Genomic DNA, 248,567 nt, shown 5'->3' on the forward strand with positions numbered 1-248,567 from the left:
CTGAGAGACATTTAGCTTTATGTCTCATAGAATCATCATAGAATATCAGGGTTGGAAGGGACCTCAGGACCAATCCCCAGACAGGACCAATCCCCAGACAGATTTTTACCCCAGTTCCCTAAATGGCCCCCTCAAGGATTGAACTCACAACCCTGGGTTTAGCAGGCCAATGCTCAAACCATGCTTGTTTTGATGCCTCTATCATTTGCATAGGTGATCGGACAGCATTCCAAAGCCAGAGCTGGCCTTGGCTATGAGGGGTAACCTCATCAACAGCTGTGGTATGCTGTAAGAGTTCCTTCATGCTTACCATCTAAAATGAGGATTATTAATAAATAACACCCAAGTAATAACAGTGGCGGTGTTTAGACAGCGCTTACCACAATAAGGTCTTGCTCCATGAGTGGTGCTCCCAGGTGCTACACAAATACAAATATTTAATCATTTGTTTGGTGCTCAAATACTTTGAGACCAATCCTGCAGACGCTAATTACAGAGAGGAAAGCTTCATAACACAAGGAGCCCCACTGAAGTCACATTGTAGGCTATGGGCCAATGGTCTCAACATTTTCCATCCCAGGCCCCTCCCCATCTAGGTGGGATGTCAAGAGAAGCTCTCAGTGTCCCCCCTAGCACTCTGAGAGGAGCAGGGTGGTTGTCAGGAAACTATTCTATGTCCATCACTGCTGTTGCTAGTATTAACTCCTGCTGATCAATTACTGTTCTTTGACGTTTACATTTCTGAATAAATCATCACCATTCACGTTGCACTTCATGTAATGCCTGCCCAGCTCCTCCTGCAGCAGGTCAGTTATTAGGCTGTTCGGCTAGTTCAGCATCAGAGAGCAGGAGCTGCTGGCAGCTCGCAGGGGAGTGTCAGCGCTCAGACAGCCTCCAGCCCGTGCTACCCAGCCGACGCGCTGCGGGCTGCTCTGTGCCAGGCAATGCACCAGCGAGGTGCGTTCTCCGTGCGCCCCACCCCGCGCACAGCGAGCGCCTGGCACCCACGCGCGGCTCTGCAGAGCGCAGCGCGGACCTGGGCGAAGGCTGCCGGCACCTTAACTGTTCCCGCCTCCGACCCCGGGCACGCGCACCAGCTCTGCTGCCGGCGGAGACGGGTGACGGGAAGGTCCTCGCGCCGTGCCCTGGTTGGGAGGGGTGAGAATGACGGGGGAGTGACATCATCGCTCTAGTTACTGCGGCGGCTAGGCAGGGTAGGACTGGATTGAGCGATTCACGGTGAACGGGCAGTGTTGGTGTTAAACGGGCGGGCGGCGGGTTTGTTTCACGGCGCCACCGACCTGCCTCTTTCCCAGGCTTGGGAGAAACCATCAAAAAGAATCTCAGCCAGGGGAGGGGCGGTACAGACACACACGGCTCCCCCCCCCCAGACCAGAGCCCCGCGGGGAACCACACGGACACACACACAGCTACCCCCAGCCCAGAGCCCCGCGGGGAACCACACGGACACACACAGCTCCCCACACCAGCAGGCCTGGGACGCCCCTCTCCGGGGGCAGAGTCCCGCTCTGAGGCGAACACAGTCCCGCCCCTGTCGCCGGGCGCGGGAGGAGCCTAAGCCCGGAGACACAAAGCCCTCCCCGGACTGCAGGCGGAGCCAGGCCGGCCAGCGCGGAGATCGGCCCGCCCAGCCGGCTGCCAGAGCAGAGGCTGCAGCCAGCCGCAGGCGGGAGCCCGCGGAGCCGGGGAGCAGGACCCCCAGCGCCCCCGCACTCTCCCCGGCCGCCGGGGGAGCCCAGGTCCCGGAGTAGCTCGAAGGGCGCAGCCTACTCTCCGGGCCACAAGAAGGGCCGGGAGCACAGCCCGGTGCTGCAGCACAGCCCACCTCTGTCCCCCGTTAGCCCGGGGGTGCCGGAGCAGCAGGTCCTCCGTGAGCTGGTGGCTTAGCAGCACCATCCTTTGCAGGGGGCGCCGCCGGTTCTTTGGCGGGGGTAGCCCTGGGGTGCGGGCTGAGCCCGGGCTGCAGGCTTTGTCGGACAGCCATCGAAGCGCCTTCGATTCGTGCGTGGCTGCGATTGCCTTTTCCTCCCCATTGGGGTTCCTTTAGCTGCTGCCCCGCCGCCCTGGGCCGCCGCCGCCTCCTGGGATGTGAGGCCGGAGGGATGGAGAAGATGGATGCAGGCAAATGGCAGCAGCGTATCTCCCGTTTGCAGAGGAGGCTCCAAGGAGCCGCAGCAATGCAGCGGTTCTGTGGTGGGCTCTCCGGGAGACCCGAGCTCTGCCGCGGGGAGACGGTAGGGCAGTGATCGCTCACAAACCCAGCCCTTTGTGTCTAGGAGGGTCCGAGCAGCCGCTGTGATTTGTATTAAATTCTTTTTTTCTGATGAAAATGGAGCCGGATTTGTTAATGACTCTCTCAGACCCAGGGAGCAAATCGGAGCGGGCATCGCTGCTGACTCTGTTTGCCGAGCAGAATGGGAGGTATCTCATCATGGAGCAGAGAGGGCAGCTGCCTAGCCCAGACCTGGTGCTGGTCCCCAGAGAGACGCCCCCGGACGCCCCTTTGTTCCTGGGGCCCTCTTTACAAGAGAGGGAGAGTGGGCCAGTGGTGCTAGAGCAGGTTTTGGGGGAGATGAAGCTACCCGGGCTGGATCCTACGCTGTTCTCAGATAGGCCCATTGAGTATTTATACCGCATGGAAAAGCAGGAGAACGGCCTCTTGGACCAAGACACGACCGACCCAATCAGCGACCTGGAACAAGAGTCAGGTGCAGGTGATAATCATCATGGTTGCCCCCAGAGTGATTTTGATTTGAACCTTTCTCTGGTGCAGGGTGCACTGGCCTCTGCTCAGATCACAGATTTGGAGGAGCAGTTCTTCTCTCTCGTGCTGGACCAGGCTGTTTCTTCTCCTCTTCGGGATTTACAACTCAGGAGTGCTGGGCTAAGTCCAAAGGATTCAAACAAGGGAGAAAGCTTTCCTGAAAGCAGCGAAATCCTGCAAGCAGAAGGGGAGTTTTACTTAGGAATGGAGACCTCCCAGGAGGAGAACCACTCTGAAGGACTCACTCCAACTTCCCCTTGGACTAAAGAGACAGAAGATTACATATCCCAAAGCTGCCAGGAGATACTTTTAAGTACCCAGGATTTGTCCCAGATTGACAAGGAGATGGACCTCTTCCCCACTTTCCATTCCTCTAGCAACCTGAGCCAGCCCCCGGAGTTTGCCCAGCCTGATTCCATAACTAATGACTCTCCAGGCTGTCAAGAAGAGGAGCCCCGTCTCCGAGCTGTGTTTGATGCCCTAGACCAAGATGGGGATGGCTTTGTGCGGATAGAGGAGTTTGTTCAGTTTGCTACAGTCTATGGTGCAGAACAGGTAAAATTATCAGCTGTATTTCACTTAGGCCGAGGTGCCTGTAAATGGTTACTCTTTTCACTCCTACTAAGGAACATTCTGTTCTGTTGTTCAGGTATGTTTCTCTTTTGTGCATAAAAATGGTGTATATGTATTGTAAGTCTTATGTACTATAAGACTTCAGTATTACATCTCCTATAATGAGCTTTCAATATGTATTTTCCAGCAGTGTGTTTATAATAATGTTAAGGGTCTGAGGTCCCTCTTCTGTAGTCCTGACTTGGGCAAAGCTCCTGTTGACTTTGATCAGTATCATAACTCTAAGGGGGGGGTGTCAATAAATTGACAAAAGCCAGCATTATTACACTTGCACAGTGCTGAGCTCCTCCTGTTGTGCTTAGGTATTGTAGCATGTGGTATTGTATGGCAAATTAAGTGCTGTTCTAATTTCATGTGAATTTTGGACACAGACTGATACCCTTATTTTTAAAATGTCTTAAATTGCCACTCACATTTCCTATGATTTCTGGTCCTTTCTCTTATGTTTTGATGGGGAAAATTTTGTTTGCTAGTTATGGGTTTGTAGGTCCTTCTTACTTTGCATCTGTTTTCAGTAGCTTGACCTCTCAGCCTGATGTATTTAAACCGTTATTCTTTAGAGAACCTGTAATATACCCATACCCCTCTTTACTTGTAGAATTTCTGAGCGAGTGGGCTCCCAGCTCTATGAAAGACAATTTGTTGATGCATTAATTTATGAACCCTGCCATTGCATTTTAGACTTCTTTGCTTATCCAGGCCAACTTCTTCAGATTATTCATATAAGCCGAGTATTTAGGTAGAGTGTGTACAATGGGGCCTTGATAAGCTTGTATCTTTCTGGGTTCCTTACACCTCAGAATTGTGGCAGTTGGTAAACACTTGCATGTGTATCATATAAGGCACCTTCCTGAGGAAAATAAAGTAAAATTTGACAACTGGGAGTTTTGAAAGCTTGCTTGTTAGAAATGAGATTGAGGCAAATAGTAAAAAGTAGGTAAAGCAGTGCTTCAAATGGACCAAAGAAGAAAAATCAAAATGAGCTAAAGTTCAAGTATATGTTTGCTAATGAAGTGTTACGAACCCAATTTAACTTAGACCATTTGCTAGTGTTTGTGGACACTATATTTCCTGTATCTGCTTGCTCTTGTTAAACACAATAGTAGGTATTAAGTAGCTCAGTTTTTGATGGGTACAACTTGTGTGTGTGTGTGTGTGTGTGTGTGTGTGTCTTGTTTCTATTGTACTATGGTGAGTTTGGATTTTGATATATCCCTTTGTAGCAGATCAAATGTGGTATGGTGTAATATGAAGTCACCTGGTACGACCCAAAATGTGAATTAGCAGCTGAGGTTTCCTACAAGGAGGAAGAAATTAGTCAGTTGCTATCTCATTTTTGGTTTGTACTGATACCTACATAAACCTAAGACTGTATTCAAAATGACATTATACGCACACAAAAATGCATCTTAAAAAGATTGAGTATTTATCCAGTGAGGAGATTTACCTGGTCTTCTGTACGGACCTGGTACATAAAGATATAATTTGCTGTGAAACAGCACACAATATGTTGAACTTCTGGGGGAGGGAAGTTGTCTGTAATCTTGTTTTCTAATTGTTTTTAGAAAAAATATCCATATAAAAGCAGCAACAAGCCAACATGTCTTTTCCTTGTAAGTCACAAAAGGGAAGGGAACTCAAGTCTGTGATATACTGGGTTAAGGGATAGTGTGTAGGTCTGTTACCAACTTGTTACATGCCTAAATAGGTAGCATAATAGAAATGACAAAGACGAAGGAAAGTTATAAACAAAATGACACTTCTGTGTAGCTTCATAGGAAGGAGCGTTTGCTTTCCTAGGCTTAAGTCATCTATTTGAAAATTTCATAGCCTCTTACAGCCCCCAAAAGATAAAGTAGTAACGAAACCTTCACTTCAGAGAATGAAAGATTACTCTGTTTTGTTGCCCTCCCCCCAAACTCCAAAACTCTTGGGTTGGTGGGAGGGTTTGCTGAAGAGCCATGTGCTCTTCCCACTGCCCCATCCGCCTCTCCGCTTGCTACAAGAGCGAGGGACAAGCCAGAGTCCTAACCTCTAGTTGTGGCATTATGTTTCCATCCACATATTTAAATTGTTCTTGGAAGTACAAGTTGTAAACCACGTCCCAATGGAAATCTGTGGAGAACTACAGTAGAAGCTGTAGGACTCTCTCTTCCTTCCCTCCCCTTGCAAACTGCAGAATTTTAATAAACTCTTCTAGCGGGCTACTTCAGAAATGAGTGGAGGTTTCTTTGCTTAAACATATTCTTATAAGGAAATATAAACACTCAACCTGTGAATGTATAACTAATGCAAAATACTACCAGAACTTAAATACAGTGAACTTCATTATGAAACATTTACTGTAAACATTTTAAAATGTAGTTCTAATAGGTAGTAGCAAATGTTTTGGACAAAGTGGCGCAAAATTATGAAACACTCAAGCCCACAGTAAAAGGAGGAGGGATTTGGAATTCCTTGCCCTCAGGTGTGTATTCCCTGTCTGTCTCTTTCTAGAGACAAGGCAATTCCTACAACAGGGTGCAGACAGTCCCTCCATCCAAACATGGCCCTCAGTTTTGGTAATATATTTGGTAAACCCATTAACATTACAGGTTGCTCACAACTTTTGTTGTTGTTGTCTTGGGGATGAAAATTAAAATGGAGCCTAGCAATTTTAACTTGTTTAACTATGTATAATCACATGATAGTCTTCCTATACTAAGCAATCCAAATCAATAGAACATAAGGGCATACAGATTATGTGCAACAAATATGTGGGTTTTTTCGCACTTGCTAACAGTGCAATCAAGTTTAAGATTAATTACAAATTCATTTTAAGATTAAGAGTTATCGCTGTATCACCTTGCTCAAGTCTCCCATCCTTTCTGTACTTCAGTTTTCCTATCTGTAAAATGGGAATAACACCAACCTCCTAGGGATGTTAGTTAATTAAAATTTGTAAAGCACTTTGAGATACTTTAATTTCTCTAGCATCATCTATTCTTAGTGCTATTTATTACTGTCTGATCAGTGTACCAGTTTACACCAATGCAGTGTCTTTTGAAAAATGATCGTTTTAAACATGAGACAAAATGCAGGGTTCTGTTTTCATTCTGTCTCATGATCCTAGATCAAATGTGCTCAGTTTACAAGTTTTCTTCTTTTTTAAGTCTATCAGTTGTGTCCCCCCCCCCTAAAATCTGAAGATTCTGCTTTGTTCCTTCTGCATGAGCATAGAATATCAGGGTTGGAAGGGACCTCAGGAGGTCATCTAGTCCAACCCCCTGCTCAAAGCAGGACCAATCTCCAGACAGATTTTTGCCCCAGATCCGTAAATGGCCTCCTCAAGGATTGAGCTCACAACCCTGGGTTTAGCAGGCCAATGCTCAAACCACTGAGCTATCCCTCCCCCCATGATTAGTGACAACGCTGAAATGTATTATAGGGCAGGGGTTCACCTTTTTCTTTTTAACCCCCCCCCTCCCTCCCAACATGCTATAAAAACTCCACAGCCCAGCTGTACCACAACTGTTTTTCTCCATATAAAAACCAGGGCTGGCAATGAAGGGTACCAAGCAGGGCAACTGCTCAGGGCCCCCATCACCGGGGCACCGTAAAGCCAAGTTGCTCAGGCTTCGGCTTGAGCTCTGGGTGGTAGGTCTCGGGGCTGCAGTCCTGTGCAGTGGGCTTTGGCTTTCTGCCTTGGGCCCTAGCAAGTCTAACGCTGGCCATGCTTGGCGGACCCTCTGAAACCTGCCCGTGGGCCCCCGGACCCCTGGCTGAGAACCACTGTTGGTGTATAGCTTGTATATAGAAATGTATTACTTTATATGTAGTTCTTGACACCTTCAACATTTACTTCCTGGAACAGCAAGTACTGGAACGTAGAACTGAGACCTAAGTAAGGTGCAGGAATTGGTTCAAGAAATAACTTTAGTTGAGCCAATAAATAATAGGGACCATAGTTAGGCTCAATGGCCTTGTAGTAACAGTTGACAGTAACAAACTAGCATTATGACACTGAAATTTACTAGAGAGATTAAAAACAAAGGAAGCGTTTTTTTTTTTTTTTTTTTTAAAGCACTAAAATCAAATGTGAGGAAACTAAAATCATGTGATACATCGAGAGGCTATTTAAGTATCCATAATGGAGTTGTTGATGGCATGCATACCTCTGAATAAAAAAGGAAGCAGGAGGGCAAGGAAAAACAGTATGGCTAAATGGAAAGGGACAGGCAGTTATTTGGTATCCTTAGAACATGGAAATCCAGCCTAGGTGAAGCTAATGGACAGAAACAAAAAATGCTAGGTAAAGTGGAAATTAGACGGTATAAGGGGGAATTTCAAGTCATAAGCAAGAAAATCTTTATATATTTTCTTGCTTATGACTTGAAATAGATTTTCTTGCCAGGACATTTTCAAGACCATTAGTAGGTTTACTGGATTACCAGGGAGTAAATGGAGCCATTAGGGAGGATAATGATCTCGTAGAGAAGAGAAATGACTTCTTTGCACCAGCCATCACCACGCGGGATGGTAGAGAGATACCTGCTTTTCTCAATAAAGATGAGGTACTGAAATAGATTGAGACGTAAAAGAGGAGGCACTGTAATCAACTGATACATTTTAAGAAAAACAAGTAATCAGAACCAGGATTCACTCAAGAGTTCTGAAGGAACTTAAGTATGGAGTGGCTACAAAAACTTGCAGTATCTAATAAAAATTGATACACATACCTCCAGTCCTCCTGTATAGTTATCTTTTGCTATCTTTAAAGAAGGTGCAAGGGGATGGTACTTGGAATTTAGACTGCTGAGTTTACTGCTGTGCCAGATTAGTTGATTGATGCAATCATTTAGTTATAAAACCTAGATAAATATCAAAGTAGGGGGACAAAGTAGCTTTGATTTTTGTGACAAAAATCATGTCTGTCTAATCTATTAGAATTCTTTTGAGCATGTCCTCAAACTAGTGAATAAAGGAAAGCTGGTATATATGATTAATTAAGGTATTCAAAAGTTTTTTGGCAAGGTTCCTTGAAAGACACTATTAAAGGAACTTTGTAGTTATGAGGTGAGAGAGGTAAAATACTATCCTGGATTAGAAGTTAAGAGAGGGAAAACGAAGAACAGGAATACACTGTCAATTTTCAAAATGGTAAAGAGTTAGCAGTAGAGTACCCCATGGATCTGTACTATGAGAGGTACCTTTAAAAAAGGATGAACTGTGTGATGGCAACAATTGACAATGATACTATTGTTTAGGATAGTGCAGGCCGGAGAACACGGCGAGAACTCTAGAGGGACATAAAGCAGTGCGACTGGATAGCACAATGTCAGATGAAATTGATGTCAAAAGCAAGGCAATACACATTAGAAGGAATAATTTGAACTAGTCATACAGTGTACATTACTAAATTTCTTATGTGGTTATGGTTTAAAAACCTGGGACAGCTTTATTTTAAAAAATTAAGTATTGTGTTTGTGTCTTCTTAAAAAGAAAAGTTAGGATAAAGAATGAGAGAGAAAAATACTGAATATATTATAATGCTATTACATAAATCAACAATATGCTTTCACATGGAATACTGTATTCATTTGTGGTCACCCTATTTCAAAAAAAGATACAGAGAAATAAGAGGGGTCCACAATGTGTGATGCCAAAGATTAGAGGCATGGAAAGACTTTATTATGGGGAGAGGTTAAACAGCTTAAAACTTGAGTTCAGAGAGGAAGTAAATAAGAGGGGATGTAATAGTTATATAAAATGAATGGTATAGAGAGGGTTAATTGGGTGTTCCTATGTTCTCTCACTATACAAAAACAAGGGGATGCTAATCAAATACCAACATATTTAAAACACATAAAAGGTTTTTATGCAATGCACAATGAACCAGTGTAAATCATTGCAGCAAAGTGGACCAGGAACTTTGTATTCTGACAAGTTTTGTTTTATATGTTGTGATTTGAAGAAGAAAAAAAAAAAACTTTTTTGATCCAAAAGATTACTGGTTGGAGGCTTCTCCCCCTTAATAGAATAAGAAAAAATAGAGACGGAAAGGGCCTGTTACACAATGTGATTTATCCACCTAGGTTAAATGAAAGATTAGCCCCTACATCCGAAGAAGTGGGTTGTAGCCCACGAAAGCTTATGCTCTAATAAATTTGTTAGTCTCTAAGGTGCCACAAGTACTCCTGTTATTTTAGCCCCTACAGTTTGTCTAATCTAGTTTTAAATGTGCCAAGCAATAGGGCTTTTTTGCTTTCTCTTGGGAGTGGCCTACATCCTAACACATCTTACTGTGGTATTTTTTGGATAATGAGCTTGTAATATATCCCATCACTCCTAGTTAGATCCTCTTGTTATAATCTACCCTGGCCCTTGATGTTTACATCTTTCAGATATTTCTTGGGTAACCATATTGCTTCTCTTCTACTTCCACATGAGCTGTTGCTTAGTCAAGCTTTGCATATTTAGTACTTTTCATCTTTCCTCCAGCCCATTTAATCAGTTCTGGTTGCTGTTCTCTGAACTTCCTCCAATTTGTCAACATCTCTTGTAATGAGGTTCCCAGAACAGAAGGCAATGTTCCTGGTGAAATTGCACCTGGGTGTGGTTTCACTCTGTATTCTCCAGTTCACATTTCTTTGTATCCACTGCGCAGCTTACAACATAAAGGTATAACCAAAGAACCAGGGATCTGCACATTAGTCTGTGAAATGGAGAACATGGACTTTTTTGTTATTCCATCAGAGTAAAGCATCTTATTTCAAGACTTATGGGTCATTGTTTTATATGATAGATGAGTGCCTAGAGTATAGTCTGACTTATGACTTCTTGATTAAAGTTCCTCTTGAATCACTGCTGATACATTTGTATTTTGTTCTGTTTGATTTCACTTATTGTAGTTGGATTTAAATCACAGTGCCCCCAGAATCTAACTTAGGGAGAATATATAAAAATCTGTGGGTGAACCTTAATTCTGCAAACTTCTCTGTCTGTCTTTGTGAAAGGAGATTCCTAGTTACATAACGAGTTAATATTTCCCCCTGAAGTATATGAAAACAAGTGGATTCTTAAATCATCTAAATGTGAATGGCACTTACTTTTCTTCCATCTGTACTGCCACTGCAACAACTTTCAAAGGTTTAAAAGGTTGTTTATTTTTGGTGTTTGCTTTTTGGGAATGGAACTAGAATTCCAGTGAGAGAGAGACGTTTTGGGTGTGCGTGTGCGTAGAAGAGAGAGACAGACTCACAATGCCTAGTTTGCCTCTGAACTGCTAAATGAAGTGTGTGGGTGATACAAAACTTCACTTTCCCTCTTATTCTTTTGTCAGTGACAAAACTTCCATTAACTTTAATGATTCAGCTGCCTCAAACATTCAGCTGGGTTGGTTGAAAATCTACCATAGTGATTAGTCTGCTTTTTCCCCCCCTTCAACAGGCATTACATCATTGGTAATAAAACATTCTATGTAGAGGAACTCCAACAGACATGGATCTCTCTCTCCTGTGGCAGGAAAAGCACTTCAGAGGCAGAATACTCCAACAAATATCCAAATTGTATCATGAGAAGTTATGGTTATTGACAGCTAGCTGAAAATGAAAGTCACTTTATCTTTTGAAATGAGAGAGGCCCTATTAAAAGAGATTCTTATTATGGAATATATGTATTAGGAATATGGGGATTTTTTTTTTTTTTTTTTTACTTTAAAAGCATCCCTTTTCAAAATGGACAAAGTAGGTGGAGACGTGTACAGTATCAAAAACAGATCTGAGTGCATGAATGAGGAAAGGAACTGCAGGAAAAAGAGGTCCCTCTGGTTAAAGAAATGGATGAGCACTTGGTTTCTGACCATCACTCTGTCACAGACTTTATCTATGAAGTTGGCTAGTCCATTTAAATCAGAATTTTTTGAAGATTGCCGCTAATTTTTGTCTTAAGCTGTCTGGATTGCCCCTCCCCCTCCACCCTGTGAAATGGATATATTTCCCTACCTCCCAATGTTGTGGGGTAGATAAACTCAGTAGTGTTTGGGAGGGGACAGAAAGTAGAGTTGTGCAGTGAGAAATGAGGAGTATTGAAGGGATGTGGGAGTCCTGGACCTCTCTATTGTGAGGGGAGTTTAGTAACTGCTGGAGGTTGGCATTTGGCCCAGGAACTCTGCTGTGCAGAGAAGGGGAAGGTGGGGATCAAGGGATATGGAAAACATGGGCTGGGTAGCAAGACAGGTCTGTGTGTCTGAGACTGGCATAGAGAACTCTGCCCTTCTAGTGAATGTGCAGAGGACAGATTGTCTGTCAAGTCCCTGGACTGGGACTTGGGAGATGAGATTTCAATTCCTGGCTCTGCCACATACTTCCTGCGTGACATTGGCCAAGTCATTTAACTTCTCTGTGCATCAATTTTCCTTTTCTGTAAAATGTCGGGGGGTACTTCTCTACCTCCTTGGGGTGTTGTGAGGTTAAATTCACTAAGCTTTGAGGGGTGCTTAGCTACTGCAGAGATTGTGGGGGGGGGGCAATATGATCATTGGCTGTGCTTGTGGGTTGGGGTAAGGGCCTCCCCTGCCTGCCAGCCTTATGCTCACTGGGGATCCATGGGCCCTTCGGGGGCTTCTAAGGGGCCCCCATGAGCCTTAATAAGCTCTTCAGGGGGGAGGGCTGACAAGTCTATTTTTGGCTTATTTAGGAGCCAGTTTCAGTTGATTTGGATCTTCGAAAACTGGGGCCCTTTGAGGTAGGGACTGTCCTTACGTCTTTACAGTGCATAGCATAGTGGGCCCTGGTCTGATTGTGGCTTTAGGTGCTACCCCATATAAATGTTCAATAATTTGGCCTACAGCTCAATTTAACTGCTTAGCTTGCAGATCAGTTAGTCATGTTTGCAGGGATGGCAATTAGAAAAATCTGTTTATTTGTAGACTGAAGAAACTTGCTGTGGACTCAATGAGCTGGAAGAAACTTGGGTGCTCATGTTGCCATTTTTAGAGTCCCTTTTCAGATTATAGCTGCACTAGTTGAAATCTGGGGATGGGCGGGGGGAGAGAGAAAGTGAAAACTTTTCAGATTTATTCTTGATCCTGTGCTCCCCAAAGTCAGTGGCAAAACTATAGACTTTAAAGGTGCAGAATCAGGCCTGAGTGCCCTACCCTTTTTAAATTACTTTTTCGTTCCTTTGCTCAGGGTAGAATGTTTCTTCAGGCCTTGATTATATGGTGATGGGTACATATGAAATGCCTAATATGGGTAGATAAGTGTCTGATTCAAACTGCTTTAACTTTGCTTTTCTATCTGGTGGTGGTCAAAATATGGATTAAAGAAAAGAGATGGAAAGTATTTGAAAAGGTTATTACAAGGAAAACATTCCCAATTACTGACAGAAAAATTTAGGACTTGCATTGATAATGCCAAACTGCAGCTTCCTATATAATGCATACACTCCATCTTGGAGTTCTGTTAATCTCTCATCGGAATGCTATCAGAGAATGCTTGAAGATACTAATTTGATTTTAAGTCTTAATCAAGGCTTGTGGCTTTTAGTTTTTTTGTTTCAGAGCACAGTTTGAGGGGACAAGTGTGTGGTGAGAGTCTAGGCCAGCTGCTTTTTGAGGCAGTGTTCTTTTCTATGTCAGGTGCACTTTGCTAGAACCTGAGCTAGCTTCAAACGAATCATCAATTCTCAGGCTTTGATTTCCTTGCTAAAATGTAATCTTATGTTTTTTCAGCCTCTTAGCTATGAAAATGCTTAAAGAGACACTATACTAGCAGCAATTTTACAACTACAGTAAAATTTCAGTTATGAACACATCAGGAATGGAGGTTGTTTGTAACTCTGAACAAAATATTATAGTTATTTCAAAAGTTTACCATTGAACATTGACTTAATATAGCTTTGAAACTTTACTATGCAGAAGAAAAATGCTGCTTTTAACCATCATAATGTAAAATGAAACAAGCACCAAAACTGTTGCCTTACCTTGTCAAATGTTTTTAAACCCCCCCCCCCTTTTTTTTTAGTAGTTTACGTTTAAGCAGTACTGTACTTGCTTTTTTTGGTCTTTGCTGCTACCTGATTGTGTACTTCCAGTTCCAACTGAGTTGTGTGGTTGACTGGTCAGTTCGTAACTCTGGTATTCGTAATTCTGAGGTTCTACAGTAAAAGATAGATATTTAACCTTTGCCATACCTACAGGATAATATCCTCTATAAAATAAAGTGGATGTTTACTTGGGAAAAGTTTCCTTCCCCCAATGGAATAACCCTAGAAGAACAGTACTATTGTCTTCAGTAATCAAAGGGCAGCGGGGTCATCTTGGGAGGTATTTTATTCACTACAATCAAAAATTATTTTTTTGTACAACAATTCTCATCTGCAAGAAATGATTCATAGTTAGAAGTATGTCATATTAAGATTGCTTTCAAAGTTGCTTATATCATTACACAGCTAAACAACCAATTGCATGCATAATATTCCTTTCCACACTTAAAATCAAGACAATAAAATTATTTGCCATTCATTGTTGTCAGATGCTGAGATTCCTTTTGTACTCTTTAAATAAGTGTTTGTCCTCCCAGCTGACTTCATGTCACAGAACAAATGACTTCCTGGTAGCTGCAACCCACAGTTTGTGGGTAGAATAGTCATCTGCTGCTGCTTGGTGCACACATCTAGATTTTTTTTTTTTTATTATTATTATTATTATTTTTTTTTCTGAGACTCTGAGTCAGCCCTAGACTGTAGCTCAACAGCATGACATTAGGGGGAAAAGATTATTTCTTGTATGTGTCAGGTGATGTGACTGCCTTAATTCCTGCTGATGACGATAATCGTGTGCTTCAAGCTTTTGGTCTTCTAACATGGATTTAAAAAAAAAAAAATCTTTCAACACTTATCTGGTCATTCTCGTCTTTGTTTCAAAATCCTTGGCAGCCAATTTCCAAGAAAACCCAGCTGCATCCTTTCCTTCTAATCCCTCAGGCAGGTTCACAATGCTAATATTGTTCAATCAGAGTTCTCAAATGCTTCCAGTCTCTGTTCGTTCTTTATTTTTCCTTTTAATGAGGAATATATCTTTTAGGTTGCTTTGTAGCAATGTGTCTAAGGGCAGATGGCTTTCTCATTTATGTCCATTTTAGTATCTAAGCTAGTGAGCGCTTCTTCTCTATACCACCCTCTTGACCCCCCACCCCTCTTCTCAACAGCTGAGTATGAAGAAGCAATTGTTACCTGGATTTTGTCCATTTTATGCTGCATGGCATGAAATCTCCTTGTAGGTTTGGGAAGAAGATGGCAGCAGCTGGTTTGGTGTCGAGCACATTTGCTGGTGGGAGCAAGTTTGGCTTGTTTAGGCACTTTCAGCAAACAAACAAAAGTATGTTTTGGTCTCTGTTTCCCCAGAAGCTGAGGGCTCTGAGAGAACTAAAATGGTAAGAAATAAATCTGACATTGTCTACCCCTAGAGTTTTGTAGTGGCACTAGGTTTCCTTGCCTCCTGTCAGTCAGATGGTTCCAACCCTCACAAATACTTAAAATACAATTAAAAAAAAAAATACTTGAAAAGCCATTCTTCCTTACTAGGAACTCGCTTACTAGGCCCTGAGTTCAGGATTTCATGTTTCCTATCTGAGGCATCGTGTACACTGTTTTAGTTCTGTTTTAGTAGCTGTTATGGCATCAATTGTTGCTGGTTAGAAGTGGAATCCTGGCCTATTGTTGTCCTTTCCATCTGGCACAGGAGAATAAGTTTGCAGAAAACTGGTAGCTCATGTTACTTTTGAGAAGTAGGTAACTGAATACTATCCTCACCCTATCCTGTTTAGGGATGTCTGTTGTATAGGTTTTCCTTGTCCACATTGCTACGGTGCTTCCTATTTGTAAATGGACCCCTGAATTTCCTTAGACAGTATTATATTCTCAGTTGTTCCCAAAATGAATGAAGAATAAGTAGTTGTTTACCTTTTGGGAATCCCGTCAAACTGGTTTCTTTACCATTTCTCCTCCCCAGTGTTGCTTCATAAATAAACATTCTTATCTGGTAGTGTGGGGTGTTTGAAATACTGTGGTCAAAGCACCTTCAGTTAGCTCTGAACACAAGGAAAAACAAACTCAAATTTAAAATTCCATTGGAATCATCAGCTCTAGAAATGAGCATCTCTTAATGCTATATGGTCATGTATAAAAGGATCCCCGATTTTGATATCTTGCTACTGTATTCATTTTGTTAAACATGCTTGCTCACAAATTTATCCCCAGGGAATTGTATATTTCATACTTTCAACAACTCTTTCTCTAACACATGCCAGAGAGTTTCCATCTCCTGTCTGACTGTAAAGTATATTCTCAGTGCAGCATTAACTGAATGAAAATACTCTGACAGCATTTTTTTTTACTACATCTGCACTACAGCTGTCTGCTTAACGAGCTAAATGAAAACCTTAAGGCATAGTGATACTTCATTGGTGATGGAGTTAATAAGTCATACAAAACAGGACACTGTCAAATGCCCACAAAAAAGCTCTTTCAACTTTTTCATTTTCCATTTCAAAGACATTGAGCCTTCCTGTTTCAAATGGATTTTCAGTGTGATATTTCTGTTTGCAGTAGAGCCTCACTGAAGCATCATAAAGCTGTACTTGAATTGGCAATATTAGGACCTGTAATTCACCACTGGTGCTACCTGTACCAGTGGAGGATGAGGCATACAACCCTGTGCAGAGTAGAGTTGGACAGTAGCGGTTAAAAATACCCAAAGCCTGCATAAACTAGAATTTCCACTGTTGCAACCACTAACAGAACTGCCTCGGGGTGACTTTATAGGTCCTAATTTTCCTAGTGTAGACAAGAACCTAAATGGATGCAGTGAGAGCTAGTATGAATTTAGTGAGGCTTGCAGACTACTGGCCTTTAAGATACGGTCGATGTAAGTCATCACTGTGACGGGTTTGATCACAGAAACTCCCTCAAGACTGTCACTAAATGTGCTGGGATACCACTGAGAACAAACACCCCTGCCAGAGAAGGCTTCCTTCCACTCCCATCTTGCTGAGCTAGACACACCAGTTGAAAGCTTATACAGGGTAAACTCATAAATTTTCTGCCCTCTATAACACTGATAGAGAGAGATGCACAGCTGTTTGCTCCCCCAGGTATTAATTGCTTACTCTGGGTTAATTAATAAGCAAAAGTGATTTTCTAAAAAGTAGGATTTAAGTGGTTCCAAGTAACAGACAGAACAAAGTAAGTTACCAAGCAAAATAAAACAAAATATGCAAGTCTAAGCCTAATACGGTTGGAAACTGAATCCAGGTAAATCTCACCCTCAGAGATGTTCCAGTAAGCTTCTTTCACAGACTAGACTCCTTCCTAGTCTGGGCCCAGTCCTTTTCAGACCAACAATGTGGTTTATGGCCTGGGTCGAGCAGTCACTCACACCCCCGTAGTCACAGTCCTTTGTTCCAGTTTCTTTCAGCATCTCTTTGGGGTAGAGAGGCCATCTGTTGAGCCAGCTGAAGACAAAATGGAGGGGCTTCCAGAGCCTTTTATATTCTCTCTTTTGTGGGCGGAAACCCCTTTGTTCTTTTGTGCAAAATCACAGCAACAAGATGGAGTTTGTAGCCACCTGGGCAAGTCACAGTCCATGAATGATTCAGTTTTTTGCAGGCCGATGCCATTGTTTACATGTTAGTTTGAACGTTCCCAGGGAAGCTCAGATGCGGATTGGTGTCTCCCAAAGTCCATTGTCAGTTAAGTGTTTCTTGATTCGGCACTTACTCAGGATAGTCCTTTCTCCAGAAGCTGACCAAATGCTTCACTGATGCTACTTAGAATCAAACACATTGAGATACAAGTACATAGCCAATATTCATAACTTCAAATACAAAAATTATACAGACAGCATAATCATAACCAGCAAATTACAACCTTTCCTTTACTTGACTTCCTTTGTACAAGATTTGGTGCAGTTATAGGACCTTGGTTGCAACAATGATCTATACGGTCACAGTTCATGTCAGTAATGTCACAATCACTTTTCCCATGGGACAGCTGGGAGATACCATATTTATATTGGTTCCAGTCCAACACTCAAAGCCTTGAAGTAGGGCTACTCCATATACAAATGTTGGCTACTGGTGGTGCTGCTTCTGTGATTTGGGAAGTCCTTGAGGAATGTTGTCAATTGTGAAATGATTGTAAACAAATCCCTTGTGCTGTTAACACCATAGATGACTGAAACTGGTAAGACCAAAACTAATCCAGTTGACTCGTTACTCACTATGTATGCTCTTTTCTTTCTTGCATTTCTCCAAGTTGGACAAAAGTCAGTGTCACTCTTGTTGAGAGTGGGTTTTGCTTTCGGATTCAGTGTTGTGGTGTTCAAGCTGCAGGGCTCCTGAGTTAGTCTTAAAATCAACAGCTGCCTTTTGGAATTAAACAAACAATAAAAATACAATTTCCTCACATGAGATTGTTCTGTTTACAACCCTGCGTTTTGGACCAAGCTTGCATTGGCAGCATCCCGTCGTTGCTCCTGTGCTTCTGCTGTGACCACAGCTGTAAACAGAAACCCAGATGGTGGCAAACTCCAAAGGAGTCTTCAGCTTTGAATGTAGAGGGGGAGGGAAGTGGAATTTACAGCAAATTTGGGGGTTTTCTGAAGCCTCAGTTGTGAGGTTTCCACACAACCTTCTTTGACATCAGTGCAGCTCTGAAAAGAGGGTGTTAGTTTTCTTTGTTCTGGGGTAGTAGAACACACACAATACAATTGGTTCCACTGTCATCTGGATCTTTTTGTGTCTTGCATTTAGGTATATGTCACAAGCTGAAATAGGTATTTAGGGAGAGGGAAGTGGAAACAGCAGTGATTGAACCTTTTTACCTACTGTTAGGGTAACTTTAGAAGTATACCATCTGCAAGACTAGGCGAACACATGTACTCAGTTCTTAGTTTTATGCACTTAACAGCACTCTGTGTATAGTCAGCTTAATTTTATTATTTTTTTTTTTTATTTTTTTTTGAGTTCATGTTTGTATGGGCTTTTTTACATGGCAACATTGGAAATCTTCAGTAGGAAAATGACTGTAAAATCACAAACATTGGCAGGGGAACATAGGGAGTAGGTATATTACAGGCAGTCCTCTACTTTGATGTTCGACTTACGACGTTTCTGAATTGACACCCTGATTGGACTTACGACAGTTGATTTCGACTTTACAATGCTCGGTCCCACAATGGAGTGGATTGCGGTTGAGTTACAACATTTCAACTTCCAACGCAGTTTTTAGGAACCAATTGTGTCGTAAGTCTGAGGACTGCCTGTACTTGGAATTTAGTTAATTAAAAAGAGTAGTTTCAAGTTGATTGTGTCCCTCTAAAGTAAGTTTAAAAAAAAAAAAAAGTGTTCTAAACATTCTGTCTGCTTTGTGGTAGCAGTAACAAGTCCTGTGTGCATGGACGGGGCCTGGTTCTGAATTTTGGCATGGCCTCTGTTTTGGCAGTTTGGCTCTTCTCTTGGCCTAAATGCCAGGGTTAAGTGAGTACAGAAACTTAAGGCCCAGTACTGTGGCATATTTGCAGAGCACTATCGAGGACAACTGCCTTTCTGCTTCATCTATTTGTAAGTGATCAAGAGTACTTTAGTTTCCACTTCTAGCTGTCTTATTTAATGAATGTTAGCATTTGTGGATGGGGCTGAGTTGATGTTTTGGAGACTCTAGCTAAAAACAGCACAGGAGGTAGATATGCTGCCTGGACAATAGACCTCAAACGTGGCTTGGAAAGTTTTAATTTTTCATGCCCATCCAAACCTGGGTCTAGCTACTTAAATTGTGGTCAGTCAAGCATACCAATTACTAACAACTCTGGTAGTGATTTTGTGATCCCGAGAGCTATTCACTCATTGCTGGACTGAGAACTCCAACTCATTTCATACAGTATACTGAACCATCATCACATGGGCTTAGTACAATGTGGGATAGATATAAACTGACAACCTAAAGGTGGAAAAATTCCTTATTCTATTACTCAGACTTGGAGCTTGTCCCTCATCCCCCCCCCCCAGTCTTATCTTTTCTTTGTAAGTGTTAAAGTTACTGCTCTGTAAGCCAGATTGTCTGTGTTAGTAACATTCAAGTAGTGTTGTGATCACATCTATGGGGTGTAAATTCTGCTCACGAGCGTGGTTGGCTTAGCTTTAATGGCTAGAAAAGTACACTCACTGTTAAATTTATGCCTTATTTCCAGTCTGAACTTGTCTAGCTTCAACTTCCAGCCACTGCATTGTGTTTTATACCTTTCTCTGCTGGATGGAAGAGCCCATTATTAAATATTTGTTCCCCATGTAGGTATTTAGACTGTGATCAAGTCACCTCTTAACCATTTCTCAGGGAGCTCAATCTATTTAGCTTATCACTATAAGGCAGGTTTTGTAAACCTTTTAATCATTCTTGTGGCTCCTCTCTGAACCCTCTCCAATTTATCAACATCCTTCTCGAATTGCAGATATCAGAACTGGCCACAGAATTACAGCAGTGGTCTCACCAGTGCCAAGTACAGAGGTAAAATAACCTCTCTGCTCCTACTTGACTCCTCGAGGTTCAGGGCCGGCTCTAGGTTTTTTGCTGCCCCAAGCAAAAAATTTTTTGGCTGCCCCCCCCCGTGCTTTTTTTTGGCTTTTACACATGTTTGCACTTTGCAGTTTTGTTTTGACTGTTTAAAATTAAAAAAAAAAAATGAAAACAGAGAATGTGTAGGGGAGGAAGGCAGCAGCCTCTGGGGCTCCAGCAGGCAGAAGCTCCCCAGGGGTCCTGGGGACCCTCCCGCCTGGCCCGACTCTTACCTTGCTGCAGATCTGGCCTGAGGTGGAGTCATCTCTGGTCACCGCCGCTCCCAGGGCCAGGGGTTGGGGCTGCCGCTGGATCCCAGCCCTGCTCATCCTTGGGCTTCGCCTTAGCCCTGGCACGAGCTGGGCTCAGCCCGGGCTGTCGCTCCGCTCCCCTCTCCCCTCCCCTGGCAGGAGGCGGCAGAGAGGAGGAGGAGGCAGAGGCGGGGACAAGCCGAGGAGGAGCGGACTGTCCGGGCGCCATGTTACCCCGTCTCTGCAGCCGGAGCAGGGCCGCGCTACCGGCTCCCGTCTGAGGGGGGGGGGTGGCCGTTTCCCGCTGCCCGCGGGAGAGCGGCGTGAACAAGCTGAGGAGCGGCCCGTCCTCTGAAGCCGGGGCAGGGCCGCGCTACAGGCTCCCGCCGCTCTCCCGCTGTCAGCGCCCACCCCCCAGGCGGAGCCTGTAGCGCGGCCCTGCTCCGGCTGCAGAGGAAGGGCCACTCCTCGGCTTCTTCACGCCACTCTCCCGCGGGCAGCGGGAAGCAGCCACCCCCCCAGGCAGGCGCCGGTAGCACGGCCCTGCTCTGGCTGCAGAGGACGGGCCGCTCCTCGGCTTGTTCACGCCACTCGGCAGCGGGAAGCGGCCCCCCCCTCAGGCAGGCGCCGGTAGCACGGTCCTGCCCCGGCTTCAGAGGACGGGCCGCTCCTCTGCTTGTTCGCACTGCTCTCCTGCGGGCAGCGGCTACTTCCCCCCCAGGCGGGAGCTGGTAGCTCAGCATTTTGCCGCCCCATACATTTTGCCGCCCTAGGCACCAGCTTGTTTAGCTGGTGCCTAGAGCCGCCCCTGCAAGGTTCCCCTGTTTATGCATTCAAGGATCACATTAGCTCTTTTGGCCACAGTGTCTCACTGAGAACTCACATTCAGCTGATTATCCACCATGACCCCAAATTTGTTTTAGAGTTACTGCTTCCCAGAATAGAGTCCCCCATCCTGGGAGTCTTGCCTAAATTTTTTTCCTGGATGTATACATTTACATTTAGTCATATTAAAACCAACATTCTTTGCCCCCAGTTTACCAAGCAATCCAGATTGCTCTCTACTAGTGACCTCTTCCTTATTTACCACTCTCCCAATTTTTGTATCATATGCAGACTTCTATCAGTGATGATTTTATACTCTGTTCCAAGTCACTGATAAAAATGTTAAATAGCATAGGGTCAAAAACTGATCACACTAGAGACACATCCACACAGTGATGATTCCCCATTTACAATTACATTTTGTGGCCCATCAGTTAACCAGCTTTTAACCCATTGACTGTGCCATGTTATATCATTCTAGTTTTTTAATCAAAATGTTGTGGGGTACCAAGTCAAATGCCTTTCAGACACCTAACTATATTACATCAGCGCTATTCTCTTTATCAACAAAGCTTGTAATCTTCTCCAAAAAAGGTATTGTTAGTTTGGTAAGATCTGTTTTCCATAAACCCATGTTGATTGGCATGAATCTGTCATTGATCTCCGCAGCAGTTCCCCGGCTATTCCAAACCTGGGCACTCTCGAAACTTTAGTGTTTTTGGAATAAAACCTACTGAAGAATGTTCTGAAAATGAGTTATTAGCTACAAGTGTAACTTTAATGCCCTCGTGACCAAGATGGAGTCTGCTCTGCAGGCAGCCTTGGCCAAGAGAAGGCGCGCGCAGGAATGCAGCAGAAATCCCTTCCACCCCAGGGGCACCTGTTCCAAACCCCCCAGAGTGAACACACACACCCACAGGAAAAGTACAATGGATATAACAAAGGGAAATATTTATTTACAGAGGGATGAGAGGAGAAAAACAACTAAGGGAAATATAGGGGGAGTAGTAAAACAGGGCTGCATCCAAGCCAAGGCCCCACAGGCCCAGTGGTAGCACAGTCTGGAAGGGCAGACACTGAGCAATGTGTCTGCACACAGAGTTCAGGAATCCTGAGCAAAGTTCCAGTCCAGTGGTGAGTCTTGGGTGCTCCTGGTCGTCTTCGGCGCCAGTGAACTTTCCCCCAGCAAACCCCTCTGGTGCCCTCTTCTGCAGCTCTCTGCAAAGCCACACAGAGCGACCACCTCCCCACTTAACTAGCGACAGCCTCCCTCCTTGTTCCCAATGCAGAGTCCCAAGCCCCAGTACTCCCGGCCCCATGCAGCTCTGGGCAGCAGTGATACTGGGTCCAGATCCAGCCTGTCCTTCTCGGGCGATTCCTCCCTGGCACAGTGCTCCTCCTGGCTCCTGTCCTGGGGTGTCCCCGTTCAGCCCTGTCCTTCCCAGGCTTCAGGCAGGTTCTCTCTGCTGCTCCCTTTGGGAGGGCCTGCAGGCTGCTCTCCCTCTCCGCTCCAGCGCCACCCCCTGGAGTTTCCCTCCTTTTTTCTTACTCTTCCCCTCCCCCCTAGGAAAAAGATTTAAAGGGGCCATGCTCTCTAAACCCCAAAGGGGTTACACAAGTAAAAAAGGGGGTGGGGGGAAGAGTGCTATTGGAATTAATCATTAGAAAAAACAGAAATAGACATCTGTGTCTAGATCAGAAATAAAACCCTTCCAAAAAGAGAACTTGAGCAGTTAGTTTATGGACCTGCTTTTTGTGAAACATATTTATAGTGGCACTTCCACAACAGAGTTCTAGGTTCCTTAGACATATCTATGGAAGGTAGATACTGACTAAATTTACATAATTTTCTTGGCAACTGACTGAAGCCACCGAGTATGACTGACTTTCCTGTTCAAACCAGAGAGGGAAATCCCCATCCTTCTTGACACAAAGACTCTATGGCTGGACTTTACAGGTCTAAGCAGCCTAGAGTATCCTCTTGCAGTCATCCTTCTGTCATACAGGATCTTCCCCACTAAATCCCTAATGCCAAGACGGGTGATGGATGACTGAAATGGTCATGGATCGAATCTAGATTACTGGTTTGATGCTATCAGTCTATCACTTAGCCGGCGTGGTCTAGATCTGCTCTAATCTAAGGGAAGCTTTCTGTATCTTCAACCCTTGATCCCTCTGATCTTGTAACCCAGTTGGTTTCAAAAGCATCATTCCCAAGGTTCCCTTTCTTCTGACATCTGATGTGGTAGTATAGTGTGTTGGTTTTGTTTCTAGTAGCTTGCAGTGTGCTAGGTGTGTACAAATACAAAAGAAGCTATGTTGCTGCTCCAAAAAGCCCGTATGCCGATGCAGAGAGACCAAAAGGAAACAACAAACAAGGTGGCCAGGGGGTGAAGAGCTACATCCTGATAGAAGGGTTTAACAATGCATGTCTTGAGAGTCCCAAATCACAGTATTGTCATAGTTGCTGGTCATGGTAGAGGTGTGTGATAAATGAAGGGGGGGGGGGCAGGGAAGGTAGCTCCCTTTTATGGACCCAGCCAGCCAATTAGCTATAAAATCCCGCTTAGTAGCTGTTCTCTACTTGCTTTACCTGTAAAGGGTTAAAAGTCTCACTGCTATGCATAGGTAAAAAGAAGTGAGTGGGCACCTGGCAAAAAGAGCCAATGGGAAGGCTAGAACTTTTTAAAATTGAAACAAGACTCCCCTTTTGTCTGCTCTCCTGAAGAGAAGGGTCCGAGCAGCTATGCTGTAAGAGCTTGGGCCAGGTATGAAAAAAATCATCAATATCATACCTAGAGACTACTCATTTAAAAGCCCCAGATATGTAAGTAGATCAGGAAATGTCTAGGAAGACGCAATTAGGTTTATTCCTTTTATTTCATTATGGCTTGTGGATTCCTCTGTGCTAACCACAGGTGCTTTTGTTTTGCTTGTAACCTTTAAGCTGGATCTCAAGAGAGCTATTCTTGATGCTTAATCCTTGTAATTGGGGTTTTTTTTTTTTTTTTTAAATCTAGCAAAAATGCTAGGTTCCTGGATGTATATTTTTTTTCTTTTATTAATACAGAAAATTTACTCTTTTTTTTTTTTTTTTTTTTTTGAACAGAATTGAATTTTTGTGTCTTAAGAGCTTTGTGCACACGTTGTTTGTTTAAATTAGCTGGTGGCAACAGCTGATTTCCTTTGTTTTTCTTTCTCACCTCTTCCCCAGAGGAGGGGTGAAAGGGCTTGAGGGTACCCCACAGGAAGGAATTCCCAAGTGCGTAGGGTGACCAGATAGCAACTGTGGGGAAAAAAGGGACGGGGTGGGGGGTAATGGGCACCTATATAAGAAAAAGTCCCAGAAAATGGGACTGTCCCTTTAAAAACAGGATATCTGGTCACTCTACAAGTGCGCCTTCCTGGGTTCTCAAAGGGGTTTTTCACTTGGGTGGCAGCATCTACCCATCCAAGGTCAAAGAAAAGCTGTAACCTGCGAGTTTAATACAAATCTGGAGTGGCCAGTATTAATTTTTAAAGTCCTTGCGGGCCCCCACCTTCTGCACTCAAAGTGCCAGAGTGGGGAATCAGCCCTGACAAGGTTTGTTGAGGAAATTGACCGAGGAGAGGATAGGGACCTCATGGACTATTGGAGGAAGTGTGTTCCAGATGTAGGAGGCATTGTGGAAGGAAGTGCGGAGATACCTGTTGGAAAAATGGACAGATGACAGGTTTGCCTGGCACCATTGGCAGAGTGCAGGGGGTGTTGACCATCTAGCGACTGCATCAGCATTTAGAGTGACTCTAAGATTAGAGAAGTTTCTGAAACCTGTTCTCATACATTGTTTGCTGCTACCCCACTTTAGTGATGTTTAAACAAAACTTTTCCCCCTTACGGCCTAGCTGTTGGCTTGTCTGGCAGGCTACCCCATCCTGTTCATCCTGCTTAATTGATACAGAGACTGTCATTAAGAGCTGTCAGTCATTGGCTGAGCCTTTCTCATATAACCAGCCCTCAGCTTCAACTCTTCACTGCCAGAAATTCTTCCTTCGTTAGTAACCAATAGTTTTCCAGAGTGCTAATTGTTGGAAACAGTCTACCTTTTAAATGGAATTGGAGTCAAATCCAGAGGGAAGTGGCTTGCTTCAAGTCTGAGGGGAAGCCTGTGGCAGATCCAAGATTAGCCAGTTGGGAGCCAGGAACTCCTGTTTGATACTGCAGGAAAGCAATCACGTTTGTTTCCATGAAAAAGCGCAAGGTAGACACACTTATTGAAAGAAGGTGTGTGTCTGTACAATGCCTAGCGTAGTGAGGGTGTAATCAGAGACTGGGGCTCCAAGGCACTACAGTAATCCAGATTATTGATACACATTATCGGTAGGTGTGCCAGGGGACTCCTCACACATACCCCCTACTTCTCAAGAATTCCACAGAAGGACAGGATCATCCTGAGTACATCAGACATGCCCCAGAGACCCTCACACTTGAATGTCATGGAAGTGAGAGAATGGACTATACTGCTAAGGCATGATTTAATGTCTTGGGGCTAGTCTACACTACCTGCCCGGATCGGCGGGTAGAAATCGATCTCTCGGTGATCGATTTATCGCGTCTCATCTAGATGGATAAATCGATCCCCGAATCGACGCGCGTACTCCCACCTCGTCAGGAGGAGTAAGTGCTGTTGACGGCGGAGCCGCGGCGGTCGATTTTGCTGCCGTCCTCACAGCAGGGTAAGTCGAATAGGATACGTCGAATGCGTAGCTGAATTTGCGTATCTTAAATCGATTTCCCCCTTCCCCTTCCCCCCCCCCCCCCCCCCCAGTGTAGACCTAGCCTTAGAGTGCAACATCAGACCCAAATCCAGCATCTTTATATTTGGTGTGGATTTTACAGGGTCACTGATGAAACTGAAAGGCCATCGGATCAATGGCTAGACCAATGGCACAGGAAAAGGAATCGATCTCCAGAGTGTGTGTGTGTGTGTGTGTGAGAGAATAGATTGATTATAGGTGCTGATGCAGAGAGAAACAATTCAACCTAGCTAATGATCTATCCCAAATATTACCTTTGACGTGATATCCTAGCTGTGTGGCTTAGTATTAAATTAGTGAAAGTCCAAGTGAGAGCATTGGGGGGGAAGTATGCTGGAAAATTAGTACAATATCCGGTTGCCCCAAAGTAGCAGGATTGAGGGCTGCCAGTCTACTAGGATCATCCCCATATCAACTGAAAGTCGAACTCTGTTTCAGGAGCTCTAACAGAGAGGTTATTTGAACCATTGGGAAGGTGGGATCCCTATTCTTAGCAATCATTTTTCCCTTTTTGGTCTCAACTTTGGGTTAGAAGCCTTCAGAAAGGGAGGGTGGTGTTAGTGGGTTTTTTGTTTTTTGTTTTTTCCCCCTAACTTTTCAGAATTCGTTTATAGGTTAGCTTCCCCTCCCCCCGCACACTTAACACTACTCCTCTCTTTTACCCTAATTTTTGCATATAGGAGAGGACAACTATTCAAAATATCTAAGCTTAGCTGAAAAGAAAGCAATGAGCTCAGATATATAGAGGTTAAAATTGTTCTAAAATCAGCATTCTCTGGGTGGATCAAGTGCTGCGTTTTAGAAGCCTACAAAGTGTGTGTGGGTCACAGGTGGTTCATTGCTGGATATGCAATATTTGAGAGAAGAAATGAGAAGGTAATTTTTAATCCCTCCCCCCCCCCCCCCCCCTGCTTTGGTCTGGCAGTGAAATGGCAGTTTGAATTTGTGACATCCCAGGTACAGTTTTTTGTGGATGTCATAAACTCAGTTCTTTGACTTTACTGCCTAACTGTGAAAAAGTTTCACTTAAAACACAAATATTTTGAAGATTCAGGCCTAGTAAACTTCTTGCTGTGTGTGTGTGTGTGTGTGGCTTTTTTAAAGTTCTAGTAGCAGAGTCCATCCGTTCTGCCCCCCCCCCCCCCACCCCCCCGAAGAAGTCCTCTTTCAGGGACTCGCTGGTACTGGTTAACTGAGCGTTTTGCAAGAGCTTCCACGAGAGAGGAACATGGAAATGTACAAAAATGCATTTTTCTTTTAAAGTACTGAGAAATAACCTGAGAGGAAAAAACCTTGAAAAATGTAGACAAACCCTCCTCTTTCCATCAGTGAGCAAAAACATTTCTGCTTTGCTTCTACATGTGGTTATAGATAGCACCTTTTGCAAGTTGGTGTGATCAGTGTGTTTGTGTGTTACTACTTTTGATACTGTGATCGGAACACAGGGAAAATGTTGTAGTTACCCCTCCTGATCTACACTGCTATAAGCCTACCTCTCTGATTATTAGAATTGAAAACTGTTTAGGTTGACCTGTTCCTACCCACTAGCCTCAAATTTTATTTTTGTTGTATACAGTATTAGATGCACCAGTATATCCTAACGTAAAGCAATAATATCAAATGTAGTCAGAGTTGGTAAGGAAGAGCTGACAACTTTCCTTCCCAAGTACCTTTTTCAACAATGACAGCATATTCTGTCTTCTGCATTATTACGATTTCTCAAATATGGCAGTGTCCTCTCCACTGTCTCTTTCATGGTGGTGATAGTGATTGCAGTGCTGCTGCTCCATTTGAAGCAAGTTCTTTGGTTCCTTCTACCTTTATGGATTTCCAGGCATTTCTGACTTATTTGCGTTCCAGGGCTGTCTGGTTTCATTAAACCTTTCTCTTTCACTTATGCTACGGTCCCTGAGCCATGTCTTTCTGGATTTTATTTGATGTTTGGCTTGTAAAGGCTTGGACAGTGAGATCAAACCTTGCAGGGGTTGTGGGTGTTTTTGGAGGTGTTTTTCTTTTATTTGCTTATATTCTTTCCCCTTTGTAAATTGTGCATTAAATGCATCCCATTAGGGTTGCCAGGTGTCCGGTTTTCGACTGGAATGCCCGGTCGAAAAGGGACCCTGGTGGCTCCGGTCAGCACTGCCAACCGGGCAGTTAGCCCCGCTGCGCCTCTGGCCAGACTTTTAAGGCAGGCTCCCAGCCTGTCCTGATGCCGCGCTGAGCCCCAGAAGCGGACAGCAGATCTGGCTCCTAGGCAGGGGGTGGGGCCATGGGGGCAGCACGCAGAGCCCCACCCCAAGCACCGGCTCCGCACTCCCATTGGCCGGGAACTGCAGCCAGTGGGAGTTGGGGGGGGGGGGGCGGTGTCCGTAGGCAAGAGCTGTACGCAGAGCTTCCTGGCCCCCCGCATAGGAGCTGGAACCGCTGTCCGCTTCTGGGGCACAGCGCGGAGTCAGGACAGGCAGGGAGCTTGCCTTAGCCCCCCTGCATCTCTGACTGGGAGCTGCCCGAGGTAAGCCAATGCCCCAACTCTGAGCCCCTGCCCCAGCCCAGAGCCTGTACCCCCCTCCTGCACTCCAATCCCCTGCATCAACCCGCAGCCCCCTCCTGTACTCTGAATCCCTCGGCCCCAGCCTGGAGCCCCCTCCTACACCCCAAACCCCGCATCCCCAGCTGGAGCCCTCACCCCTTCCTGCACCCCAACTTTGTGCCCTAGCCTGGAACCCCATCCTGCACCCAGAACCCATCATTTCTGGCCCTACCTCGGACCCTGCACCCCCAGTTAGAGCCCTCACCCCCTCCTGCACTCCAACCCCCTGCCCCAGCTCAGTGAAACTGAGTGAGGGTGGAGGAGAGCAAGCCATCGAAGGAGGGGTAATTTAGTAAGCGGGGGGCGGGGCCTTGGGGAAAGGGTGGGGCAGGAGGTGGGGCCTCACAAGGGATGGGGCTAGGGTGTTAGGTTTTGTGCGATTTAGAAAGCTGGTAACCCTACATCCCATGCTAGCAAAGCGTGTTGCAGCACCTCCCAAGTGGATATACTATCTTGAGGGGATGCGGTGGTGGGGGGGCTATATGGGGTTATGTGCCCCTCCCCCCAGATTTGCTGCTTGGCTTGTACTGAGCATGCTCACACAGACTGAGCATGATCAGTAACGCTGCTGAAGCCAGCTCCCCTCACTCTGCCCCCCCACTATCGGCAGGCATGGGTCATCTCCATCCCTTTGTACAGGTAATCTGGTGGGATTCACATCCGTCTGACAGTTTGGATGTGCTTTTATACAACTCCACCTAAGAAAAGCTTCACAAATTTGAGACACATTTTATTTAAAAATCATAAATCGTGTCAGGTTAGTTCCCACTGCTAGATGGGATAAAGCTTCTGTATGAAATGTGTTCTTTAATGTCCCAATATCCTTGTTACGTTTGTGTGTAAACCTTGGGCCATGTCTACACTACAAAACTACGGTGGCTTAAGTCAGGTCAACATAATTATTAAATCACTTGTGTGTGCACACTTGTCTCCTTGTGTCGGCAGTGCGCATCCTCCCCAGGAGTGCTTGTTTCGATTAGATTGTCAGTGTGGGGCGTTGTGGGACAGCTCGTGAAAGCCAGTAACAGTCGACGTAAGCAATGCAGTGTCTACACTGACACTGTGTCAACCTCAATACATCAACCGTGACTCTATGCTGCTCGGGGAGGTGGTGTTACTAAATCGGCATAGAGAGAGGGAGCCGAATTTAAGTGAAGACGTTTCCACAACTAGGTCAACACAAGGCTGTCTTGCAACACTTTGGGAATAGTAACAACTTCTATACTCTTTTTTTGCACGGTTTAAGGGTTAAGGCTACCACTTGCTTAGTTCCAGGTCTATTTGAAGTTTTGGGGCTCAGTATTTCCTCTAACTTAATAATGTGTAGTGCTCCGTAGAATAACCACAGCTCCCAGTAGACGAAAAGAAACTAATCTCTGCAGCAGGGATCCTATGTCACTATCTTTAGTACCTACATTGTGATGCTCATACAAGTAATGTATCTATTCTTTCTTCAGTGCAAATCCCAGTTGCTCAGACCCCACTCTAACAGTGCCCAATGACAGGAGGTCCCCTCAATAGACACATCTGGCAAGTGTTGCACTCCAATTTTTGTTTGTTTTTCCCCCCTCCAGTTTCATGAATCACAGGCCTATTGTATTCCTGAGACCTTGCTGTGCTAGGTTTGTGCTTTTGGGGAGGAGGGAGAAATTTTTCTCAGTCCCCATCCCCAACCCAGCCCTAGCAGACTCTGCTATGCATCTGAAAAGCTGTAGTGAAGGAGGCACACTCATGGATCTGCTCATTACTTTCTCTTCCACTTTCATTACCTAGAACAGTGGTTTTCAAGGGTACAGGAGGGGGTCAGGGCTTTGGGCTGGGGTGCAGGCTTTGGGGTGGGGCCAGGCATGAGGGGTTTGGGGTACAGGAGGGGCTCCAGGTTTGGGGGGCTCATGGCTGGGGCAGGGGGTTGGGGTGTAGGGAGGGGGTCAGGGCTCTAGGGTGGGGCCGGAGATGAGGGGTTTGGGGTGCAGGAAGGGGTTCTGGGTTGGGGGGGCTCAGGGCAGGGGGTTGGGGTGCAGTCTTACCTCTGGTGGCTCCCGGTCAGCGGCGCAGTCGGGGTGTAGAGGCAGGCTTCCCGCCTGTCCTGGCACCATAGACCGTGCTGTGCCCTGGAAGCGGCCAGCAGCAGGTCCGTCTCTTAGGCAGAGGCGTGCAAGCAGCTCTGTGTGGCTCTTGCCTGTAGGCACCTTCCCTCCCCCCAGTTCCCATTGGCCGGGAACCGGCCAATGGGGAGTGCGGGGCCAATGGGGAGTGCGGAGCCAGTGCTTGGGGCAGGGGGCAGCGCGCGGAGCCCAGTGGCCCCCCTACCTAGAAGCTGGATCCGCTGCTGGCCACTTCTGGGGCGCAGCGCGGTATCAGAATAGGCAGGACTAGCCTGCCTTAGCTGGGCAGCACCGCCGACCGGGACTTTTAATGTCCTGGTCGGCGGTACTAACCAGAGCTATCCGGTGCCTTACATGCTGTGACCCAGTACTGGGTTGCGACCCGAACTTTGAAAAATGCTGATCTAGAACTATGTGGTGCAAATGATGATGATTGGTTTAAATGAATAGCAATAATCCGTTTAAACAACTTGAAGTTAAACCAACCTAATAATTATTTTTCAGTTTATACACAAGTGTGTGCAGTATTTGAGCATCTTTTAAGACAATGTACAGGTCTGTCTCATCTTACGCTGGGGTTACGTTCCGCGGGCAGCGCGTAAGGTGAAAACCGCGTATAGTCAAAATTACATTGAGTGTAATGGCGGGCGGAATCGCCCGCACTACAGGAACAGTATTTAAATTGTTATTTTTCTCTTTTTTTGTTGTTTGTTTTTGCCGACCGCGTAAAGCTGAATTCGTGCATGTTAAATACGCGTAAAATGTGACAGACCTGTATTTAATATACTATGATAAATGGCAGTTTAAAAACAAAAAAAAATCATGCTGATCTCTTACTGCTGGGTATGCTACATATCGAACTGAAACTCTCTAGACTATAGATACTTGCTTAACCTAGTCATTTTGTGGTCTGACAGCCCTGATGAATGAAAATGTGGTGAAGAGAGGGTTCCTTTATTCAATTCTAGAATTCTTTTGAGGATTAGCAATCAAATAGATCTCTAGACTGAAGCACTTAGCTGTGTGATTGAAATTGCAGCCTACATGCTTTATTAACTTGATGACTTTAATAGGACAGCCACCAATTGTAGCAAAGTCCAAAGCCCCCAGGCCAGCGTTGAAAATTAAAGGTATAGAGAAACTGTAATGAATATAGTTCTTTAGACCTATAGCGGTAATGTGACAGAGGGAAGGAAATTCTACTTTTGCTTTTTCAAAATTAATTTTAAATGTACTATCCCTCTTCAGCCTGTCCCCAAGCATTTATCCCTTGATGACTTCCTGTCAGAGGGGTTTTGATAGTGGTGGGAGAGAAATTTGTCCTTTTGTTGTCTGCTAAGGAAAGATGCCAATATCAGGGGTCTAGGGAGACCGGAGTAAATGGAGGACAAAGGCAGCTCCAGAATGAAGGACTGGAGGTATCGTCAGCACCTTGTGCTTTTACTGCCTTTGCTACTGAGGGCCTAAGATGAAATTGAGAGGAGTGTAATTATGCATGGTATTGGCAGGCTCAGTGGGACCATGGTGAACTCAACGGTGAGAACTTTTGAATTTCACTCTACCTAGTGAAGTGCTGAAGATCATTGGATGAAATGATGCAGCCAGCTGTCGAGACTGGGCACAGTATAGCCACCAGAAGCACTGTTATATAGTTTTGTTTTTTTCTTTCCATTTGGCACAATAAGGCAATGATGCAATTGTTAAAATGACTTGCTCTCCAAGTAAGAACAAATAAAAATGTACTGTAGCAATTACAGAGATCTGTCAGGCTTAGGATTATTCTTATTAATCATTTATATACTATTGTAAACTTAAATGGATCTTTATGAAGTTAGATTAAAAGCACACAACTTGAAAACTAGTCACTTGAAACTACTTCACACACTTTTTTTTTAAGTCTTATACCTGCCCCTGCAATCCCCCTATCAATTTTTGTGGTTTGGCAGTTTGTTTTCCTATTCTTATTTTAAAAATCTTTCTCTCCTCAGTTGCTGTGTGAAAGACCCACACAAACAATGGTGAGTGATGTGGGGCTGCCAAATGAACAAAATAAACTGGGGGGGAAAGGCAATACTTTTGTAGCTACTCATTAAGTGTCTTAACATCTAAGATGATTATATTAATAGTAGATAAACAATTTTCCAACAGAATTGTGGATTCTAAGGAGATGGTGTCCCTTCCCAAAAATTCTTACCATCGCACTTCATCCACTCTCTCGTTTGTGAATGGCTGCATGTGTTTGAGGTTAATGTTCTAACTGTCTTTTAACTGAGAAGGTAGGGCGGCTTGTCTGACTCCCTTGTGCTACTTACCATCTGCCTAGGGAGTTGAAAGACGCAAGCAGTTGTTGTGAATATTTTTCAGGCATCTCTGTTTCAGAAGGCATCTGCTTCTCGGTGTTGCGTATGTATCACTGTTTACCATCTGGGATCTGAGGTATGAGGCTTCCTCTGTGTTTACCCATGAAAATAAAACAGATTTTAGTTTCTTAAATACTGTGTTTGCAATTTTTCCCCCTAGGGATGTTTGAAGGTCTTGATCCCACTAAGATCTTGTTCCTTCCTGAAGTCCTGGGTCTTTTAGGTTATATAGTCCATCTAAACTTTATACATCAGCTTATTCTCTGTTTACTCATTATTCCAGAGACCTTTTCTGATTCTGGAGGATGTTCTGTTTGTCCAAGATGTCTGCTTTGGACACAGTTTTTAGTGAACTGTAGGTGTAGTAAGATGTCAGGTCTCTCTACACTGTTACATTGCTCATCTAGACAACAGGGGTTTGAAAGGGTTGATTGTTCACCTGGACTTCTGATTGAACCAGAGTATTTCTCTGCAAGAATTCATTCAAATTATCTAGTTGTCCCAGTCATTAAACATCTTTTTGTCTTTTTAACCCCTAAGTTTCCCATGTTTGTTTGTAATTAACTCACCCTCAGTTTTTTAGGAAGGGGCAAGTTAGTCTCCATTGTGAGCTCCAAAGCTTCCTTTCAGCAAGAAAGCTCATGAATGTCTTATCCTATATTTCTACTGCTGCATAGGAATGCCCTGCTTCACCCCGTGCCTAAGTTTAGAAGACTTTCAGTAAGTGGTGTGATGAGCATGTTAGGTGGTGGTCTGATTTCATGCTTCTGATGTTTATCCCACTTAGTTGTCCAGGTAAGTCTCTATTACATGCCCATAAATGCTGAGGTACAGCTTTGTCCTCTGTGGTATCCACTATAGGATAGGTTTTCACCTTTTTATAGTCAAGATTTGTGAAGTTACTTGGCATGTTAAAGAGCGCGTGATAATAGGATCCATGAAAAGGGATAAGTTCTTTTGTGTTTTGTATTGACCTGGCTTTTGCAGGAGTTGTGTTGTCTAGAGCAGGCCTTTGGCTGTGGTGGATCTGTCAAGTTTCATGGATTGAGAGGTGGAAATTCTTCTGTGGGCGGTGAAGCAAATCCCACCCGAAGGACATTATTTCAGATTATATGAATACGATTAGGGAGTGAAAACTCCCAGACTACTCATGCTATCTAATGTCCTATGTTCTAGCTGTCAACTTGGTTATCATTCTTCAAAAGGCTTTTCTTCTCCATTCATATGTTGGGAGCAGTATTTTTCCACAGTTATTACTAGATATTGTTATACTCCCACTGGTTTCAAGATTAAAATATGGAAACTATATGTCAGCTTTATTACAATCATTTTAGGGGTCAGATCTATCAACCTTTCCTCTTATCGCTGTTTGTCCTGGTTTGGAGGGGATTGTAATTTTGTTTCTATCCTAGAACTTTTTTCCTTTTACAGACTTGCTCACTGCTACAGAAGGACTACCAGTGGTGGAAATGGATGTCTTGTTGCAAGGGAATTTAACTAAAGCTAGAGGAAGCGTTGGATTTGAATTGTGGATTTTATCTGGCCCCTCCATGTTTTACTAAGTTATTTGTCACTTTTCAAAAATCAAATCTAAAAGCCCATGAAGAGTTTACACTCCAGCTTTGAGAATTTTTTGCTTTCCTCTAGACTTTGATATGATCCTGATTGACCTTGCTTTAGCCATTTCAGGTTGGACAAAGGGGTGCAGCACTGGAGCACTTGTGAAAAGCTTTTGAGAGCTTTTTGGTGTCCCAGAGTTTTCTGGCTCTAAACTGAAACTGCTGCAAAAAGAGAAGCTATAACTGGGAGGAGAACTTGCTCAACTTTCAAACTGGTTTGGCCAAACTAATATATTTGACAGCAGGGAGTGCCTGCTCACGGAGAGTGCCTTGTTTGGCATTGAGATTTGGGTGGCAAGAAATCAAGAATGTCTTCCTTAAACAGTATGATTAAAGGGTCCTTTTCTTTCAGTGTGGCGGCTGTTTTTCTAAGAAGCTGTCTTCAATCAGCCCTTTTTACAGTGTTTTTTTTTTTTTTTATTAATCTAACGTATGAAATTTTGTGATTTAATAAAAAAAAACTTTATAGAGAAATTAGAAATCACGTTTAGACTTTATCTACTATAAAAGACACAATGAAAACTTTGTTCTCAAACTAGCCTTGTGTATGGAGTGAAACGCAGCACCTCTGATACTTTGAGGATATTCCTCAGCAAGATAAACTGTGTAAAACCGCGCCCACCCCCTTACTTGCATCTACTACATAGCTTTATCCTGCAGTCTTCTTGATGATGATGATGATGAAGCACACACAAGTTTCCTGCATTGTTCCTATTTCAATAAATGTGTGTAACCCTGCATAAGGAGGGTGTAAATCCTATGAGGTTCAAAGAAAGCCAGCTGTCAGCAGATTACTAGACGTAATAAATCAGTTTTGTCTGCTGGTGGGTTTTTGATTGGGAGGGGGGATATATGGTTTTTTGTTTCAGCTGGCTTATAGGGGTGTTGGCCACCTCTTTTTACAATTGTATATGTACTTTGGCTTGGATTCCAGTCTTTCCTTCCTGTTGAAATCTGAGGTTTTGAAGTTGGTTGGTTTTTTTTTTTTTTTTTTTTTAATAACACTCCCAATCCATATAAAAAGCAACAGAGGGTCCTGTGGCACCTTTAAGACTAACAGAACCCTCTGTTGCTTTTTACAGATTCAGACTAACACGGCTACCCCTCTGATACTTGACCCCAATCCATATGGCTCTCTTCTTATAAAAATGTCCTTGCTTTAGTAGTGGTAGGATATTTATCCTATATACAGGATACTTATTTAGTCAGCTGCATGGCTTTTTGGTTCAGTCTCCATTCCTGATTAACTTTAAATGCAGTTCTTCCTTTTGTTTTTTCTTGTAAATAGAACTTTTGAAAGAAGCTGGAATATTCCACAACTTGCCTCATTCTTATCCTCGAATACTTCACAGTGTTAGTGGGGGTTTTCACCTAGAGGCAAGGAATTTTACTGTGTGCAATGTGTCAGGAAGGGAGTAGATATACAACTTCAGACTGTGGAAGTCAGAATACTTCCTGTGTCAGCATTTGAATGAGAGTGATTCTGTGAATGGCTAGTCATGATACCTGGAACAGAATGTTTTTTAATTAATGTAATTCATGTAAGAGATCCCTGTACAAAACCAGTGAACTTGGTGACATATATCAAATGTTCAACATGTGCCAAGACAGCCTTTGTCTTGCTAAATCAGGAAAAATGGACTTGAAAGTTGACTTCTTAAATAGCTAAGATTTCATTCCTCCCCCCCCCGCCCCCCCCCCCCCCCCCCCCCCCCGAGAGAGAAGAGGAAGGGAGGCTGCATGTTCCAATCACTGATTAACTTGGACTGGCCTCTGAGGTAATGCTGAGTTTTGTTGACTTCTGTTTTTGTATTTTTTTTTTTTTTTTAACTGACCTGATTTTATTTCAAGCACGATGACCAAGTGGATTGAATGTGAGATGCTCATTCCACTTAGTTCTAGAATGCATCCCACCTATTGTTTCCTTGGAGCTTCTGACAAATTAGTGTGAAGTGAGCAACTTTCTCCATTGTCTTTTCATATTAGTCTCAAGAAGTAGGTTTCAGTCTCCTTTGGCATAGGGGGAGATGGGAACAAAACAGAACTGATTACATCATTCCTCTTCTTTAATTAACTTTCTTGTTGGTTTGAGGGATCTTTCTTCCTTGCAGTTTTGAACATTTTCAGGATTAAAGTGACAAGAGACAGTGTATGATCTGACATGCATGCAATAACTTGTTTTTTCTCCAAGCTGCAGAAGACCTTCCAGCTGAGCATTATTTATGCTAGACCTTTACAGAAAAAGCTTTAACAGACACAACTATCAGTTTTGCTTCTGATCTATTTGTGGCTTTTCTAAAAAACGCAAATAGCAGTGCACTACCCTGGCAATTATAGATAAATACCACCACTTACAAATCTTGCCTTGCTCAGTCATAATTGACCATCACTTCTCACTGTAATGAGATCCAGTCCCTTGAGGATATTTTAAAGATTAATTAATTAGCTATAATTGCAACAGAATAGAAACTGGCTCTCGGGCAGGCATAGGGATCTCTGAATGCCTTCTGCAACACCAAATCTCTTAACAAATTACTGACTTATAAACCTAGTCAGGAAAGGTGCAAACCTAACTTTTAACAATTCATTTAGCTGGTCTGCTATTTATATTGGCTAAACAATGCTTCTGAATATGGGTGTCCAACATGGTAGTTCAGATTACGGCTGTAGGCCTCTGGGAAATATGCTGCATTGCCGTGTTACACTTACACCAGGCCTGTGTCTTACCAATCACTCTTTTCCAAAGTGCAGATAAATAGATACGGTGTGAGCCCACACAAGTATGGCGTGTTCATAAAGGTCCGTCCTTTTCCTCTAACAGGCATGTGGCATCTCACTGACTTACAAATCATATGTGATCTAATTAGAACTGCTTGATGTGTGACAGCACATGCCACTAACAAACTGTACAGCAATGTACTATCCTGCAGAGAGAACAACAGGCGTTCAACTGTCGCTTGCCTGATGCTCAATGACAAAATGATACAACTAGTATGATTTTACTAAGTAATGTTTTTTAATACTCATTGAAAAAAGGAGTGATATAGCACTCATTTTAAAATAAGCAAACCTTTTTCATGCATATTTCTAATTAAACACAGAGTTTAAAAATGCTCCACTTCCTCTTGCATTGTTACGAACCTCTTGAGGTCACCCTCATTTCAACTAACATTTCTCCCCATTTCTCATTAATGTGCAATTAAGACCTCACTGGTTTTACTGCTTCAAAAAGGAAGATCTAACTAAGTGAACTGAAGGGTGATGCTTTCATGTCCCTTGCAGCTGCTGGCCTGAACACACTGTCTGGTTTAGTTTGGTTCTTCCCCCTGTAGATAGCATTAGTTTCAGCGTGGGAAACTGGTTCTCATCTCTACTGTAGTTGAGGGTTATGTAACTGCTTAGCTGAATGGGGAAGGAAAGAAGTGTTTTATAGTACTGTTTTACAGTGTTATGCTACATTAGAGGCAGCACTTAATTGTTGGCCAGTGACTTTAATGTTTTGAAAGAGTTTAATTGCATTCTTTTAAAACTCTCTGGTTTAGTCTGATATTAAAGATAATCTAACCACGTATTGATCTGATTTAGAAAAGGAAATAAATATCTCTTGGGAGACAAATAAATAAATAAATAAGGAAACCAAAATGCTTAACACAACACTTTAAAAGGTAATTTTAAATACAAACTTTGGTGAGGAAGTTGAAATTAATGTAGTAGAAGATTAAAAAAGAATCCACCTTGACATTTTCAAAGCATTGGAAGCTGAGGAATTTTGAAACTGTAGGGAAGATATATATCATTCTGGTTAATTTCAAAAGCAATTGGTTACTACAATTTTTATAGCCCTTGATTTCTCATGTTACATTGGGAGCAGCAAACCTAGTCCTAATCAATATTGTGTAACTGGAACTGTTGCTGGGACTTGTCGGGGGAAAACTGGGTTTGTGTCCTTTTTATGATGCGTAAAAGAAGCCACTTGTTCTTCCAGCTCCTTATTTACATTTGCGATTTGCATCTTCTGTGCTGCACCTTTTCCTGAAAGATACTCCAAAAGCTACATATTTAGGAGGCTTGACATTGGAGCCGGCGCTAGGCATAAGCAGACTAAGCAATTACTTAGGGCCCTGAGCTCCTCAACGGGGGCACCCCACTTACTTTTTATTATAAGAACTTGCCTGTTTTTAGTATTTGGGGAGGGAGGAGCAAAAATATTCCTGCTTAGGGCCTCCAATGGACTAGCCCCCTGCTGGACATCACAAGTAGAGTGAAATCTGTGCAAAGGAGAGGGACTTTTAGTCACTTACAAAATGCATTTGGGTTTCACACTGGTCAATCATTTGTGAGAGAAGGTCTCTTTATGAAATACTAACTTACTTACTTCTATTAAGAGCTGAGAATGCTTTCACCAGTTCTGGTTCTTCAGGGAGTTCTCCACCAAGAAGAGGAAGACAAGAATTGTTCTTCTTTTTATTTTTGAAAGTAAAATAACAAACACAATCTACTCTGCCCAGGAGGGGAAAACCTTTTAGGCCATATGTGTACATCCAAAAAGAACCACAACAACAAGAAGTTACAAACCCAACTTTATTTTTCTTTGCAATTCATCCTCAAGGATTCTGTGTAGTACTTCTCTCAAAAGTAAAAACCTATGCCTTTATCTTAACGCAGGAAACATTTTTATCTTGGTTTATAAACCTGTTTTATTTAAATATTTTTGGAAAATATCTTGGGTAGTTTTAAAGTTTGTGGGTTTTCTTTTTCCCCTGTAAAAATGTTAGAGGGGTGTGTGTGTGTGTGTGTGTGTGTGTGTTTTCTCTCCAGTAGACAAAGGTCCTTAAATTGTTGGATGATTATTCCAGAAAGAGCAGTTCTGCTGCTAAAACTTTGATAATTCTGTGATCTTAGTTTCCAAATGGCAAAATATCTGCCAGCACAGAATGTGAGGTTACCTTGTAGCATTAAAGAGGCCCTGATTCTTTTTATATGAGTAATTCAGGTTCATATGTAGTAACTTTTCTCTCAGGTGAGTCCTCTGATTCTCTTTTCCCAATGCTGTGTTCTCATTTAGGCCTCCCTAACTTAACTGACCTGGAGTTTGATCCTGTGAGGCAGCTTCCAGAATTGATGGTGCTCAGCACTTTGTAGGATAAACCACTCTAGAGAAGTGGTTTATGTCTGTGCACCTGTAGCTAGGTTGCAGTGCTACTATAGAATAGCACTGCAATCTGCCTGCTGCCAACATGATCTATCATTTTACAATTACTGGAATAAGAGACTTGATGACTAAACAGTGAGGGGGATTGCTGAAGACCCTTCTCCCCATACCACCTTGTCTATGGTATTAATGAAGTTTAGATGTGTGATCAAGGTCAAACAACCAACCATTCAAAAACTGATGCAGAAAACTTGATCAACTCCTTTTAGAATGAGAAGTCCTGCCATGTCACACTTCTTAGATCAGGTGTTTCTGTTCTTGTACGCAGCCAAACTATTCTTCCTTCTCCTCCCCATTGGCTTGAAGTCAATAGGGAGCAATGTTTTTGACATTTGACAATGCGTAGATGGTACAGTGATACATGAGCTAGAAACATTTTTAGATAAGTCCTTAGTTTGTCAGAGGCCCAATGAAACAGCCCAGAGACCGAAGCTTGGGAATATTTATGGCCCTACCCATCTTATGGGCACTGCTGAAGGTATGCTTGGAATGTGGCTGGAATGTTTGGTATGTTTTGGTGCCTGCTTTATTTATAATTACACTAAAAAAAACACTCCACCTGCACACTAAATGTGTTTTTTATTGACTTTCTTAAAATTACTACCAAAGGAGAGAGTGTTTTGGTTTTTATTTAAGGGCAGGTCTTCACTACAGGGGGGGGTCGATTTAAGATACGCAAATTCAGCTACGCGAATAGCGTAGCTGAATTCGACGTATCGCAGCCGACTTACCCCGCTGTAAGGACGGCGGCAAAATCGACCTCCGCGGCTTCCCGTCGACGGCGCTTACTCCCACCTCTGCTGGTGGAGTAAGAGCGTCGATTCGGGGATCGATTGTTGCGTCCCGACGAGACGCGATAATTCGATCCCCGAGAGGTGGATTTCTACCTGCCGATTCAGGCGGGTAGTGTAGACCTAGCCTAAGTTAATGCTATTTCCAAAGTATTGCTCATGGAACTGCTGTTGCATATCCTCACTGTAGGACCTGCATTGTGTGCCTCAGAAACCTAGAGCTCTTCTGAAGGAGTGGAGCTATTTATGGAGTGTGCATCCATCCCCCTCAGAGCCAGCATTGCAGTCATGTTCTGAGAGGCCTGATTCACAGCCGCCATCAGTTCTTCCTCCAGGAATACAGGCAGCCTTGGATCCATCCCATTATATTGCTAGCCCTCACTACAAAAGGTGAACATGACTATCTTTCCTGGTGGTCAGGGATTCACCATTTCTAAGTAGGGGAGATTTTTACACTAAGAGTGGCCTCTGCGCTGGACAGACTCTTCATGGGCAGCCAAGTTCAGGCCAGCATCACCTTAGCCCCCTCTCTTGGGCATGAGAGAACTCAGATGGCATCAGACCAAGCAGAACAAATTAAAAAAAAAAACAAAAAACTATGGACGCCATGTGACACACTGTCTCCATGCTTTGCTACCCAATGCTAATTATGGTGGGCAATATTGCAAATGTGGTCCCTCCCAATACAAAAATCCCACGGCCTAAGAACTTCTCCCTGGAAAAAGATGTGGGGGACACAAATCTATTTCACACGGGTATGTGGGGCTTTGCCCTTAAGATTAGTTGCTCAAGCAAATCAATTCCCCGTTCTCTGAGCACTAAAATGGAAAACTTTATGGAAAGCTGAGGTTATTTAGAGTCATTAGAAAAGTTGACTTATAATCCTGGATCCTGCCAGACACTATGGAAAGGAATAGAGATCATGGGGCAAATGGAAGCAGTCCTTGAAGTATGATGGGAGAAAATGCCACATTGCAAGTGGGAATACGTGCAGGTTGTTGAGGCGAAGTTAGTCGCTGTCCTGAATTGCAGCAGAGCAATCTGCATGACTCCTAGCCAGCACTGCCCGGAGTTAAGCCCCAGACTGGTGGCAGGCTCCTTCAGTGTGAGAGGAAATGACCACTATAATTCTGATCCAAATGAGGTCACTGGAGATTGCCCAGAAAGGGTCTCCTGTGAAGCTATGCAAGAATCACAGGCACAGCTTGTGATGGATTGGGCCTGTGTCAAATTGTGAACTCATCTTGTTCTGTGAACGTCATTTGTTTTCTGCCACTCCACTTTGTATTGTAACTTTCAATGTAAATTGGAGCATCCGTTTTGTAGTGAGGTCTTGACACACAAATGTATGAGAAGCTGGCACAGAGCAGTCTAGGGTCGTCAACAACAAATGACTCTTTCCTGCTGGAACAATGGGTTTTCTACTGGTTGAGCCATTCACTTTGACTATCTCTACACAGAAGGTGCTGGGAGGTGGGGGGCTGGAGGTTGGAATTTTCCCAGTGGAAGCACATAAGCAAAAGAAGGGGCAGAAACTGTTTTGAAAGAGGGTTTTTTTTTTTTTTTTTTTTTTTTTTTTTTTTTTTTTTAAAGCAAGAGGCAAACCACCATGACCTACAGGATAGACTGCTAGCCTTGAGATGCTGACCAAACCCAGAACTGACAGGAGGGAAGAGATCAAAGGAAGGGGGGGGGGAATACTGGACTTTCTCTCCCCCCCCCCCCCCCAGATTTGTATTCTTTAGCATGCTTTGTTAAGAGTAAAGTATCTGTGCTTAAAGAATTCCTGTGCAAAGTCTGAGTTCCTTGCTTTCCTGCCACAAGGCCCCTTAAGGGATTAACTCTGAACCAGAGCTCACAGTCAGGTGGACTGTGGGGAAATGTGTCTAAGCAACTATGGACTTGACTGGGAGTGGACGCTGGTCTAGGGATCAAGGGCAGCTGGACTGTGGGGCCATATATGGGGCCTGCATCTGAGTGACCCAGAGCTGGTACCAGTGACCAGTTGGTACCAAGGCCAGTGGGTTTTGAAGCACATGGGATCCCATGGTTGGGTTGACAAACATCAGACTGGAATCTGTCCAGACTGGAGTTCACAACCTGGTGCAGTCCCCCTATGTTCCATTCCCAATCTTGAGCAATCCATGGAAATGCCAGGACATGAATGAAATCATCCATTTTATACAACCTATTCCCCATCTTATTTCTAGGCTCAAAGAACTTGGAATAAACAGAGCAGGGCTCAGTCTGAAACATCTCAACTTCCTAAAGGTCAAGTTTCTATCTTGACATTCCCATTTTACTATCCTACAGACATTTGCTCTGTTTGCATGTAGATGGTCGCTCCCCCCCACCCCCCAGTTTTGCTCCCCAGTACAATAAAAAAGGTAGGAAGACAAGGGCAGCAGTTATACTGTTTATGCCTGTGTGACTGAAGAGGCTATGGTTCTCCAGTCCAATTTAACCTACCACTGGACCTTCCTATGTCTCTGCCTCTTGGAGGAAGTCTGGTGGTGGGGGTGGTTTTTTTTAATCCTCCATCCAGGATCAGATAGATTCATAGTGGCTACTTGGATGAAATGATTATCACTCTCATAAACCCTAAAATGAAGTAAACAAATAGTATTTATTCTCCTGGCTGGTTCAAACTCCATAGTTTAACAATCATACTAAACAAGTGAAAGCCTTGAGTTCATCCAGGAGTCCCTTTGTGTGCTTGGACATTCTTGTACACCCACAAAGATCAAGTCTCTGTAGTATGTTATCAGCATATTCTTTTAAAAAGTGCTTTCTTAGGCAATAACCCTTTATTCCAGCCCTACAAGGTCACAGGACATGACCTTGGAACCTCGCTCTTCCTTACAGCACATGACTCCATAAACCAGCTTTGTGCATAATTTATTTAATGTCAGCAGATTTAATTAGAGTTGAACTTTACAGCAAAGTGATGTGGACAGGTCAGATCAGTGGAAGCTGCTTGTAATGAGGGGTGCTTTGTTCCTAATATGTACACTTATGTCTATGGGGAGAGGAAATAAACAGCACAGAGAAAATGTGAAGGCTTACCCAAACAGCTGCACCTATTCTGTTTAAAGTGAATTTATTTTCGGCTTGTCTCCTTATGACTATCCTAATATTTTTTGTATATTCAAGGCACTACAACAGTGTGGAAATGAGATCCGGAGGAGCTGTGAGTAATGAAAGAATCTGTCAAGTGACAGTCCATGCTGTAAAAGCACTTCAGAGCCCTCTGGTAGACTGCTTTAAAGGTAGTCAAAATATGGGAATGCTGCATTTACCTGCCCCTCTTTCTGCATTTTTGAAATTTTCATCCCATGGAAGAGGATTGCACTTTTTCTTCCTCTGAAGTGCCAGTGAGAGCGTCAGAGTGAAACTGACTTAATCCCTCATTTGTCCAGCGTTTCCAACTTTAATTTTCAAGGTATTTTTAGAGCACAGCCAGTATCTCCTTGGGGCTTGCTTTCCTTCCTCGTTTCCCTTTGCCAATCCATGCTAAACAGAGACACCAAGCCTCTCTTCAAATTCTCCTGAAGGGGGAGGGAGTAGGCAGCATTTGACCTTATCTTGGAGGCAGACTGCAAGAAAAGTTTCCTTATTAGATCAAGAAGCAAGGACTAACCAACCTCATTCAATCATATGGCTTAGCATAGAAGGCAAACACTCCAATGATCCAGCATCTCAATACTCCTTCCCAAAGCTGTGCTTGAGAGAGTTCCACTAATTGCTGGAGAGGGAAGAGCTAACAGTGCTCTGTCCACTTCACCCCTTCCTGCTCAGAGAAGGGTTCTTGAGGCGACGGGCAGGCTAACATGGTATCAAAATGCATTCGGGGTGCTTCACAAATGATGCTCATTGAATACCAGCCAGAGGGATGGGTGATTTGTAGCTATGGCTCAGGTCATGATTGACGATTCTTTCTACTAGAATGAGACGATTAGCCCAACTTTTTTGTGGATGGAGCTGAGTTGCTCAGGTTGAGGTATATTTCTCAAAGACCGTTCTATACTCTTGGGATCAGATAGACTGCCCTAGACTATGGATTTGCTCCAGATCATTGTACAGGCCCTGAGATTCCATCTTCTGTTGTGGTGGCATACATAACTTTTGTATCCAGATGTCCTATGGAAAAGTTAAAGGTCAACTTATTGCCGCTGTTCTGTAAGTACAGACTTTGGCACTTAATGTCCTGGGGACATATTAGCTTGGTGGCCATTTTCCTTTTGAGCAGTCTTTTTAGTTCATCTACCACTAGTCATGTCTCTTTCTTTTTTTTTTCTTTTCCCCTCTTTGGAATCTGAACCCAGTCCTGAAGGCAGCTCTGAACCTATCATTTGTTTCTTTAAAGTTTGTCACCTGAAAGGTGGTATGCCACATGAGTATTGTTAGCCTAAAGGGTCAGGAATCTGGCAGTCTTGTCTTAAGACTTCTATCCCTTTTCGTTAATGTGTTACTGCACACATTTACCTTTCCTCAGACCTGAACCAGGAAGTCCTGGCCCCTACTTGTGTGCTAAGCTACCTAATAAGGAAAGAGCATCTCTGGAATTGTTTTGGTAGCAAGATGACTTAAATTATACCTGCGAGAATTTACAGTCCAGTGGATCAAGAATGTGTAGGTATTTGGGAGGGTTCTTAATATTCTTCAGGGATTGGATCACTGTACTTGGGTTGTGGTGGCTTGAGCAGAAAGTGTGGAGAAGGTTTCAAAAAGAGGAATTTATAATGGGCAGATTGGTTATCTTGGTACTTAACCAGGCTTGATAGGTTAAAGCGCTGTAACTCAATGTTGCATCTACAAAAGCAAAGGTGCTCTAACCAGTAGTTTAACCCTTCCTACTTCTTTGTAATATGAGATTGCTAGCTTGGTCCTATCATTTTAGACTTGTGGACTTGAGAGTGCAGATGCTTTTCTTCTCTAGTTAACCTTTTTTTGAGTTATTGGAAGCCTTTTCTGGAGGAAGAGAGATGGAGAATGGGATACAGAAGGTTGGCCTCAAAGTGGTTGTGAGCAGGTTTTATTTGTGCTACTCCCTGGCAGTTTCAGAAGAGGAGCTGCAAATAGAGCTCACTGTATCATTTTTGTCCAAATGAAATTCTCTAACTAGTGTATACATGTGACTGACTCTCTCTAGCTTAGTGATGAGTGCACTCTCCTGGGACATGGGAGATCTAGGTTCAAAGTCGTGCTCTGGCTGATCCAGAATGACCTCAAATCTCAGGATTTGTCCACTTGTGGACATTTTGATAAACTCTGTTTTTTGTGAAAATATTAAAGTTTTGTTGTTGTTTCAAAACCGAATGGAAACACGTTCCAGAAATTCTGAGGCCAGAAGGGACCATTGTGATCATTATCTGACTTCCTGTATAACACAGGCCACAGTACTCCCCCAAAATAATTCCTAGAGCATATATTTTTAGGAAAACATACAGTCCTGATTTAAAAATTGTCAATGATGGAGAATCTACCATGACCCTTGGTAAATTGTTCCAAGGGTTAATTACCCTTATTGTTAAAAAATTATGCCTTATTTCCAATCTGAATTTGTCTAGCACCAACTTCCAGACATTGGATTGTGTTATACCTGTGACGGGTTGGGTCACAGAAACCCCCTGGGAGCTGCCACCTGATGTGCCAAGACTACTTCTACCCCTGCTTTCCCTGCCAGCTCAGGACTTCAGCACCCCGGCTTGCTGAGCCAGACACTCCCGTCTGCTCCAACAAAGACCCAGGGTCTGAATTACTTGCCCCAAAGCTGCAGGTTTACCTGAAAACCGCTCACAGAAGTGTGCTTGTCTTTAACACTCAGATGCCCAACTCCCAATGGGGTCTAAACCCAAATAAATCTGTTTTACGGGTAAACTCATAAATTGTTCGCCCTCTATAACACTGATAGAGAGATATGCACAGTTGTTTGCTCCCCCAGGTATTAATACATACTGTGAGTTAATTAATAAGTAAAAAATGATTTTATTAAATACAGAAAGTAGGATTTAAATGGTTCCAAGTAGTAACAGACAGAACAAAGTAAGTCACCAAGCAAAATAAAATAAAATGCGCGAATCTGTCTAATCAAACTGAATATAGCTAGGATCCTCACCAGTTCCAGAATGTTCCCTTTTACAGACTAATCTCCTTTTAGCTTGGGTCCAGCAATCACTCACAGCCCTTTTGTTCCAGTTTCTTCCAAGTATCCTGGGGGGTGAAGAGGCTCCCTCTTTAGCCAGCTGAAGACAAAATGGAGGGGTCTACCACGGGTTTAAATAGACTTTCTTTTGTGGGTGGAGACCCCCCTCCTCACTCCTATGAAAGTCCAGCTCCAAGATGGATTTCTGGAGTCACCTGGGCAAGTCACATGTCCATGCATGACTCAGTCTTTACAGGCAGAAGCCATTGTTCACATGGTATCTTGTATGTCTCCAGGAAAACTTCTTATGTGGATTGGAGCATTCCAAGATGCATTGTTCCCCAAGTGCTTCCTGATCGGGTACTTAACCTTGCGAATTCCTTCCTAAAGAAGCTGACCAAATGCCTCACAAAGCTTACTTAGAAATCAAGCAAGTATACAGCCAATATTCTTAACCTCAAGTACAAAATGATATATGTGGACAAATAGGATGAATAGATATAGTAGACCATAACCTTTACAGAGATATGTTACATGGCACAGGCAGCACAAAACATATTCCGGTTATGTCATATTCCTATAAAGCCTTATGGGAGGTACTGTCACAATACCTTTCTGTGCAAGATTGGAGATCTCATTATTAAATATTTGTTCCCCATATAGGTACTTATAGACTGTAATCAAGTCATCTCTTAACCTTCTCTTTGTTAAGATAAATAGATTGAGGCATATTTTCTAATCGTTTAATCGTTCTCATGGCTCCTCTCTGAACCTTCTCCAATTAATCAACCTCCTTCTTGAATTGTGGGCACCAGAACTGGACACCGGATTCTAGCAGTGGCCATACCAGTGCCAGATATAGAGGTAAAATAACCTCTCTACTGCTACTCAACATTCCTCCTGTTTATGCATCCAAGGGTTGTATTAGCTTTTTTGGCCACAGTGTCTCACTCAGAGTTCATGTTCAGCTAATAATCCACCATGATCCCCAACTTATTTCAGAGTCACTGTTTCCGAGGATAGAGTCCCCCATCCTGTAGTATGGCCTACATTCTTTGCCCTAGACTTATACATTTACATTTAGTCATATTAAAACACACAGTTTGCTTCTGCCCAGTTTACTAAGCAATACAGATAGCTCTAAGTCAGTGACCTGTGTTTTCATTTTTTATTTCCCCCAATTTTTGTGTCATCTGCAAATTATATCAACGATGATTTTATGTTTTCTTCCAGGTCGTTGATAAAAATGTTAAATAGCATAGGGCCAATAACTGATGCCTGCAGGACCTCACTGGAAACGCACCTATTCTATGATGATTCCCCATCAGTTAGCCATATTTTAATCCATGTAATGTGTGACATATTAATTTTATATCATTCTAGTTTTCTAAACAAAATGTTTTGCAGCACCAAGTCAAATATTACATCAGCAACATTACCTTTATCAAACAAACTCATAATCTCAGAAAAAAAGAGTTAGTTTTACAGGAATGGTTTTCCATAAGCCCATGTTGATATGCATTAATTACATTACCCGCCTTTAATTCTTCAGCTGCTCCATTATCTTGCTCAGGTTCGATGTCAGGCTGAAAGGCCTATAATTACCCGGGTCATCCAGTTTACCCTCTTTAAAAATTTGCGTAACATAAGCTTTCTTCCAGTCTTCAGGAACTTTCCCAGTGCTCTAAGACTTATTAGCATTAATGGTCTGGTGAGCTCCTCAGCCAGCTCTTTTAAAACTTATGAATGCAAGTTGTCTGCAAAACGATGAGGTGACTTCATCTGATTTTTCTGCAAATACAGAACATAAATAATGAGCACTTTTGCCTTTTATGCATTATTTTTGATAATTCTATGACTTCATCTAGTAGTGGACCAATATCATTGTCAGGATTCTCTTTGTTTCTAATATACTTAAAAAATAAAAAACAAAACAAAAAATACCCACCTCTTCTTATTGTCCTTAACTCCGCTGACCATAGATTTTTGCCTTGTCCCTTTGCTTCCCTTATCAATTTACTACAGTTCCTTTCTTCAGATTTGTATTCATTATGATCAACTTCCCCCTTTTTCCTTTTTATTTTTTTTAAATAAATTTGTATTTGTATAGCTGCCTTTACTTTCCCTCTAAACCAAGTTGGCTTTCTAACTAATATGGCCTGTAGCAAGGTACCTCCTTCACCTTGTGTCAAGGCTGCTTCCCCACTCTGAACTTTAGGGTACAAATGTGGGGGCCTGCATGAAAACTTCTAAGCTTAACTACCAGCTTAGATCTGGTCCGCTGCCACCATTCCCAAAGTGCTAATTCCCTTCCCTGGGTAGCCTTGAGAGACTCTTCACCAATTCCCTGGTGAATACAGATCCAAACCCCTTGGATCTTAAAACAAGGAGAAATTAACCATCCCCCTCCTTTCTCCCACCAACTCCTGGTGGATCAAGATCCAACCCCCTTGGATCTAAAAACAAGGAAAAATCAATCAGGTTCTTAAAAAGAAGGCTTTTAATTAAAGAAAAAGATAAAAATCATCTCTGTAAAATCAGGATGGAAAATAACTTTACAGGGTAATCAAACTTAAAGAGCCCAGAGGAATCCCCTCTAGCCTTAGGTTCAAAGTTACAGCAAACAGAGATAAACACTCTAGCAAAAAGGTACATTTACAAGTTGAGAAAACAAAGATTAAAAACTAACACGCCTTGCCTGGCTGTTTACTTACAAGTTTGAAATATGAGAGACTTGTTCAGAAAGATTTGGAGAGCCTGGATTGATGTCTGGTCCCTCTCAGTCCCAAGAGCGAACAACCCCCAAAACAAAGAGCACAAACAAAAGCCTCCCCCCCAAGATTTGAAAGTATCATGTCCCCTTATTGGTCCTTTGGGTCAGGTGTCAGCCAGGTTACCTGAGCTTCTTAACCCTTTACAGGTAAAAGGATTTTTGGAGTCTCTGGCCAGGAGGGATTTTATAGTATTGTACCCAGGAGGGCTGTTACCCTTCCCTTTATAGTTATGACATCTTGCCAGACTCCGTGCTTCTCCCTTTGGTGGTGGCGGGGCCTGGAGTAAATCAGCCCCATTCTGGCCGGTGTTTGTTTTCTCACTTGGGGTTTATTTCTCAATATTTTACAGGAAGGCCTCGGAGCAGGCCGAAGGGGTGCTCCTCTGCCAAACAAAAGAAACAAATTTGCGACACAAAACAAGGGGAATACCTTTTCCTATCCACTCTCTGGGGTGTGTGTGGCCTTGTTATTGGCCCCAGCGTGTGCCAGTCCTTCCCCTAAACAGGCAGTCAGTTAGGTAGCTTTCCCTGTAGGGAGGAGAGCAGCCTCCCATGCTGGAGGACCTTTCTCCCTGATGCCACTAGCCCTGCAGCAGCTTGTCTCTCTCCCTCCTCTGGTGAGAGAGGAGGGGTTTTTAAAGGTCTCAGGCAGCCCCTAATTGGACTCGGGTGTCCATAGTTGATTTAAGGTGTAACCCCTTTTCAACTTATAGGGAAAAGGGCCTTTATCATTCTAAGGCTAATATACCTGCCTTCCCCCACCCTCTTACAGCTGTCCAGCCTGACTTTGTCACAGGCCCTTTTCCTCGTTTGTGGGATTGTGGCTTTTGCGGCATCTACTAAGGTATTCTTAAATGATTCCAAATTATCATTCTCACTTTTCTGATTAAATTCTTCCTCCCAGCTGATTTGGCTCATAATTGTTTTGAGCTTTGAAGAATTGGCTCTGTTAAAGCACCAAGTATATATATTACTGGTCTGGATTTCATTCTATTTGCACATTATAAATGTGATCCAGTCAAGATCACTTGTACCAAGGCTACCATTAATTCTTAGTTCTGTGATCAGTTCCTCTTGATCTCTTAGGACACGGTCTAATATAGAATTCCCCTGTTAAAAAATGGTCATTTATCGTGTTTAGAAATGATGTATTAGTACTGGCAGCATGAGACCTCCAGCATATGTCACTCAAATTGAAGTCCCCCGAGATCACGCAGCTTTTTCCCCTAACATGTTGTAAATCCGTGTGTAAGGAAGCAGTGGTCCTGTTCCCTAGTGTGATTTGGTGGTGTAGCAAATACCAACTAGTACCCCATCATGAGCTTTCTCTGTTGATCCGTTAGCATTCAAGATCACTTTCTTCTGAGTTATCAATGACAGGGAAACAGGGAATTCTGTTTTAGACATAGTGCCATCCCGTCTTCCCTTTTGCCCACTTGATCCTTTCTAAATAGGTTCTAATAATTGGTTTTAACATTCCAGTCATACGAATCATCCTACCAGGTTTCAGTAATACCAACTAGCTCACAAATGAGCAATTCCAGTTTGTCCTGTTTGTTACCCAGGCTCATAGCAGTCATGTATAGGCAATTAAAGAATTCCTTCTCCATGTCTTTTTGGTTCTTTGATTTTCCTTCTCAACATTTTAATTTTGTGCTGAGTGCTCATATCTTCCTTCTTTTTACCCTCCCCTTTTGCTGTTAGTTTAATCCCCTCCTGACTACTCTAGCTAGCCTGTCCCGGAGATTGGTCCCTCTTCTAGTGAGGTGGAGGACATCTAAACCATACAGTCCCTTCTCCCCATAAAAGGTGGATCAATATTCCACAAAACCAAACCTCTCCACCCAGCAGTTCACTTCTAGAATCTTCTGCTTTGTCATCTTTTGCTCATGGGACAGGAAGGATCTTGGAGAAGATTGCTTGGACATTCTTCTTCAGCACGCTTCTAAGTTCTCAGAATCATCTGTTATCTGGGAGCTATCCTGCTACGCCGTGTCATTAGTGCGATATAAACCATCACCAATCGATCCTTGCCCTTGACTTCAGAAGCCTATCCAGTTTGTTGGCCGCTCAAGGGGCTCGAGGGGACATCAAAGGTCCGTGGCCCGGTGTGCTTAGCACCAATAAAGACACCGAGGGGAGAAAGCAAGCCAAGTTTATTTCAGAGCTCTGAAATGGCACTAGGAGACCAGCATGTCTCAAATCCAGTGCAACAAATACAAACAACTTTTACCTTTTATACCCCAAACTGTTTCTGTGTAAGCCTTTGTCTGGCTATTCCCCCACCCCCCCCTTCCAGACAACTGTTACAATAAGCTCTACATAAGCTTGTGAGAAAACTTTCCCAGTCTCTGCGACCTTGAATTAGACATCTGCAAACTAACTACCCCTCTGTTCCCTCCTCCTTATCTCTATTATTTCTGCTAGTGTGAGTGAAACTGCAGCCATCTGCTAGAAACGCTGACCAATACATTTCTGCTTCAGCCTGCTACAGAGCATGTAAAGCAGTAAACACAGAAGTAGGTGAGAGTTCACAAGATGGAGTTTGGGGGTTCAGATAGGCCCAGAGCAAGAGAGTTTCATCGACACTTTTGGTCTTCCGCTCTCCCGAGTTACCTGGTAGCTATGCCTAGTGGACCCCAACAAGTTTTAGAGTGACCTCTCGCGTCTTGGCTCTGGGAAGGCAGCACACAGTCCTGTTGTCTGCCTCTCCCTTGCAGAATGTTCTTTAGATTTTTCTGGTATTGAATATCCAGCGAGGATCATCTGTCATTTTTGGACAGTTGGAGGAGAATTTGTGGGTAAGCTTGATTTCTCTCCCCCCTCCCCCCCCTTTACTGGTTGGGCTGAGTTGCCATCCACACGTGTGTTCTGTACCTGTCTGTTTCCTTGGTCTGCTGAATCTTATCTCAAAACCTCGAAAGTTGACACACAATTGAATTGTCATTGTCAGTTTTGGACACATTTATCTCTTCTCTTTTTCTCCCCCCCCCCCTCCCTCCTGCCACTTTGTGGTCCATTCCAGGAGTGTCCAGTCCATGTCTCCAGCCAACACTTGTCTTTCCCTCTTTATTGTGTCCAGCTATATGCTGTGGTTTTGTGGGTTGGTTCCCATCACCTGCTGGATTCAGTCTAAGCGTATCTTTCCCCGTGTGAAAACAAGTATAGAATTTTCTCTAACTCAAACTGTTCTCCCTACTGATAAAGGACTACATGGGTGTGACCTTAGCTTGATAGCTGTTTGTTTTGTTGGTTCTTCCCTTGTATCTGCCTGCTTCCTGTAGGCTCAGTGGTCTGTTTGAGCCTAAGACATGTGATTGGCCTGCCTCCACTGCATATATTTTGCATTCAGAATAGCATAAAACTTAACATGTTGTCTGTGTAGGTGTCTAAAACATCCCACCAAAATGCATCCCCTTTTCTTTCTTGATTTCCTCCCCTGCCCTAAATAAACAATAGATGTAAATATTTCTTCCTGAGATTACTGGTAGGAGCACCAAAATTCCCGCCTCCTAACTTTATCTCCGATACCTCCCTGTAGTACCTTGATACTTGTATATCTTTTGTATAACTGAAGAGACCAGAGAATGATTTTTTCCACATGAGAGGGAGGAATAATTCCAATACTAAACCCTTTTCACTGATCCAAGATAGTATTTGTATACTGCAGCATGGATGCAATTTGTGTACCTGGAAGATTAAGCTTGTTAGTTGGCCTGCTTTGAATGTTCAAGTGTATTATTCAAATCTCAGCATCGATTTCCCCCGCCCCCAAGACAGGGTTTCTCAATAATTCAGTTTGTATGTGTAAAGAGTAAAATAAGGATATATTTCCTTGTCCTCATTTCTTTACAAGTTTGAGGCATAATCAAGTAGCAATTTTGCATTAATAACAAGGAAAAAATACAATACTCTTTTTAGCATCCTTTAATATGTCATCCAAAACACTTCAGATGTGACCAGCTGTTAGAGTAAGAGAAAAGAATAGCTTTGAAGAGTTTAAAAAAAAAAGTCTTTCTCTCCTCTTCCCCCCCCCCCCCCCCCCCCCACCAAACGCTGTTTAACAGCAATGATAGCAGGCCATTCTGAAATCACACCCAACTCTGAACTTCATGTAACGTACCTCCTGTTCTCTGTTGAAATTTGGGACTTGGGTGAAGGTAATGTAGTTCCAGAAATCATTACTGAAGCAGGTTATTGGTTGACAAGTAATTAAACCTCAAGCATTGTGCATTTTAAAAGGAGGATGCTTTTAACAGACATTCACTAGAAGACCTCTCGAGATCCCTTGCGGTCCTACGATTCTGTGTGATGATCCATAATGTTTATACATAGTTAAAGATGGTCAAAAGGCCTTGCTGAAATCGAAGATTGATTTTTTTTTAAAAAATAAATCCTGCTCTTTTCAGCAAACAAAACATCAATTCAGTATGAGAAGCTTTATTTTTTTTTCTTTCTGTTTGTGTTAATATGGATGGCTGATACTTACATAAGTAGCTTTATAAGATCTTGTTTAGATTTTTATGTCCAAGATGTGATTTCCTCCCCCCCATATCTACTTATAAACTGTAACTCTCGCTTATTATTTCTCTATTTGATGCAAAAATACACACTACTGCAATGCTATGGATTCATAGTTAAGCTCACACACATCAGGAAATGCAGTTAAGATTGACTGCTCACATAAGAATGGCCATACTGGGTCAGACCAAAGGTCCATCTAGCCCAGTATCCTGTCTTCCTACAGTGGCCAATGCCAGGTGCCCCAGAGGGAATGAATAGAACAGGTAATCATCAAGTGATCCATCCCCTGTTGCCCATTCCCAGCTTCTGGCAAACAGAGGCTAGGGACACCATCCCTGCCCATCCTTGCTAATAACTATTGATGTACCTATCCTCCATGAACTTATCTAGTTTTTTTTTGAACCCTGTTAGTCTTGGCCTTCACAACATCCTCTGGCAAGGAGTTCTACAGGTTGACTCACCATCAATCTGCCTTTTTGAGAAATAGAAATTGAAATATATTGCATAGTATTTCTTTTGTGCAACTTCTTAAATATGTGTGTAACGTGTAGTAGTAATGTGTACTAACTTAGAACAAGAGAGAGGAAACCAATGGCCTGTGCAAGTATGCACTTGTGCATGGTGTCTTTCTCTCTCTCTCGCTCTCGTTAGGTGTCTGAGAGGAGACCTGAATGTGTGCATAGTAGAGATTCAGCAAGGGCATGCAGAGAATCTGTGTGTTTAGGATCTAAATGTAGCTTGTGTGTGGATGCGTAGGATTTGGGGTCTCTTGACAGTAACAAAATATGCCATGATGACGGTCTGTTTCCACAAGGGCTGAATGGTGTGTTTGCAATCCTTCATTGCCAACGTGGAGTATGTGTACATAAACTTCGGCTTCTGTTCTCTAAGCTGTAGGGATGCCCCTGTTCTAATGTTTGAGTCTTGACTGAGAGTGTGGGTGGCATCAGGGAGCCAGCTCCAGCTCCCTGATTTTCAGTTGCCTGGCTCTAGCTCAATTTAAAGTCATCTTGTGTCTCCTCTCTCCTCCTCCCTCCCCCCTCCCCCCCCCCGCAGTGTTAACTTAACATGGAAGGATCCTCAGCAATCTGATGCCAGTGGAGAACTGGGTGTTGGGGAGGCTTATTTTTCGCACCTACGAGATGATGGAGCTGCCTCTACCGACTTCATGCCTGTGGAGATTTCCCCTAAAACAAAGGGGAAATCTTTGTAGCTGCCATTCTGGCTGTCTTAGGTTCACTTTGTGCAGCATGAGCAGCACAAGGTGAACCGTGTAGACTGGGAAATTTGGCCCTGTGAGTATTGGTGTGATATGGCAGTGGATTGGTGGTGTGCATTTCCAAGGAGCAGGTCTGTCTGTGCCTGTGTGCAGAGGGGGATTATCTGCTGGGTGTGCCACTTTGGGGTTGGGCACTGGTGGGTTAATCGACTTGGTAGTGTTGCCAGTAACCATGCAGTTAAACCCTTGTGAAGACTTTGTGTTGAATGTTAATTATAATTTTATATTGCATAGTGCCCACAGGCCTCAATCTAGATTGCAGCCCTGTTGTGCTATGCCAAGCCAGCCATAGTTGCAGTTCCTTATAGCTCACGGTGGAACAGTTACTTACTTGAGATTATGTGCACTGATACACATTCTCATGTGCATATTTTATTTTAAAATACCTTTTTCAGTCTGACAGGAAATTTGACTCCGATTAAAATCGAAGTCTGAAATGTGAGTTCAGCGGTTTACCTGTGTACCAACAAATAACAAATACTTTTTTTTGAAAAACAGGAAAAGTGGTGTGGTGTGGTGTGGTTTGGTTTGGTTTTAGCTTTCCACCTCCACTTACTTAAAATAAAACAATACCCCAACCCCGCAAGATGACAGAATTGGTTTTTACTTCATTTCCATGCTTGGTGAAACGCTTCAGTTTATGTAAATCAGCATTCGTTCCATTGATTTCAGTGGATCTCTGCCAATATACACTAGCTGAGGATCTGGCCCTGGGTCATCTTAGACCCAAGATGAATTTTTGGAGAGGGATGCTTCAGCCCTAAAGGACTGTCCGGAGTTATGTTGGAAACAGGATTTTAGACTGTAAAGTGAGTTGCTGCAATGAAAACTCCATTATTTGCCAGTTTGTTTCGTTTTCTCTAAACAAGATAAGCTTGAAATGAAAAAAATGGGCATTAATTTATTCTTAAATTAGTGTACATTTTTCAGTCTCGCATATGGGGATTTGATCCTTAAATCTGCACAAGTTGTGACAAAATGCAATATCTTAACTTTTTTTGTTTCTTTCAATATTGTACATTTTTCTTTCTTTCTTTTTTTTTTTTAAGGGTAAGGTAAATCTTCCTGTAATTATGTTCTCTGAGCAATTTGCTGGCTAGCATGCTCTTAGTTCTTTTAAAAGCAAAAGTGTTCCAACACAGAAAATTCATAAGAGTAACCAAACCTATACATCACACTGTTTTTAGTTTCACAAGTTATTACTCGGAGGAGACCTACACCTTAAAATGTTTGTGGTTTATTGCTTGTCACTTCCTGTGCATTAATAGTATGTTAGCAATTGTTTTTGGTAGGTGGAGTCTTTCTGAAGCAATGATGTATTTTTTCCCTCTTGGAAATGTTAGAAATCATGCATGAGAATGTCAGGGAACCATGGAAAGTTCAATTAAATGTCACTAAAGTGCATGTGTGGGTGGCTTTTTGATATATAACTACAGACCGGTGTACAATGATGAGACATTCATGACACATTGACAACTCAAAGGGACACTGCAAAGCTTGGTAAACACCAAACTCCTGCTTTTCCTGTTCTTGCTTGTTCTCAGATTCTTTTTAGGTGCAAGGTTTTTCTCAAAATAAATGCTGTGTCTCATCACCTTTTTTGCCAAGTACAAGCAAAAATAGAGAAATAATCCAAGCTCCAGCAACATGCAACTCCGAGCAACTGGAATCAGAAATTAGTTTGTGTTCATAACGGATTTGGCCGGGGGGAAGAGTCAATAAGGAAACTACCTCCAAGCTTCCTATAAATGGTAAAGTTGGAGAGGGAAAGGAGAATGTGAATTGGGAAAGTTCTGTGACCGTCTTTTTAGTACAGCAGTATGAAACAAATTCTATAATTCCATTTGTGCCTTTATTCAGTGTCTGGGCTTTCTTTTTTGTTTTAGAACTAGAGTATATGGCTTTAAGATATATAAAGATGCCTCAATGTCACTTGAAAGGGTAACTTTCTAAAATAGCAGCCTAGGAAAAAGTGGTTAATTGTTTCAACATCCTAAGAATGAACTATTCTATAATTGTTTGTCTGAAACAAAGGCTCAGTAGCAGCCATTGAGGGAATTAGATGCACCTTTTTTGAAGTCTTTGTTTGGACTGCTGAGGAATGACTTTAGTTTTGTCCTCTAATTGTAACTATTCTATTTGAAATGCCAAAATAATCATTGCCAGTTTGCCAGAAATGTCTTATTACTCCTTGTCTCCTATTCACTAGTAGCCTCCTAATCCTTGCAAGCTGATGATGTGATTTTTTTTTCTACTCCCTGCCCCCTTTAAACATTGCCTAATCATGAAAGGTTTTCCAATTATGTCTAAATACATAGCACAGATTAGTTCATTATTGTTGAATCCTCTTAATTGGGACCCCCTGGTGGACATCCCATTGTCCGAATTAAGCACCTGTCCCAATTAAGAAAAGCTTTCTTTTTTTAAAGTGCTGACTGAAAAAATTTAAGTTGAAACAAAAATATTGTACTGACTCCTAGTCACTATATTTCCTCTTTGTATCTCCTAGTCAGTCAGCTTCAGTATTAAGACTGGCACTTAGAATTTCACTCCCATTTAATGCTTCATTAAATACCAGTTAACCCCTTGGCATTGTCTGCTTGCGTCCCCCATTAAATGGATTTTTTGTTAATACTGTCTCAATTAAGGAGCACTCCTTGCCATTTTCTATCATTAGGCTGAATCTGCTGTCTTTGTAATCAGATGGTGTTTTGTTGGATTGTATACTGTGTTTGAAATGCTTTGCCGTGAAATTTATAATGCTGGTTTTGTAATTGCAGGTGAAGGACCTAACAAAATATCTAGACCCCAGTGGACTTGGAGTAATCAGCTTTGAAGACTTCTATAGGGGAATCAGTGCTATCAGAAATGGAGGTTAGTTTATTTGCTATTACAATATGAACAAAGGAAAGAGATCAAATTTAGAAATTCAAGGAGTTAACCCTGTAGACCAATTGCTTGGTAAAAACAGTTCCTGGGTTTCCTGATCCCTTTAGAAAGCTTATAAACCTTATTTAAAGTATTAATGTTGTGACACGAGATCCATTATTTTCTGCATTGTGTGAAGAACAAGGCAGACTGGTTTTAGACGCACTTAAAAAAAACTCTGTGCTACTACATTGCATTTCACAACTAATCAGTAGGGCTGTCAAGTGATTAAAAAAATTAATCACGATTAATCGCACTGTTAAATGCAAATAGAATATCATTTTCTTAAATATTTTTGGATGTTTTCCACTTTTTCAAATATTGATTTCAGTTATAACACAGAATACAAAGTTTACAGTGCCCACTTTATATTTATTTTTTATTATAAATATTTGCACTGTAAAAAAACAAAAGAAATAGTATTTTTCAATTCACCTAATACAAGTAGTGTAGTGCAATCTTTTTATCCTGAAAGTTGAACTTACAAATGTAGAATTATGTACAAAAAATAACTGCATTCAAAAATAAAACAATGTAAAACTTCAGAGCCTACAAGTCCACTCAGTCCTCTTTCTTGTTCAGCCAATCGCGGAGACAAACAAGTTTGTTTACATTTGCAGGAGATAATGCTGCCTGTTTCTTGTTTACAATGTCACCTGAAAGTGAGAACAGGCATTTGCATGGCACTGTTGTAGCTGCCGTCGCAAGATATTTACATGCCAGATGTGCTAAAGATTCATATGCCCTTCATGCTTCAACCACCATTCTAGAGGACATGCGTCCATGCTGATGACAGGTTCTGCTTGATAACAATCCAAAGTAGTGTGGACTGACGCATGTTCATTTTCATCATGTGAGTCTAATTCCACCAACAGAAGGTGGTTCAGATTCTGTAGTTTCCGCATCAGAGTGTTGCTCTTTTATGACTTCTGAAAGCATGCACCACACCTTGTCCTTCTCAGATTTTGGAAGGCACTTGGGTCGAGTGCTGTAACTATCTTGAGAAATCTCACATCTGCAGTGAAAGTATTCTTAAAATGAACATGTGCTGAGTCCTCATCCGAGACTGCTATAACATGAAATATATGGCAGAATGCAGGTAAAATAGAGCCAGAGACATACAATTCTCCCTCAAGGAGTTCAGTCACAAATTTAATTAATGCATTATTTTTTTAACGAGCGTCATCAGCATGTCCTCTGGAATGATGGCCGAAGCATGAACGGGCATACAAATGTTTAGTGTATCTCGCACGTAGATACCTTGCAATACTGGCTACAAAAGTCCCATGCAAACGCCTGTTCTCACTTTCTGGTGACGTTGTAAATAAGAAGTGAGCAGCATTATCTCTCGTAAATGTAAACAAACTTGTTTGTCTTAGCGATTGGCTGAACAAGCAGTAGGACTGAGTGGACTTGTAGGCTCTAAAGCAGGGGTCTCAATGTCCCGGCCTGCGGGCCATCTGTGGCCCGAGAACCTCCCCACTGCAGCCCGTGGAGGAGAGACGCATGCAGCCACACTGCCGGCAATATCTGCTACATGCACCACCCCTCCGTAGCCCCCATTGGCTGGGGGAGAGAGACAGAGATACCATCACTAGTTGCTGGGCAGAGTCAGCCATGGAGGCAGTGTCACTTTTTTCCACAATGAATATAAACAAGTCAAAATGCCAAACACAACTATCTGAGGAATTATGATGTGATTGGAATAACAGAGACTTCGTGGGATAACTCACATGACTGGAGTACTGTCATGGATGGAAATAAACTGTTCAGGAAGGACAGGCAGGGCAGAAAAGTTGGGGGAGTTGCATTGTATGTAAGAGAGCAATATGACTGCTCAGAGCTCCAGTATGAAACTGCAGAAAAACCTGAGAGTCTCTGGATTAAGTTTAGAAGTGTGAGCAACAAGGGTGATATCCTGGTGGGAGTCTGCTATAGACTACCAGACCAGGGCGATGAGGTGAACGAGGCTTTCTTCCGGCAACTAACAGAAGTTACTAGATCACAGGCCCTGGTTCTCATGGGAGACTTCAATCACCCTGATATCTGCTGGGAGAGCAATACAGCGGTGCACAGACAATCTGGGAAGTTTTTGGAAAGTGTAGGGGACAATTTCCTGGTGGAAGTGCTGGAGGAACCAACTAGGGGCAGAGCTCTTCTTGACCTGCTGCTCACAAACAGGGAAGAATTAGTAGGGGAAGCAAAAGTGGATGGGAACCTGGGAGGCAGTGACCATGAGATGGTCGAGTTCAGGATCCTGACACAAGGAAGAAAGGAGAGCAGCAGAATATGGACCCTGGACTTCAGAAAAGCAGACTTTGACTCCCTCAGGGAACTGATGGGCGGGATCCCCTGGGAGAATAACATGAGGGGGAAAGGACTCCAGGAGAGCTGGCTGTATTTTTAAAGAATCCTTATTGAGGTTGCAGGAATAAACCATCCCGATGTGTAGAAAGAATAGTAAATATGGCAGGCGACCAGCTTGGCTTAACAGTGAAATCCTTGCTGATCTTAAACACAAAAAAGAAGCTTTCGAGAAGTGGAAGCTTGGACAAATGACCAGGGAGGAGTATAAAAATATTGCTCCGGCATGCAGGAGTGAAATCAGGAAAGCCAAATAACACTTGGAGTTGCAGCTAGCAAGAGATGTTAAGAGTAACAAGAAGGGTTTCTTCAGGTATGTTAGCAACAAAGAAAGTCAAGGAAAGTGTGGGCCCCTTACTGAATGCATTGTAAATTGAGTTTGAGACTCCTGCTCTAAAGTTTTTTGCATTGTTTTGTTTTGTAACAAAACAAAAAATCTACATTTGTAAGTTGTACTTTCATGATAGAGACCTCACTACAGTACTTGTATGAGGTGAATTGAAAAATACAGTTTCTTTAGTTTATCATTTTTACAGTATAAATATTTAATCAAAAATAATATAAAGTGAGTACTGTACACTTTGTATTCTGTGTTGTAACAGAAATCAATATATTTGAAAATGTAGAAAAATATCCAAAAATAAATTTCAACTAGTATTCTATTGTTTAACAGTGCGATTTTAAAACTGCGATTAATTGTGATTAATTTTTTTAATCACGATTAATATTTTTGAGTTAATCGCGTGAGTTAACTGCGATTAATTGACAGCCCCAATCAGAAGTGGGTTTTCATAAATGTTTGCTGAAATTAGTGTAAGTCTAGTTAGGAAAACTCACTTTGGATTTAGTATATATTGAATCTTGCAATTTTCTCATGGGGTTGGTCAATAAAGGCACATAGTCAAGTGATTTTAATGGAGTGCTTGCAGTGCATGGCTAATTCTGGATTAGGATGTAGAACCTTCTAAATTGCTAATGCAAATGCACTAATTTTTACTCTAACCACCAGTGCACATAGCATGTGTAAATAACATCTAACAAGAAGCAGATGTAATAAGATTCTTCTGATCTTTTACTGTTTGTAATCTTTGTCATATAATATCTTTTTTGATATTCTAGCCAACTTGTATTGTAAACTCCTAAGGGCAAGATCATGTCATGTTTGTCAGTAAAATGCCATGCATGCCTATAGCGTTATATAAATAATCTCAATGAATCTTCCACAAAATGACTCTTCAGACATGAGGATGTCTTCAGAAAAGAATGTATAAAGGAATGCTATTTAGCTGTTACCTGTATGAAAACAGTATATTTGCAGTTCTCATTGGGGCAACTGGATATTATGAACAGAACATGAACTGATTGTTTTCAGCCCTTTTAGAGTACATTTTCTGTTTTTAATATTTAAAATGTTGAGAAGGGGTATTGATATAATCTGCATCAATTATGTAAAAGTATTTTGTATATGTATTTTCCTCCATAATTGTTCCAACATCATTACTTACTCTGGCGTAGAGAGTAAATTCTATTGCTGCTCACCTGCTGCTTACTTTCATGTGTGGTCAGTGAGCTACACTGACAGCAGGGAAGATTAAGCATATTTTAGAGCCACAGTGGTGTGAATTCATTGTTTCATTTACTATAGTAATTGTGTGTGTTTAAAATACAATACAGTTCTTACAGCAAATAACTTGCACTAAGCTATTAACTTAATAACATAGTACAAGCATCCTGATTGGCTAATAACTTAGATTGGTTAATTAAATCACACAGTGCTTTAGTATCATGTGCTGCAAAGAGCTGCAGGAGACTCATTTTAAAGAGCCTCAGTCTGAGTGTCACTGTTTTAGAGCAACACAACCACAAGTGTGAAAGGAGTCTGGTTTTTTACTGAAACTCCTTTCGGAAAAGTCTGGTTCCATGAATACATTAATAACCCTTGAAGTTGGGAGTGACTTATGGTCACAGCTTAGATTGCTTGTTGGCTTTATAACCATTCAGCACTGAGTGACATCATTGGTTTTTCCTTGGGAGTTTCGAATCTAAATATTTACAGTTCACTGCAGATTATATAGCTTGAAGGCTTGGTGTGATGCAGCTCTGTAAGAAGAACTGCTCTTGAATTCTGAAGAGGTAGCGAAGAAAGCAAAGAGCTATTAATCTGAGAAATTGCTATCTGAGAAGAGTGTGCGTTAACTGAGCCCTGGCTAATGTTTCTCTTCAATAATTCAGTGCCCTGGTGTTGTTTTTTTTAATTGGATAGAAGTAGCAGGCCCCGAGACGTTAAGACCTTTCTTACTGTGACAACATTAAACAATTTAAAATATGGTTTGGATTGAGGTTTTGCAACTACAGAGAGTTTTGCTTATTCACTATAGGAAATACACAACAAATTCCCTTAAGTTTTTATTAATCATAGAAGCATAAGAAGAGACTCAAAGCAGGCATGGGATGTTTCTTAATGAGTCTGAGGATTGAACAATTATCTGTTTTCAATGGTTTCAAGCCTTAAAGTCCTTCAGAGGGTTGATTACTGATTGGAGCAATTTGCTTTTATCAAACATCAATGATTTAGATAATGGTATAGAGTACACTTATAAAGATTATGACCAAAACTGATATATTTTCCCTGACAAGATATGCCTCATACTGAACAGAGCCAAAATGTCTAAATTTGAGACAAATCCAAAAGAGCAAAGACATTCTTGAAACACTGTGAAGTTGACTCCATTAGTTAGAAGTCGTTCCTGTTTATGGGTCCTCTATAGAAGGTGTTGCTGCAGTTGGCAATGTTATATACTCTGCTACCTTTTGAAATGTTCATTTCACCATATGGGCCAAAAATGTGCATTGGTAATTCTCCATTAACAGCAGTACACTTTCAAGAATCACCGAGTACTTTTATGTTGACCACTCTTGCAGGGTGATTTTACAGACCTATGAGCATTGCCTAGATACTTCAGCTTGGATTTTCCAATAATAGTCTCACGTGTTGCTATGGTCTGTTGGGACGAGGAGAAGTCCTTGAATGTATTACATGGAAAGGAGACATAATTGTTGTTCGGTTTTTTTTTTATTATTATTATTTAATGGCCATGTTGACTTTTAGTGACTAGCTGGGAAAATTATAGCAGTAAAACTAAGAGACTGAAATACAGCTTAGTTTGAGATGCTGCTAGATTGACATTGCATAAGGAAGCAAACAGTGAACAAGGTAAGGCCATTTTTTTTTGAACTGATAATTGGAAATGAGTCAGGTAGGTTAAATAAGGTTGGAGTTGGAGAAAATCTAGACTCCTTATATTGTATAGTTTGAAATTTTGATAAGTTATGAAAGAAATAACGCACATTGGCCTTTGGAAGAACAGAGTTAGTGTAAAAGTGTCAAGAAAATTGTATGAACTCAGGAAGGCCTGGGAAACCCACAGTGGGAAAAGTGCAAAATACTCCTGGTACAGTCAAGTAAGCACCTACTGGAACGTAATTCCAGTAAAGTCAGAGAAAAAAGATGAAGTGGCAACAGTAACTAATGTGGCTACGTAGGGAGATAAAACTATCACAAGAGACAATGTTTACAAGATCTAAACAACCTGGGATAAACACAAGCTGTCTGAAGCTAGATAAATTCAGACAAGAAATAATGTGCAAATTTTTAACAGTGAGATAACTAGCCATTGGAACAGCCTACCTAGGGAAGCAATGGATTTGCTGTCATTAGAAACTATATGCTCTAGTTGAAGTTGTGGGCTTGACACAGGAATTAGTGGATGAAATTCTCTGGCCTCTGGTGTTTCGCAGGTCAGACTTGATGATCATAATGGTCCTTTCTGGCCTTTAAAGGGCATGTCTGCACTGTAGTTTAAGCCCAGGATTAGTTGAACATGAGTTAGCAGTCCCTGGGTTTGTTAACCTACGGCTTGAGTGTCTACACTCATTTGTGACCCCCCCCCCCCAAGTTAGTTAGGAATTGTCCCAACCATAGGCGCCGACTTCCCCTCTGCTCAGTGGGTGCTTGACCCCACCCCGTCCCTGGCCTGCCTCTTCCCGCCTCTGCACCGTCCTCGCCCTGCCCCCATTCCACCCCTTCCCCAAAGTCCCCATCCCTTCACTTCCTTCCCTGAGCGTGCCGCGTCCCCGCTCCTCCTCTTCCCTCCAGGAAAGTCCTACGCACCGCCAAACAGCTGTTAGGTGGGGGTGGGGTGCAGAAAGCGCTGGGAGGGAGGGAGAGGAGTGGGGACACGGTGCGCTTGGGGGCGGGGGGGGAGGAGGTGGGTGCTGAGCATCCGCTAATTTTCCCCGTGGGTGCTCTAGCCCCGGTGCACTCACAGAGTCGGCGCCTATGGTCCCAACTTGGGGCTCCAGCATCTATGCTGCATTATGTTGGGCTGAGTCCAACCACCATATTCCAGAATGTGGCCGCTCTAGCCCTTTGTTCATGGTGCACGCGTGGGAAAACCTGACTGCCCAGAGAACAAATAAACTCGACTTTTGGGATACTTTTGGCGAACTGCCCGAGCATGCGTCCTGTGGGGCTGTGTGTATGCTGCAGCAATAGGGTTTGAACATGAGCCCTGACTTGACACAGGCTTGGACCGTCCCCACAGGTCCCCACTGCTGAACACTGTGCAGGTTGAAACCCTTGAAGAGGGGAGCACAGAACTTAAATTGGGGGGATTTATTATTTATTGCCACAGTGTTTAGGAGGCCTAGTCATGGACCTGGACCCAGTTGTGCTAGGTGCCGTACAAACACAGAACAAATGAAAGGGTTGTCAAATAATTGCAGTATTTGTATTCTGTATGCAGAGAGAGTGGAAAGATGCTAAAGTCAAGCATGGATTTTTCAAAAATGGTAGGAGAACCTAGGTCTTGTCTGCACTGGGGATTTGTCAGGGGTAGCTAGCCACCAGTGTAGCTGCATCAGTGCAAACCTCTAGTGTAAACAGTCAAGGCTGCTATTTGTACCCAGACAGTTTACTTCTGTTTGAAACCAAGATAATCGGCACTGGTGCAAAGTGTGGCTCATAGTGATTTACTCTGCCTGCAGTGCAGGTTTGCACCGGTGCTGATGGCTGAAGTCCGAGCAAATCTCTTGTGAAGACGGTGTGTTCTTGCTGATACAGTGTAGGAGAGGGCCTCAGGCTGGTGTCCATGTTCCTTCCTGCATTGGTTCTCTCCTGCAGCATCATTCACCGGGAGACAGCCGAAACCAAGTTTCCCCTCTGAAGCAATGCTTTCCCACTGAAACCTGCCAGTAGGAGTCACTGCTACAGTGACACAAAGCATTTTAGCTTGTCAAAGCTTCTTACTGGCTGAATATTAGTAGGTGTTTGTAGTTGGATACAGCTGACAGTCCCATGGATCTGCCATGTGCTAGACCCATCATGTGGGTGGCACTTGATGCTTGCTTTCTTTTTACAGCTATCGAGCTGTTCTATGTCCTTTTTTTTTATAACATGGAGGACCTGTTCTAGTTCTGCATGAAGCATGCATAGTTTGTCATTTAAAGCCATGAAGAACTCAGCCCGCTGAGTTATCCAGGACTGCAAAGATGGCTGTAGAAAACTACTTAAGCCACCACCTAAACAAAGATATCCAGGATTTAAAGGACTGGAGCCAATTAGTCTATAGTTGCATGTGCACACTTAAGGCAAGTCTACGCTACAGCGCTACATTGGTGCTGTGGTTTGGTGAAGATGTGCTATGCCGATGGGAGAGTGTCGTGGAAACCGCTTTAAGTTATGTAACTTGCATAGCTCAGGGGGTGGCTTTTTCATACTCCTGAGCAGCATAACTTGCATCGACTTCGGTAGTGTAGACAAGCCCTGGGGGCTTGTCTAAACCGCGCAGCTTTTAGTGACAAGGCTGTGTCGACACAGCCTTGTCGCTAAATGTCAGTGTGTGTAAATGCTCTTTGTCTGCACTTTGTCAGCACTTTCGCTGACAAAATACTTACAGCCCCATGAGTAGTGTTCGCTTTGTTGGCAGGAGAGCGCTCCTTCTGACAAAGCCACGTTCACGCTGCCATTTGCCGCTGCAAAACTTTTATCTTTCAGGGGGTGGGGGGAGGGGCTTTTTAAAGTACCTGTGAAAGACAAAAGTTTTGTTGACAACTTGGCAGTGTAGACAAGCCCTTAGTGTGTTGGAGTAAATTCAGAGTGGCTCAAAGATCTGTCTCCCTGGGCCTCTGCATTTATTTCCAGTTGCTGTGGGGGACCCATAGTAGACTTGAGAGGGCTTATCTCGGTAGCAGTGGCTGCTGGTGAAAGTGCAGACAGTTCCTGGGATTTGCATCTTAAGTCTCCCAAGCTGTGGCAGTTTTTCTTAAAGCCCTCGCTCCTGGAGTCAGGTGATCATGTGAGAGTCTCAGCTTGCATTTAAAATTAAAAAGCAAGTTCTTAGCCCTCCTGGTTGCAGAGAAAAGCTTGAAAACATAACCCTTTAAAGGCTTGAAAACCAGAGGATTCATAAAAAGAATCCAACCTTTATTTTTTAAATCTCATGACTTTTGAGGTGCCTGATCTGACTTTTTGGAATGGTTTTGGCTTGGCAATACTGAGGTTATTACCTTGAGTCATGTGATTGTGCTCTGCTGCGTGTTTTTAAGGGGAGCAGAGTGGCTAGGCCAGTGGATAGTGTAATCGGGCTGTACATGCATTTGTAATCGGAGTCCTGCTGGTGCTTCTCTGGATCTGATAGCTCTAGGGGACATCTTAGCACAGATGGAGCACCCTGGTTGGTCATGATCCACTGATCATTTGTGGCAGTCTGCCAGACACACCATGTGGTGCCACTTGATGCTTTATTTATTTTTACAGCTGTTTTATGTCCTTCTCCTTATTATAACATGGAGGGCCTGTTCTAGTTCTGCATGAAGCATGTATAGCTTCTCGTTTAAAACCAGGAAGAAGATACAGAATGCGTTTGGGGAGGGAGAGGACAAGACTGTAGCTTTATACATCTATCCTCTTTTGCTACATCTGGTAACATACGTCATTGATTCTTTTTTCTTGTGAGGTCTCCATTGAGATGGCTTTTTCTGCAGAAAATAAAAGCTTTCAATGCACAAGAATATATAAAATCCAAGTCTGCATGCACTCAAGCATTCTGAATCCAGCTGGCTTTGATAAGAGTATAAAGAATTACGAATCCTGGTTAAGAGTACAGAATTCTAATTGTATCCTAACTAATGCTGTACAGACATGGCAACGTTCTGCAGCATGGTTATTAGTAGTGTTTAGTAGGGCTGTCAATTAATCACCATTAAGTCATGCGATTAACTCAAAAATTTTTTGGATTTTTTTTTCTATATTTTCAAATATATTGATTTCAATTGCAACAAAGAATGCAAAGTGTACATTGCTCACTTTATATTATTTTTCATTACAAATATCTGCACTGTAAAAATGATAAAAGAAATAGTATTTTTCAATTCACCTCATACAAGTACTGTAGTGCAATCTCTTTATCGTGAAAGTGCAATTTACAAATGTAGTTTTTTTGTTACATAAGGTCACTCAAAAACAAAACAATGTAAAACTTTGTAGCTTACAAGTTCACTCAGTCCTACTTCTTGTTCAGCCAGTCGCTAGGGCAGGTCCACACTGGGGCGGGGGATCGATATAGGAAACGCAACTTCAGCTACGAGAATAGCGTAGCTGAAGTCGACGTTTCCTATATCGAACTAAATTTACTTACTTCGGGTCCACGCGGCGCAGGCAGGCTCCCCCGTCGACAGCGCTTCCTCCTCTCGGCGAGCAGGAGTTCCGCAGTCGACGGGGGAGCGCTTCTGGGATCGATCTATCGCGTCCAGATGAGACGCGATAAATAGATCCCAGAAGATCGATCTCTACCCGCCGAATTGGGCGGGTAGTGTGGACCAGCCCTAAGACAAACAAGTTTGTTTACATTTACAGGAGATAATTCTGCCTACTTCTTATTTACAATGTCACCTGAAAGTGAGAACAGGCATTTGCATGGGACTTTTGTAGCTGGCATTGCAAGGCATTTAGGTGCCAGATATGTTAAACATTTATATGTCCCCTCATGCTTCGTCCACCATTCCAGAGGACATGCTTTAATGCTGATGACGCTCATTTAAAAAAATAAGGTGTTAATTAAATTTGACTGAACTCCTTGGGGGAGAATTGTGTGTCTCCAGCTCTTGTTTTACCCACATTCTGCCATATATTTCATGTTATAGCAGTCTCGGATGATGACTCAGCACGTGTTGTTTGTTTTAAGAACACTTTTGCTGCAGATTTGACAAAACGCAAAGAAGGTACCAATGTGAGATTTCTAAAGATAGCTACAGCACTCTTCCCAAGGTTTAAGAATCTGAAGTGCCTTCCAAAATCTGAGAAGGACGAGGTGTGGAGCATGCTTTCAGAAGTCTTAAAAGAGTAACTTCTGATGCAGAAACTACAGAACCTGAACCACCAAAAAAGAAAATCAACCTTCTGCTGGTGGCATGTACTCAGATGATGAAAATGAACAGGCGTTGGTCTGCACCGCTTTGGATCGTTATCAAGTAGAACCCATCATCAGCGTGGATGCATGTCCTCTGGAATGGTGGTTGAAGCATGAAGGGACATATGAATTTTTAGCGCATCTGGCATGCAAATATCTTGCGATGATGGCTACAAGAGTGCCATGCGAATGCCTGTTCTCACTTTCAGATGACATTGTGAACAAGGAGTGGGCAGCATTATCTCTCGCAAATGTAAACAAGCTTGTTTGAGTGATTGGCTGAACAAGAAATAGGACTGAGTGGACTTGTAGGCTCTAAAGTTTTACGTTGTTTTATTTTTAATGTAGTTATTTTTTTGTACATAATTCTATATTTGTAAGTTCAACTTCCATGATAAAGAGATTGCACTGCAGTACCTGTATTAGCTGAATTGAAAAATACTATTTCTTTTTTTACAGTGCAAATATTTGTAATAAAAAATAAATATAAAGTGAGCACTGTACACTTTGTATTCTGTTGTAATTGAAATAAATATATTTGAAAATGTAGAAAACACCCAAAAATATTTAAATAAATGGTATTCTATTATTAACATAATTAATCACGATTAATTAATTTAATTTTTTTTACTCGCTTGACAGCACCAGTGTTTAGCTAACAGTAGAGCTGTTAGGAGGGTCCCTAGACCATATTTAATATGCAGGGCAGTCATGTAGAAAAAGGAACTTTGAGTGGCGATGTGTACACTTGATTAAGAATGCTAGATACTCGGTGCATCAGGATGTGCAGTCGGACATTTTCTCTGGTCTAGGTTTGTTGCTGAGATTTTTATCCATATTGTCACTGCTGAAAAGATTTCATTAATGATCCAGACCACCCTAAACTGCCACCCATTAGGAAGACATTTTATTCTATGGCTGAAGGTGGAACAGATGCCTTTTGTTTATGTTGTTTACAACTGTCATTGGGGAAAACAGAAACTGTTATGAATGTAAAATCGGGATCAATTCAAGAGCAAGAATGAGTCAAAATTGCTCTGACTGCTTTTCTCTGTATCGCATTCCAGTCCACAATGTCTTTGTACTGGGACCAGGGATTTTCAGAAAGAGGAATGTTAACTTCTGCCCCCGCCCCCCCAAGTAGGCTAAATCCTAGGAATTAAATGTGTTTTGTCTTTTAATATTTATGGTATTTCAGTAACAAAAAACTCCTAGGGAAGCATCTTAGCTCAGAACATATTTCTTGACGCCTATGTAATTTAATAAGACAGACAGGCAGCACTCATTCGGCTGGCTGCAGGTAACTTCAATGCAGTACAACTCGTGCAGAAATATGGCTGCTCTAAATCGTGGGGAATGGAAGATTAATTTGCTGAAGCTTAAGGCATCTTTGTCTTCTTTGTATTTCTCACTCCCTTTGTTTTCTTGCTTTTAAAGAGGACGCTCGAATTCCTTTTATTGACACTGACTTAGTCCTGCCTATTAGACTAGCGGTTCTCCTGGCTCTTCATTCTCCTGACTTCTTAAGAGATGCGCTTGTTGGCCCATGTGAAGAGGTGGGGGATGGGCATCTCCCCCAGTGATGGAAGGGGGACAAGCTTTCTTGTCCCCACATGCCCTGAAGTCCCTTTTGAAAAGACAGAAGCACTATATTTAAAAGTACTTCGATGCATTCTTCCCCCCCTCCACTTTTTTCTTTAAAAAGCGTTACCAATTGAGACCCTCCCCCCCCCCCCCCGAAAATGTGCTGCTTTGCCTCTCATTTATAGGGGATTGTTCAAGCATTGTGGTGTCTTTGAATTTTCTCATTTGTGCCCCAGTGCCAGTGAGTACTGGCCTGTTGGTATGGACCGGCCACAGAGCTTGCTTCTATTCCTTGTTTCAATATGGTATTTTACACCCCAGGCCACCTAGTGGCTGAACAGTGTGATACAGTTTAACATTCCATTACAAGGCCAGCTCTGGGTTTAGTGTAGGAGTCAGTTGCTGCTACTGAGGGAATGAAATTGTCCTACATCTATTGTGGGGTGGATATCACACTCGTTGTGAGAGAAGAGAATAGGGATGTATAGAGGATTTTTTTTTCTTTTTTTAGAATCCAAAGTACCTCCTTCGTCACATGACAATATAGCTTGGCCCCAAACTTGAATGTCTTGGTTACTCACACCTTCTTGTCTGAAATGGGCCACTCTCATTACCACTTCAAAAGTTATTTTTCCTCCCTTGGTATCGTGCTGTCAATTGAATTGTCTCATTAGACTGACCTCACACTTGGTAAGGCAACTCACATCTTTTCATGTATTTATACCTGCTCCTGTATTTTCCACTCCACGCATCTGATGAAGTGGGTTCTAGCCCACGAAAGCTTATGCCCAAATAAATTTTAGTCTCTAAGGTGCCACAAGGACTCCTCGTTGTTTTTGCTGATACAGAATAACACGGCTACCACTCTGAAACCTGTCACCATTTCAGAGCATGTCCCTCTTTTTCAGATAGAACCATGCAATTTCAGCCTAGTAGTTATTTTACTAAGTAAGTTGTAGGACTACTGCAAGCCTGCAAATTACATTCTTGAGACTATAGATAGGTTTATCTTAGGAAATTCTACTCTTTCATCCCAATGTCAGAGCATCCAATGAGATTTGACTAATCACAGATAGTGGTTTATCTCAGAGCTCAGAGCTGATGGAGTAGAAGTAAGGGTTAGGGTGGAGAATAAGTAAACATTCCTCCACCATGAAATATTTCTGTCGCTGTTAGAGGTTCATGTACATTAGCACACAGTTCTCACACAACACATTATGTACTCTAACGTTCTGTTTATATGAGTAACTAAATTATCTTCTGCACTCAAGCAGGTTTAGACAGAATGGAAGCAAATAGCAATCAAAGCTGCCTTTTGTATTTGTTATGCAGTAGCAAGAGTACTGAAAAGCAAGTATTTGTATCTTTAAAATTACTTGGGCCTATTTGTGCCCAATTAATCTGTGATGTAACTCCAATGACATATTAAATAGTTATACCAAGAATGAATTAGGACCACTGTCCTTATATCATCCATTGGATAGTGTATTTGCCCCAAAATGATATAGCAGATGACACAGTACGTTGACCTAGTTTTAAGAGAAACACAAGAAGGTTGTAGCAATGATGTCCATAGGCCTTATCACTGCAGCCCTGGAATAGGGATGACAGGGAATTACTCAGACATGCTGCCATAAGACCATTGCTATAGTTTAGCAACCCTTGGGGGTCTAACACTTGGGGTCTGAATGAGATGGATTTGCGTAAGAATCTCTTACTTGTCTGAAAAAGTAGTTTGGTTTTTTTAGTTTTTTCCCCAAGTGCGTCAAATTCCATGCCATCCCATGCAGGAGTATCACACCTCTGTTAAAATCTCATCATGTCTCATTGAAAGCTTAGCCTCAAAGTGAAACCCTTGTTCCAAACTGGAGACCAGCTACCTTGAGAGCTTCTATAGTTGTTCCCCTGCAGAACTACTGTGTGCAACTCCTAGTGCAATCTTCTGTGTGGTGTGGAATTGTGCACAATACAGAAAATAGTTACGTTTATAAAGACAGTTTCTTGTTTGAAAAAATATAGAACTTCCCCAGCATACATCTGCTTTCTCAAGTCTCTTTCATAACCTTCCTCCTTCCAGTCCAGAAACACAGCAGCATCCGAAGGACAAAGCAGTTCTCATTCCAGTCCTGTATGTTTGATTTAACTCTAGGGTTTTTTGTTTTGTGCATATATTTATCTAGTGCTCATGAATGAGAGATTAATAACATTGGTTTGAGCTAGGCATAGTGAAGAGTGATGCTATGCGGATTGACGTCCCCCATCGCCACAGCTTTGCCAGTGTGGGTAGGTCTATACTTACCTCCGGGTCCGGCGGTAAGCAATCGATCTTCTGGGATCGATTTATCGCATCTTGTCTAGACGCGATAGATCGATCCCGGAAGTGCTTGCCATCGACGCCGGTACTCCAGCTCGGCGAGACGGGGGACCCTGCCTGCCGCGTCTGGACCCGCGGTAAGTTCGAACTAAGGTACTTCGACTTCAGCTACGTTAATAACGTAGCTGAAGTTGCGTACCTAAGTTCGAAGTGGGGGGTTAGTGTGGACCAGGGCTTTGTCAGTTATAACCTTTAGCACCCTCTACTATCACAGTCCTGGACCTGGATTGGTTATGCCAATTGTCTGGTTAAATGAATTTGTTCATAAGTGGTGGCCTCATGCTAGGCCAGTAGTTCTTGACCAGGGATACATGTACCCCTGGGGCTACACAGAGGTCTTCTAAAGGGTACATCAACTCATCTAGATATTTGCCTAGTATTCTAACAGGCTACATAAAAAGCACTAGCAAAGTCAGTAAAAACTAAAATTTCATATAGACGACTTGTTTATACTGCTCTGTATACTGTACACTGAAACGCAAGTACAATATTTATATTCCAAATTATTTATTTTATAAATATATGGTAAAAATGAGAACATACACAATTTTTCATTAATAGTGTGCGCTGACCCTTTTTTTGTATTTTTATATCTGATTTTGTAAGCAAGTAGTTTTTAAGTGAAGTGAAATTTGGGGGTATGCAAAACGTATCAGACTCCTGAAAGGGGTACAGTAATCTGGGAAGGCTGAGAGCCACTGTGCTAGGCCATGACTGACTCATTTTCACTACACTGACTAGTGAACTAAATTAGTTCATAAGACTCATTATTTTAATTCTAACAGTCTTCTGACACTGAAGAGCCAGGCTCTAATCCTGGTGTACTTAAGCCACGTCGTTCTCCTCTCGGAATGTGACCTGGAAGCTGAACAGCCCAGGAAGGGTGGATTGTGCTCAGGCAAATTAAACTTAAAGACTGGAAGAGTGGGGAACTTCTCAAGTCAAGAGGAGGAGTACAAACTCTGCCTTTTCCAATGAGTTACAGCACAGGACTGCACAGGATAGGATCAAATGGAAGTCCTAGCAAGTGTGGGCACACTCCTCTTTCTCAGCCCACCCTATTTTACTTTTCTGGCACATGAATGCTCTAACGTTTGAGGGGAGTGTATTTGGGTCCTGGGAAGTCCAGGATACGACTACGCATGATCTCCTGGGTGGCTGTGAGAACCACCATTTTTCAGCCAGAGCCCATTTTCCAATGCCCAGCATAACAATGCTGTTCTCATTTCCAGCCAGATGAAACAGCTGTCTGTCTCTGGGCATCACTATAGTTCCCAGTAGTTGCAAATGATTCTTCTTACAATAGTGGCCAAAGGCGACTCCTGGGCCTCCATTGTGCTAGGTGTGTCCAGGCTCCCAGGAAGATGTGATTCCCTTCCTTGAAGAATTTACTGTCTAAAGACAAGCGAGGAGTGTAATGAACAATAAGAAGGGAAAGAAAGTGAAGGTGATAAGTCTGTGTGCTCCCATAGCCTTCAGTGTGACCAATGGATGGCTCTGCACCATGCAAAAAGGAGTTGAAGGGGGCATGGAAGGACATAGATATTAGGAGTGAGGGAGGTGGGAGGATGCAGAAGAGTGGGATTGCTTGGAGGGAGGCAATATGGCATGGGAGGTGCCCTGGAGATGGAAGGTAGGGAGGGGTAACCGAATGGGGCCAGAGGGGGATGTGCTCGTTTACATGAAACCATATGAGAGATGGTAGTAGGAAGAGTGGGGTATTAGAACGGTCACTGAGCCAATAACAGCAAACAAGATTACAGGCCGTCCAAGGTAGCAGGTTCTGTTGTCCCAGTCGTTCTGGAAGTGCCCGGCAATTGCAGCTCCTGCAGAGGTGATGGGGGGAGATGTAAAAGGCAGTTAGGACTTTCTTCTGCTCCCCTTGTCATTGTCCTCCTGACCACCCTGCCCCGAGGAGTCCTGGGCTTGATTTGGAGCCCCTGGAAGAAAACGAGTAGACTGTAGTTCTGAGGTATAACTAACCTGTCATTCTGTTTCTTCAAAGAGTCATCTGATCCCTGGATCTCACGTCTCTAACCTTATTCCTAGTGCAAGCCAGTCTAGTCAATCTGGTATCTTTAGAGAGGGGATAATTTACTCCCCTGTAACTTCTTTCTCCGTGAATAGCACTTGACCCTTGGCTCCCAGCTTCAAGTCATGCATTAGAGGCTTGAGATCCAAGAGGGAGAATATTATTGTGGTGGTGGTGGTGATGATTGATGATAACTTCTCAGAAAGCCTCTTGTTAGGTCGACAAGTCTCTCTTTCTACTGAACGTTTCCCAGTGTTTTGTTCAGACTTGTTTTAAACATGCCATGTGAAGTGGCTTTCACTGCTTCACTGGGGAAATTATAACAGGCTAATAGATTGTGCTGTCATGAAGCTTATCCTGAGATTCAGCCTAAATGATTCTATTGTTAATTTCAATCCTTTGTCCCCAGTTATCCCACTGTATTATGCCAAACAGTACCTCTCCTTGGTTCTTTATACCCTTCAAATATTACACCTCTTACCTATCCTTTTGTCATCTCTCAAGCAGTTAGCCTATATATATATATGTATATGTATATGTATAATGCATGCTATCTTTCCTCATAAATCAATCTCTTCAGCCCCCTCATAATTTGTTCTTCTCTGTACTCTCTCCAACTGGAGGGATTTTTCTGATGCCTAGTAGCAGTACAAGAGCGATATGGAGAAAGGACCTCTGCCACCTTGCCCCGAGACAAGATGCTTCTGCAGCCCAAAATTACACAGGGCTATTTTGTTTCCATGTCACTTTGCAAATTCCTATGTAACTTGTGGTCCAATATTGTCCTAAAGTCTCGTGTGTTAATTGCTTCCCCTCCTTTCCCCTTCCATTAAATAACTTTCATTTTATTGTCTCGGCCCCTTTGTATTACTTCTCAGTCATAACAGGTGTGTGGTGTTCTCTTAATTTAATAACATCTCTGAACACAACTAATGTGTTTTTAAATGTCCCCCTTGCAGATCGCTATTAGATAAGATAGATATTAGGTAACACAGGACCTTTCCCAGTTCATGGTGATATCTCCCCCAACTAAAACTTTTACTGCTTACCAGAACCCTTTCGTAACCTTTCTTCAGGAAGTTTTCAAAAGCATGGAAACGAGAACAGCATTGCTATGCTGGGGGTTCTGGCTGAAAAATGGTGGTTCTCACAGCCACCCAGGAGATCATGCGTAGCCATATCCTGGACTTCTCAGGAGCCAAATACTAAAGCATAACTACATTGATCTGAATTAATTTTGCGCAAGATTTTGTGACTATCTAATGCATTGCTAAAACCCAAACACCCTGTGCTACTTTCCTCATTGCTGTTACTGGATCAGTCAATTATTTTAAATGTTATTTCCATTGTTGGGATTTAGTTGGTTAATTCAGGAAAGAGGAATTATCATCATGTTTACCTCCTGCCAATAGCTGTGCATGCCTGTACTCTTCAAAGCGTGTGCCTACACTGTGCCCTTCCCCCCCCCCCCCCCCTTAAAAAAGTGTGTTCTTATCTCAGGTTAGCTAGCTTGGATTAAAATAGCAGTGAAGACAGGATATCTGTTTTTTACCTTGTTAGCAGCTTGAGTAAAAACCTAAGGAAAACCTGGGCTTGAACTCTATATGCTAACATGAATTAAAAACGGAGTTGCCGTGTCTTCACTGCTATTTTAATCCAGATTAGCTAACCCGAGTTAAGAACACCTTTTTTGCAGTGTAGACGTACTCTCTAGGAGTCTTGCCTTGTGGATTCTGAGGATGTAAGAACAAGGACTACAAATCAAATTTATGTGAACGTTTTCCCTTTTCCTTCTTTCATTTAAAATGTTTTCTGGATGCTCTCTATATATGGTATTCTGAGCAAAAAAAACACTTGAAAAAACCAAAGCCCTGTTATGCCCACCACTGACACTGTGATTGAAAGGGTGAGAATTGGTGGGGGAAGAGGGTGGTTTTTGTGTGTTTGTTTTATTTTATTTTTAAAGCATTTAGTCTACCTGCAGCCTTGGAGGAAAGTTTCATGCACATTATTTAAAACTTTCCTCTGGGTTTGCAGCAACGGCAGTTTTGAATTGCCTTTCTGCTGCGTGTATTTTTCTGCGACAATCAGTGACCCGGTTAACTGTCCGTGTTCACACAGATCCTTTAGTCCATGAGAACTGGCAGCAAAAGAAGCACTGCAAACAAGTGAGACTTTGCCAGGAACCATGGAACAGTCACTCATTTTAAAATCACTCAAAATAAAAATAAATGGAAGTGAAAAGATTACCCTTTTCCCTGTGCTTCTCAAGTTCTGAGCCATCACTTTAAATGCTTTCTGGTGAAATTCTCTTCAGTCCTATCAAAATGCCAACAGGCCAATCTTTCTCCCTTTTTCCTGTCTGCTTTGACCCCCTGAATTTAAGAGGATTGCTACTCTGAAAAGTGACTGTAAAAATGATACGGTGGATTGTTTCAGTGACTTCAGAGCTGCCTATTTTACAAGTGAATTTTTTTTCCTGACTGCTGGTCCTCACCCCTAGATCTGAGGCCTTATCTACAGTCAACATGGTATGTGGGTATAACTATTCCAGCAAAACCACCTCGTGGAGATGCAGTTTATATCGGCAAAATAATTCTTTTGCTCGTATACTTAACCCAGTCCCCCAAACTAAATAGGCCAGAGGTTCTCAAACTGTGGTCCGCGGACGAGCTCCATTTAGGTGGACTGTGGATAGTTTCCTCTAAGGTGCGCTCCTGGGTGGCCGCACACGAGAGAATGAAGTGCCACCCACCTAATTTAGTGGAGCCACTCCAGTAAAAGCATGTGGTGAGAAAAATCTTTGATTTTGAATTCATTTAGCTTGTTAAGTTAGGTATTAGTTTGCATTTTACCTCTTATTTCTCTGTAACCAATTCTGACTTTTATGCCTCATTACTTGTAATCTCTTAAAATCTATCTGTCTTTATTAAACTTATTTTATTGTTTATCTAAGTTAGTGTGTTTGTTTGAGAACCTCCATTTGGGATAACAGGGTTTGTGCATATCACTTTCTATTAATTAAATGACTGACTTTCTGTGAGCTTGTATTGGCCAGAAGGAGAGAGCCGGGCAGTACAACAGGCACATTTCTGGGGACAAGTCTGGGACTGGGAGTTTGTTGGTGTCGCTCTGCAATGTAATTCAGGAGTGACTGGCTAGAAGCACTCCTATAATTCAGCTGGGAGTGATTTTTGCATGCTGGATTTTTGCATGTGTGAGTAGACCAGAAGTGGTAGTCCTCACAGCGAAGCAGTGTAAACGACATCCCAGTTTGGACATTTGAGGGGGGATAGCTGTCAATCAGTCCAGATTGTATCCTGGGAAATGTCACAGGAAGCCAAAACCACTTTATCAACAGGGTTTCTACCTTTTTATGGACTGTAAAACACCTTGCGGTGCATTATTTGCAGGTTATTGTGCAAGAATAGTTTGATAGTCTTTTGGTGTATAGCACTGGCAAATCTGTAAGAGCTGGTGGCCTATATTATGTGGGTTAGGAACCAGAGCCCATCTGCAGTTCCTTGGGAAGAGGCAGTGTCCACTGCAATATGGTGTTGAGCTATCATCAGAACCATTGGGTTGGCCTGATAACATCTTTGTAGTAACAATCTTTGTGCTTTAAAACCATTCTTACCTTCAACTTTTCATTTCCATCAATCCTGAAAAGTCCAAATGAAAATATAAGAACTGTAGAAGAGTTCCATGCTTTGTGGATCAATACACAAAGCACTTCAGTCTGCCTGGGACAACACTTAGCACTTGAATAGTAGTGTATGGAATACTTAAGCCACTAATCTTAAAATTCATGCACTCCAGTATAAGAAATCTCACTGATGAAGCTCAATCGAAATTCACAAATACTGGAATAGAGCTGACTTTTTTAATTTTTTTAAATTCTTTTGAGTGTTTGAAATTAAAGCTCAAAATTGTGTGTTTTGTTAGGCAAAGATTCAGGGGCCAGGGTGGAATGAATCCATTTAAAAAGTGTTCTCATTTCCCCCCACACACATTTTGAGGGGGCATTTAGGAAGTTTTATCCGAAGTGTATGTGGTAGACAGGGAAGATATGCAACCCCTGTTCTTGTACAAATTAACTATATCTGTGGGATTTCTATAGTTTATATATAAAGAATACTATACTAAGTATTATAAGTGGAGCAGGTAATGATGCCTAAAATTAGGGTTGACTAATTTCCAATATAAAATCCAGTTTTCAGTTGCTTTGTAACTTTTGCCAAACTTTAACTGTTTAGGCTGAAATTTTCCATGTTGAGTGTCTGCTACGGGTCCTTTTTGCTGAAATAAAAAAAAAAAGAGAGAAAAAAGATCAGTCCAGCTCTTTTTCAGAATGAGGTTAAATAAAAGCACATTGTTTTGTCCACATTAAATTCTTACTAACGTTTAGCTCCTCCATGCTTTTTGAGCAGGGACTTGAAATTTGGTGCTGGAATCACCTTGGTGTTAGGGATGTGCCTTTTGTTGCCTTCCTGGACCCACTTCCTATTTCCCACTGTGATCTCTTCCGCAGCGCTCCAAACCATTAAAGGGGTAGGGTGCAGGTAAATCTAATCTTAACATTCCTTTATCAATGCTACATATTCCTTGTGAAAGTCCACCCAAATTTGGCAGTTATAAGCCTCTGAAAATCTGTCTGCGCCCATATTCAGAGTTTGGGACCTTGCACTCAGCATGCTCCATCCCCTCCCTCCCAGTTCATCTGAACCAAACAGACTACAAGTGCGGTCCCCGCAGAGCAACTGAACATGTTCCATCCTGAGGTTCTAGCGGCTGAGCAGGATTTTCTTCACAATTGTTCCTAGTGCCACAGCTGTTCCAGCAGAACCAAGACTAGGGAACCTCTTTCCTGCGTTTGCTGTGCTCCCTCTGCCAGCATCCAGCTAAGGCTATGGGGCAGAACAGTCTGTAGCCACTAGAGCATGTTACCCTCCAGAACCAAGCATTGAACCCAGGAGTCCTGCGTCTCTATATTGCTCTGCTGTCAGCAAATATCTGAAACACACTTTGCCAGTGGATCTTGTCTCCCTCTAATGGTTGATCCACAGAGTGGTTCACAGCTGACTGCTGCCGGTTACTCCATTAGTTCAAGTGATCTGTGATGTGGCAGTAAAGATCTGAATCCTGCTCTGACACAAGTTGTAGATCAATATGGTTTCACATGATAAATTTCTGATTTTCATTTTTTAAAACAAAATTGGGAAATTACATTTTAAAAAAACCTACATCAACAGACTATTAAGACTGCAAATTCAAGCATTCCAAAGTTAGGGCATACAAGAATGAGGGTTGCCCCTTCAGCCTTAATATAGCCCCATTGTGCATATGCATTATTGGAGTACAATTTTTAATTACATGATCACATGCCATTTTTTTCCCCCACACTACCCCTGCCTTATTAGTGCACAGGACAGATGGTATTCTGGGAACTGATCAGGCTTGTGTAGGGAATGAGGCTGTTCTCTGTCGAACCCCTGCATTGCTTGTTGCAGAAGTTGGAAGATGTGTAGCAAATGAGGCAGGAGATTGGAGGAAGAGAGGATGGTCTCTTGATTAAGGAAGTTTAATGCCACCCTGGAGAATTTGATTCTATCCCTGCCTCTGCAACTGTCTTCCTATGTGATGCTGGGAAAGTCCCTTGAACTGAGATGAATCCAAAATGTTCCTTGTTTTTCTCGGTACCCAACATGAGAGACTTGGGCTCAGACTTGTAGACGTTTTGAGCACTGACTACTGAGGTCGATTGAAGCTGTGCTTTGAACATATAAAGTGCTCTAAATATACTGAGTACTCTGAAAAATCAGGAGCTAGGTGTTTCAAACTGGACACCCCAAATTAGTGTATTCTTTTGTAAGTTTTGTCTTTAATCTCTCTCTCTCTCTCTCTTCATTCCCCAGGTGTAAAATGGGGACAGTAATACTATCTGATCTTGGGGGTGTTGTGAAGATCAATTCATTAATATTTGTGAGCACTCAGGTGTCACCATAGAAATGCTCATGAGGAAATGAATACTTTTTTGGTTCATTGCTGGGTTTTAGATGGTGTATGTTAAGAAGACCTGAGCCAATATATTGAATTAGGGGGATTAAAAAAAAAATATGGAATAACCATCTACCCATGCACTGAATGAGGCAGGTTTCCTGTGGAAAAATTAGCATGTGGCCATGAAATTAAAGACTGTATCAGAACCATTCATGCAAGGGGACCGAATTAAGGGTGCACAGGAAACTTTAATTCTGACACTTCCGAACTTTTGATTTGCTTGACTTTGCAATCTTTCTATAGTTCTTTAAATGTAGTGCTTTGGATGTAATATTGCATAGTGTATAGAAAGCTTCCCTGCTCCTAGGCAGTCAGTATGTGATCTCTCCAGATAGTTAGAGGCTGGATCACAAGAAGAGAAGTGGATTCCCCTTTAGATGCAATCCCAGCTGCGTGGAAAAGAGGAGTTGCCTTCCCCTTAAAGGGCGAGAACATACATGTCTATAGCACACTGGAGACCTTTTCATGCCCCCACTTCTGTCTAGTTCTTTCACCAGCCCCTTATTCTGTGTGGTTTTTTTTTTTTTTTTTTAGTAATCTTTGCTCCCCAGCCATCCAACTCTACTTTTTTCTAACCTCGCACTCCTCCAAACTCCTCTCCATGGCTTCCTGCTCCTTGATCTCCCCTTTCTCCTCACCATATTCCAGGTTGACTACCCCATTCACAGTTCTCCCGCTCTGTAGCACTTCCCCCACACCCTCCAAATGCCTTCATCCTTCTTGCAGTGCATGTGGTGCAGGCTGAGAGGCTTGGGACTTCTCACACAGCAGCACTGTGTAACTCCCACAAGCTCCCACTTACTGGGTACTACCGTGATCGGGGTTAGGGTGACCAGACGTCCCGATATTTTGGTGTCTGTCCCGCGTCCCGACCGATCTTCGAGCGGGACGCATTTTGTCCCGATATCCGCCGGCAGCACTTTTTTGTTTGTTTGGTTGTTTTTTTTTTGCTCAGCCAGCGGGCACCTCCCCCCCCACCCCCATGTGTCCCGATATTTTCTTCCCCTCATCTGGTCACCCTAATCGGGGGGGAGCAATTCTCCAAAGCTGGGGAGAGGTCAAGCGACTCCTTCATCTGCTCCTGGCTCCTGTTGCGGGACTCGCAGGAAGCCAAGAGCAGAAGTGCCAATGGTAACAGGCGCACAGTGTGTGTGTGTGTGTGTGTGAGAGAGAGAGAGAGAGAGAGGGTTACTCCTAGCCCTTGTATGCTTAAGAATTGAGTCCAGCTTGAAGCTGTAGAAACGTAGAAAGAACCGCAGTGCTGCCCACCTTGTGGGATCCGAAGCTGCTGTTGATATAAAGAAATGGGAGGGGGGAGTTTGGAAAGGGTGGAAGACTTTTCCCTTACCCCTTCTAGCCCCTAGTCAGTGCCACCTATTTATACCTGGAGAAGGCACTGCAAAGTGAAGGTCTCCCCTTGCTGAAGTAGGAATCCGTTTTATAAAGGACATGCTGTCCCTGAAGCAGGAGGACTATTAGGCCAGTGCTAATTCTGTCCTGCAATTAAGAATGGATGGCTATTTGGAACTAAAATTAAAGGCATGTGGTGCAGCGATGCCTCTGGAAATACCAATCCAGCTATCTTGTATCTTTTTAACCTAAAAAATCCAACTAATGGCTTGCCCCTCTGTGGAGGGGCTGCTTGTTCAGATATGTTCTGCTCTCTTGGACAGATTCATAGTCCTTAGCTATTGCTGACCCTGACAGTTTCTGGTGTTTACTACATATTTTGACCACCTTGTTTTTAAAACCCTCTGCTTTTAATAGGTTAGTCTCCTAAACGTCAGTCCATCATTTCTTTGGTGCGGAGTTGCTGTCTAAATTAAACTATACTTCAGTCTTTCTTTCTGAGGTTCACGTTAAGATTCCTCCCATCCTCTTGTCCCCTGTCCCACCCCACCCCAAACTCTTTTACAAGGTCTCTAGGTCTCTTTCCTGGTCTCTTCTCTACACTTACAGTTCATGCAAGTTCCCAGCCTCTTTACCTGACATTGAATAATTCAAGTTCTCTACGTAATCCTTACTGTTCAAATCATTGCTGGCTTACTAGCTCCAGGTACAGTATGTGTTGTCAACTCACTTACACACTTTTGGAAAGGATCTATTTTTCTAGGTCATTCTGAAGTGAAGTAGACACAATTGGCTCTGCTAGTGACCTGCCTGTTACAGCCCTCGCTGCTCTCCAGTATGGAGTGTTCTCCTCCTTCTGTTGAAACCCTCTGCGGTGTGTCCCTAAGCCAGTTTTTAATTTATTTCAGGAGCCATCTCTGCTCATGACTTCCTGTATTCTAGCTCCACATTTTGCTTTGTAGTATAACTCAAGCCTTTCAGGAAATACTTCTGCTTTCACAACGCCCTTTATTAACACTTATCCTGACTTCATCCCAGTGAATTAGCTCCCATTTGACAAATGGAGAAACTGACGCACAGAGAGCTTCAATGACTTGTCCAAAGCCACAGGCCTCACTGTCAGAGCTGTGGCTAGAACTCGGGGAGGTCCTACCTCCCCCGCTCTGTACAGTACAGTAGCCCATCCTGCTCCCTCTGTGACTGTCCGTACTAGACTCGTGGGGGGAGTTTCTCACCATTCTAGTACCAGCTCTGCCAGTGGCAGTGCTGTTTATAACTTGTACTGCTGTAGTGTCTAGGAGCCCCAGTCATGGAGCAGGACCCCATTGTGCTGGGCGCTGTATAAACCCAGAACAAAGAGAAGCTCTAGCCCGAAGGAGCTTACAATTGAAGGGTAAGAGGAGACACAACAGGGGAATACAGACAGGCAGGGGAGCACAAGGAACCAATGAGATAATATAGGTCAGCGTGGTAGGCAGTGATCTCTCTGCACCATCTGCCTAACCATTGTCAAGTGTGTTTATAGGCATCATAGCAAGGAGCATGGTAGGAAGGGATTTGAATGAGGACACTGAGGTAGCTTTGCAGATGTTCATGGGGAACCCCCACTCTGAACGCAGGGCATTATGGGAGAAAGTGTAAAGGTGATTGTTTGACTATTTAACAATGGCTGATCAGAAGCGAGTCGCATCTCGATAGTGTATGAGAGGTGATAGGCAGTGGAGGGCCTTGAACATGAAGGCCAGTAGCTTATGTTGGACGTGACAGAGAAAAAGGAGCTAGTGGAGGTGACGCAAAGAGAGGGGTGACGTACTCAAATCGAGAAGCTAGAGAGATTATCGTTGCAGTGGCATTTTGAATGGATACAAGCAGGGCAAGATGGGATTTGTGAAAGCCAGCGAAGAACATGTTGCTGTAACTGATATGTGAGATGTCGAGTCTGGATGAAATAGGAAAGGCTGTATCTGGGGGATGTTAGGCAGAAAGAAGTGGCAAGATTTAGACACAGCCTGCATATAGTGATCTAATGAGGGCAGAGTTGAAGATGACACCCAGGGCTCTGAGTGACAATGATTGTGGTGTTGTCCACAGTGATCGGGAGAGGCAGGGAATGGGGGGGTGAGGTGGGGGTTGAGCAGAGTAGGAGGTCTGTTTTGCCACGTTGAGCTTCAACTGGCATCTGGATGTCCATGAGGAGATGACCCAGAGACAGGCTGGGATGTAGTTTGGACAGAAGTCTGGAGTAGAGGTAGATCTGCGAGTGACTGGCATAGAGATGAGAGTTGAATTTATGTCCGTGGATGAAATTACCCACAGCCAAGGTATAGGAGAAGAAGAGAAGGTGACCAAGGACGAAGCAGAGAAAGTTGGAGTGGGAATGGGGAGCCTGTGAGCGACATGCAGAAGGAGCGATTGGGGAGGTAGGAGGAGAATCAGGAGACGACAGTCACGGAAGCCAAATGAGGATGAGCAGACGAAAGGTATGGTAGATGGCATCGAAGGCAGCCGACCGGTTGAGGAGGAAAAGGGTGGGGCACTGGTTCTGAGCTTTGACCAAGAGGTCAGGAGAGACTTTGGTGAGAGCGGTTTCATTGGGACGCTAGGAGTGAAAGTCAGATTGGAGGAGGCCTGGGATGGAATTGAAAGAGGAGAACTCCAGACGGCATGTTCAGTGAACTCTGAAACTAATGGGAGAAGGGGCGGTGGATGGAGGGGCAAGTGGAGTCAAGGCACCTCCTATAAATCAGAGAGATTAAAGCATGTTTGTACTGGGGGGGGGGGGGAAGAGCCAGAGGAGAGCAAGAGGGGATGAGAGTGGGTGTGAGGGAGATCAGAGATGGGATGGAGTCACTTGGCCATGTGGAAGGTTAGTGGAGAGCAGATGAGAAAGGACAGGGAGGAGGTGAGAGTTTGCATGGGTGTCCCTGGTGTCATAGTCGACCGTGTGTAAATCCTGGTTAATGCCAGTGCCCTTTCTACACTAATACTCCCACCGTTGCTGCTGCTGCTAGTGAAGATGTGCTGCTGGTTGCGATAGTGGGAGCATTTCAGAAACAATTCTAGCCTAGGCAAGGTCTTCTATACCGTGCTGACTTCATGCATGAGTTTGTACGTACGTGTGAAGGTGGTGTTCATGGGTCTGGAGCACCTAATAATCAGCTAGGTAGTTCTTTTGTTTTTCTTATTTGGACAGGAATTTGAAAGCTTAATGCAGCCTATTGTGTTGGAGGACAGGCAGGGGAGATCTCCATAGCAACCCTTAGTATACACAAAGCGCCATATGGGGGGGGAGGTTGGGGAAAGAACCTGCCATAAGAGGAAAGATAATGTGTTGAGTAGAAAACTCGCCCATGGTGTTCACTGGTTTTTTTTGTCTTCATTGTCTGCTTTCTGCAGCTAGTGGAGAAAGGAGCCCTGAGTTGGAGGGATGTGGAAACAAACCTGACTCCTAGCGATTGCTCCTGTAGAAGGGAGCGATGGCAAGTATGCGATCAGCTGTTGAGAAACCTATACATTTTTTTTCTTACAAAGCTCTTTTTAGTGGTGCTACATTTTCAAAGCACAAATCACAGAAAGAATAGAATATCTGACTGTTCAGAGAGACCTCTCCAGCATAACCAAGTCACAAACAGATGGGGCAACTTGCATCCATATTCTCCACAAAATTAAATAAGATCTAGTGTGTTGGACACTGTCCCTTCATGTAACTGAGCAAGCACAAAGGGTAGGATCAGACAGCATTAGAGCTAACTGGAATGATGACAGAGGGTGAGTGTAGCAGAGATTTTGTTTATTTTAATTGTGCACGGTTCCCATCAACAACTCGAGATGTGCATATATAACATCAGACTCTCTTAATCCAGCTAAAAGCCCGCCCCCGCCCCAACCTAAAACCCTCCTATTTCAGCCTACCCCCTCAGAAAGGACCTGAATAAGTAGTTTTGCCTTGAAGCATGCATGGAGGGCCAGTAGGTGCTTAGACTGGGGAGAGGAGTACATTTGAATCAAGAGCTGAGGCTTTGTTTACTCTAGACTTGTAATTTTTCCCCCCTCTACTGCTAGCAGCAGTCGGAGCAGTATTGTAGACCAGACTTCAGTATTTCAGCCACCATGTTGCCTGACCCAGCTTAGAGCAATTCTAGATGATACAGTGGTAAAAGTCCTGGCAGCCACCCACTTCCCAGCCACTTGGCACAGGTCTGGTCGCTGTAAGCTCAGCACTCCGTATATTGTTAACTCTCTTGATACCCACGTAGAGATGAGGCTCTGAAGTCATAAAGGGCTTTTAGAAATTGAAACTTTCACCGGGAATTGCACCTGGAAACTAACTGGAAGTCAGCACAGTCTGTGGAGCACGGGTGCAATGTGCAGTCTGTGCAGACCACCACTAAATGGGCCACTGTATTCTGCTCTAGCTGCAGCTTCCAAATACTCTTCAAATCTAGCCTGAGTTAGAACATGTTGCAATAATCCAGAGGCATGAATTATAAAGTCCACATCTGATGATATCTCTCCTCATCCACCTAGAGATGTCAATATTAATAGTATATTTTAGAAGGGCTGCTCGCTCACTCCTCCACAAAGATCAGCCTTCTCCCCGCTCATCTTTGAGACTCTCTCAGGTCACTGTCTCTGTCTTTGCCTCAAAAAGAACAGGAGTACTTGTGGCACCTTAGAGACTAACAAATTTATTAGAGCATAAGCTTTCGTGGGCTACAGCCCACTTCTTCGGATGCATATAGAATGGAACATATATTGAGGAGATATATATACACACATACAGAGAGCATGAACAGGTGGGAGTTGTCTTACCAACTCTGAGAGGCCAATTAAGTAAGAGGGGAAAAAAAAACTTTTGACGTGATAATCAAGATAGCCCAGTACAGACAGTTTGATAAGAAGTGTGAGAATACTTACAAGGGGAGATAGATACAATGTTTATAATGGCTCAGCCATTCCCAGTCCTTATTCAATCCTAAATTGATTGTATCTAGTTTGCATATCAATTCCAGCTCAGCAGTCTCTCGTTGGAGTCTGGTTTTTGAAGCTTTTCTGTTGTAAAATAGCCACCCGCAAGTCTGTCATTGAATGACCAGACAGGTTAAAGTGTTCTCCCACTGGTTTTTGAGTATTATGATTCCTGATGTCAGATTTGTGTCCATAAATTCTTTTGCGTAGAGACTGTCTGGTTTGGCCAATGTACATGGCAGAGGGGCATTGCTGGCACATGATGGCATATATCACATTGGTAGATGTGCAGGTGAACGAGCCCCTGATGGTATGGCTGATGTGATTAGGTCCTATGATAATGTCACTTGAATAGATATGTGGACAGAGTTGGCATTGGGCTTTGTTGCAAGGGTAGGTTCCTGGGTCAGTGTTTTTGTTCAGTGATGTGTGGTTGCTGGTGAGTATTTGCTTTAGGTTGGGGGGTTGTCTGTAAGCGAGGACAGGTCTGTCTCCCAAACATTGAATCTATCTCCCCTTGTAAGTATTCTCACACTTCTTATCAAACTGTCTGTACTGGGCTATCTTGATTATCACTTCAAAAGTTTTTTTTCCCCTCTTACTTAATTGGCCTCTCAGAGTTGGTAAGACAACTCCCACCTGTTCATGCTCTCTGTATGTGTGTATATATAGCTCCTCAATATATGTTCCATTCTATATACATCCGAAGAAGTGGGCTGTAGCCCACGAAAGCTTATGCTCTAATAAATTTGTTAGTCTCTAAGGTGCCACAAGTACTCCTGTTCTTTTTGCAGATACAGACTAACACGGCTGCTACTCTGAAACCTGTCTCTGCTTCGTGTGGTTGGGAATGAGAACACTTTCCTTGGGTTTTCGCAGCTGTAGAAGTCAGGAGCCCACGTTGTCTTTTTCAAAATTTGAAATCCTAGAATGATGGAAAGTTGAGATGGAAGAGCTCTGGGTTATGTGCCCACCCCTGCCAGTTCAGGATTGTTCCTTGCTACTGGAGATTCTCAAGTGCTTTGTCCAGCATCGTTTAAAGCAAAGCTGCATATAGAGCCGAGTAACTAAAATCAGAGAGAGAAACTATCTCTGATAGGAAAAGGTTTTGAATTTTTAAATAACATTGGGACTAAAAATGGGGTAAAGAAAACTCGGTCTTCAAGTGCCTTTTTACATGACCACTTTATTTGCATAGGAGGAGGAACGCTGGCTGGTTGTCTCACTATTAGTATACTGACTAGCTCTGGCTGAGTATGTGACAATCTCTTTGATTACAAAGCAGAATCAAAAGACTATAACTGCTGGCAAAAGAGAAGTTGGCCTGTGCCGCTCCAAGAGATATTAGACGTAAATTACACACAGGAGCACCTTTTCATCGGTTGAAGGAATGACCCTGCCACGCTCGTACAGTAGAGTACATAATCAGACACCACTTGCTAAAGAACATGTTCAATCTTGTTCCTCACTGTGATTTATGGTGTCGCCACTGAAAGCCACACATCCAGGTTAAGGGAGGACTGCTTTGTCAGAATGCCATGTGTTGCAGGCTTCCTCTAAATTACATAGCTTTACAGTCCATAGACATAAGATGAGGGTATCCATCAAGCCAGAGGTTAGTTATATAGTAGTTAACTCCTAGAGCCTGGATTCGGGGTGTGTGTGTGTTATTATGTTCCATTTTTACTGGCCTACTGAAAGGGCAACATTGATGGGTTTTAGGGAAGGTTACTGCAACTCTTAGCTTTGGGTGAGTTAGGGAGAGTAAAAAGGGGGTGGGAGGAGATAGGTGTGAAGGCAGGGTTACCAGATGTCTGGGTTTTCCCGGACAGAGCCTTTTTTTTTTTTTTTGATCCTCTGTCCAGGCGGATTTTTCAAATATCAGGCAATGTCTGGGATTTTTATAGAACAGTCTTTGCAGCTCAGAAAGAGCCCTGATTGGTCTACTTCCTGATTAGTCCCTCCCTACCTCTGCAGCTGATTGGTCCATCCTCCTGCAGCCACAGCTGCTGGATCCTGCCCACCCAGCCCCCAGCCCTGGGGAGGAGGTCCTGCAGGGAGTTGCTAACTTACGGCTGTCACTGCATCCTGGGCTTGTACCAGCTGCCCTGCCACCATGACAGGGAGCAACACTGCCCCCCATCTCCAGTGAGCACTGCCGTTGCAGGTATCCCCTCCAGCCCCCTCCGCCCCCCATACCTCTCCCACTGCACACACCTCTCCAGCTCTTCCCTGCACCCCCACCCCTCCGGCAGTGTCCTCTTTTTGGGAACCTGAAATATGGTAACCCTAGAAGGAGATCTGGAGTCATGGAATAATCAGGCCTATTTTTAAGAGATGTTTGCTCCTATTTTTAAAATTAAAAAAACCCACTTTGAAAGAGGGGATTAAGTAAATGTACACTTCCTTTGTAGTGAGTACAGCAAGCTAGTTAAACCAGGTATGCACGTTTCAGCCCAGTCTCCCCACCCCTGGGCCACTGAGTTCCTGCTGCTAGTCAAGTTTCTGTGCATCACAGTTAATGCTGACACACTCCTTGGTTTTGCTGCTCTCAAAGGACCTGTTGATGATAGCAGTGAAGTATTCTTGTAAACATTGCTTGGTGGTGGCACTTGTGCGAGGACACTTTTTTTCTTCACCCTTAGGGTAAAAGCACTTTTCCCCAGGCTTTTCAAATTGCAGAACAATTTGCAGACATAGAACGGACTGAAAGCAGCTTGTTTAGGTGGTGATTATTTGTGTTACAGTAGTGCCTAGAAGCCCCAATAGAGATTGGGACAGTCTCTGTCCTGAAGAGTTTTCACTCTAAATAGCCAAGTCAATGGATGGGAAGGGAAATGGAAAAGGGGCTGGGGAAGAGTAATTTGATCATGCTTACTTGCTGTGTGACAGAGCTGGACTCCCAGTCCAATGTTCTGTACAAATAATAATAATAGACCATACTGCCTCCTACTCTTAATAACAAGTCAAATCTATTGATAGCAAAAGCTATTTATTAACATTTTCTGGATAGATGTTGAACTTATGCACACACACATTTTCCACTCCATGCATCTGATGAAGTAGGTATTCACCCACGAAAGCTTATGCTCCAATACGTCTGTTAGTCTATAAGGTGCCACAGGACTCTTTGTCGCTTTGTACATGATTGGAGAGCTTCTCTAAAACACTATTGTCCATAGTGATTCCTTGCCCTGGTTAATGTCATCCAAGTTAAACAGCTTTGATATGTGTAAATTCAAGAGATGTGATCCTGCTCCCACCATTTAATTTGAGCCGACGGGATTGGGTATCTTACTTTAACCCAGTGTTTCTCAACCTGTGGGAGGAGTCCTAGGTATGGCTCAGGGGTGGGGAGGACTTGTGCAGAAGGGAGCATTGGGGCTGAGAAAAATTCTATGATCTCAGATTGACTCTAATGTCAAGATGCTTGTGTTTTGGGTAAAGTGGCTCAAGTAAAGCCCCTTGAAAGCCACCCTCTGTCCCTGCCCTTCTGTCTTGGTGGCTCCTGATGGAGCTGCAGGCTCAGCAGCAGCCTGTTCTCTTCACCAGTCCGATGGCAGTCAGGTCAGTCTTGTGTCGAACTGATGGATTCCCCCGCCCCCAGCAGCATGTAGCCTTCTGCTGAGTAGGAGAATGGGGAAGTGGGAAGAGGTGGCATTGCTGGGGAGAACAGTGAAAAAAGCTAGTGACCAACAATACCACAGAAGAATAAAGAGTGAAGAAAGAACACACAGAAAAGGAGAGATGGCAGCAATTGTGCCATGGTATGTTGGGGGGAGACAGGAACCCAGATCCCAATCACCTTCAAGGTGCGGAGGGACACCAAGGACCTAATGTTAGGAAGCACTTTTTAACTGGATTAATCCTGTGACTTTGGCTGCTCTCAAACTGGAATCTTTAATAATAATTAAAAATTCTGCCTCATAAAAATCCCCCTCTGTTGAAAAGTAAGTCCTCTCTCAAGTCTGCCCTGCAACTACCGGCTCTCGCAGGGACATGCTCTTCATTTTGGGGTTCAAATCCACTTCTGATCTCTTTCCTCCCCACTAGTAACAGCTGACTTTTTCTTTTCTGTGCTTTCAGATTCTGACAGCCAGTTGTATGAGATGGGGTATACCCATGAGGAGGAACCTTCTGTCTGTCCTGATGAGTTTGATGACTTCGTCACGTTTGAGGCAAGTATAAGTAAGCTAAATAAGGGCATGAAAACTGGGTGTGTGTAGGCTGGGACTTGCAATACATAGGCAGTCTGCCTTGTGGAGGTGCTGAGCCCTCACAGCTGCTGTTAACTTCAGTGGGGGTGGTGCTCAGAATCTCTGAAAGCTGGTGATGTGTTGAACACAAGCACTGTTCTTGATAGAAAACAGCACTTGCGTAAAAAGTCTGATAGCATCCCTTTGCCTTACCCTTGTATTAGAATCAGTATTTCTGCTTGCCAGACGTTGCTGCATGTTGCTTTGGTGCTCAGAGTTGATGATAGCATTGAACGTTCATAAGGTTTTTCCATCTCTGGACACAAGCTGCCAGTGTGTGTTGTGTTCCTTGTGGGAGTGATGCCCCTTGTGGCAAAAGAATGTTAGCAGCATGGCAAAGATACGTTGCTGTGGTTGCATTAGTTTTGCCACTGGGGGTTGTGGCAACAGAGAGCATGAACCCAGTTCCAGGAAGTACTTACTATAAATACGCCCATCATGAGCCTGTCTCTCTGCTCCAATCTCTTGGAGGCTGTTTCTAAACAGAAGGACGACACAGAATATTTCAGATGTCATCATTCATTGCTGTGCTGTCAGCTAAAGGCAGAGCAAAGGGCAGTGTGATTTCCCCCCCCCACCCCCTTTTATTTTTGTTGTTGACATGGAATGTTCCATTTCAAAAAGCAAATGATGCCCTTCCCCCGTTGGCCCTCCATACTGGGAAGGATTAGGCCATTCAATTTGTCTCTTGCTGTTTGCTCTCCTCCTCTGTAAATGAGGCTGCTGTTACCAGGACATGCCTGTCAGCTTTAATTGTGGGCTTTTTGTTCTTCCCCAGTTGGCGGGTGCACTGCGTGCCTTCCAGACAGCAGCAGCAGGAGGGCCACCATAATTACCCTCTGAGCAAACACTCTCCTGCTTCCATGAAGGCCCAGCTCACTGGGCTGTTTAATTGTTTTTCCAATTTTTTTTAAATGTTTCCCAATATAATTCAGTATTTCTCTCAAAGCCTTGCGATGGCACCCCCTATATAAGGTGTCTGTGCTTGCTCACTTGCCTACCAGACTGCCCAAGCCTTTAACAGTCCAAAATGGGAGACTCCAGGCTTTGCAATATTGAGACTCCACTGGATAGGCCAGGGTCTCAGGGCTGCTGTGTGTTTACATAGAAATATGCCTACTATTGCTTGATCACAAATAAATATACAGCCCAGAATGCATTTTCTTGGTCTTGTATTTTCTTCGATAGAGGGCTAGGTGCTGTTCTCTTGAGTTCCCTGGCAATACACCTGACACTGATCAGCTTTGTTCTGCCCTTTGTCATTAAAAAGCAACCACTGGCTGCCCTGTACTTTCAAGACAGTAAGTTCTATATGGCTTTCACGTGTCACTTTGAAGACCCTGGTTAGTATAAAGTAAAATCATAATAAACCATTCCTATTTTTAAACCTCTGCTTCTTCCACTTCAGGGGCATTTATTGAAATAGCTTGTTGGCTGGTTCCCACTTTTCACCAAAACCACGAATACTTGCTCTCCAACCTTGGAGGAATCACTTCTGTTTCCCCATCTGTAGAAAGGGAACAATACCAGGGGCTTGATTAATGTGTGAGCCTTAAGTTCTTCCATTGGGAGGCTTTCTTTAAGTGTAAAGTTATTTATTTGGAGTCTGGCTCTTTATGTGCAAAATGCCCTCATTGTCTTGCCTTATACTCTGTGCAGGAGAAGATACAAGTGTACGCTTCACCATTTTGCTTGCTCTCTTGGGTATTTGAATAAACCTCACAAATACCATTGCTGTTTTTAGCAAGGTGGCTGCAGCCTTTTGACTTAGAAACCCCAATTTATACTTGGAGGGACAGGGTAGGAAATGCATTTTCTCAAATTCCTCTTCCAGTTTGTTCAGCATCACAAATGCTTCTTACCTCTGCTGACTGGGCTAAGCTAAATGGGAGTTGCAGCTGCTGCTAACCTTTTCTGTGCTAATAGCCAGCTAGAGGCTTTAAATGTTCACTCCCTGGATTTGACTGATGGCTCCATTGCACTCATACAGTTAATGATCTTCGCTTTCTCACTCTACGGAGCTACTGCGAGCCATTGTGGGGGTGAGCCTGTCTTTAAAGGGAAGGGAAATTAGAGCAAGGGCACTTCCTAGTGGCTGTGTGGGAATGTTGCAATTAACCTGTTATTCTGGGAACAAGGCCATACTGAGAAGTTCAGAGTCACTTACTTGTCAGAATAAAAACATAAATAGAAGGAAAATGAACGGCAAACCTGCAGCTTGCTTTTTAAAACTGAGAATCCATTTTTGGGGAATTGTATTTGGGGTAGCTTTCAGCTGATATCCAGCCCAATGTGTTTTTGAATGTGCTTGGTAAAATCACCATAGTTGTCTGACACATGACCTGAAATAATTTACAGTCTATAAGGATTTCACAGAGCCTCTGCAAATGAGAGCATGATAGAAAGATATTGCTCAGTCTTGCAAGTGTAAAAATACACGAGTGTCTCGTGTTTTTTTTTTTTTTCTTTTTTCTTTTTTCTTTTTTTTCTTTTCCCTTTTAATATAGCTGATCAACAGGCCCCTGGTGTGTGGCATCTTATTCTGCGCATCCTGCAGTGCTGTACCAGGGAAAGCTTGGACTGTTTAGAGGAGAAACTAGGGAAAAAGTAAATGAGGAGTGCTGGCACAAACGAATGTGCTGTGAGCTTTCTTTGATGTTACCTGTAAGCACTGTGCTGTTCTGCTAGTCTGAGCTAGGAACTGTGGATTTACATCCTGTAGTTGTATAGAGGACATGCCCTAGAGAATTTCTAAGGCAGTATAAAACAGACAGACATAATCAAAAGCCTCTTTCAGGATGATCCAGATGATAAGAGGGAAGAAAAGGAAAAAGGACACAAATTTTCAAAAGTCCAGACATTTCCCTTAGGCATACCAACACTGGTGATCCAGTGAAAAGTACCTTGTTTCAGGCTCCTGTTGGAATTTCCCTGCGTATGTGTTTGCAGCAATCAAACAACTTCGCAGCCTTTTTTTTTTTTTTTTTTTTTTAAACTGGGCAAGGCAATGCAGTTAGAATTGTCATTTAAGATGATGGCTCTTTAGGTTCCCAAACATGTAAATGAGTACATGAGGTTCTAGGCTGTGGATTAGATGAAGGTGAGCACTTTTCAAAATCAGTGATGTCCTTAGGCAGGGCAAAGGGAGATGGGTAACATTTAGCTTCCCTCCTTCTCAGTTGTCAGAGGTCTGGTCTCAGAAGAAATTTCTTACAGGTAGGGTGACCAGACAGCAAATGTGAAAAATCGGGACTGTTCCTATAAAATTGGGACTGGTCACCCTACTTACAGGTGACCTGCAAAGGAATAAAATTTCCCTCTTTTGGTACTCTGACGCACAAAGGAGTCAGGAAAACTCTTTAAAATATATCTTAATCTCTTGCTTATTTTGTACTTCCCTAATTTTACTGGAAGATTTAATGAGCATCACAAAAATGTGGATTGGGCACGCTCCCTGCCCTTAGACGAAGGGGAAGAAGTACTGAGTCCTTAAAAAAAGATCTTTATTCCCAAATGTTTGGGTTAAATAGGTGTAAATAAAAGTTGTAAATAGTCTGAATAAAAACTCCTTCCCTTTTTGTTAATAAGGTTGTTCTTCTATACACTTGTGATATCATCATTCTCCTAGTTCTTCCTCTATGTGTAAGCGGGGGAATGATTCCGCTATTGTGGGGAACTTTCCTGGCTTATACACTACCCCGGTGAAGTGGGCTAGCGAAAGGATCTGAGTCCTCACTCCCACTTCCTTTACCCAGAGGCCTGCCTGACCTTGAGGGCTCTCCTGTGTGGCAGAGTCCTTGTAACCCCAACAAGGCTGGGCCCAGGATTCCTGGGGAGCTGGACTCCCAACCTTGGCATGGTCACTTAGGGCAGGGGTGGGCAAACTACGGCCTGGGGGCCGCATCCAGCCTTCAGATGCTTTAATCCAGCCCTCGAGCTCCCGCCGGGGAGCAGAGTCCGGGGCTTGCCCCACTCCGGTGCTCCAGCCAGGAAGCAGGGTCAGGGGTTGGCCCCGCTCCATGTGGCTCCCAGAAGCAGCGGCATGTCCCCCCTCTGGCTCCTCTGAGTAGGGACGGCTAGGGGGCTTCGCACGCTGCCCCTGCCCGCAGCTTCCATTGGCCGAGAACCGTGAGCATTCATGGCCCACCATACAATTTCCATACCCAGATGTGGCCCGCAGGCCAAAAAGTTTGCCCACCCCTGGGCTAGGGTGTCCCCACTGCGGGGTGGTCTCTCTGCACTGGATGCTTCCCTGACCCACTGATCATTACATACAGTTCAAAGCAAATACAATTTATTAAACTGCAATCAATTAAAAAAAATAAGGGAAAATGGGAAAGGTTAAAAGAAAACATATAACCCTGCTCTGTGGCACGGGGGCATCACAACCAGCATCTCTGGAATGTAAGAGACGTTCAGTCTGTTCCTCACAAGTCCCAGGCCTCCTTCTCAGGCCCTGGCTGTGCTGCAGGGATGTTGCGGGTCGGACGCTTGCTCTGGCAGTGGCCACACAGTCTCAGGCTCTAGGTGGCAGGACCCTTCTTCCCAGCATTGCCCCCTCCCCGTCGGGGTTACGATCCCCCTCCAAGTCTGGCCTGCAAGGCCTCTTGGCTGGGGGTGTCTCCTTGCACTGGGCCCGCTGCCCAGGGTCCCCCTCACTCTCCCCAGTTGCTCACCGCACTCTGCTCCGGACTGCTCCAGCCCCAGCTCCAGCTCCGCTCTGCCTCAGCACAGCTGCTGCTGCTGCTCTGCCTCCAGCTCCCTGGGCTGCTTCTCTGGCCCCCCTGGCTCTGGTTGCTGCAGCTCTCCTCCCAAACAGGTCTGCTCTGTGTGCTGCTTCTATGACTCTGCTCCCAGCTCTGACCTGCTTCCTGGGCTGCTTTTCTGGCCCCTCTGGCTGGCACGGCCCTGCTCCCCAGCTCAGCTTGGGCCTCTGCTTTCTCTTTAGCTCGGCCCCACTCTGTCTGACCCAGGCAATTACAGCTCACACCGAGGACAGGACTGGCCTGCCCGCCCTGTCAATGAGGCTGACCTGGAGCATTGGCCTCTCCGCATTGTTCCTGGGGACTGTCAGTGTCAGGGTCCTGATTTCCCATTGGCCCTTCCCCTTTCTTTTAGTACTGAGAGCTAGCCAACCAAAACAACCCCACTGAATCTTTACATATGGTAGGCAAGACTTGAATCTGTAACAGGGGTGGGCAAACTTTTTGGCCCGAGGGCCACATCTGGGTATGGAAATTGTATGGCGGGCCATGAATGCTCATGAAATTGGGGGTTGGGGTATGTGGAGGGGGTGAGTGCTCCAGCAGGGGGTGCGGGCTCTGGGGTGGGGCCAGAAATGAGTTCAGGGTGCAGGAGGGGGCTCTGGGCTGGGGCAGGGGGCTGGGGGGGGGGGTGAGAGCTCCAGTTGGGGTGCGTGCTCTGGGGTGGGGTTGGGGGTGCAGGAGGATGCTCCAGGCTGGGACCGAGGGGTTTGGAGGGTGGGAGAGGGACAGGAGTACAGGCTCCAGGCATCGATTACCTCAAGCAGCTCCCAGAAGCAGCGGAATGTCCCCTCTCCGGCTCCTACACAGAGGCATGGCCATGTGGCTCTGCATGTTGCCCCATCCACAGGCGCTGCCCCTTCAGCTCCCATTGGCCATGGTTCCTGGCCAATGGGAGCTGCGGGGGCCGTGCTTGGGGCGGGGACAGCGTGCGGAGCCCCCTGGCTGCCCCTACGCGTAGGAACCAGAGGGGGGACATGCCACTGCTTCTGGGAGCCACCCCTGATCCCGCTTCCTGGCTGGAGCGCCGGAGTGGGGCAAGCCCCGGACCCTGCTCCCCGGCAGATTAGGGCCAGATTAAAACATCTGAAGGGCCGGATGTGGCCCCCGGGCCATAGTTTGCCCACCCCTGATCTGTAATGTTAAAAAGTTGTCTCTTTTTTAAATCTATTTTTGTTGTGGAGGGGAAAGGACCTGTTGGATCTTTTGGGTGCTTTTTTATGTTGCACTGAAAAGGGCCACAGCCTAACTGTTTGCACTTTGCAGGTCACCTTTACAAGGCCAAACGCCCTGTTACAATTTGACCGATTGTGTTGCAATAGTCACAACAATGTGGAGAGAGGCTTGGGTTAGGAAAGTGGATGGGTGGAACGGAGGAGGAGCAAAGAAGGGTAGAAGATAGGGGGGAAATGCAAAGTTTTCATTTCTTATCTAGAGGAGGTTTGATATTTCTGTAACTGTAGCAACCCACACAAATCCTGTTAGATTGCTGGCTGGCAAAGATGCAGAGAAGAGCGTAGCAAAACTGCTTAATCTGCTCCTCGTGACTGGAGATTCAAGCATACCTCTGAACTTTCAAACCTGCCAGTGTGTCACAGACAAAACTGAAATGTGGAACTTATGAGTTTTCTTGCACATCATACACCATAATTGACAAATTATGTTTGAAAAGCCTATTTTAAGAATGTTTTTTCATTGCATGAATTAAATAACCCAACTGAGTAAATAGAAAACTGGAAAAACAAATTCTGTCTTGTGTGGGTGTACGGCTTCCCCACACACATCATCAGCAGGGTTTGAACTCAGGACCTTCAGTTCCGCAGCACAGAGCTCTACTACTTGAGCTAAAAGAATAGTGGTCTTCATGTGAACTGGCCTCCAAAGTGAGACACAGAACACTTTGCCAGTTGGTTACTAGACTGGAGTAGAATATTGGGGTTGACAATTTGTGTATCTTAGTGGGAAGGGTTGTCCAGTGATTAGAGCAGGACATTGGTTGTCAGGATTCTTGGGTTCTATTTCAGGAACGAAGTGTTATCTAGGAATTAGAAAGGATAACCAAGTGCATAGTTTCAGTACGTTCATTCTGAAATGCCAGGTTTCAGAGTAGCAGCCGTGTTAGTCTGTATCCGCAAAAATAACAGGAGTACTTGTGGCACCTTAGAGACTAACAAATTTATTAGAGCATAAGCTTTCGTGGGCTACAACCCACTTCTTCGGATGCATATAGAGTGAACCATATATTGAGGAGATATATATATACACACACATACAGAGAGCATGAACAGGTGGGAGTTGTCTTACCAACTCTGAGAGGCCAATTAAGTAAGAGAAAAAAAACTTTTGAAGTGATAATCAAGATGGTTCAGTACAGACAGTTTGATAAGAAGCAAGTGTGAAAATACTTACAAGGGGAGATAGATTCAATGTTTGTAATGGCTCAGCCATTCCCAATCCCTATTTAGCCCTGAGTTGATTGCGTAAGTCTCTACGCAAAAGAATTAATGGACACAAATCTGACATCAGGAATCATAATACTCAAAAACCAGTGGGAGAACACTTTAACCTGTCTGGCCATTCTTTGACAGACCTGCGGGTGGCTATCTTAAAACAGAAAAACTTCAAAAACAGACTCCAACGAGAGACTGCTGAGCTGGAATTGATATGCAAACTAGACACAATCAACTCAGGGCTAAATAGGGATTGGGAATGGCTGAGCCATTACAAACATTGAATCTATCTCCCCTTGTAAGTATTTTCACACTTGCTTCTTATCAAACTGTCTGTACTGAACCATCTTGATTATCACTTCAAAAGTTTTTTTTCTCTTACTTAATTGGCCTCTCAGAGTTGGTAAGACAACTCCCACCTGTTCATGCTCTCTGTATGTGTGTGTATATATATCTCCTCAATATATGGTTCACTCTATATGCATCCGAAGAAGTGGGTTGTAGCCCACGAAAGCTTATGCTCTAATAAATTTGTTAGTCTCTAAGGTGCCACAAGTACTCCTGTTATTATTCTGAAATGCATTATGGATGAGGCTTGAGCTTGTCATGTTAGACACCTGGGTTCTGCTTCCAGTTCTTCAAAACGTGACCACCTACATTCACTCCATTAACTTCTTAGTAGAATGGTGGGAATGACAGTTGTCTCCTCCCTGCAGTAAGGAAAGTGAAGCAGTCCTCAAAAGTAAGAGCCTTGAAGTGCAAAGAAACATAAAAAGGGCTCTGTGGAAGAGGTGAGTTTGTGACTCAGCCTCTTGGCTCCCGGCCTGTTGTGCCCTGCTTTGCACAAAAGGGCATTTGGAGAATCTTTCTCTTCCCTGCCTCCTGATGGAAGGCTTGCCTGGCTTGGCCGGGTTGTGGAACAGGGAGGCTGAGTCACTTGAAATGACTGCAAAATCAGGGACACTAGGGGTTTGACCCAAGGGGTGGAGAGAGAGTGGGGGAGAGAGTGAGCATGCCCGGCAAGGCTTACTGTATCCTTGCAATACTCAGGTGAGATGGGGAGACAGTGAGTATATTAGCATTTGTAATCTCAGGGATATTTTGATTTGGAAGGAATATGGGAAGATCTAGAGCCCTTTTGGTAGCTACCAAGTAAGGCAGCCAGGGGGAGCAACTAAACTTTCTGTCAACCTGAGATAAGACAGAGGTAATTAGTGTGACCTGTGTTAAATTGCCAAAGGAAAAAATGCTAACCAGAAAGTACAAATGTGCATCGTACTAGAGGTGCTGAGAACTGCATTGGGAGCATTGCCCTCAGCTGGCCAATCAATGCAATGTATTTCAGAGATGATGAAACAGAATAGATGGTTTTAAATGGTTCAAAATTAGAACAGCAAAAAGTCTGTGAGCTCTTTAGTTCCTCTGAATTATTGATCAAAGAAAGTAAGACGCGCTAACTGATGCATGACGTGAAATCTTTTTACAAATAGATGTTGACCCTTCCAACTACTGGCCCTGTGGTTATTTGTATTACCCTAGTGCCTAGGAGCTCTAGTGATGGAGCTGTGTTTACACTGGCATTGGAACAATGCAGACTCAGTTACTATTGAGCCCTGAAAAACCAAGGTCTGTTGGTAATATTTCTTTAGCCCTCATGCTCTCTATCAAAGCACTTCTGTTTGTGAAACCCAGCTGCATTTCAGTCAGATGAAATGGAATAAATGTTTCTTAGCACTGTTAAATTGTTCAGTGCAGACAAGGCCTCGAAGTTCAGGTTAGTAGAAGAAATTTGCAGTGCAACAACGTGGTTGATAATGATTGCTTTCACCAAGCCCTCTAGGCAGCAGAACCTGGTGTATGTTGTGGTTATGCAGACGTCTGAGTGGATGTGTAATTGTATGGTTATGCCAAACTTGTTCTCCAGAATCTAAGTTTTTGTGGGGTGAGGGGGGTGGGGAGAGAAATCTACATCCTTTAAGGTTGCAGAGAAAACCTTCAAAATGTGAACACTGTAATGGTCATGTAGGGCTGCCTGCCTGAGCCTGTATCCAGCCTGTGACAATCACTCAGAGCTGTGAATTCTCCTGTTGACCTGAAGCCTAAAGCCCACCACTTTAAAATGTGATTTAACTATTTCATTGCTGCACACTTTAGCAGAAACATCAAGCTAGTGTCCTCCTTTCATGGCTGGGAATGTGGGGGAAGGGTGCAGTAGCACTTAGTGATTCTAGTTAGGATTGAGGAATTCAAGCCCTTGGTCCCTCCCCCTTCAAATTTGTCATCTTTGGCCCTTTCCCAAAATGGAGAGACAAACTGAGAAGTGTCCCCTTATCAGAATCCAAAGTTTTTACTGCACCCAGGAAACAAAAAATGCCCCTCCTAGGTGCCCAAAGCCTCATCTGCCACTGCCAAGCTGCCCAAAGCTCCTGCTTCTCCGTGACAACCTGTAAGTGTAGATACACATTTAAAATGCCTACATCCGTGGCACTCAAACAGTGAAAAGTTGAGAACCTCATTGCTATTCAGCTTAATTAATAAATAAAACCAAAGAGGTATTGACCGAATGGAGGGGAATGGAACTGTGCAGGGGAAAAGGCTGGGGCAGTGCTGCATAATTCCCGCGTCTCTGCCACTTGTTAAAATAAGATTTGTATTATTTAAATTGCAGTAGCAGCCAAAGGCCCCCAGTAGGATCTGATGCCTCGTTCTGCTGGGTGCTGTACAAATGTGTATATAAAGGTAGTCCTAGCCAGGAGAAGCTTACAACTAAAATTCTGTACATTTTCTGTCCTCTCTGGGCTATACTGCCTAGTGGGAATGGAGAATCAGGAGGGTGCAGATAATTCTTGGAGTCCATGTCTTAGAGAGCCCTGGCCTCATCCTTTAGTGATTTCAAGCTAGTTTTTTAAGTTGTATCGTTTCCTTCCTCCTCCAAATATTGCGCCTTCTGTTCATCCACTGATCCAGCTGCACCCATGCGATTGGTGGTCTCTGCCCTGGGAGAGAGGAGCACAAGCTACTTGGAGATCTAAAAAACTGTTGGGCTATGTAGATTGTTTATAAACCAGGCTGGACAATGGTCAGGATATCCCCTGGCGCAATGCCAATGAGTTAGAGGTTTTAGAGACCCCCGGCCAACTCTGCGCAACTGGAGCTGGGGCTAACCTCTCCACACCTGGTGGAAATCATGCCATTCTCACACTATGAATTTAAAGCACCCATAGCTCTAGTCTGCTTCGTTCAATAAGGTAAATGTATTTTAGGCTGTTTCTCGTAGGAGTAAATTCACAAGATATTACTAGTCCTTCTTTTGCATGAAGTATCAGGGAGTGTTGGTATCCTGGGAGGTGGGAGTCTTATTTGAGAGAGAGAGAATTTGACTGTCTCTCTCTCTTCCTGATCAGTGCTTAGCTCTGCACTTTTTGAATGATTCCAGTAAGCCATTTCCTGTCAGCGAGGCAAAGATTTGAGAGACCTGCCATAGTTATCACCTGCAGTGTGAGAGAGGTTCTATACACGAAGGCTGATGTTGCAAGCAGCGTCTACATCATGTACAGGAATTTGCTTTAAAAATAATGAAATCTGATCACAGAGGCAGTTCAGATATTTATCTAGGAATTCTGCTGGGGCAGAAATTTTCTCTGAGATGTAGTCTCTTCTAACTGTAGGCTTACTTGTCGTCTAAATACTACTGGTGTTGGCAGCAGGGTGGGTTTGTTATAACACTTTAACATCAGAGTATATGGCTATATGAAGGAGTTGGTGTTGTAAGACCCTTTTTTCAAAGAGGTGTTATCCTGAATTACCTTTCGGCTTTTAGACTCAACTTTGATCCTTTTTTAATGTATCTATTTTTTGGGAAATCTTTTCCTTACTTTAGGGCACAGAACTAGAAGTCAGATCTGCAGCTAATCCTGTCTCTACCACAGACTTTAGGAAACCCACTTAGGGTATGTCTAAACTGCAATTAAAAATCCACAGCACCAAGTCTCGGAGCCCAGGCCAGCTGACTCAGGCTAGTGGGGCTCTGGTTGCAGTGCTAAAAATAGCAATGTAGACATTTGGGCTTGGGCTGGAGAACGGCTCTGAGACCCTGTCCCCTTGTGGGGTCTCAGAGCCCAGCTCCAGCCCAGGCCCCAAATGTCTTCAGTGCAACTTTTATAACCCCACAGCCCAAGCTTGCTGACCTGGGCCAGACACAGCCAAGCCATGGATCTTTTATTGCAGTGTAGTTGTATTCTCTATTGCTGTAGTTTGAATTTCCCTAATCTAAGAAGGAGGAACACCACTCCTCTGGCAAGGATAAATTGATGTTTATAAACATGTTGCTCTCTTGCGTGGAAGGCGCTATAACAGTGCAAAGTACTGCACTTTAAATACACCCAGACCTGTCCAAACTTCCTCATTTTACAACGGCTTTTTAACCCCTTGCAGTGGCCATTTTGTTATCCATCGTCTTACATCTCCTTTATCCATGAAGCTAGACTATCTACAATCTACTTAATAAACTAAGGTGACAATATTCAAGGTGTCCTTGGGTGAAATGCCAGTACGGGTATGTCTACACTACCAAAAAACACCTTGGGCCACGAATCCTAGAGCCCAGGTCAACTGACTCGGGCTCATGCTACGGGGGCTAAAAATAATAATAAAAATGCTCCCACTCTGGCTGGAGCGTGGGCTCTGAGACCCATCCCCCTTGCCATGTTTCACGGCCTGGCTCCAGCCCGAATAACAGCGTCGATCCTTTCTATTTTTAGCCCATAGTGCAAGTCCGAGTCAGTTGACCCGAGATCTGAGACTTGCTGCCGAGCGGTGTATGTATCTGGTGTAGACATGCACCTAAGGCCTTGTCTATTTTATGCTTATTGACCAATGGTGGAACAAGCGGAAGGTATAGCATAGATAAAACTTAGGAGGGCTCTGGGTGTTTTCACTATCATGTCCTCTAACCTTGCTCTGAACAAATTGTGACATGTTCGTAAAGTTGTCTGAGCCTTATCCTCACCCCAGCTCCTGCTGGAATTACCTAATGGAGCTGCACTTGTTAGGAATTTATAGGTCTGAAAATCCTAGTCTAGACATAGCCATTGACAGCTAGCTGTCAACCAGCTGTGAAACTCGGATAGTTTCTGATTAAAAAAAAAGTTAGCTGCCCGGGCCCCATGCCCATGGAAATTCCTAGAAGACAATGGCCACTCCAGTTGCCTGGACATTTGGCACCTAGCAACAAATGACCATGGATGGCCCACCCTCCTTAGGAAGCCAACTGGGTATGATCAGCTGGGGAGCGAAGGGCTGGGGAATGGCCAGGTGGGGTTGTTAAGTGTGGGCTGCTGGAGGCAGGAGAGAAGATTCTGGACTGGGCTTAAGGAGGGGTCAGAGGGCTCTGGACTGACCCAAATGGACTGTTATAACTAGGGATGTAAGAGTTCAATCAGTTAACCGGTTAACCGATAAGCTTGATGCTTATCGGTTTCTGTTAATGGTTAAACTCCACCCCGGGTCCTGCTGGGCTGCTGGCCCTGTGTGCCCGGGGTCCTTCACGGCAGCAGCGGGGATCCCCGGATGTGTTGGGATGCCAGGTGGCAGCCGAGACCCCGGGCACACCGTGGGGCTGGCAGCAGCAGGGACCCTGGGCACGCCGCAGGGCCAGCAGCACCCGCCATCCCCCACACCCGTAGTTCACCAGGTAAACATTTAAGCATGTAACCAATAGAATTTTAATTGGTTTCACGGTTACTAGTTTTTAAACGTTATTTACATCCCTAGTTCTAACTTTCTGTTCTCTATGGTAAGTAAGGACTTTCTACGCTGTGTTCCAGACATCTAATAAACCCTCCTGCTTTTACAATGCTGGCTGAGAGTCACTCCAGATCAAGGAAGTTGGTGTGTATTGTTCCCTTTGGGTGTGCAAGTCTCCCACAGGTGTCCAGCTCAGGTGGACTCGCTGCAGGGAGCTGATGGAATGAAGCAGGGGTACTGAAGTTTCCAAGGTTTGGGCCCAATAGGCAGTGAAGCCAAGTGCCTTGCCCCCGTGAAACAGTGTTGTGCAATTTCCACTTTTCAATTTCCTGGCTTTCAGGAAATCTTGTGGATTTTAAAAACAACTACATTGTGCAATTTCCCACCTGAAGAATACTCCATATATTTATAATCTTAATTCCAGTTTAACAAAGGATTTTTGTTTAGTTTATTGTTTAGTTTACTCCCACCACTCCTGACATATGTTGTTGTTTTTACACTGTGGATTTAGACTGTCGATTAATGGTTTCCTAGAGTATTTGTATAATTCCTCTGAAGGTGTATAAATGCTTAATTTTCTCTGGTAGCAACAGTGATTTTGTATCTCTGCAAAAAGAGTTAAAAACAAAGATCCCCAATAGAAAACAAATATCATATATAAAAGAACCTCTCTCTTCATCCCAGCAGAGTGAACAGAAGCCTGTCTTGTTCTAACTGAAGGAAATGTAAATTCCTATTTAATTTTTTTTGTAGTATAAATAATTGCTGAATTTGGAATCTCCTGAGTGGCTGGAGGCTTCTGAAAGATACTTTTTTGTGTTTGGCCAAGTGACTAGCTCTCTGGGTAATGCCAAAGTCCTGTATGCCATCTTCATGTACCTTTGTTCACTCTGCAAAGACAGTAATGGTGAAATCGAGTAAATCATACTTACTTACGTGTCTCATGTTCATAAAGGCTTGCGTAGACATAGAAATTGCACTGACTTAACTAAATCCAGTTTCTAAATTTAATTGTTACATTGATGCAAGCCCTTTGTTTGGATCCTTAAATCAGTTTCAATGGGTAATATAGATTTTTAGTTTTGTTTGTTACAAAATTGCCCAACATAGATGATGATATTCCTTAAAGAAAAAGGAAGGAGGGGAAATAAAGGAAAATAATGGCTTTTAAAAATCTGTGCCTCTTTTTCATAGATGACAGTGCAGCGGGAGTGCTTTGCTGCCTGCCAAAGAGCCCTTGATCTGGGAGTTTGTCAGGGTGTTATCTTGCGCAAAACAGGATGCAAAGAATTTAGAAAACAAACTTCAGACCTTAGGAAACGAGATGGAATTATTATCTTCAACTCTGAATACAATGGATGGGAAGCTAGAAAAGCTGGGTCCCAGTGCACCACTTGGAACAAACCAAGGACGCTGGGAGTAGTTAGCATCAACAAGGCTGCAACTCTGGGTGGGTCAAGCAGCTTGTTTAAGGGAGTGGCCACCTCCACAGAGGTTGGACCTTCAAGAGCTGATGATATTTTTGATGAGCAAGGCAGTGGTAATGGATGCAAAAGTCAGAATCATTTCTGGTGGCAGCTGAGTTAGAGAAAAACTCAGGATTTCCCTGTCATTTCAGAGAGCACTGAGAGTGCCATGAGTAAAAATGTCATAGAAGGGATCTCATCATCCCTCCCATTTCCAGCAAAGCTCTGGGTAACCCACAACCTGAGATTTTTTTTCTGTTCTTGGGTAGAGCCTTGGTGAAGAGGTTCCTGGAAGAAGGTCCAGGAGGTGAATAAACATATGAAGAGAGTCTAATAGAGAATTTCTCTAAGAAGGTGAATGCCATTGTGACAATTGGAGATGTTCTTTATAAATAATTGTAACCCCAAATGTGTGAAAGAACTGGGTAAGCTTCACTTTGGATGGAAGAAGGAACATTTAGACAAAATAAATGCTGCATCTCGGCAGGTGGTGACCCTTGTGGTTGCTTCTAAACCTAGGTTCTATGATTTAGTTTAAACACTTCCCTTTTGGTGCTTGCTTAGTAGAGTAGTGTTTGTTTATTCCTTCTTTCGTTCGTTCTTGGAGGGCCAAAATCAAATCTGGGCATGAATGTTTTTGAATGTGGCTGCTTTGAAGACCTTGCACATTAGAGAGAAATTTTCAAAGGCACAAAGGGCAGTGTGGCACCAGTCTGCAGATTTTTGAAAAGGTGTCTTTGTAGTTCTCTCCACTGTGTTCCTGTTTGTGTGGGCGAGTTCTTTAGGAAGAATTATGGCTTGCAGGTTGTTCTCATCAAAGTCAACCAGGATTTTATTCGCCTCACCACTGGCTATACAAACAATCTGTTCTTCAATATTAAAGATATTAAAAATAGATGGATGTGTGCTATCAGATGCTTGGTAGCTAAGTAGGCTAAGAAGGCTAAATATTATTTCTGTCATTATTAGTACTGACCACTGTATGGAGGGGTGTGTAGTTTTCCCATCTCCCACCCTCAAGTTGCTCACAATTTAATGTAAAAAAACACTTACACATGTAGCTTTTAAAAATTACAATGTGTTCCTTTGAAATATACCTAACACCTTTCCTCCCGAAGTCCTGATGACAAACAGCTGCAGAATACCATAGCCCTCAGCATGGAGGAGTGGGTATGGCAGTGGGCTCATTTGAAGTGGTTTATACCCTGTGTCAAGCCAGAAAGCCAAGAGAAATGTCAAGAGATGGTTTAAAAAGAGAAACTTCTGGTTTGGGAATTCTGCACCATCAAACCTTATATTTTCAGAGATATCCTGATCTGAGATAAAGGGGCCTTAATGTGTTTCAATAATGAGGGCTCAGGAAACCTGGAGATACAGTACCTAAGCACTTCCCAGGTAGAATAATTGTTGGAGAGAGGTTCCTAATGAGCTTTGAGGCTTGTGCTGCCCTTCCTTGTTAGGAGGGCATAAAGGAAAAAATTCCCCTTCTATTTAAATTTTTGTTTTAACTTTTAAAAAATTATTAGGTATCACAGGTGACATAAGAAACATCCCTTCTATCTGTCACTTTCCCTTGCAGCACGGGGCCCGGGTCATTTGCTGGTTTAAACTAGAGTAAATGGTGGAGTCTCTAACTTGAGGTCTTTAAATCATGATTTGAGGACTTCAATAACTCAGCCAGATGTTAGGGGTCTATTACATGGGTGAGTGGGTGAGGTTCTGGGTCCTGCAATGTGCAGGAGGTCAGACTAGATGATCACAATGTTCCCTGACCATCTGAGAAGATGATCTAGAGAAATGAGAAATAAATCATGTCATTAGGGCTGCATAAACCCATTTGCTTTTGTTTCAGTCATAAAATTTTGGTTCTTTAACAGCTTACGGTAATAATCAACCAAAAAAAAAATTTACTTTGCCAAAAGTTACACGCTTCATAAGGGTACAAGCCTCATTCCTCTTACTATTTATAGGGAATTTCAGTGTCTGATTTTTTTTTTTCCAGTTCTGTGTCCTTTATAACAAAAGAGTCCTGTGGCAGCTTTAAGACTAACAGATGTATAGTCTTAAAGGTGAAACAGGACTCTCTGCTGCTTTTTACAGATCCAGACTAACACGGCTACCCCTCTGATACTTTATAATAAAGTAATATTCCTAAAGTCTTGTGAGAGAGACGTCATCTGGGAATGGATGTGCCCCAGATCAATTATAGAATGCTTTAAAACAGTGAGTGAGGCAGATGTGCTCTTCCTTTCAATACAAAAACAAAATCTCGATATGGAATGTCATGTGCTGGGAAGAAAGAAATTGCATGCACCTTGAATCAAGTCTTTGTTTCGTGGCTTTTTTAAGGGGGAAGGAGGGGAATAATTTTTGAAAGTCACATGAATCAAACTATCTGTAAAATGGCAGGGAAAAATGCATTAGCTCACACATTTGTTATCAGAGAGGTTGGTAGGTCAAGAACAAAAGGAACTCTGTTTAGAGACCTGAGGTTAGTCTGTTAAAACCAGCACGAATACTTCCTGAACTTTGCTTCCCTCCTCCCTGTCAGAAATAGCTGGGAGTTACCAATGTGTAGCTGGAGGTGAATTTTCCTTTAGAGAGGCAGTGATATGTGCTCACCTGAGGGCCTGGCATTTAACTCAAAGGAGAAACTAACTGGACTGCAAAACTGGAAAGAGAGAAATCCATGTTAGTTCACGGAGATCAAAATTTCAGTCCAATCTGGAACGTCTCAGTGCTGCAGGTAAGAAGTTTAATGACACTGCAATGAAGAGAAGTTCAGTCTTTACCCTGCTGAGAGTTTTGAATGATTTTTTTCATCAAGTCCACTGAATATCTAATTTAGTTAGAAAGTATCTCTTCTCCCTGCCATCTGTGGTGCTCTGTGTGTCTGCAGATTTTTGAAAGGTGTCTGTAAGTTGTCTCCATTGTGTTCCTGTTTATGGTGCGGGAGTTCTTTCAGGAAGAATTATGGCTTGCTGGTTGTTCTGCAGCACTAAAGACGGTTTCTGTGAGAAATTGGTAACTGCTTTTCGGAGAGTCCTTTGTTTAAATATTAACTGGATAAATATGGTACAAATTCTGCCTAACTTAAAACAGCCTGTATGTCCGTAATGAAGTCAGGTTTAAAAAGCTAGAATCTATGAACTTTCAAAAAGCATTGTAACTTGTAACGGCTGTATCCTGCAAGGTGGGTAATTGTCAACATCCCAGGTGGAGTGTTAGAATCGCAGGTTCCTACAAAAAACTGGATGTAGCCCAAATACATAGGAACAATCCGGTATTGCCACACCTGAGAGCTCACAGTCCTACAGCTGGTGACCCGCTGTACGGAAATGCTAAGCGATTTAATAGTTCTCTGTCTCAAGGCATATATTTGCATGTTGGCACTGGAAGATCATACCACATGCAAACTGTTTCAGGAGTTCTCTTTTTTAACAGGGTCATGGTTTTGGAAGTTGTTTAATTTTTAGCAGCACTGATTAGTGTTATGCTGTAGAGCACCGTTCACCTGTTGTGGACGAGCAAGCTGTGCTGGTAGAAAACTCTCAGCCAGTGTAAGGAGATATCTAGGGGTCCCTCCAAAGCCATTTGATTTGGGTCCTCTGCTACAAGGTCAGTGATTGTGTACCTTCCCTGACCTGCTGTGCTATACCTGATGGGAAGGGAATGAGTCCAGGAGAACAAGCGTTGAGTTCAGAACGGGCTGTGCATCAGGATGTTTCTTCTAGGATCAAGCTGTTGTCACAGAGCTGTTGGCCTGCACCATGCAGTGTGGCACTGGAGCCTGCATAGCTGGCTTTGGGTTCACCCAGCGTTGTCTGAAACACCCCTGAACTCTTGATTCCATTATTAAGGTATCATAGGTAGTGTTCGGACAGAGGAACTGGATGTTCGTTTCCTCAATACAAAGAGAACGTTTGTGTTTGTCGCTTCTGCTTAACTCTGTCTTTTGGTTTTGGTTTTGTTGTGGATCTTTTTGTATAGTTGGTGGGCCTTTACTCCAGAAAGAAGCGTGTTCTCGGTTTGTGCCACCTAACTAATGGGCTTTGTTGGTTCTTGTTGTTAGCCAGCTATCAGAATGGAGATAGTTATGAAACTGGAAATACCCTTGGCAGGTATTTTGTGTGATTGTAGAACTAGCAAAGGGATGGCTGATCTCAAATGGCCTCCCATTGTTTTCACTGTGTAATCAATACAGGCATTAATCTAAAAATACACTGTTTACTAGGAAACAAAGATGTTCATAGTTCCTAGTTTCTGTGGTCAGGGACAATAGCATTTCAAGTCTGGATTTTAGAATGCATAAGAATGGCTATACTGGGTCAGACCAAAGGTCCGTCTAGCCCAGTATCCTGTATTCTGACAGTGGCCAATGCCAGGTGCTTCAAAGGGAATGAACAGAACAGGTAATCGTCAAGTGATCCATCCCCGGTTACTCAATACAGATATTTTTTGAGGGTGGGGCAAGAATGACTGCACAGTAATAAAATGGCACCTGCTGGGACTAAGTTTCCTCTGATTACTGCTGTTAATAACATTAGTGCTATTTTACACTACTGTACCTCCTGCTATGGGAGGAACTTAAAATGCTTTACGGACATCAGTGAATTTACACTTTCAACAAAAACATTCTCTCCATTTTACAGATGGGGAAAGTAAAGCACAGAGAGACCAAATGACTAACCCCAGGTCACACAGGAAGTAATGGCAGATACGAAAATAGCACCCAGGCTCATGGCTTAACCATAAGCTATCTTTCCTCCTGCATTAGATCAGTCTAGCAGATTTTGCTATAGACCATTTTACTTGGTTTTGGTTTTCTGAGGTGCACTGCTTCCTCCTTCACCCCACTCTTTGCCCTATCTTTTATCCATTGCAGAATGCGAATATGTAGTATGGCCTAAAAGAGGGGTTGGGAACCTTCGGCATGTGGTCCATCAGGGTAATCCACTGGTGGGCTGTGAGACATTTTGTTTACGTTGACTGTCCACATGCACACCCCCTGCCCCCCCGCAACTCCCAGTGGCCACGGTTCGCCATTTCCGACCAATGGGAGCTGTGGGACGCGGCGGCCAGCACGTCCCTGCGGCCCGCGCCGCTTCCCGCAGCTCCCATTGGCCAGGAATGGCAAACCACGGCCACTGGGAGCTGTGGGGGGCCATGCCTGCGGACGGTCAACGTAAACAAAATGTCTTGCAGCCTGCCAGCGAATTACCCTGATGGGCCACGTGCTGAAGGTTGCCGATCCCTGGCCTAGAATTTTTGCAGTAGGTAAAACTCATTTGCTCTGAATCTTGGGGTACACCCAGCTGAATTCCAGTTACGCTCTTCTCTTGACTGATGGACACAATTTTGGGAGCGCAGATCTGCACAGTAATCTATCTCTCCCCACCCCACCCTAAAAAAGAAACCAAAACAAGACTATAAGGTGGATAGAAAGCTGACTAGATCGTAGGGCTCAACGGGTAGTGATCAATGGCCCCATGTCTAGTTGGCAGCCGGTATCAAGCGGAGTGCCCCAAGGTTGGTCCTGGGGCTGGTTTTGTTCAATACCTTCATTAATGATCTGGAGGGTGGCGTGGACTGCCCCCTCAGCAAGTTTGCAGATGACACTAAACTGGGAGGAGTGGTAGATACGCTGGAGGGTAGGGATAGGATACAGAGGGACCTAGACAAATTAGAGGATTGGGCCAAAAGAAATCTGAGGTTCAACAAGGACAAGTGCAGAGTCCTGCACTTAGGACGGAAGAATCCCATGCACTGCTACAGACTAGGGACTGAATGGCTAGGCAGCAGTTCTGCAGAAAAGGACCTAGGGCAGGGGTTCTCAAACTGGAGGTCGGGACCACTGAGGGGGTCGCGAGGTTATTACACTGGGGGTCGCGAGCTGTCAGCCTCCACCCCAAACCGCGCTTTGCCTCCAGCATTTATAATGGTATTAAATATATAAAAAAGTGTTTTTAATTTATTAGAGGGGTCACACTCGGAGACTTTCTATGTGAGAGAGGTCACCAGTACAAAAGTTTGAGAACCACTGACCTAGGGGTTACAGTGGACGAGAAGCTGGATATGAGTCGAAAATGTGCCCTTGTTGCCAAGAAGGCTAACGGCATTTTGGGCTGTATAAGTAGGGGCATTGCCAGCAGATCAAGGGATGTGATCATTCCCTTCTATTTGACATTGGTGAGGCCTCATCTGGAGTACTGTGTCCAGTTTTGGGCCCCACACTACAAGAAGGATGTGGAAAAATTGGAAAGAGTCCAGCGGAGGGCAACAAAAATGATTAGGGGGCTGGAGCACATGACTTATGAGGAGGGGCTGAGGGAACTGGGATTGTTTAGTCTGCAGAAGAGAAGAATGAGGTGGGATTTGATAGCTGCTTTCAACTACCTGAACGGGGGTTCCAAAGAGGATGGATCTAGACTATCCTCAGTGGTAGCAGATGACAGAACAAGGAGTAATGGTCTCAAATTGCACTGGGGGAGGTTTAGGTTGGATATTAGGAAAAACTTTTTCACTAGGAGGGTGGTGAAGCACTGGAATGAGTTACCTAGGGAGGTGGTAGAATCTCCTTCCTTAGAGGTTTTTAAGGTCAGGCTTGCCAAAGCCCTGGCTGGGATGATTTAGTTGGTGTTGGTCCTGCTTTGAGCAGGGGGTTGGACTAGATGACCTCCTGAGGTCCCTTCCAACCTTGATATTCTATGATTCTAAGAGATCTGCAAGCTTCCAGAGGCTGTATGGCATTCCAAGGGGTAGACATAGCAGAGTTTTATTTTTTTAATTGGATTAAGCTCCCTTTCTATATCACTGGGCCACACCTGTGTGAATGTGTGGTCTTTCTGGCATGAGAAATGCACATTACTCTTCTCCAGGATACAAATTAGTTTGGGGCTTTGCAACAGCTTGAGTACACTTGGATACATTATCTAGAACTACAGAATAGAAGACATTTTATAAAATAAGGATTCTTTGTACTTACGGTAACTTCATGGCATTAAAGGTACTTTCCAAACATTACCTAATCCTCCCCATACGTCCATACCCTTTTGAATTAAAGGCTAAAGCCCAGTTTTTAAAAGTTATCCTCTGATTTTTGGGTGCCTCAGTATTTTAGTGCCCAGGTTGAGATGACTAGGACCCAACTATTTTCAGAAGTAACGAGGATTTGCAACTCCCCTTGACTTTAGAGTTGTAGGTGCTCAGCACCTCTGAAAACTAGGCCATAAATGTCACAAGTTGAGCATGCAAAACTCGAGGCTACTTTTGAAAACTTTTGTCCCTTTGTGTCACCTCTGGCAAGTCACAATGTGTCAGCAGAAATGGGATAAGAATTCTGGTGTTCTTGTGTCGGTGTTCAGTCCACCCAAGGATGCTGCCTCTATAAATAAAATATATGTTCTGAATACAGGTCAGTGGGAAACCTTTGTACTCTCCCTTCCAAATTCAAATATCAATCCAATTTTGGAATCTTTTTTTCTTTCCACTGGATCCATTTGGGTCACCTCCCACCACTATTTACAGCAGCGGTGGGCAAATTTTTTGGCCTGAGGGCCACATCAGGGTTCTGAAACCGTACGGAGGGCCGGGTAGGGAAGGCTGTGCCTCCCCAAACAGCCTAGCCCCTGCCCCCTATCTGCCCCCCTCAGAACCTCTGACCCATCCAACCCCTCCTGCTCCCTGTCCCCTGACTGCCCCCTCCCAGGACCCCTGCCACTAACTGCCCCGCTCCCTGTCCCCTGACTGCCCTGACTCCTATCCACGCCCCCGCCCCCTGACAGGCCCCCCGGGACTCCCACGCCTATCCAAACTCCCCTGTTCCCCGACCCCTGACCGCCCCCCCCCAAACCTCCACCCCATCCAACTGCCCCCTGTCCCCTGACCGCTCCGCCCTATCCAACAGCCCCCTGCATCCTTTCCCCTGACTGCCCCCCGGGACTCTCTGTCCCTTATCCAACCCCCCTGCTCCCTGCCTCCTTACCATGCCGCTCAGAGCAGCAGGACTGGCAGCCACACCGCCTGGCCAGAGCCAGCCACGCCGCCGTGCTGCCCGGCAGGAGCTCGCAGCCCCACAGCCAAGAGCGCTGGCGGCATGGCAAGCTGAGGCAGCGGGGGAGGGGGACAGCAGGGGAGGGGCCGGGGGCTAGACTCCCCGGCTGGGAGCTCAAGGGCCAGGGAGGACGGTCCCGCAGGCCATAGTTTGCCCACCTCTGATTTACAGTAACTCATGGAGTTGGATTTTCAGGGGTCTCTTCCCTTGATGTGAATATGTAACTGCTAATATATTGCATCCCATTTTTTCAGTAGAACTGGTGCATTGCTACATCTCCACTATCTTTTTTTGGTCAAATAGATGGAATATTGATTATCAACTTGTTCTAAAAATGTCCCATTGTTTTATCCTATCTCCGTGGTTATATTACTGCATTTGTATTGCACATGTTTCCTCCATTATGTCCTTCGTGTGGCAGGACCACTCAACAGTCTGATTCCCAGACCTTGAAAGCTTGCATAATGGCACTCCAGATAAGCAGAGAAATGTAGCCGTGCAGCCATTGCCGTATACTATATGTACAGAATTCTCTAACACGAGCAGCGCTCAAGCTGCAGGGAGCAAAAGATTTTAAAGCCTTTGAATAGGAGATAATTTGACCATGAAATGTGTGAACATGGGAGGGGGGCGGGGGGAAAGAAGAGTAGCTCTCTGATACAGGCCATACAGGAATTTTAACAGCATTATATGTTGTATAGAATACAACTAGCATGCCACAGGTTTAAAAAAAAAAAAGTGGCAGATAGTGGAATTAACTCCAAAAATTGTAAGACCTTTCCTTACCAGAGAGGACTGTCAAAAGTGCCTGGGGCAGAGCTGAGCACTCTCTTCTTGACCTTTTTATAAACACTGAAGGATTTAGCAAGTGAAAGCCAAAGCTAAGACTCCTCCCATGAAAGGAGAAGACATACCCTCCCAGGTAGGGACTGTATGTACAATGTATGGGAGGCATAATCAGTTAATGTGTGTGACGTGCTTTGAGATCTACAGATGAAAAGTGTGAGGCATTGCTACATATTAGGACAGTGTTTGATAGTTAGTTTTACACAATAGATGAATTCCTTGGGAATGCAACGCTGCAGAATTGCCCTAGTGTAGGAATGGTCAAAGGTTCAGACTTCGTGCCCATTCAGTGTCTGGCCTGGATTCAAGGAGTGCCACAGAGTTCAGCTCCCAAGAGCTGCTCCTCTCCTGAAGTGTGGCATAGGAGGCGCCCATCTGAGGAATAGCTGTGTGTTCCTGGCCTTCTCCACTTTACCTCCTAGAGCAGGAGCACAGCAAAAGTGGAGGCTACTGCCAGAGTCTTAACAGTTGCTCAGATGCTGCTGTCAATGGGAGCTGCTGTTTTGCAGCCTGGGACAGGGGAATACCTCCTTTTGGTCCCTGTGGAACTCCCATGCACTCTACTGATGCTTCGTATGAGGACTGAGTTTGTCCCAAAATATAGGGTTGTAGCAGGAAGGGAACGCTAATACAGAGAGAACTCTTCCTATTAATGCTGTTCTGTAGCAACTGGTAGGCCTGGGCTCAGATAGTGGAAACCGAACAATACATTTGATGATTTGTATGACTACTCTCCCTAATAGCCTGTGTTGGTGGGTGCATTATTCCATCTGATTTGCAGCACCAAGAGTTTAACTATCCCATACTTGAAGGCATGGAAGTATATATTACTACCACCAAGAATGCCTTTCTCATGGCCCAAAGAAAGCTTGTTTAATTGTGTAAGGCTTCATTTCAAAGGGGATGCTAATTATTCATTGCGCATAAATAAGATTTTGCTGCTTTTTTTTTTTTAACCCTTCTTGTATTGCTTTTTAGCCCTGAGGCTTACTTAGGACGTGTTTAAGAAAGGAAATGGGAATTTCAGTTAAGCTTTATCTTACTTGATAAAAACTTAAAATACATTAATAAAAAGTTGAGTATATACTTAAATGGAGGTAAACGTATTCACAATAATCCATTCGAATTCGTTACATGGAATAAGATTACAGCAGTCTCGTCTACTTGTCCCTATGATTCCTTATCAAGCATTTAGAGCAGATCTCACGTGCCATGTTGTATCGGGGGTTCTTTGAAAATGTGCTTACATCTTGCCTGTTAATATAAAAGCAAACTTTGTTAGAGGGAGCCTGCAAATGGTTTTACGTGGTTGCCGTAGACAGCCGTTTAAATGGAGCTGTAAAAGGACCTTTGGGCTAAGTTGAAATGCAAAGTTTTGCCAGGATATATTTTAACTTTGTAACACTTTTAATCTTTGTTTTTGGAAAGGGAGAAGTAGGTAAAACATCTAAGCCTGTCTTCCCTGCATTTTGTCTTGGGGTTTAATATTTAATCTGTGCAGTGAAATGTAAAACACAGTCCTGCACACTGCTGCTGTGAAAGAACACTTGGGTTATCAAGCAGTTGAAACGTGTGTGTTTTTTACCTTTGGGATCACATACAAATTAGATTAAAGGAAAACATAATATATGCCCACCAAAGCAAGGTTTCACATAATTAGGTAGAGATTACATATCAGACAATGCTAGAGAGAAGGTTTGTTTCAAATATACAGATAAGCCAGTGGCAGAAATCTTTTGAGACTCTACATCAGTGATCCCCAAACTTTTTACCTCGCGCTCCCCCCTTATCCCTGTCCCCACCCAGCCAGGACTGGGGCCGTGGCTTCGGGAGGGGGGGGACACAGACAGTGGCAAGAGGGTCGAGACTGGGGGTGGGAGCGGAACCTAAGCCGGGGCCAGCAGCCACGGCAGAGAGTGGATCCCTGGTTGCGGGGCCGGGAGCCAGGAACCCGGACGTGGGGCCGGCAGCCAGGAGCGGATGGATCCCTGTACACAGGGCTGAGAGCGGAGCGGATCCTCAGGTGTGAGGCTGGCAGCCAGGGCCAAGAGCGGAGCTGAGTGGCGCTCCCTTCTTGCCCCTGGGGGGCTGGTCCAGGCCCCAGCTGCCCCCCTCCCAGAACATTCCTCCGCGCCCCCTCTAGGGGGCACACCCCACAGATTGGGAACCTCTGCTATAAATAATAAAAATAGACTATATGCATAGTGCTATATAGAACAGGAATCTAAGCATTAGTCAGAATCGCTGTTAGAAAAAACTGATCAGATAGCCTTCAGTTTCTAATGCTGAGAAGTGTGTTCAAAGCTTAATCAGAAAATAAAAAAAATCTTTCATTATATAGTAACTTCCAAAGCATACCAGAGCCTGTCACATGATATGCAAAAAGTAGGAATGTTCAGGTCTCCCTTCTCTCCATTAATGAGAGATTTAACACATAATTTCAATAAAAAGTTTTTTACCTTATATATAAAGCAAATAACAGCATGGGAGATTCCTTATGGGTAGAATTTCTTTTTTATATCTGTTCTGTATAACATGGATATTAAAAAGTGAACATTTACAAACAGATATTACAGTTAAAATATTTCTTATTGTAATTACAGGGGGAACTGATAAGTGTCTCAGATGTCAACAGTTAGCTTTTAGCACAAACTAATAAACGTTGACTTTTCAATAGCAGCCAGTGTATTCAAACTGGATGTGAAGGGGTGGGTGGGGGTGTGTGTGTGGTTTTTTTCCTAACTTTTATTTAAATATTACAAGAATATCCATAGACTTTTCCCTTTATTTCAATAACATTCCTTCTTAGCAAAGATGTCTCTATACCTGTTAGGGGGCTTATTCCTTCACCCTCTCACTTCCCTGGTCCTTCTCGCATGAACAGGGAGCAACAATACCCGAAGTCCAAAGGCGCAAACAATTCGATGTTTATTGGGGTGAACTTCCAGCAAGCATGATTCCAGTTTCCTTCCTCAGTGTCCCCCTTCCCAGCTCTGACACCACAGAGCCATCCCTGTTCCCATTCCCCCCTTAGCAAAACATGATTCCAATTTCCCCACCCCCATTCCCTGTTCCCATTCCCCCCTCCCTTCCTGATTGACTGCAGACTATATAGTAAAACTTGAGTTCTGCTTAGCTATACCTTAACCAATTATTTTACTGAAATTTAACTAACCAATCCTAACATAATGTAACATGGTTATTTAACCAATTATATTCCACCACCTTAATTGGTTTACACCCAACACAATTAATTATACAGCAGACAGAAACAATTACAGAACCAGACAGAGACCATGCAAATAAACATACAAAACAATACAGAAGTGAGGATTTTACAACTACATCTATACAGACAAGGGTTTTCCAGCTGTGTCTATTGATAAGTGAGTTCTTACCAGACAGAAAACTATCAAACTAAATTTTCTTTTACATGTTCTAGGCTCTTTCCTTTCTCTGGAGGTGATAGGAATATCAGGACAGAATTGTATTCCTAACAGCCCAATAGCACCTTATTTCCATGTGACTAGTTTGGAATGTGAGGATGTGACCGTTCACTTCTCAGCTTATGGCTGCCTCTGCTGCTTAGCCAAAGGCCTTACTTAGCCTAAGGACAGAGCCTCAGACTGTCACAGTAGGAGAAGGCCCTTTCACAGACAGACAGTGATTTTGATTCTTTCTTTTATACCTCTATAACTAGCTAAGTGATAAGAATACACCTACATTCCTAAAGTATAGGCCTTTACAGACAGGCCTGAATATCTATATCCTAACAATACCTATATAATAACAAATGGCTACAAAATCATTCAGTAGGAGTAAGGCTGTTACTTATTTTGAAGTGATTGATTGATGGTTCCCGTTTCTTTTCTGAAGAGATCAGAGTTCTATGTGCTTTTGCTTGCTCTGTTATCATGGACATGGGCGTTGTATTGTGTTAGAGACATTGTCATCTGTCTGTAGTTAAAGTTGCAATTACATTTCCATTATAAAGTCCTGTTTTAGTCTCCTTACCACTTTTGTCTGGAAAATTGGTTTGGCCTGAAAATTGTCATGCTTTGAAAGCAAAAGAGAATGTCTTCTGCAAAATGTAAAGAAAATTTTATCAGATTGTTTTTGAGTTACAGGTCATTTAAAAAAAAATGCTTCAAAATTTTGACTTTTGTCTACCATTTTGACTACTTCTATCTCAAAAACAGCTGATTGCTCTTTCAAACTTTCCAGGTAGTTACATTTCCTTGAACTGTTGTAATTAAATGTTTATCTATACTGGATCAGAATGTTTATCCTGTGGGCGGAGTAAGATTGCCATGTTCTTAACTGTTTGTTTCCTTGGTTTTATGTGCTTGGGTTTTGTAGATGATGCGATAGGCTAGTGACCATAACTGCATTTATTTTTTTATGAAGTATTCGTTTTTAAGGATTTTGGTTTTTTTACGTTTGTAATGCTGTTTCCAAGTATCGTACTTGTGTGCTTTAAAACTCTTTTAAAAGATTGGGGGGATTATTGGGAAGTTGTCTTTCTTGAAAAAGAGATGGAGAGTTTGTTTTGGACATCATAACCCAAAGCTGTAAATAGTATTATTGAAAGACTTTCTTTTAACCCAGTGGGAGAAAACAGATACAAATATTCCACTGAAATTTGCAATTGGATCTATAGACAGACATTGGCAGCTGTGGACATAGTGTTGACATGCCCTCATATTGCCTGTTGGAACTTTCTCTTGTATCAGGTTTTTTATTTCCTGTGTAGCAGAGCAGTTCCAATCTGGAACAGAAGTTTGTTGGCCTCACAAACCAAGAGGCTGGCTTGTTCTAAATACTGTTACCACAAAAGAGCACTGAGGAAGTCTGTAATATTGGAAATATTCTGTCCAACAGTGAAATGTGACCAGCTCCTGACCAACAAAGCTACCACAAAAACCTCCTTTTTTTTTTTTTTTTTTTAAATGGAAGTCTAGTCTGTGCTAGCAGTTGGCTTAATTTGTATTAGCACTAAAAATGCATCCAGTTCTCCTACCATTCCTCCTTCTCATATTTCAATAGTAGAAGCAGACATAGTTGCTTTCCTGTTAGTATTGTAGTAGAGGAGTGCAAATAATTCTCTCCAACGTCCTGTGCTAACGTATCTCTCAGCAAACATGCAGAGGCCATGCTGCAGTGAGCACTGAGCTTCTACTTGTCCCAGGGCTGACCTCCGATCTCCTCTGTCCTCATTCTATCCATGCTGTGGGGGCCTCATTAAGATTCTACCCATCACTTATAGGAAGTAAGGTCCCAATCCAGCAAAGTACTAAAGCACATACTTTACGCCTATGAATATGTTTTAAAGTGTTTAATTTTAAGGTTAGTGAAAGCCTCTTTCCCTTGTTATCTAGCTAGTTGGCTAAGGTCTCACCGCCACTTGAGCAGAATTAAACTGGCCTACCTGATCTCATCAACTTGGTGACTTAGGCTCTGGTCCTTTAAGGATTTACATACGTGCTTAACTTTGACATTAGGTGTGTGTTTTGGAGAGAATTATTGGAGAGTCAGTGGGTCTACTCACAAGCATAAAGCTGAGCACATCTTTGCTATGTGAGGGCCTTAATTACCTCTTTCCAAGTGCATCTCCATTCTCTAGCTCAGTGTTTAAGCGTTTTCTGGTGGCTGCAACCTCAGTGGACCTAGCGTACAAACAGAAAGGGTATGGCTCAAATGGCGATGGGACTAAGTGACTTGCTGACTAATGGACAAAACAATGTTTTGTTTGAATTGGTTGTGATCCCATAGAGCCAACGTGGAAAATAAGTGAATGGACTGAACTGATGAACTTCTACCTGCTTTCACAAGGTAAAAGTCCTTCCCTTATACTCGAGACAATGGCTTCTGCATTTTAACATACCCTTTCTCCGTCTCCCGCTGCTGGAACAGAGCTTTCTGTTCTAACAGTATTGTACACTAAGTAGGTGCTTTCGTATACATTCCTTGCAGTCTAACTTAGTCTTATGTGTTATTAGAAGCAGGGCCGGCTCTAGCTTTTTTGCTGCCCCAAGCAGCAAAAAAAAGCGCCGCCCCCCGAGCCCTCCCGCCGAGTGCCGCGCCGCCCCCCCAGCCGAGCGCCGCCCCCCCAGCCGAGCACCGCCCCCCCGCCGAGCGCCGGAGGCCCCCCCCGCACCCAGCGCCGCCGGAACCCCCCCCCAAGAGCGCCGCGCCGCCCCCCCCAGCCGAGCGCCGCCGGAACCCCCCCCCAAGAGCGCCGAGCCCCGCGCCGCCCCCCCGCCGACCACCGCGCCGCCGGAGCCCGCCCCTGCCGAGCGCCGCCGGAACCCCCCTCCAGCGCCGCGCCCGCGCCGCCCCCCCCGCCGAGCGCCACGCGCCGGAGCACGCCCCCCGTGCCGAGCGCCGCCGGAACCCCCCCCCCGAGCGCCGCGCCGCCGGAGCCCGCCCCCACCTCCCACCGGAACCCCCCGCCGAGCGCCGCCCCCCCCGCCGAGCGCCGCGCCGCCGGAGCCCGCCCCCGCCTCCCACCGGAACCCCCCGCCAAGCGCCGCGCCGCCGGAGCGCCCTCGCGGAAGGCCGCGCCGCGCTCCCCCCGCCGCCCCTTACCAGGTGCCGCCCCAAGCATGTGCTTGGGTGCCTGGTGCCTGGAGCCGGCCCTGATTAGAAGCGCCCAACAGTGTGAGAAACTGCTAGTGAATTCATTAGTTATTCACCTTACAACAAAGGCTGCACAGTTTTCAAAGATAGAAGCTGGATTGGAAAATGTTAGTCAGCAAATGACTTTGTGTGTGTGTGTGTGTGTGTGTCTTAGTCACTTGCGATAAATTACCCAGGAGTTGATGCTGACTATATTTTGCACAACAGAAAAATTGGAGGCCTCTGGAGGAATATGTGCGCACAGCAGTTAGAAAACATAAATTATATCACACTTCAAACACGTTCATTTGCTAGAAAGCTCTTGTGCTATAGGGTGGGATGGAAAGGAAGCCTTGTGCTCTCCTTAACAAAGTTTCCACAGAGGTCCCCAGACATCAGTTTTCAAAATGAAGTAAGAGCTTGGGTTTGATCCTGATCTCATTTGCACCAGTGTGAATTGGGAATAACTCTGCTGAAATCAATCAAGTTTTACTGGTTTAAATCTGAATGAAGTGAAATCAGAGTCAGGCCTACCCTCTTCTGGGAATTTTCTCAATGTACACAGAACACAGGTGGCTTTTATAGATGACATGGTGATAAAAATGTGTCCTCTCTATGCTAATGTGCTCACCTTTTGCTAGCACTGAGGCTGCTGCACTGATGGTGGTAGAGCCATGGGAGATCCTGAAAAATGCTAATGTAGTCAAGGTTTATGGTGCTTGAAGTGTTGCACTGGACTCCTTTTCTTCTCCCCCAAGACTCCATGAGATGAACAGCTCTTAGGTGATTCTTCAAAGACCATAAGTGACCATGCATGGTTCTTCTTCCAGCAGTCTACTGTACTGGATGGTGTACCGCATCCAGTGTACTACATGCCCCAATAACTACTATGTGGGCAAAACCAGACAATCACTGCTCTCAAGTGAACTCGCATAGAAAAGCAATAAAAGACAAAAACACCATGTCACCTATGTGTGAGCATTTTTCACAGAGCGGTCGCTCCATATCTGACGTCTCAGTCCTCAGTCCTGCTACAGGCTAACAACCATGGACTGGACAGAGAAACTCGATTTATGGCTTATGTGGCAGACCCAGACCAGTGGGGTACAGGAGTCTGGTAGAGGGCAAATATACTGGTCACTGGATGAGTAGTTTTCTGTTACCTGAGTGACCAGAGCAGGGGCTGCACTAGAGTAATCAGGAACCTGCTAGAACCAGTTAAGGCAGGCTAATCAGGGCACCTGGGCTTTAAAAAGGAGCTCACTTCAGTTTGTGGTGCGAGTGTGAGGAGCTGGGAGCAAGAGGCACAAGGAGCTGAGAGTGAGAGGGTGTGCTGCTGGAGGACTGAGGAGCACAAGCGTTATCAGACACCAGGAGGAAGGTCCTGTGGTGAGAATAAGGAAGGTCTTTGGAGGAGGCCATGGGGAAGTAGCCCAGGGAGTTGTAGCTGTCATGCAGCTGTTACAGGAGGCACTATAGACAGCTGCAGTGCACAGGGCCCTGGGCTGGAACCCGGAGTAGAGGGTGGGCCCGGGTTCCCCCCAAACCTCCCAACTGACCTGGACTGTGGGTTCTTCCAGAGGGGAAGGTCTCTGGGCTGTTCCCTAACCCACATGGTGAATTTCTGAGGTAAGAAAATCCGCCAATAAGTTCCGGACCCACCAAAATAGAGGAGGAACTGTCACACTGGTGTCAGCAGTGGGATCTTGGGGTGCACAGCGCGGCGGAAGAAGGAGGGTGAGTTTAAAAAAAAAAAAAAAGAGGGTTTTTTTTTTTTCACCACAATGGATGACATAGTGTGGGCACTGATACAAGCTACGGCGGCCCAGCAGGATGCTACCTGTGTCCAGGCAGCCGCCCAACAGGAGGCAGTGCGGCTGCAGCAAGAGACTAATCGCCTGCTGATGGACCAGGCTGCTCAAGACCGAGCTATGTTGCGGGAACTGGTAAACCAGGTAAAGTCCCTTACAGAGCTGAATCGCGGCCATGATGGGACGCGGCTCATACGGGCCAGCCATTGGCTGAAGAAAATGACACGGGAGGATGATGTAGAGGCATACCTTCTGGCCTTTGAGAGGACAGCCCTACGGGAGGCCTGGCCTCGAGATCAGTGGTCTGGCATCCTTGCCCCATTCCTGTGTGGGGAGGCCCAGAAGGCCTACCATGATCTGCCTGAAGAGGCTGCGGCAGACTACCCCCAGCTGAAAGCAGAGATCCTGGCCAGATCTGGGGTAACGACAACAGTGCGGGCCTGGCAGTATCACGGTTGGAGGTACCAGGAAGACAAAACCCCGCGGTCCCAATTGTATGACCTCATCCATCTCGCACAAAAGTGGTTGCAAACAGAGTCCCGGAGTCCGGAAGAGATACTAGTGGTTCTGGTCATTGACCAGTACGTGAGGGGACTACCACCAGACCTTCGTGCCTGGGTAAGCCAGAACGAACCCTCCACCTATGGCGAGGTTGTCGCCCTGGTAGAGAGGCGAAGGACAGCGAGGGAGCTGACCCGACCAGTTAAGGAAGAGGCACCCCGGGTTAAACTAGCAGCACCAAGCCCTAAAGTTTGGGTGACTGGGCCACCAGGAGGGCCCAGGTGGAAAAAGAGAGAGGCTGAAGGCCCATCAGAGGCCACAAAGAGTCGGAGCACTGAGGGAGAAGAGGATCGTGATCTTAGACTGCCCAAACCAAGAGACCGGAGAACGCCTAGGGCTCCATACAGATGTTATGCCTGCGGGGAGTGGGGACACATAGCTGCACAGTGTCCCAATGCTGAGGAGCCTATGCAGTGTAACCTGGGGAACTGGGCAGATCCATGCTCCCTAATCCACCTTGTTGGGGGTCTCACTAACCCCACATATGTATACCAGACCAGTGAAACTAAATGGGGTAGGGACCACGGCACTGGTTGATTCGGGGAGTGCTATCACGCTTATCTCAGGGAAGCTCGTGAAGCGTAGTCAGCTGCTGCAGGCTAAACATACGGGGATAACGTGTCCATGGGACAGTTAGTTACTACCCCACCATCCCAGTAAAAATCGAGATCCAAGGGAACACTACTAAGGTAGCAGCAGGTGTAGTCCCAAAACTCCCATACCCGGTGCTCATAGGGAGGGACTTCCCAGGGTTTGGAAACTTACTCCCAGTAGGGGGATTGGAGAAAGATGGGGACCCTAAAATTGATGAGGCATCCACAGCAGACTGTCAACCCCCAATCTTCTCTGAAATATCCCCAGATTTGTTCTCCACTCCCAGACAGGGTAGAAAGACAAAGAGGGAAAGAAGGGCAGCTAAGGCCTTGGGAACCTGAATACTGACCCAAAGCCAGAGGGTCGCTCTTTTAGGTAGGAGGACCCGCGCAGCTGAAAAGGAGGCCACGCAGGAGGGAGAAGCACCTGAGTCTGACCCCCACCCTAATGCTTCTGAACCAGTAGAGGCAACAGAGACTGGGCCCCTAGATCGTGGGCAGATTAGCCCCGGGAGAGGAAATTTTGGATGAGACCAGGCAGAAGACCCAAGGTAAGGTATGACAACATTAGGAAGGAGGTGACTGCAATTTCCACTTACTGATATCCAGGCTGGGGGGACCATCCAATGTGAAAGGTGCCTGCTGGTGGAAACTCTCAGGCAGCAGGTGGGAAAGCTACAGGAGGAGGTGGCTAGGTTGAGAAGCATCCGAATCCACGAGCAATTCCTGGACAGTGTCCATGTGGAGACAGCTGAGGTAGCTGTCCCAGTACACAGGACTGCTGATACACCACTGGTGGAGGAGGAGATGGCTCAGGGTGGACACTGGCAGCTGGTTTCTTCTGGCAGCAGGCAGTGCTCCACCCCTGCTCCGAACCCTCCCGCTGTGGTAATAGGTAACCGTTATGCTCTTCTTGATACAGGAAAGAAGGCATCACCCCCTACAGTAAAGGAGGAGAAGCCTCGTACCCCTAAGGCTGGGAGGTCAGCTGCCACCACTGCGAATAGGAAACGTAGGGTAGTGGTGGTCGGAGACTCTCTGCTGAGGGGGACGGAGGCGCCCATCTGTCGCCCTGACATTTCATCTCGGGAGGTATGCTGCCTGCCCGGAGCCCGTATCCGAGACGTTACGGAGGCATTGTCGAGGATTATCCAGCCCTCTGACTACTATCCCATGCTACTCATCCATGTGGGCACAAATGATACTGCGCGGTGTGACACTGAGCGGATCAAGAGTGACTACAGGGCTCTGGGATTACGGGTGAAGGAGTTTGGAGCGCAGGTGGTATTCTCTTCGATTCTTCCTGTCAAAGGTAGGGGCCCGGGCAGAGACAGATGCATCCTGGAGGTGAATGCCTGGCTGCGAAGATGGTGTCGCCAGGAGGGCTTTGGCTTCCTAGACCACGGGATGCTATTTGAGGAAGGACTGCTAGGCAGAGATGGCATTCACCTTTCGAGGAGGGGAAAGACCCTATTTGGACACAGACTGGCTAACCTAGTGAGGAGGGCTTTAAACTAGGTTCGACGGGGACAGGTGAGCAAAGCCCGCAGGTAAGTGGGGAACATGGAGACCTGGGAGATGGGTCGGAAACGAGAGGGAGTGTGGGCTATATTGGCAGAGAGAAAGGAGGGTCAGAACAAAACTGGGAGGAAAGATCAAACCAGTATCTTAGATGCCTATATACAAATGCGAGAAGTATGGGTAATAAGCAGGAAGAACTGGAAGTGCTAATAAATAAATACAACTATGACATTGTTGGCATCACTGAAACTTGGTGGGATAATACACATGATTGGAATGTTGGTGTGGATGGATACAGCTTGCTCAGGAAGGATAGACAGGGGAAAAAGGGAGGAGGTGTTGCCTTATATATTAAAAATGTACACACTTGGACTGAGGTAGAGATGGAAGTGTTGAGAGTCTCTGCGTTAGGCTAAAAGGGGTAAAAAACAAGGGTGATGTCATGCTAGGAGTCTACTACAGGCCACGTAACCAGGTGAAAGAGGTGGATGAGGCTTTTTTTAAACAACTAACAAAATCATCCAAAGCCCAAGATTTGGTGGTGATGGGGGACTTCAACTATCCGGATATATGTTGGGAAAATAACACAGCGGGGCACAGACTATCCAACAAATTCTTGGACTGCATTGCAGACAACTTTTTATTTCAGAAGGTTGAAAAAGCTACTGGGGGGAAGCTGTTCTAGACTTGATTTTAACAAATAGGGAGGAACTCGTTGAGAATTTGAAAGTAGAAGGCAGCTTGGGTGAAAGTGATCATGAAATCATAGTTTGCAATTCTAAGGAAGGGTAGAAGGGAGAACAGCAAAATAGAGACAATGGATTTCAGGAAGGCGGATTTTGGTAAGCTCAGAGAGCTGATAGGTAAGGTCCCATGGGAATCAAGACTGAGGGGAAAAACAACTGAGGAGAGTTGGCAGTTTTTCAAAGGGACACTATTAAGGGCCCAAAAGCAAGCTATTCCGCTGGTTAGGAAAGATAGAAAATGTGGCAAAAGACCACCTTGGCTTAACCACGAGATCTTGCATGATCTAAAAAATAAAAAGGAGTCATATAAAAAATGGAAACTAGGACAGATTACAAAGGATGAATATAGGCAAACAACACAGGAATGCAGGGGCAAGATTAGAAAGGCAAAGGCACAAAATGAGCTCAAACTAGCTACAGGAATAAAGGGAAACAAGAAGACTTTTTATCAATACATTAGAAGCAAGAGGAAGACCAAAGACAGGGTAGGCCCACTGCTTAGTGAAGAGGGAGAAACTTGGAAATGGCGGAGATGCTTAATGACTTCTTTGTTTCGGTCTTCACCGAGAAGTCTGAAGGAATGCCTAACATAGTGAATGCTAATGGGAAGGGGGTAGGTTTAGCAGATAAAATAAAAAAAGAACAAGTTAAAAATCACTTAGAAAAGTTAGATGCCTGCAAGTCACCAGGGCCTGATGAAATGCATCCTAGAATACTCAAGGAGCTAATAGAGGAGGTATCTGAGCCTCTAGCTATTATCTTTGGAAAATCATGGGAGACGGGAGAGATTCCAGAAGACTGGAAAAGGGCAAATATAGTGCCCATCTATAAAAAGGGAAATAAAAACAACCCAGGAAACTACAGACCAGTTAGTTTAACTTCTGTGCTAGGGAAGATAATGGAGCAAGTAATTAAGGAAATCATCTGCAAACACTTGGAAGGTGGTAAGGTGATAGGGAACAGCCAGCATGGATTTGTAAAGAACAAATCATGTCAAACCAATCTGATAGCTTTCTTCGATAGGATAACGAGTCTTGTGGATAAGGGAGAAGCTGTGGATGTGGTATACCTAGACTTTAGTAAGGCATTTGATACGGTCTCGCATGATATTCTTATCGATAAACTAGGCAAATACAATTTAGATGGGGTTACTATAAGGTGGGTGCATAACTGGCTGGATAACCGTACTCAGAGAGTTGTTATTAATGGTTCCCAATCCTGCTGGAAAGGCATAACGAGTGGGGTTCCGCAGGGGTCTGTTTTGGGACCGGCTCTGTTCAATATCTTCATTAACGACTTAGATATTGGCATAGAAAGTACGCTTATTAAGTTTGCGGATGATACCAAACTGGGAGGGATTGCAACTGCTTTGGAGGACAGGGTCATAATTCAAAATGATCTGGACAAATTGGAGAAATGGTCCGAGTTAAACAGGATGAAGTTTAACAAAGACAAATGCAAAGTGCTCCACTTAGGAAGAAAAAATCAGTTTCACACATACAGAATGGGAAGAGACTGTCTAGGAAGGAGTACGGCAGAAAGGGATCTAGGGGTTATAGTGGACCACAAGCTAAGTATGAGTCAACAGTGTGATGCTGTTGCAAAAAAAGCAAACATGATTCTGGGATGTATTAACAGGTGTGTTGTGAGCAAGACACGAGAAGTCATTCTTCCGCTCTACTCTGCTCTGGTTAGGCCTCAGCTGGAGTATTGTGTCCAGTTCTGGGCACCGCATTTCAAGAAAGATGTGGAGAAATTGGAAAGGGTCCAGAGAAGAGCAACAAGAATGATTAAAGGTCTTGAGAACATGACCTATGAAGGAAGACTGAAAGAATTGGGTTTGTTTAGTTTGGAAAAGAGAAGACTGAGAGGGGACATGATAGCAGTTTTCAGGTATCTAAAAGGGTGTCATAAGGAGGAGGGAGAAAACTTGTTCACCTTAGCCTCTAAGGATAGAACAAGAAGCAATGGGCTTAAACTGCAGCAAGGGAGGTCTAGGTTGGACATTAGGAAAAAGTTCCTAACTGTCAGGGTGGTTAAACACTGGAATAAATTGCCTAGGGAGGTTGTGGAATCTCCATCTTTGGAGATATTTAAGAGTAGGTTAGATAAATGTCTATCAGGGATGGTCTAGACAGTATTTGGTCCTGCCATGCGGGCAGGGGACTGGACTCGATGACCTCTCGAGGTCCCTTCCAGTCCTGGAATCTATGAATCTATGAAATAGATGGGGTCCCTGTGGAAGGAAAAACCCAGGGACCAGGACCCTACTTCATAATGAAGGATCTCTTATACCGGGTTGCACCAGTTCAGGGGCAGAAGGTACAGCAGATCCTAGTACCTCAAAAACACCAGAACGCTGTATTAAGTCTTGCTCATAGTCATCTTTTTGGGAGGCATTTGGGGGTAGAGAAGACCCTGGCACGAGTCCTATGACGGTTCTTCTGGCCTGGAGTACATGAAGTGCAGAGGTACTGTGCCTCCTGCCCGGAGTGTCAGCTGCACAGTCCCCATCCCCACTTGAGGGCACCTTTAGTACCCCTTCCCATCATAGAGGTCCCCTTTGAGCGAATAGCTATGGACCTAGTGGGACCCCTGGAGAAGACTGCTCGGGGCCACCAATATATACTTGTTGTTTTGGACTATGCTACTCGCTACCCAGAAGCCGTCCCCCTGCGGAACACGGCCTCTAAAACTATAGCCAAAGAGCTGGTGGGGATCTTTGCCCGAATGGGGCTACCGAAGGAGATATTAACCGACCAAGGAACCCCATTTATGTCAAAGCTAATGAAGGACCTCTGTACGCTGCTCCATATACATACCCTGAGAACTTCGGTCTACCATCCGCAGACTGATGGGTTGGTAGAAAGGTTTAACCGAACCCTCAAAGCTATGATAAGGAAGGTGGTAAGTCGGGATGGGAAGGATTGGGACACCCTACTACCCTACCTTATGTTCGCTATCCGGGAGGTACCACAGGCCTCAACTGGGTTTTCCCCCTTCGAGTTATTATACGGGCGTCACCTCCGTGGCATACTAGATATCGCCAAAGAGATCTGAGAAGAGGAACCCAATGAGGGGAGAAATATAATAGAGCATGTAATGCAGATGCGAGACCGGATAACCCGGGTTACCCCTATTGTGCGGGAACATTTGGAGAAGGCACAGGAGGCCCAGCGAACCCATTACAATCACCAGGCAAAAGTGCGACAGTTCCAACCAGGGGATCGGGTTATGGTGTTGGTACCACGGCAGAAAGCAAGCTTCTGGCCCAATGGCAGGGGCCCTCTGAGGTGGTTGAACCCGTGGGGGAACTAACCTACAAGGTGCGGCAGCCAGGACGCAGAAAACAAGAACAGATTTATCACGTTAACCTTCTGAAACCCTGGCATGCACAAGAGGCATGCACGACGGTCCAAAAAGACCTAACCCAGGAAAACAAGCCTTCCAAACAGGTGAGAGTGTCTCCCGATTTAACACCAGACCAGAAGAATGAGGTGTCTGAGATGATCTTCCGGAACCAAGATGTGTTCTCGACAAAACCGGGTTGAACAACCGAGACATATCACCACATCGTCACGAACCCTGGGGCCAGAGTAACAATGAGGCCCTATTGGGTGCCAGTGGCAAAAAGGGAGGGAAAAAAATGCTGGAGTTGGGGATCATCCAAGAATCCCACAGTCAGTGGTCCAGCCCAGTCGTGCTGGTGCCGAAACCTGATGGCACCACAAGATTTTGCAACGACTTCCAGCGACTAAACGAAGTATCCCAGTTCGACGCGTACCCCATACCTCGCATAGATGAGCTAGTGGACCATCTGGGTAACACCCGGTACTTGACAAAGGGGTACTGGCAGATTCCCCTTGCCGAAGACGCAAAGGAAAAGACTGCGTTCTCTACACCAGAGGGTCTTTTTCAATATACTGTCCTCCCTTTTGGACTACATGGGGCCCCAGCTACCTTCCAGCGCCTCATGGACAAGCTATTACGCCCGCATAACAGTTATGCTGCTGCCTACTTGGACGATGTGGTCATTCATACCCCAGACTGGGAAACCCACCTGGAGAAGGTGGAGGCAGTCCTCGATACCTTCAGGCGAGCTGGCCTTACAGCAAACCCTGCCAAGTGTGCTGTAGGGTTTACGGAGGCCAAATATCTTGGCTACATTGTGGGAAAAGGTCTGGTAAAACCCCAAGTGAACAAGTTAGAGGCCATCCAAAATTGGCCCCGACCAAGTCGCAAGAAACAAGTCCGGGCGTTCCTAGGTGTGGTGGGGTATTACCGACGATTTATCCCCCACTTTGCCGCAAGGGCAAGCCCCCTGACAGACCTAGTGAAAGCCCGTGGACCTGATCTGGTGAGATGGTCTGACGCAGCAGAGGAAACATTCACAGACCTACGGACTGCCCTCTGCAATAACCCCGTACTGATAGCCCCTGATTTCACCAAGGAGTTTATCCTGCTGACGGATGCATCGGAAGTAGGGTTGGGGGCCGTTCTATCACAGATGGTCGGGGAGGAGGAACACCCAATTCTATACCTCAGTCGGAAACTCCTTCCAAGGGAACAAAAATATGCAGTGGTGGAGAGAGAATGCCTTGCTGTAAAATGGGCCATGGAAACATTGTGCTACTATCTGCTCAGGCGCAGATTTGTCCTCGTGACTGACCATGCCCCTCTTCAATGGATGCAGCGGAACAAGGAGAAGAACACAAGGGTGACCAGATGGTTCTTATCCCTCCAACCTTTCTAGTTCCGTGTGCAACACAGAGCAGGGAGCCGTCATGGCAACGCCGATGGCTTGTCACGTGTGCACTGTCTGGTGTCCCAAGCTGCCCAACCCCTTGGCGTTGAGCAGGGGGGAGGGATATGTGACAGACCCAGACCAGTGGGGTACAGGAGTCTGGTAGAGGGCAAATATACTGGTCACTGGATGAGTAGTTTTCTGTTACCTGAGTGACCAAAGCAGGGGCTGCACTAGAATAATCAGGAACCTGCTAGAACTAGTTAAGGCAGGCTAATCAGGGCACCTGGGCTTTTAAAAAGGAGCTCACTTCAGTTTGTGGTGCGAGTGTGAGGAGCTGGGAGCAAGAGGCGCAAGGAGCTGAGAGTGAGAGGGTGTGCTGCTGGAGGACTGAGGAGCACAAGCGTTATCAGACACCAGGAGGAAGGTCCTGTGGTGAGAATAAGGAAGGTCTTTGGAGGAGGCCATGGGGAAGTAGCCCAGGGAGTTGTAGCTGTCATGCAGCTGTTACAGAAGGCACTATAGACAGCTGCAGTCCACAGGGCCCTGGACTGGAACCCGGAGTAGAGGGTGGGCCTGGGTTCCCCCCAAACCTCCCAATTGACCTGGACTGTGGGTTCTTCCAGAGGGGAAGGTCTCTGGGCTGTTCCCCAACCCACATGGTGAATCTCTGAGGCAAGAAAATCCGCCAATAAGCGCAGGACCCACCAAGATAGAGGAGGAACTTTGTCACACTTATTACAACAAATCTATAACCCAGTAACATCCCCCCAGCATTTTTTCTCCTTTTTCCCCCTTATGATTGGATAGGTATTAACTGGCCACTTCACCTTGAGTGGTCCCTTGAAATATGCATTAACTACTTAGCAAAACAATTTGTTCCACCTTGTATTTAGTTGTGACACTCAGAGTACATTTCCCAGCCCTGATGAAGAGCTCTGTGTAGCTCAAATGGTCTCTCTCACTAACAGAAGTTGGTCCAGTAAAAGATATTACCTCCCCCACTGTGTCTCTCTAGCATCCTGGGACCAACACGGCTACAACACTGCGTGAGAAACTTAGGGCAGCTTCTCTTCTAAAGCAGATGGAAAAGCACTAAAAGCTCCTCTGCACAGTCTTTAGCCAATGATAAAGGGTTGGCTTTTGCATCGCTATTACTGCATTGGTCCACTCAAGATATTACTTGCTTTCTATACCTCTAGTCCTCTGACCTTGCTGAAGAAAAATGGCAACCGTTACAGAGCTGCTTTGATCCAGTTGGGTAAACTTCACATAACGCAGACATTCTTGAGGTCTGTGTGAGAAATGGTCTGTGGTGGCTGGAACGTTGATCATGGCAAATGCTGCCAGCAAAAGGCCTTTGAAAGGGATTCCAGCAGAACTGTGGTTCCTGTATGTAGACTCACGGGCCTGTGACGCTCTCCCTCGGTCACTCACCATGGCGGGCTCCCTGCTGTTGCACTTGAGTCTTCACGGTTCTAACTCCTGTGGTGATGCCTGCCTGCTGGCCCTTTGCTGCAGAAAACCTCCCTATGCTTCTTCCAGGCAGGGTGGAGATGAGAGAGGAAACCCCCAAATGTTACCGGTTTTCAGCAGGGTGCCCAGATGTAGGAGCCCTGGACTCAGCTTTACAAAAAAGAAGAGAAATGAGAGAGAGAATTACAATAAAATAAAAAAAACTGGCATAAGCCTTTCCTCCTTGTGGCTTCTTATCAAGCTGTGCATTCGCTAGGCCCACCACCCACTGCACTCTTACCAAAGTTCATCTCCCATAGAGGTCAAGTCTGACTGCTCCTCTTGAAGCACGGGGTGAGGTCGTTTCTCATAGGTGGAAAGGAGTCGCTACTCCTTCTCTTGGTGTGCTGCTCCCATGGGACACTTTAACGTAGAAAGAAAGGTCACTTAAATGTTGTTGTGGGATCAACATTGTGGTTGTGTCTGTGACTCAGAAATGAAAATGACTAGTTTCACTATCCCAAGGTGAACGAAGTGCAAAGAGGAAAGAACATACATGCAGTAAAGTAAAGTATATTCCTGCCGTTTGGTCCCTAGTAGTAGTAATTATTTTAGTAGCATTTCAGTAGCTCAGAGGCCCCATCTAAGATTAGGGACCTCTTGGCCTAGGCCAGGGATGGGCAAACTGCGGGCCATATGTGGCCTGTCAGACCTTTTAATCTGGCCCTCGAGCTCCTGCCAGGGAGCAGGGTCAGGGGCTTGGCCCATTCCATGTGTGCCGTGGCTCCGCGTAGCTCCCAGGAAGCAGCCGGCATTTTCCCCCTTCCGGCTCCTATGCGTAGGGGTAATCGTGGGCTCCACATGCTGCCCCCGCCCCAAGCTCCACCCACTCAGCTCCCATTGGCTGGGAACCACGGGCAATGGGAGCTGTGAGGGCAGCACCTTTGGACGGGGCAGCGTGGAGAGCCGCCTGGCCGCGCCTCCGCGTAGGAGCCAGAGGAGGGATATGCTGCTGCTGCTTCCAGGAGCTGCTTGAGGTAAGCACTGCCCAGAGTCTGCACCCCTAAACCACCCCCCCGTGGCCCAACCCCCTGCCCCAGCCCTGATCCCCCTTCCACCATCAGAACCCCTCGGTCCCAGCCCGAAGCACCCTCCTGCACCCAAACCTCGCACCCCCAGTCGGAGCCTTCGCCTCCCCCCACAGCCCAACCCCCTACCCGAACCCACAGCCCCCTCCCGCATCCTGAACTCCTCATTTCTGGCCCCACCCCACAGCCAGAGCCCACACTCCCTCCCGCACCCCTACCCCCAATTTTGTGAGCATTCATGGCCTGCCATACAATTTCCATACCCAGATGTGGCCCTCGGGCCAAAAAGTGTGCCCACCCCTGGGCTAGGCACTGTACACTTAAGTATTGAGAGACAGTCCCTGCCCCAGGGTAATTACAATCTAAACAGACAAAGGGTGGGAGGGGAACTGACTTGCCTAAGGATCACGCGCCAGGCGAGTTGGTAAGCCAAATATATCTAGGTTTTCTGACTCCAATTGTGGGGCCCTGACAACCGGATCATGCCACTATCTTACAGAACATTAGAGACATTATTAGTAAAGCAGTTCAAAAATATTTTTACAAAAAAATTTTGTTGAAAAGTGTCTCTGTTCAAGTCTCTTTAAGATTATATATTGAAGATTCGACCCTGGCAAATTGAATGTCGTCTTAAAAGTTTTTAAACAAATTTATTTTTATATTTTTGACGGGGGGAGGATTTCTTGTAACAGCAGAAAACAGTACTTTGCAGCAATAAAGCCCACATAATTACAGTCTTCGTGGTGATCATCCTAGAACCCCAACTAGCTAAACTGCCAAACTTTTTAAAATGAATTGGATAAAAGGCATACAATGTGCAATCTAAAAGCAATAATTTATTGAAGGAAACTATGTAGTACCTGAAAGCCCAAAATTCTGGGGTTAGTAAAATCATTTGGTTACAAGTGGTTGGTGTGTGTTGGGCATGCATAACTGCACATCTGGTCATGATTTACAGTTCATGGAACTGTAAGATCTGATTTTTTTATTTTATTTTTTTTTATCAAATTGTTGCCTGCATTTTAAAGTTTAATTAGTGTGTGCACGTTTGATGTTCCTGTTGTAGAGCAAAATCAGGTAAGAGTAGCTAATAGTTTTTCTGTTGTATTTTATAACAGGCAAATGAGGTGACTGACAGTGCCTACATGGGCTCAGAGAGCACTTACAGCGAGTGTGAAACCTTCACAGACGAGGACACCGGCACGCTGGTACATCCCGAGATGCACGATGAAGTAGAAACGGACAGTGCTATTGATTCCACGGTGCACTCAGAGTTCACCGATCCTATAGAGGATCCAGAGAATGGGTCAGTGCTGCTCACTTCTGACAAGTATGTGGGAGGGAGGGAGGGAGGAGGAGGATGACCGCAACAGGGTCAAATTCATTGATGGCGTAAAGCAAGCACAACTCCACTGATGGCAAACTCTCCCATGATTTGAATTTCTGGCAAGAATATAATGAGTTTTTGGGTCTTTCTAGTTCTAACAACAGCTTGTTAGTGTTTGTGACTTTACGCAAGAATTAAATATTCTGAAAAAAAATAGTATACAGCCTATTTTTAATGACCTTATTTAGTGTGGTAATCTTTTGGAACCTGGACACAGAAAATGTCACCTCCTGTGCACATCTGAAAGCTCTTCAGAATCTTTAACCTCTCTATCAGTTGTCTAGTTGCTTATCTGTTCAGGGCCTGAGATCTCTCACAACACTTTGAGGAGCAAAGCATAAAGTTTAATATACCACTTTAAATTATATTTTTGGTTATTTGGTTTCTAAAAATAGGAGTAGTATTCTTAGTATTCCCACCCAAACCTTACTTTGTAAATATGCATGAGTAACTGTAACTCCAGCTTAATGACTTTTGTCTGAAAAATCTGGTTGCAGGGTATGACTAAAAGACATTCTTTCATGTGGTCTCTGGAGCAGCACTGACATTCCTTTAGTTTGGAGGAACTGCTGTGCTTGACTTGAGTCCTCCCCAAAGGATATTGTGAAGGTAGTTTTGGGGGTAGGGAGGGAAATGAGAGGATGATGGAGAGAGGTAGGAAAGAATGGGGAAGCTGTCAAATTCTACTCTTAGTAATGACTTACCAATGGAAACATAATGACCTCTTCAGACGAAATAAAAGTTTGTTTAACCTTTCTAGTTAAAGTCTGCTAATTACTGTGCTCACTGTAAGACTGAGAAGCAGATCAGCTGAGTCCAGAGGTCTCCATTCAGGTTGGCATTTCTTTGTTTGTTAAGCCTGTCGCTTCACTTCTTCCAAAAGTGAAGAGGGGATGACTTTTCAAAGTGCTTCTTTGCATGGTGGGGAAAGGGTGGGGAGCAGGTGCTCTGAACTGGGGTGGAAAGAGTGCTTACCATGAGAGGCCCTGGGTGTTATAAAGGAAAGGAGATTAGCTGGCTGCGCTTTCTTTGCCGAAGAGTGTTCGGCTCAGTGATTATTAACTCTGTCAGTGTATAATCAGCTTCTAAGCTGCTAGGCCACCAAACAGTGCTGATTGTACCAAGGAGGGTCAGCAAAACATGCCGGCCTGCATACGTTTCCCCCGACCCTCTGGAAAAATGGCTACATGTCTTGGACTCACCTGCCTGTAGGTACAAAAGCCTTTGCTTGGGGATTTTTTTAAATTAAATTGGGACCATCACAATTAGATTTAAAGATGGGGGAGGGGGAGGTGTTTACGGTGCTTTGTCCATCCCCCACCTTCCTACTTGTTCAGTCAGGCAGCGTCCTGTAAAACCTTCTGTGGTTCAGATAGTTTATAATAGGGCTTTAAATAAATGTTAAACTTTGGAAGGAAGCTTAAGAAATTGAAAATTATGTGAGGGAGAATATTTACCCAAGAAAACTGACTGCAGGCTGTGGGATTTAATGGCATTGAGGCAGGGCCCCTGTAGAACTGCCTCTCGCACCTCCATTGTGCTTCCATGGATCCATCGCACAGTAAAACCCTGTCACTGTAGCTGTTCAGGCTGAGCGTAGTTCTAAAGGTGACCTTTCAGTCACTGATATTAAAGTCTGTGCACCTTAGACTGTATGAACATAAGTAAACATTTCAGCTGTTGATCAGAAAGATTTCTGTAGGATTTTGAAGCCCTTAACATCTACAGTAGATATGCATGAAATAGCACAAGAATGTGTTTCATAACACTGCCCTTTCATAGGGCCCATTCTGTCCTTTAAAGGGATCTGCCTCGCTGAGATCAGCCGAGATGACGTCTGCTCTGACACATTTTCTATATATTTTGTTTTGTAAATAATCTTTCCTCTGCTTTGTTCTGGCCTGTGTTGCTTTCTTGATGGGTAGAGTACCCTCTCTCATTTGTAAACGGGGTGCCCTGAGCATCAACCCAGCAGCCTCTGTTTATGCATTTACCTTGTGGATGAAAGACATTCCTAAAAACTTTGAGGCTTGAAAGCATAATTTTTGATGGACCTAGTTAGAGATTTAACTGCACTTCCTTAGTATGTAGGAAGGTGTGCAGATTCCCCGCAAGTTGAAGCTGAATTTATCTGCTGTCAGACTCGCTTCTGCATGGATGGAAAACTTTTATTAGCAGAGTAAGGCTGAAGTCTCTTAAATGCTGTATATTTTTGTCTTAAATGGCTTATCTATAACTTTTTCATTAGATTTAACATTGTTGGTCTGATACATTTTTTTTCTTTAGCAAGTGGATAATGAAATAAGCCACGTCCTTATAAATAGCGGAATTTTTTAAGTAACAGGTTCTCTGATTGTCGTTAGAATCAAGAAAGGATGATGGTGCCCGGATGCTTTTTTCTTTATGCAGTTAGTCTGAATAGCAGTGTCTGCTTGGAACGAAATTTTGGTTCCATCTTAGACTTTCTCCAGTGGTCGACTCTTACAATCCCCTATTTTTTCTAGAGTTGCATAAAAGCTCTGCATTCCAGTTCCACAAGATTTTCCATAAATTAGTATGTAATCAATGGTGTAACAAGTTAATATTTGTACAATGGGTTGAAGATGAAAAGTGTTATGTAAAGCAGGATGTTTTTAATGACTGATGATAGCTTGTGTACCTCCCCGTTTTTATCCATCTGACTGCTTAAAACATTTTGCAGTGAAAACCAGAAGAGGGCTATTTAGGTTAGTGGCTGACTTAAAGGAAACTTTGATGTTTTGAATAGCTGCCTTGTGCAACCAACGAGGATCTGTGCCACTGACTGGTTAAACCCCAGTACTGGGCTCTTAATAGGATTACACAGCACTAAGTGAAATAACAGGCTAATGTGTAGATGTCGGCTGACTGTATAACTTAACTGCATGGTGTTAACTCAGGAATCATTTAGCTTTGTTTTCTCTGCCCAGCTAGCTGAGCATACTTCTGTGACGAAGTGGGGTTTTATTAATCTTGTGTTGCATGCGAGTCTTACTGTCCTATCCTAATATTGTGTGTACCTCTGTTTCCCTGTGTACTGCACCAATATTTCAGTGGTGGGAATTGGGTATGTGATTTGTGCCGAGACCCTCTGGGCAGGTGAGGCTGCCCAGCGGTCTGCACATATGCTATGGCGGTGCCCTTCATAACCTGAGACCCAGGAGGGGGGTGCAACCATGTGGCACCTTTTGCCCGTGGAGGAGGAGCAACAGGGGTGTCAGGGGACGGATCGTTGGAAGCTGGGCAGTCTGCTTGGGGGACTGGAAGAGGGGGAGTCCAGGCCGTCTAGCCCAGGACTCCCCAGGATGGACTTGGCTGAAAGTCACTGATTTCTGTGATAGCAACCTCTGTTCTACGCTGTATTCTTGTCATCTAATAAACCCTTCTGTTCTACATGCTGGCTGAGAGTCACTGCTGACTGCAGGAGTTGGGGTGCAGGACTCTCTGGCTTCTCCAGGAGCCGCACACGGGGAGGAAGGGGATGCTGAATGCCCAAGGTCAGACCAGTGGCGTAGCCAGCTTCTAAGAGGAGGGGGAGCAAATATAAAAAAGGCGCCCCCCCCTTAGCTCCTCCTCAGGCCACGCCCCCTTGGCTCCTCCTCCGGCCGCCCTGCCCCTCCCCCCCATGGCTCCTCTGGCCCTGCCGGGCCACCCCGGTGGACCCCCCCTTGCTCTTCCGGCCGCAGCTGCCGGCCACTATGCTGCGCCTCCCAGCTCCTCCGGCTGTGCCCGCCCGCCGCCCCCCCATGGCTGCTGGCCATGCTGCGGGCCGCCAGGCTGCACCCCCCCCCTCGCTCCTCTGGCCACGGCTGCCGGGGTGCGCTGCGGGCCGCCAGGCTGCGCCCCCCGGGCCCCGCTCCTCCAGCCGTGGCTGCCGGTCTGCGCTGCAGGCCGCAGGCCGTGCGCCCCCCGCTCCTCCAGCCGTGCCCGCCGCCCCCCCATGGCTGCCGGCCACGCTGCCTGCGTGTCCCCCCCCCCCCCCCCCCCGCTCCTCTGGCTGCCGCTGCCGGGCCGTGCTGCGGGCCGCATGTCGCCACCCCCCCCCTCCTCCCGGCCACTTTTGGAAAGGCAGGGGAAGTGGCTGCTTCCCCTGCACCCCGCTAGCTACGCTACTGGGTCAGACCCAGGAAGGTCAAAGCTGTGTATGCTTCTTGCCCTGGTGACAATATGCTCAGAGAGAGGAGGCATGCTACACCAGAGTCCTGACTGGCTTCGTGTGGAGTAGTTCCAGAGCACTGGCCCACTGACTCTGTGACAACTTAACCGTTGGTTTTACTGACCAAATTATACATTTTCTCACCAGTTTTACTATGCCAAGTTTCATGGTACTTCTGAGACAGGTTTGTTGCATTTACTTTGGTGCCCACCTTGATGGACATGACAGACTGTTGGTACAAACTTACACAGAGCACTTGTGTTGCCCCTTCCAGGGTCCAAGTACTGTACAAATTATGCTGTAGCCTTCCACTTTCCATAAGAATTAGTCCTTTATCCTGAATTGGCGTGTAATAAGCACAATTGGAATTGTGGGTGTAATATGCACCTTTGGAATGGTAACTACCTTGGCAACATTTTAACACCTTTCTTTTACTCTTTGCTCTGATAGATCCCACCCACATGACCTACCCTTGAGCTCAGACCTCAACAATCACTCCATCGTTACCGTAATTAGTGGGGAGGAGCACTTCGAGGATTACGGAGAAGGGAATGAAGCAGATTTGTTCTCAGACAGCCTGTGTAACGGAGGAACCAGCTTTAGCAGCTCCTCTTTCCTTTCTCCCAGGTAATATCACACCTAGTACTGGCAGTATTGTAGCTACTTCCTTTGCATAGCATTTTTAACCAGGCTTTGCACATGTGGGATTTCCTTTTGTTTTATACGTCAAACTGGTTCACAGAGGGAATCCTGTCAAGCTGAATACAATTGGCTAGTCACTTCTGAAGTTAAAAACCTCTTGCCAAGTTGATTTTCAGAGCAACAAAGATGCTCATAGCTCCAGTAGCAGTTGTTGAGGGAGTGTGGGGGGGGGGCGGGGGAGGAGGTTTGTATCACATGCATCAGGGAAAAAGTCATGTTTCTTTTCCCGTGAGAAGTGTGATTAATACCAAAACCTTTTGTTAGAGAAAACTAGTACCCTGCCTTCGCTGATGCCTCTTGATTCAAAAATCTTCCTTTTATGACTTGCATGTGGGAAGTTGGTTAGTTGGCACTAACTGATGCAGCTTTCTCTGTTGAAGCCAGCATCAATGGCAGATGAGGCAGTGTAGTGCAGTGGAACAGCTGGGGGCTTGGAACCAGAAAGTTGCTGGCCTTAGGGCTGGTGTGTTTCCTGAACACTTCGTGTTTTGTGAATAAATGATCCAGCTAGAAAGCAGAGTAAAAATCAAGAAGAGTTCCTTGATGCTGACCCAGTGCTGCATCTGAATAGAGGTTTCCTGTGGAAATAAATAACTAGAAAAAACCCTGAGTGTGCTTTTAACTGTTGAGAAGTCCGTATTTTGTCTTGCAGAAACAATAATTTTGTGGAATGGAAGTATAAAATACCATTGCCAATATGATAACCCTGAAATTGCTGGGGAAAATAACATGATCATTTCTCTTTAGGATAATGGCACCTAGAATGGCTCCACCAAGGAAACACATTTGTGCTTTTTTTAAATAACTGTAAAAGCCCTTCATAACTATCTGACTCACCAAATGTCTGTTTCACAAGATTCACAAAGCCTGATTAAAACTCAGTAGGCAATTCAGGACTCTATTGGTCTGAAAAGGAAAAGCTCTTGTGAAAATCATACATACGTCGTTTTTAATTGCAGTAGAGGGGACACCACTTCTTTGCTAAAATCACCGGTGAAACAATATCAGACAACAGATGATCTTTGCTAACCCTAGAATCCAGAAGCTACAATCCCAAACTAAGTAGCTTCCATTTGGGAGACCCATTTTAAACTAAGATTCATGATGCTGACGTAGCATTTTTATTACTTTCCATGCAGTGTCCAAATGTGATCTCCTTTCCATATGAGCCCCCATAGTCCTGGTGATCTGCCCAGCTTTGATCCCCTCCCTATAACGTTCTGCATCACAGCATCTTCCTTCTGGTGGAGAAGGATGTGGATTACCCTGATAGCGTTCACCGCTACTCTGTGTACCCATTAGCGGGGCTTCCAAAGAAGAGAGATTAAAGTGAAGGCCATGTAAGTCCCAGATCATGGCAGAAGATGCCATCAGAAGTAGTACCCTGTACCCTAATGTGTCACTAAACTGTAGGCCTGCCCCCCCTCCTGGTTATTTGTCCAGATGTGCATTGTCGATAAGTCCCCTATTTTGAATTTTCTCCAAGAATAATGTTCTATTTTCCTAAACAACATCCCTATGTAACCAGGTTTGGTGAAGCTGGCTTTTGTTGAAATGAACTGGAGGATGTAATGGTTTAGACTGAATTTTTTTTTTGCTGAGCTGTTTTACACAAACTACATAAACAATCATGTCTCCAATCACCAGTTCCATGTTACCAGCTTCTCTAAGCGGGAACAGTAACATCACAGCTGTCTGCTATAGATCATGGAATCCTGCGCCAGAAGGTTCATCAGAAACTTAAGATAATGAAGGGAACATTAGGGTATATTGACACTTCGCCTTTAACAAACGCTTTGTGTTTGTGACTCCTCGTATTGAGTTTCTGCCCACTCCCTGGTACGTTCATGCAGTTACAAAAGAGCTACACTGAAGCACTCATTGCTGAAAAATGACTGGTAATTGGTAATTGAAATAAAAGGCTCCAGCGCTACTTTTCTTAACTAACAACATTCTTTCTGTTGTAAGCACTGAACAGACCCTACGTGGGCAATGTTAAGTGACTGTACCAAAAGATGGGAGAGGGTAGCAATGTGTTCATGTAAGTTGCAATGTATGACAGCCCAGGGTCACCACACTGACTATCAGCATGCTGCGTGTAGGTTGGGAGGCCAACGGCCAGGGGTTCCTTCACCCACCCAATTGGCAGGTAGTCTAGTCTATAACTTCATTTCTTGAAGTGTGATTAAAACACTATTTTAAAAATACTACCAATAAGGTGGTGATAGGGGGGACCTGCCCAAGGGGTTATTTTTATATATGCTTGTTGGCCAATGAGGTTTCCCATTTTAGCACGTTAATTTTTATTAATACAGATGAATCTGACAAACTTATTAGGTGTAGTGAGCCACCCAGAGGGTGAATTGCTTCTTCCTTCTGTGTCTGTGACGGGCTATGAACTAGTAAAAATACTCCTTTGGAGTTTCAGTTTGAGATCAAATTCCAGAGGCAAATTATTTTTAGATTATCTATTTTATTTTTGTTTTTTTAAGATGAGAATCCCCTCTCATGCTTTGTGATTTGAAATGGATGTTTCCCTTTTTTCAGTCACCCTTTCGCAGCTGCCCAGCACCCCTAGTTTGTAAAGCACTACCAACTATAGTAGCTGCCGCTGTGAAGTAATGATCTTCACTGAATGGAGTCAACCCTAGAGGGAGGAAAGAAGTCTTCAAAATGTCATTACCCAAATTAAAATGGGTTTCAAGCATTCAGCGATGATTTATTAGAAGGAGTTGTGTGGTCTGTAAGGATATGTGGAGACTCGGGAATACTGCACAGAATTTAAATTTGGAACTTTACAGCCTGATCCTGAGACGCACTGGGCTTCTGAAGCTCCCCTTGAAGTCAATGTGGGGAGTTACGGAGTTGCTGAGCCACGGTAACTGCTCTCATTGACTGCAATGGCACTCGGCACCTCTCCGGGTCCAGGCCATTTGCTTGACAAGCAGTATCAATCTGTGCCACGTGGCTGACTGGTCCTTTCAGGTGTCTTTGACTTTTAACCTTGTTTCTGTCTGCTCACACCTCTACCTCTCTCTGTTTTTATTAAACTTCTATGTCATGCTTTTTCACAATTAACCTTCCTTTGATTAAAGTTTGTGGCTTCCAGAAGTATTTTCCATTTGGAGAGGATGTATTACATAGTCTTTGCTATTAAAAATCTTTTTGTGAAACCACTGGTAGTTTAGAGACACAAGGTGGGTGAGGTAGTATCTTTTATTGGTGAAAGACACAAGCTTTTGAGCCTACACAGAGCTCTTCTTCAGGTGTGGGAAACTCAATGGCACAGCTAAATACAAGGTTTGAACAGATGATTTAGCATAAGTAGTTAACACACATTTCAAGGGACCATTCAAGGTGAAGTGGTCCATTAAGGCTACAACAACACTGCATACAACACTGGTAATTTAGTCAGTCATCAAAAATGATCAGCTGCTTCATTTGCCAAATGTCACTGAATTCATTAGTACCTTGTGTTCTACATAAGTCACTGAAAGCCAAAGCCTTACAGTTTGTAGCAGCTAGTGAAGCACTTCGAAGTCTTTTCTAACATCCTCACTTCACAAACTTCGGGCTTTATATATTAGGTTCTCTTTTTAACAGCAAAACTAAGCTGATCCTGTGAACACTTGCACATCACTTTAAAGAGAAAGGTAACATTGAAGTGTCTGGAGCTGGCCCTTTTATTCTTTCATTAATATTTCTTTCAAAGCTGTGCCTTCTGAAATGAAAATCCTACCTGTTAGTGTGCTGCCCTGTTTTCATCATACAGCAGCTTTCCAATCTGTCTGTCTTTAGAACATTCCCAGTGGAAAATGATGTGTCTGACTGAACATATTTGGCTTTCAAACTAAATCACATCACAGCAACATGTCAGTTAGGGCTCTGTTTCTGACCAAGCAAACCAGAAAGAGTTTATTAGTGCTGTTTAAAAGGATAGCTCTCTAAATTCTGATAACCATTCTAGGTAGGTCCGCATGCTGCTGAATGGCCCACATACATCCTAACATCCCACTGAGTTTAAGAAAGCAGTAACACATAATGCAGCCTGACAGGTACATTGGGAGACCAGAAAAAGTCAATTATCCAAATCCATACCTGTGGTAAGTGGGCATAACCCCCATGGGACAGAAAGGAAAGAGGTGATTGCTTACAATAGGGATGATTTGACCCAATTTGTCCAACAAAATGGCTTAATTACCAGCTCAGTTGCACTTCTCAGTCATTGATGTTTGGATTTAATATTTTTATAGTAACATTTGCCCCGAAATTTCTTATTGTAATTCTTGCGTGAAAAGCTTGTGACTTTCCCACCCTTCCAAACATCTCCTTAACTTGTGGAAGCCACAGATGAAATCAGATTGGTCTGTTCTGTCCTGTCCTGTTAAAATGACACTTGTGATTTCTCTAGCGTCAACCCGCTCATTGCGAAACTGCACAGCATTATCACTGATGAGGCATTTGAGTTTTACTGTAGCCAGTGCCACAAACAAATCAACCGCCTCGAGGATCTTTCTGCTCGCCTGAATGATCTTGAAATGAATAGGTAATTGATTTTGTGCGTGGCATTCTAAGTGTTTGAACAACATTCTCAAGAAGGGGAGACTCTCATTGTCATCCTCACTTGCCAAGTTATGTTGCTTGATTTCTTCATACAAAAAGGACCATTTTAAATTGACAGAGAAGTTGATGTAAGAGAGCTGTCAGGCCTCTCCAGGTCTTAAAAGTTTACCCTGTGACTTTATGGAAGTCTTTATAGAAGCTAAACAGAAGTCTCATTAATCCAAAATATGGAGCGAGAAAAAGATATTGACAATGGGAATCTTTCATTCTACTCTAATCGGTCTCTTTGCATGTACTGTTGGTTGAGTGTTAAGTGAATGCAGCACTTGATTACCATGCTCTGTGTAGTAAGACTTCTTAACACTAAACTGAAGTCTTAAGTTTGACATGTACACTATTTGCATCACTGGGAGAAATGGCTAGATAGCAACTTTGAATTAAAAACATTAATTCTGAGTAGCCAGCTAAGTTGGCTGTGGGTATTTTGCAAGCAACTAGTTCAGAAATACCAAGATGCTCTAGAACCACCAGTTCAAATCCTGGCCGGGATAACTCAACCCTTCATTCTTCCACAGTAGATAACTTGAATTCTGTGTGGCTCTTTTGGCAGAGACGCTAAAAATGGAAGCCTTTTCTGTTCCAGGTAGCCACTAAAAGTTCCATGGTACATGACATCCCAATAGGAATTTGTTTCAAGGTCTTTGGCCAACATCCTCAGATCAGTGTAAGATAGCTGTCTCCCTGCTTAATGTCCTGCAATCCCATATCGCTGATTGGATAAGCATATAGGTCATCAAGCACTGAGAGAACCTTAATAATAAATAATATGGAGATATACCTATCTCCTAGAACTGGAAGGGACCCTGAAAGGTCATCGAGTCCAGCCCCCTGCCTCCACTAGCAGGACCAAGTACTGATTTTTGCCCCAGATCCCTAAGTGGCCCCCTCAAGAATTGAACTCTCAACCCTGGGTTTAGCAGGCTAATACTCAAACCACTGAGCTATCCCTCCCCCCCAAACCTTCAAGAGGAAAGTTACTCTACCAACCTACAGTATATGTAGATTATACACATGAGGTTTGATTTTTAGGTTCAAGCTGTTGTTTACAAATCAATCTGTTGGATAGGAGGACTAAAGAAACTAATGTTATTAGTGAATATTGATTTATCCAAACTGCCCCCTCCCGTCCCTTCCTGAAGCCTAACTTGTCATGTCGGAATCCACAATTGCTGCCATTGATTTTTCCTTTGTAAGGGACAGCGTGGAATTAGAGGGCTCAGGGCTATGTAAAAAGGGAAGTGAATCAGAAAATGAATGGGCAATTGACTTGGGGCTAGTATACACTACAAAGTTAAGTCAACTGAATTACATCGCCAGGGCTGTGAAAAATGTCATGCCCTGTCTGATGCAGCTAAGCCGACCTAAGCCCCAGTGTAGACACCACTAAGTCGATGGAAGAATTCTTCCATCCACCTAGCTAGTGCCTCTCAGAGAAGTGGATTTACTACAGCGGCGGAAGTAGTAAGTGTCTATACAACAGCTGCACTGCTTTAGCATTTCTAGGGTATGTCTACATCTAAAAAGAACTGCTCTGAATTCTTATGACACAGCTTCATCAATTGTTACAGCTTTCAAAGGAAGGCTTTCAGCCTGATGCTTTATCTCCAGTTATGCAGTCGATGAATAAAGATGCTAGATTTTTCTTGATGTGCTGAGAGCCTCATTTCTACCCACATTATGAGTTTCTCAAGTGTGATGGAGGAATTCCAAGGCCAACCCAAATTCTTGTTAATTAAGGAGGGATTTTCAAAGTATCCCAAGAGAATTGGGCCCCTAATCCCAGTAAATTTCAGTCAGAATTGTGAGCCTAACTCCCTCAGGCTTCTCTGAAAATCTCAGCCTCACCGGTTTAAATACATTGTGTTTTTAAACTGATTTAAGTTAAAGAGCTGTAACTTTCTCATGTAGCCACACCCTCTGACTGACCAAGAGTGCTCTGTGAGGCAGAACAGACTTACCCCAAACACCATTTTGTGATTCTGTGCTATCAGCCCTATAGGAAACCTGAGAAATTACAAATAATCGTTTAAAAATTGTTCTCTGGAGCTGCAAAAAGCCATTGGGCATGACGAAGCAAGAGAAGGAGGAAGTGACGACACAATGAGTTTGACAAAGGAGGATGCCGGTACTGAGATATCTGAGCATTCAGACTAGAATGTGAATAGAGGCAGTGCCTAAAAAGGGTAACAGCTATTTTAAAATTTGGCAGACAAACATAAGTAGTGCAAGCAGGGAAATTGAAGATTTACTTTGAGTGGAAGAGCCCAGATTAGCAAGAGGAAGTAGACCTCCAACTTACTTAATAACTCATGAGTAGTTCAGAGATATAAAAGAGGTTGCAACAACCAAGTCAAGAAGCTCTGCAAAAGAATAGCTTTCTCCAAACTAAGGACAGCTCATCATGGAAGATTAATCATGTTCTGCCCAGGAAGGAGACCGAAAACATGCATTGTACTGCATGAAGTCTAAGCTGGTCACCCAACTGGAGAAGCAGTTGGACCCAAGTGCCAGCCAACCCCTTGAGGGAAGATCAGGAAGTCCGAAGTTGTCTCTATTGTTGGTATCTTGTGAAGATGTAAGAGTCAGAGAGCAGAGTAATGGTGAAAGAATCAGAAAGGGGCTGATGAAAAATGGCGACAAGAATACAAAGAAATAGGATCCTCAAGAATACCTCCTGCTTTGGAAAGGAATTCTAGCTGATTACAAGGAGTGGACTTCCACGAAGGCAAAGAAGTACAGAGGACACAGTAGATCAAAAGAGACTAGTGAAAAGTGGGGAAAAAATGAGGAGTCCATGTGGCACCTTAGAGACTAACAAATTTATTTGGGCATAAGCTTTCATGGGCTAAAACCTACTTCATCAGATGTATGAAGTGAAAAATACAGGAGCAGGTAAAAGTGGTAAGTGACATTGGTGGGTGATTTGGTGTAAGTGGTGTCACCCATGTATTCTGTGAATGGGGTTGGGGGGGAGGGGGCACAGGGCTGCCTTCATGGAGCACAAATTAAAGATTGCCTAGCCTGTTCATGAGTTTTGTTTATATCAGAAGTAATGAGGCAGCCAACAGCTCATTGGACAGAAACCCATGTAGTGTCCTGGGCTGAGATCTGGTAGACATGACTGCACAGGAACAAGAGAGTAATGAAATATCATAGACAAAATGTTAGACTAAATAATTTGCCTTGTATCTTGCCCTGGAGGCAGCCAAACTCTGGCTGTGTTGGCCCATCAAGGGGAAAGAACTCCAAAGAAGAGAGCATTCTGCTGAGAGAACTGAATCCACACAATAAACAGCAAGAACATCCCAGCTTGTATTGCATGCTGTGACAGAATAGGGGCTGCAAGATCCTCTTTCAGGCAATGGCCTTGGACCACTGATGGCTTTGAAGATGATTACCAACACCTTGCACCCAGAAGAAAACAAGGAGCCAAAATAACTAAAACAGCCAAAATGTCTAGCAGCAGGAGCAGCATTGCAAAATCATAGATCTTTTTTCAGCAATGCTTTCCCTGATCACAGGAAATCCTTCAAAGGAGCAGTCTCAGTGCTGTGAAATAAACAGCAAAACCACCCCCAAACCCTGTCTAAAATGTACCCAGGATTCCACTGTCAGATGTGTGTGTCTGCCGCCAAGCTGCAACTGCTTCTACCCAACCATTGCAATAGGTAGATAAACTTTGAAATACCATTTGTGGATAGATGCACCTCCCATGCCAGGTGGCTTCTCAGGCCTGGGATCCAAAGCTGCCCAGATACACTTTTGATCTGTTTTTCTTCACAAATGGCTGATTAATCTCCCTCAGATACAAGTGACATGCATTGATTTTTTTTTTTCCTTCACTAGCCCCTTTCCATCAGAGAGGAGAAGCAGGTTTACAGAATCCTTGAAATCTCGCCAAAAGTGATTCCTTCACTCAATAGAAATGTCAAAAGTTCACCGTCAAAATCACTATTAGGAAACCAGTTAGCTTGAAAAGCATGATCAGCCAGTGCTTCCCAGAAACTATTTGTGAGTTGATTCAGTTCAAGCTATTTTTAGTTCCTCCTTCTAAGGGGTAAAATAAGCATTTCACCTCTAGGAGTCAGTGATCTACATTTTATGTCCATTGCCTTTCCTCTCTGCTCAGCCAATCGTTCATTTTAAGTTTCTGGATCTTGGAGTGTGACTCCCACCAATATCTTATTTTGAGAATTTTTTTTCAGAACTCCCCACATTTTGGGGGGAAAAACCATTTACTTTATCCCTAATTTAGTGATACTATAGCAACAATAAAATAAATAAAACTGGCCCAGTTACTTACTCTTTGCATGTGAACATATAGATGCAGATCTATTAATTTCTATTTTTCTTTCTCTTTTACATTTTTAAATTAGGAGAAAGTGGGGGAATGAACGTTCCATCTTTTTGATGATACTGGGCTTGACTAATTAAATAGATCTTTCCTAAAAATGTCAGGAGATGTTGGAAAGTGAGAACGGGGAATAGGTTTGTAAGAAAAGTTAAATTTTTGAATGAGTGACTCAGACCCTCCCTCTCTGTAAAGGAGTTTCCTCTGTAGCCCCCGATCCTTCCTCTTTTCTCCCTCTGCCTCCCTCCCCTGCCTGAAAGGAGAGGGAGGTATTTAGCAGGTCTATGTGATTTGAGGGAAGAGAGCTGGTCTAATGGCTTTGAGCATCCAGGCTGTTTCATAAAAGCTGTAGAGTGGTGCTGGCTTGCTCAGTGCTTGGGACAGCAAGTCACTCTGGCCAGTTGAGTAGAATAAAGGGCAAAAATTTTAAACCTCTACCAGTTTCTGGAAAATACCTAATTATAAATGCTCCATATCATCTGCAACATCTCATTAACTATAGTAGTTCCCTGTACATGGGGATACCATGTTGCGAGCATCAGAACTTTAGAAATTGACAACCTCGCTTCTCATACAGTAGCATTGCTCTGGGTGGGAGCAAGGTTCTGTTTAGATTTTAATCCGTCTCCTTTCCTATGAGGCCATCTCTGTTTGTGCAGTGGTAGACGCTGGAGTGTCCCAGTTTATCCTCTTGCAGGTTTCCATGTGATCATGGTTTTTTGAAGAATCCAGTTGCGGAGGGAAGTTAAAGCCATTATTTCCCAAACTTGGGACAAGGGGAGTGAATAAAGGAGAAAGAGAGAAGATTCTGGAGGAAGCTGATTTTTTTTTAAGCAACCACTTGATTACAGTAGCATACAAAATGTATGTAAAGAAATTTGAGGCACAATATGCAGTAACTAGTCCTAATTTTGGTTGCATGTTAGTAAACTTAAAAGAGGAAAAAATAGATAAATCATGACTTTTAAAATCACTTGAAGTGACAAATAGCAAGTGGCTGATGTGAAGAAAGTATTAATCTGTTATGTTGTGAGCAAAGAGGTCCTGTGACCAGGTGCTTTTCATCATCATAGGTGAGCTATGCACTGAGAGAGGGTCACTATATCAGGACATTAAAGCTGTGCAGCATGATGTTAATGTTGATATGTCCTTATAGCATATGTTGGGATAGCATGCTAAGTATTTAAAAAGAAAATACAATTCTGTAAGAGGCGACTCTGTTAGCTGCTGCTAAGTATAGCTTATGAATGCACCTATTTCTAGTACTTGAAACATTATCTTGCTTAAAATCCAGTCTTCCTGATTTTAGATGCAAACACAGCTGCATATGAGGGAGGGAGAGAAGAAAAGGTCAAACAAATCAACCCCCAAAATCTGGGGAAGTCCCAGTCTGAAATACAAGCAGCCAGCCAGTCGTATGTCAACCTATGTTGCTATGTCCGATGTCAAACACAATTCAGTAAAATTATAATTGTTTGGAGTTGATGAAATACAGAGGATAGTTCATTGAGCTGTTTGCTTTTTAATTATTATTTTTTGCTCTACATACTTGTGATTCTAGTACAGTCGTCCTGCTTGTATTTGCAGCAGGATATTTCAGTGTTTTCTTTCAGAGATGGGCTCATTGTCTGCACAAGCTGCCAGGTGGATCAAGTATATTTCAGGCTACCCTCCATTTGTAACGGGTCTGAGTCCCACCAAGCTCAATTCTTCTATTAGCACTTTTCCTAGGGATCTGCTTTCAGGACTGGAATCAACGAGTTAAAAGAGAGAGCACTTTGCTGGACCCATTGAAACTTCTGCAGCAAGGACAAGTGCTGTATGTTCCAATTCATCTTGACATGTTAAATGTGTGCAAATTTACCTGGATTTTTACATGGAGATTGCCTCAGAGAAGCTGAGTAATGCATGCCTCATGTGTGCTGTGCTGTGGTGTTAATTGTAAAGGATATGCCCCCTGTCACTGTTGCTTAGTTTGTTTCCTGTTTCCCCTTGCTCTTCACTCTGTTTTCCTGACTCTGTTTTCCTGTTGTTTTTGTTCATTTCACAGTCCAAATAAAAGCCTCTCAAGCAAGAAGGTAGCAAGGTACGCTGATACTTTTATTATCCTTTTGTTGTCATTAAGGAATGTGCTTGTGTAGGTTGTTGCATGTACAATGGGCTTACAGCTATCTACAAAATGTGCAAAATTTTACTTTTAGAGAAATGTACAGTACATTTTCTGCAGTGTGTAATGGACGGCAATTTTAATTCACATTATAGATTTTAAAGATTTTTTTTAATCATTAAAAAGATATTTTCAGAATGTATTCACCTCTGGAGACTGACTTACACGTGACTTCTCCCAGGTTGTCCTCCCAGACCCCCAGTCTATGGATGCCCAGAGCATGAGAGTCTGCAGGAGACTTTGCCCATGTTGAAAACTCCTAGTTGCTGATGTACGTGCTTTTCTGTATCACTAACCTGGACAGTTGAGTGAGCCCTTGCCCGGTCAGCTGAGTAGATGCATCCAGTCAGAAATTAAGCCTTTGCCACACCACTAAAACACCAGTCCACGCAGACAGATTCACTGTTTCTGTTTTGCTTCGAGTTGTGCTCCTCCCTGTTTGACTTCATGGATGCCATGAGACTTGCTCTTCATCTCTTCCACACGTTGTTTCATGGACTCCTTAGGAATTCTTAAACATAGGGGCAGAGCTACTCTCCCCAACTGTGGCTTTATATTATTGCATATGTTTCCTGTGGTATAGGGACTGTCTTAGGGCTTGCCTACATGTGGAAATTTACCTCTCTATTTATACAGGTATAATGGTAGTGATATAATTTTGCTGGTAAATTTCCCCATCTAGGCAAGCCCTTGTCTCTGATTCTTGCAATGATCTGTTAAAGGAAGCACTCTGACTGGGCTGTTGCTTTATTTTCACAAGGGATTTAGGTTCCCAATAATGGGGGATGGGAGGAAGCAGTTCATTCTGGACATAATGCTTTCATCACTGTCACGTGAGAGTGCAAATTTTCCCAAACAGTTCATCTTGTTTTCAAGAATCCTGGAACGCTGAAGGGCCAGGATCTGCTTGGGTAATGCTTTAAGGATCCCTGTCTCTCCAGCGGAGTTGCATGAGGAAATTTGTAACAACTAGCCAATGAAGCTATGAGACCTTCTCCCTGTATAACAAAAAGGCAGACACCACATTTGCTCTGAAATTCTCTCGGAAGCAAGATCATTGAGTCTCAATAGCATTTTGTCGGTTTCGTATCTTTTCCTTGAGGGGGTTGGTTTTAATACTTCTTTCCATGGTGTTTCTTTTCTATAGCTGAAGGAAAAAGTTTGTTCTAGCTCTCCAAACCTGCCTTTTTTATTTTCGTGTGTTCATTCTCTGGCATAATCTTTACTGACACCCCTCTCTAGGATTTTTGGAAATTTAATTTGAGACTCAAATACATTGTTCCCTGATACTCTGAGAGAGGATTTAGGGAAGAGGAAGGTTTCTGCTGTTCTTACACATACTCTTTTGTTTCCAGGTCTCTCTAGTTTCAGGTCTGGTTAGGATGTTTGGGAAACATGGGCTGGTCTTTTGAACAGTCTGTGTGATGATTTGGCACCCTCTAGAAATGTGTATTCTCAGATCCCAGGAGTCTGTTTACTTAGCAGCATTCCTGAGTGGGTCAGTCAAGCTTTGGAACAAATTCCAAGAAATCTTCACTCCCCGTGAATCTCTTGGGTTTGGAATCAAGGGAAGGGCTGGAGATTAGGTCTATGTCAGGCTTATCCTAGGGAAGCAGATTCCCTGCCCTGCTTTCAGCAGTTCAAGAGTTCTTTGGAAATATTTTCCAGCTGTTTTTCCACATTGTTTCTTCTTAATTTTTCCTGTAACCAGCAAACGTTTCCAGACTCGGTTCTTTCTCGCTGGTGGGGAAATGGGTCTTGAGTATTACATTTCATGGTTCCCATAGTCTCACTTTCAAGCTATTTGTTAGAAACTTTTTTGCTTTTTAGTGGTTTTAAGCTAGAAGGCAAGTTTCCAGGCTTCCTATTTAAGACTAGCCTTTATAATTTGACCTTGTGTGACTCCAGAGGTTCTGAGCACTCCTCTCACTCAATTAAGTTGTTTCTCTTTCATCTGCTTCAGATACCATCAGGGAGTTTTAATTTAAGATTAAGCTGCCCCCTTGCTATCCTCTCATTCTTGTTTGTTCTCATGTGATATTTTAAAGTTTTGGAGTACTAGATCCAAGATCACAATTCTAGGTATTTTCATACCTAGAAATTTGGCTGGAGTCAGAGTCACAAATTCAGAGATTCTCTGCTTAAGCAAACGGACCTCTTCCTGGAAAGTTATTCTTCCATGTGCTACTTGTTGAGCTCTCATTAAGAGCATAAAGTAGTTCAGTGATATTGTGATGCTTTTAAAAAAAACCACAACCCTTCTTGATTCTGACTGGATGCATACACCTTCCTGATGGGGCCAGAGCAGAATAGCTTTCGAATGTAGACCAGGGGCTCTCGTTCACAAACCCTAAATTTCTCCCAGTAGGAGAGATCCTTTCTCTCTCTGGTCAATAACTATTTTATAATCATTCTGCCTGGTTTGCATGGTGTGCTTGACATCTTACTGACACTGTGTCATCCAACACTGAGGCGTTTTCCAAGGATGTGTCCCAGACCTTTAGTTCAAAATATTAAATGTTTTTGTAGAAAGCAGTAGGTAAAAAGGCAGAGCCGACCTATGTTAAAACTCTAAGAGGATCCATTCTGTGCCTTCTTTCTGAATAGAGTCAGCATACTGAAGGGCCAGTTGTCAGTACTTAAAGACCAGATTAAGAATTAGGATGCTACTTGCTTAAAGAAGATTGTCTTCAGGGATTCAGATTAGCTGTTTACTTTTAACTCCCTTGGATCAGCAGAAGTGACCAAAGGAACTACCATCATCTTTTGTGACTGGGAGCTTTATCAAGAAATGGTTTTTAGTTTTGAGAATGCTCAATACTTTGTGACCATTTGAGTAGCTAGAATCTATTAATATATTGCCCCTCCATCATAATGCTTCCATGCTCTGGTCAAGGGAGGGGCTGTGTTCCTGCCCCCCTCCCCTTGTTGTGACCTGCCCAGTTCAGATTGTCAAAAGTGGGGGTATATGGTCCCCCCCTGCTTAAAAAGTGAGGAGGTAATGGCCCTTTGCTCCTCCCATTCCCCTTAACCCACCCACCCCATCTCCAGCACCTATGCTACTAACAGTGTATTAACCATAGTGTGTGGGGACACAAGCCATAATATACCCATGTTACTAACTGGTTACAGACTCATGTAAAAACTCCAGAGAGAGATCCAGTAAAACTATAGTCTGTGTATCCTCAGCTCTCTCTATATCTATAGTTCTTGATGTAAATCCTGTGTTTTTTAATTATTCAAGGTTGTAATAATTCTGCTTTCCCCCTTTCCACCCCCACTACGGTGGAATACCGCGCTCAGCTCCTGTAGAACACATGTCATTACATTACAGGGTGAATGTCTAGACTGATTTGAACAGTGTCCTTTGAAAGAAAACAAAAACCCAAGTGTTACAAGCCATGGCTAATGATTTACTAGTCTCCCACTTGGGGAGCTGGAGTTGAGTGTGTATTTCACAAGCTCAATTCACTCCCCATTCCTTTCTAGCTTTATCATCTCTGGGGAGAGCAGAGTACTTTTAGTCCTGCTGCTCTGGAATATAAGTGTTAAGTTCAAAGAAATGAAGTGTGGAAAGTAAGCTCTTATCTTTCCATATTCCAAAGAGCAAGAATAAGAGGTGATAGCACCAAGTTCCAACACTACTTGTCCATTTCCCCTCTGACAGCCAGGTGCTGTTCACTAAAAGTCACAAACCTAGTGAAGATTCCTGCCCCATAGTTCGGCAGTACTGAGGTGTTGTGGGATGCTGACTCTTGTTGGCTTGTCAGAGCCTCATTTGGTGAAAGTGAGGCCCGCTACTTGATAGAATCGCTATTTTGCCAGGATAGCCTCCTTGTTTAATCATCTTCACCTACTGTCACCCAAAAGAGAGTGATGTCCCAATGTCTCCTGCAGGAGAAGGGGTGAGGAGTTGAGAGAAATTGTATAAGAAATGATACTTTTCCTTCTGCAATGTTCTCTCTAATGGTCATCTTGCTTTGGGTTGGGTTGGTCTGTCTCGGATAAAGGCACTTACATCAGACGGGCACCCTGACTGCGGATGCTATGGAAGAACCTTTCTGTGACCACATGGAGTGTGCAGATGAGGACATCACTGACAAGGTATGAATGCTATTGCAGCTGCCTCTGAAGTTTTAATGGAGGAATAGCTTCTGAGTGTCCCACTAAGCTTAGCTTTGACGTCGAGCGGTTTTCCTTTGGGAGGAGGGAGCACATGTTCCTAGTGGTTAAACCAAGAGGACAGGATACCCAGGTTCTGTTCCTGACTCTGTCTTTGATGCACTGGGTGCTCTTGGGCAAGGCATTTCTTTGTGCATCAGCCTACTAATTAATGAAGAGGGTAGAAGAGTACCCATTCCTGCATGGAGTGAATAATGGTTTACCATGCTTCGAGCTCCTGGGACAAAAGTTGCTGGGGAAATGCGAGGTGTTAATTACTTGCTATTATTGAATGCTGGCTGACACTGGGTAGATAACTACTGGGAACAGACGGTTAACTCAAAGCATTCTGTACTGACTGGGGGTTGTGATTTGACAAAATGATCAGAAAAGGCATATGTGTTGCTGTGTTCGGGTTGGGAGGTCGAATTCCAGGCTTTTCAGTGGGTGTTGAGGCTCATTGCACAGCTTGGGCTGAAGATTGCTTCATGGTAAATGGCTTGTGGCTCCTCCTGCCCCTCTACAGTTGACTAAACAATGCTCTGTGTTCTGTAACCTCTTATAATGCTTGCAGGGGGAAGAGGTCTGTCCCTCTGTCTCAGGCTTCGTCAGCATCCCTTATGTCGCTTGGCGTGTGAATAAACCACCCCCCGAGTGACATAAGTAACACTGACATACACGCTCGTGTGCACAGCACTATGTCAGCAGGAGAGCTTCTGCCGCTCGTGGAGGTGGTTTTTATGCTCTCCCGTCATCCTAGAGTGTCTCACCAGGTGCACTGCAATGGTGTGGCTGCATCGGTACAGCTGCGCCGCTGCAGTGCTGTACATATAGACATGGCCTTAGTCTGAATGAATGATGTCACTGACACAGGTGGTAAGATGTACAGCATTTGCATACACTGTATTTGAAGTTGGTCATTATAACCATTCATAGAGCAATATTAATACTGAGAAATATATTTTAAACCAACTTATTTTGTAATTGTTTCCCAATGCTATATACACTGCTGTCTAATGCTACTCTTCCTAGGAAGCAAAGCTATTTGACTTGAAACCGGGACTTCCTGTCTTTCGCTCATGCCTGTTCTGCTCAGAATTTGTCCTGCAGCGAGGCTATAAATGCTGACTTTGTGACCTCTCTATTTCATTCCACGTTAACTTACTGGGGAGTTTATGAGCAAAGGATCATGTGGCAGGAGGAGGAGAAACTGCATTCGGGAAAGGAAAGCTTTACTCAAACATCAATAGCTGGAATATGGAAAACTCCAAGCCAAGTGAATTGTGCTTTGTATAAATGTTTGCCCCAGTGTGAAAATACCTCTTTAAAACTGCTCCTTAATTCTGACATCCTGAATAGGAAGATGAGTGGAGCTGTGGGTATGACAGAGAAATAAATATATATGCATACATATACACATTTCTTGTGCATTTGACAGCACATTAGTACAATAATTTATAGAATTGTATCATTTATACTGTCTCATTGAAGAACACAGGCCAAAATTTACACACCTAGATGCCTGTGTAACGATGCGGTTCTGGCGGGACCCAACTGAGAGTGCCAATTCAGGACAAATCGCTTAAAACAGGGCAGTTACAGCCCAAGGCTGGGGTTTTTCCACCTCTAAGGCAAACCAAACCAGCCAGACAAAGAGGACTTTGGTCTCACCCCACTGGCTAACCACAAGTCACACAAGCAATTCCCTTAGACACTCCAGTTTCCCAGTATCATCACCAGTGCCACTCGTTATGGGGACAAACGGTTATGAAAACCAATACCCCAGTAAAAGAAAAAAGGTTCTCTCGATCCCAAAGGATCAAGCCCCAGACCAGGTCAATATACAAATCAGATCTTACCCACAAATCACGCTGTTGCCACTCCTTTAGAATCTAAAATCTAAAGGTTTATTCATAAAAAGGAAAAAGATATAGATGAGAGCTAGAATTGGATAAATGGAATCAATTACATACAGTAATGGCAAAGTTCTTGGTTCAGGCTTGTATAGGGTGATCAGACGTCCCGATTTTATCGGGACTGTCCCGATATTTGCTTGTTTGTCCCGCGTCCCGACCAATGTTAGGTCGGGACACTGGACAAACAAGCAAAGGCTCCAGAGCCTGGAAGGGCTCGCACCCGCCCTGCCCCGACTCCGCCCCCTCCTTCCCCCATTGGCTCCCTCCCCAAATCCCCGCCTCTTCCCCAAGCACGCCATTCCTCCTCCCTCCACAAGCGCTGGAGGGAGGCCCCGGAGACGCCGGGGGAGCGCGGGGCCGGGGTGAGTGAGAGTCCGGCCTGGCCCCGAGCGAAGGCAGGACTCAGTCAGGTGGTACCTGGAGGGAGAGTAGGGGGGCGGCCCGCGGAGCCAGGCGGTGGCTGATCTCCCCACCTGGGCAGCGGGACTCGGGAGCAGCCGCTGCTGCAGCTCCCACTGCCGCGGGGGGAGGAAGCGGCCATGGCGCTTGGCGGCTGCGGCTCTGGCGCCCGGGCCTGAACCCCCCGGGCCTGTTGCGGGGACCCAGCAGCGTGCACGCTGCGCCCAGCCCCTGGCCAGTCACGTCTGGGCTGGCTGCCCAGCTGGTGCAATCACGCGGCGGCCCTGGGGCGGAGGCATCGGCAGCCCAGCCCCGTTAGTTCCCCTGCGGGACCCAAGCAGAACGGGGGGCTGGGGCCGGCTGCCCCCACTCTGGGGCCGCCCGCGGGATTGCACCAGCTGGGCAGCCAGCCCAGATGCGACTAGCCAGGGGCTGGGCGCGCGCAGCGTGTGCGCTGCTGGGTCCCTGCAACAGGCCCAGGCTCAGGGGGTTCGGGCCCAGGCACCGCAGCCGCGGAGCGCCATGGCCGCTTCCTCCGGCCGCGGCAGTAGGAGCTGCAGCAGCGGCTGCTCCCGAGTCCCGCTGCCCAGGTGGGGAAAACAACCGCCGCCTGGCCCCGCGGGCCGCCCCCCTACTCTCCCTCCAGGTACCGCCCGACTGAGTCCTGCCTGTGCTCGGGGCCAGGCCGGACTCTCACTCACCCCGGCCCCGCGCTCCCCCTGCGTCTCCGGGGCCTCCCTCCAGCACTTGCGGAGGGAGGAGGAAGGGGGGGCGTTGTTTTTTTGCTCTGCCGCTTTTTTTTTTTTTTTATTGCTTCGCGCCCCCACGTCCCGATATTTGACCTGGGTGATCTGGTCACCCTAGGCTTGTAGCAGTGATAGAATAAACTGCAGGTTCAAATCAAGTCTCTGGAGTACATCCACAGCTGGGATGGGTCATTCAGTCCTTTGTGTAGAGCTTCCATTTGTAGCAAAGTCCCTCCAGAGGTAAGAAGCAGGATTGAAGACCAGATGTAGTTGAGGCATCAGCCTTTTATAGTCTTTTCCAGGTGTAAGAACATCTCTTTGTCCTTACTGTGGAAAATTACAGCAAAATGGAGTCTGGAGTCACATGGGCCAGTCCCTGCATACTTTGCTGAGTTGTAAGGCGTATTTGCCTTCTCTCAATGGGTCAATTGTATAGCTGATGGTCCTTAATGGGCCATCAAGCAGGCTAGGCAGAGCTAATACCAACTTGTCTGGGAAGTTTCCAAGAAACATAGCATAAGTTTGAAATACAGACCGTATAGAGCCAATATTCATAACTTCAACTACAAAATTGATACACACATATAGACAGCATATCATAACCAGCAAACCATAACCTTGTCTTAGACACCTCATTTGACCCCCTTTATACAAGATTTGGTTGTAACCATGTTCTATATGGTCCCAGATTATGTCAATAACGTCACAGCCTGAAATTCAGCTCCTGTTTCAAAGTGCTCTGGCTTCGAGGTGCTGAACTCCTGCAGCTCCCCTTCACCTCAGTGGGGTTTATGGGTGCTCAGCATTTCTGGCCACTCTGAGCCCAAAGACAGATTTAGTAGCCTAACGTCAGGCACCCAGGTTTGAAACATTTGGCTAGAGTATTGTCAGGATTTGGTTTATACCCCAGATTCATGGACTTGGTATAGATTTGTTCATTGTTTGTCCTTCACTCTAAAGTAACATGTAAAATTCATTTTTGGGCATATCCAAAAAAGAATTAATTGTTGTTGTTGTTGTTCTTATCTCAAAAATTATGACTTTAGTTTTTACACAAATAGATACTTTGTCCTCAGGAAAGTATTCCCACCTCCTGCTTGTTTATCAAACGCAATGACAATTCTCAGTCTTCTTCACTGCAGCCGTAGCGATGGTGTCACAACACTGAGTGCCGCAGTCTGACAGAGTGGTTGAAGGGTCTGAAGAACACGTTGCAGATAGCACATGTAACATCGCCTTTCTAATAAGGCTGAGAGCAGAGCAGGGAGCTATGTAACTCGGGGGGAGGAAAGGAAATAATTCTAAGTTAACATTCAAACCCCTAAAATGCAGATTTCTTTTATAACCAAAGGAAAGTTAATGTATCCAGCTTGTTTTGTGCAACTCTGCAGAAGCGTCTCTTAAAGGGACACCATCAAAGTTAAATCTAGTCAATGTTTAAAAGGAATTTAAAGTAGTTTCTGGTTGTAAACCAGCCCTTGAGTCCCCTTTCTAATATCTGTGGCTTGGCAACAGTCTATTCCTTTTTCCTTGTCTCTCTCCATCTGTGAAAAGGACAAAAGGGACATAGTGTCCCTTTTAGGTAGTGTGATACATATTCTCAGCTGGCATACGTTGTCACAGTTCCATTGGAGCTATGGCGATTTCCACCAGCTGAGGATCTGGCTCTATAGAGCCAAATGTTCAAAAACTTAATGAAGACAACCACTGATGTGGCCTTTGACCTCAAAGGAGAAACACCAGTGAAGCATTTGGCCCTGTGTTCGTATTATGGAACACTTCTAAAATTTAGGAGCTAAATTCTAGCAAAGTGCAAACTGTGTTTTTAAAAATCCGTGAGATGCACCTAAATGGAATGCCTACTTGTAAATTTCTTGAATGAGAATGAGGTCACCTCCTCTAGATCAGGGCACATTTCAGCAGTAATAGGTGAGACATGATGAAGCGCAGAACATACATGATACTCTCAAAGTCGAGCAAGATACAGTTCAGTTTAGAGGCAACCAATTGAATTTCTTCAATTTTTACTTCAATGGTTGCATTTGAGTTTTGTCAGGGTGGAAATAATTCTCAGTACTATCATTTGGCCTGCACTTGTAAGAAAGAGAAATAAAGCTGAAAGAACATACTGGTATCTGAATCCTCTCTCTTGCTTGCACAGGTTGTCTTCCTGGAGAAGAGGGTAACAGAGCTGGAAAAGGACACAGCTGCAAATGGAGAGCAGCACAGTCGGTTAAAACATGAAAACCTGCAGCTGGTGCACAGGTGAGGGTATTTGGCTTGTGTCACAGGAGCAAACATATATCCTCATGAGGAGTTTCTAAGGGCTTGTTTGCACTGTGCAACAGTGTGCACTAGAGGAGCGTGAATTCTCTCTCACACACAAACACATTGCATGCCAAGTGACCTTCATAGACCCTGCTGACATCCACCAACAGTTCCCTGTTTCAACGTTAGTGCACACTAGGGGACTTCTACTTAGTGCACCTCACAATTCACACCCCTGGAGCGTGCATTGCTGCACCGGGTAGGGAAGCCCTTAATGTATTTTAGAATTGTTCTCTTTCCTCTGCTCCCTGTGTGAATTAGGATCCACACACGCGACTCTCTCTAAGGTTATTGTCTCTAAAGAAAAGGCAGCCGTTCTCAGAACTCCCTCTGTTGGGTTAAGTGTGTGATGGAAGCACGCCAGTGGAAAAGGAGTCAATAGAAAGATAAAGAAGAGACTATTAAATCTTAGCAAATCTGCCCTCCCTCACAGTTCTAAATTCCATTCCTGTCAAAAGCCAGCAGGCATCCAAACTGCTGCCTTCGCAAAAGGCCTTCTTTGCGTCATTTTCCATGCCTCACCTGTGTACTTTTCTGTGCCACTGACTAACTGCTGGGAATTCAGGTAATCTGCAGATTGGCAGGTCTGAGTCTCTGACCTTCTGGTAACAATGCTAGCTTTATGTTCCAATAGTTCTAAATAATCTCTCCAGCCACACACAACCTAATCTGTAAACTCTTCATGGCAGGGATAGTCGTTGTTGTTGTGGGTCCAGTGCCTAGAGCAATGGGGCCCTGATCCTTCACTTGGGGCCCCTGGCTGCTGCTGCTACATTACAAATAATTAACAATAATATTGAGCATTGCTATTTGGGAAGGGAAAGTGACTGTTTTTTCCACTCTGGCCTTTCATTTAGAATCATAGAATATCAGGGTTGGAAGGAACCTCGGGAGGTCATCTAGTCCAACCCCCTGCTCAAAGCAGGACCAATCCCCAGACAGATTTTTGTCCCAGCTCCCTAAATGGCCTCCTCAAGGATTGAACTCACAACCCTGGGTTTAGCAGGCCAATGCTCAAACCACTGAGCTATCCCTCCCCCACAATTTCATCCCCTGCATTTCAATGGGAGCTAAAGAAGGTCTATACTGTGTCCCTGACTCCTCACTCCTCCCCCCGAAATACCCCTATTGCTTTTGGATGTTGGGACTAGTATAAATCTGCGAATTTTATTTAACCCCTGGGATTTTTAATCTGAGGGGCTTCTATTCTCCAGGGGTGTTTACGCTCCTCAGATAAAGCCATTAGGAGTTTATCTATAGGACTATACGATTGTTAAGTAGTATGTGTGTCATGGACAACAGTGATTCAAGTAAAGGTTTTCCTAAGCCCTGATAAACTTCACAGTAACAAGATGTTTTCCCTAATACACACAACTCCCCCTTGAGTGCTTTAATCACTTAGCCCAGATGGATTAATTATTTTTATCCAAATAAAAGGCTTAGGTAACAAGTTGATCAGTTAGAAAAATGTGTCCCTCTATCAGAGGTTTGCATTGCATGCTTTTGTCCTGTGTTTTTATAAGCTCTATAACAAAACAATATCCCAGCAAACTGCAGCTTCCCAGCTGCTGATGCTGAAGATGGTTCATAGTGCACTGCTTTGGGAAGCAGAAGCAGCTTTACAGTAATGTAATCAAAGGTCATAAAATGACAGCCACTCTATACACTATTTATTCACCTGCTTCCAAGGACAGGTTTGAGGGAGCAGATTAACAGCAAACATCTGTCCACTGCTTGAATGTCTTCTGAGACTCGTGTGCTCCATTGAGAACCATGTGACATTAAAAATGTTTGCCAGTTATGGATGTGGCCTGGAAAAATAACCCTCCCTACTCCCCTGGTGATTGAGAATTCAGAGGGAAATGGTCACTTTCTTTAGGTCCTAGATTTGATTTAATTTAAAATTATTATAAGATGCTAGAAGTCTTACAAATCCCAACATCTATTAAACATCCTCTCTGTCTTGTATTATAATATTTCTCTGCAACAATTAAATAATCATTGTTATGTAGGCCCTGCTTAATTTATTGGCAACGTGCAGACAGCCAAATATTGTATTCCTAGAGCTATACAATTATCACTGATACTGGTGCCCAAAGGAATTACCCATAAGTGGCATGTGAATTTCATACTCCACTACAAACCCAGGTGAAAAGGAAGATAATTAATTAGAGTAATTAGCCTCAGTAGCTTATTCTGTGCAGTACTAGACCACTGAAGCTTGTAGAAACCTGCGATGATAGGATACCAGCATCCATTGCCTGGGTTCCCAGTGATTTAAATGCCAAATAGGCAGTGGCTTCCAAGTGATTCAGCATCACAGAGTGCTCAGAGATTGGATGGTTGAGATAGGCGGTCAAAAAAGCAAACAGGATGTTAGGAATCATTAAAAAGGGGATAGAGAATAAGACTGAGAATATCTTATTGCCCTTATATAAATCCATGGTACGCCCACATCTCGAATACTGTGTACAGATGTGGTCTCCTCACCTCAAAAAAGATATTCTAGCACTAGAAAAGGTTCAGAAAAGAGCAACTAAAATGATTAAGGGTTTAGAGAGGGTCCCATATGAGGAAAGATTAAAGAGGCTAGGACTCTTCAGTTTGGAAAAGAGAAGACTAAGGGGGGACATGATAGAGGTATATAAAATCATGAGTGATGTTGAGAAAGTGGATAAGGAAAAGTTATTTACTTATTCCCATAATACAAGAACTAGGGGTCACCAAATGAAATTAATAGGCAGCAGGTTTAAAACAAATAAAAGGAAGTTCTTCTTCACGCAGCGCACAGTCAACTTGTGGAACTCCTTACCTGAGGAGGTTGTGAAGGCTAGGACTATAACAATGTTTAAAAGGGGACTGGATAAATTCATGGTGGCTAAGTCCATAAATGGCTATTAGCCAGGATGGGTAAGAATGGTGTCCCTAGCCTCTGTTCGTCAGAGGATGGAGATGGATGGCAGGAGAGAGATCACTTGATCATTGCCTGTTAGGTTCACTCCCTCTGGGGCACCTGGCATTGGCCACTGTCGGTAGACAGATACTGGGCTAGATGGACCTTTGGTCTGACCCAGTACGGCCTTTCTTATGTTCTTATGTTCTTATGGTTGTGAGGATGTGCTAGCTGCTTTCCCCCAGGTGTCTGTAAGTGCCTTGTAGGTGCCTGTTCTTTGTCTTGTACAGATGCTGATCCTTTTATGATGATCTTCGAACTCCATGGTGTCTTCTACTGGCTTTGCAATAGGAGGAAGAGGGGAGGAGGGTGAAAAGAAAGGAGGACATCCCTCTCCCTAAAATATCTGAATGCCAGTGGGACAGCTGTGTAATGTCAGACTTGGCTAAACCCCTTTTCTTTCCTTTTCTCCAAAGAGCTAATGCCCTGGAGGAACAGCTGAAGGAGCAAGAGTTGAAAGCAGATGAGATGCTCCTAGAGGAAATCAGAAAACAAAGAGAGCTCCTGACCAGGATGGAGAGAGAGAAGAGTATTGAGATTGAGAATCTGCAAGCCAGGTTGGTACAGCTGCCATATCCTCCACATGGTGACGCTTTGGGGGTGTATCACTAATCAGTGACAACTAGAACACAGCTGTGGGTGAGTTTCCAGAATAAACTCCAGCCTTGGCTATGCTACCTCTAATAAAGCTGGCCCCCATGTAATTCTAAACCCTGGTTTTGACTACCTCCTTCCTCTGTAACTTTGTCCCAAAGTAGTAAATTAACCCACCTTTGACACTTGTCTCCAGCCAGAGAGAACTTTCCATTTGAATTCCATTAGCTCATGCATGCTCCCTCTTGATCCGCCCCTAACAGTGCGAATAACGAGGGTGTTCGCTTGAACCTCCTGCCCGTTCGCATGACTAGTCCCTGGAGCTCAGTTTGACATTGTCACATGAGTCAGCTTCGCAAAGACATGCACAAAATATCTGTTCTGCCTTTGACTTCAACAGGCATGAGCCCAAGGCGAGGACTACAGCTTTCCTCCGCCTGAACAGCCCTGAGAGGGAGGAGCAGTTACAGAAACATCTGAGCAGTGTTTGGTTATTCTAGAAGGAACAGAGCCACAGCACTGTCTGGGGCTGTCCCAGAGGAATGGTAACAGCAGCATGGGGAGATCTGAGCTGAAAAACCAGCTTGAGTAATACCCTTGCTCCTAGTGACTAATCTCATCAGGCAGTAACCAGCTTGCAGGCTCTCCCACACCCTCAGTCTGGCTTCCTGGGCAGAGCCAACCTGTCCTGGGCGAGGGATGTCTCTTCTCTCTGGCTGGGTGGTTTTCACTAGGGATTCAGCAAATGCAGAACGTTCCATTCTTGTTCAGTCCTAACTGGCCATGACTGACAAGAAAGGACCAGGAAGGTAATATGGGAGGAAGACTACCCATGTGAATTTGAGAGATCTGAACCTGGGGCACTAGGAGAGGCCATCTCTGGACTCCTCCTGGTTGCTGTGTGCCAATCCCTGGCACTTGGCCTCTGAGGGAAAAATACCGAGAGGAGAGGCAGCAAAAATGGGGGGAAATAATTGGAATGCAAAGAGCCTGTGCTCAGATAACAAGTTTCACCCTTTGGTGCCCAAAGCTGGGATTTGCTACTGTGGGGCAATGAAGGTAGTCAGTGCTGAGCCTGAAGGATGGCCTGGTGCCTTGGGGGTGGGATATCTGTCACAGCAGGCAAAAATTAGGCAGAGGGCTTCAAACAACTCCAGCTAAGTCTGGGTAGGTGTCTCCTCCTTCCCCGTGATTGCTGGTGAGGAGGAGTGGGGCGGACAAAGGGAGAGTCCATCCTCAGTCTACATCCACGCTCCGGTCTTCGCTAATATGCTCTTGTTATTTTTGCTGCTTGCATGACTTTCTCTAGACTCAGGGCTTTGGTAGCAGAGTTTCTAAGTGTGTTCATTCGTTGCCACAGACTGCAGCAGCTGGAGGACGAGAACAGCGAGCTGAGATCCTGCGTCCCTTGTCTGAAAGCCAGTATCGAGAGGCTGGAGGAGGTGAGGGAGAGCCTTCTCACCTAGAAAGATACTTCAGGCTCATACTTTGGTGTGTTTGAAAACAGGCTGAGGGATCTGTTCTGTGCCAGAGATTCCTTAGCGGTGAAGTGTGAATGCGCATCTCTGCATGGGACGTGGCATTAATTATACCACTATGACTCAGCACCCTGGCCCATTGCTGGCTTTCCTGAGCATATCATACTTTAGCGTCTCTGCAGTGCACATTCCAACTTGCCTCAAGTTAACCTGTCAGTGTATTAGTCACTGACACCTGTGTTCTGCCCAGCTTCCAAGGCAGTGTAGCCCATACAGAATGAGAGCTCGCTGTGGTTTTCCCTCGGAGTCCGGAATTTTGGTCAAGGCTATGTTCTGTTGTGAGCCCCATTGATATTTTTAGAAGTGCCAATTGCAAACAACAGAGATGGAACGCTTTGCACAACAGACCTGTCTGAATCCCAAGTTCTGTGTAACAAGCAAGGCAAACAAGCAAAGAGCCATTTCCTCCTCTAGTCCTACCCTAAATAGAAACCAGGACCTAGGCCTTAATGCTGTAGATACTTACTGAGTCACTGTGTTTGTTGCTGTAAAATCTGTAGACCCAGGACCAACCTCTCTGAGGCAATGCAGTCCTAAATGTACTTCAGCAGTAATCCTGTCAGCCGCCCATAGAACCTCATACACACAAACAAGCAGTGCTGCTGTTTTTTGTTGCCTTATATGTGGTACCTGTATCACTCTCTTTGCTGTTTTATGAATTAAATTCTGCCCTCTTGTGGCAAATTTTGGGGAAGTTCATTTCCAGCTTGGGTCCTGCTGACTGAAAACATAATGCAGGACGGTGGAACCTTCTTGTAGGGAAGCTTTACTAACCAACTTGGCAGTGCACACAGGTTCACCCTAACAGGTTGGACACTCTCCCAGTGCAGCTCACTGAAATGATTGTCAGCTTTCCTCCTGTGTCACAATACCCACATTCCACTGTGTGTGTAACTCCGACTTTATCACTGTTGTATTTTTTAATTGTCAGTTTTAGCAGAGGACACATTTTACACTAACTTGTGTGAGTGCGGAAAGGGGTGTGTATAATGGAATATGGATGTATTGTGTTGGTGTGTAATATAATAGGTATGTATTAAATAGTTAATTTCTGGCTTATATTTGCCAATATATAAGGTTCCCTGAAGAAATAAGATTTGATCTACGTGCCTAAATATGGATTCAAGGGCCTAAAATTTGGCCCCCAAGTTTTTCTTAGCTTCATAAACTTCAAGGCCAGAAGGGCCTATGCTGATCATCTAGTCCAGCGATAGACAGTAGGTGGACTGTGGGCCAAATCCAGACTGCCAGATACTTTTGAACGGACCCAGAAATCTTTTTATTTACTTATTATCATTATTGTTATTATTTTTGTATAATTTTCTCTGGAGTCTGGACCTTGACTTTACCTTGACCAAGAAATTTGGACCTTAGCAAAAAACAATTGACTATCCCTGATCTAGTTTGAGATCCTGCATAAAACAAGCTGTAGAACTCCACCCAGTGAGAGATGGGTTGAGATTTTCCTGGCAGAAAAGATGCTGTATAAAGAATATAATTTAATAACACACAATAATAACAATCCCACGTTTCAAACAGCAACACTAGATCTGAGAGAGAGGGTGTAAATTGTAAGGATTCCTAGGTGTATTCAGCCACCTGAGATGTGTTTATTCTTGACTGTCCTCTCCTCATAACATGTTATTGCTCATCTCTATTTAAGCTTAAATTAGAGTTAATGTGGCTAATGAGCAGTAACAGATGCAATTAGTTCTCCATGGAGGATGCAACCCCCTGCTGATAAACTGGATGTCTCCTTTGTTTTTGTTTGAAACATAGATTTCCTGTTTGTTGTTAATATTATTTCACATTGACAAAGCACCTTTCATCACAGAAAATGTCAATGCATGTTACAAACTAGTAACACATTTTGCAAAGATGAGTGTCTGCACCTAATTAAGTGACTGAATTTTCACTGGGGACTGTTGGTGCTCAGCACTCCTGAAAACTAGGTCACTTCTCCAGGCATACAACATGAAGCACCTACAATTTTTTTGGACAATTTTGGCATGTATAAAAATAAGTGACTCCAGCAATCACCTTTAAAGTTGGAACCAAGTTAAAACTTACGAGCAGCACATGACACATTGGGGAGAGGGGCTGATCATATGGGGAAAAGTAGCAGCAGCATAAAGAAACCTTGTCACTCACAAGGCTCTGGTCACAATTAAATAATGAGTTTTACTTGGTTTTAAACTTCGAACAAATTCAGTTGACTGCCCTGTTCAACCATTGAGCCAAGGTGGAGAATAATAAAAGGGTTCTTCTGAAAATCCATGGGTATAGTTCAGTTTTAGATACTAATTTACATTGCTCGGGTTCTTTCATTGTCTATTTGCTCTCTGTGAAATCCATGCTCAGCTAAAACCCAGGATAAAAAAGGGTTTAATGAGATCAGAGTTCTGGCTCTATTATAAACTTCTCTGAAAGGGCAGCTGTTGTTTAAACTAAGGGATTCCTTTGATTTGATGTCATTTTCATCCGGTAGCCCTTGCTTAGGCCCCAGTTCTGTAACAACTCTGTCCTGCCCCTGTGCAGAGTCACTGAAGCCGTCTGGGCTCTGTGTAGATGCAAGAAGTTGCTCAAATGGAGCTTATGGCAGGAGTCATTTATTACGTATCTCTCCTGACTATGCTGGTGCATTTTGTTTACTGCTGGCAAAGCACTGAGGCTGTGATGTCCTCAGACAACAGATGAAAGCACAGCAGGCAAAAGTGTCCAAACTAATGCACATCGGCTAAAAGAATGTTCCCATGTGGCAATGTGCATATGTGCTTTCCTCTCCGAATGACAGGAGAGGGGCCTTGCCGTGCTGTGGGGAAGGTCTTGTGATTTCATCTTGCTAAACTTTGTTGCAGGAGAAGCAGAAGTTGTTAGATGAGATAGAAGACCTCACTGCTCAACTCAATGAGGAGCAGGAAAGCAAGAGAAAGATGGGAGACAAACTGACCCAGGAGAGACACCAATTCCAGAAGGAGAAGGAGTCCACTCAGGAGGTGAGCAGAGTGAACAGCTGACACCATTCAGCCTATCCACACCCTTCTCCCTGGAGTCCTCGGCAGAAACTGCAGCTATTTACAAGCACTTTCCCCAGAGGTCAACATGCTGCGTCCTGTACGCAGGGCTCAGTGCTATTCTAGGTCCTCGATAACCCTAGATACAAATTGCACCATGAATTCACCTTGTTATCAGCACCTTGTAATGTGGCCTCTGCTGTTGCCAAATGGAAGAAATACAATTAACTGGAGGGAGAGAAATTAATTGATGCTTTCAGCTGTCCTTACCTGCGTGCTTTTTCGTTTCCACGTGCTTGTGTGTCTAGTGTTCACAGTTACAATGGACACAGCTGGGTGGAACAGCTCTTGCCTTATTCCTCCAGCGACGGGATTTAAATTGAGTAACAGGTGAAAGTGTATTTGATCATCTTGTTCTAGCTGGTTTGCCACTCTTCAAACCACTGCTGTTTGGCAGTGCCTCATCGGAAGGCAGTCTGCAGGGGTGCATTGGCTTAGCTGGACTGGGAGCTGGCACAGCACCTGCCCTGTGTGTGGCATCAGCTTATCCCTAGTCCCTCGCTTTCATGTACATTAAAATTCACTCCAGCGTGTGTCTCTGCATTCACATTCTAAGGCCTGCACAAGTCAGGATTCACCAGCTTGCTCAACATGGCATATTTCTGTGTGGATGTAAAGGTGTAATGGCAAAGGCCTGAGGTAGGACCTTGGGCCCAGCCAGCGTTAACAGGGGAAGGACAGGAATATAACACTGAGAACATAACTGGGATTTCTGTATGCTTCCTACCGACCATTCTCTCTCCTCCTGCTGTCTCACACCTCTCTGGTGCAGCAGGGAGGCTCACTCAGTGCTTAGCGCTGTGGCACTATTGCCCTCAGGCACCATCGCTCTCCTTCATTGCATTGCAGCTGATTGAGGACCTCCGAAAGCAGCTGGAGCACCTGCAGCTGTTCAAACTTGAAGCGGAGCAGCGAAGAGGCAGAAGCAGCAGCGTGGGTCTCCAAGAGTACAATAGCAGGACGCGGGAGACGGAGCTGGAGCAAGAGATTAGGCGGCTCAAGCAGGTACTGGGATGCTGAGGGCGATGTTTTGGTTTGGCTACTAGATGCCAATCAATTCAACACCACAGCAGCAACTTGGACTTTCATATCCAGCCTCACTATCTGGTGTAGACTCCTGGGACTGCACCGGCCTGTTCTTTAGCCACTGGAGGTGTGATTAAGCATTGGCAAAGGACAGCTAGGATTGTGTATGGGAAACAGGAGAGGCACTGGGGAGACATCTCAGCACTATAGTCACAGCTACCATGTCTGTTTGGCCTAAAAGCCTCTTCTGGGAGAGAATCGTCATAGCCCGCCCAAGTAGCACAGACAACGTGAGCATGTTTCACTGTGGGGGAATGCTTTGCCTTTCTCAGCTCAACAGAGGACTGCAGAACACTATCTCCATGGCTGGTGAGGCACAGATTTCAGCCTCACTTCAGTATCTGGAGATACCCCAGTGAAACGCTGATCCATCACAGATCAATCTGGTCAGAACAAAAGGGGGTTCGAATCTCCCCAGCATGTTGCATGTATTCATTCCTCTACTGAGTAAAGCTTCCCAGGGCTCTGCTAGCTCAGGGGAGAACAAGAGTCAGGAGAGCTGTATTCTGGTCTTGCTCTGCCATTTAGTCACCAGGGCACCTTGGCCATTTCACTTAACTTCACTATGCCTCTATTCCACCAGCTGTAAAATGTAGAGCACCCCTTTCGTAAAGCACCTACAGCACCTGCCATCTGTGGAGCTCTAGAAATGTAAATTATGAACGTATTGATTCTTGTTTTTTGTTAAAATAACAGGAGTACTTGTGGCACCTTAGAGACTAACAAATTTGTTAGTCTCTAAGGTGCCACAAGTACTCCTGTTATTTTTGCGGATACAGACTAACACGGCTGCTACTCTGAAACTTGTTTTTTGTTGTGAGCAGGATAACCGCAATCTGAAAGAACAAAATGACGAGCTGAATGGACAGATTATAAACCTTAGCATTCAGGGAGCCAAGAACCTCTTCTCAGCTTCCTTCTCCGAGTCCCTGGCTGCAGAAATCAGCTCGGTCTCCAGAGACGAGGTACTGTGTGGTGTCTAGAGAAAGTGTATTCCTGTTTACCTCAAACCGCTTCCTCTTTAGCATGAGTGATGTCTTTAATCCCCTCTCTTGGCTCCTAAGCACCTACGTGTGCCTGGAAGGAGCTGGAAGTGCCCTCTCTGCAGTAGAGATCACTACTGATAATCCAGGGATCCCGCTGAGAGCCACAGCAATTCCTTTCTACAGCTTGCTGCAATTAGAAAGGGGCCCATCTGGCAGAGGTGGTGACTTGCCATAGGTCATGGCTTCCCATAGAAACCAGACACTCCTTGAGATGGTGGTGCACACCTTGGCAAGGCTATAGCCAAGGGCTAGCTGTGCTGTTCATGAGGTAATGTCCCCCTTGCTAAGATAATGTAAAGAAGATATGTACGTTGTCTGCTTAATACCAGAAATCTCAAGCTAGCCTCTTACGATTGGTGGAGGACTGAGACCCTGGGTCCGTCATGGCTGTGCTCTTTATGCTTCTCCCCCTTCCCCGGTTGTTGTACCAAGTTCTCATGTAGTTGTACCTCAGACACTTGCACACATGGACAGACAAGTTCACCAGCAGGAGCCAAGTGAGACAGGAAATGTTGCTATTTGAGTGAGATACATGCAATGTTCCTTTCTCTTGGGACAAGTCACTGCCGTTGTCTGGCAGCTAGAGGAAGAGCATTGGAGTAAACCTTGTCTGTCAGTGGGGGCAGGTGTCTAAGGGTATAAGAATCCGCGTTCTCTCATGGGAAAGGCAAGACTATAAGGGATTGTGAGACTCATTCCATAAACACAAAACCCTAAAGAAACTCAGTGACGAGCTCAATTTTCACACTGTAGTGCTGAAGTCCCCATGCTGTCGTGTGCCTAAAACAGGTGTTTGGTTGCCTGATATGTGCATCCAGAAGCATGAATTGGCCATCTGAGGTTCCAGGTTTGAAAACAGGACCCACAACGTTAATATTCAGCATGAGCCTGTGGCTTAGCTTTGACTTGGGCAGACTAGCAGCTCTGTTAGTGGAAGGTGCTTGAGTGTGGAAGAGAACAACTAATGGCCGCCCCAGCCAACCCACATTCCCCCACGAGAGACAAGAAGCTAGAACAATGGGGATTCCAGGGAGCTGAAGCTGGGTTTTGAGGAGGACGTACATTTCACTGGAGTTTGTGCTGGACAGTAACAGGAATGAATGTGTCACCAGTAGCTCTTTTAAGATACATGCAGTTTTTCCTCTTAAATCTAAAATTGGAGCAGGGAATCTCTTGTGTAGGACGCAGCTTGTGGGACAAAGGAACCCTTTGTAGCGGACTCTGGTGGGTTATTTTGCTGAGCAAACGGTCAAGGGTGAAAATTGCAAAGAAATCTGTACTAGGTGGCCCTGACTTGTGGCCTATCAGTAACCAGCTTCCTCCTCTTCCTCCCCTACAGCTCATGGAGGCAATTCAAAAGCAGGAGGAGATTAACTTCCGCCTGCAAGACTACATTGACAGGATCATTGTGGCCATCATGGAAACCAACCCATCCATCCTGGAAGTCAAGTAAAGGAAGCCGAAAGCTGCAGACTGTGTGCTGCTGATCTGGGGTGGACTTGGTGCACTGAGAGGCGAAGGAGAGACTTAGGATGTCTTTGATCTCCATGAAGGCACATGAAGTGTCACTTCAGATCACTGGGTGAATTAATCCAGTGCCCTGGGGAAAAAGAAAACCAGCAACAAAGCTTTGTTGTTAGACTCTCTTTCAAGACCCTTGCTGGCTTTAAGGGGTGAAAGGGAATCTGGAGAATAAATGAAGCAAAACGTGGAGCGGGAGGGGGGAAGGAAAGGACCTGCCTCCCTGTCGATGGAACATATCAAATGGTGGGGCTGACAAATGCTAACTGGAACTGTTGCAATATGTAACCCTGAAATCCCTTTTGGCGCATGGGTGGGGAATAGGTCTAAGGAGTTAAGCAAAATACAGGGCCATGTATAGATTCATTCTGCTGAAACTTTAATGAAAAGAGAATAATAGTGGGGTGGAGAAGTTAGTTGATTGACTTCTGAGATAATTTCCTGCCCTCCCCTGCACAGCCCAGAAATCTGCTTTGCCAAAGTGCCCAGGACACCCTTACTGAGGCAGATCTGTGAATGAGAAATGTTCGTTCCACGCCCGTAGAATGTTTTTGAACTTAGTGCAAAGTTCGTCCCTCAGTCTGCACAGCTAGCACCATCTCACACCCCCTCTTCATGGGGGTTGCATGCAGGAACCCTAGATGACTTCTCTCCATTTAGTGGGTGGAAGGAAGGGGGCAGGGGAATGGCCGTCTTTGATATGGGGTGTAACTGGAGTTCGACACGTGCCTCGGCATTTGTATTTTTGTTCTCTGGCTTGGTAACATTTTACACATATGGCATCTTCTTTAAATTCACTGTTCATCTGGCTCCATTCCTCGCACAATACAGATGGGTGGCTTTCTTCAGCACTCCCCATTCCTCTTCTGTGGCATGCTCCTTCAGCATCAGATGTTAGCACTTCTCTATCAAACCATGGGACCTGAGTTGGACAGGACTGCAGTAAGGTAGCAATCAGTGGGAGGGGTGAAAGCCACACAGCTGTAGATGGAAGGACAGCGGCTACCTATCCTGCTGTTTCCTTGAGCGAGTGAAGGAAGGGCTGTGATTTCTTCATGGTTAATTAGCGTGCGTTGGAGCCAGCCAGGTAGCTGTTATGTCCTCCTCACTTCTGCTGTATGGCCCACAGTACCCATGTAGCCGTAGTAGTGCTCAGCCAGAAGTGGGCACGCAGCTGTTCAGGCTGGTCCCCTAGTGGTGCAACAGAGTAAGTTCTAGCAGAGGGGACCAACATGAACCGTTCACATGCTTGTTTCGAGAGCCAAGGACCTCCGCCATCGTCCCCTATGTGCATGAATGCCAGTGTTACCATGAAGTGTATTGCAATGATCCAGTCAGAGGTGCGCTCTGCTGATGATACTGCAGCACTGGAGGTAGAGCCCTTTCCCATGTCCGGGTTCTCCCCGTTCTTGTGCTGCGATGCACTTGGCTTGCTATCACATTCATTGAGTAGCTTAGTGGCTCTAAACCAGGGACCAGCGGCTGCTGTTTTGACTTCTTAGATGACCGAGGCCACCTGCAGTGTAGTGATTACAACTGAGTCTTACACCCCAGTGAAGGTGGTGCTGGGAAGCTAAGGGGTACAATTGACTGGAGGCTGAAATCGAAGGCCTCTGGGAAACAAAAACCATATTAACTTCAGACCCATTCAGGCTAGTGTGAAATGCATTTTAAAAGTCTTGTACAATGCATCCGGTTTAATGCATTTTAAAACCTGTACAATGCATCATTCAATAAGTAAAAACAGTCATTGATTAAAAATGCCTGTTCTCCTCGGGCTACCAGAACAACCTTCAGGCTAGCACATACCCAAATGATCCAACTTCCTTGGCTTTGATTTTGATTTGACCTGTAACTGAAAGGCGGCCTGGTTCCAGGCACAGTTGGCATGTTGAATATATAGTAGATTTCTATTTTAAACGGGGGTGATTTCATTTTTAAATCACCTGGTTAGCTTTTAGAAGGGCCCTGTTAGCCAGGCTGAATCCTAAATCTGTACAAAATATGGAAAATCCTGGTGCATTGGTCTGCACTGGAACATCCTAAATGTGCTCATAGGACTGGGACATCTGAGCTGCTAGTACAGCTGCTTACCAGGGAAACCAGATCCAAATCCTCCCTCTGCTGAGAGTTGGAGAGCGATAAACACCACAGCCCCTTCGCTCCCCTAATATCCCCTTTAGGCCATTGCAACTACTGAGCTGGCATCTCTCCTTTATTTTATTCCATGTCTGGAAAGTAAAAGCCCTTGGTCCCAGATGGCTTTCTTCAGGGCATAAGAAATTGCATAACTGGATTCATGCAGACCCAAAGGATGATTCTAACGTGGGTGAAGAGCCTGTGTGAGTGAGAATAGCTGGGGGATCCCAAAAACACACAGTGGTGCTGACAGTCCCTGTCTTTCCCACTGTAATGGAGAGACGGTTTCATGGGATGCCTGTGCAAAATGTCCATCTTCATACGGGTTTGCCTTCTATTAAGTCTTTAACCCAGACTTACCCAGTTTTCATTTGAAAACTAAAGTAAGAGAAAAAGCGACTGCAGGGACAGATGGCAGCAGGTCACTGCTTTCAACTCCATCTCCCCCTGCAGGGTCTGGAGCTCCAGTCTCATTGGGGTGTTCGAGAAGTCCCCAGTCGCATTCTGTGAACACACAATGCCCTTGGGCTTGTCTTTTATAATAACTGCTGAGAGAGATGAGACAACCTGCCTTCCAGCGAGGGCTGCGTTTTCTCTTCCCTGGACACCTGAGCAATGAGCCATCATCTTCCTTCTCCCTCCCCACATCCTTGTGTAGCATCTCCCAGCAAGCCAAGAGCTCCTGCTCATTCATTCTCTAAGCTGTCCCCTTGTGGACCTTTTCCCTCCCTGAGCCTGCGGGAAGAAGCCACGTAATGTACATTTCCAGAGTAGCTTTGGGTGTAAATCGGTGTATACTTTGAGAGGGAAATTTTTCTATCTTGTAGAGTAGGTATTTTTTATAGAATGGAGGTTGATCAATTTTTTTAATACTTTAAAGAAGAGAGAAATGTATCTGTGTATACACATAAATATATATATATGTATGTATAAATATATAAATATCAGAGATCTGCCTTTCTCAACTTGGGATCGTGTATCCCCAGTTAACACATTTTTTTTCTGTTGATCACTAAGAGGTACTGTAACTGTAAATAAATCATCGGGAAAAGAGTTTTAAACAAAAAAAGAAGCACTGACTTGCACACTGATCATGCTTTAAGCCCCAAGGAAAAACTGTACTTCCCGACAAAGTTCCCCTCTCCCTGCTGGTATGTGAAGGAAACTCCAAACAAGAAGCAAAACCAGTATTGTCTGAAATGATGTATTGATTCTTGTCAAATTAAAAGCTGTTACCATTACTCTTTTGGGGGCTTTTTTTTCTCCTGTTTCCCCAGGAAGGAAGGGATGGCGGAGGAGGGAAGGACTGGGAGATGCTATTGTCATAACCCCATAAATGCTGACACAGACTTTAAAAGCAGAAGTGGTTGAGCGTTGAAAATCACTATTAACCTAGGAAAGAGTGAGCTTCCTTTGGGCCTGGCAGACTCAGTGAGGCGTTTCCTGCCCCCGTTAGCCAGGGCTGGTATAAAAGCCCTGGGAGCGCACAGTGATGACAGCCTTACAGCTCTACTAGCAGCACAAACCGTCGCCACACCGAGAGCCAAATCCTGCTGTTGCTGCGGTGTAAATTGGGAGTAACTCCATAGACTTCCATGAGGTTACTATGGATGTGTGCAGGGTAACAGAGCAGAATGTGCACAAGTCTGTGCCATGGGAGTTTTGCCTATTGATTCCAGCAGAAGCAGGATGGGGTCTTGGCCCTCTGATCTCAAGGCTGGCAGAGGCTAGGTTCACCATGCATGCTGCTTGCTCAATGCCCCCATTCATTGTGTTGCCCCCAGCGACCTCATCTGTGGAAATCATGCAATGGTGTTGGGCTGTGGAGCCAGCATTATCCGGCCTTCCTCTCTGAGCACTCCTCATTGTGATGACATCAGGCGAGGAGGGGCTGCAACATTAAAGGGGAGAGGAACTGGAATCTTGTTGGGTTTGGAGGCGGGTCCCCTTTTGTCATGGGAGGTTCAGTCACCAAAGTGAGCCATGCCAAATGCGTCCCTGAAACCCAGCAGTGGGAAGGTTGGACATTCCATCCTGTGGTGCGTAGCTGCACATAAGTAGTTGCATATCACTGAATGGTGAAGAACAACTCCAAAGGCAGTCCCAGGGCTGCCCGTGCAACTAGAATCCGTGTGAGTACAATTGCCAGCTAGAAGCTCTGGTGCCTACGGGATGGGCATGGTATAAGTAACCTGGGGAGATGAATGAGTATCATTTATACAGTGCTGCAGTTGTGCAAGGGGAACAGACTCCCTTCCACTCTGCTGTGGCCACCATCCCTCCGCGTGAAATGGGGGGAGTCTTTTCTTTTTTTAAATTCAACAAATACATTTAAGGGTAACAAAATTCTGAAGTTTTAGAAAATCTTACACTGAATGTTCTCTCGGGCAGATTGTCCCCGGCCTTCTCTTGCATTAAAGAGCAGTGACGTGCAGAAGGTGGCATGAGCGCAACGTAAAGGGATCTGCTGGAGCGGCCCACTTACTCACCCGAGGATCCTGTTGACTTCAGCAGTCTGACACGTCCGCCCAAGAGCTGCTCGGGAGAGTACAGAACTGGGCTCTGAGTTTCCACGGTTGAAACCATGAAGCATCAGGAAATGCAGAAGCTGTGGTTCCAGCAGTAGCTTGAGCACGCTATGCACCCTGGATTTCTTCTGCCTGTGTCTTACAGGAACAGGAAGTGCTCTGTGGCCCTTTGAAAGGGACACTGCTGACTCAATCACATTTCCTTCTAAAAATGCATTCACCCAGGCTCACGAGAAGGAATGCCTGAGATGACTGTAACTGGAAGAGATTAAGGGAATGTTTACAGTTGGTTCACTTGATGCCTTGGACAGCACTTGGGGTCTGATTTTTAGAGGTGCTGAGTACCCAATATTCTCCCCTTCGGCCGGGAGAGCGCCCCCGGCTGCTGTCCAGCGTTCTAGACCCCCGCCGGGCTCTGGAATGTTCAGCCTCCTCCCCCGCCGCCTGGGGGGCCCGGCGAGGGGGGTGCTCAGCACAGAGGGGAGGCCAGCGCAGACCCCATGCGGGCGGGCGGGTGTCAGCGGCCTTACAGGCTGGAGGCTCCTCTCATGCTCTGACGGGGACTCGGCTCCTCAGCTGGTGTGTGCCCGGCCCGGGAGTGAGAGCGAGAGCCCCCCGCCGCCGCTCCGCCTCTGCAGCCGATGCCCAGCACCAGCCACTCTGTCCATAAATGGAGAATTCAGCTCGGCCGGCATGGCCGGAGGAGCCATGGGGAGGCGCAGCATGGCCGCAGCGTGGCCGGAGGAGCCAAGGGGGAGGGGGGCATGGAGTGGCCGGAGGAGGAGCCATGGGGGGGGCGCCTTTTTTATGTTTGCTCCCCCTGCTCTTAGAACCTGGCTACGCCACTGGTGTGAAGATGGGGGGTGGTAATAGAAACAGACGTGCAAGCTTAACAGCAAGTGCTACTAACAACCACAATAAAACTTTTCGGGTTTTGGACGCCCTGCATTGCAATGGCTTTCTGCTTCTTCACAGGCTGCAGTGCATTGAAAGCACACTTGGAGAATCTGGTGTGAACGGTGGGCCATAAATTGCACCATGCTTTAGGGTTTGAAATAAACACTGAAAACCAGTCGTGCATTTGGGGTAGGGGCAAGTTGTCATGAGCGTATTCCTATGAGAAGGCATGATAAAATGTATACACATGCTGTGGGCCAAATGAGCTGTGCTCCACTCTGCTGCTCCATTCCCCAACCCATATGGAGCGCTCTCCATGGGTCACAATCGGTGCCAGGCTCCACTCACAGCTGACCAGGCCAAATCAGGGTCTGGATCAAGTGTCTGGAGAGGGGAGAAATTGGAATTGCGAATGGTAGGATAGGATGAATTCCCGCCCTCAGCCTTTGTACTAACAATTGCAAAGCAACATAGAATATGTAAGAATATTCTGAGCATGTGGCCTACAAAACTTAATTGTCAAATGAGAAGGGTTTGTAAGTAACCATTCATGCCTTTCTGCCTTTGTAAAGGGGCCGATTGATAATGCCATTGACTTCGCTTCGTGCCTTCACCTCTGTGTGGGAGACGGGAATACACCAGCTGTGGCCCATTCAGTCCGTTGCCTTTCTGCTGAGACTGCACCAAGCAGACCAATTAGCCCCAGTGGTGGTGGTGGCTTTTATGCGCTGTGAAGTCAAAAGCTGGCTTCATGCAACCAGCTGAACAGCTGTCAGATGGTAGCAATTTTAGCTCCCAACAGACCTGGGCTGCGACCCATTAACCGATGTTTTTTGAGTTCTTGCATCACAGAAACAATCTATAATTTGCTCCTGGCCTCAGTCCTTGTGTCTATCTTGAGCTTCTACCAGGAATATGGGCTTGGGATTGTTTTCAATAGCCATTATGAAGGAAAAGGCTGAACTGCAAAGCAGCAGCTGGATGGACAAGAGGAAAACAACCATTGAAGCTGTAAGTGATTCTTCCCTTTCCTCGGTTCTCCTTTTTTTCTCTCTCTCACACGCACCTGTTTTATTGTGGGATGAAGGATCATGTGCGCTCTCGAGAGCTCTCAGCCATGATGGGGTGTCTCGAGTGGCCTTCAAAACGCTCTGGTGCAAGCCTCTGCCGGTCATAGTTCACAAGGTTTCCATGCTAGCGAGGGGTGAATACAGCACTGCCCCTTGTAGGAACTGATCCTCTGCTAGCTGCAGAGGCCGTGCGCATTCACACGCAGCTTTGCCCAACATCTGAGCTGTATACACCCCTACCAGTGTGTGAGAGGGGAACGCCAGGGTAAATTAGGCTGCTATTGAAATGGGTGATGTAACTCTAACCCCTATTACCCCAGCTGCGGCACTGTCCCCCGCTAGTGACTGGGTCACATATTGCAGGTTTGCTACAGCTTCCAGCAGGAGCCTGAGGGCCAGATTTTATTTAGAGTCATGGAGTTTATGGTCAGAAGGAAGTAAGGGACCACCAGATTGTCTCTTCCGGCCTCCTGTCTAGCACAGGAACTTTCGAAAACCCCACTAGTGGTTTCCATCTTCCCTGCTTCTTTAGGCATTTAAATACTTTTAAAACCCTAGCCTTTAGTGCTTCAGAGATGCATGCTTCTCTCATCAGAGCTCAGCCCTGGGGGTGGGGGGGAGAATGTAGTGGGAACTCTCATTATCCTGCTTGGTATGAAGGCCCGAAAGGGGATTTAAAAACACAAGTGGACAAGGAAAGAGGACATGCAGTAACTCCTCACTTAAAGTCCTCCCGGTTAACGTTTCGTTGTTACGTTGCTGATCAATTAGCGAACATGTTCATTTAAAGTTGCGCAATGCTCCCTTATAACATTGTTTGGCAGCTGCCTGCTTTGTCCACTGCTTGCAGAAAGAGCAGCCAGTTGGAGCTAGCTGGTGGGGGCTTGGAACCAGGGTGGACTGGCAGCCCCACTATCAGCTCCCTGCTCCCCTAAGTTCCCTGTGCGGCAGCTGCCCAGTGGGCTATCAATTGCCTGCAGTTCAGCTGTCCCTCCCCCCACCGCCATGTGCTGCTCCTGTCCTCTGCCTGGGAGCCTCCTGCTTGCTGTGCGCGGGGGGGGGGGGGAGGAGGAGAGGGGGGGATAATGTCAGGGTGTCCCCCTCCCCCTGCTCCTGCCCCCTGCTTACCCCATCTCCATAGAACGGGGTTGGGGGGAACATGACAGGGCTCAGGACGGAGGGAGCTTGCTTGCAGCAGCCGCTGTCTCAACTTGCTGATCTACTTAAAAAGGCAGTGTACTTAGAGTGGTGTCCGCGTACTTAAAGGGGCAATGCGCATCTCTCCCCCTCTCTCTCTCTCTCTCTGCTATGCTGTCTCCCCTCCCTCCATCTGTGCTGCCTTGTAGAATGTGAGGCTACATTAACAACAATGTGTTAACCCTTGAGGGCTCAGCCGAGTGCTAGTTCATCATTTAGCAGCAAGGCATTCCCTGGGAAATAGCCCATCCTCTTCCACCCTCTGACTCCACCACCTCAACCAAGCTTCACAATCATCATTGCTGTGTACAGTATTACATTGTTTAAAACTTATACTCTGTGTGTGTGTATGTGTATGTGTGTGTGTATATATAGTCTTTTGTCTGGTGAAAAAAAATTCCCTGGAACCTAACCCCCCTATTTACATTAATTCTTATGGGGAAATTGGATTCACTTAACATCATTTTGCTTAAAGTCGCATTTTTCAGGAACATAACTACAACGTTAAGCGAGGAGTTACTGTATTTGGTTTTTATCTTAGAAATGCTGGTGGTCCTTCTGCCCCCAGTTCCGCTGGAAGAGTCTTTGGAAGACTGGAGAACTAGTAGGTTCATATCACGACTATCCTGCAAAAGAAACCTGAAGAGAAGGAGGGACGGCTTCATGAAGCTCATTAAATTTGGCCTTTCAATTAGGGCCTGAAAGAGCTTCTAGTCCACAACTAAGGGTATGTCTACACTACAAGGCTAGTTCGATTTCTCTTAAATTGAAAATGTAGAATCGATATTGCAAAGTCGAATGTGTGTGTCCACACTAAGGACAGTAATTTGACTTTGTGAGTCCACACTAATGGGGAAAGCGTCGACATTGGAAGCGGTGCACTGTGGGCAGCTATCCCACAGTTCCCGCAGTCCCCGCTGCCCATTGGAATTCTGGGTCGAGCCGCCAATGCCTTCTGGGTAAAAAAAAAGGGTCGAGGGTGCTTTTGGGTAATTGTCATCATCCGTCCGTCACTACCGCCCTCCCTCCCTCCCTGAAAGCGCCGGCGGGAAATCAGTTCGCGCACTTTTCTGGTCAGTGACAGCGCGGACGCCACAGCACTGCGAGCATGGATCCCGCTGCGACCATCGCTGCAGTTGTGGCCGTTGTCAACGCCTCGCAGCTTATCATCCACCTTTCCCAGAGGCAGATGCAGATAAACCAGGCGAGGAGGCTACGGCACCGCGGTGAGGGCCTGAAGTCTGAGAGTAGCACAGGCCTGTCAGAAAGCACGGGACCCAGCGCCGAGGACATCACGGTGACAATGGGTCATGTGGATGTTGTGGAACGGCGATTCTGGGCACGGGAAACAAGCACGGACTGGTGGGACCGCATAGTGCTGCAGGTCTGGGACGAATCCCAGTGGCTGCGAAACTTTCGCATGCGGAAGGGGACTTTCCTTGAACTTTGTGAGTTGCTGTCCCCTGCCCTGAAGCGCAATGACACCCGGATGCGAGCAGCCCTGACTGTCCAGAAGCGAGTGGCCATAGCCCTCTGGAAGCTTGCAACGCCGGACAGCTACCGGTCTGTCGCGAACCACTTTGGCGTGGGCAAATCTACCGTGGGGGTTGTTGTGATGCAAGTAGCCAACGCAATCGTTAAGGTACTGCTCTCAAAGGTAGTGACCCTGGGAAACGTGGAGGTCATCATAGATGGCTTCACCGCGATGGGATTCCCAAACTGCGGTGGGGCTATAGATGGAACTCACATCCCTATCCTGGGACCGGAGCACCAGGCCAGCCAGTACATTAACAGAAAGGGCTACTTTTCAATGGTGCTGCAAGCACTGGTGGACCATCGGGGACGTTTTACAAACATCAACGTTGTTTGGCCGGGCAAGGTTCATGACACTCGCGTCTTCAGGAACTCTGGTCTGTTTAGACGGCTGCAGGAAGGTATTTACTTCCCGGACCACAAAATAAGTCTTGGGGATGTGGAGATGCCTACAGTGATCCTTGGGGACCCAGCCTACCTGCTAATGCCCTGGCTCATGAAGCCCTATACTGGCGCCCTGGACACTGAAAAAGAACTGTTCAACTACCGGCTGAGCAAGTGCAGAATGGTGGTGGAGTGTGCTTTTGGCCGTCTCAAGGGGAGATGGAGAAGCTTACTGACTCGCTGTGATCTCAGCGAAACCAATATCCCCATTGTTATAGCAGCTTGCTGTGTGCTCCACAATCTCTGTGAGAGCAAGGGGGAGACCTTTATGGCGGGGTGGGAGGTTGAGGCAAATAGCCTGGCTTCTGATTACGCCCAGCCAGACAGCCGGGCGATTAGAAGAGCCCAGCGGGACGCGCTGTGCATCCGGGAGGCTTTGAAAGCTAGGTTCCACAGTGAGCAGGGTAACCAGTGACTTTTAAGTTTCTGTACAGAGAAGCTGAACCTGCCACCGTTTCTTTACCCAGTTAATGTTCACTATCCTCTCCAGTTACAGACCCCCTCCACCCCCTTCCAAAAAAATAAAATCAGTTTTATTTTGTTAATGAACACCGTTGTCTTGATTACTGTTTTCGCAGGAATGTTTTAAACCTGGGACGCAGACTGTGGTGGGGAGCGGGTGTAGTGTACTGATGCAAATGATCCTTCTAAACTCCAGGAATGACAGGATTCGCAGTGGCGGACTGGTTGTTTCAACGGAGCCTGCCAGCCCTCCTGAGCGGGACTGCGTGTATGTGGGGACTATGTGACTTTATGGCAGGGGGAGGAGGGTTACAGATCCCCTCCTGCGTGGCTCTGTGATCCAGGACAAGGACCGCTGCATAAGATCTTTAACTGCCCTCCCCCGCCACAAAGTCACAGAGCAACCCCCCCCCCCCCCCGCACAGAACATGAAAACCACCTCCCAGACTGACCAGGGTAACTAGTCACTGCACTGTGTATGTGCCCTGCTGCTGGACCTGCCCCCGCCTCTGTACCCTGCTAAAGGTGACTGTCGTGTCCAATTACCAGGGCCCTTCCCCCCCCCTTCAGACAGACTCTCCCTCAAAAGAACATGATTGAAACAGTAATGAACAGAAACCTATTTTTTATTAACAACCACACATGAAACTGGGGGGTGAAACTTGGACGGGGGCTTGGGTGAGGCGGGCAGGAAAGGACTTTTCAAATTTTGGGGAATGACAGCCTTCTGGTGCTTGAGCAGTCTGCAGGGGTCGAGTGAGAGTTTTCACGGACTCTGCCGCCCCTCCTTCTTTGGACTTTGGGCGAGGGGGGTATGGGACTTGGTGGCGGGGGAGTGCGGTTACTGATAGACTGCAGCGGGGCTCTGTCCTCCTGCCTCCGTTCCTGCAGAACATCAACAAGGCGCCGGAGCGTGTCCGTTTGCTCCCTCAGAAGTCCAAGCAGCGTTTGAGTCGCCTGCTGGTCTTCCTGCCGCCGCCACCTCTCCTCACGTTCCATGTGTGTCCGGTGCATTTGGGACAAATTCTCCCTCCAATGGTTCTGCTGTGCTGCCTGGGCTCGGGAGCAGCCCATTAGTTCTGAGAACATGTCCTCTCGCGTCTTCTTCTTCCTCCGCCTAATGTGCGGTAGCCTCTGGGAGTGTGATGCCAGGCTGGGTTGGGAGACAGTCGCAGATGTGGCTGTGGGAATGAGAAAAAGGTAGTGAATTCCTCCGAAACATAAATGTAGTTTTGAACAAAGAACATAGTCTTTCTCTGTGAACAAGACCATGCACCGCACCTATCACATGCGCACTCAGGACAAGGTCGAATTTTCGGACCTCGCCTTCAGTGCCTGGGGTCTTGCACTGCCGATCTGGGAAGCGGGGCAGGACACCGGAATCTCTGTAGCAGGCAAACATGGTAAGCCGTAGACTTGTGGCTGCTTAAAACTTTAGTAGTACCACTGGCCTCCTTTCACATTGAAAGCAATGCCAGTCTCTGCTGCCACCAATCGGCCAAGCATGAACTCTGGCCCTGTCCCACCCCCTCGCGGATGTCCCAGGGAAAGATCCCTGTATGCTGCCCCTCTCCCGCCTCCACCGCGTGGCTGTAAACCAGCGGTTACAGTTCTGTAAAGGAACTTGCAAGCAGTCCCAATACTAACAGTCCCCTACCTAATTCAAAGCAGGTCATCATGAGCGACATAACTATCATGAGGATCTCGGACAGCGATAAGGAAAGGATGCTTCGGGAAAGCCTGCAAAGACCAGGGCCCTATGCCGCCATGCTGTGCAAGGCAATGATCCCGGAGTACTTGAGGATCTCCTGGCGCGGGAACGTCTCCTACTTCGGAGGACCCACTAAGGCCGCTCTCCCCAGGAACCTGATGAACAGGCTTTCCCATTACCTCCAGGAGAGCTTCGTCGAGATGTCCGTGGAGGATTTCAGCTCTATCCCCGGACATATAGACCGGATTTTAATATAGCTGCAGTGGCAGGGACTAAAGAGTGGAGCAGCTTGGGCAGCAGAATCATGCACAACCGGACACTGTTAGATTTTTTTTAAATAGTTGGAACTGAATACTTAAGCGCCCAGGGTAAAGAAATCATGAAGAAGACATTGTTCTTATTCTTAATATTCCAGTTTTGTTAAAAATAAATGTTTAGATGTTTAAAACACTTACTGCTTGATCCTTCCCCTGAATCTGTGTCCGGGTTACATGCTGGGGAGGGTTGGTAGGGGATCTCTGTAAGGGTGATGAAGAGCTCCTGGCTGTCGGGGAAATCAGCTTGGTAAGCGCTGTCGACTGCCTCGTCCTCCTCATCTCCTTCCTCATCTTCCCCGTCTGCTACCATGTCCGAGGAACCGGCCGTGGACAATATCCCATCCTCAGAGTCCACGGTCAGTGGTGGGGTAGTGGTGGCGGCCGCACCTAGGATGGAATGCAGTGCCTCGTAGAAACGGGATGTGTGGGGCTGGGATCCGGATCGTCCGTTTGCCTCTTTGGTCTTCTGGTAGCCTTGTCTCAGCTCCTTGATTTTCACGCGGCACTGCGTTGCATCCCGGCTGTATCCTCTCTCTGCCATGGCTTTAGAGATCTTCTCATAGATCTTTGCGTTCCATCTTTTGGAGCGCAGCTCGGAAAGCACGGACTCATCGCCCCACACAGAGATCAGATCCAAGACTTCCCGATCAGTCCATGCTGGGGCCCTCTTTCTATTCTGGGATTGCACGGCCATCTCTGCTGGAGAGCTCTGCATCGTTGCCAGTGCTGCTGAGCTCGCCACTATGTCCAAACAGGAAATGAGATTCAAACTGGCCAGACAGGAAAAGGAATTCAAATTTTCCCGGGGCTTTTCCTGTGTGGCTGGTCAGAGCATCCGAGCTCGGACTGCTGTCCAGAGCGTCAACAGAGTGGTGCACTGTGGGATAGCTCCCGGAGCTATTACCGTCAATTTCCATCCACACCAAGCCTAATTCGATATGGCCATGTCGAATTTAGCGCTACTCCCCTCGTTGGGGAGGAGTACAGAAGTCGAATTTAAGAGACCTCTATGTCGAACTAAATAGCCTCGTGGTGTGGACGGGTGCAGGGTTAATTCGATGTAACGGCGCTAAATTCGACATAAACGCCTAGTGTAGACCAGGCCTAAGACCTCCAACAAAATAGGCAAGAAAAGACTTGGCCTTTCTGGTACTTCTAAAGGGTAAATAGCTGGGGAGGCTAGGAGGGAGGGGAGATGAGGGTTTAATATCAGGGAGGATAACTTATTGTGTCAAACTTCAAAAATCCCTCAATCAGCAACCATGCATGTAAGTAATAAGCCCTGTGCCTCTCCTGTCTGTGGTAGCTCTGCATGTAGTACCCCTTTCCACCTCTTTGTCTTTGGGTATTTAGACTGCAAGCCCATCTAAGTAGTATTCCAAGGAGTGCTCTGGGTTTATTCAGTCTGTTCTGCATGCTTGGCCAAGCTAAAGTTGATGGGAATCTTAAGGATTGTTCAAGGGTGACACTAAAAGAGCCTCAAAGAGCTGATTGGCACCCGCTTGTCGCTCTGAGGAGTTTAGTGCCATCACTGGAAAAGTGACAATAGCTTATAAAATGCTTTTCTAACCGGCCCATGAAGCGTGGCTTGTCCTGAGTGCAGCTTTCTCGGATCAGGCTTTAGAGTTGTGGGGCCCGAACGCTGCACCCTTTGGGATTTAGTCTAACGCCATGGGCTGGATTTGCTGACACCCCAAGATGGTGCTGTCCAGAGGAGCGAGATCAGAAAGGTCACATCCCCGAGAACAAAATGAAATCATCTTCCTCCCGGTTCCAACCAGACCAGTTGGAGCCTGTGATTGTCAGGACGAGCAGGACTGGTGTGCTCTGGTAGGCAGATCTCACTGGAGCATGTGGAGTGCTCTGACTTGCTCAGGGATGGCAAGGCGGTTTTGCTGGTCTGCCCAGGTGTGTCTGATTTCTTGGCCAAGTCCTCAAGGTGTTGCACCCCCTGAGCCTCCCTGGGCTTCCTGCTCCCCAGGTGTGAAGCCGTGTCTCTGGGTCCCCATTGCAGCACGGAGTGTGCACAGGGCATTCATCTCCCAGCCAGTTCAGCTGCTCTCGAAGCAGCTTTTAATGTGTGAAAAGTCACAATTCCCCTTAAACATGAGTGCAGTACCTGGGCACCAGCACAGTAGCTGGCATTGGTTGGGGCTTTGCTGTGGGCCAGCCCAGCTCTACCCCTTCCCCCATTGGTGCTAGGAGACTGTAACCCAGGAGAGGACTGGATTCCTGCTCAATGAAGCTGCTGGGGTTTGCAGCCTGGCTTGGAAGGAGAGGAGCATTTTTCTCATCCCAACACCTGGTGGCGTCCAAGGGCTGTAAGTCTGGCAGCTGCAGAGCTGCCTATTTTCCTGTCCATTTCTGACCATCTCCCTCCAGTGTTCCTTCCAGAGCCAGCCGCAGCTACTGTCAGGCTGCTCCCTACCCTGTGCACAGCTGCTCTGGGATGGAGCTGCTGCAGCAGGGGCCAGCGGGGCACAATGAGCTAAGCAGCAGCCATGAAACACCTCCACCCTGGAAGCACAGGTTGGAAACCCAGCAGGCTCAGCTCCGCCCTTCCTCCTGCGTGCCCGTCACTCTCCCTGGCTGTGGCGCATTCAGCGCAAACAGCTGTTCCATGCAGACATTAAAGATCCCCAGTGCCCTTAGTCGATGTCCCGGTTGTCCCATGGAAATGCTGTGCCCAGGCTGCCACCTTAGAGGTAGCTGCACTCAGCAGAGGTTGGTGGAAAGTGCTTTGGGATCCTTCCAGATGAAAGCTGCAATAGAAATAGGAGAGGCTTATAAAAGGTCTTGTACGTCCTGCCATGTAACCCCCTTCCCTTTAGCCACTCGCCATCTGAGAGGTCAGTAGGAGGGCCTGGTCCCCTACTTCATCCAGCCCGGTATTTGGACCCAGAGTTCTTGCTCAGGGTGTGTGCCTTGAACTGATCAGTGCAGCTAGGGCATGGGAATACACCCCGGAGGACGCTGCAGGCACCGATGGGGAGGAGAGTCGACGTGTACGATGGGCCACGTGCAGGGGCATGGCAAGACGAGAAGGGCAGGAAATGCTCAGCAGGGAGGAGCACTGGCCTTCCCTCAAGCCCCCCAGCATGTGGGGCGTGCGGAAGGGGCTGTGTAGGTTCTGATCCTGAAGTGAGTGAGCTGTGGATACATGGCACCTCTCAGAATCCACCGCAGCCACCGGGTGTGTACTGGAGCCAAGGCCACGCTGTACGTTACTCCCTGACCACTCTGGATTGCTCTGACCACCCCAGTGTTCCTCCCTCCCTCCCCATGTTTCCAGCTTACCCCCAGCTCTGGAGGTATGTGGTCAGTGGCTGGAGGGACAGACACTGCTGGTATCTGGCATAGCAACACCCCCTCCCCCAGCCACACGCTAACCCGCAGCACATTAGAAAAGCATCAAGTCGTTTCAAAGTGGGCCCGTTATCATAGCTGACACCTGCCACTCTGGGATACCTGAAGGCCCTTGATCCTGTTGTGCCGCTCCCAAGGCAGCTGGGTACTGGGCTAGCTGCACTGCACGTGTCCTTCCTGCTGTGCGTTTCCCGCAGCTGAATTGCTTGCTCTGAGCTCGTTCCCAAAGCCGCCTTCCCTACTCAGTGCTGTGTGTAATGCGGCCGAGGCTGCTGGCCTGAGCTGTACCCGAGAACAGCAGGAAATAGCTCCTCTGGGAGGTGTTCTGCGGCCTGGCAGCTGGTCCAGTCTGAGGAACAACAGGGTTACTGCCTCCAAGGCCTCTGCCAACCTGTGATTGCAGCAGGCCTGGGTGAGCAGGTGGCCAGTGCTGGGGCAGAGAGTCCCTTAATGCACATTGGCCCTGGCCTTACTGCGGGTTCAGTTATTAATGTGATGTGCAGGGAGCTCCGTGCAGCCCCTGGCTGGGGCACTTGGAGAGGGGCTGGGAGGAAGAGCAGATGATGATGATGATGATGAAGTCCTTTCTTAGGCCAGCTCCTATTGGTTATATACACTTAGGCCTGGCCGATTTTGGTTTTATTTTGTTATGATTGTGGCTGATATCGACATTTATTTTTAAGCATTTTTTCTTTTTAGTTTTCATAGCTGTAAATGTTCACAGTTTTGGGGCAGACAATGGGACGGGGCAGGCAACAGCTATTTAATGACTGTAGCCGTTGAGATTCCAAAACTGAAAGCTTTCTAAACATTAACCCACAAATTGTCAACGTCACCTGTCAAAGTACACAGAGGAAACAGCTTTCAGTCAAGCCCTGATAAGTTCTCAAGCAGCAGTTTTCTGACTTTGCTGTCAATGGTGGTGATTCTCTATGGAAATATTTTTTGTTGGTTTGCGTGTGTACAGTGAGATCCATATTTACCAATAAAAATCCAATTGTCCAAGCCTATATATAATCTGCAGCTACGCCAGTGATACTCAGAGCGAGGCTCGGGAGCCGCAAGTGGCTCTTTAATGTGTCTCCTGCAGCTCTTTACAACACATATTCAAACACTGTGTGATTTCATTATTAACCAGTCTGAGTTATTAACCAATCAGAATGCTTTTACTATGTCATTAACCAATTGTAGTTGATAAAATAATACTTGGTCAGTCATTTTGCTGTGAGAATAATATAGATATAAACTAAATATTTCCCTGTCATGCTGTTTAAATATGACTCTATAGCACCATATAAATAAACCAATGAAGTCACACGACTGTGGCTCTTTGGGGTAACCTTTGGTTCCTGAACCACTGAGCTCTGGGTGTCGCTGCTCTAAGCAGAAACGCCTGTTTAACAACTGGGTGGCTTTAGCAGGCAGTGGCTGTGAGAAGCAGGGGCTTGAGAGCTCTGTGGAATGAAGCCGGTCAGGTTTCCCCTACACACAGTACCCAGTCGCCATGTCTTGCCCCTGACTGTCTAGTTGGACTGGGGTAGGTGAAGGGGTTTCCTCTCTCCAGTCTCAGTGGCTGGTGCATTTTTGGCCTCTCTGCTGAGTCTGCCAATTAGCGTAAAGGGTGGTGCTGAGTTTGTGATGTGGGAGCTGGAACTGAGATTCCTCCCCCAAACTCATCTCGTGTAGAGGCCACCAGCCATCTCGGGGATGGGAAAAGTTCTTAATCCTGATGGAGCCGGGCTGGATTCAGACTGGGACCGAATCATGGATCCCTACCCATGTCCTGAGCCACCCAGTCCCTCTAAAGGGCCTTCAGCAAGGAGCCTTGGCCTCTGAAAAGATAAATAGATGTAATAAAGTTCTGACTGTTTGGAGCTTGCACAGGCAGGGTCTTCTGCTCTCTAGGCACTCAGGGAAAAATCTCCCCAGTCCTTGGCAAACACACTCTACAATCAAGGGCCCCAGCCTTTTCTCAGAGACAGCTGCCATTAACCAAACTAAAACCACAATACCACAACCACTATTAACACAACAGCCAACTTCACATCAATATACTAGTGTTTCGCAATAATAAATAATTCCAGCAATTACAATTGTTCCAGGGCTCTCGCATTTGCTTGAGTGGGTCCTAAAGCTATTTATATAACAAAGTGCTCAGGTTGCAATGCCAAGCACTTTAAAGACAGGAGCTGCCAGAACTGATTACCTGGGCGACCCTCTGTTCACTTGGGTGTGTGCAGTATGATATCGCCTTTCATTTCAGCTCTTTCCCATCTGGGTCAGCAGCCAGGCTTGCATACAGGACTCTGAGATTTAGATGCTGCCAGTTGCACCTTTAGCTGAAGAGATTCAAGAGAAGGTTGTTGCCATTGGGTTGCACAATGATTTATGAGGCCATCGATGGACTGTTCAGTATCAGGATTCCTGGTTTTCGTTCGTGCCTCTGGGAGCAGAGTGGGTGCTAGTGGTTCGAGCAGGGCCTGCAGACGGGAGACCCAAGCACGCAGCTTTGGTACATTCAGTCTGACAGACGGCGGGCCTGAGCGCATGAGGGGAGAGTCTGTCGTTTTAAGGATTTAGGCCCAGGTACTGAAAGGCATTGCACCGCTACCCCCTACGCAGCCTGCCACCCAGGGGAAGTGTTGGCCCTGAGCCAGGTGCCCACGCTTCCCGGACGAGGCCTGGGGAGAGCTAGATACCTAAGGAAGGGATTCTCAGAAGCTGGCTGGCCAAGCAGGGAAGTAGACCAGGAGTGAAATGTCCAGAAGAGGGGCAAGGAGAGGGGCTTCAGCGCCTACGTGGCTGATGGGCCAGGGATTGGCACCTGCCTCCACTTGGGGTCCTCTGCCTTGAACCTGCTCCTGGAGTCTGGTGCTTGAGCCAGGTCAGCTTGTGAAGTGGGCCATGGGCTAGCAGCTGAAACGGTCAGGCTACGTCTACACTGCGCATCTCAGCGCCTGGGTCAGCTGACTCGGGCTGCGGAGCTAAAAATAGCGACGTAGACCTTTGGGTTCGGGCTGGAGCCCAGGCCTCTTCCCCCTCACAGGGTCACAGCGCCTGGCCAGATATTCTGCTGTCTTATAACTAACAAAGCTGGGCCAATTCTTCAGCATCCTCTATTACTATTTATTAGGGCTGTCCATTAATCGCAGTTAACTCAAAAAAATTAATTGTGATTCAGAAGTCTTAAAAGAGCAACACTCTGATGCGGAAACTACAGAACCCAAACCACAAAAAAAGAAAATCAACCTTCTGCTGGTGGCATTTGACTTGGATGATGAAAATGAACATGCATCGGTCCACTCCGCTTTGGATCGTTGTCAAGCAGAACCCATCATCAGCATGGACTCATGTCCTCTGGGATGGTGGTTGAAGCATGAAGGGCATATGAATCTTTAGTGCAACTGGCACGTAAATATCTTGCGACACCAGCTACAACAGTGCCATGCGAACGCCTGTTCTCACTTTCAGGTGACATTGTAAATAAGAAGCAGGCAGCATTATCTCCTGCAAATTGTAACCAACCTTGTTTGTCTGAGCGATTGGCTGATCAAGAAGTAGGACTGAGTGGACTTGTAGGCTTTACATTGTTTTATTTTTGAATGCAGTTTTTTTGTACATAATTCTACATTTGTAAGTTCAATGTTCATGATAGAGATTGCACTACAGTACTTGTATGAGGTGAATTGAAAATTACAATTTTTTTGTTTTTTACAGTGCAAATATTTGTAATCAAAAATAAAGTGAGCACTGTACACTTTGTATTCTGTGTTGTAATTGAAATTAATATATCTTAAAATGCAGTAAACATCCCAAAATATTTAAAATAAATGGTATTTTATTGTTAAAGAGCGCGATTAATCGTGATTAATGTTTTTAATTGCTTGACAACCCTAATATTAATTGTTCCCATAGCATGTAGGAGCCCCAGTCCTGGACCGGGATCCCATTACACCAGGTACTGTACTAACCCAGAACTCATCTGCTTGTATGTTGGGCGAAAACCCACCACCTAAAATCTGTTTGTATCCTTCAGGACAGTAATTGTCTCTTCTGCATATAGCACCAGCTAGGGGTGGCGCATGAACCACCCCTTTGGGAAGGCTAGCCCCCGGCCTTGCCCCTCTCACCCGAGGCCCCGCCCCTCCCCTGCTGGAGGTCTGAGTCCCTTACCACGGCCACTGGCCCTCTGCCCTGCCTGAGCGCCCCCAGCCCGAGAGCGACGGGCGGGCGGGTGGCCCCAGCCCCAGCCCCTGCCTGCTTCGGAGAAGAGGAGCAGCCTGGGCTGGGGCCATGGGGGAAGAGCAGGAACCAGGAGGGCACTTGGGGTGGGGGAGTGTGGGCGGGGCCACACCTGGCTGTTTGGGGAGGCTTAGCCTCCCCTGACCTATGATACTTGCCTGGGTCTCAGTGGGGCCTTTGGGTACTACCATAAGGACTGATGACTCCCAATGAAGCAGCATCTCCACCCTACCACGGCACTTGGGCCCCTGTGCAGCACTAATCGAATCACTGCAAAAGGAATGACAGTGAGACGGGGTGAGCACGTACTGTGCAGTTTTTCATGGATTCCTAGCCCAGATGGGACAACTGTGATCATCTAGTCTGACCTCTTGTATAAGACAGGCCAGAGAACTTCCCTGAAATAATCTCTGTTTGAATTACAGCACGTCTGATAGACCTTGTCTCCAGAGTGGCAGCGTGTAGGATACATGTAGCTCTACGCTGTAGTGATGGCAGGCTCGTCCACACTCACTGCAGTGGGTAGCTACACGTGGCAGTGAAAGGCTCTGGCAGAGGGGACAGGCTCCAGCAGAGGGGAGACAAGGATACTACACTGCTAAAAATAACAGTGAAGACAGGAAAAGCACTGCATGGGTGTGAAGAGAGCCATGCAGGGTACATACCTTGAGGTTCTGGCCAGTAGGGACTCACCTAAGCCAATCCTCACTGTCTACACTGAGTAATCTATTATTGTTTAACAGTGTGATTGAAACTGCAATTATTTTTTTTAATTGTGTGAGTTAACTGCAATTAATTGACAGCCCTACTATTTATACCTAGGACCCTACCAAATTCACGGCTATGAAAAACACTTCACAGACTGTGCAATCTGGTTATTGTAGGGAGTCGCTGTATTGCCATTCTTACGTCTGCACTGCCTTCGGAGCTGGGTGGCTAGAGAGCAGCCCATGGTTACAACACTGTGAAATTTCAGATTTAAATATCTGAAACTGTGAAATTTAAGATATATTTTTTTAAATCTCATGACTGTGAAATTTACCAAAATGGATTGTGAAGTTGGTAGGGTCCTGACCTGGCTGTGCCGTGTCTGTACTCTACACCCTGCCTTAGGTGCCAGCCGGCACTTGAACAAGGTTCCATCACTTTTGTCAACAGGCCTGGGGAGCTCAGCCCCTGATCCTGGATAATCCCTCAGTGCAACCAGCATTAGCCAACAGGGGGCAGCAAACAGGAGTATGAGAGGGAGTTGGTAAAGAGGAGACAGAATGAATCCACCCCGGTTCGGAAAGGCCGCATGGCCAATGCCAACACTTGCTCCCAGCTCCTCCGCAAGCCACCGTGAGAGGTGTCTACTGGCAGAATCGCTCAGGCCGCAGGTGGAAGAGCTACAGGAGGAGGCTGAGGACACAAGGAATTAATTGAAAACATGCATCTGGAGTTCCCCAAGGTTGAGGAAGTAATCCGACTGGAGAGGACTGCAGTAGCACCAGCAGGGGAGGAGGAAACCGCTTCTACACAGGGAGGAAGGTGGCTGCTGGTTGCATCTGGCAGGCAGTGTTCCACCCCTTCTTCCAACCTGCCCTCCGGAGAGAGAAAAAACTGGTGTGCTGCCCTGGCAACGAGGGAGGAGGCATCTCCCCCAAAGGGGAGGGAGAGAAGCCATGTTCTTCCAAGGTGGGAGGGTTGTGGCCACCACTCCCAAGAGGAAACGAAGTGGGGGAGGTGGTCGGTGACTCCCTTCTAAGGGGGACAGAGGCATCCAGCTACCAGCTTAATTGGCTGCCTGCCGGAGGCCCGCATCTGAGATGTTACAGAGGGATTGCGGAGGATCAGCCGGCCCTCTGATGACTACCCAGTGCTGCTCATCCACGTGGGCACTAATGTTACTGTGAGGTCTGACCCTGAGCAGATCAGCAGTGACCATTGGGCTCTGGGAGTGAGGGTGAAGGAGCTGGGGACACAGGTGGTGGTCTCATTGATCCTTCCAGTCAAGGGTAGGAGCCCAGGCAGAGACAGACACATCCTGGTGGTCAACGCCTGGCTGAGCAGATAAGGGCTTCAGCTTCCTCACCCACAGGATGCTGCTCCGAGAAGGAGGGCGGCTGAGCAGAGATCAGTCAGTTCACCTGTGAAGGAAGGGGAAGAGTATCTTCAGATACAAGCTGGCTAACTAAGGGAGGCAGGTTTTAAACAAGGTTCAATGGGGGCAGGAGACAAAAGCCCCACAGGTAAATCCGGAGCATGGAGACCTGAGTGAAGGGTCAGACTCTGGGGGGAACGTGGGCAATCGTAGCAGGGACAAAGGAGAGACGAGAGGGAATATAGCAGGGAAATCTAATGAACACCTTAGCTCTCTGTATACTACTCCAAGAAGTATGGGGAATAAACAGGAACAACAGGAAATGCTAGTGAATAATCACAATTACGACATAAGTGGCATCACAGCCTTGGTGGGATAATTGATATGACTGGAATATTGGTAAAGAAAAATACAGCTTGTCCAGGAAGCACAGGCGGGGAAAAAAGGGTGGAGGTGTTGCCTTGTATGTCAAAGATTTATCCACTTGCAGTGAGATTGAGAGAGAAGCAGGCCTGTTGAAAGTCTCTGGGTAAGGATAAAAAGGGTTAAAAAAAAAAAACCTAGCGTGATGTCATGGGAAGGATCTATTATAGACCACTTAACCAGGCAGAAGAGATGGATGAGGCTTTTTTTAAACAATTAACAAAATCATCCAAAGCACAGGACTTGGTGGTGATGGGGGACTTCAACTACTCAGACATCTGGGAGAATATCACAGCAGGGCACAGATTATCCAACATGTTTGGGAATGCAGTGGAGACAACCTTTTACTGCAGAAGGTGGAGAAAGCGACTAGGGGAGAGGCTGTTTTAGATTTGATTCTGACAAACAGGGAGGTTGAGTATTTGAAGGTGGAAGGCAGTGTGGGTGAAAGTGATCATGAAATGAAAGAGTTCATGATTCTAAGGAATGGTAGGAGGGAGACCAGCAGAATACAGACAATGGACTTCAAGAAGGCAGTCCTTAGCAAGCTCAGAGAATTGGTAAGATCCCATGGGAAGCACGTCTAAGGGAAAAGAGAGTTCAGGAGAGTTTGCAGTTTTTTAAAGAGATTATTAAGGGCGCAAGAGCAAACTATCCCAATGTGTAGGAGTGGTAGGAAGTGTGGTAAGAGTCCAGGAGATCTGCAATGACCTGAAACTCAAAAAATAGTCATACAAAAAGTGGAAACTAGGTCAACTTACAAAGGGTGAATATAAAAAAACAACACAAGCATGTAGGAACAATATTAGAAAGGCCAAAGCAAACAATAAGAACAGGAGTACTTGTGGCACCTTAGAGACTAACAAATTTATTAGAGCATAAGCTTTCGTGGGCTACAGCCCACTTCTTCGGATGCATATAGAATGGAACATATATTGAGGAGATATATATACACACATACAGAGAGCATGAACAGGTGGGAGTTGTCTTACCAACTCTGAGAGGCCAATTAAGTAAGTGGAAAAAAAAACTTTTGAAGTGATAATCAAGATAGCCCAGTACAGACAGTTTGATAAAAAGTGTGAGAATATTTACAAGAGGAGATAGATTCAATGTTTGTAATGGCTCAGCGATTCCCAGTCCTTATTCAATCCTAAATTGATTGTATCTAGTTTGCATATCAATTCCAGCTCAGCAGTCTCTCGTTGGAGTCTGTTTTTGAAGCTTTTCTGTTGTAAAATAGCCACCCGCAGGTCTGTCATTGAATGACCAGACAGGTTAAAGTGTTCTCCCACTGGTTTTTGAGTATTATGATTCCTGATGTCAGATTTGTGTCCATTAATTCTTTTGCGTAGAGACTGTCCGGTTTGGCCAATGTACATGGCAGAGGGGCATTGCTGGCACATGATGGCATATATCACATTGGTAGATGTGCAGGTGAACGAGCCCTTGATGGTATGGCTGATGTGATTAGGTCCTATGATGATGTCACTTGAATAGATATGTGGACAGAGTTGGCATCGGGCTTTGTTACAAGGATAGGTTCCTGGGTCAGTGTTTTTGTTCAGTGATGTGTGGTTGCTGGTGAGTATTTGCTTTAGGTTGGGGGGTTGTCTGTAAGCGAGGATAGGTATGTCTCCCAAGATCTGTGAGAGTGAGGGATCATCTTTCAGGATAGGTTGTAGATCTTTGATGATGCGCTGGAGAGGTTTTAGGTGGGGGCTGAAGGTGACAGCTAGTGGTGTTCTGTTATTTTCTTTGTTGGGCCTGTCTTGTAGGAGGTGACTTCTGGGTACTCGTCTGGCTCTGTCAATCTGTTTTTTCACTTCAGCAGGTGAGTATTGTAGTTTTAAGAATGCTTGATAGAGATCTTGTAGGTGCTTGTCTCTGTCTGAGGGATTGGAGCAAATGCGGTTGTATCTTAGAGCTTGGCTGTAGACAATGGATCGTGTGGTGTGTCCTGGATGGAAGCTGGAGGCATGTAGGTAAGTGTAGCGGTCAGTAGGTTTCCGGTATAGGGTGGTATTTATGTGACCATCGCTTATTAGCACAGTAGTGTCCAGGAAATGGACTGCTTGTGTGGATTGATCTAGGCTGAGGTTGATGGTGGGATGGAAATTATTGAAATCATGGTGGAATTCCTCAAGGGCTTCTTTACCATGGGTCCAGATGATGATGATGTCATCAATGTAGCGCAAGTAGAGTAGGGGCGTTAGAGGACGAGAGCTACTGGAAGCGTTGTTCTAAGTCAGCCATAAAAATGTTGGCATACTGTGGGGCCATGCGGGTACCCATAGCAGTGCCGCTGACTTGAAGGTATATATTGTCCCCAAATGTGAAATAGTTGTGGGTGAGGACAAAGTCACAAAGTTCAGCCACCAGGTTAGCTGTGACATTATCGGGGATACTGTTCCTGATAGCTTGTAGTCCATCTTTGTGTGGAATATTGGTGTAGAGGGCTTCTACATACATAGTGGCCAGGATGGTGTTTTCTGGAAGATCACCGATGGATTGTAGTTTCCTCAGGAAGTCAGTGGTGTCTCGAAGATAGCTGGGAGTGCTGGTAGCGAAGGGCCTGAGGAGAGAGTCCACATAACCAGACAAGCCTGATGTTAGGGTGCCAATGCCTGAGATGATGGGGCGTCCAGGATTTCCAGGTTTATGGATCTTGGGTAGCAAACAGAATACCCCTGGTCGGGGTTCTAGGCATGTGTCTGTACAGATTTGTTCCTTTGCTTTGTCAGGGAGGTTTTTTTTAAGCAGATGGTGTAGTTTCTTTAGGTAATCCTCAGTGGGATCAGAGGATAATGGCCTGTAGAATGTGGTGTTAGAGAGCTGTCTAGCAGCCTCTTGGTCATATTACAATTTATTCATGATGACGACAGCACCTCCTTTGTCAGCCTTTTTGATTATGATGTCAGAGTTGTTTCTGAGGCTGTAGATGGCGTTGTGTTCAGCATGGCTGAGGTTATGGGGCAAGTGATGTTGCTTTTCCACAATTTCAGCCTTTGCACGTTGACGGAAGCAATCTATGTAGAAGTCCAGTCTGTTGTTTCGACCGTCCGGAGGAGTCCAAGCAGAATCCTTTTTTTTTTGTAGTGCTGGTAGGGGGGATTCTGTGGGTTAGTATGCTGTTCAGAGGTATGTTGGAAATATTCTTTGAGTCGGAGACATCGAAAGTAGGCTTCTAGGTCACCGCAGAACTGTATCATGTTCGTGGGTCTGGAGGGACAAAAGGAGAGGCCCCGAGATAGGACAGACTCTTCTGCTGGGCTAAGAGTATAGCTGGAAAGATTAACAATATTGTTGGGTGGGTTAAGGGAACTACTGTTGTGGCTCCTTGTGGCATGTAGCAGTTTAGATAGTTTAGTGTCCTTTTTCTTTTGTAGAGAGGCAAAGTTTGTGTTGTAAATGGCTTGTCTAGTTTTTGTAAAGTCTATCCATGAGGAAGTTTGTGTGGAAGGTTGGTTTTTTATGAGAGTATCCAGTTTTGAGAGCTCATTCTTAATCTTTCCCTGTTTGCTGTATAGAATGCTGATCAGGTGGTTTCGCAGTTTCTTTGAGAGTGTGTGACAGAGATTAAACTAGCTAAGGATATAAAGGGTAACAAGAAAACATTTTACAAATACATGAGAAGCAAGAGGAAGACCAAGGGCAGGGTCAGTTCATTACTTAATGAGGAGGGAAAGACAATAACAGAAACCACAGCAATGGCTGATGTGTTCAATGCCTTTTGTTTCTGTTTCCACCAGAAAAGTTAGCAGTGATCGGATGACTAACATAGTGAATGTTAGTGTAAATGTGGAAGGATCTGAGGCAAAATGGAGAAAGAATAAGTTAAGAATTACTTAGACAAGTTAGATGTCTTCAGGTCAGCAGGGCCTGATGAAATACATAAGGAACTGGCAGAAGAGATCTTTGAGATCTTGTGGAGGACAGGAGAGATCCCAGAAGTCTGGAAAAGGGAAAATATAGTATCTAGCTATAAAAAGGGGAATAAGGACAACCCAGGGAGTTATAGACCAGACAGCTTAACTTCAGTACCCAGAAAGATAATGGAGCAAATAATCATTCAGTTTGTAAGCACCTTGAAGAAAATAAGGTGATAAGTAGTAGTCAACATGGATTTGTCAAGAACAAATCTTGTCAAACCAACCTAATGTCCTTCTCTAACAGGGAAAGAAGCCTTGTGGATAGGGGAAAGCAGTAGATGTGATGTATCTCAATTTTAGTGAGGCTTTTGATACTGTCTCAAATGACCTTCTCATAAATAAACTAGAAAAGTATAGTCTAGCCAAATCTACTATATGGTGGCTGCACAACTGGCTGGAAAACCGTTCCCAGAGAGTAGTTATCAATGGTTCACAGTCAAGCTGGAAGGGCATAACGAGTGGTGTCCCGCAGGGATCTGTCCTGGGTCCGGTTCTGTTTAATATCTTTGTAAATGACTTGATCATGGCATAGAGAGCACACTGATAAAGTTTGCAGACGATACCAAGCTTGGAGGGAGTGCAAGCACTTTGGAGGACAGGATTAGAATTCAAAATGATCTGGACAAACTGGAGAACTGATCTGAATTAAATAGGATGAAATTCAATAAGGATAAATGCAAAGGACTACATGTGGATAGGAATAATCCATTGCACACATACAAAATGGGCAGTGACTGCCTAGTAGGATCTGGGGGTCAGAGTGGATCACAAGCTAAATATGAGTCAGTGTAACACTGCTGCAAAAAGCCAGCCTCCTTTCAGGGAGGCGTAGAAGGGTCTGTTTTGAACTAACTGCAGTAGAGATCCTGTAGTGTGAGGTTAACCCTTGAGGTGGAGGGAGCACGTATATGTATACTACGGTAGTATTGAGGACTCAGCTGAGAATGGGCACTGGAGAGCTTGGAGTCTAGGCAAGGACTGGGAAGAGAGAGGGGAAGTGATGTGGGTAAAAATCTCATCAGTGGTGGAGCTGGGAATAGAACCCAGGTGTCCTAGGCGAGAGGCTATACCACTTGGCCAAGTGAACAATTTCCATATGACCCTGCCACCCCCTCTGCCCTGGGTAGGTAGCAACTCTGGCTGCTGCTCTTGCTTGGTGCCCTGGGTCTGTGACTTCCCTTCTCCTCCCACAGCAAAGAAAGGCCTATTGTCCCCTCTCTGCCCTAGCATCACCATCCCTGCCTCTCCCACAAACAGCTGCAGCAAACATCCCTGCAGGAACCACCCCAGGCTGCCTGCACGGTCACTTCTACCAAGGGAGGGTGCCCAGCAGCCCCGGCTGCAGCATAGATTGGTTGGGCTGGCAGCATAGCCAGCAGTGGCTGTAGTATTTTCCCTTGCACACTGGCTAGGCTGGGCAGTAGTGCAGGAGCCTGGTCAGCCCACTGCTCGGCTGCTTCTGAACCCTGTTAGAATTGTGCCCAGCTTCCCCAAATATGGTAGAAGTTACAGCCTAGAACTGCCAGAGGCTGTGAGAACCGATCTTTGCCCCAAGAGCAGGGGCGGCTCCAGGCACCAGGGCAGCAAGCGCATGCCTGGGGCAGCAAGCCGCGGGGGGCGGTGTGCTGGTCGCTGTGAGGGCGGGAGTCAGGTGGCCTTCGGTGGCCTGCCTGCAGGAGGTCCGTTGGTCCCACGGTTTCGACGGCAATTCGGCAGTGGGTACGCCGAAACCTCGGGATGGGCAGATCACCCCCAGAAGTGCCGCCAAATCTGTGTGACCCTGGACTGCCTGCAGGCAGGCCACCGAAGGCCACCTGACTCCCGCCCTCACAGCGACCGGCACACCGTCCCCCGCGGCTTGCTGCCCCAGTAGGGTGACCAGATGTCCCGATTTTATAGGGACAGTCCCGATATTTGGGGCTTTTTTTTATATGGGCTCCTATTACCCCCCACCCCTTGTCCTGATTTTTCACACTTGCTGTCTGGTCCCCCTATGTCCCAGGCATGCGCTTGCTGCGAAGGCCACCTGACTGCCGTGCTTGGGGCAGCAAAAAACATAGAGCCGCCCCTGCCCAAGAGGGGTGGGGATTGGGGGTTATCTCTCTAGCAGCTGACGTACTAGACAACTAACAGCTGTGACTTTGCACCTGCTGTGTGTATGTCAGGAGATGCCACGCGCAGCAGCCTTGGCTTGAGGTCTCCAGCTGCCATGTGTGCCAATGGGCTGCTCAGTCCCTGGGCAGCGTTGAGCCCATTTGGAAACATTTCCGGTTTAATTTCAGGCCCTGTGCTTAGAGACGGTCGCTTGTGAAGATGGAAATGAATACTGGCGCTGGAACCTCTGAGGGCTGCCGTATTTGCAGGCTGCTGTAGTGTTCGCACGCCCTCCTGCAAGATTAGTGCAGCTGGGGTTCTGTCGGCTCTGGGGTGCAGAACGGTGCAGTGTTATGGCCGCATGCTGCAATATTGTTGGTGCAGAATACTGGAGGCGTGCAGCTGCAGTACTTTAGCAGGTGCACTGGAGCCCTGGCACAGAAACCCTCACATTCACAGACGAGCCTTCTGCTCGGCCGCTCTGCCTCCCAGCACGGCCGTGGACGCTGCCGCCTGTGTCCAGTCCTTGCCTTGCTGCTGCCCCAGACCTAGTGGACCAGAGGCAAGTGCCAGGTGTGCCCTTTCCCCACCCCTAGGCTAGGTGGGAGCCTTGTGTGGGGTGGCAGGCAGGGAAGCAGGCGCGGCCCAGAGCTCTGCAGAGTCACCACACGCCCTGGACGGGACGCGCCGGCTGCACAAATCCAGCAGAAAAGTGCAGTGAAGAATTAAAATCAGCTGAAATTGACGCCCCTGATCCTCAACTAGCCCCCTGGGCAGCAGAGCATCAAACCAGCCACAGCCTGGGGGCGTTGGGGGGTTATACACACACACACACACACACACACAAACGCTGTTTATCTTGTGCCAGTCCCCCCACCCCTGAGCCAGGAGCTCGTTATGTGATGCCACTCATTCTCCCTGCCCCAGTGGAAGGGGAGGCAGGGACAGGGGGTGCAAGCACTTGACCCATCTCCCCACAGTTAGGGCAGCGCCAGTGAGAAAGGAACCAGAGAGAGAATTCTGACATCACCTCACAGGCTGGGAAATGAGCCCTGCTCTGCTGCGTTACAGCTACAGCGTGCGACCGGCTTCCAGGCTCACTGACTGCAAAGACGCAGACACTGGGGGGCAGGGCAGCTGTCTGGGCAGCCCCAAGGAAAAGACTTTCAGATTAAGCCATAGAAGTCCAGGTTCTGTCTGTTCTGAGCAGGCTCCAGTGATGACAACACCCTTTACATTGGGGTGGAGAGGGGGCGGGGATCCTGCTGATGGCCAAAATTTCCCATCCCCCACCGCAGCTTCATTGCTCCCACTTCCTGGTTCATATTCCCTGGCTCCTTCCTCTTCTCCAGACTCCAACCACTTATCTCTACAGGCACAATAACAATAACTATCCTGCAATCAGACGCTGTACCCAGCCCCTGGGGGGGATTGTCCCGCCCTGGATCTTTGCACCAGCCGGCCCCACCTCAGCACGGCTTCTGGTTAATTTCACAGCAGGGTTGGTGCCTGGGAAGAAGGAGAGGCAGGGGTGGTGGAAAATAATACGCCTACTCTACCCTTGAGAGCTATCCGGTGTGTAATTGAGACGTTAACTCTGGCTCGGGTGTAGGTGGCATGTTACCAAGTGCCTGCCCTATTGCTCCTATTTCAGGTGCATTTAGCCCAGCGGGATAGTGAAGCAGTGGGGGGGCACTGCCCCCTGGAACATACCCACTGCCCAAGGCAAAGGAGCAAGTAGTTCACTGTGGGGCAGTGATGGGAGGGCAGCCCCCACCATGTGAACTACTCCTCGGTGTTTCAGTCCAGCGGCGTCGGAGTGTCACAAGCTGGCCAGGGCCTGGAACATGTGCTATTTAGACTTGCTCCCTGCTGGGCTAATGTGCCCCCTGGGTAAAGTCCTGGCCCCATTGGAAATGATGGCAAAACTCCCCTTGTCTTCGCTGGGGCTGGCATTTCACCCCATGTCCTTTAGAGCCATTCAGTGAACCTAGGCGTCGCTGCTCAACATGCTCAGGGCAAAGCTGCTACAGCGCCAGTGTGGATGAAGCCATGGTGGGGAGCAAAGCAAGGGTGGTTTGGGGTTTGTGAATCCGGCTAGTTGGGATTTTTCTTTTGCAAAGCCAGGCCTCGTTCAGATCTGGGCCCAGCTTTATCTGGACAGAGTTTGGGGTCAGGCAAATGTTTCCTGAGTAAGTTAGAAACCTAGAACCATAGGGTGAGAAGGGACTGCAGGTGTCAGCTAGTCTAACCCCCTGCCAAGATGCAGGATTTGTTGTGTCTAACCCATTCCAGACCGATGTCTGTCCAGCCTCCTTTTGAAAACCTCCAGTGAAGGAGCTTCCACAACCTCCCTAGGCAGCTCTGTTCCATTGTCCGACTGTTCATACAGCTAGGACGTTTTTCCTGAGATTGTTCCTGATGAACATTGACTGCTCTCCGCTGGATTCCCGTCCTCTGGAACTCTGGGGACCTTACTTGCTTGGCTTGCACTGAATGAATCTGAGGCCGAGATCGGCCATCTGTGATCAAGCTTCACGCATGATCTGTGCTGACTGGACCAGACAGCTGATTCCGCTGCAATTGCCAAGTTAGGTGTTTACTAACCCACATTTTTTGGCACAAAATGGTCCCAGGCCTCCTGGAAAGGGCTTTCTCCTACCCACAGTCTGTGGCGCTGCCCAAAATGCCTCATTAGGACCCAGATTTCCCCTGTGACCCATACACTTGCTGTTATTTCACTGCCAATTAGGGTAAATTGAGATGAGAAAAGCTGCCTCGTGAATTGGAGGTGACGGGAGACTTAAGGAGACAAACCTCGCAGCTGGTCGAGCCGCTGGCAAAATATAACACTGGCTTTTCCCTCATTCACTCCCAATGAGCAGGGCCAGTTCTAGGGACAAGTGGTATTTTGGGTCCTGTGGATGTTGCTATTCCAAAAACAAATAACCCTCCAGGCAGCCAGGGGGCGATTTAGGCAACAGCCTGCTGCTGTTTGTTTCCACCGCGTGCAGGGAGGGAAACTGGACTTTGTGGGCTTTGATTGTAAATAAACAAGATTCCCCCCAAGGACAGACCTGACTTGTATCATCCATTTCTCCTCCTGATGGAAACAGCCCTACATGGCCCCGATTATTGGCTAAGTGCTTAGGCCACAGGGCCCCCCTGGAATGTACCTTTAAATTAACTCAGGGAAGTCTTAGGGCTGGTGTTACGCCAATCAGATTAGCTCAATATTCCCTACTGGCCTCAAACTTTATGAAGGTGTCAACCAGGTGCCACTGCTGTGCAGGACCCCAGCACAAAGAAACCAGGACACATAGGGGGCTCCAGAAGGGGGAATATTGTGATCCTAGGGCGATTTATTTGGCCATCAGGCTGTACACAGGGACTTCAGATCTTCCCAGCGTCCAATCCAAGGGGCTGTTTGGATATGGGTTGTGTGATCTCAGATGACGGAGCCCTTGTTAGCATGTTAGGCATTGCATTACTCTTCCATTCAGACTTTAATAAGCAATTACCTGAGTGTCTCTCTTCATTACAACACTTACAGTGGTGCAATTTCCTTCTGATTTGCATTTATGTATTCTGGCCCTGTCAGCGGAGCCTAGGACACTTGGATTTTACATAAGGCGGGGTCCTTTAGGTGCGAAACACAAACCATTCACTCGAACGAAAAACAATTCAGGGTTCAGCCCAAGTGCCCTCAACTGCGAAACGTTGGGAGTTGTGCCCTTCTCGGGCAGCCTTCTGCTGGTGAAAGAAAGCCAGAAAGGTGTTTCCTCAATAAATGGTCGTTATCTTAACATTATTTCCTGCTTTGTTTTCTACATTAGCAATGTAGGTTTGGGCTGTCCTGGAAGACTCAGTATCCCAGTCTACACTTGGGCTAGCTCTCAATTGTAGGTACTTCTGCCCCCCCCCCCTAACAATCTTTAGAGCCAGGTCTGCTCTAGGAATTATTTGGGGGCAGTTCTCTGGCCTGTGTGTTACAGGAGGTCAGACAAGCTGATTGCAATGGTCCCTCTCCTGGCCTGGGAACCAGGCATTCCATGTGACGAACAACGTGCAGGGGTCAACATTTGTTTTCGCTCTGCAGCAGGACAAACCAGAGACAGGAGTGGCGGAAGATCCCTAAAAGTGGGGGAGCCACCAGCGCCTGAGCCGTGGCCCTGCCCCCCAGGCTGCCCCTTCCTCCTGAGGCCTCGCCCTCGTGCTGCCCCTTCCCCTCAAGACCCTGCCCCCCCGCACACTCCTCTCCGTCCCCCTCCCCTGTCACTTGTCCTTATGGCTGGTGAAAAGTGATGGGGCCATGGCCCCCTAGTCCCCCCATTCTGACACCCCTGACCTGAGACCATTTGCGTTTTTTTTTTCAGCGAGAGAGAGTGAGGCCATTCGTAGCCAGCAGCTGAGCAGGCAGGGCCCTCACGGGGAGGGTGGGTTACAAGTTCACGTCCCTGATCTGCTGCCCCCTTCAGAGCAGGGACTTGAACCTAGCTCTCCTTCAGCCCAGGCGATGGCCCTAACCTACAGCTAGAGTCAGTTGCTCCTAGTGGTGCTGTCCTGCATTGTATAAATAAATCAATGTTCAGCGGGCCAGAGTGAATTGTAGAAATGTCGGGCTAGAAGGGAACTTGCAAGGTCCTCTAGTCCAGGGGTTCTCAACCTGTTTCTTTCTGAGGCCCCTCAACATGCCATAAAAACTCCACAGCTCTGCATATGAATGGTTTCTACGTATAAAAGCCAGGGCCGGTGTTAGGGGGTAGCAAGCATGGCAATTGCCTGGGGCCCCATGTGACAGGGGCCCCACAAAGCTAAGTTGCTCAGGCTTTGGCTTAAGCCACTGGTGGCAGGGCTCAGGGCCCTAGGCTTCAGCCCCATGTGATGGGGCTTTGTCTTTCTGCCCTGGGCCCAAGCAAGTCTAACACTGGCCCTGCTTGGAGGACCCCCTGAAACCTGCTGGTGGCTCCCCAGGGGACCCACTGGTCTAGTCCAGCCCCCCGCACTGAGACAGGGCTAAGAGAGACTGATGTTGTTAGCCCACTGCTTTGGGTAGACCTAGGGTTGCCAGGTGTCCAGTTTTTGACTGGAATGCCCAGCCGAAAAGGGATCCTGGCGGCTCTGGTTAGCACTGCTGACCGGGCCGTTAAAGGTCTGGTTGGCGGCACAGGCAGGCTCCCAACCTGGCTCCGCACAGCTCCCAGAAGCGGCTGGCATATCCCTCTGGCTCCTAGGCGCAGTGGCAGCAAGGGGGCTCCGTGCACTGCCCCCGACCTGAGCACTGGCTCTGCAGCTCCCATTGGCTGGGAACTGCAGCCAATGGGAGCTGCGGGGGCAGCACCTGCAGGCGAGGGCAGTGCATGGAGCCCCCTGGCTGCCCCTCCGCCTAGGAGCTGGAGCAACATGCCAGCAGCTTCCCGAGAGCCGCCTGAGGTAAGCACCGCCCAGAACCCACATTCCAACCCCTCATCCGCACCCCAACTCCTGTCCAAGCCCTGAGCCCCCTCCCACACCCAACTGCCTCCCAGAGCCCGCACTTCTCTCACATTCCGAACCCACTGCCCCAGCCCTGAGCCCTCTCCCATGCCCAAATTCCCTTCCAGAGCCGGCGCCCTCTCCTGTATCCCACCCCCCTACCCCAGCCCTGAGCCCCCTCCCACACCCAAACTCCCTCCCAGAGCCCGCACTTAAATCTCCTGCCCCAGCTCGAAACCCCCATCTGTACCCAAACTCTATCCCAGAGCCCGCACCCCCTCCCACACTCCAAACCCCTTGGCCGCAGCCCAGAGCCCCCTCCTGTACTCCAAACCCCTCATCCCTGGCCCAACACCAGAGTCTGCACCCCCAGCTGGAGCCTTAATCCCCTTCCCACACCCCAACTCCCTGCTCCAGCCTGGAGCCCCCTCCCAGACTCCAAACCCCTCTGAAGTAGGAAGAGAGCCTGAGACATAAGCCCTTGTATCAGAGGCCTGGTATGAGGCAGGACCTGCTCACAGAATCTGGCAAGAACAGGGCTGATAATGCAGAAATATTCCTAAAACGTGCTAAGCACAGAGTACTAAGGCAAACACATCCCGATATCAAGTTGTACCAGACCATCCCGATATCAAGGATGGTACAAAAACATTCCCCAGGGATAACAGGAATAACTGACCCCTTCTAAAAGATAAGGTCTGGATGACAGTACGTAATAAAAATGTTTTGATCGAACCAACATGTAAAAGGTGATGAGTAATAACTAGCCACATCAGGGGGCAGTAACTATGTCAGAAGGGCAGTACATAACGTGTTTGTATCAGGGTATAAAGATGTATATCATAGGGAGTATCTTTGTCCAGCTGAGGGGGGAATGGAAAGTCCTTCCATTCACTGAGCTGAGTTCATTGTCACGGGCATACATGTCTTAGTATCCTCGTAGAGTCTGTCAGGTGCTATTACCGTGCTTTGTCGACAATAAACCTGGCCTGGTGTCTTCGTCCCTTAATGAATCTTGTGGTCATTGGGCAGTTCGCTTGAGATCTGCTGTGCCGGCTGTCTCCGCAGAGCTGGGGCAGCACACAGGGAGAACACACACATGCACCACACCCTCATTTCTGGACCCACCCTGGAGCCCGCACACCCAGCTGGAGCCCTCCAACCCCCTGGGCCAGCCTAGTGCCTCCTCCCACACTCCGAACCCCTTGGCCCCAACCCCCAGCCTCGAGTCCTCTCTTGCACCCCAAACCCCTCATCCCTGGCAGTAGCGTAGCTAGTGGGGTGCAGGGGAAGCAGCCGCTTCCCCTCAGCACGTTTTCAAAAAGAGGCACGCCTGCCGGCCGGCGCTGACCTCCTGCAGGCAAGGGGGGGCAGCACGACCGGAGGAGCCATGGGGAGGAGGCGGCCCGACCGGAGGAGCGAGGGGGGGCGCAGCAGGGCAGCCCGCAGCGCGGCTGGCAGCCAATGGGGGGGCGGCGGGCGCGGCCGGAGGAGGCAGAGTGAGGGGGGGGGCGCAGGATGGCGGCCCGCACAACGTGGCCGGCAGCCGCGGCCGGAGGAGCGAGGGGGGCGCAGCAGGGCGGCCCGCACAGTGCGGCCGGGGGAGCGCAGCAGGGCGGCCCGCAGCCGCGGCCGGAGGAGCAAGGGGGGGCGCAGCAGGGCGGCCCGCAGCTGCGGCCGGAGGAGCGAGGGGGGGCGCAGCATGGCGGCCGGCAGCCAATGGGGGGGGCGGCACAGCCAGAGGAGCCAGCCAAGGGGGGTGGGTGCGGAGCAGCCGGAGGAGGAGCCAAGGGGGGGCGCCTTTTTTATGTTTGCTCCCCCTGCTTTTAGATCCTGGCTACGCCACTGATCCCTGGCCCCAGCCGGAGCCCTTACCCCCTCCCGCATCCCAACACCCTGCCTCAGCCCAGTGAAAATGAGCGAGCGAGTGAGCAAGGGTGGGGGAGAGCCAGCGACGGATGGAGTGAGTGGGGGCGGGGCTTCGAAGGGGCCAGGCAGGGGCGGGGCCTGGGCAAGGGTGTTTGGTTTTCTTCAATCAGAAAGTTGGCAACCCTAGGGAGACCAGAGATTTGAACCTGGCGTTCCCATCTTGCAGGTAAGTACCCTAATCACTGGATTATTGGCTACTCTGAGGTATTTCTCTCATGTTTTGACCAGAAATTCCATCCTGGACCTACCGTTTTGTTCTTGAAACAGATGCATTTTTGTGAACACTTTTGCTGAATCAGTATTTCCTGATGGAAACCAAGTTTAATTAAAAAATCTCCAACCAGCTCCACTCCCACTCCCCCTGTGATGCAGAGGCATGCATCCCCATTGTACAGATGGGGACACTGAGGTAGAGAGGCATTAAGTGACTTTCCCAAGGTCACACAGGAAGTCTCTGGCAAAGCAGGGCCTAGAACCTGGGTCCCCTAAAGCCCAGGTTGGTGCCCTGACTGCTGAATCCTCCTTCCTCTCTATGCAAAGTCTCACAGACTGTGAGCAGTCACATTGGCTTCCATTGCGACGACCTTCTGGAAAGTTCAGCCCGTTTGTACGGATCGGGCCCAGGTGTTTCTGTAACTAAAATCCCAACCATTGCTGCAGCTGGCACCGATGCTGGCGCTTACAACTTTGGGGTTCTAGTATAGAAAAGGCTCCTGCTGCCCCTGGTAGTTAACCCCATGTTATCTAACCCCTCCCCAACAGTGTGGGGAGGAGGAGGTTTTTAAGTAAACTGTTAGTGTAGACCAGGCCTATGCTAGTGGGAGAACCAGTGATCTCACAAGAGAAGAGACTGAAAGCCAAGCAATTAAGAAGGGAAATGACGACTTTCTGCTTGTTTTTAACATCTAGAACTCCAATGACCAATAGACACTTGGGGGAGAGACTATCTTTGCTAAAGGGTCAGTACCTCAACCCTTTCAGTTAAGGTGTGAGTGCGCAATGGAGGTCTCTGAGACTCTCCCCAAAGGGTCCCCCAGCAAAACCAGTTCTTGACAAACCACTTGCCACTGGCCAGAAGACTGGACTCTCTCCCATCAGACACAGACCTGGTGGTGGTGATCTGTGCATTTGTGACCTCTAGGCTTGACCACTGTTACTCAGTCTATCTGGGCATGCGGACTCCTGCCCTGAAAAAGCTCCAGATAGCACAAATACAGCAACCTGTCTGCCTTGCAATATGCGTTGCTGTGTACATGTCGCCCACGGGCTCTGCTCTGGCTCCCCATTGGATAGATGCCATTGGATACTCAGAGTCCCCCATGGGATTGGCCCTCTCTGTGTGAGAGACACCTCTTGCTCCATCACCATGACCTACCATGACAGGTACGTCCTAGTGGACCAATGAGACCATCCACCAGTTGGGGAAGGTTCATGGGGGCCAGCAACAGAACCTTAGGGCTTGTCTATACTTACCGCGCTGGTTCGGCGGCAGGCAATCGAACTTCTGGGTTCGATTTATCGCGTCTTGTCTGGACGCGATAAATCGAACCCAGAAGTGCTCGCCGTCGACTCCGGTAATCCTGCTCGGCGCGAGGAGTACGCGGAGTCGACGGGGGAGCCTGCCTGCCGCGTCTGGACCGCGGTAAGTTCGAACTAAGGTACGTCGACTTCAGCTACGTTATTCACGTAGCTGAAGTTGCGTACCTTAGTTCGAATTGGGGGGTTAGTGTAGACCAAGCCTTAGAGAGACAAACCTGGACCATGGGTCTAAATTCCTGCAGGAGCCGGGAGAGCTCAGAACCACTGCAAACCCCAGTTTCGGGCATTAGGTTGGTTCTGCCAGCCGAGACATGTGGCTACCTCCATCCCACTGAAACACGCTCAGATACAACCAAGTTCTACTCCTACGGGAAGGGAGAAAGAGTTTATTTTGGAATCACTGTTCCTTTTAATTGCTTGGGAGCTGCTCAGATTATTACTTATTGCTTATTATTCAGACTGTTGTCGTGCTGGGGGACCCTGCTCCTGGATCAGGGCCCCATTCTGTTGTACAAACACATAAGACGAAGATGGTCCTGAAGACTGTGATAAAGGGCGGTTAAAAATCTCGCTAGATTCAATAGAAATACCAGGAACATCACTAAGGGAAGAAACATCAAACCAAACCTCCCCCTGGCCTTCTTTCTCTATCATAAAGGAGCAAAGAAAGGGCACAAACCCAATTTTTAATGGGAGAGAATCTTCAAAAGCATCAGCAGCCCTGGCTGCCTGAACACTGTCCCCATAGAGATCAATGGGTGTTTCACTGCTGACATCCATGGGAGCGGAGTGAGGCCGACACTGCTTTTGAAAATCTGCCATGATTCAGGTGAAGGTCGCTATTAGCACCTTGGTACTTTGACAAGGGTTGTCCCCTCCCGGGAGGGGTCTGAGCACACCTCCTTTCTGAATTGCCTCCTAGGCTGTTAAATGACCTCTTCCCCTAGGCCAGGGGTGGGCAAACTATGGCCCAGAGGCCACATCCGGCCCTCCAGGCGTTTTAATCCAGCCCTCGAGTTTCTGCCAGGAAGCGGGATCTGGGGCTTGTCCTGCTCCAGCGTTCCAGCAGGGGAGAGGGGTCAGGGTCTTGCCCCACTCCACACGGCTCCCGGAAGCAGCGGCATGTTCCCCCTGCGGCTCCTATGTCTAGGGGCAGCCAGGGGGCTCCGACCACTGCCCCCGCAGCTCCCATTGGCCAGGAACCACAGCCAATGGGAGCTGCAGGGGCGGTGCCTATGGACAGGGCAGCGCGCAGAGACGCCTGGCCACACCTCCGCGTAGGAGCTGGAGGGGGGATATGCCGCTGTTTCTGGGAACTGAGGTAAGCACCTTCCAGAGCCTGCCCCCCTGACCTCCTCCTGTGCCCCAACCCCCTGCCCCAGCCCTCCAAACCCCTTATCCCCCACCCCAGAGCCCATATCCCCACCCGGAGCCCTCCTGCCCTCCCGCACCCCAACCCTTAATTTTGTGAGCATTCATGGCCCACCATACAATTTCCATACCCAGATGTGGTCCTCTGGCAAAAAAATTTGCCCACCCCTGCCCTAGGAGCTCTCTGTTGCCTTGGCTAAATCTCCAGCCAGTACAGTTCGCTATTTAATAGATCTGAAAACCAAACTGAGTCTGCTGTCTGTCACTCACCCAATCTAGATCAGCTGCTCCTGCTTTAGTCCAGCATAGCTGCACCTGGGATTAGTAACAAAGCCCTGGTCAGATCTAAGGCTCTACCAGGACTGTTGTATCCTAGGGCCCAGTTTCTCTAAGGTATTTAGGCACCTAACTATTGATGCCTAAATACCTTTGCATATCTGGGCCTAGCTTTCAGTAACCTCCAGCTTTCCTGGGGATCTAGCAGAGTGACCAGACTCTCCCCCCAATGCCCTGGCCCAGCATGCAGTGGGGCAGTGGATTCTGATTGGACGGTCTCTATTTTGGCTATTTCTGAGTGCTGCTGGGAGTGTTGAGGGGCTACGGGCGGGGTGTTACAGCGGCCGGCCCGGCATGTCGTGGACTCTCAGAAAATGGGCCAGGGCCCAGGGCCATAGGCGAGTCTCCAGGGAGATGTCAGCTGGTGTAGCCAGGGGCGGCTCTATGTTTTTTGCCGCCCCAAGCATGGCAGTCAGGCGGCCTTCGGCGGCAAGCCTGCGGGCAGTCCACTGGTCACGTGAATTTGGCGGCGTTTCTGCGGGTGATCTGCCGGTTCCGCGCCTTCGGCATACCCGCCGCCGAATTTCCGCCGAAGCTGAAGGCTGCCTGACTGCTGCCCTCACGGCGACCGGCACGCCGCCCCCTGCGGCTTGCCGCCGGAGGCACGCGCTTGCTGCGCTGGTGCCTGGAGCCGCCCCTGGGTGTAGTTGACGCCTTCTCCCAGCCCCTTGTGCAGGCTGCTCCGAGACTCGCACCCCATTAGCAAGCTGTAACTGAGACCCCCACCCCCCAGCCTCTGGCTTGGGAAAGCAGCAGGGACAGCCACTAGCAGCTCAGGGACTGGGTGATGTAAAGTCGCTCCCTAGGCCTATTCTGCTCGAGCTCCTGGCTTCCTCTGGCTCCTTGCTGTTTGCCAATTGCTGGTACCAGCCCAGATCCCCTGCCAGAGCAACGAGTGGGTGGAAGTGGGTCTGAGGGAGCCTGACTTTGGCCCACTGGGTGATCTTTGTGCTTTAGGACAGGAGTTCTCGTCACCTACTGAACTTCCCTGCTGGGTCTTCGGGGTCATGTTCTTCCCTGGCCTTCCAACTGGGAACTCCGTGGGGGTGGAGGAGAAACGCCCTGTGTCTGCTGCCTGCACAGCCCCGCTCCTGATGGAGGCGATACCGCTGGAGCAAGGGGGGAACCACCAAAAGGCGATGACGCTGTAACACAGCCGTAGCCATCACCCTGGAGTTGCTGGGACGACTGCATGGGGCCAAGGTACCCTCAGGCTTCCTGGGAGGGAGGTTAGCAGTGTTGTCACACTCATATGGGGGTTGTTGTGCTTCATAAACTCTCCCGCACTCGCACATCAGCCCAAACCTTGGGCCATTGCCAAATGGCTGGGCACGTCTCCCTAGCTAGGAGCTGCAGATGCAGCCCCATGCCTGGGGATTTTCAGCTGCAAACCAGGTTCTGTGTGTCTCTCTCTCATCATTAATTTCATTTAGCCCTTAAAGGAAAACGCCAGTAAAACTCCAGTTGCTCCAACCAGATACAAAACAGTAGGGACAAGGACAAATGCAGATCTGCTAAAGAATAATCAACAATCCAGGAAGTCAGTGTCATTTAGGGTGATCAGACAGCAAGTGTGAAAAATCGGGACGGGGTGGGGGGTAATAGGGGCCTATATAAGAAAAAGATCAAAAAATCGGGACTGTCCCTATAAAATCAGAACATCTGGACGCCCTAGTGTCATTGCATAGTTTGCTGATGTTATTTAGGAGACAGGAGATGCAGTTCCCATTTGAATGCACCAGAAAGATGGGAAGCACGAGCAAAAACCCTTAGAATTTACCCAATAAGGAATTTGAAGCCCTTCCCCGTCCTCATGCATCCAGATGAGCTGTGTTTCCTGCAGCTGTGTGCCTGCTAGCTGGCACCATGTGCCTCATGCACATCTGGGGAGCGGGCTGCTGCTGTGATAGCTTTGTTCACTCACACTGCATTTGCACATTGCAGTGACAGCCTATTGTACAAGGCAATGGAGAATCAGATGCCAGGTCTTCTGAGCTATGGCAGAAAGGACCCACTGCTTAGAAGGCCTGGTAAAATGGCAGCATCTAGTGGCAGAGATGCCAGCCGCAGCCATACAGTAATACTGGGAGAGGCATTTCTGGAACCTGCTTTGAGAGCTCCTACTTTGAGGCATGTTTTCATTTGAAAAATAATTCTAGGGAGGCAGCATGGCCTAGTGGAAGAGCATTGGGCAGGGGCTCAAGAGAATGGGGTCTATTCCTGGCTCTGTCGCTGGCCTGCTTGGGCAAGTCATGTCCCCGTTTTGTGCCTCAGTTTCCCCATCTTTAAAAGGGAGATAATGATGCCAACCTCTGTTGTAAAGGGCTTGAAGATCTACAGACGGTAAGTGCTATATAATATATTATTGTTATTGAGCCTCCCGAATGACTGGAACTGAGCCAGGCAGCTTTTCTTCCACCACTTGGATGCTACTGTCCCAATCCTGATATTTGTCTTCAGAGAACACCCACACTGAAATCCCCCCACCAGCACAGGAGTAATTAAGTGTTTTTTCAAATTGACTGTTGTACCTATGTAGTAATCTGTTTCAGCAGCATGTTTTTATTAGGCTGAAAGGGACGCTTGAACGAGATCTGGGTTGCATCACCTCGTCCAAATGCAGATAAACAAGGAGGGGGATAAACGAGTGACTGAATGGCGTTGGTGACATATGGAAATGTAACTCCACAGGTGCTGCCTGTACTGCAACCCAGTTGAGGGGGAGGAAGAGTGGCACTGCCCTGTCCTCTGCCTCAGCACAAAGGGGCCACTGCAGCATTGCTGGCCAGGAGCGAGGTGGACTGGCCGAGCTGGGAGTGGGGGGCTCAGGACTGGGCTAGCAGGGGTTGCTGCAGAGCAGGATGGCACTGGATGAGAGCTCTGGCTGGGAGCAGAAAATGGTGGATTCCGGCGTAGGATGGCTTCCAAGCCTTTGTGTACATTTCAGTCATGTGGGTGTGAGATCTTTGACCAGGTACCTGCCGCTTCAGCAGCCCGTCTGTGCTAAACACCCAGCCAGCGCGCTGTGGCAACAGCAGCCAAGGCAGCGTGTGCACGGGGATGGGGGTTGTTGTGGGGGCAGGAGCATTAGCTCAGCCCCTGTTAGTCAGGTGGTGTTGCTCAGCCAGGAGGCACCATTTCCTGACACTGCATTGCCAGCTGCACATAACCCTGGTGCCCTGGCGTGCTTTGGCCGAGGTTTGTGTGGGGCTGTGTCAGACTTTTATGTAAATTAGCTAATATACTGATTTACATATCTGAAAATAATTTCCATATTGGCATGACCCCCAGTTTTGAGACGTGACGTGGAAAGCATCAGCCTGGTGGTCCTGGCAACGTGACCCCTAAGCTCAGGGCTGTGGGTTTCGAGCCCTGCATCGAGCAGGTGGGGGAATCCAGAGTAGATGAAAGGGAGTGCCTTGGAGAAAGAAGCCCTCTGTTTATCTGCACACAGGGCTCAAGCCAGACCAGGAAAGATTGCCTCTCGGGGCCATGGGGCAGGTTAGTCTATGGCCCAAGGAGCGCTTGGCCAGCTAGTGCAATGCACAGAGGTGAGTTTGTGATGCTGGTGCTGGAACCAGCACATACCAAACTCATCCCGCACAGGGACTATTGTAGTGTATAGGAACAGGGCGGTGTAGAACAGCATGGCCTAGTGGATTGGGCACTGGAGTGGGACTCAGGAGACCTCTGCCACATTAGCTAATCACTTCTTTCCCTGTGCCTCAGTTTCCCCATCTGTAAAATGGGAGTAGTGATGCTGCCCTCCTTTGTGAAGCACTTGGAGATCTACAGCTGAAAAGCGCTGCATAAAAGCTAGGCAGTAGCATTATCCTTCAAATAGCTTGTGAGCCCACTTTTGGCGGTCCCAGTTGTGACGGGTTGGACCCCCCTTCTGGGATGCCACCTGATGTGCTGGGGTTTAACTGAGCCTCCCCTGCTCAATCAGCCTATTCTGCCAGCCTGGGTCCCCTTTACCTGGCCTTGCTGGGTTAGGCTCACAAGCCTCTTCCAGCCAAGCACACAGGCAGGGCCACACCTAGCTGCACAGAGAGGCCTCCCCCAGCACTCATGTGCCCACTCCCTTTAAGGGATACAAACCCAAAGGTTTTATGAAATTCGCCCCCTCCCTCAATGTGGATGGAGATATGTATAACTTCTTACCCCCCCCCCAGTTAGAAATGACAGAAACTGGGTTTAATAATAAACAAAACAAATTTTATTAACTACAAAAGGTGAATTTTAAGTGAATACTGTATATATACTATAATAACAGACAGAACAAAGCAGATTACTGAGCAAATAAAACAAAATATGCAAGCTAAGCTCAATATACTTAAGAAACAGGTTACAAAATGTAATTTCTTACCCTAAATGTTATTTTAGGCAGGTTGCAAAGTTTCTGTGGTTCAGAGTTCCAGTTATATTCCTTTTCAGACTAGACCCCTGTCTCAGTCTGGACTCCCTCCCTTCCCCCGCCTTTCCTTCAGGTGGCTTTAGCAGTCTTTCTTCTTGGGCAGTCAGGCCATGGAGAGGAGGAGTCATAGAATCATAGAAGATTAGGGTTGGAAGAGACCTCAGGAAGTCATCTAGTCTAATCCCCTGCTCAAAGCAGGACCAACACCAACTTTGCCTTCCTCCCCACTCTTAAATAGGATTTACATAAGGCGGGAATCCTTTGTTTCCCAAACTTGACACCCCATTCCAGTGGAAAGTTACAAGAAGTCCCAGGTAATGTTTAGTATCAGGTGACAAGACCACCTGATTCTGTAGCATCACAGTGTCCATGAGTCAGTGCAGTATGGAGTGTCCGCAGGAAGGCCAAGCCTTTTCACAGTCCACCATCTTCGCCAATGGGACATCCGCCCTGTCTGGCTTTTCCATTGTTGTACCTGAAGTATTAGCAGTAGGCATCACCCAAAGTAGCATAGCTGAAATACAGATACATAGTCAATATTCCTAACTTCAGATACAGAAATGATACTGGCATACAAATTGGATAAGCACATTCAGTAAATTATAACCTTTCCAATGATACCTTACAAGACCTATCTTGTATAAAGTACATCTCAGTTATGTCATATTAATATCTTAAGCATATTTTCATAAAGAATACGGAGTGAAACGTTATACCAGTGTTCTATGTTTCTGAAGACACCAGAGGCGAGCCAGCTCGGCCTTGCATGATGTGTATGTTCAGTAAGCATGGTTCCCTGGCGCCCACCATGCCCCTGGGACTGTCCATCTTACATTTGTTGTGTAAAGAGTAGAAGACACAACAGTCACTGCACACGACATTCCCAACTTTTGCTATTTTAGCAAGACTCTCAAGATCTTTGGTGTTTTCCTAAAGCCCCAGCTCCAGGAGTCATAGGATTATGGGAGACTGTCAGCTTTCATACAAGAAAGGCCCAAACAGTATTTAGGCACTTAACTCCCATGAATTTTGATGGAGTTAGGTGCCTAAATACCTTTGAGCATCTAGCCCTGAGTTTCTAGCCCTCCTGCTTGCAGAGAGAAACGTGAAAATGTGACTCCAAAGCCTCAAAACCCAGCAGGCAAATAAACGTCTCCCAAAAGGGTTTGTTTGGTTAAAAATCATGCGTAGGACCCTACCAAATTCACGGTCCATTTTGGTCAATTTCACGGTCATAGGATTTTAAAAATCATAAATTTCATGATTTTAGCTGTTTAATGTCACAGTGTTGTAATTATAGGGATCCTGACCCAAAAAGGAGTTGGGGGCGGGGTGGGAGGCGCAAGGGATTGCGGTACTGCTACCCTTGCTTCTGTGCTGCTGCAGGTGGTGGTGCTGCCTTCTGAGCTGGGAAGCTGGAGAGCGGTGGCTGCTGGCTGGGCACCCAGCTCTGAAGGCAGCAGCGCAGAAGTAAGGGTGGCAATACTGTGGTTCCCCTAAAATAACCTTGCAACCCCCCTGCAACTCTCTTTTGGGTCAGGACCCCCAATTTGAGAAACGCTGGTCTCCCCCCGTGAAATCTGTATAGTATAGGGTAAAAGCACACAAGAGACCAGATTTAACAGCCCGTGATGCGTTTTTCATGGCTGTGAATTTGGTAGGGCCCTAATCATGCGATTTTCAAAATCTCATGATTTTCGGGGCCTGGCATGAGATTTTGTAATGTTTGGGGTTGGTGACGCTACAACAATTCATCAGCTGGGCAAAGCCTCTCCTTGCCAGCCCAGCACCCTCCCTGAGTCAGAGGAGAGTTGTAGAGCGTCTCTCATGCAGACATGAGCTGGGGGTAGGGCAGCGTGGCACCTGCGGGGTGGGGGCTGCAGTCATGGCTTCTTACTGTGGGGTGGTTTCTGGCTTCTGCAGGGCAAGCGTGTTGCTCCTGCAGCTGGCCTGGGCTGTATGCCACATCCCCAGTGTGCAGCACACAGGGCCTTTGCCTCCCTTGGCAGCAGTTGAGCAGCGCCTGTGGAGTTGGCACGATCCCAAGCCAAATGCAGCTGGGCCCACGAAGCCATGTCAGCCCCAAGCGGGGACGGAACTGGCTAACGAGCATCCTTCATTCGCTCTCAGAGCCACACCGGCCCAGCTGGGACTGACTCAGCATCCCTGCGAGGAGCCAGGCTCAGTGCTCGTCCTGCATTGAGAGTGGTGGCGTGTCCCCTCCAGCCCCCCTCAGCTCACTTCCCCCCCCATTCCACACACCTCCAGGCAGCAGGTGAGCCTGGTTTGGGTGCCCCCCTCTTTCCAGCCCTGACTCTGGGGCACTGAGTGGTGCAGCCAGGGAGTGGAGGGAGGGCTCCTGGCGGTGGGGACCCAAAGGCCCCCAGCTGCAGCAGGATGGGAGGGCAGGCGGTGCAGCAAATTCACTAGGAAATTAGGGGGGATGGAAGGAATGAGAGGCTGCCTAGCTCCCTCTAGGGCACCTCCCTGCACTCGGTCCAGGCTCCCCGGCCAGGGACTGTTCCCTCTGCATTGCAACCAATCTCCTTATCCCTCCCTTCCCTGGGGCCAGGGACCCCTAGTGCTGGGTGGGAAACTGAGTGGAAGGGCCCCGGAGGAAGGGCAGGGTCCTCCCATTCTGACTGGCACTGCTGCTCCCTCCCCCCATTCCATTGATACACACAGACTGGGACCCTCCCTCATGGCTGTGTTTCACTGAGGCGGCTATGGAGTGGGGCATGGTGGGGACCTGTCTACTGATCCAACTGGCCCTCCCCAAAGGCTCAGCAAACCCAGACTTGCCCAACTGCAGCAGCTGGCTCTAGGTCAAATACAGGGGCCACTAACAGCAACAATCATCCAGCTGTCTGTCTAACTGACACACTCCCACCATTGCAAGGCTGGGCAGGCCAGGAGCATTTATACAGAGCTGTGCTGCCTTCCCATCTCCTGCTTTCTATAAGGTAGGGCTCTCCCCACCAGCAGTGGGTCTTTGGGTCTTGTCTGAGGTCTGGGGAGCGCCTATGCACTTTGCAAACCCAGTTTTCTGGGCTTTGCTCAGCTGGTGAGTTCCTCCCAAACATGTCTGCTCTCCCCAGCTGTAGCTCCAGCCCCAGGGGCAGGGGAGTGGGTTGAAGAGGAATACTCTGGCTGGCATCCCTTAATGAGGCTGGACAGTAAGACCCAACTTGGATCCATGGTCTCTAGAGCCAAGTCCTCGCTCCCTGGGCCCTGGGGAGCCCTTATGTGGCCATGTGCCCCTTGGATCTTCCTCCTCAAGGGCCTTTTGTGAGGCCAGGAGCCAGAGGTTGTTCCCACTTCCTGCGCCAAAGGAGCCTTCTCTGCATACCCCACAGCCACCATGGGGGCCCTGTGGCTTCCAGCATCAAGGCCTGGGTGTCTTTCCCCAGCAAACTGCAGACTTGATGCGAGGAGCCTCTGGGGGTGGGCGGTACCTCCCCTTTGCAGCAGGTGGCTCATACTGGGTTTCCACAGCTAGGCACAGGCATAGTGCTCTGAGCTGGCTGGCTGGTGGGCGCCAGGGAGGTGCCACCACTATGGGAATGGCATGCAGGAAATGAGCTATTGGAGAGAAGGTGGGAGCTCTGTGGGCTGAGACCTCAGCATTCCCTGCACCCTTCCCCACCCCCGGCACCAGGATCTTGGGTGCTCTGAGCTGTGACCTCAGCAATTTTGTAAAACCCTGTAGCTCCTCCTCCCCAGATAAGCCCAGAGGATATAAACCATAGACAGCACTCTGCAGCCCCAGCATGGTCCCACTGGCTCTCCTTTGAGTGCTGGTGAGCTCCTGATCCATGTGTCCCCTAATGCACCCGCTTCCCACACAGCAGGGAGCGAAGGGGCAACAGGGAGAGCTCGGTTTCAACAGGTGCTGAAAGGTTTGGCAGGCACAAAGGGCTGCTGAGATCTGGGGAGGGTGTATGCAGAGCCATCTCATCCCAGAGCAGGGGGAGAGAGTCCCCCCTCCCCTCCATGACTCTGGTGGGGCTGCACTGGGAATGCTGTGGCTGGGGCTGGGCACCTCTTTGCCAAAGAGATCAGAGAAAAGCACCAGAAATGACCAGGGGCTGAGGGGTGGGGAGAGCCCAGCTGCGGGTGGGGGGGAGAGGAAGGAAAGGGGAATAGCTGAGGGATAGCAGGGGCAGGGAAGCTGGTCCTGCCCTTGTCAGCACCAGCCAAGGAGCTGATGCCAGAGTGTAGGGCTGGCCTGGGCCATGTGGATGCGGGAGAGGAATTGCACAGGGAAAGCAGGCATCAAAGAGGGAAGAGAAAAGGGCTTGAACACCTGATATTACCGGGATGGGAGCTTGGGATGACTCTGTCTACCTCCCACCCAGGCCTGCACAGCTGCCAGCTCACCACTCCCCTTTCAGGCCCCCTGCCTGGCCCTGCGTCTCTCCCCTGGGTTTGCTTAACGGGCTGTGCAGCTGTAAGCAACTAACGACTTTTCCTCTCTTGCTTTTAGTGACCTTGGGGGAAGTGGTGACTGGGACATAGGAGGCAGGTTCCACACTGGGCACTGGGACGAGGCGGCACGTGGGAACCTGACAAAGTTGGAGGCATGATGGAAGGTGCTGCCAATTGCCGTGTCAGATGCCATGCAGTCTCACACCCCACCTGAGCGCGAGCAGCTGGCAGCTGGAGGAAGCCCCAGGCCAAACAAATCAGTTTGCCTCATGCATTGGGTAAGAACCGCCAATGGATCCCTGTCCATCTCTCTGGGCGAGTATCACTCCGATCCTTTGTTACAGCAGCACCCAACTGAGATCGGGACCCCGCTGTGCCAGGCGCTGTACAAACACACAGTGAGAGCCCCCAGGAGCTTCCAGCTCTGGAACCCTCACCCATGCAGACAGGAGCAGTAGCGTGGCCTGGTGCAGGGGTTCTCAACCTTTTTCTTTCTGAGCCCCCCCCCCCATGCTATAGAACAGGGGTGGCCAACCTGAGCCTGAGAAGGAGCCAGAATTTACCAATGTACATTGCCAAAGAGCCACAGTAATATGTCAGCAACCCCCCGGTCAGCTCCCTGCGCCTCCCGCCCACCGGCAGCCCCGCCAATCAGCACCTCTCCCTGCCTCCCCGCACCTCCCGATCAGCTGTTTCTTGGCATGCAGGAGGCTCGGAGGGGGAGGGGGAGGAGCAAGGGCATGGCAGGCTGAGGGGAGGGGGCGGGGCCTGTGGCAGAGCCAGGGGTTGAGCAGTGAGCACCCCTCGGCACATTGGAAAGTTGGTGCCTGTAGCTCCAGACCCAGAGTTGGTGCCTATACAAGGAGCCGCATATTAACTTCTGAAGAGCCGCATGTGACTCCGGAGCCACAGGTTGGCCACTCCTGCTAGAAACTCCATGGCCCAGCTGTGCCACAACAACTGTTTTTCTGCATATAAAAGCCAGGGCCGGCATTAGGGGGTAGCAAGCAGGGCAATTGCCCTGGGTCCCATGCTACAGGGGGCATCGTGAAGCTAAGTTGCTCAGGCTTCGGCTTTAGCCCCAGGTGGTGGGGTTTGGGGCCCCAGGCTGCAGGCCTGCACAGCAGGGCTTTAGCTTTCTGCCCTGGGCCCTAGCAAGTCTAACACCAACCATGCTTGACAGACCCCCTGAAACCTGCTCGTGGCCCCCCAGGCGGCCCCGGACCCCTGGTTGAGAACTAGTGGCCTAGTGGTTTTAGCATGGAACCAAAGTTGAGGGGGAAGTCAGACAATTTGAGTTCTTTTCCCAGCTCTGCCCCTGACTTGCTGTGTGACCTTAGGCAAGTCCCCACCCTTCTGTGTGCCTCAGTTTCTCCATCTATAAATGGGGATAGTATTTACCTCCAGGGGGCATTGTAAAGGTTAATGTGTGTAAATTGCTGACTATTAACCCATTTTAATTGGTAACATTGCAGCTAAAGGGAAAGGCCGGGTTGGCTGCAAGTGACAATTTTCTAATTATTGTTCCCTGTGAAGTGCAGCAAATGCGAAGGTATTAAAATCAATAGAGGCTGTTGATCACTCTTCCTGAGAGACTGGAGTGAGCGATGGATTGTTTGTCCCGAAGAGACGTGCTTCCCACTGGTGCGAGGGAGCTGGGGATGAGCTGAGAGAACCCTCTGTATGGTTCTAAGTGGATGTGATATAATTGATCATCTAAGAGGAGCTTCTTGATCCCAAGTGGGCTGAGCTCAGACACAGCACGTCTGTTCTCTCTGTTTTACATAAAGCTGGAATAAACAACTAGTTTTGCTTCCATTTCATAAATCCCCTAGGTGGAGCCGCCAGTGAGGTGGCTGGGTCTCCGTTGGGACCACTGCCCCACCCCCTGTGCAGTCCTTCACATTCGTGCAGCCTGGTACACCCTGGGTCTACTTTCGCACCTCCTTTTCACCCATGTAAATCGCTGCCCATTGTGCAGGGCAGTGGCAAATCGGGCTGGTTGTCTCTGAAAAGTGCCAGCCATTTACAAAGCGCTTTGCAGAAACAGAAAGGCACAGCCCCTGCGCCTAAGAGCTTCCAGTTGGAATTAGACAAATGCAGGGAGTGAAGATGGGAGCAAAGGAATGGGATGAATGGGTTACAGTTAATTTAAGGAAAAGGGCCTGATCCTGGCATGCTAAGGCAAATTTGTGCCGCAACATTAAATTTGGCTTAGCCAGCTGTCTGGGGGATTCACCTGGCATAGGAAATCTCCAGATTGCATGCAGCTCATGTGTCAGCTCCAGTGGCCCCCCGTCTGTAGCTAGGAGTGCTGCTGCACTTTGGCTGTCCTAGGTTACCGGAACAGCTCTTTGCAGCTGGTGCAATTTAGAGCAGTCCTGAGGCTGCTCTAAGCTGCTTCTTAGGACCAGAGAGTCACAAAGGTCACTTACTGCCCACGTTGTGGCTGTCTCCGAGCTGCACCGGGGCAGTGCGGCTGGTGCAGGGCCCCACTGTGGAGCTGCATTATGTTGTGACTGTAACTTTTGCAATACTTGTTAAAACTCAGACTCCAGGGGACAAGAGCTGGGGGTAGAGAGCCCAGCAGTGGAGTCTGGCAGTGCAATGCCCTAGGTGAGGGATTGGGAAAGGAAGGTGGGCAAGAGGCTGAGAGGGGCAGGAACTCCCCATAGATCTGTATCAAAATAACTGAATAAAGCTGCAGGATCAGTTGCACCAGCAGTGACCTCCTGCATCTGCTTAACCATCCCCATGGTTGTGGTTTCCCACATTTCTGATTCCTGTTTGGGTGGGTGGCCATGCAAGCTGTCTCATTTCCCTGCATGCTGTGCAGTGGAAATAGAGTCAGTGAGGTATCCCTACACCCAGGATCTGTTTCCTGGTGGAGCAGTAATTAGCTGTTCCTCCCTCTCCTAGTGTGCTGATGCTTTCCCTGACGCGTGCAGTTTGGGGACTGTCCTGTTCTGTCTGGACTCAGCCTCCCGAACCACAGGCAGGTGGTAGGAAGGTGGGTGGCAGTGTCTCAGCCATTAAACCAATCTGGGGTGGAAAGAAAAAAACTAGCAGCTTAGCTCTCACTTAGTTTTTGGAGGCCAGTTATACTGATTGGTCTGTGTGTGACAGAGAAGTCTAAATTCCATCCCCCTACGCAGAACACAAACATGCTCCACCTGACAGTGCCCCTCCTCCTAGCTGACGAGAATGGGACACGGTTCCATCAGTGCAGTTCCAAGCCCCAGCCCCAGGGTGCATTCCACCGGCTAGGATCTGTGTGCTGCCATGAGCTTGAGAGATCAGGCTGGACACGGGGCTGTGAATGCAGATTCTTCAAGGGGCCAACTGTTCTGCTAGGCACACAGGATCTTATACACAGAAATAGGGGGACTTAAATGAACCCAAACTATTCAGCCATCAGTAGCTTAGGGTCCCCCGGCAGAGATTCCCATTAAAGGGGCCCATGTCAAGTCAGTTTAGGGCCCAAATTTAGATGGGGACAAAGAAATAAACCAATCCCAGTCTCTGATAAAATCTGTCCTTATCTGCAAGGTTTCTATGTGCCTCTCTAAAAGACAACCTCAAAGGGGTGGGGATGGGGTATACGGGGATGGCTTTGGGTGGACTTCTTGGGGATTTGACCCTTCAGTTAAATGTGGGGGCAGGGAGGATTTTCTTGGAGGGGTGGGGTGTTTTTTCTTTTATTTGGATTTTTATGCCTTGTGCTTGTTGGGGTGGGGCAGGACATTAGCAGCAGGAAGTGAAACTGACTATAAACTGAAATGTAACTGACTGGTTTAGTTTCACTGGCCAAGGGGGCGAAAGGGGGGCGAAAGTGTAAAAGGGAAACAAAGGGTGACCAGGCCATAACCAGGAAACGTGTCCCTTTCCCTGTAAGGCTCCACTATTTGCAAGCCTAAAGATAATGTTACCCCAAATTAAGTGACAGTCCTTTTTTGTTTAACAAACATTGATTTCTCTCCTCCTTCTGAATCCAGCTGAATTAACAAAGCTGTTTTTGTTTGAACAACAACAATTTGTCTAATGTCGTATTGTGCCAAGTCATCTTACTTAGCGGATCAGCATCTGGGAATAATGATTTCCACTTTAATTTCTGTGACAAAATAAGAACAGCGACTCACTACCATTTTGGTAGGTCCTTCAAAAATACTGGCTATTTCTCTTCTTAATTTCTCTGCAATAAACTGGTTGAGTTATAGTATAAATAGAACAAGGGAAGGGGAAGCGATGTAGATATTTAGAATGAGGAGGATTTTCACATTTACGTTTCTCAGATCATAGGACACTTTAAAACGTGAAAATTGAGGCCTAAATTGCTGGGAAGTGTTTGTGTGTAATTTAATTGAACACAGTGACGTACCAAGTGGAGTCTGTAGTACATGACTTTGAAAGCAGTTGTCTTCACAGGTAAAGGTACAGCCCCTACATTCCCAGATGTAGCATTTTTGGGGGCGATTTACCTATGATAATCTTGCTTGCATGCTGTGTATGGTTTCCATTGACAGTTCAGGCTGGTTCAGTGGTTAGAGCAGGAGACTGGATGCCAGCATTCTAATCTAAGGGCTAGTCTACACTGGCAATGTTAAAGCGCTGCCGCAGCAGCACTTTAACGTGGCTTGTGTAGTTGTGGCAGACAGCTGAGAGGGAGCTCGCAGCGCTCTAAAAAACCCACCTCCACGAGGGGCGTAGCTACCAGCACTGGGAGCGCGGCTCCCAGCGCTGGTGCACCGTCTACATTGGCGCTTTACAGTGCTGAATCTTGCATTGCTCAGGGGTGGTGGGTTTCATACCCCTGAGCGAGAAAGTTGCAGTGCTGTCAAGTGCCTGTGTAGACAAGCCCTAAGTGTAGCTACCTCATCTAAAATGCCTGTCACTGCAGTGTCAAAGGCTCCAACCCTTGTGCATTGACAATGCTTACAATTTTATCACAAGCCTCCATATTTGGTGTCTTCTTGAAGTGCTCCTGCAGCTTCTTGGTGCTTCTGGAGTCAGGTGACTGAGAATCTAAGCTATCATTTTAAAAAAAGGAAGTTTCTAGCCTTCACAGTTGTGGAGAAAAGCTTGAAAACATGACCCTTACAGGCTCAAAAGAGAGAAAGCAAATAAAAAGCATGCATATTTATTTCTAAAAAAAAGTCTCATGACTTTTTGAAGGGCCTGACTTGTGATGTTTGAATGCCTGGAGTTGGCACGACTGAGCTCATTGCAAAAGTGGGGCCTAAATGCGGAGACTCTTGGATTCTGCTAAGAAATTGCTCTGGCCTTGGGCAAGTTGCTTACCTTTTCTGTAAATAAAAATTGGATAACAACTTTCGGCTCCCTGGCAGGGGGTAGTCTGTAAAGTGCTTTGGAATCTGATTAAAGATGCAGCAAAGCTGCAAAGTCTTATTATTTTGTATTGATTTTTTTCGAAGTATAAACTGCATGCAAAGCAGAGGCCCTTGCCTTGGGCCAGGATTGAATTCGGGCTCCTCCTGGCACTCCATTGTTTTTTCCTGACTCCACACAGTCCAATGAATTGAGGAGAGAATTCCTACAGCTTCCTGTCTTAAACCGTAGTCCAGGTGCTGTGTTCCAGCCCAGAGGTAGCTGCATTTCAGCAGTGAATTAAGTGATTCCTCTAGGTATTGGGTGTGGGTTGTTTTGAAAGGCAGCATGGTCTAGTGGTTATAATGGGACTTGGCGCTAGGACTCCTGAGTTCCATTGTTGGTTCTGACACTCAGTGTGCATTGGCTTTCTCCAGCTGTAGAATGGGGGTGAGGGATGACCAACTTTGTAAAGCCCTTGGAGCTACGCAGGTGGAATGGGCTAGGCTAGTGCTGAGTGTCTGGGATTTCAGGTGCTGTAGAAGTGCAGGGTCACATCTGGCTCAGCATCTGTGATGCAGTCAGGGTGACCAGGCCATAATCGGGACACGTGTCCCTTTCTCCCGACACAGCTCTGCAGCTACCTTCTCTCCTTTCCTGACTGTTCCCCACCCCAGGAACCCCCATATCCCGGGCTCCCCTCTGTGCTGGCGACTCCCCAGTGCAAGTCGCTCTGCTGCTGCACCTCAGCCCTGGTGTGTGGGGTAGGGGCAGTCAGAGCCCACTGGCTCCATTAGCCGGAGCCCCTGGGATCGGGGCGAGCCGGCTCCAGGGGCCGCGTGGGTGCTGAGCCGCCGGACTCTGCAGCGCCCACTGCTGGCGGTGGGCGGCGCTGCAGGCCGCTCGTGGCCAGCTGCGGGCGGCAGCAGCGCCAGGTGAGTGCACGGGGACGTGCCCAGCAACCTGGGCTAGGAAGTTGCATCCCAAGCGCAGAGCACCATGGGACTTGTAGTTCCCACCTTAGAGTCCCTCTGCCCTCCAGCCCCCATTCTCGCGCCTCATCCCCAGCGCCTCAGGCCAATGGATCGCCCCGGTCAGAAGGCCCCCCCTGGGTTCGGCGCTGTAGCCGCGGCCTCAACAAACCCACTGTCAGGGGTGGCAGTGTGCCCGAACGGACTACAATTCCCACAATGCATCGCGTTCCTCAGCGGCTTCCGCTCCGGCTTCGCAAAGCCCCCTGGGGCTTGTAGTCTCCCTGAGCGATTCACCGTGGCTCTTACGCTGTTTTCGCGACGTAGCGCCTTTGGTCCTCTATAGGTCGCTGCGCTGCGGAGTTGGCGTAAGACCGGGATTTTGGACTCCCGGGCAGGCTCTGCTTGAGCTTCTCATTGAAGGGAGAGGAAACAGTTTCCGAAGCAGCTGGGAGCCGTGAAGGGAGGGGGTCAAAGTTACTCTGCCCGGGGGAAAGTGAGGGGCCTGGGGGACGCGAACAGCAGCCCAGCCGCCTCTCGCCAAAGGTAAGTGCCACCCGCGGGGGAGGGGCGCAGGGGCCGGGAAGCCCCCCCCCCCCCCCGGAGCCGGGCCGGTGATCCCCCCCCTCCATGGAGCTGGGCGGGGAGGGCGAGGGGCCGGGGAGCCCCTCCTGTGGAGCCGGCCCGAGGATCCCCCTATGGAGCTGGGCTGGGGGGGGGGGGGGACGAGGCGCTAGGGAGTCCCCCCTCCATGGAGCCAGGTGGTGAAGTCCCCCCTCTTCAGGGAGCCGGGCGAGTTTGGAGGGTAGGCAAGGGTGGGGGCAGGGAGTCCTCTCCCCAGGAGCTTTCTACAGCTGGAAAAGGGGGATCCTTTCTGTAAATCCATTGGCTAAAAGGAGGGAGTGGTCAGCAAATGGGGGGCAGCCCCTCTACAGCCTATCGAGCTTTCTGAGCCCAGCCAAAAAGGGGGATCCCCCAGCATTCCTACCCAGGTAGGAATAACCAGGAGAGAAGAGTGGAGCTGTATCTTGCTCTGAGCCTATCTAGGAGTGCCCCCCCCCCTCCCCGCATGTCTAACTGGGAATGGAGAGTGAAGGGACAAGGTGTGTGTGTGGGGGGGGTTGTCCTGTCCTATCCTGGCTGGGAATAGGTCCAGTAGGTGTAGGGGGCATTGGTATAGCTGGGGTGTCAGGTTGGATCATTACAGACAGGACAATGGAGACTCTCTCCTCTTGTTGAAATAAGATAAAAGCTAAATGAACTGGGAGAGAGGAGGTTTCAGGATGAGTGAGATGTTTGCTGCTTGAAACCCGCTGACTCTCTTAATCGCCCTCTCAGAAGCATTTTAAAGCCCTCTGGAAGGGTGGGACTGAAAATCTTGGCTTTTGTTGGCTGTTTCTAATTCACACTCAATTGATGCCTTGTCGGGCCCCGTGCTTTTTGTGCTTTTTATTCCTCACGGTATTTTGCTGTGGTTTGTTCCGCCTCTTGTAAATAACAACCACTCCCTTATCTGCCCAACCTCACCTGTCACTGCTCAGGGACCTGGCCCTGATGTGCTGTGTAGCAAGGGGAGTGCTCTTTATAACAAATCACAAGGTAGGCAGAGCCACTGGGCTCTCTTCTACTAACACCTGGTCACCTCGCATGAAGAGGAATTTTTAGCTGGGTTGGCAAAGTAGATCCATTCTGAAAGCTGGACTGCCTCAGATCAGTGGGAACAGCTTCTTAATAGCCAGGATAAAATATGGATAAGAAAACCTGGATGCAGTCCCATATAGGAATATAGTCCAGTAAATATGGGATCAACAGGCAGCACTGCTGAGGTTGTAATTATTGTTGTATAATAGTGCATATGATGAGCCTAAAATTATGCCTATCCCCTTAATATCTCTGACTTTATTTAAAATTGGAGCCAGATTGCTTAAAAAAAAAAGATGCCATGGAACCTTAGTGAATCCCTCCCACTATAATGAATTTATTTATTAATGCTTTGTACTTCTGCGGTGCATTCCAGTCCCCGAGTGCTTCACAAACAGGGACGAATTTAGCCTCCCAATCTCACTGAGAGACAGGGAAGTATTGTTCACGTCAGGTTATATCAAGGAAACGGAAACACAGTGTAGTTAAATGACTGCCTGGAGGTTGAACAGTGAATCAGTGGCAGAGCTAGGAAAAGAACCCAGAAATCTTGCCTCCCGCTTGTGTGATCTAACTGCTAGAACAGGACTCCTGTCACTATCTGAAGCAGGGTCATGTGTTCAAGTGTTTAGGTGCTATTGCCTGTTTATTGTATCCACCTGTTGTCACCTGTCTCACACTGTAAGCTCTTCAGGGACCTAGATCTGTCTCTGTGACCCCTCGGTGTTACTGCACTACAAATAAGACTTAAATACATCACTGTAAGTCTGATACAGGGCATTTAATGGGCTCTTTCCTCTAACAAAAGCCTCTGTTATTTAAATAACTTTCATATGCCCTTCTTGCATTCAGACAATTGAGTTTTACGTCTCCTCCACCTTACTAAGCCTGAAAGCAAATTCCATGGAATGGTTGTCCTGTCTACTAGCTGGTAGACAAGATTACACACATGCGTGTTTAAAAATGCCTTTTTTTTTTTTTTTGCATTTGTACAACAGGAGAATACATTTGTGCTTGATATTCTGTAGGCTTTTCTCCACGATATGCACTAGTGCCTGTGAATAGCCAAACATAATGAATGGTTTTCCTTAATGTACCTACTGCACATGCACAGAGATGTTATCCACTGATGGTGGGAGATAGTAATGGTTTGTTCAGGAGTTACCAGAGGCCCTGCTATTAATGTGCTAAGACTTAAGGCTAGGTTGAGCAAAGTGTAGACCACAGCTGCCTTTTAATACAGACAGGGTGGCCCCAAGAGTCTTACGCATCCTAGAATGCAATGCTATTTATTAATCTGAGTGACCAAATCACAGTGTAGCAGTGCATGTTGGGACCTGTAGTTCCTAGGGGTTGCCTGTTGTGTTAAAGGCAAATCTGGTTGCCATCTGTTCAATGTATGCATTAGGTGTGGCGTTTTGTAAATGGTAACAGAAATCTATAAGGCCAGGAAATCATTCCCCTTTCATCTTGAGACATGCTGGGGACCAGCTGCACTGAGTCTGCTGGATGACTTCCTTTGCTGCTGCATTGTGGGACTCACTGGCATGATAAACAGCAGTAATCAATTAGCTCATGTCTGAGCGTGATCCCGCATCGTTCAAGCCAATGGGAGTTTTCCCATTGACTGGCATGGGGCCACGATCGAGTCCAGTTTGCGATGTTAAAGGATAAAGAGTCTAGTAGTGTATTGGACAAAGTGACTTGCATCACCCAACTTCATTTGGGATGTAAACATTACCCTGTATTGAACTGATACTTGGAATCCCTGAGTACATATGAGATCCTAATGATCCTTATGAGTAAAAGTCTCATATGCTTCACTCAACCTCTGTCAGAACCTCGATCTCTTGCCTTTCGGGACACAAGGGATGGCCCACCGTCCCCCACCACTCCCCAGATGTTTGGGGGCTGAGAGGCCTTTGATTGCAGTGGTAGGTTTTATGTATTTGTATGTGTGTTCGGGGGTGTCAATTCATTGGGGTGGGAAGAGCAGTCTTCCCTATTCTGATGACTTATTGTGCAGTTAGGGAGGGAGCCCAGGATGTGCCAGGTGCGTGTTGTCTTTGTAAATCTGAATAAATATTAAGCCCTGGAAAAGTTTGAAGTACCACTAAAAGGGTCTGGCATCCTGCTAAAGCTTGGGGCTGGCCCTGTGTTACTGAGGTGCTGGACTGACCCATGTAGGCAGCCAGGTATCCCTGCCACACAGACAGGCGTGAGTGATGGTACGTGCTGGATCGTGTGCGCACTGGGGCATCCTGAGGACACCATTTATCTTTGCTCTGAATTCCTCCTACTTTGGGAGTTTAAGCCCAGCCCTCGGCGTTACCTCAGCACTGTTTGTCCTTGTGGCAGGCTGGAGTACGTATGGTATAATCGGCTTTGTCATGTGGAAAAGACTTCACTGGGTTTTGTCAAGAGGGCTTTGAGCAAGTTTGCTGGGTTGCTTCTCTGTGTGTCTGTTGATATGAGACTGTTGAAATCATTGGGGAGGGATATCCTGGTAGGAGTTGCCAGTGCCTCTCCCCTGAGTTATTGGCACCTACAAGCACAAGCCATATTCATATCCTAGAGAGAGATCAGGCCAGATCTGTAGCTGCTGCAAATTGGCATAGGTCCACTGAAGTCAGTAGAGCGATGCTAACTCTCACTCGCTAAGGATCTGGCCTCTCGCTTTTGGGGCATGTGGTTATTTTAAGTTAGGCTAGAACAAAATTAATAGACATTTTTCCTCTCTTCCTTTCCATCTAAACCCTGATCCCTTCTCTGCTTAGTCCCGTGTCCCGTCATGAACTTTTGCCGTGCATGGGGGGAGATGGGACCATTCTGAGCTGCTAGCATCAGGGCCCAGTATCACTTGGGGAGGAGAGGGAAAGGAATGGAGTTCAGGACGTTGATTGCTCTAAGCTAGTAGCGTTGGGCGATAGCAGTAGCTAATATCTGGTCGATGGAACTAGGGGCACCGTAGCTCTGACAAGGACGTGTGAACATGGCCCAGCTTTGAGAATCCCCCTGGACAAAGCAGATCCTGCTTGTAATGTAGTTCAGGCAGATGAGTAAAGATGTCCTCCTTGGCTTTCTTTCACTAATCCTCCTCCTTCCCCTTGCCATCCCAAATGTAGCTCCATGGGATGTACCTCTGGGAGGCTGGAGTGTATTGTCTATGGCTATCGGGTTATACTATATATGTGAGTTTTTCTTTGCCTTGGACTAGAAGGGGTGGGGTGGAGCGGAACAGGCTACCAGTACATTGAGTCCTGGGTAGTCTGGAATGCCATTGCTTGTCTAGTGTTTGGTGATCACTGTTGAGGCAGCAAAGGCAGGGATAGGGGCTGTGCATAACTCTTGCCTCCCCCAACCTCTCCCACATATTAGAGGCTTTTGCTTTAGTGGATAGGAAATGCCACAGTGGCTCCCTAAAGCCGCTTGTTGTTCCTGAGTTAAAGGATGGTGAGGGTGGGGTGTGTGTATTTCCTCACTCTTGGGGGAAGAGCAGCTGCCTCTCTTTTTGGGTTGGAGGAGGGGGAGTGCACCGGGAGGGGAATTGAATCCAATCCAGAGAAGTGGGTCACCAGCAGCAAGAGGGATTTTCCCCCTGCCTTTACATCACAGAGGATTGCTGTCCTGTCAATGGAGCTGATGTTTGACAGCCCAGATAATGCTTTTATATTGATGTAATTAGCAGAACCTGGGGTTTCTTGTTTGTCTCAGGGGCACCGTGCTTTTCACTCTAAATCTCCTAAATACAACAGTAGGACTGGAGAGCTGCTCCCGTGGGACAGGAGCGTGTCTGCGGCCTTTCCAGCGCCCTTTGGGCTTTTGGAGGGTCAAGTCCATCGCCACTGAGATTTCCTGGCGGGTTTCTTATTGCCATGCATCCTGGGCCTTTGGGAGGAGAACAGCATCTTGCTTCTTTTGGGACTGGCAGGCTGTTTCTGAAAAGCTTGAGATCACATTTCACCTCTGAAATCTCAAGCTGAACGTTGGACCTTTCTACCTACATTTCAAAGTAACGATGATCAGGCCTGTGTATGCTCATTCCCATCCAAATGGATCCTGCAGCGCTTTGCTGATGTCGTGTGGCTGTGACGTGTATATGTCAAGAAAATTGCGTTGCTCACCATTGAAATGCAGGTGATTCTGGGACAACATGTAACACCTGGTTAATGGTGCGTAGCAAAACTGCATGTGCCTTTGGATGGGATGTGAGGAATACTGTATCCATGTGAAAATTCAGGCAGGCCAAATTGAATGGTCCAGGCTGGAATTGTGCCAGGACACTGGGATTAATGGTTCTCTTCTTAAAAAACTGCTGTGGAATCAGCAAAGACCACAAATGGCCAGGACCTCTGTTTTTACTGCCTTTGTGAAAGAGCACCCCCTAACACCTGCCAGCAACATAACTGACTGGGAGGGAAGAGCGCCACCTACTGAAACCCAACCACCACTTCCTGCAATACCTAGACATCGTGCATCTAAGTATCTATCTAAGTATCAGCCCAACCCAGTCCTGCTTAGCCTATTGAGAGCTGACAAGATCATAGCAGGCCTCACCACTTTGTTTTCAGCCACACTGTTCTGCTGAAAATCTGTCCATCCTATAAAATAAGGATTTACATGGAAGCTAAATCATTAAATGCTCTGCCAGGTGACATATTAACTAGCTTGTGTTTGTGCAGCGCTGTTAAGATATAAAGCCCTATTATTCAACTTGAGGCAATTGGTTTCCTTGTGGTGGCAGGCAAGACCGTTGCGCTGTGCTGTGCACTTCTCTCCCTTTCGGCTCTGTTTTCCCGAATGGCTGGAGGATTGAAATGGACAAGGATCTTGCTCTCAAATTCTTGTCCATATCAGTCGCCCGCCTGCTTGTAAGATCAGAGCAGACAGGCAGAGTAGCGAGACTGTGACATACCCACGTGCGACCCTCTGCGCCCAAACACAGTTAGGAGGTGCGTATGTGCACACATGCTTCCTAAAGTGATGTGGAGCCCTCTATCCCGATACCGTCACTTATGCTGTATATTATCATCTGGCATCAATCTGAAAATGTCTCATTAACTCTGATGAGTTAGTGGCCATCTTCATGAGGAACAGAAGTAAATAGTTTTGGAGCTTGAGTTGGAATGGCTTGAATAGCTGGCTGTCTTATAAAAGATACACTCTAGGTCAGCCAGAAGATACTGGGATTGCTTCAAGAATCACTGGATGAGATTCTATGGCCTGTGCAAGAGATCAGGCTAAGATTCGTAGATTCTAGGACTGGAAGGGACCTCGAGAGGTCATAGAGTCCAGTCCCCTGCCCTCATGTTCGCAATGGTCCCTTCCAGCCTTAATCTATGAACTTGTACTGGGCCTCAGAGTCTGGAGGAGTTTCTTGCCTGCTCAGCATCACTTTTAGCATGTCTCGTAGACTGCTGGTTAGATGCTATTAGCAGTACCTACATCCAGGCTTGAATTCATGCAGTGGGTCTGATTCTTCATTGCCTTGGCATCTGGCATCCCATGTGCCTGTGCAAAGTATCCGCAAAACACTACGAAATAAAATTCTCTGCTTGCCTGCGCTGATGGTTGCCCACTTTGCACAGGTGTAACTGACAGCACAAGGTGGAAGGCAGGTGCAGAAACATGCCTGTAATTTTAAAGATAAACTGTTGGAAAGTTTTGAGAGATTTTTTTTAACTCCCCCCCCCCCCCCCCACACACCCCCCCTTGTACGATTCACAAAGTATATACATAAAAGTGTGTAGCCTTGTGGTTTTAACTCTTCTTCACTCCACAGACCCTGAGCTGCAGCTGTTCTAGTGTCTCTGTGGGACACTGTGGCCACTCTGAAATGTAGATTAAAAGAGCCAAACAATTACAAACAGGGGTTCTTCGCGACTTTGTCACAGGGGCTATAATTTCTCATATGGTGTCTCAGCCCAAAGGAGACTGGGAGTGGGGCTGGGAGGGGAGGGTGGGTTTTATTAAAATCAGTTGAGCTGGTTTAGAGATTTGAGAACATGAGGGAAATGCATCTTTTTTTAAATAGCTGTTTTTTGCAGTAGGATAATAAAAATTAACCTTTAAACTTCAAAGCTTACAAGGTCTTAGTGCTCACAGGGGACAAGTGCATTTAACCTATTCAGAGGAATCTTTGTTCATACATTTCTAGCAGATGCAATTGCTAATGACACACTGGCCATGCAGAATAATTGTCTGTTACTGTATTTGAACATGCAGGCAGTGGGACCATCCAGAGAGCCGGGTGGGCACGTGCGGATCCCTCCGGAGATCCTGCCCCTGTTGCTGATTGTAGGAAGCTGCCCAGAGTCCATATTGTTAGGATCCTGCTGAGTTTTCTAGGTGTCAAAGAGCCCTCACTGAGCGAGTGGCAGCAGAAATGGTAACAGAACAATGAGGCGACAGCCCATTCTGAACGGAGAGCGAAAGTCTCTGTGTAACCCCTAACCACAACAGATAAGCTCCTGTCTCCAGGCAGGTTCAAACGCTGATGCTGTAAGAAGCCCCAAAGCCTTCTGGGAGTTGTAGTTCTGAAGAATCCACAAGCATGGTGAGTGACTTAAAAATGAGTGTATTATATGCATTGGTGAGGTGCTCATCAGCGTGGTATCTCGACAACGGTTTATTCATATATTCGTTTTCCCTCCATTCACAGACCCTACGCCACTGTCAGTTGGTGCCGATCCTAGCAGACTGTAGCCGTCATTTAAGTAGCAAGCCAGATCCTCAGCTGGTGCATCTGGCATGCATTGATTACGGTGGCACTTTGCTGGCTTACACCAGCTGAGGATCTGGCCTATAGATTGGAAACCAAGACCCAAGCCACTGGTTCACAATTCTTTTCTATTCTTATCATGGAGGGCAAGGGTTCTGTCTTTTCTCTCCTCCTCCTCCGCATCCCTTTTCCCCAGTACAGTCCGCACCACCTCCCCTTTTCCCTGTCTGTTTTCTGGCTTTCTCCCTTCACTCTGGTAATTCTCCCTCCTTGTATCAGAAGGCTCTGTGCTGCTGGGGCTTGGTTGCATGTGCTCTTGTGACCAAAGTGGTGCTGCAATAGCGGAGGAGAGAACCTTGGCCCAGTGGGATGATGACCTGAGATTTGCAGCCTTATAAACTGGAGCTGCCTAGGCAGTTGGCTGTGTCAGAGGCCATCTCCAGAACCGGGAGGGCAGGCAAGTGGCTTTAAGGAGCCCCATGCTGCTTTGCCTGGAGTCACTAGCATATGTGATATTTCCAGCTTGGGGAGCAGGGCCCACTGGTGGGACAGAGATGAGAAGCGGCAGGGGAAGATGGATCCAGGGTAATGCAGCTCTTAATGCTCCTTTTCTCTGCCCAAGGAGTGGAGATGGGTGTGTTTGGGCTGGACTTGTGCCTTCAGGGTTGGCTTGGCTGCTCTTTCTCTAGAGGACTTTTCTTGGCCAGCCTCACATCCCAGTGACCTAGGAACATGGCTAAGTTGGGCTTATCCTGATCTTCCCTTGCAAGGATCCCATTGTGACGGGTTCGGGCACAGAGACCCCCTTGAGACTGTCACCTGACGTGCTGAAACTACCTCTGAGCCCATTTTCCCTGCCAGCTTGGGACTCCAGAACCCTGCCTTGTTGAGCCAGACACACTACTCTGTTGCAACACAGACCCAGGGTCTGAACCATGCCCCCAAGGCTGCAGACTTTAACCAAAACTGCTCAGCAGGTTTCCTATCTCCAGCACCCAGACACCCAGCTCCCAATGGGATCCAAACCTCAAATAAATCTGTTTTACTCTGTATAAAGCTTATACAGGATAAATTCATAAATTGTCCGCCCTCTATAACACTGATAGAGAGATATGCACAGCTGTTTGCTCCCCCGGGTATTAATTACTTACTCTGGGTTTAATAATAAACAAAAGTGATTTTATTAAGTATAAAAAATAGGATTTAAGTGGTTTCAAGTAATAACAGACAGAACAAAGCAAGTTACCAAGCAAAATAAAACAAAACACACAAGTCTAAGCGTAAAACATTTAAGAAACTGAATACAGGTAAATCTCACCCTCAGAGATGTTCCAATAAGCTTCTTTCACAGACTAGACTCCTTCTTAGTCTGGGCCCAATCCTTTCCCCTGGTACAGTTCTTGTTAGTTCCAGCTCAGGTGGTAACTAGGGGATTTCTCATGACTGCAGCCCCCTTTGTTCTCTTCCACACCCTTTTATGTCTTTGGCACAAGGTGGGAATTCTTTCTCTCTTTCTGGATTCCCACCCCCGCTTCTAACTGGAAAAGCACCAGGTTTAAGATGGATTCCAGTACCAGGTGACATGATCACATGTCACTGTAAGACCTCATTCTCCATTCTTTCACAGCTGGCCTGCAGGTACCCAGGAAGATTTGCGAGTAAACGGAGCCATTCACAACCAGTTGTCTTAGTTAATGGGAGCCATCAAGATTCCAAGCCACCATTAATGGCACACACTTTGCATAGTTACAATAGGACTTCAGAATAATACTTCATATTTCTAGCTTCAGATACAAGAATGATACATTCATACAAATAAGATGAACACACTCGGTAGAGACCTTTTGCATAAAGCATATTCCAGTTACATTATATTTACATGCATAAGCATATTTCCATAAACATATGGAGTGCAACATCCCCTGCTCCTTTTCTCAGCCCAAAGAGTGGAGGTGGGTGTGTTTGGGCTGGACTTGCGCCTTCAGCATTGGCTTGGCTGCTCTTTCTCTAGAGGACTTCTTTCTTGGCCAGCCTCACATCCCGGTGACCTAGGAACATGGCTAAGTTGGACTTATCCTGATCTTCCCTTGCAAGGATCCCATGCCTTCAGGCCCTGTGTTGGGGGCAGACCATTTTCAGGGCCTGGAAGCTTTACCCTGGATGCTGTCAGCTTGTCAAAGAGGGGAAGCCTCCAAGATACCCAGAGCTTTGTAGCTAAGAACCAGGACCTTGAACCGTCTCTGGAATCAAATGGGGAGCTGTCAGACTGCAAGGGGTACCTGTGTGAGATGCTCTCACCAAGTCAGCCCACTGTATGGACTGGGTGGAGTCTTCCTGTGGCCTTGGCATCCAGCCTCAGGTGAAGAGTTGGGGTGATTCAGCCTGGGTCACTGAGGCCAGCTTTGGGGTATAATCTCCTGGCCACTTACAGGCATCTCTCACTACAGCTGTCTGAGGAGCAGTGATGGCTGTGCACTGCCTTCACAAAAGGTGGGCAGGTGCCCTTGGAGGATGAGGTCAGACCCCCCACTTGTTGCCTCTGGGTCAGTGACTTGGCTAGTTCCTGTCATACCCCCTTCTAGTCTACTGCTTGGACCCCGTGCCAGTGTGCCCCTTGGGCCGCTGCCCAGACCCAGCAGTGTGGTCTCCTTGCAACGCACGCAGCAGCCTCTGTGATCACTTTCTGTTTGGTGTGAGTTGCAAACTCAACTCTTGTGTTGTGACTCCCGTGCCTTATTGTCGTACAACTCGTTTTCCAGAGTGAAACTCTTCTGCCTGTCACTGGCTGTAGCAGCCACTACCTGTGTGAGAGAGAGAGGGCTGAGACGGAGGAACTACTAGTGCAGCGATGCAGCGTGACTGCATGTCTAACTAAGCACCTGAGTGTGACATCTGCAGCAGGTGATCTCTGAGCTGCTCTCGTTAAAGGCACTCTGAGAATCTAGGGGGTTGGTCTTGGAGTAATTGTGGATTCCTTCCCCACCCACTTCACAGGGGTCAGCTGCTGGTCACCTCTGTATTGTGCGTTTCTCTTGGAGGGAGACCCTAGCTTTAGCGAGTACGATGCCATTGCTCATGCTCTGGTCTGGATAGCCACGCCCGCTCCCTGAAAGCCTCCATGTTATTTTGAAGTCTTGCCTTTTAGGAAGTCATCTGTTCCCCATATGACTGTTTTCTTTGTTCATTGCTGCTGTGCTGGTTAAATGCTGCTAAGGCTTTGTCTAAACACATCAGTTATACTGGTGTTGTTAAAGTGGCACAACTCCTGAAGGGTGGATACAGTTACATTCCCTGTATAGCTCTTCCCATTTGGGAAGGGGAATAAACTGCATTAGTATACAGCCGCTTTATACTGGTATAACTGCATCCACACCAGGGATTGTACCTGTATAACTATTTCATTAAGAAGTCACTCCGAACTGAAATAGTTACACCAATATAAAATCTGTGTACTGGTCTACAGTGGTGTAGACCAGACTCTTTGTACTTTATAGAGAGGGGGCGGGTGTGTGGGGTGTGTGTGTGCAGACACTTGAGCAGTTCTCAGTTATTCCAATATCTTTCTTTTTTTGGTTTGTTTCTAATGCAAATACCAAATAACAACCTACTGCCTGTAACACTCATCTGACCTCTGCACCTGCTTGAGGCCAGTTCCGAAACACCAGCCCTCCAAAACTTAGGTCAGTGAATTGGAAATTAGGACACAGTAAACGACTAGTTCAGGAAAACTCCAAACCCTGTAACCTGGAGGAAGGGTTCTTGGTAACTTTAGCTGGCTAACTTAACTTCTGTAAGTCTTTCATTCCCTGTGTCATGAAAGGAGGCTTGATAAAGCACAGCAAGGGCTTAAGAGCGGCTCTGTAGAGGGCAGGGATGCAGTACGGATGCTGTGCATAGCCCTCGCCTCTCACATTGTAGGATACGTTCTGTAGGCGAGGTATTGTACCTAGCTACCATAGGATTTTCTATAGAACCCATCACTCTGGCATCCAAATGTTCCCCAGATGAACTAGAACTAGATCTGCATTGCCTAAGGGATAGTGCCAGAGGGTGGGATGCCTACTTCTTCCTGCTCCGAGATCTGGCTCTTTCAGGCCCTGCCTGATGCATCCTCCCTCTGGTAACTGTGAAACTCCACATCTTATAGCAGCTCTTGGCCATGTCCTGTGTTGACGGGCCAGCCCTTCATCCACTTATCTCTGTGGCTTAGCTGGCATGCAATTAACATACACTCCCTGTACCCTGTGGAATATCTTGAGCTTTGTACAGTGCCATGGAGTGCAATGTGCTTTAAAACCTTCACTGAAATACAAACCATACCTGGGATCACTCTACCCACCATGGGGTGGCCTATTGGAGGAGGGATGGGGAAATAGATGATGCTGTATAAAATGTAGCTAAGATCTGCTCATCTCATTGATGGGGGTGATCCTCGACTCGGGAATTCACTTCCCCCACTGATCTAACACAGCCAGCCTTTCATGACTGTCAGGGCACAGAGAAAGGCCTGGTTCTTTATTCTTTATTTATTCTTTATTCTGTTTCTTTCGCATAGTTTTCTGGTGAGTTTTTAGTTGACTTCGTTCATGGTTATTTCCAAACGTCGTGGCATTAAACGACTGTAAGAGCAGTCGGTTCAGAGGGGGCGCATAGTTTGTAAATGGCAATAAATACAGACGATCTCTCTTCATTTTAGCGTCACTTTCATCTGGCTTTGCCTCGTTATTGCTCTAGCTGCTCGCCTGTTGGTGCTGCTGTACGGAAAGATGGCGTCAGAAGCAGTCATCGCACTGAATCACGGAGATCCCATAAAGCGGATGGAGTGAGGAGACAGTGCCTCGTTCTTACTCATGTTTATCTCTAGCTGTGAATGTCCAATAACAACAATCCTACCCTGCACAGGCTGGCACAGCCTCAGACGGGAGGATCAGCCCTTGACCAATCGACACCCAACTGTAGCAGGAAAGAGAAACTGTTTGTTTTCTGGCTGCAGGGGAAATTCAGAGTTAGGATAAACCTGTCTAAAAACAGAGGAAACTTGTGTGTGTGCATCATCCAAGAAGCGTTATCCTGATGAGAGTCTCGCATGCTTTCCTTCCATGGAATCTTCTTGTTAGACCCCGATGCCTATTAAATATATAGCACATTTGTAGCACACAACTTAAAGCTTCCTGCTTATAATGCAACTGTTCTCAATAGGCAGACTGTAAAGGTGAGGCAAACCACTGGGCTGACCGAGATGATAAAGGGTCTATTGCAAGGATTATAAACACAGACGGGGAAAGGTTCTGAAAATTTAGACCTGCTCTTAAATGCCTGCAGAGATTGGATGCTGTGGCCTGGCTTGTCTTTCTCCTCCTCCCCCCACCACATGAGGCATCTGTTTAAACTACTGCAGTATTGCTAATGAGACCAGCCATGCCAGTTCACATGCTATTGTTAACTCTGTGCTTAAAATCTATCCACAATTGGCTAATAAACTGGAAAATATGAGCAGCCCTATTGCACCTCATTGAAGTAATGTTAATTGGCTTAGTAGAGCACCGGGCTTCCATAGTGTTTGTTTTTTGAAATTTGTGTACACTCAGCCCTGCTTAATCGCAGTTGGCTTGCGATCTCGGTGCTTATTCAGATAAAATGAACTTCCTGCTCATAAATCAATGACAGAAATGGGTGCTGGGATTAGTTGCCACTTAAAAGGACACAGTCAGCTGCTTTTTTGTTGCTTTTAATTAGGATTTTGATTTCCCTTTCAAATCTGTATAATCCTCTGTCTTGAAGTTTGTTAGGCATGATAGATTTACTGTACCTGATCAGACAGTTGCTGTCTAGCCCTGGTGTCCTGCTTCCAGCTGTGGCCACTACTTGACTTTTCAACGTGCTGTAGACAGAAGAAGTGGAAACTTCTTTGACCTTAGCAGCAATGAGTTTATGCCATGAAGCTGGCTTGAAACTGCTATTCCTATTGCTTGTGACCTTTCTGTGTGTGTCATACTCTGATTCCACTCCCTCTGTGTGAATGTGGCAAAGTATTTGGAAGTGGTATTACATGGAGCTCAAGCCAGCCTGGCTCTTGGCTTGTTCTTCCCCCCGAGGTATTCCACAAACAAATCCCCACGATCCCAGGTTACAGGGAGTTCAGATGTGGAACTGAGAGATGTGGTTTTATTTGGTGGCATGTGCGTAGCTCCTATGATGTTAAAGGGATGGTTTTAAGCATTGCTATTCAGTGACCCCACATTTGATGTACTCTGTAGAAAGGATCTTTCCTGGTAACAGGGACCTGGGCGCTCTCTTTTTGGCACATCACCACCAGTAATAGACTCTGCAGGGCAAATTTTACCCTCCTTTACAGCTCTCTACAAGAGGTACTTATCTGCCCCCCATTATTGTATTATCTGAGCACCTCAAAATCTTTACTGTATTTTTCCTTGCCCTGCCTCCCAGGGATGTTGCAGTTTTGTTGTCAGCCTCTCTGTGCCTTAGTTCCCCCTCTAAGTGACTTGCCAAGAGCATACAGGAAGTTTGTGGTAGAGCACGGAATTGAACTTTGGTCTCTGAAGTCCCAAGCTGGTATCCTAGCCATGGGGCCATCCTGTCTCACAACCCTATTGATGTCCCAAAGGTTGTACGGGCTGTGAGGGGGTTTGCACAGCTTTGTAACTGATCAGAAACTATCAACAGCATTGTTTACTGATGCACGGTGATCTGGAGTCTGTCCTTTCCCTAGCTGTGCTGGCTCTGCAAGGTTAACAGGAGGAAAGGGCAGTGAAAATGTTGTTTTTTGTCACCAAGGCAGCAGTTACACACAGAGCGCTGACTGTACAAGGAAGTGTCAATTTCTACCTGGACACTTTTCAATTGAACCGCCCTTAAGCTGCTGCAGCTGCCAGCAAGGAAGCCCACGGGGCCGCCTATTGTACTGCAGGACCATTCAGACTAGTGGCTGCATGCTGTCACAACCATGGAGTCTCGGGGCCTTATTTCGGCCTCAAAATATAGGGAGGAGAGGGTTGAAAGTGGTGGCGTTTTGTTGCTTAAACACTTTCCTGCCGTCCTAGGGAGGCTGTTTGCTTTCCCAGTCCAGCAGCTGTGACTCCCTAAAGGCATCTGAGGATGGAAAGGAACGTAGTTGTTTCCCCTCTCCTCCCCCCAATGTAGCTTCTTATTGAAGTCCTATCCACATCCTCTGGAAACCACACACTGCTTCGCACCCATATGGCATCTTTCAGCCCTGGCCCAATGGAGCCGAACGCCTACTTATTTTATTTACATTTCCCCCCTTCCCATCACTCCCCTACACACGCAATAGACACCCATGCACACATACATCACATGCCTCTGTAACATCCCCTTGATCGCTGTGTGTGACCCTCTCCTTACCTCTATGATCCTCTTACACTAACACATGCCATTGTGTTACTCTTGCACAGTCCCCTTACACATACACCCCCTGTAGCTATACACACATCACTGGGTGATTCCATTACACATAAACACTCTTGTGTAGCTATGCATAGCCCATCACACACATTACTGTGACCCCCTTACACGCACATCCCCAGTAGCTGTGCACTCCCTTACACCATCACTGTGTGACCCTCTTACAGCATACCCCCAGTAGCTGTGCACTCCCTTACACCCCTCACTCTGACCCCCCCTTACACACACAGACACACACACCCTGTAACTATACACATATCAGTGTGTAACCCCCCCCACAGCATACCTAGGAGAGGATTTACCATGAAACGGTGCAGTGGCATGGGGCCCCCAACGACAGGGGGCCCCCCAAAATGCAGGACAAATATCTGACAACCTGCCCTCAAGTCCCAGCTGGTGGCGCAGCAGGGCGCAGGCAGGCTGCCTGCATGTCGTGGCTGCTGGCCCCACGCTGCTCCCAGTACTGGCCAGCTGCTGGCATGCAGCCCTGCTGCGCCTTATTTCACTAGAAGGGCGGGGAAGCACTGGAATGGGTTACCTAGGGAGGTGGTGGAATTTCCTTCCTTAGAGGTTTTTAAGGCCTGTCTTGACAAAGCCTTGGCTGGGATGATTTAGTTGGTGTTGGTCCTGCTTTGAGCAGGGGATTGGACTAGATGACCTCCTGAGGTCTCTTCCAACCCTAATATTCTATGTCTCTGTGCACCCCTGGTGGGTAGGAGGGGTGGCTCTGCGCTCTGCCCCCGCCCCGGGCAGCGCATGGAGACCCGCAGTCTCCATCCCCCCCCCAAGGGGCACGCAGAGATGTGCCAGTAGCAGGGCTAAGGCGGCTCCCTGCCCACTCTGCCTCCCTCCCTCTGTGCCGCTTTGCTCCCGGAAGCGGACGGCATGTCCTTGAGGCCCCTGGGGTGTGCATGTGTGTCTCTTCATGCGCTGCCCCCCCGAGTGCCAACTCTGCAGCTCCCATTGGCTGGGAGCTGCAGAGGCGGTGCCTGTGGGCAGTGGCATGTGGAGACCCCCTGCCCCTCGCCTAGGAGCCGCTGCCGGAGGGCTGTGTGTGCCGGTTGCTTTGGGAGCCGTGCCACCTGAGGTAAGCGCTGCCCTCCAACCCCCTGCCCCAGCCCAGAGCCTGCACCCCTCACCCCAACCTCCAGCCCAGAGCCTGCCCTGCACACCCGCCCCAATCAAGGTACCTCACTTTATTTTAATTTATTTCCCATTACTTATAATAGAGGATGAAGGGGGGGGGAATGGAAAAACCAGGGGGGGAGGAGAGAATGTTCTTTCTTGGCTGGGTCCTGAGGGGGGCCCCTGAAAATAAAGCTAGGCATAAGGTCCCACTAACTCTAAATCTGCCCCTGAGCACATCCCCAGTAGCTGTGCACTCCCGTACACCCCTCACTGTGTGACTCCCCTTGCAGCACACCCCCAGTAGCTGTGCACTCCCTTACACCCCTCCCTGTGTGACATTCAATCATGCAGGCCTGAAATACACCTCCTCGATGCCCCCCGCACCAGGCTTTGTTTCCAGGGTGGTGCGCAGCTGGCCCTGGGGCTGGGCGCATCTGCTCGGGGCTGGGAAGCGCTGTGCGAGCTGTGAGCCATCCGGACCCTGGGCTCAGCCTGCAAGCACCGCGTTGTGGGGCCAGCCCGGCGCTCTCCCGTTTCCTCCTGCCGGGAGCGAGTGTCCGGCGCTGCACGCTGCTCTTCCCGGGAGAGGGGTAGGCGGCCGGGGGATTTCTCGTGCGGGGCGAGGTGGCCGGGCAATTGCAGCTGCCATCCCCGAGGCTCCACCTCCCCCCGCCGGCACACAGTTCGGGGGGAAGAGGGTGCACACCCTGCGGCCCCGCGGGCTCGGAGCGGCTGCAGCCGAAGGGCCGGTGAGCGGAGCGGCCGCAGCCGGGCTGGGCAGCTGCGGAGCGAGCGAAGCGGGGGTCGGTGCGGACCGCGCCGGCTGCTGCGTTGCCCCGGGCGCGCTGTCTCCCTAGCGGGGCAGGGGCACGGCCACTCTTCGCTGCGAGGCCCGGAGCGCTACCAGCCGCCCACCTGTAGCTCCGGAGCCCGCTTCGCTTTCCTTCCCGGGAGCCGGCGTGCAGCCCCGAGCCACTGTGTGAGCGAGAAGCGGAGCCTCGGGATCGGCTTCGCAGCGGCGTGACCCCGGAGCCGGCATTGCTGCAGCGGTCCCGCCGCCTGCTGCTCTGCTCTTAGGGAGGCTGCTGCTGGTGGCTTTGGGGAGGGTTGTGTGAGGGGGTGGTGATAGGGGTAATTTACTTCCAAAAATCCAATCAGTTTGTTTTGAAAACAGTATTTCCGGAGCAATTAACTGTACCACTCCAAACCTAGTAATTACTGCGCTTTAAAACCCTCAAAGAAAACACATAGGTGTTTAACTATTCATTTCTACTAGCTAACCCCCCCCCAACTGTTCTTCCTTGTGTTGCCCCTGTGTCAAGGGGCAAATTAGATCAATACAAATAAAATACAAATACAAATTACATCAATACAAGCAGTGCCTTCTTCACTAGGAGGAAAAATCTGCTGTCCCCCAGCTCCAGATGTCCAGGAATTTCCTAACTAGGGAGTGAGAGTCTGTGTTTGTTTTTTCTCCCCTCTACCTGTGTGAAGTTTTCTGTGGCTTGCCGTATCACTTGCTAAATATATTTAACACACATTATTTACCCATCTGTGTGCCCTCTCCACCCTCGGAGTTTTACAAATCACTGAATGCAAGACCCTTAATAATAATACTCAGCACTTATATTGCACTTTTCACAGTGCTGCAAAGAATTAACTAATCCCGGCTAAATACCCATGTGAAGTAGCATGTAATTATTAGAACTTGCATTCATTTTTTAAAAACACCACTTATTTTTCTGAAGGGCGAACGGTGGGTTGGATTATTAAGCCATTCCCTGACCACCACTGTTCTAGGCATGGGAGCAGGCATGAGTTCTGCATAAAGTTGAAACGAGGAGGCATCCAACGCTGACACTGCGATCCTGCTCTTGCTTGTTTGCAAACTGGATCTTACTAACGGGGTTTCCTGTTGGTTAAAGGGAGGGCCATTCTTAGTGCTGAGGGGTCCAGCCCAAGATGAGGGATTTAATGCTTTGCTCAAAGCAATCCGATTTCACAGTGCTGACAGAAAAGTAGCCCAAATAGAGTTGGAGACAGCTACAGCTTAGCTAGGTTATCCTGCCCCTATTTATAGATTCCTTCCTTCACCCAACTCCACCCACCACAGAGGTTTACTGAGTCGTATTAAACCAGGATTCCATCATCTCTGTTTCCCAAAATACATTTGCATTCAGGGTGGCTGATCAGACTTCCTGTAACAGACCTGGAGGGACAGGGGAGAAGGAATGGGACAGGGCAGCAGTAATACGCTGGATGCCAGCTGCTTGCACCATTACTAACTTGTCTTCCACCTAGCAGAGTCTGAGGCGTTAAAACTTGCATGTCCCTGAGGCTTTTTCTTCTAGAAGGGGGAAGAGGAGTGGCTTTGGCCTTTTCAACTTGGGTGAGTTGCTGAGGAAATGGTTTCAAACGAGACTGTTGAGTTGCTTTATCTGGTTGTGCAACTCTTTGCTCAGAAAGATTTTTAACAATAGATTTCCTTCCCATCCTTTGCTTGTGTTTTAATTTGGTGAATCATTAGTATCTGCATTTTTCTGATCTTGATTTCCCTCTTGCCTGTTTAAAATTTGAATCCTGGAGGGGAAAAAAGTTTCAGCCTACCAGCCCTATAGGTCATATGCCAAACACTTCTCAGTCCCTTCAGCTGTTTTGCTGGAACATATAGGAGAGTGGCACTGTTGAAGTCATCAAAGGCTGAGGCAGAAGGTTAAGGCTTTTTATAGACGCAAAACAGACCATGTCTCAAATCTGACCTACCTTTACAATTATAATAAACTTAGGAGAAATGTCCTCTGGATGTTAAGTATCTTTCTTTTTTTTAAATTCCACCTCCCCCCCCCGCCCCCCCCCAGCAGGGAAAATATAACTTCTTACAACTTAACTGCTCAGATGGCAGTTATTGAAGGAAAAAACAAGGGACCATTTTTGCCAGTCCCCCAATAATCAATGAGTTCCTCGTGTTGGCTCTGTGATGGTGGCAACGTACCAGATGCACAGAATCTGTGCTTGCCGATTAGGGAGACAAAATCAAGGAAGGGCAAAGAAATAATTATTCTTGGACTTTTCTTTTTTTAACTGATAATTACAGACCATAGAGAATAAAGAAGAAACCATTTAAAAGGTAGTTAATAATGTCCATTTAATAACAAATATATTGAGTTTTGGTGCTAAGCTCCTAGCAAAACTGCACCTGTTGCAAGAGCGCCAGTGTTCTGGGGTCTGCTATCCCCCGAGACCTTTCTTCATCCCCTGAAACAATCCTGGGAATGAAAAACTGTATTTTACAGTCTTTGTTTCAGTCTTTTATTGTACTAAGCAGCTTCTTCATGAAGGTCTTCCTACAATTCATTCGTCTCTGCAAATCCTGGTGGGTAATTGAATAAGCTCTGCTGTGAAATTTCCCCCCCTCCTTGTTTCTTCTTTTTTTTACTCTGATAAATGTTCCCTTGATCCTTTTCCTTCTTACACAAATCCAGACTGTAAGATATTTATTTTTCTTTAAGAAAAGACGTGTGTGTGTGTGTGTGTGTGTGTGTGTGTGTGTATGTATATACATATATAGTCTTTGAAGACCAAAGGAGAGTAAATGTTCCTATACTTCTGTTTTGTGGAAGTTTGATGCAGTAAATTGTGAAAACTGGAAGAACAAGAAAGAATAAGGACTGCCCTTTTTGTTGTTGTTGAATGTTTGTTAGAAATCTAGTCTACCTGAAAGGGTGTAAACGTTTCACATTTCATTCCACTATGCAAAATGGTTGTGGAAAATTTACCAGCCTAAGCACAAAATCTGCTTGCCATCCCTTTTACTATGATGATGCTGAAAAAAAGGAATGAAACTTTATTCCTTTAAAAAAAAAAAAAAAAAAAACCTCCTTGACCTAGACCAGGGGTTCTCAAACTGGGGGATCAGGACCCTCAGGGGGTCATGAGGCTATTACATGGGGGGTCGCAAGCTGTCAGCCTCCACCCCAAACCCCGCTTTGCCGCCAGCATTTATAATGGTGTTAAATTAAAAAGTCGCACTCAGAGGCTTGCTATGTGAAAGGGGTCACCAGTAAAAAAAAGTTTAAGAACCACTGCCCTAGACAAACAGACAAGTCCTGCTTTTCAGGGTTGACTTAATTGGTTCGTCAGATTTTTAATTAGAGTTTGGGGCCTTCAGAAAACCCTTTCTGTGCTAGTCATTCCCAAGTGCTGGTGCTTCAGACATTGTGATTGGGACTCTACAGTTTATCCTTAGGTTTCAGAGTAGCAGCCGTGTTAGTCTGTATCCGCAAAAAGAACAGGAGTACTTGTGGCACCTTAGAGACTAACAAATTTATTAGAGCATAAGCTTTCGTGGGCTACAACCCACTTCTTCGGATGCATATAGAGTGAAACATATATTGAGGAGATATATATACACACATACAGAGAGCATGAACAGGTGGGAGTTGTCTTACCAACTCTGATTGGCCCCTCAAGACAACTCCCACCTGTTCATGCTCTCTGTATGTGAGTTTATCCTTAG

At 46.3% G+C, this 248,567-nt stretch overlaps 1 protein-coding gene across 5 annotated transcripts; it reads left to right on the forward strand.

Moving 5' to 3' along the window:
* Window positions 1-2,344: 2,344 nt before the first annotated feature.
* On the forward strand, window positions 2,345-172,821 carry RAB11FIP3 (RAB11 family interacting protein 3). 5 transcript variants are annotated; one of them, XM_065412276.1, is made up of 15 exons: window positions 2,345-3,340; window positions 58,060-58,153; window positions 91,494-91,585; window positions 135,242-135,429; window positions 140,135-140,311; window positions 144,798-144,932; window positions 151,411-151,446; window positions 155,538-155,631; window positions 160,911-161,014; window positions 164,447-164,587; window positions 165,985-166,066; window positions 169,021-169,158; window positions 170,086-170,241; window positions 171,147-171,287; window positions 172,708-172,821. In XM_065412276.1, the coding sequence occupies exons 1-15, from the start codon at window positions 2,345-2,347 to the stop codon at window positions 172,819-172,821; spliced, it is 2,688 nt and encodes an 895-aa protein (XP_065268348.1). The 5 variants fall into 5 exon arrangements, with proteins under 5 accessions (XP_065268348.1, XP_065268349.1, XP_065268350.1 ...); XM_065412278.1 differs by having other exon boundaries at window positions 3,233-3,340; window positions 135,242-135,453; XM_065412277.1 differs by lacking the exon at window positions 144,798-144,932.
* The last annotated feature ends 75,746 nt before the right edge of the window (window positions 172,822-248,567 follow it).

The sequence above is a fragment of the Emys orbicularis genome, chromosome 10 (assembly GCF_028017835.1).
Source record: "Emys orbicularis isolate rEmyOrb1 chromosome 10, rEmyOrb1.hap1, whole genome shotgun sequence".
Taxonomy (NCBI): domain Eukaryota; kingdom Metazoa; phylum Chordata; order Testudines; family Emydidae; genus Emys; species Emys orbicularis.

What these genes read in the sequence shown, in the direction of transcription:
- RAB11FIP3 (XM_065412276.1), top strand. Translation starts at nt 2,345, where the DNA reads ATGAAAATGGAGCCGGATTTGTTAATGACTCTCTCAGACCCAGGGAGC. An exon ending in AATGATCTTGAAATGAATAG is followed by an intron (nt 144,933 to 151,410) that starts GTAATTGATTTT and finishes TTCATTTCACAG; the next exon opens with TCCAAATAAAAGCCTCTCAA. An exon ending in TCAAGCAAGAAGGTAGCAAG is followed by an intron (nt 151,447 to 155,537) that starts GTACGCTGATAC and finishes TCTCGGATAAAG; the next exon opens with GCACTTACATCAGACGGGCA.